General features: G+C 45.0%; 13 protein-coding genes and 1 long non-coding RNA gene across 23 annotated transcripts in view; 6 read left to right on the top strand and 8 right to left on the bottom strand.

Annotated features, from left to right (window-relative positions):
• The window catches only part of ITCH (itchy E3 ubiquitin protein ligase), a 72,311-nt gene extending 69,877 nt beyond the window's left edge, over positions 1–2,434 (top strand). Inside the window, exon 24 of the mRNA XM_049817542.1 lies at positions 2,373–2,434. The gene's annotated coding sequence lies outside the window, so the exon portion shown is untranslated. The remainder of the gene's footprint in view (positions 1–2,372) is intronic.
• DYNLRB1 (dynein light chain roadblock-type 1) overlaps positions 1–5,004 on the top strand; it is a 5,635-nt gene extending 631 nt beyond the window's left edge. Inside the window, exons 2-4 of one of the 2 annotated variants that reach the window (XM_049817606.1) lie at positions 2,373–2,448; positions 3,214–3,387; positions 4,484–5,004. In XM_049817606.1, the coding sequence (XP_049673563.1) occupies positions 2,373–2,448; positions 3,214–3,387; positions 4,484–4,527 (294 nt within the window). In that variant the 3' untranslated portion in view covers positions 4,528–5,004. The remainder of the gene's footprint in view (positions 1–2,372; positions 2,449–3,213; positions 3,388–4,483) is intronic. The other variant, XM_049817607.1, reaches the window with a different exon arrangement.
• Positions 5,005–10,545: 5,541 nt separating this feature from the next.
• On the top strand, positions 10,546–29,451 carry MAP1LC3A (microtubule associated protein 1 light chain 3 alpha). The gene is made up of 4 exons (XM_049817605.1): positions 10,546–10,682; positions 21,287–21,342; positions 27,559–27,665; positions 28,203–29,451. The coding sequence occupies exons 1-4, from the start codon at positions 10,643–10,645 to the stop codon at positions 28,363–28,365; spliced, it is 366 nt and encodes a 121-aa protein (XP_049673562.1). The 5' UTR covers positions 10,546–10,642; the 3' UTR covers positions 28,366–29,451.
• Positions 29,452–39,148: 9,697 nt separating this feature from the next.
• MMP24 (matrix metallopeptidase 24) lies at positions 39,149–84,897 on the top strand. 2 transcript variants are annotated; one of them, XM_049817558.1, is made up of 9 exons: positions 39,149–39,288; positions 41,392–41,540; positions 47,174–47,290; positions 49,306–49,610; positions 67,744–67,905; positions 79,643–79,857; positions 81,031–81,169; positions 82,090–82,356; positions 83,621–84,897. In XM_049817558.1, the coding sequence occupies exons 1-9, from the start codon at positions 39,190–39,192 to the stop codon at positions 83,956–83,958; spliced, it is 1,791 nt and encodes a 596-aa protein (XP_049673515.1). In that variant the 5' UTR covers positions 39,149–39,189; the 3' UTR covers positions 83,959–84,897. The 2 variants fall into 2 exon arrangements, with proteins under 2 accessions (XP_049673515.1, XP_049673516.1); XM_049817559.1 differs by lacking the exons at positions 39,149–39,288; positions 41,392–41,540 and adding an exon at positions 41,559–41,986.
• Positions 54,197–61,983, top strand: LOC126045926 (uncharacterized). The gene is made up of 3 exons (XR_007508167.1): positions 54,197–59,347; positions 59,695–59,810; positions 61,474–61,983. It is a non-coding gene; the product is annotated as an uncharacterized LOC126045926 (long non-coding RNA).
• A 2,235-nt stretch (positions 84,898–87,132) lies between the features above and the next one.
• EIF6 (eukaryotic translation initiation factor 6) lies at positions 87,133–95,817 on the bottom strand. 2 transcript variants are annotated; one of them, XR_007508166.1, is made up of 7 exons: positions 95,622–95,817; positions 95,440–95,525; positions 94,324–94,499; positions 92,854–93,030; positions 92,058–92,239; positions 87,521–90,972; positions 87,133–87,280 (listed from the first exon to the last, which is right to left on the bottom strand). XR_007508166.1 is itself a non-coding variant. In XM_049817598.1 (6 exons), the coding sequence occupies exons 1-6, from the start codon at positions 95,726–95,728 to the stop codon at positions 90,963–90,965; spliced, it is 738 nt and encodes a 245-aa protein (XP_049673555.1). In that variant the 5' UTR covers positions 95,729–95,817; the 3' UTR covers positions 87,133–90,962. The 2 variants fall into 2 exon arrangements, 1 of the variants encoding a protein (XP_049673555.1); XM_049817598.1 differs by having other exon boundaries at positions 87,133–90,972.
• Positions 95,818–96,932: 1,115 nt separating this feature from the next.
• FAM83C (family with sequence similarity 83 member C) lies at positions 96,933–124,674 on the bottom strand. Its single transcript, XM_049817584.1, has 4 exons — positions 123,999–124,674; positions 116,646–116,813; positions 112,079–112,203; positions 96,933–97,875 (listed from the first exon to the last, which is right to left on the bottom strand). Exons 1-4 carry the CDS (start codon positions 124,551–124,553, stop codon positions 96,933–96,935), a joined length of 1,791 nt encoding a protein of 596 aa, XP_049673541.1. The 5' UTR covers positions 124,554–124,674.
• A 7,239-nt stretch (positions 124,675–131,913) lies between these two features.
• LOC126045912 (ubiquinol-cytochrome-c reductase complex assembly factor 1) lies at positions 131,914–181,896 on the bottom strand. Of its 2 annotated transcripts, XM_049817595.1 has the most exons (10): positions 181,824–181,896; positions 178,106–178,210; positions 176,377–176,481; positions 172,311–172,418; positions 169,332–169,404; positions 163,179–163,236; positions 156,628–156,736; positions 137,795–137,872; positions 136,232–136,345; positions 131,921–133,548 (listed from the first exon to the last, which is right to left on the bottom strand). In XM_049817595.1, the coding sequence occupies exons 1-10, from the start codon at positions 181,845–181,847 to the stop codon at positions 133,414–133,416; spliced, it is 909 nt and encodes a 302-aa protein (XP_049673552.1). In that variant the 5' UTR covers positions 181,848–181,896; the 3' UTR covers positions 131,921–133,413. The 2 variants fall into 2 exon arrangements, with proteins under 2 accessions (XP_049673553.1, XP_049673552.1); XM_049817596.1 differs by lacking the exon at positions 176,377–176,481 and having other exon boundaries at positions 131,914–133,548.
• Positions 181,897–199,408: 17,512 nt separating this feature from the next.
• GDF5 (growth differentiation factor 5) lies at positions 199,409–272,908 on the bottom strand. 6 transcript variants are annotated; one of them, XM_049817575.1, is made up of 6 exons: positions 272,811–272,908; positions 271,973–272,185; positions 271,705–271,841; positions 239,064–239,241; positions 202,608–204,495; positions 199,409–201,024 (listed from the first exon to the last, which is right to left on the bottom strand). In XM_049817575.1, exons 5-6 carry the CDS (start codon positions 203,239–203,241, stop codon positions 200,156–200,158), a joined length of 1,503 nt encoding a protein of 500 aa, XP_049673532.1. In that variant the 5' UTR covers positions 203,242–204,495; positions 239,064–239,241; positions 271,705–271,841; positions 271,973–272,185; positions 272,811–272,908; the 3' UTR covers positions 199,409–200,155. The 6 variants fall into 6 exon arrangements, with proteins under 6 accessions (XP_049673532.1, XP_049673531.1, XP_049673528.1 ...); XM_049817574.1 differs by having other exon boundaries at positions 272,815–272,908; XM_049817571.1 differs by lacking the exon at positions 272,811–272,908 and having other exon boundaries at positions 202,608–203,265; positions 204,428–204,495; positions 271,973–272,804.
• On the top strand, positions 208,834–238,461 carry LOC126045893 (centrosome-associated protein CEP250-like). Its single transcript, XM_049817540.1, is given in 18 exon segments — positions 208,834–208,934; positions 209,591–209,647; positions 210,373–210,455; positions 211,030–211,195; positions 211,936–212,042; positions 213,092–213,319; positions 214,376–214,520; positions 214,799–214,945; positions 215,136–215,368; positions 216,963–217,154; positions 231,408–231,535; positions 231,741–231,910; positions 232,727–232,906; positions 233,673–233,828; positions 233,830–236,088; positions 236,856–237,011; positions 237,445–237,552; positions 237,720–238,461. Coding segments are annotated over 18 exon segments (4,866 nt in total). The 5' UTR covers positions 208,834–208,835; the 3' UTR covers positions 237,972–238,461.
• On the bottom strand, positions 250,318–261,279 carry LOC126045669 (centrosome-associated protein CEP250-like). The gene is made up of 11 exons (XM_049817084.1): positions 261,273–261,279; positions 260,773–260,813; positions 259,859–259,986; positions 259,392–259,591; positions 259,017–259,186; positions 258,021–258,200; positions 254,758–257,277; positions 253,846–254,001; positions 253,305–253,412; positions 253,087–253,137; positions 250,318–250,802 (listed from the first exon to the last, which is right to left on the bottom strand). Exons 1-11 carry the CDS (start codon positions 261,277–261,279, stop codon positions 250,611–250,613), a joined length of 3,753 nt encoding a protein of 1,250 aa, XP_049673041.1. The 3' UTR covers positions 250,318–250,610.
• On the bottom strand, positions 261,393–264,564 carry LOC126045917 (centrosome-associated protein CEP250-like). Its single transcript, XM_049817602.1, has 4 exons — positions 264,384–264,564; positions 263,953–264,099; positions 263,532–263,762; positions 261,393–261,951 (listed from the first exon to the last, which is right to left on the bottom strand). Exons 1-4 carry the CDS (start codon positions 264,456–264,458, stop codon positions 261,754–261,756), a joined length of 651 nt encoding a protein of 216 aa, XP_049673559.1. The 5' UTR covers positions 264,459–264,564; the 3' UTR covers positions 261,393–261,753.
• LOC126045918 (endoplasmic reticulum-Golgi intermediate compartment protein 3-like) lies at positions 267,228–282,636 on the bottom strand. Its single transcript, XM_049817603.1, is given in 8 exon segments — positions 267,228–267,338; positions 267,913–267,995; positions 268,721–268,777; positions 280,081–280,200; positions 281,524–281,611; positions 282,202–282,272; positions 282,444–282,492; positions 282,495–282,636. Coding segments are annotated over 8 exon segments (516 nt in total). The 5' UTR covers positions 282,537–282,636; the 3' UTR covers positions 267,228–267,332.
• A 654-nt stretch (positions 282,637–283,290) lies between these two features.
• LOC126045923 (centrosome-associated protein CEP250-like) overlaps positions 283,291–284,494 on the bottom strand; it is a 22,338-nt gene continuing 21,134 nt past the window's right edge. The window contains exon 19 of the mRNA XM_049817610.1: positions 283,291–283,775. Within this exon, the coding sequence (XP_049673567.1) occupies positions 283,584–283,775 (192 nt within the window). The 3' untranslated portion in view covers positions 283,291–283,583. The remainder of the gene's footprint in view (positions 283,776–284,494) is intronic.

Here is a 284,494-nt window from a genome sequence, read left to right as displayed (position 1 = left end):
GGTGGTGTTCACCGTGACAGCTGAGCCCAGCCTGCCCGGCAGTGCTGGCCGTGGGCTTCTGTCCCAAAATCATTGCGGTGGAAAGCGCATCGTTCCCATAAACCTTCAGTTAACTCTGTCAAGCACTGAAATAATGCCGTGGGATGGCAGGCTGCAGATACGTTGAGAGGAAAATCTTTGCATTTCTTACGGCTACCGAGTTACAACTCCTAGAAGCGGAAAGCAATCAGGAAAAAAGACTGCTTAAGACATCTGGCTGTTTAATATCCTGTGGAACCCGGAGCGTATTTGTTTTATTGTAATTGCATTGAAGGTTGCTTCCCATTCAAATGTATTGTTGGCTAGCACACACGCATTCATGAAATTGGGGATCAAAATAGGAGGAAAAACTTCCAAAGAAATAAGTACTGACCTAAGTTGTAGGTGGAAAATTGAAATGGTCTAATAAGACATATTTTTTAGGCAAACCCAGGAGTTAAAGCCTTCTAGGTGAAAACAGGAAGATAAAGGCTACTGTTGTACATACAGCAAAGGTTATATAAGAGCAGATGGGTGATGGGGGAGTATTTACTCTCCTTTTCTAGAGTGCATCTCTCCTTCTCCGTATACTGTTTCTTATAGTTATTCAACCCTTTATTAAGACAGTTTTTGTTTGTTTCAGAAGTTAAATTTATAAATTTTTTCTCAGTAATATTTTGGCTAGTCTGGTGAGTTGAACTGGCTTGCAGGGGTGTTGGACAAGCACCATAGCTAGTGTGTGTGAAGTGGTATGTGCGTGTCAGGAAGTAAGAACAGGAGGAGCAAGACCTTCCTACGTCAAGAGCAGTGAAGAGTTAGAGCAGATCTTTCTACCTTGTGTGTTAGATTATCTGTTGGTTGTTAGAAGAAATGAAAAATCAGTATCATTCTCTGTGGATGCTTCTTTGCATCCAGATAGGTTTGTTAAGGTCCAATGAAGGAAAATATTTAATGAATCAGGACTTAAATACTGCTAGTAAGAAGTCAGGAAATTATTTCGGATTTAACAGTATGCCGCCATATTTCTCTCAGCATTTGTACACCCTGTAGTTTGTTCTTTGTTTCCCTTCCCTTGTCTTCCACTTGAAAATAATCCAGCATTCAAAAATAAGCAAGAGTTTTGTTGAAATGACTGAATTTTTCTATGCTGAGTAAGACAGAAAAACTCTGCTTCATAAAGACAAACTCAGGTGGTATCATCTCTTACCTGCAATAGTTTGTGTTACTCCAGGCTACTCAAACTAACAGCACTCTGCAGGAAGTTTGCTAGTAGTTCTGAGGTGGAGGCCACATTGTTTTGTTGGGAGAAGTCCTCTTCCCAGGCAACAAGGCTTATAACATGACTGTGCTTCTTTGCTGCTGGGTGGAAGTGGAGAGAGGGTTACTCACGGTGCCCAAGAAACATAGCTGTCTTGGCCACATGCCCCACTTAGGTCTCACCTTTCCTGAGTTCAGGTGATTCCTGTCTTCCCTCCTAGACCATTTCTGTGGGACTCTGTCGTGTGGGATCTGAAAGATGCTGCATGTCTCTGTTTCCTTTAGTGGGAATAAAAAATGCCAAATATTCACCCAGCTGTGGAAAGCAGCTCAGGTGCTGAGGTTTTAGAAAACCTGTAGCTAAATTTTGATTGATGTCTTGTAGCAAAGGAATTTGTGCAGAAGGGTTTGAAAGCTCTTCTGTTGATGGTGGGTTTTATAGAGAAGGAAAAGGGGCTGCTGCCTAAGCCTTCAGTTTTCATTTTTCCTTTTTTTTTTAAAGTTGATTTTGCAAAGCTCTAAATTATTGTTAGTGATTATAATCTTGTAGCTATCCCAGCAGGATTTGTAATTATAAACAAATAGTATTTATTCATTGTTTTTACCCTGACTTTTCTTATTTGTAATTGCTCTTAGCATTCATTTGATATAAGGGAAGGTAATTTTGCAACCAGAATGTATATTTTTCTATGTTTTTCATAAATTCCATGTATATTTTCATACACGATTTTTGCTTGACACCTAAATTGTAGCAGTCTGATGAAGCAGGCTTCTGGTTGCAAGCCTACAGTAAGGAACTGATGCGTGAGGTTGTGGGAGGGTTGGGGAGGAGGAGAGAGGGAAAGATTAGAGGGGAGTTCCAGGTTTCCACAAGATTATAATCACAAATGAGTGAAGACAGATAGAAAACAACTGAAAAGGTCATGCAGAAAAGGTAGTACCAAAGTACAGGTGCTTTGCTGTACAGAATGGTGTAGGTAGTATTTGTTTGAATCATCTTTGTGCGGCTGTATTTTCAGACACATTATTTCAAATCTTTGGTGGAAGGCAAGTAACAGCTGAAATCTTCTATTGATTTGTGCTTTCTCTGTTTGCAGGCTGAGGTGGAGGAAACACTGAAGCGAATTCAGAGCCAAAAAGGAGTGCAGGGAATCATTGTTGTTAATTCTGAAGGTACCGTGTCAGTCTTGGTTTTTCTGAGATATAACTTATTCTAAACATGCATTTTAAGGACTGCTGATTGTACTACTTGCATTTAGATTACAGTCTGTCTTTAGCAAAGTTTTTCCTGTTGCCAAAGCAGATGGACAATAGTTAGGCAATAAGAGGAAATTGGGTTCCTATTTCTGCTGTTCTGCAAGCTCACTTTATTATTTTAGGAAATAAATCAAAATAAATTGCAAAAGCTTAGAAATATTTGAGTTACGCCAGTGTTTGAGCCTGTGTTCTGTCAAAGCCTTTATGCAGCAGCTGATGTCCTCTATAATCAACTCTAATCCCAGCCCAGCTTACTTGAATGTCGTTTAACTGATGTTCAGGAGCCTTTCTGAAAAGAAAACCTGTCCCCAGTCAGGAGAACAAGACTGAAACATTGGTATTTCCTGTCTCCCCACAGATACTTATTTTTGTTGCTATTTATTTCTATGTATAGATCTCATAAAAAACCCCAAACAAATAAATGAAAAAGGAAAAGAAAAGCACTGATGCTACTAGAGGTAAACAGTTCTCACCTACACCTGTGGTTCCAGATCTTAGCCTTTCCACATCTTATTTCTGTTCATGTTCTTCTAAGCCTTTAAAAAGAACACTCCTAATGCCTGGTGTAGTGACAAAATCTACTTAGGTTAAACAGCCACCCCAGCTGGACCTAATGATGCCCAAGGCAGGGTTAGTTCTGGAGTTATGTCACTGACCCTTGCTGTCCCCTGTTTCTTGCAGGTATTCCTATCAAAAGTACTATGGACAACTCTACAACAATTCAGTATGCGGGCCTCATGCACAGCTTCATCATGAAGGCAAGGAGCACTGTGCGAGACATTGATCCCCAGAATGACCTCACATTCCTGCGGATCCGCTCCAAGAAAAATGAAATCATGGTTGCACCAGGTAAAAGTGAGTGGCGTGAAAGCAGGCATCAGCAAATCCAGCAGAATTCTTTTCTCGTGAGACTGACGCTGTGTCAGCCTGAGAGAAGAGTTCTGCCGGCTGCTTTTTTTCATATTGTATAATCTCTTATTTTCCAAGAAGCTGTTTTGCTTTCGTCAGAGTTGAAAGCTTTTATCACTGACCTAAGTTTGCTTTTTCATGTTTGAATGTGGGAAGCCACTTTCCTCATTTCATGTTGATCAAAGTAGAAAGTGTTAAATAGTGTTCGAGACCGTGTTGCAGCCTCTCATGTTTTGTGTTTTTCAGTATAAAACCACAAGAGTTGGAAAGGAATATGTTTTGAGAGCAATTTCAGTTCAGAACTGTAGACTAAGTGATAAAGGAAAACAGTCTAACAGATTTTCCAGTTCAGAGAAAAGTAATAGAGCATATTGTAGCTGTAATCATGAGTTGTAGAATATAGCAGCAGCAACCTTCTTTTCAGGAAACATCCTCAGTATTTCAGCAAATTATGAAACGGGAAGCAATGAGATGGGTACAGTTCACTAATGTGGCAGGAACTCAGCTTTGTGCCTTCATACAGCATTGGCTTCATGGTGGGATTGTGCTGATGGAGAGGCTGCAGTAGACTGCTCTGCAAGGACTGGTCAAGGCAGATCTTAAGACAGGCTCTGGAGTTTATGCTGAGGCACCCTCTAATTTCCATATGAAGGATGAAAAGAGAGGAATAAGCATTGCTCCAGAAAAAATATAGCTGCAGCCCAGCAGTCTGCCTGTGAGATAAGGGAAATCACTGTCTTGTACCACCTATTTTGATTCCATCATTGCATGTGCCAGTTACTATTATTTCCTAGGCACAAGCTGGATTAAATTCAATTGGCTTGGGAGCATGCAGTTTCTAAAGCTGAGACTTTTTCTCAGTAAGACTCAGAAAAATTATAAGTGATCTGACATGCCAAGCCTCTTTTGCTCATTGAGAATGAATGTCAGAACTCTAGTTCCCACAGTGTATCAGTGAGATATGAAAAAATGCTGAAATTTATTGTTGCTGTGAACAAACACCAGCAATGAAAGAATAATTTCTTTTTTTTTTTCCCTCCAGATAAAGACTACTTCCTGATTGTCATCCAGAACCCAACTGAATGATTATGCTGACTTGGAGTGGGGGTTTTTTCCCTTTGCCCAACTGTTTTTTTTTAATTTAATGGTAAAGAATAGAGCATTAGTGTTAATTCTGTTGTGCCACTTCAATAATGTCTGGAAAAACAAAAGCAGGTGTTTTTGTTGTTTACAAACAGAAAAAGCGGCGCTTTTTTTTTTTTGTATCACAAGTCGTTTCGAGGACGAGTTGGTGAATTAGAATCAGGCAGTAAAAAATGCAACAGATTCTTTTAATAGTTAAGAAGGTAATATAATAAAATTCTAATAATGTTCTAAAAAAGATTATTCTTTGTATGTTTCCATGCTTCTGTCACCACTATTTGAGATATGCTTTTACACTACTGCTTTTCAATGACTGTAAATATGAAACTTGCCTATCCTCTAGTTGTGTCTTACTCTGTTGGTTTTACAAGTTACTTTGAAAAAGTCTGACCATATCAAATTAAAAAGTGTCATCAGTGACTGGTTTTCTTATGTGTTTTCCTTCTGGAGATTTTAATTATTCTCCTGATTGATTTTTTTCCTTCAAAAAACAGAACCATCCTAGGACTATTTTTACTCTTCTGTTGCTTTCTCTAAACAAGGATTTAGTCTAAGTGCATGTGCAATGTACTTATAATTGCCTCCTATGTTAGAGCATTTTCCTACCACTTCCTTTTTGTTTCAGAGAAGTGCTGTGGCTAAGTAGGGCCATCAAGACTGCCTGTTGGAGCTCTCATACTATCACAGTTCAGCAGCCAATTTGATCTGGTATCCTCCTTTAGTAATTTTTTTATTGATGACTGTTAAGGACAAAAAAGGTCACCTGGTTCCTCCAAAATAATAAAGGGGTTATTTTTGTAGTCTTGGAAGAGCCTTTTAATTGCATGCAGAGCTCAAGAGTTTGTGCAGACTGTCTGCATTGAAGATGTTTGTGATGTGTGTGACAGACACAACTCTGGCTTGTACTGAAGAGTCTTAGTTGATGTGCAGAATGCCATAGCCCAGATTCAGAAATGATACATATTGGCTTGCACTGCATTTTTATTGCATACTCAGGTAGCTCAATACAGCTAACTGCTACAGCAGGGAGCAGTGTTCAGAGAGCCTGGTTCCTTCCCCAGTCTCGTTTGTCCCACAGAGATGGGGGGGGGGGGGGGCTTGCAGGTAGTGTAGCTGCCTGCTTGTGCTTCAGCCTCTTCACATGTCTGGCCTCAGACTGCTTGTGATAGAAGTGTTTTACCAGCCTGAAAAGGAATTTCTCCCAGTGTGCACCTGAGCAAAGAGGCACAGCCTACAGGCGTGAAACATAGTGTGCAATTAAAGAAAGAACTTTGATTGAATACCTGTAGTTTTATTAGGGGATGCTGTTTCTTGTGCTGGTGAGGGATCACTCCTGACTCATGTATCTCTGCTAGCAGAAGGGAATAACCCATGTTAAGCCCTGCTCTTTCAAAATTACATGGAGTAGTAGGAACATGTGCTACCTGTCCAGTTCTATACCAAGGAACAGACTAAGAATTTGTGGATAATCTCAGCAGGTTGGGGGTGTTTCAGGCAACTGGCCGCAGTGCAGTTTTGGAGTCTTCAGTAAAAATGTCGGTGCTGACTTGGATGCTTTTCTGGATTTCAGAGCACAAAGTGATGGGATGGATATGTGGTGACTCAAACAGCCAAGATAACCTGTATGCTCAGCATTTGTTTTCTGCGCATGTTCAGACTTGGGCATTAATTTATAGACTGTGTCTAATTTTTTAGGTAGTGTTTATGACCATGAAGTTCAGAAATGCTTTTTGGGATCTGTGCTCAGTCCTGCAGCATCTGGGTGAGGGTGCTTTGCAGTATTTTGGGTATCTCGGCTGTCAACGTGACTCAGTGTTGGCTGTTACTTAGTTTATGAACTGTTTCTCACATCAGCATATGTCTGACCACACTAAACTGGTGTAGTCCTGGGATCGCATTTTGTGCCAAGAAGTGACTGACGTAAACTTCCATCTCCTAGTTGTAGAAAACTGACAGGTAACTCACATAGCATGTATTCACTGGCCCTTTTATTACTGAATCTTGGTTTAAGCGACACCATCAAACCAATGAATAGGGTCTGAAATCATGCTCTGTGTTTGGAGTAGTTCCTGATACACAGCAGCTTATATAATGCATGTGATCTGTCATAATTTAATTGAGTGCTGTCTCCAAAAAAATGATCTCCAGCAAGCTGAAGTCTCTGGATAATAGCTGAATAGTGAAGCAAGGCAGAAGAAAAATGTGACTTCAGTTATTTCTTCTATCTTTTGTTGTTCATAGGCAGAGAAATCGTTTCCTTGGAAGTGGTGACCTGCTTACATATTTTGGCTTTCCCTAGTAGGTGTCAGTGTTACTCTTTTGAACAGTGAAGGATTTCTTTAGTGTCCAGCATTCTTTTGGACACTTCCTTTAGGATAGCTGTTCTACCAGTGGTTTTGTGTCATATCTGACTTTGGGACAGAGAATGTTGAGGTGGTTTTTTCTTTAAACAAGCTGTAATAAATAACCCTGTTGCAAAACAAAGATCATGCCCATTTTCTGCATTGTGTTTAGACCGTAAACGTGCAGTGAAATGACTGAGTTCCTGCTATATGCTGATTGTTTGGGGCTTTGGAGGGGAGTTGGGGGTTGATTCGGGGTGGGGTGGGTGTTTTGGTTTTGTTTGGTTTTTTTTCAAGGACTGTTAGCAGTCTGACCTGAAATATACTCAGGAATTTGAATAAAGTGATCTTGAAGAAGCTGGTTTTGGAGTCTGGAGGAGCTTGTCAAATCCATCTGCTCAGGGCAGGGCTTTGCTTATGCCGTGCTAGTGCTACCTTTACACTAGCATTCAAAGTTAACTTTTTTTTTTTTTTTTTTTTTTTTAAAGAAGGGGAGAGCTGGATGAAGCTGAAGAACAACAATTTCCATTTAGATACTTACTGTGGAGAAAAAGTGCCTTACTCACATCAGGAGCATTAGAGAGTCACAGAGATCTGACCAGAAGCAATTGCTCAGTATGCAAGTTAGGGGAGGGTTTCACTTTTCCTTAGTTTACTTAAAGAGGGTCAAGAAAGAGATGGGATGAAGTTCTGCTTCTTGTCCTGTGTTTGCTGAGTCTGGGCCTACTCATTTGTATGATAAAATTATTGTCGAATTGAGGAAGAATGGCAAAATAAGCATTATGGTTCTAGTCCTTTTTTCTAGCCAGAAAGCACAACGAGGTGGTTCAAAGGAGGGCCAGAATAACCTTTGCGATCTGTGCCTTAGAGCTGCTTTGTATGGTGGCTGGAGACTGGCCTAATTTGCTGTCTTGGAGAGGTCAGTTTTCGTGGATCCCTCTCTGAAGGCAGAGGAAGCATTTGCTGCTGAGATGTGGGAAATGGACCCTAATGCATTAACACGCTAAGGAAAGGAAGTTTGAGGTATGGCTCTGGGCTGTCAACAGCAGCACTTCAGGCCGAAGGATACGCTCTCTTGTGCTGACTCTGCTCTTGAGAGAAGTCTCTGGCAGAGGAATGGAGGTGATAACGTATTAATACTGCTAAAGCTAGGCTTGTAGAAACTCATCTTCTATGGGTCTTACAGCAGGTCTTTTAAGTTGCTCCAGCTCGTGTTTGCTCCAGCACCCTCCCAAGCAACTCTTCAACTGCCTGAGATGGCTCAGCTCTGGTTGTGCAGCGCTCCTCTTTACATACAGGACACTTATGTTTGATCTTGTCTTAGCATTTTGTTATGTATAGCTACATCTGAAGGCGATGAAAGTCTGGCATAGATAGCTACACCAATACAGGCTGGCCTTATGTTAGTAGAGCTAGAGCAGCTCCTTGAACCAGTATAATCTGTAGCAAAAGCTGTGGCAGCTGGGGTGTGCAGGGGCAGTGAGCTCTGACAAACACTGCCGTGTCAGCAGAAGCCTGAGCATCAGCATGATTTCTGTTGACAAAAACACACTTCCTTTACCAGTGTGACAGGATTCCCTTCGGGGAGATTTCCCTCCACTAGCATGGTTTCACAAGCATCCAGGGGTGCTTATTATCAGCGGCGTTTACCCTGTATGAATGCTGGCATGCTATACATAAAGCTTGCTGTTGATCTAGGTCATGCTAGGACAGCTTGCTGGTGCTGGGTTGTTACAGCTGGTTCCTTCCATCTTTCAACTTTTGACTGCTCTGGGGTTTTTTGGATCTGAAGTGCACCTCCTTAAATAAGTTTTGCCAATGACGTCAGTAAGAATAGGCAAGAGAGGTATTAGTGTGTGCAAGATTTTTCAGGAAAGCCAAGGGCTAAAGGAAGAAGTGTATAAATCATACTCTGCTGGATTAGAAGTAAAACTTCCTTGATCCATGTCCCATTTTTGTAAGTACATTAACATGCTGAGAAGCTCCAGAGCTTCCATGAACCAGCGTCTTTTCTCCCACTCTTGCTGTATGAATAATTTTCTGTGGAATTATGGCCCCAAAGAGTTCCTCATGCCTCTCATCAAAAAGGGGTTAACGCTTTATAACAATGGTGGTAAAAAATCCTTTGCCTGAGGATGCAGTCTGTAAAGTTGATCAGCTTGCCACGTCTAATTCAACGTTACTGCTTTCCCTTACCTATTTTCTGATTCAAAGGATCTATATTGGAAATGAATGCCTCTACCTGTATCTTAATTATAAAAGTGGATCTAAAGAGTTTATGCTTCCTTACCAGTATGTGTTTAATTAACTACTGCTACTGCTTGGTCAAGGAAAATCCATTATGTTAGCCATGAAAGTAATTGTTTCCTTTCTTGGGTAAACTCTACAAGGAGAAAAGAATTTGTTTGATTATTTTAATTGTCAACACTTGGAGCAGTTCTTTAATAGATGCATCTTTCACATCTTTTTTTTACCAAGGTTGTACTTAATCCTTTAACATTTTACATTCACTGGTGTTCCATGCCAATTCACTGTAAACAATGAACCATTGCTTCGGCAGAATACAGCTTGTGTTGCAGCATACATTGAGGGGGAATATTAAACGTGGCTCTTTGTGAAACATTGACATTCTGTTTGCAGTTGTTTTCTGATTCATGTACAGTAGCTCCAGAAATAGCCTGCCCTATTTGTAGTTGTGCTGGGGTCTTTAAAATATCCAGGCTCTGAACGCAGTAGGGAAAACAACAGGCTCATTAGTTGAGAAATGATAGAGGTAGCTGTGGGAATTGCAAATACCTCATTACCTTGGTGAGGCTGGTTTACGTGCAGGTTTGTTGACTGTAGAAGCTCGCAGATGGACCCATGGTCTGAACCACCTCAGCTGGCATCCTCCCATGGATGCTTCCCTCCCCCCAGTGCTGGCTAAGGGGAGCCAGCGATAACACTGGGGAGACGTTTGAGCCGAGATCTCTGGACGCAGCCACGGTGTGCTGCAGTCATTGACGCCTCTGTCCTTCCAGCACCTCTCAAAATCGCAGCCCGGGTTGTGCTTCTGCTGTCGCCGGACAAGGCCCTCTGGTTGCTCTCCTCTGACTGAAGCAAGAGACCTGCTGACGTTTGGGCCCAGCCTCTGAGGGAACGGCGATGTCCTCTTGGGAAAGAGCCGCGCTCTGTCATCGCGTTCCTTACGGACTAGAAACGGCCTTTCCGGCCATGGTGACGTCTCTCTCTCTCGTGTTCGCAGCACAACGGGCCGGTGCGGCCGCTGCGTGCTGGTGACGAGGAAGAAGACCCCTCTGAGGGGAACCGTCCCACACCCCCGCGCGCGACGGTCGACGCTCGGAAGCAGCGTTTGCACAGAGGCGGCGGCGGCGGCTGCTGCTGCTGGCAGTCCGCTAGTCAGAGCTGGGGGGGGGGGGGGGGGGCAGAAGGGCCAGAGCTGCGCCGTGACCCGCGGAACCACCGAGAGCTCGGTCCCTCCCGGCGGGGCCGCTCCCGCCCGGGCCGCTGTCCCACCCGGGCCGCTGTCCCGCCAGAGGACCCGGGGGCCTGGCCACGCCCTCCCCTCCGCGGGAGGCAGGCCCCGCCCCTGCCGGGCGTGCCGCGGTGACGTCACCGGCCCGCTCCGCCGCAGCCCTAGCGCAGGCCGCGCCGCCAGACGGAGCCGCCCGCCGGCACCCGCGCCCCGGCCCGGCCCGTCGCCCCCCCCGGCCGCCATGCCCTCGGACCGGCCCTTCAAGCAGCGCCGCACCTTCGGTGAGCTGGGCGGGGGTGGGGCTGGGCTGGGCTGGGCTGGGCTGGGTGGGGGTCCCCGCGCCCTCCCTGCCGCGCTGACCTTCGGGGCGAACTCCCCTCTGCCCCGCCCCCCCACCCCCCTCCCCGGGCCCCGGTGCGACCGGAGGCTTGGCCGCCGTCGGGCTCCGCCGGGAGAAGCCGGGCCGCGGGAAGGGGAATCGAGGAGGAGGAGGAGGAGGAGGAGGAGGAGGAAGGGGGGGGCGGCGGTGCCGCATCCGCCGCGCGGTGATGTCATCCCGGCCGGCAGCGCGGCGGGGCGCCGACCCCCGCCCCGGGGGCCGCAGCGGGTCGCGGGCCGTGCGGCGGGGACAGCAGCCCCGGGCCGGGGGACGCACACGACGCCAGGCGGTAGAGCTGGAGGCGGGGTCGCGGGCTGGGGGGCGTTTGGAGCCTCACCCCGCGGGTGTGCAGGAGCCCTGCGCCTGCTTGGCGGGCGTGCTCCCGAGCACAGGCCGGCCCCGGTACCTCACCGGCCCCGGTACCTCGTGGCCGAAGCGTGCGGAGCGTTACTCTTCACCAAAGTACGTCTCTGCCTACTTCGTATCAACTTCGGTCGTTACCCCTCGACAGGGGAGGCGGTCGCTCAACAAGCCTCCGCTTTTTATAAAGCACGGAACAGCGAATTTGTTCAGGACGAGCGTGGCTGGAAGGGCAGCTGCTATAGCTGAGGGCAAGAAATGTGTGTGCGGTGTTTGCTGAGCTATTGCCCTCCTGCTTCGTGTCTTGTGTATCCATCTGAGTGACTGGGGTGAGGTGATGACTGCGGGGGCCTCTGAAATCTACAGGGCAAGGGTAGTAGCCAAGAGGTAAATGTTCTCGTTTCACTCTTGCCCTGGGTCCAGTCTTGACGCTTTTGGGTGTCAGAGCACAACACCCTCTTCAAAAACTACCTTCCGTGCTCGCCATCTAGTTAGCATTAGAGTAGTAGTTGTTCCAAGAATTTGATACACCCTCTCTAATTGTCCCTGAGACCCAGAAGAGTTAATGCTCACGTCATACCTGTCCCTTTGTTAAATGTACGTGGGGGGAAAACTCAAATGACAAGGAGGTGATCATAGAAGGTACCAGATTTGATTGCCAGACCTCATGGTCAAATCAGATGAAACATCAACTGCTGCTTCTCTTGACCTTTGCCAGCTGGCACTGGGAAAGGTGCATGTTTCTTACATCCCAAGGGGGGGTATCAGTTGAGCTTTACTGCTTGACTAATGCTGGTGTATTCATGCCAAACGAGGCCTCGTTTTGTGTCAGATACTGTCCAGATGCAGGTGAGGGTGTGTTTCCTATGTGAGTTTTAAAATTTGAACTTTTTCCTACTGAACTGCTGATTCAACCCCTCGCTGCTCTCTTGGAAACTGTAAATATTTGGTAATTTATTGGTGCAACCCTTCTGGCCTTGAATGCTTACCCAGGCTTCTCCTGCCACAGCGACTGAGTCGAGTGAACATGCGCAAACAAGAATAAAATGAAGCCTGGGATACTTCCTTGGGACCCTGCTGGGTTCTCCTAAGCTACATATTAAAAGCAGTAAAGTCCTAAATCAAACCCTTAGTAACTACCTACTGTTAAACTGGTGAGAATCAGCTTATTATGGTCAGGAGGAGTCTGGTTTGCCTTTGCAGATCGCTCAGACTTTGTATGAGCCAGAAGGAAAACAAAATTCGAGGCTCAGAGTAGCTGAAAGAAAGCAGGATTAAAATAGCCCAGGAGGGAAAAGGGGGGGGGCGGTGGGGGAGTCGGGTGCCGGCAACTGCAAGTGCTTCTTGTTTCTGTGGACTTTCCTCTGCCCTTTTGCTCTCCCAGCTGACTGGTCTGCAGAGCTCAGCCAGGAGGAGGGGAAGGAGGAGGAGGAGGCCTGGCAGCCCACTCCTTTGCTTTGGGTCAGGGCTGGAATTGCTCGGTTGGAGAAAGTAAATACAGCTTGTTTTCGTCTTTGAATCATTACACAACAGGAGCAGGAAGCGATTGTTTACAATGCAGTTGGAGAGGGCTGATGGAAAACATCACCAGCGACACTGTACCCTCAGAATGGCTTAACTTTTAAGGCTTCAAAACTTTATAGAAGTGGAACGGTTCCAAAAAACAGAGAAAAGGCAGAGTCAGGAATATGGCTGTTTACAAAAGGCACCCAGGCTCCAGTTTCACGGCAAGTGGCTTGCTTAGGTCTTGGTCTGCTACCCCGTGCTAAAGATTCTGCTTTTGTCAATGCATCTTTTCCCCCTTCTTGTATTTTTTAGATTTGTTTCTCCATTAATTTCTTCTTCTTGATCATCTGCTTTGTCTTCATCTATCCTGAATAAAATTTCTGGATTTCTATTCATCATTGTTGAGGACTCTAGAAAGGGACTGGCTGGGAAATGCCAGGGGTTTGAGCCAAGGTGTGCTGAGGGCACCAAGCGCTGACTTCTCCGATGATTTGATGAGCCATTAGGGGTGAGAGAAGAGGGTGATGCTCTGTGACTTCGTCTGGTCCTTGGCACATCTGCAGCAGAGCATCTTTGGTTTGGGTGTGTGTGTGTAAAATCTGACAGCAACTGTCTGCTTTCATGTGCTGAACCTGACTGTAGATGCTGAGATGGCTGTCTTCTGTGTAAGTCAGATCCATTGTAGGAGTCCAAAACAATTCCCAGAACAGAACAAAGCTGTGGTCTGTGTTAAAGGAACAGGGTGTCCTGGCTGGTGGTGAGAGCATGCAGCAGCCTGATGACACCGTTGCATTTCCTGTAAAGAGGGCGAGTCCTTCAGAGTATTGGGTAGAGCTCGCACCTCCCACTGTTCTTGAAGTGGTTGTTTTGAATTGGCTGGTCTGCTGTTGCAAGGCTGCCAACGGGCTTCAAGCTTTGTTTTCAATGCAGTACATAACCAGTGTGGTTACAGACGTGGACCTTAAACCTAGACTGGTCGGCTAACTGCAAGTAAGTTGGCCTCGTGCCCCAGCGTCCGGCCGAAATGGAGGCACTTCACAGTAAGACACATACATGTGTGTCTTGATGGGTCAGCTGGAGCCCCTGGTTAGGTGACAAACATAGATAGAGGTTTGGCCTCAGCCTCTCTGGACTGACTATTCCCATCCCGGGTTCAGTCCTCTGGGAGATCTGCCTTTAGTTCTGGGAAGCCACTTCTCTTTAGAGGAAAGGCAGTGGTAGATAAAGGCAGTGTGTGGAGCTGAGTACCTTCTCTCTTGGCTCTGGGAAAAAGCGAAGCATTGCCTTCTCTAGGGAGTCATCTAGCGTAAGCCAGCTGTACTTGTACCAGTTGAAAGACCAACAGTGGATGAATTGTCTGTCTCATCCACCATCCTGTGCTTGTAATGGTTTTGCTTGTTAGGGGCTTGGAAAAGCATCTTGGTCTTGATCTGAGGTTAATTAGTGAGTCAGCTTGTCCTCATACTCTGTGGTCAGAGTATTCATGCTCTAGCAGTTGTGCTTTAAGAGCTGGGATTCTGTGAAATGAGGCTGCTGTTGCAAGTTGATGCTGCGTCTAGTTGTACTAATTACCAAGGACGTTCTGTGGCATGATTTGGTGTGGGGTTAATGATCAGCATTGAAGAAAATATTGGTACAAGAAGAACTGAACAAACATCCAGAACAAATGCCAGCTAGACATGTAGACCACAAATATTGATTTTTTTATTGTTATTCTTTTATATAACAAAAGGTCCTGACTGGCAGCCAAGAACAGTAAAACCTGTATGTCCTTTGTTCTTTACTTAATACTTTCTTCACTACAAAAACTTCAGATATCCCCTTGAGCCAGAAGGGTGGAGACTGATGAATCTAGGAACTGTGACACTGGTAGACTCTTGCTGCCTCTGTCATCGAGTAGCCACGAGCTACAGCCAAGTCACCTTCCTTGGCTTCTGTGTTCCTTCCTTGATCAGTCCCAGCAGGGATCAACGGTCAGGAGAGTCACTCAGGAGGTCTTCCAGTGTGTCACCCTGCTTGTGTGATGTTCTGCAGTCAACCTTGCAGGGTGTAAACACCTCTGTTGTGGTCATGCAGTTGTTTGCTGCCTTTTGTCTTCAGAAGGCAGTTTGGAAATAGGCTGTAAGAGAAAACGAAGGAATAAATTCAAGACTCTTGTGTCTGGCACATTCCCCCAAATAGGCTCTGCAAATCCATGCTTGTTTGTGCACAAATATGTTCACAGATACGTACACAGCAATGACGCGGGCTGGGCTGCGCGAAGTCTCTTTGTGCGTGCATGTGTGTGTTGTTCTGCATTAAAACACAGTTCTGTCAGGAGTGCCAGTTCTTTGTTTGAGCAATTTGAAGTGTCCTGAGTAGTTCTGAGAAATTTGAGTGCATTCCTGCTGTCTTGGAGGCTTATAATTGTGAAGGTTGTCAAGACAGAAGAAAAGGTCAAACAAAAGCTAGAGGGAAGCCCTTTCAGAGGACAGCCTCCTGACTGCTCCTGTGGAGGGACCTTGCTGTTCTTTTTCCAAGGCTAGTGAAACTGATCAAATGTTGAGCAAAAAAACAGTTCCTTATCTGGAGGTCTGATGTAAATACTCCATATGCCATCTAAACGTGGCATGGAAGGTATTGCCCATTTGACCCCCATGCTCAAGAGGTGTAGTGAGGTGGAAACCCTGTTTTAAGCTGTTTGAATGATGGAGGTCATCAATGATGCTCATCCTGCATGGCCCACAGCAGGGGGGACATGGTACTATGCAACCAGAGAACAAGTGTCTTGACATGAATTTAGACTTCACGGTTGTTGTGTGGCTCTGCTTGGTCACGAGCTGAGCCCTTATTGTGGATTTGCCAGAGACAGATACTCATTCCTGGAGCCAGGCTCAAAATCATACTCAGTTAAGTTTTGAAACTGCTAAAAAAAAAATTAAGGTGGTTCCTGTTTGTCTTTTAAAATCCATTTTCAGGCTCTACTCTGGAGTCAGGAAGACTGAGAACTTACACAAATGAACAAGACTGCTGAGATCCTTCCGCAGTCACAGGGAGCTAGGCATTCAAAAATCCTTCCAGACATCACACATCTTGTAGGGAAGCTGTAACAGTGAAATGGATAGTCATGCAGAGAGGTCATCCCTTGCTCCACATTCATGTTGGTAATACCCTCCTGTGAGAGTGGAGCTTGTGAGGCCTAATACACCGTGTTGCAGAGACGCACTTTCTATCAGACGTTAAATTTAAAATGGTGTAGTTTTGGTCCCGAGTCATTCATCCTGTCCAGAGCCCCCCAGCTTTGCAGACAGAAGAAGTAAAATACAACCAAGGATCAGAATCACTGTCAAGTTCCTGCAACACTGCTGTGCTATGTAGCCTGGGACAATAACCCTTTCTTAGTGGTGACGACAGCTTTCCAGGGCACAGCTAGCCTCACAAGCTTTGCACTCCTTTCCTGGATGTGGGAGTCTCCTCTTGCTCCTCCTGCAGTGCCAGTGGCCTGAGAACAAGCTCTCCAGCACTGGGCAAGAGCAGGTCAGGTCAGCTGTTGTGTGAGCCATGACACATCCACAGGGGTGTATTTCCTGGTGGTTAGAGGTGTCTGGCCTTAGGGTGGTGTGATACTACAAAAATACTTCTTGACGTTCATCTGGAATGACCTGCATAACTTGCCTGTGTCTTCAGCAGTTGCCAGCTCATCCCAGACATCCTAACTTCAAACCATCCAATTCCTCCTCTCCTTGCAGAAAATATCTTGGAGAAAGGACCATGTTCTAGCAACCTCTCTGCTCTGGGACTGACTGGAGCAGCTTCTTGAAGAAACATGTTCATTTTTGCATCTGCTTCAGATCTGAGGCAGATCCACCCCCAAGCTGGCTGGCAGAGTGTCTTGTGGATGGCAGCAAGAAAGCCATAGGGTTGGCAGCCTGCTGCAAGTGGCAGGGATGTCTGCATGCTCCCTTCATGCCGTGGGCAGCTGCACCCAGAGCCCTGGAATGTAGGGCCACAGGGAGAGGCAGTAGCTCATGGCTGAATTTCTACTCTCTGCTTTGCTTTCTACACGCAGCTCTTGCTCAGCTCAGGAGTTGTTGACCTGGTAGCACATTGATGACGTTTCTAGGTCGTGTTTTTTCTTAATGGTATTTTCTTAGCAGCATTCCTGTTGGTCACAGGTGGTAGGGCTGGTTGTAGAGTCCATCTGCTGCCCCAGGGCAGCACCAGTACCTGACCAGCGTTTGTCTAGTGTCTCCTGAAAAATGCTGTCCCTTACGCAACTGCACTGTTGGAGAACTTGCCATGTGTTTTCCTTCTGTTCCACCATCTGTATCTTTTGTCTGATTAAGCTCTTTTGCATCCAGGGTTGTCCTTTCTTTCTGTGTCTGCACAGTGCCCAGCACAGCAGAGACCTGTCTCCCGTAGCCAAGGTTCCTAGGCGCTGCTGATAAAAAAGGTTAATGCTTGGAAAGTCTGGCTTAAAATTTTCCACTTTTCTCCCTAACTGTCATAATGATCTCATCCTGCATTGCCATGGGATATGTTATGTGCCCACATCTTTGGGAGAACAGCTTGAGAAGGACCTCAGTCAAGAAAACAGCTGAGATTCTGGTGTCTGGGGCAATTTGCAAGCTTTGCTGTTGCTACTTCACAGTTGAAACAGCAGTTGGAAGAGAAATAGGCAATTTTCCTGGCATATGGAATGCTGCAAAAATATTCCTGTCTTTCAGCAGGCATTTTGCTAGGAATAACCAATAAAAAGTGTGTGGTTTTCATCCTGCTGCCATCTTGAGCTCTCACATCCTGGCACTGGGGAGAAGCCCAGCTTCCCTTGTGGCAGATGTGCAGTGCCCACACCTCGGAGCAGAGACTGTGCTCTTCCCTCTGTGTGCAGTTTGTTAATCTTTGCTCAGCTCCTTCAAAACAGCAGCTGGCTGTAGCCCCTTCATCCCCTCTTGCTTGGAGTCCCTGAGCTGCTGAAATCAGTTGTGGTGTTCTGCTTCTCCTTGCAGCGAGGAGGGGTCAGAGAAAAAAAAAAGTAGATACGGACTGGGTTGTATAAACAGTTCTGGTTCACTTTACATATGGGCTAAGGCTTTACAATAGCCAGGTGCTACAGAAAAGGGGAAGGTCTTAACCTCAATTAACACAGCTACAGTTTGGGAGAGCTGCAGGAGAAGAACAAGGCTTGTAAAATCAGACCTGTTGTGTATGAAATGTGAGTGTGCAGACACTGCTAGTGAAAGGGTGGAGGGAGCGTACCTGTCTGCAGTGCCGTATGTGGTGTGAGGTTGGGTGCTAGGCTGGCATTTCCATCGGTCCCTCTGAAGTGCCCTTTAATGGTTTTATCTTTATTCCTGTGACTTAGATTAGACTACATATACATTAAATTAAAGGTGGTATTTATAATCATTCCTTGCTGTGTGATATTGAAGATGCTTTCATGAGACACAGGATCAACCGCTAGCTCCCACTCCAGGCTGAGGAGGGTGTGGGTGACCACCACCTATCTCCGGCAGGAGATCTCTAGCACCTGAACTATTGCGCGCACAGAAATTACCCTTGTGCAGGATAGCTTCTCCTGATTCCCAAGCCTGTTTGGTTGGATCTCCAAGGCTAGGATGGGACTGAGTGTGCTCTTAGCAGAGCTTCAAATGTCCTGGAAACTTCTGCCTGAATCTTCAGGTACCTGAACGACTTAGGTGGGGTTGCTCCCACTTGCCTTCCTGAATGAAGTTTCTGAAATGGGCATCTCCTGGGCAGAGGACGAAGTGCAGTGCTGTCGGTGCTTGTAGTTGCAATCACACGTACCTGCCAAAGGGATCCAGCAGCCCCTGGAGCAAAGCAGCACCTACTGTCATTGCATTGTGGTAACCTGCAAATCAAGCCACCTCCCACAGGGTCCTCCGAGATTAGAAGGGCTGCAAATGCCCTGGGCCCATCTGATCAGAGGGACCGACTGGCTCCTGGGCACATGACAGGTCTTAATGAGTGAGACAGGGAGGCTGCCACTATGGTACAGCGGACCTGAGGCTAGTTGAGAGCTTTACCACTGGTGGCTGCTCATGCCCTTAATTCCTGCTGAGTGTGTAGTCAGCAAGACCTGGAAGAAACGTCCTGCAGCAGCAGCCTGGCCTGCCTCTGTCCAAGGCACCTGCAGTCTGCGACCCTCGGGAGACAAAGGACTGTGGTTTCAGGACTGGGATCCTGAGATGCTGGCATGTAGCTAGATGGATGATGTAGCATTTTATTCTCTGTGTGGTAGCTTTTTCAGTGTGATGGGCAGGGGGCACCTCTGGCTCCTCTGTGGAAGCAAAGGTGATGATGGCTGCCAGCCTCGTGCTGGAGTTGGTTGGCAATGCTTCCAGGGAGCAAGAAGGGGTATCGGGCATGTAGTTGCCCATTGGCACATGCAGCCTAGACTAGTTGGATGCTCTGAGATTATCTACATTGCTAACCATGGTAACATGCAAAGGCTGCAAATTTGCCTTTGGTAAATTGCTTCTCTAGACCTGTCTCATAATTACCTGCATTGCTGGGGTTTCCTGTGCAAACAGTTCTGTGACCCTACAGGAAAGTGCATGATGTCTAGGAAGTTCATCCACGTGGCCATCTGATAGTATGGACAGACATGCAGGATAGGGTAGATACTGAAGCTGGAAAAACTAGCCAGCCATGAGGACACAGCTTTCTGTAGGCTCTGTTAATACCCAGCAAGCCTGAGTTGACTGCAGTCAAGCTGCCTAAAATACTTACACCAATAAGTGTTGCCTTGCTCTCAATCTCAAGCCTTTCAGATGCTCTGACCTGCTGAAGCTTGTACACCATGAACATGTGGGAGTGGAGCTCTGCAGAAGGTCGGGCATGCGCTTCTGGTTGGGTGCTATGTGTTGGGTGCTTGTGTGCTGGGTGCTTCTTGTCACTGTGTCCTTCAGTGTTCCTGAAGAGGCATTGCTGTACTAGTGTCATGTGCAGTGCTGATGTCTGCATAACTCCTTGCTGATTGGGACCTCAGGGGAAAATTGTATCACAAGGATAACTCTGGATGCCCTGTAGCATTGAGTAGGGTGAAAAGGAAACATGAAGAACCACATCTTCAGTCATAAAACTCCAAACAAATATGCCTGAATTTTCCATTAAATCCAAATAATCTTGCTCTGTCTTGCTAGTCCGTGGAGTCCTACAGAAGAAAGGTCTAGCAATTCCTAGCAGAGGGATATTTTCCTCTCAGAGGAGATAGAAATGGTGCTGAAAAGCTTCTGTGATCCAGTGATTTTGTACCCTTGTGGCCTCTAAAGAAACTCCAGTCTTTTCCCAAAGTAGCATCTAGCCAAATTCAATTTATAAGCAATAAGGTTTTACTGAGTGGTTAGAGGGGAAATGCTCAACGTTTGCGGGGAGAAAACACATACAGACACATGCACTTAACCTGGCCTGTATGATCCTGCTGGGTCACGAGAAACTGGGGCTGTGTGAAGCAGGTAAGGGGAGTCGGGCTTGAAGCAGGTGCTGCACCAGCGACTGTGTGTGTGGCAGGATGATCCCATGACAGATCCTGTGATACCCAGATCTTGCATTTCTAGGCAGTCCTTAGTCGTTGACCTTCACTTCCCAGCTTACCTACTGTGATCCATGAAACTGCTTCCCCTGGGAACTTCAGAGGGGCTATTGTAGGCTGCGAATCACTTCCAAGAGTAATGGTAATGCAAGAAGAAGCTTAGGTCTGCAGTGTCCCAGGAGGAAAACACACGGAGCTATACCTGGCCCTGGTACGGCTTCTTCCCCTCCGTTCTGCTGCTTTGAACTGTGGAAGGTGGAGAGCCCTCTGGTAAAGCAGTGAGGGGGCATTGAAATTCTCCTGTAAGCTCGAAGAGCATACCAGCTTTTATGTGCTGCCTGTTGTGTGTGTCAGTGACACTCCATGTGAACTCTGGGGGAAAATGGGTTAGAAAATGTGAGAACAACTGTAGAAAAAATGTCTTGGTACGTGGGTCATCTCCTTGCTTAAGTTTTTCTTCCTGTTTCCACGACAGGTCTAGAAATGCTTTCTGTCAGGCCAATAGCTGTTGTAGCTACTATGTAGATCTATAATAGTGAAGGAGTCCTCTTTGGCAAGGTGTATCTCTTTTGGACTGAGGCACTGTGCCTGATAATGCTTGGAAGTGTGCAACAGGCAGAAGGAAATGGCTAAAACCCAGCCCTAGTTGGAGAATCATCTCCTCTGGGGAAGCAGCCAGGAGACACAAAGATCCTGAACTTCTAGAGCTGAGACCCTAACGCTGTGCTGCTGCCCAGCACTGATGGTCATGAGCTGCATTTGCTTAAGGTAGATTTAGGATTACAGTTTTGTAATCTTTATGGTCTCATTTAAGTTATTTGGTTTCTATGTTGTTGCCCAGTTTTACTAGGCAGGGTAGCATGTCCCTGCCTTGGGGGATGATTGAGGTGGTAGGAAGCCATGAAGGGCTGATCCCTGAAGCCGACATCTGGCTGACCTTCTCACTGCTGCAAAATGTTCAGAAAAGGCCTGATGAACAGAATTTGCATTTCTTTTGCCATGTTCCTCTTTGTCAGTTTGTGGCTTGCAGGGTGATTACCTTGTTTTTGCCTGAACTAGCACAGCCAGATGTTTCTAACTTCATTTCTTTACTTCTTTCTTTCCAGCGGATCGTTGTAAAGAAGTACAGCAGATCCGAGAGCAGCATCCAAACAAAATCCCGGTAAGTTATCATTCTTGCTGTTCTGCATTAGACTTTGTTCTCATGACCTCTCTGTGCTGCTTGATAGTCTCCACCAGCCAGCCGTGGAGGTTACAAAACTTTGCTCCCCAGAATCAACACAGGACGCTCTCCATGAGACTCCAGTGCCTTGTGCATGCCAGCTGCGCAGTAGTAGACACCATTCTCAGCAGTGCAAAATACAGTTTTTCTCTTAAGCTTCATGCCTGCCCTAGAGGCAAGGAACTGATTTGATCTCAAATCTACTTCCAAGCTAGTGCAGCAGGAGAAAACTCTGAAATGGCCTTTTTGTTGTTGTTGTTGTTAGAGTAGCTACCTGATTTTTCCTGGATAACCTGGTAAGGATTTTTCTACATCTGCCCAGAGAAAGATGCGTGAGATGATCTCCGCTGTATTGAAAGCAAAAAGACTCTGTTAGGATAATTCATAATGCACCCAAACAGTCACACCCGTTCTGTGCTTTCCCAGCACCTGTTGTTGACATGTGTAGGTAAGACGCCATGAGTTGCCTCCAGTTCTTCCTGCCTATGTCAGACCTAATATGCTGTCTTGCTCTTTGGCTGTGAGTGTGCTTTTGATATCCTAGCTGAGTATTTGCTTCTCTTCCTAAGATGGAGAACTTACAGAAATAACATACTCAGGGCTTGCTCGAGTTAGTATTTGCAATACCATAGCATGTATGACCAAAAAATGGGACACGTTCCTAGTTCAGCTCGCTCTCAGCATTAAACATCAGCCTTGTCTTAAAATTGCATACAGTCTCTCAGTATTTAGCCTTCAGGGCTTAACGTTTCAAACTGCTTTTGGCACATACTAGTCCATTCCTGCCTCACTCTTCTTTTGATTTTTAGTGTAGCACCTTCTAGCAAAAGTAATTCTCTTCCTTCTGTTCCACCACCACTGTGGTATCCATGTGTTGTCAGCTCAGCAGAGCAGGACTTGCCCCTTGCAGCATGCTGAATACCAGTATGCCATATCATCTACACATTTATTGACCACTGCTTTTAACATGGTTTTCATGGCATTAGGCTGGCTCTGCATTTCTCCAGAGCTGTGGCAGAGCTAATTACAATGCCTTAAGACTCTAGCAATAAGGACAGGCTAGAAATAAGTTGTACATAAAATGTACACACATGCCTAATCAAGTGCCTGTACACAAATGCGTTGCCTGGGAAGTGAACAGAAGGAGCCAGAGCTCTGTATCCACATGCAGAGTTTTACCAGCATTACTGAAACGTGGTGGGAGCGCTTCCATGGCTGGAGTGCTCTTTGTGTTGGGGTCAAACACCGTGTGCCCCAGGAGAAGGCTTCTGTGTCATCAGGGCCTGGCCACTGGTATGGTTGTCTGGGGAGTTGTGTGTGCATGGGGAGGTTTGGCCATGGCAGACACCTGAGCCCTCCCACACCTGCTCCAGTGACCTCTTTGTTCCGTGCCTTATTGTCCTTGATAGTGTCCTGAGTGCCAGCATTGTGGGAGGATGAGGGACTCTGCTAAACGCCCAGCTGCTTTGCTTTCCTGGGCTGACTGACATGACAGGGGAGGATACGTTTAGCTGCAAGTTTTGCTGGAGGAGTAAAAAATCAGGAGAGAAGGGTGTTGAAGGCCTTGGGGAGTCCAGCTGTGTTTGTGTCATTGGTATCTCTAAAGGCCTGGTCCTGATTAGATCCTGACACCAAGTTTGATGCTGTCCCTTCTCTTTTACACAGCAAAGTTCCTGTAAGTCACTGTATGTAGCTTTCAGTGCTAGGGCTGTGAGCAAAGCCTTGTACTGCAAAATGGAGCATGGTGTGGGGGATACCTGTGGGTCTGAGCAGTGCAGTGCAGGCATATTGGCTGCAGGAAGGTCTTGGTCTTCTGTGAAAGGCAGGAGCTGTGTTTGTTTGCCAAGTGACCGGCTTCCCTGGTGAGGCACCTGGAATTAGCAAAGGGGTTTGAGCCCACAGCCCAGGGGGAGTTAGGGAGAAGATGGCCCAGGTCACACCCTTATTGCTGGCAGCAGCTGTCCTCTTCTTGCATCTCCAGTTTCCACTTGGACCCCTTGGGCTGGTCCCATTTTGCTTTGACAGAGGCCCAGGAGGATTTGCAGAGTGCATGGCCTGGCTTTGTGCCTGTGCCCAGGGAAAGGCATTTCTCTCCTGTCTCCATGAGGGTACTTCCAGAGGAGGCTGAGGAAGGGACTGTGCCACATACACATGGGGGTACTGCGTGGGGAGAGAGCTGTGTCTGTCTGAGCAGTGGAGACAAAGCAGTAGATAACCTGGACTCTGCCTGAGGCATGGAGTTATCTGCTTCTGTTTGAAGGGAAATCACAGCCCAGAATGCCTCACTGGCACATGTACTAAAGAGATAGGCAGGAGCTAGGGGTTCCCCAGTGTTTCCGTATCTGCCTCATGCCAGGGGCTCCTTTGCTGTCTCTGCATTCCCCAAACCTGGCTGCACTTCCATGGTAAAAAGTGCTGACCACAGGAACACACAGCTCTTATTGAGAAGGGCTTAGTTGCGTTGGCAGTGAGATACTGCTCACGCTTAGGTTAGCCCTTGTAGGCAGCTGCAAGGCAGCTCTTCCTCGGGCGGTCAGAGCAAGCAGAGAGCTTCCTGCCTTCTCTCTGGGACCTCCATCCACAGCCTCAGCAGGTGCTTTAGAAATCATCTTCTGCCCTGTTAGAGGATAGACCAAGTTTATGCCTGCCCATCACACTCGCCTGCTGTCAGCTCCAGTGCTCTCTTTCTGGAGCCCATTGAACTGGGACCTGTTGAGGAGCAGCTACAAGCTTTAAGTCAGCTCCAGTGAGCCTTGGAGAGTCTAAAGTCACAGGAGAACAGCTTGTGCTAGGCAGCAACAGGAGCAAACCATTTCCCAGAGCACTGTAATGCTAAATTCAGTGAGGCCTAGTGTGTCACAGGCTGTAGTGCTGCAGAGGGTGAGTTAGGAGAGAGTCACCTCTCATGCTGATAGGGAAGGGTGAAGGTGTGTTTGGGCCATGCAGCGAGGTCTCTGTTAGGTTCTGTGATAAAAAGCTCATCTGCACACCCACTGAGGAGCACAGAGGGGCTATGGTGGGTGAAGGAGCCCAAATAATTCCCTGCCCCGGCACAATGGTGGACGGAAACCCAAATTACTGACTTGGAGGAAGTGATAACCTTCTCTGGGCTCCTGCGAGAGCTGTTTTGGGGAGCTGCAGACCCAGTGTCCAAGGCTGACGAGACTCAAGATGGATCAACACCGGAGCACCTTTTGGACTGAGGGGGGTTACTGTATATATTCACACTAAAGGACTTCCACCCTGTTTAGCCAGAGGTGGTCAGGATGAGGCTGTTGGTGCTGTGTGTGAGTGCTCTGCATGCCTGTGTTGATCTCTGTGGCTGGCCATGTATATAGGTATGTATATGTTACATATACACATTTGTGTGTGCGTGTGCCTGCTGGGACTACATTCTCAACCTTGCTGCTGGTTGGACCTCGGGGCATGGAGCAGTGGCAGTCTCACCTCTGTCAGGCTGCCAGATCTGGCCCCGTTCCCTACCAAAATCCCTTTCCACCTCTTCAGACTGGCCTCAGAACAAGAGTTTAGTTTATAAATGCTGCCTAAGCCCGCTCTGTGATGGAACTGGGACCCCAGGCTCTGCCCTAAGCCTTTCCACCTGTGCCCAGCTCATGTTATTTCTGCAGTGAGATCTGTGGTGGGTTCCCACTGCAAGAGCAGGTGTCCCACACTGAGGAACCCCCTAGCCTGAGGCAGCAGCTTGGAAAAGGATACGGGAGGGGAGGTGGCTATGTATACCAGCCCTATGGCCGCAGGGATGTAATATTAGCATTTGATCATGCATTTCCCTCCAAAGCTACACAAGAACGTTTTGTCCGTTGGCCACCTGTTCCCATAGCTGGGTTACCCAAATAGCAGCTCATGTTCTGGAAACAGAAACTCTTGGAGCTGTTCTACATGACAGGCCCTCTGTCTGCTCAGGGCACAAGGCAGCTGCTGCTTTAACAGCCAGGACAACCTTCTCGGCCCATTCTTGGATTAATTCAGAGGCTTTTCTTTGTGGGATGGAACTGGCTGGTAATTAGAGATGTCTGCCTCCGTTCCTGCTAGATGTGAGAAATGAGGCATAGCCCAGGTGTACAGGGCCCTCTCTGCCTGTGAAGGTATATGCACAAACAGTTCCTACGTAGCTGCCCCTTTGTGCAAACTACTGGTAAAAACTCAAGGTCCTGCTGTTGCCTCTGTGTTTCCCAGTGGCCAGCCCCTTGAGACTGTTCATCTCCCTATAGTCAAAATACTTATCTGTCCAAGTAAGACTCAAATACAGCAGGATGGCTCTGCTTGTCTGTGTACTTCCTCTGCCCTCCTGGAGGGAGGAAGGGATGTTAGCAGGTTGGTAGGGGGCATCCTGATCCATGATTTGATCTGCTGTAGAACATTGTTCTTTCATCAGGTCCCCATCTTGCAAAAGGGGCCAAAGGAGCATTATCTGGCTTTCCCTGGTCTTTTTCTCTGGCATTCTTGCTCAGTATCAAGAGGACACTTAGCCAATGTGAGAATACATTGGTGGACTCGTGGGGGCCTTCATATGCTGCTTGTCCAGCCCTTGGGCTCCTAGGTTCCCCTTGTATGAGCTTTGTCCAGGATGGGCTCTTCAGAGGGCATTTAGGTGCAGGGCTGTCACCACGGTGCCTCGCACAACTCGCTCATCTGGGAACTGCCTGCAACATAGCTTGGCCCATCCTGGTGGGCCTTGAGATAAGCCCTGCAGTCTGGGGAGCTCATCAGATATTCCCAGCTCACTAGTGATATCACATCATCCCAACCAGAGTGTCTGATTTGGCTTTGGTGTGGGCAGACAGCAGGACATACATTGCTGCTGCTGATAGAGGCTTGTGTGTCAACAAATGATTAAGGGAAAGGCAAATCAATGTTCCCAGAGGTTCGCCTGATCCTTTTGGCTCCACAGAGCCATCTTCTGGGGTTCCTGATCTCTGCATGCTGCTCCATCCTTCTACTGTCCAAAGGCATTTGCAGTCTCCCGTGTATTTTTGGAAAAGACCTGGAAAAATTATTTATGGGAACTCCTTGCCTTATAGTGAAAACTTATGTTCAGTCTCAACTTGGAGACGACAGTGAACTGATTAGTATACATGTGTCTTTCTGTGGAGAATACAGCTAGGTACTGGAGAGATGCGAGAGTCAGACTATCACTGTAATGGGAATGTATTGAGCTTTATAAGTAATATCATTACTTATTTTAACTGCCTACCACCTTGTTTCTTAGAATACAAATAGTACATTTCCAAGCTGGTTTAGAATAGCAGTTGTAGTTGTCAGCAGACACTCCTTAACAGAAGAAATTCATTAATTATAATAGCAAGAAAACGGAACAGAAATTATTGTTTAGCCATTTCAGAATGTAGGTGTGGTAAGAGCTTTCCGAAGCAAGATCTCTTGCAGGGGAGAACAGGTTAGGCTGTCCCTGTGGTGGCACTGTGCTGAAGTGCCCTGGAATCTCACCGCACAGTTGTGGTGGCACATGGGAGAAGTGGCTATGGGTTTCTGATCCTTTTTGGAGTCAGTGTGTCTTGTCTCTGTTAACATGAGGAGTAGGAGACTGGTGAAATCCAAACTTTCCCTTTCTGAAGGAATGCCTTGGGTGGCTTCGCAGTGATTTCTGAAAGCTTGTTGGAATATCTGCAGCTCTTCCTGAGCAAGCAGGGTGATGCTGAATGGCAGCAGCCCAGAGCTGTGGCAGAAAGGCAAAGGAAAATGTCTCTTCCTGTGCACCATGACTGCAGTCCTTAGCTCAAACCAGCAAAACCCGTGGTTTTGGTCAGTCTGAAAGTGATGTTAAAATACACTTCACTCTTCTTCCGGTTCTCCTGCATGTCAAGGACGGTAGCTAAATCAATCCGCTAATGCCTACTGTTTCTCAGCTAGCCAGAGCAATTGATGCTTTAATTCACTTATCTTGGATGCTTTGTACCGTCTGGCTCAGGCAGACAGATGACTCTTTTCTGAAGAGCTGTCTGCAGTCAACCTGATGGTCACTGCCTATGGCCTTTTTTTGGTTTTCCTGTGAGGGTGAAGCAAGGTGGGGCCTTACCTCAACTTTTCCACTTGTGCTACTTTGATTTGTGTTTGACCTTGAGGCCAGTGCTTGGCACTGTAAACTGTGGCTAACCCTACCACTGACTTTCTCCCCAGGTCATCATTGAACGCTATAAAGGGGAGAAACAGCTACCAGTGCTGGACAAGACCAAGTTCCTTGTCCCAGACCATGTCAACATGAGTGAATTGGTCAAAATAATCCGGTGAGTGGGGCGGCCCCAACTGGCATGCTGTGAACCTGTTCTCACGCACAGGCCCTGAACACAGAGTGGTGGGGTGAGGATGAGGCAGAGGCAGCTGCTGAGGGTGGGGATGGGAACATGACAACTGCAGCATTCTTGTGTTGTGGTATGGACTGTTGGGGGAGCTGAGGGGAGGCAGGTTCTTAGCATCTGTTGAAGGACTGTGACCTCTTCCTCATAGGGACATTCCATGAGCTGATGAGGGGCACTCCGATCCCCTTCTTTTATCCTTCAGCTCAGATGGAAGAGGCCCCTCTGCTTTCCCCTTGCCAGCAGCACTTGGAGAAAGGGGCTTTGCAGAGTCCTGACTCAGGAGGCCTTGGAGCCCCAAGCAGCTCAGCTGGGCTTATAGATGCCATGTCCTGAGCGTGTGGGAGGAGGTCGTGGCTGTGCAGGCCTGGCCCCACGTGAACAGCATCGCTGGGGGGAGGTGGAACTTGCTGTCATGGTGCCCACCCGGGTGGGATGACCCAGGCCCTCGTGCCCTTGCCCCTACAGGCGTCGCTTGCAGCTGAATCCGACCCAGGCTTTCTTCCTGCTGGTGAACCAGCACAGCATGGTGAGTGTGTCTACCCCCATCTCGGAGATCTACGAGCAGGAGAAGGACGAGGATGGCTTCCTCTACATGGTCTATGCTTCCCAGGAGACCTTTGGCTACTGAGGCCCGCTGAGAGGTAGCATGTGGAGATGGATGAACTGTGGCGCACATGCCCCTGGCCTTGGAAGACAACACAAGCAGAGGCTCCCAAGAGGGGGACTGTGCTGACTCCCTTTCTCTCCCTCCCTCCCCTTCCCATCACCCTGTCACCAAAGAGGCTCGTGGCTTGTGTTGGACTCCTGCAACCCTTCACCTCTGTGTAGATTAGTCCTGCTCCCTCCACACACACGCACCCGTGTGCGCACGTACATACAGACACTCACACGCACACGTGGGGCCTCGGCTTCCCATCCCATCCCACCCCCTTCGTGTAACCTTCAGCTGCTCTCACTGTGCTGTGTCTGTGTGTGTGCGTGTGTTTGTAGCCTGCTGCCAGAACAGTTCGGCTGGTGATGGAGAGAGGACAGGACACTGTCGCCTTCGCTTTCAGCACAGGGAGAGCTGCCTCTCCTCCGAGACACTAATAAAGGGCAGGAGGTCTGCAAAAGCAGCAAACAGATGCTACCATTGCTCCCGAGTTTTAATTGATTTTAATTACACCCATATCAGATTCTTGGTGCTACTGAGTAGATGTAGGCGTCTCTGTAGGACTGTGGATAATGTATATCCTTTAGATTTATTTTATTGGTTTTTTGTTTGGTTTTATTTTTTTTTAGGGATAGATTGGAATGGGGAGAGGGGGTAATCTTTCCTGTGTTCTGTAGGTAAATAAATTGGGCTTCATTGCACTTTAAAGCGTAGTAGTTGTCAGAGTGGAATTTACTTTTAATTTATACAGGTTTGCCATATATAGTGCTGCTCTTCTGTTGACAGTTGTACCTAGATTGTCTTTGTTTCTCTTTTTTTTAAAAATAAAATTGATTTCCCTTCTCTCTGTCTCCCCACTGCATGCTATTTTTCAGTCTCGGTGTGGCAAAGAGTTCACTCAAAGAATGTACTGATTTATATTTGCTATGTTCCTGTTTCTCATGTATTATACCAAAAAAATGTATATGATAAAATCCCACCCAGTTTAATCTATACAAAGGTATATATATATATAAATATATATATATAAAAAATAAACATAAATTCAAGTCGTGTCTTGTAGGAATGTTCTGTTCCCATCTCATTTGTCTATGTTAATGACCCTAGTATCAAGTAAGAGTGATGCGTGTTGCCCATGTTCACTGGTGCATTCTATGCCTGCCAGGCTTTGGAGCTGGTTAGTCCAAGCTATGGCAGAAGCAGCTGGCTGGGGTTGAGGGGCTGAGGCAAAGGTGGAAGCTCAGCTTAGAGGACAGAGTACTGGACAGTGATGTGGGAAACATGGTTATCCTTGCCCTACCTGTGACATAGTGTTAGGTAAGTCTCTTGTCCTGTGACCAAGTTTCCTCATCTGGGGGGGTGGGGGTGGGGGGGGGAAGAGGTGGAGAGCATTTGCAAAGTCTCTGCTTTTAAAGGAAACTATGAGCAGTGCAGGAAGTCTACCTGAGCACTCAGTCAAAACTGTTTTCCAACCAAAGGCAGGGGCTGATGGCCATTCAGCATTTCAGTGTATTTCCCTGCCCCTCAGCTTGCTCTGCTTCCTTAGCACTGCCCAGCAGAGAAAGATTTAGATACTGTTTGCCTGAGTTGCAGCTGTCTTGTTTATGTTGTACACCTGCAGGGAATCTTCTTGCACCGCAGACTGAGCTACCTCGAGCTACCTCTTCAAGCTTCTGGGCTTCAGTTGCAGTTTGTTGTTCAAACGCAGCTTTGAACACGCTGTCTGCAGCGACATCTGGCTTCCTCTTGGAGTCAGCATCACTACTGACCTGGGCAGCTTGGCACCTTCCCATACCAACTCAGGTTGGGGGTAGGTTTGGCCTTCATCCAAAGCTGCTTTCACTCTTCTGCATCACTCTGATTTGAGGGAGATCTTTCTGCTCTTGGGTGGAAGTAGGCAAGATGGTTTTTGAGGCTGCAGCAGCCACTTTGACAGGCAAGAAGTGTCGATCGCTCCCACAGTTTGGGGGCATCCTTTAATTTGGCCAGGTGTTGCCAAAGCCTTTCCTGAAAGGTGGCACCAGGTTGTGGCTCACTGTCACCTGGACCAGAGCTCATGCCCCTGTGTACTGAGGCTTCATGGAGGCCCAGGCCAGCATGCTGTTTCAGCCACGGGACAAGGGCAGAAGAGAAGGGCTTCCCTCAGGACTCTGCATGCTTGCACATGACCTTCCTGCCTGAGCCCACCCCAGCACTCTGTGCTAGCTCAGCTCCGAGATGGGCAGTCCTTTCCTCACAACATCCTGCCCATCAGCACAGCCCTCACCTCTTCTGTACTGATCACCTCCCCTCAGCACCGCGCTGCTGAGAGATGTCCCCAAACACCCTGCTTTGCCTACCTCCTCTTGCCTGAACTTTTTCTCTGCCTCCAGCTTGAGCCTGATCAGATATTGCCTGTACTCATTGAACTCCTTCAAGAGTGCAAACCACCTATAGTGAGACGAGGGGAGAAATCACTCAAGCACTATCAAGCCAGCTACGCAGACCACCTTCCCCAAAACAGCCTCAACCCAGCAGGAGGGGAGCTGCTTCTCTGCACGCACTCTCTCTGCGCTCGGGGAACCCTGCTTGGAGGGGACTGTTTCTATCAACCTGACGTCCAAACTTGCTTTGCCACCACTGGTGATGTAACCCCCTTTCTTCAGCCTCCAGATGTTGTCTCTGTGTTTGTGATGCACCTGCAGATACAGGTCATGCAGGCTGATGTACTCTCTGTGCATTAGGCAACTGGAGGGATCTCCCAGACCAAAATAGCATGAGGGCCAGTGAAGCTGTAAGAAAGATGTTCTAGTGTATGAATGGGGCAGAAGAGAGCAGCAGGGATGAACATGCTTCTGAGCTCCTCACACGCACAGGGTGGCATTTCCAAACCTCCAAGGTATAGACTAATTTCTGGCTTACTTCCCTCTACTTCTCCACCAGAGAAGAAACCCTGTGCCTACATCATCTGTCTATTGACTATCTACTGTTGCTGTAGGAATACAAGTTGCTGTTTACTGCGGGGGTTAGAGGGTTGTGCCCAGTGCTGCACCTCTTAGGAGCTAAGCTAAAATGTTGCCTACAGCCATGTCTTTTCCTCTGGCAATTTGCTCTGATTGCAAAACAGGATTGCAATCCCCAGAGATGCCAAGCTGTCCTTGTGGAAAGGTGAAGGTAGTTTGAAGACCTGACACCAACACTTCTCCATCCAGCTCTAGCCAGCCTGGAGTACTGCTATGGGCGAGTTCTCCTTTCTCTTGGCTCCAAGGAACCAGGAGCTTCCCTCGACTCCCCAGCCCTGTCCAATTGAAGGGCTGCAGCTCCCACTGTAGAGCAGGTGGCCACAAGGACTCTGAATGACAGGGACCCTGTAAAAGAAGACAGCTTTTCTACCCCTTTCTACTTCCTTTACCTTTTCCCCCAGCTTTGCCCTGCTGAATACAGACTTGGAGCTGGGCAGCAGAGAGATCTTGACCACAAGTGGGGTCAAAGGCATCTATAATTTTATGGTGTCATCATCTATCTGCTTCTTTCTTGATCTAAACATCCCTGGAGTCAGTCTTGCTACAGTTACTTATCTATGATGCCAGATAATGGGAGGATTTCAGAGGAGTTGGAGGGGCTGGGATGCTGGAGTTATCTCTATAGTCTAGGGGTATCTCTTCTTCAGTGTGGGGGCTGTCCTTCTTGCTATGAGCTGGGATCCTTTACTCATGCTTACTTCACCATGAATATGCAGTATACAATGTAAATATATCTTTTAAAAGTTCATACAATTTCATACTATAAAGGCTAATTGGCACAATACTTAAGGAATGAGGTTTTTCCTAACAGTCTCTCCTTTTCTTTTGACTATCAGGGTCACACCACACTATTCATTAATTTAGTAGTTAATTGAGTTCATAAAGTAATACAACACTGTAAACACACATATATAATTACAAAGCAAAGTAAGATAGTGAATACTATCCTTTTAGCTATACCTAGGTCCGGGAGCTCTTACAAACAGGTGGAACGCAGTGCCACATGCTGTCAGAGGGTTGTAACGCTTTTTCTCATATATAGCAGTAGTTATGAGTTACAGAAGCAGAAGACATACTGGTGCTAACCTGTGTGGATGGTATTAATGCACTCAGAATACACTTTTTAGCTCAGGTTCCAGGTAAATACTTGAATGCCTTTTCTCCACATATCCAATATTGCCCTGGTAGCTGTGTAAATAGGGTACTATAATCTTCTAATAAATCTGAGTCATGTAAACTATGTCCTGCAAAACAGTTAACATGTGCCAGGTTTGGTTGTATAAATAAACCAGTAAGCTTTGGGCCCAGATTAGATGACTCAGAGCAATCAGGATCCTATAGGCCTGTTGTATTGTCTTTGTATGGCAAGGTTTTGGTAGCAGGGAGCGTTACAGGGGTGGCTTCTGTAAGAAGCTGCTGGAAGCTTCCCCTGTGTCTGACAGAGCCAATATCAGCCAGCTCTGAGACGGACCCACCGCCGGCCAAGACCGAGCCAATCAGCGATAGCGGTAACGCCTCTGTGATAACATTTTTAAGAAGGAAAAAGAAGTTGGGACAGATGGAAACGGCAGCCAGAGAGAGGAGTGAGAACATGTAAGAGAACCAACCCTGCAGACAGCAAGGTCAGTGAAGGAGGGGGAGGAGATGCTCTGGGAGCCGGAGCAGAGATTCCCCTGCAGCCTGTGGTGAAGACCCTAGTGAGGCAGGCTGTCCCCCTGCAGTCCAGGGAGGTCCACGGTGGACCAGATATCCAGCTGCAGCCCGTGGAGCACCCCACGCTGGAGCAGGTGGGTTCCTGAAGGAGATTGTGACCCCGTGGGAACCCCACGCTGGAGCAGGCTCCTGGCAGGACCTGTGGATCTGTGGAGAGAGGAGCCCACGGAGCAGGTTTTCTGGCAGGACTTGTGAGCCCGTGGGGGACCCATGCTGGAGCAGTGTGCTCCTGAAGGACTGCACGCTGTGGAAAGGACCCACCCTGGAGCAGTTCATGAAGAACTGCAGCCCGTGGGAAGGACCCACGTTGGAGAAGTTCATGGAGGACTGTCTCCCGTGGGAAGGACCCCATGCTGGAGCAGGGGAAGAGTGTGATGAGTCCTTCCCCTGAGGAGGATGAAGCGGCAGAAAATAATGTGTGATGAAATGACCGTAAACTCCATTCCCTGTCCCCCTTTGCCGCTGGGGGGGGGTTGGTAGAGAATCCGGGAGTGAAGTTGTGCCCGGGAAGAAGGGAGGGGTGGAGGGAAGGTGCTCTGAGGTTTGGGGTTATTTCTCATTACCCTACTCTGGTTGATTTGTAATAAATTGAGTTAATTTTCCCCAAGCTGAGTCTGTTTTGCCCATGACGGTAACTGGTGAGTGATCTCTCCTGTCCTTATCTCTACCCACAAGCTCTTTGTTATATTTTCTCTCCCCTGTCCAGCTGAGGAGGCGGAGTGATAGAACGGCTTTGGTGGGCACCTGGCATCCAGCCAGGGTCAACCCACCACACTCGTAGTGGAAACCAGAATTTTATAATTATCTTTAGTTTGATTATGGCTTCCTACAGAATATCCAGTTAATCTGTCTGTGAATATCCACATTGTCTTGGAGTCTGCAGGGCCTGATAAACTCCATCCAGGAACAAATCTACAGCGTGTTGTCTTATTATAATAGGTTTTATGTAAGGGCTTTTGGAAAATTTCCCTTTCACACTCCGTGGATGTAGTATATAGTAAGGTGTTGGAAGAACATATGAATACCGATTGCCATTAGGCATAGGAATGGATCTATGGAACATTCCAGGCATGAGAATACCGTTTCCATCTATATGGACCCAAGATGTGAATTATCCATTTCCATTAATGCTGTTAATTTTAAAGATATATTGGCATTTTCAATTCCCAGCCCTTACAAAGCAAGTATGCTTCTCAATAGGTTTGGTCTCCCAGCATATCCAGGGGTCTCCTTTCAAACTAGCAACGAACCCTTCTCAGGCTTCTTCCTTTCTTTAGTGAAAATCCGTAACATATATGGCCATCCTTGTCCCACTGAGAATTCAATGGGACAGAAATCCAGGAGACTTGATTTCCGGTAGAGGATGGGCTTTTAGTGCATTTCCAACAGTTGGGCTTATTTGCCACTGCTGCAATAGTTTGGACTGTTGCTATTGCTGAATTATGGAATGAATATGTATAATCCATATTCCACCACAAGCTTATAAGAAGGGCTATCATACCAAAATCTAGGCTTCAAAATCACTATTAACAGAAAAAACAAACAGACATATATAGCAAAAATAATTATACCTTTAATTCTAAGTAAGGGTATGGTTCAGTCCATGTGCAATCCCCAAGTATCAGATTACTTTCCACTTTCCTGTTGTTGAATTCTTATGCAAGATCAGTAGTTTCACAGCCAATCCACTGGCTCTGTGTAAATTCCCAGCTGCGGGTAAATCAGTCTCAGCGACGGTGGGATGTTCTCTCACTGGCAGGAGGGTTTCCTGGTTCCACTTCCAGACTGGCTGCAGCTCGGAGTGATGGATTCAAGTCAATTTTTCCTCCATCTTTACTGCTGAGAAAGGTTAGCAGTAACAAAAATGGTCACTCCCACCAAGGAGGTAAGTTACTGTTTCTTTTGTGTACTTTTATCCAAACATTAATTTCCTAGATTGAAGGGGTGCAGAGCCCCTTCTAGAGGTACTGCTTGTATTAGCTGTGCCTGGGCCTGACTGTATTTTAGTAATTTCTGAACCTGTAAAATATACTGGGTCACATTTTCATTTCCTGATAATAAAATTATATGAGTGGGTACATCAGTTCCAGGCTGTTGTATCAGTCTTTCAAATACTATTTCACAGGGAGACAGTTTTGTTTTTTGTTGAGGTCTTAGTTAAATATTCATAAAGGATGGAATGCATGCAAGACACAGTTACCTATTTGGCTGCAGCATAAATTCCTGGCGTGAACTGATTTTTAGCACCGTCTGGGCTAGTGCAGCAGTCTCAAGATGCCCTAGATAGTGGTGCATTTTTGCTAGGGGAATCTGGTACGGCTTCAGTAAAATAGGAAGGTTGTCCATACCTGCTTTCCATATTCTCTGGGAATCTTTGGTCACTTCATACCTTCTCCTAGAGCCAATTCCTTCAGCACTAACAGTCAAACATATCTTTTTAGGAGTGGACAACACCAGGTTGGACCATTGGTCTGTTTGTAAGCCTGGTGGTTCATACGGCTGTTGTGCTGCGGCTTTAGTGGCAGTATCTGTTAGACTATTTCTTATCTCTTCTTTTGTCCTTCTGCTGGTATGGGCTGGCTGATGAATGACAGCAAGTTTCACTAGAATTGTATAGCTTTTAACAGTTCAGTAATTTGAGGAGCATCTGATCTTTTATTTCCACTAGAAGTATAAACCCACACAACTTCTGTAACTGCCCAGTAGCATGGCATACTCCAAATGCATATTGAGAATTAGTATAAATATTTACAGTCTTTTCTTTGGCCAGCTGACAGGCCTTTGTTAATGCAATTAATTCTGCTGCTTGTGCACTCAGCTTCAGAGTGAGTGGTGAAGTCTCCACTACTCCATTCATTGTAGTTATTGAATAACCCATAACACAGTTGCCATTCAGGTAATACAAGGACTTGTATACAAAGAGTTCCAGACTGGGATCTAGAAATGGCATATCTGTTAAATCTCCTCAAGCCTTTTCAGCTTCACAGGTTGTTATTACACAATCATGATACGGAGTTCCTTCCTCAGGTAAAGGGAGTAGAATAGCAGCATTCAGTGTATTACGCTGCTTAAGTGTTATGTTTTTTATTGTTAGGAGAATCAGCTCAGTGATGTATTTGCTGTGGTGACAATGCCTGTGTAACTTGTAGCATCGGAGGATGTCCAAGCACTAGTTTTTTCACTCCATTTAACTAGGAGTGCTGCAGCAGTGATTGCACAGATGCAGGCAATGGATCCTTGAACTACCAGATCTGGCTGAGTTGAATAATAATGCAATTAGATGTTGTCATTCCCCAAAGCCTTTGAGTTAACATCCCTGAGGATGGGGGAGGATGTTTTTCTGGATTTTCGTAAGGTTTTTGACGCTCTCCCTCACAGCATCCCTCTGGACAAGTTGTCCAACTGTGAGATGAGCAGGTACACGGTGCACTGGGTGAAGAACTGGCTGAATGGCAGGGTCCAAAGGCTTGTAGAGAATGGGGCTACATCTGCCTGGAGACAGGTCACCAGCATTGTTCCTCAGGGCTCAATCCTGGGGCCAGTTCTATTCAATATATTTATAACGATCTCGATGCAGGAGTGGAATGCACCATTAGCAAGTTGGCAGATGATACCAAACTGGGAGGTGCGGTTGACTCTCTTGAGGGACAAGAGGCCTTGCAGAGGGATCTAGATAGACAGGAGAACTGGGCAATCATTAATGGCATGAAATTTAAGAAGTCCAAACATTGGATACTCAGATGGAGTAACACCAGGCACAAGTATAAATTGGGAGAGGAGTGGCTGGAGAGCAGCCCTGGAGAAAGGGATCTGGGGGTGCTGGTTACAGCAGGCTCCATATGTCAGCAGTGTGCCCTGGCAGCCAAGAGGGCAAAATATATCCTGGGGTGCCCTGGCAGCCAAGAGGGCAAAATATATCCTGGGGTGCATCAAGCACAGTATAACCAGCTGGTCAAAAGAGGTGATTATCCCACTGCATTCAGCATTGCTGCAGCCTCACCTTGAGTACTGTGTACAGTTCTGGACTCCACAATTTAGGAAGGATGTGAAGGTCCTTGAATGCGTCCAGACTAGGGCAACAAAACTGGTGATGGGGCTGGAAGGAACGTCCCATGAGGATCAGCTAAGGACTCTGGGTTTGTCTAGTTTGGAGAAAAGGAGGCTGAGGGGTGACCTTATTGCTCTGTACAGCTTCCTGAGGAGGGCAAGTGGAGAGGGAGGTGCTGAGCTCTTCTCCCTAGCATCCAGTGACAGGATGCATGGGAATGGTTCAAAGCTGCATCAGAGAAAGTTCAGGCTGGACATTAGGAAGCATTTCTTTACTGAGAGGGTGGTCAAACACTGGAACAGGCTTCCTAGAGATGTAGTTGATGTCCCAAGCCTGTCAGTGTTTCAGAAGCATTTAGACAGTGTCCTTAATACCATGCTTTAACTTTTGGTCAGTCCGGAAGCAGGCAGTTGGACTACATGATTGTAGGTCCCTTCCAACTGAAAATGTTCTATTCTATTGTATTCTAATTGTATGCAAAAAGCACTACAATTGCTCCAGTTCCCAAAGAGATGCAGTGTGATGGTGAATGGGATGGTCTGACAAAGTAGCAGTGTCGGGGAGAAGGAGGATTGCTACAGTAAGGCAGGGGGTAGAAATGGCAGCCTGAGCTCTTCTTGGGCAAAAAAACAAGAGGCCTGGCATCAGCAGTATTGAGGAGGGTGGGGAAGCTCTGCTGGCTTGTCTTGGCAAAGACTTCCCCTCCAGCTTCTGCAAGCAGGGCAGAGAGGCTATCCTGAGCATAGCCACTGCTTCAGCAGCATGCAAGCTGAGCTGCAGTCAGCAGGGAAAAGCCCAGCACTGGCTGTTCATGCAGCAGAGCATGTTCATAAAGCTACTTTGACAAAAAGATGAAATCCCTGTCCTGCATTTCTAAAACTCAGTGTCCTCACTCTTTCTCTGGGGGAGCAGCAGCACTTTCTGGCCTGGGACTCCCAGGCACAGTGACTCCTCCAGCTCCAAGCATATCACTGGTGCACTGACCCCTGTTGCACAGCTCAGATTTGCCAGCCAAACTGCCCTGTGCGCCAGGCTGGCTGTGGGTGCAGTGCTCCTGCATTCCCTTCCGAGCAGATACGAATTCAAACTTCTGGTATCAGCATGGTTAAGCTAGTAACAGAGCAAGAGATTTGCCTGGTGGCAGAGTGTCTCCCCGCACCCAAAATCCCTGATATAAAGAGTTTATTAAGCACATGTGAAAGTGCAGGCTGCTGACTGCTCTTTCAGACCCTCTGAACTAAACGAGGCTGGGCCAGGGGGGCTGCCACCCACAACCTCCTCCTCCTTCAACCTGTCACTACGAGGCATCATTTCTGGAGTGAAACGGAGAGAAATGGAGTGTGACAAAGCCCTCAGGTCTCTCTGATGTAGCACAGAAAGTGATGTCTCCACCTGGGTGCACATCTCAAAAGCGCATCACCTCCTTTCAGGCCGGGACGGCTTCAGGGCAGGACCACTGGCCAACAACCTGCTAGCCCCACTTTTCCTCTTCTCCTCGGGCTCGTTATGAGGTGCATACAGCTGGCCTGCACCTGGGGCTTCTCCACACGCGTCTGCCGAAGATCTTCAGGCTGCAGCCAAAGGCAACGCGAGACAGCCTGGGCAGGGAGCGGCACCTCTGAGAACGGGCAACAACCCTGTCGTGAGAGAAGATGCCCGCAGAGAAAGCCCTCGGCCCTCCCGCATCTGCTCTGGTGCTGCGGCGGGGCCGGGGGCCACTGCGAGCCCCTCCGCCTGCAGCCAGAGGCGGCTGCATGGAAAAAAGCCCCGAGGGACGGCGACCCGCGGCTGTCGGTGCCCGGCGCTGAGCCCTTCCCGCGGAGGATGCGCGGCCAGGGCCCTCCCGCCGGACGGGCGCACCTCCCCAGGGCTGCACCGCCACCCGTCCTCCCCAGGACAGCTGCGGAGCAGCCCCGGCCCGGCCCGCCGGAGGAAGAGGCGGCGCGGCGGCGGCCGCCTTCTACTTCCGGCTTCCCCGCGCAGCCGCAGCCCGCGGCGCTGGGCTGGAGCGCTGGGCCGGAGCCCCGCCGCGCTGCCATGGCGCCGAGGCGGCGCCGGGGCCTGGCCGCGGCGGGCTCCCTGCTGCCGCTGCTCTGCGCCCTGCTCCGCGCCGCCGCCGACACCAGCACCGGCCGGGTAGGTCTGGCAGCGGGAGCGGGAGCGGGGGGCCGGGCCCGGCCGGGCGGGCCGCTGAGGCGAGCGGGGCCGGGCGGCTCTGGGTCGGCGAGGCCGGCGGTGCCTCAGCCGGGAACGGGGTGCCGGGGACCGAGGAAGCCCGGGGGCGGGTTGTGCGCTGTGTTGGCTCGGGGGCGGGCTGGAAAGCTGTGGGGCAGCGGCTGCCCGGCTCCTCCGCGCCCGGCTGTAGCCCCGTCGCCGCGCCTGGGCGCTGCTGCCCGCCAGAAGCCTTCCCGCCTCTCCTGTAGGCCCTCGTCGTGCCCCCTCTCCTAAGGGGCCGGTCTCGGAGCTGGTGGGCTGGGCTCAGGTGTGCGGCCACAGTCGCTGGCAGCTCCTCTGCCTGTGCCTGGGCAGGTCAGGGACCGGCAGGCGAAGGCAGCCGCGTCCCTCCTGTGTGTGCTGGAGCATCAGCCTCCCGGGAGGAGCTTCCCTTAGTGCCTGTGGTGTGGTGTCCCTTTCCCTCGTCCGCTGCAGCGTCCGAGTCTGGCCGGGAGGGAAAGGGGGTAGTCCCACTCAGAGCTGGTTTGGTTAGTGTGCTCTGCCCTTGCTGCTCAAGGACACCTGATCTTGGTCAGACCGAAGGTCTGCATGTTCCAGCAGTTGTTGGAGGTCAACGCTAGATGCCAAGGCAGTGGTAGCAAATGTCAAGTCTCCAAGCACTTTTGCAGCTTGGCTTTGCCTTGAGCCATTGTTGATGTCCATGTTGAATAGCAGTGTATGCCCAGTTACTTGGTGAATTTTAACATGCCTGGCCCAGATGCTGTCTTACACCTTCTTTCTCCTGCTTTGGAAGCAAGGCCTTTCTGTCGTCCCAATGGATTCTGGTATCTTCTTGTTGCCACAAAGAAATGGGGATTGTTCTCCCTCTTGTGCTCCTCCTGACTTGAGCCCCTTTCCCACTGCTGTGTTATGCTAAGGGAAGACGTGCCTCTCCTCTTCCTTCTGCTCTGAGTGATCAGGCTGCCAGTGTGAGAGCAGCACATGCAGATAATCAGTGCTTGTATGTTGAGGACTGTGTCCTGTGGGTCAGATGGATTGTTCTCACGGCTAGAAAAAGCTTATGGGATATATGTTGATCTCATAGTAATCCTGATCTAAGTATTGAATCAGAGGCCTGGGGTATTGGCCAGAAGAAGGAAGCACTGGGGTGTGTGCAGGAAAAGTTACGGTGAAGAGTTTCTGAAAGCCAGCCTTCGTTCAGGTTCTATTGGCATTTGCACTTAGTGGTGAATTAATATTCCTTTTTCATGTGGTATCAAAGTGAGGGGGGGAGGAGAAGGGAGGAAAAAAAAATCCTGAATTAATGGGTGGTTTTGAAAATGTTGTCTTTAGCATTTGACAAGTTTGACATGTGGTTTTATCTAAGGCTGCATCTTGGGGTGGAGGTGGGGAAAAGGAAAAAAGCTGCGTGAGGAGAGTTGGCTATTTTCCTGTTCTGACAATTTGCTAGATATCTGCTATTACTAGAGGGAAAGTCCATCTAACCAGAGTCCCTGCAAACTTTTGAGTGTGGTTTTTTTGGGAGTGGTGTTTTTTGGTTTTGGGGTGGGTTTTTTTTGAAAGAAATACTCTTGTGCTCAGTGCATGCTTAAAGCTGAATCTGTGTTTGGGGGGATTGCCCAGGCGTGTTACACTGTTTGCTTGGAGTGCTGGTCCAGAGGCAGCAGTAGGTGGTGGGCAGTGTGTTATTGGGAGCATGTTGCTGTGGGGACTGAGAAATCTCGTGATGGCAAGGTGACAAGGTGCATAGGAGGTCTTTGGAACAAGGACAGAGATTCTTGGGAATTTCTGGTGCTCCAAAGACTTAAGTCTTCTCCAATTAATCCGTAGGGATGACGGCCATTTTTGATTGGCAGGTCTGCATTGTCCTGTTATGACAGATGATATTAAGCTGGGTCTTCAGCCCTTCACAGGGATCAGATGGTATTGCCAAACCTAACCAAAAAAAGAGAGGTAGTTGAATTTTTTGGGGTAGTTTGTCACTTTTTCTTTTGAGGAAATATTCTGATCTGTTAAGTTGAAAACTTACCGTGGCATCTTACCATCTGTTTCTTTCTTTTTCAGGGTTGGTTAAAAACTTACGGCTACTTACTTCCATCTGACAGCCAAATGTCTGCCTTGCAGTCGGGAAAAGCTGTGCAGTCCGCAGTTGCCACTATGCAGCAGTTTTATGGGATCCCAGTAACAGGAGTTTTGGACCAGACAACTATTGAGTAAGATTAACGTAGGCTAATTTTGTCTTTCCCTTTCTTAATGCATTGTCATATTACCTGGGTAATTATTCCAGCTACAAGAAGTCCTCAAAAGGGATAGATTTGACTGACTTAGCCAGAGAAGTCTTGATTTATGAAAAGGTGTCCCTAATGAAAAAATGTAGACAGCTCCACCTTTTCTTTTTTCCAACAGTACTGTTTGTGAGTGTGAGGAGAAGCTCTTGTCATTTTTTGTATATAGATCCCCATTGCTGGTGCGCAGGCAAAGTGTGAATCCCATGAGCTTCTGAAAATGGGGAACATCAAGGGTTTAATTTGTTTCCATTTCTGTTTGGATTTAGGTGAAAATCTGGCTCCAGAAATGGCTTCTAATGTATTTCTTCAATTAATTGGAGTTGTGGATCTGCATAGATGCTATTTGTGAAGCTCTATAGTTCCAAGTTGAAGTGAGTTGTTATAGTCTGATGATGATAGTCAAGACTACTTAGCTGTTGATAGTTGCCATTTGTTGGATGTTAGATGTTCTCTGTTGAATGCTGCCATGTGTTATTTGTTGTGTGTGATCGATGTCTTGATAGCACAGAAGCATTGGTCTAAATAACCTAGGCTGAAGGGACTTTGTTCTTTGAAGGCTGTTGCCTTTAGTCTGCTCTTCAGTGTGTACCGCAGTGTGGTGTTGAAGTGGTGTTTGTTGCTGCTACCATACTGGCTTCCTGTTGTCTGATTGCCTGGATGTTGTATATTGGCTGAATCTGTCTGCTGTTGGTCTGGACTAGGAGAGCATCTGTTGACTAAAGCAGAATGCTGATAAGGTCTTACTAATGCTTTCTGGGGGAAAGAAGCATCTTATCATGAGCAAAAAAAGAAAGCACAAATAATAGAACTTGCTTAGGCCCTGCCTGAGAGTTTTCCCCTGACCTTTCCTTATTGCATTAGTAGACCCTTTTAGAGTGTGCTCTGCTTAGTTCTTCATCTCTCCTGTTGTGGCACTCTGCTGGCAAAAGGGACACAGTAGCACAAAAGAAGGGCGCACAAAGTAACCAAATAGTGTGAAGAAGAAAGGGGTTTGGTTGTATGCCTTCCAGACTACAAGAAGAGGGAAAAACAGAAAAAATTAGTGAATTAGGCAGGAGGGGATCATCCTGGACTGGGAGTGCCTCTCCAGTGAGTGTAACACTCTCCCCTTTAGCTCACAGGAAAAGCCCCTTGTTCGCCATTGGGGGATAGAAAATCCTGTTTTTGTTTTTCAAATGAGTTGAAAATTAAATGCTTTTTAAAGGTGGAAATTTTCCATCCAAGATTTCTTTGCCATTAATAACACAGTTTGTAAGTGAATGCTGAAGAAGAGCCAGAGAGCAAAGTTGAGTATGTCCAGTTGGTGTGTAGAAGCTTCCAGCTGGTATGCGTATGAGTTGGAAGGGAGTGGGGAATGAAGGGGCTAGGATATTGGGGTGCTAGTTTGGAAAGTTAGGGAGCTGCTTTGCTGCCTTGTGGGTGGCAGGGCAAGGGAGCAAACTGCATGTGGGAGTCCCTACTTTAGTAAGTAACAGTATTTTTCTGGAGGAAAGGAAGGTGTTGCCCATGTTTTACTGAGTTTATGTATGGGCAGGGGTTGATTGGTGCATGAACACCTCAAGCCCGATGGGTGAAATACCTAGATGCTTCCCTTTTCTGAAACTTGAGTCTCCAAAGGCTTGAAACCTCAGCTGCAACCAAACGTGGGTATGCTTTGCAGGCATGTTTGTTTTCTCTACCTCCATCTCTCCTGAATCAGTATCTCCATATGTTGTGTGGCAGGGTGGAGTAGGAGCACCCACCTAGAAATTACGTGAAAGGAAAAGGAGGTCCTAATTGCTGTTAGCAGTGAGCCTGTGTTTTGAGATGGAGGGGCATGTCTGGCTGGACCTTGTTGGGCTGTTACTTCCTCAGACCTGGTTGTGGAAGCTGAGCAAAAGGAGAAGAGCTGGCAAGGCAGGCTGGCTCTGAGAGCTCTGAATTTCTCAGGTGTTTGCTAAGCTGTTATTTCAGTCTGTGTTATGAATTTTGAGATTACAGTTATGAATTTTTCTGTCACTTCTGTCAGTGTCATAAGCTCTGTCCCTTTAAAGTGACTTTAGAATCAGTCAGAGTGTGAAGTTATTATTTTCTATGGTTTCTTTGTTAAGCAACAAATTCTGCATATTCTGTTTACACTTATTATGGAAGCGCAAAGTTTTTCGTCTCCTTCCCCACAGGCCCCCAGATCCCGAGCTTGTTCTTTCCTCCAAGAGTGACACCCAATTGTGTGAAAGCTACCATGCAGGCACTGCCAATGGGACTGTGAAATGGGAAGGAACACCACCATTGGTGTTGCTTACTGGTACCCAAAAGGAAGGTGGGGTGGGGGTCCATTCAGCAGAGGGGCTGTCTTGAGGTAGCAGGTCGAGGATATGTAGTTTCCTATAAGGATTGCAGGGGAGAATACATAAAATGGCCTTCTTGTACCCTGCAATTGACAGTACCTCAGCAAACTTTGTGTCTGCAGCTAGTGGGTTGGATTGTAATTTTGCTCAGCAGCTAGGCAAGGATATTGACTTGGGAGCATGCCAGGAGAGGAGGCATGCTAGTGCCTAACAAAGTGGTGACTATTGTGTTTGTTGTTATCAATCGCATGGCCCTGGAGGGAACCAAGAAATAATCTTACTTGTGTAGGAAGTGTCTTGTGTGTCTTGTGCTTTGTCTTGAGCCTGTTGTGTAGGTCTCTCACCTTGGGATGCACGACACAGCTGTTTAAAGATACCACTTCCACCAGTCTCAATAGGTGATTGAGAGTGACAGCTTCCTCTACTTAAGAGAGCCCTGTGGAGGGCTTAGAGCCTGAACTGGGGAAAGCAGTCATATCTGGACGAAAGCAAAATGTCACTGCTTTTGGAAATTACCTGTTTTCTGCATGCCAAGCAGCTGGAGGAATGCAATAGTCTATGCACAAACGGTGCCAAGTAAGAATTTTGATGATGCAGTGTTATTGGTGCCCCCATGTAAAAAAAAAAAAAAAAAAAAAAGTGGGGGAGGGAGAGGGGGGAAGCAACCATAAGTAGCTGAATCCTGCTTCAAGTAATCGTCTTCTGTTGTGGTTTCTGATGTGATGTGTTTTTATGAATCCCCTGGAAGGGGATTCTCAGTAGAGAATGGCTGTCAAAAAGCTCAGCTAAAGAAGACCAATGGCAGCAAGCTACAGCTTAGTGATTATTTTGCCATAGATCCGCCCTGCTGAGAAAAAATGGCTGGACTTGTACCCTGGCCCGTGTGATTAGACTAGGGCCCATATGTCTAGGAAGTAAGTTGAATCAGGGAACTGATCCAGATAAACATTCTCAGCTTGACATGAGCACAGGCTGTTGACAACTTGCGTACTGCCTAGCTCTAACCTGGTAGTTGGACTTTTTTACTAGGTGTGTTTCAGAAAGTGCGTAGCTGAGCTCTGGAACAAACTGTGGTAGAATATGGAGGTTCAGACAGGCCTGAGTGTAATGGGGTTGAAAGAGGAGTTGGGCAGTCACGTGTAGCTGAAGTGTATTGACAGCTCTGCAAATGTTGATACCTTGGGAGCTTTGGCTCAAGGAGCCCTTAAAGCCCAAGGTACCAGTATGGCAGCTTGCCTCTGGAACAGCACCATGTTCTGCCCTGTGTCCATGTGTTGTAATGGATCTGGCACAGGAGCAGGGAATTTGACTATCTTTGAGGGAATAATTAGCTTTTGGTTGGGTCTCTGCACAGTTCTGATTGGCTTTGATAGCATAGGACTAATCCGTATGGGGGCTGATTTCCTGCAGCCTGCTCGGCATAGGGCAGCTGTTGGGAAGGGACAGCCAGTGTTCATACGTAAAACAGACGTTGAGGTGTGAGGGACATGGCGATGTATTGCTAGTGTGTCAGCATAGCTAGGTCTGTCCTGGAAGGTCCTGGTGACTTGTCCTACACATCCGTGTTGGTTTGGTAACGCTCCCCTGTTACCTTTTTGTCTTCTAGATGATACTAGTAAAGATAAAACAGAAGGTCATTTTCTGACTGTAATCAGGGCCTGATGATGGCGATGTTCAGAGTACTGGAGTTCTTATGAAGTTCAAGAGATGAAAACGTAATTCACACTACAGTTTGTGTAAGGTTATGCTAAAAACTCTGTACCATATCATATGACTGGAATTTTTTTAAAAAAATACTCAGGATATACCTAGGACAATACAAGCTACAGTAAGCCTAACATCTCTCTAGCAAAGTGGTAGAAGCAATGCAAAAGACCACAAATAAAGGACACTTGGAAAAACACAGTGTATTGAGGTTGAATTAATATGGCATTTCTAAAAGCAAACCTTAGATGTACCGCTTTTCTTTGAAGGTGGCAGCAGTTGTGTGGGCAAGACAGATCTGATTTCCACAGGTTGCTTAGATTTCTGAAAGACATACCGTACTGATAAATGTAAGGTAATTTAAGTGGGGAACATCTGTGCTAGCTTTCTATACACAGCTGGGATTCTTGTCAGTACAGTACAATAAGTATAACAACCTACATTTGCTCTGTTCTTGGTGGGGAGAAGATGACAGATGACTGCACTGGAATTTGTAAGCACCCATAGTTTTTACAGTGATGGGCAGATTCATTCCTCCAAAGCCACTTCTGATTTCTCTGGAGTGTGCCCACACCAGCAAGCAGGATAGAATTCTGGGGTACAGTCTATTTCTTCTTGTCATAGAATCATTTTGGTTGGAAGGGACCTCTTGAGATCATCTGCTCCAACCACCTGCTCAAACAGGGACAGCCAGAGCAGGTTGCCCAGGACCACGTCCAGTTAGGTTTTGAATACCTCCAAGGATGGAGACTCTACCACTTCTCTGGGCAACCTGTGCCAGTGTTGACCACCCTCAGGATGGTGCAAGAAATAAGCAAAAGGTCTGTTAAGGCTGGAGGTAAAGGAGATAGGGGAGGAGACCTGACTTCTCTGATGCATGGATGCCCATGCAAGAAACAGCATCCTTTGCTCTTCCAGTTCACCTGGCCATAGAGGCAAGAGTTTCCTATATCATGAGTGACATCAAAAGAATCAAGGGTTATGGGGAGGACCTAACAGAATTTGGTGACTGTGACCCAGAGATTGGAGTGATCTGTACTGGTTCTTACAGGTGAACGCCTTAGTTGTTATCTGAGAGGGTCGTGTTTGCACTTGTTCAGTCTTATCTAGTGAGTTATGAGTTGGAGGGTTTTTTACTCGCACAGGAACACTTTAACAAATGGAGAATGGATAGAGTAGGTGATAGGAGAGTTTGGTCCCAATACACATGAATATGCAATTTTGATCTGGGTCTTTTTTGTGGCATTATCGTCATTAAGCTCTTGTCAAGTGGAAGGCTACCTGATCTGATATCTGTGTTTCTAAAAGGAAAAATAAAATCTTTTTGGTGTGCTGAGGTGTGTGGATTGCCAGCAGAATTGGGGTGTATGGCTCTGTGCAAAGAGAGTAAACCCAAGAGAGGGAAGACTGAGCCCTTCTTGGTGTCTGCATTGGCTATCCCTCAGAGGTCTTCCAATCACCCCCTGAGCTCTTTTGACTCTCTTTTCCAAAGTCTGTTAGCTTGCTTTTCCTTTCCTTCCGTTCCAGGTGGATGAAGAAGCCTCGATGTGGAGTTCCAGATCATCCCCACCTACGCCATAGCCGGAGGAAAAAGCGGTATGCTCTAACTGGACAAAAGTGGAGGCAGAAGCATATAACCTACAGGTATAGCCCCCTCCCTGCCCCTTTTTGTTTGGGGAAAAAAATGTTCTGTGCTTGTTTGGCACGCAAATTTTGTAACTACTTTTAAAAACTGGATTTTCCCTGTAATGCCTAGTTGAGGCTTTCATTCTTAGAACATGGTGGAGGCGAATACTTTCAGAGCACTGGAGTAACTGAAGAGTCTATTCTCAATTAGAAAATAAGTGATTGGTAAAGACACCTAAATCCCAGCCATCAGTTGTGTAATTTTGGCAGGAAAATCCTAGTAAGCCCTTTTCTGTTCCCATAGAAATCTAAGGCTCTAGCCCTTAGATCATGTGTTGTCTTTAACAAACCATTAAAGCAGAAGGAACATCATTGTCTAAAGGTGTGATGCTTTCTCCCTCTACTGATTTGCAACATTTTAGTGAATATTTATTTTTGCAGAGGTTTTAATTTTGCTTATGTAGTAGAACTCTTGCTTTTGTCCAGACTTAGGCCTGGTGTCAGATGAGTGTTACATAGTGGCCATTATTTCCCAGAGATGTTTTGTTTGACTCATTCAGGCCCTTAACTTTTGAAAGGCAATTGCCAAATGATGCCAATGGAAGTTTCTGGCAATAAGAATGTCACTTCAAAATAAAATTAAACCCCTCTCTAGTTGAAAGTTTAGCTTTTTCTTTTTTTTGGAGGGGGAAAGGAGGTTGCAGAGGAGTAAAAATTAGGAATGTAGACATTGAGGAGTGAGCAAGGCTAAGACAGAAAGAAAGTCTGTGGAGAAGAGGTAGGAATATGAGTGACCAGCATGGAGAAGATGTCAGAATGTGTAGGAGGAGATAGGATAGTGTGAAGGGAAAGAGAATCAGGGGCTGGAGCACTCTGTTGCTTCTGCCAAGAGCTCTGAGAAAGGAGGAGGAGGATTCTTCAAGTAATAGTGAGGGACTGCAGGGACTGGGAAGAGGGACTAGTTCTGGGGACTAGTTCAAAGCTTCCACCAATAATGATTCCTTTAACTCAAATTGTAAAGGGACTCCTTCTGTATGTGAAGATCTGGGAGTCAGATCCTGCTTTTAACCTTTTCTGGACCTTAGGGAAAACTGGTATATAATCATATAAATAAAACTTATTAAGCGTATGCATAACCACAGGAAGCAGGTTGACAGATGGCTTCGCTTCTGCCACTGTCAAGCTAGTATTTGTTTAACTTTCCAATTTTGGTATTTGTAGTGTACCATTCAAGTGACAGATATCTTGTTTTACCACTGAAGGTATTACAGTGCCTTTCATCTGTCAATCATTGCATTAAATTGAGCCAGTTTCGTTAAAAAGAGTGAAAGCTTTTTCCATGACATAGATATTTCATATTCCCCAAGGCAAGTTTAATAGGTCTTGAGTCTATTATATGCACACACAAAAACCACACCATGAACAGCACTAAGCTTAAGTTTGCAATTATGGGAAATGTATGTGCAGTTAAACTCCCCCTCCACCATAAACTCTGTATGATCAGCTGTCGTGGACTGGGTTGTACAAAACTGGCAGGTCCATCGCTCCTTTGAGCTCTGAAGTATTTTAAGTAGTCCTGAGAATGAAGCTGCTCATATAAGTAAGGTTGTACAGTTTACTGAAAGGTGTGTTTGTCAAAAAGAATTTTAGTAGTTGAGGTTTTTTGTACACTGGATTCCATTTTAGCATGATAATTTCAGACAAAATCTGAAGTGATTTGCATTTTTAAACTAAGTTACTTAGCTGTCTACCCCAGGATTTGAAAGGTTGTCAGGTTTTTAGGAAGCAATGCAAGGTCAACCAAAGTATTGGGAAGATTCTTATTAATAAATGTAGACTTCAGATCAGGGCTGTGGTTTTGTTGATAAGTTTATTTGTAACAGCAAAACTTTGCGTGCACAAGGTAGTGTCTGCAAAAAATAAAGACCTTTTGGAAATGGAAACTGTGTTGACGTGGCTATGTATTGGAATTATAATAAGAAGTCTCAAGTGTATTCTGCAAATTTAAACACGCTTCTTTCTCGTTCACACAGTGTACACAACTATACCCCCAAGGTTGGAGAGATTGATACAAGGAGAGCCATTCGTCAGGCATTTGATGTTTGGCAGAGAGTGACACCACTTACCTTTGAAGAGGTCCCTTACCATGAAATTAAAAATGACAGAAAGGAGGCAGATATTATGATATTTTTTGCTTCTGGTTTCCATGGAGACAGTTCTCCTTTTGATGGAGAAGGTGGATTCCTAGCTCATGCTTACTTTCCTGGACCAGGAATAGGAGGCGATACTCACTTCGATTCAGATGAGCCATGGACCCTGGGAAATTCTAATCATGATGGTAAGAGCGTAGGTTGTTTTTCAAAACAAGGATAAGTTGAATGTAGACACATTGACAGGCTTTCAACTAGAAAGTATTTGGTTAGTGGAGCTTTTACCTCCTGTACGATAGTTCAAATGTTTTCTAAAGCATGTATCTTAAATGGGTAAATAATTTTATTAGTAAGTTTGTGACTCTGCATGCCTCTGTGCACGTGTGTCTATGTTGAGGAGTGAACAGAAGTGTGTGTCTGCTGGCTTTTTACATCTCAAGATTTGGACCACGGTTGCTACAGAAACCATAGGTTTGGAAGGGAAAAGGTGAACAAGAGTGTGTTGAAATGTAAACTCTGTATCTCATGGAATACTTAACAAGGGCAATTAGAGTTAGTTGTAATGATAATAGAAAGTTAAGAGTGTGAAGACATTTGAATGTCAAGCTGTTTTGATCCATATTTGTTTTCCCAGTCTGAATATGGTCATAATTCTTCCCATCAGAGGTTGGGACTGGCTGATTTGTTAAGGAAGGCTGATGATTAGGACAACTGTTTTTGTGATATTAAGCAAAGAATTTTTGCATCTTTCTAGCTTTATCTTACTCTCTAATGGTAATGAGCCCTTTCTGATCTATTTTCAAACCTTTGGTTGAGGATATAGTGATGACTTGTAAAAAGTTTAAGTTGGAAAACCAGAATTTTATAGTGGCCTCATAAAATATCACTCCAATTTCCACAGTCTTAGTGATTTGAGAAGGACAGTGTGTCTAAACCTTTAGGGATTCAAAATCATGTTTTGAAACATTTTAGCAGGATTAGAAGTTTACTTGGAATGTAAATGTAGCTTGATTTTTAAACTGTATAAAAAACATAGTGGTACTGTTGTGGCCATGACTAAGAACATATGCAGAGGTGATGTCTTTCATTAGACCAAACAGTATTGTTTGAAAAGGAGAAAAGCTTTCAGGCATGCAAGCCAGCTTCAGGCCTGACCTAAAAGTGACAGCTTCCTTTCAGAATGGAATGCAAATTGAGAAAATCCTCAGAGTTTTGAGTCTGTATCTCTTGGGAACATCTTTGGAAGGAAATGGAGCTGGCAAGTGCAATGTGGGAATGCTAATTTGTAGGAAAGTAGAAATGATATACCTGTCTTCTCAGGGAAAGAGGAGTAATGTTTCCTTGCGTGTTTAAATGACTAGATTAGATGTAGGCAGAGAAAGAAAGAGGTTATAGCCTGTGGGATGTGGAGGGTGGAGAGTATGGGAGGTTATGGTGTGGCAGAGAAGCACAGTCTTGCTATCTCGAAATGTTAGGAATTTTTATTCCTAGGTTTGTGGCTGGAGGGCAGTTTATAGGTTTCCCTTGAGGATCAGGATTGACAATCAGAGACTGAGTGATTACCTTGAGTAGGAGCTGCTTTCGCAGCAGTTAGATGTGTTTGTGCTTTTTCACTGGTCTGTGTGAGTTCAGTCTGGTCTTAGTAGTAGCTATTTGATCTCAACTATGGGCTGTGAGGGTGGCTTACGTGCTGCTTCCCAGCTAAGCCCATGTATGAGACCTGGGAGTGTTGGTGTCTAGGATAGAAGGTCCTTAGGGGAAGGTGGAAAGAAAGGTTTTGACAAGTTGTACTTGTTCTTTTCTTTTTTCTTTTTCCACAAAAAAAGCTTCCTTCTGATGATAAGTTTAGCAATGTTGGGAGACAGCATAAAGACTGGCAGGGATGGCTCTGAGGAAAAATTTCTGCTGGGTATGATGTTCTAACATAGATTATCACTTTTTTTGAGTTTTTTTTATGTGTAGTTTTTAGGATGGTGTTTGAGAGCAATGTATACAATGAGTAGAGGGTCTCTGTTTTTATAAAAGCTGTTTCTTATGCAGTATCCATGTGGCTCTTTCAAAAACATGATGTATTTCTCTGGTGTGTTAAGTCACTGTCATGAGTAGTGTCCTCAAAGTGCATGTAATTGGTATTTGAGGGGCTAGTGTGCACGTGAAAATTAATAGAGGAGTTGAGATTACCATTCTGGAGGATAAATGTCATTTGTGTGTTTTATTTTCAAATAACCATGCCACCCAGTCTATGTGGCACGGTTATTTGAAAACTCTCTTAAAGTCACCAGTGAGGATGTTGAGAATGGTGGGGTCATATCTGTCCCTTCCACCTGGGGGAAGCACTGATGATAGAAAAGGAATTTCATGTGTTGAGGAGGACAGGGGTAAGCCTGTAGTCAGAACATTATAGATGTGAGTGTTAAATGTGAGCAATTTGGTTTTGCCTGTGTTCTTAGCCTTGGTATGCAAATGTGAAAATGTCCTGTCTCCTCACTGGAAGATCCAGGCCTTTTTAGGAGGGTTTTTCCTTCTGTTTCACTATTTCTTGTCATTGGACCTCTCACTAGGTCCAGATTCTCACCTCTAATATGTTTTACTTGAAATGCTGTTAGCAGGTCTTAAAGAGTTTCTTCTTGGTCAGAGGTTTCCTGCACTGTGATCAGTTTACTGATATATATTTTGGGGCAATGGGGTTGTTCAGTCTGGAACTGAAGAAGTCTCTCAGTGAAAGAATAAAAATACCCAACCAATAGATCAGTAGCAAAGCTCTCATTCATTCAGATGCAAAAAAAGGAACTGTTTTGGCCATTCAGTATCCATTCAATGATAATAGAAGTTTTAAAATAACCATGAAGTAACAATAGTATCTTTATATCAATATGCAAAATATCACTATGTAAAACATTCCATTGCTGACAAGAATGTGTGTTAGTTGAAGGGAAAATTTGAACAATCCATCTCAAAGCTCACTTTGCCTTGCAGCAATTGTAATGGTAAATCTTTGGTCAATAGAGCAGGATGCTGAAACTGGCACTGTAAGGTCTCAGAATATTTGACTGATCTATTTAGTCCATATACTTTTGTTACAAACGATCTGAAGCTTTGCTTTTGTTGGTCTACATTTGTCTTACTGTGTTGTGGCACCTGAAGAGTTTCAGTAAGTCCATGTTTGGATGCACTGTTCACTGGCAGTACAAATTATATGGATAAAAGTGAGACATTTCACATGAAGTCTCATCCAGTCAGAAAAAATGAAGAATGATTTGAACAGAACTTTCTATGAAAACAGCCATCTCTGTTTTGTACATAGAGAACATGATATATCCTGTTAATGAGAGCTTCTATTTTGTAAAGATACCTTGTGGTAATCCACTACGGTTCATTAGTAATTTTATCACACCAGCTAGCGGATAGTTAGTTGAGATTTATATACTCGATATCATTTTGCATGATCATTATTATACTGATTTTGCCCCTTGTGAGCAGCATGACCATTACCATGTAGCTTAAAATTATTGGTATAATGATAATAGCTGTGATGCTGTTGGTTATGTTTCTGAGACCGTGGTAACTGGGGCACGTGCACCAACGCTTCTGTTATTTTCTGCTGTGAAGAGTGATGCTGCATAGGCTTTCAAAGTGAATGCAAAGTTTCCTTCCCCCTGGATATTAGTTACAGTTCTGCTCATGCATACCTTTAGCTGAGTAATACTGTATTTTCAATTAATCATTGCTGATCTATCATCTTAATTGAACTGCCTTCTCTGACATTCCCATAAGCAAGCTGTGGGAGATGAATTTCGATAATATTGTGATAAGGATGTGCAAAATCAGGTAGGAAGTTGAACTCCTGGAGCAGTCCTTATTAACTGGGATAATGGGATACAGAATTAATTTGTTAAGTTTTCAGATGAGAATGTCAATGGGAGCAGCTAAAAGCATGAAGCAGAATATTGGAATTTGGAAGGATCAAGGCAAATCAGAGAGGTGATATGGCAAACAGGATGCAACTGAAAAAGAGGATGAGTGTGGTTTTACATTTAGAGATGAATTATCTATACAACCACACAATGAGGAGCAACTGGTGTGGTCACAGTTGCGGGGACTTACTCATGTTTTTCCTGGAAGGTGCTCCTCAATAGAAATGAAAGCAGCTCAGCCTTTAGCTCATCCCAGACTTGTAGCAGCAAGGGCTCTGGCTTATTAGACTTTGATGTATGGACATTTGAAGGCAATTGAAGCTGCTTTATGAGTCATTGTCTTTTAGCAGTACATTGTGTGTAGCTGCTCACAGGCCAAGTGGCCTCCCTTGGCTGCTTAGATGCAGCATTTGGTCACTGAGTTACATGTCAATGCAGGCAGTCTCAGTATCCCAATTGCTTGCACTACTAGAAGGGACACCAAAGGTGACTTTGCTCTACTTTCTCCAAGTCTTGGGCTTTTTTTGACTTGAAATGTGCTGTAGAAACAGCCAAGCAAGCTTTAAACTGCCCATCTCAAGACTCACAGCTGCTGACATAACGTTGCTCACTGTAGGCAGCAAAGCCTGTACCTGAAAGAGGGTAAGCAGACTTGGCCATGCTGGAATCTCTCTCCCTTGGCTGCCTCAGTATCTTACCTAACTTGGCTCAAGCATAGAGGTGCTGCATGAAATCCATTATTAACTGGCCAAATCAAGTATTTCCTAGCCTTTATATGAAAATAATTACGTATATATGTGTCTCCAACAACAGGTTGAAAAGGAATCCTCAGTGGCTGAAAGTAAGTTCTGTCAGTTTAAAAATCCACATTATACATGACTGGTCTTATACCCCTCTGACAACTCAAACATTTGTTTAATCCAGATTAATTACAGGAAGTAAATATTAATCTCCAGTTTAACATTGCAGATATTTTCAACAGTAATCCCAGGCAAATCTTCTTCATGGTCTTAAAAACCACCAAACTACCATTGCTGTTACATATGTTGTTAACACCATACCACTAAATATGTGGTGCCTGCTAACCCACTGCAGATATTAGCTTTGTAGCTATATAGATATAGCTATTTGTGATATTCCTCTGTTGGTAGTGACAACTGTCACCATCACTGCAAACAGCAGTGCCTGTGTCTTACTAGTGCTGGTACTAATGGCGTCCACCTCCACAGTAACTACCCATGGCTGTAGCAAGCACTGCTGTTGCTGCAGGGTGGGTAACTAGAACTGCCACTGCTGGGGCTAGCCCATCTACAACGGTGATACCTGCTGTCAGTCTTCCTGTGCAATCCAGATTTCATTCCAAAGTTTGTGTGTACCAGACACCATGCTGGTCAGGAAATGCACTGAAGGAGTAGCTGAAGGCTTAAAGTGGAGCAGGATTGGTTTAGGGAAGACACTTAGAGAACCTTTTTAATGCTAAAGCAAGGTAAGTACTGAGGTATCCATGCCTGCCAGGGACCACCAGAATTTTTTTCTTTCCGTATGCCCAGAGTTAAGCTCTAAGACCCTGCTTATCATTTGCTCATTGTGTGGCATTTTAAGTGGGAGTGTGCCCAAGGTCAGCCACTTCAGCTTCTTCAGGAAACAACCCCAGCTGACAAGTTATTCCTGTAGTGACTGTAGTGTAACTCAACTTCACGTCAAGTTTTATCATTTTGCAGTTCACAGGATCCATCTTTCAGTATCCTCTCTTCCAGGTACTCTCCCACACTGTACAGCTTCACACTTGTATCAAGTTCTCTTTGTAAATGTAGGATTACCACTGTGACTGCTCTTTAGATATTGGCAAGAAATGCTGAGCTTTGCTAACAGGAAGTAAACAAATATTGTAATCATTACAATAGACATGTCCCCATAGATCTGGTGGGTTACTCCAGTGGCTTCTTTGGAAAGCTTCTGAAGAAAGCCAACCAAGAAGAGTGCCAGTGTTTACAAGACACTACCAGAACTGGTACAGGAGATGAGACCTCATGGGTTGCTTTCGGTGCCAAATCAGTGCAAGACCTTCTGCAGGAGTTCTGGAGGAAAAGGGCCTGAACCACCTTCTGGAAAGGCTTCTGTTAGCCACAGAGGAGAGGAACTGGACAGATTTTTCTCTGTGATTCCACCACAAGGACTAGCATTGTTTCAGTGGGCATCTACCTGGACAATAGAGCAAGCACTCCTGAAGCCACCATCTGGACATTGCATATGTTCAGGAACCTGAGCTGGTTTTTCAGAACAGCCGAATACTAAGTTGACTAATGTGAATGTTTAGCAAGGTCCTCAAGGAGAAAGTTTTGATTAGAGTGGTTAATTTTGGAGGAGAGTCTTACTGATAGCCAGTGAGCATGACAACCTGTTGTACCCGTTGGTGGGGGGCATGCATAGCTTTGAGCTGACATTTAATCTGCCAGTCAGCATGTTCAAAGTGGTGTCTTCCCTGGAGATTTACTGTTTTCTATCCTGGCAGTATTAATATCACAAACCTTCTTGATTCTTATGACATTTGTATCCCTGTTCCTAAAAATGGGATCCTCTCTCTCACCTCTACATTTATAGTAGAATTCAGTTACACAAACATAGGCATTTAGCCAAGCTTTGAGAGAGCCACTCTTCTGTCACACCTTGGGTTGTTCTTGTTAAGATATCAGGTGGGCCAAATTAGTTTGAACTTGAACCTGAATGTCCTGGTACTCTTTTTCTTTCTGCTATGAGTACATAATTCTTAAAATTGCCCAGGCACCTACAGATTTTCTGCCACAGCAGTGCCTCTGCTTGAGTCTGTCCCATTTAGATCACTGACGCTTGCATTTATCTATTTAGTCCATCGTGGGTGTCTTACAGAGGATGTCCCATGCTTCTGATACTTGTTGCCCTTACTGTCACATCTGAGTACTTGAATCTGCTCACTTGTCTTCAATACTCTAGAAGCCATTAGAGATAAAACATGGAAGGTTTTTTCTCTAAAAATGCAGTTACTGAGCAATGTTGTCATAATGTATGTATCTAGCTAGAAAAGGTTGTTCTTCTACAGGCTGTCTCAAGGAATAGGTGTATGGCTTTCCCTGTTCAGATTCCTGGATCTTGAAGGGATGAGTGTCTTTCAAAGCCCTAAATAATTTGACCTTGAATGAGAAACAGAATTCAAGTACCATGATTTTCATTCTCAGCTTCTGGAACTTAGTTTGCAGATTAGTGCTCTAGATTTCCAGTTAGATGCTTTAGGTTTCCACTCAGTTTAACTCCTACACAAGGGATTATGCACATGCTTCCTCCCATCACTGTCATGTTTTTCCCAGCACCTCTTTCTCTTTTCTTCCCCTTTGAACCAGGGGAATGTTGAAGTGGCTACAGTGTGAACCAGATAAGGGAACGCATGTAGCCAAATGTTGTTTATCTTTCTATTCCTTTCTCCTGATCTGGTTTACCTTAGAGCTGTCCCAGCTTTTGGGCCCAAATGAAAAAGTAAGTAGAAATGGGTGTCTGGGGCAGGTAAACGGGCTTCTGGCCTTTCAGCTGCAAGATGCATGTCTTGGATCATAAAACTACAGCAGAACTATTGCATGTCTGCATTCTGGGCAGAGTTTCATTTCTTCAAACCTGTCTGTTGGTCTCTGCCTGCTGTTCTCTTTGCATTTTTTTCTTCCTGCTCTTTGTCACTATTTTCATCCAGAAAGCTTTTCTTGTTCCTTAGCTGGATCTTTTTGCAAAGGCAGCTTCACTTTTGTTGGTAGTGCATGGTTGAAACCAGTGATGTTTTGAGTTTAACAAGAATGGAGTGTGGTGTTTGGGGCCCCAGTACACAAAAGGTGTCAGCAAACTGGGAAGATTCCAGTGCAGGAGCACTGAGGTGATAAGGGACTGGAGCAAAAAGAAACCAGGGGAACTGGGCTTGTTAGGCCTAGTGAGGAGGAGGAGGATGGAGTGGGGAGGAAGCATCTAACAGCAGTCTTCTGAGGAGATATTATAGAGAGGACAGAGCTACACTCTTCTTGGAGGTGAACAGAGAAAGGAACAAAAGGCAATGGGCACAAGCTGCAACAAGGAACACCCCATCTGGGCATGAGGAAAAAAATTCTTCACTAACAGAGTGGTACAACTCTGAGGCTGCACCTGGAGAGGTTGTGGAGACTCCATCCTTTGAGACTTTCAAAACTTGGCTGGATGATGCCCTGAGCAACCTGATGTAGTTTTGAGATTAGCCCTGCTTGAAGCAGAAAGTTAAACTTGATGACCTCCAGACATGCCTTTCAATGTAAGTTTTTCCATAATTCTTTAGCATTGCTTAACAGACAGAATTTTAGTTCCTAGGACTTAAGAGCAAATTGCAGTTACTTCTCACAGCAACTCTGAGCTGTAACAAGGTATTCAGCTCATAAAATTCTCTTTTCTATAACCAAATTCCCTTCTAAAAACAGGAATCTTTTAATATTGAGATTCCTCATGAGGGAGGATGGGTGATGCTCTTAGGTGCATAAAAAGGTAGCTGGCAATATTTTCTGTGAGATGTTTGATGCTTTTGGAGTACCACCTCTTATTGTTACTTTTTTTTTTAATGCTAGAATGTACAAGGTTCCTGTAAGCATTCACTAGATTAATCATATAAACATTGGATGGATGTTAGTATACGTTATATAACATATCCCCTAGCATTAAGCAGTATGTGTAAGTAGGTTTGGCTTTTTTTTTAACCTGGCTGGGTAGTTCTTTATTATCAAAGATTTCCAAGTATTTCCAATCACTTTGGAAACATTGCCAACTAAACACTCTTTATCCTATTTGATTTGTTTGATTACAGTCGTGTTATCTTAGGTAGAGGGAGGGGACTAAGAGGAATGAAGAGTATCTAGTTGTTGCTTTTTTTTTTTTTTTTTTCTTCTATATTTGTACTGGTATCCACTTTTCTAGGTTGACTGGCTACTATCTACTTGCAACCCACTTGCCTCACTTGTGCAGTTACAGTGCATGCTTGCTGAAAAAGAAAATGCAGCTTCCCTTAACACCCAGCATATTGCCAGAACTTGGTAGTCTTTTCTCCTTTTATTAATTCCTGTTTCCTCTGTGTTTTGCCTTGCTTTCTGTCTAATTTCTTTCTTATTTTACCACTTTTTTCATGTTCATTTTCTGTGGAAATGCTGAGGCCAGTAAAAGCGATCTACAAAGTATCAATATAATGAGCAACTTGACAGAGGGTGCGTGTGCTCACAACACAGTACACATGTAATCTTTGTGCTATCTGGCTGTTAAATACTTTTTTAATTTTCTTTCTCTGATTTCTTAGGTACAGAACATCTCCACATCTAAAGAGTTTTGTTCTAACAAATGGCATTTTGAATCCATCATTATTTTTCAGGCTTCTGACACTGTTGTTGAAAATGAGCATCAGTATTTTTCAGAGTGAAAATCAGAGCTGCTTTGAAGTTAATCATGTGTCCTTTAACACAGGAGACCTGCTATCTGAAAGACTTTCATATAGATGTTGGAAGTCAAGTGGGGCATAAATTGTATTAAAATTTCAGTTTATTCTATCAGGCCTTTTTATGATACTTTACTCCACCAGATCATGCTGTTGGTCAGTACTTCTGTTCACTGAAAACCAGTTCAGTGTTTAGTCTCTAGAACATACCTACTTAACATTGGTTTCATCCTGTAACTGCTTAGAGAGACTTGTTCCTGTAAACCAGTTCTCTAAAATCATATGCTAATGTTGAACAAAATTTGAGCAAGTATATAGACACATGGTCTCAAGACAGCCAGCCACAGTAAAAAGAAATCATATCAGGCAGCTTAAATTAGCAACAGTTTGAGACTGCGTTCCTGTCATGTCAATCCAAACATAGAAAGCCATAAATAGAGAACTTGCAAATTAATTTTTTTTTACAAAGTAAAATGAAGAGAGAAAGTCCACCAGCACACATGGATGACTTCTGTCTTCAGGTTCTTCTTCTTCACTACTGGACAGCATCTCTGTAAGTAGTGCTTTCTTTTGTTGTATATGCTGTCATTATATAAACATAGAAGTGACCTTACAGTAGTGCTGTGCTAGTGCAGTCTGGATTTTAAAGCTTTGTAGTATTGACAGTGCTAGTTATTGATTACAGCTGAAATTCATTAATAAGAATCACTTGCAAATTCTACTTTCAAAACAATGTACTTGTAAATACACGTGAAGTTCACAGTGTTCTATAAAGAAAATTATCATCCATTTTTTTTGTCAGTAATTGTTTAATACAGAGTATGAATACAGTTATGTAGGTACTTGGAATCTTATTGATTTCTGTATAATCAAAGTTAAATATTTTACTTCTTTCCACAGAGAATGACATACTCTGAGATTCGTAGGAAGGAGCCAGTAAGGATCACAATTATGTGTAATTAATTTAAAAAGGAAGGAAAAAACAACTGTAAAAAAGGCAGGTCATGAGTATCAAGGTGAGCCAAAAAGTCTCTTTTTGCCATCTTCTTTTGTAAAGCAGAAACAGATGATGTGAAGTGAGCCAAAATGCAGCAATATCTCTAATAAACTTGCTGCATTCCACTTGCTGAAGGGGAGAGGAGTAAAATAACAGGAAGAGAAAAAATGAAAAATAGATGAATTCTTGGAAAGAGTTTGCTGGTCATTGCAATCAGAGGTGGATTGCAGCATCAGCAGTGAAACAACACCCAATACTCCAGATTTTGACATCACAACCAAGCAGCAAACTTGGGAGTTTTTTAAACTAGTTGTTTTTTTTTTTTTTCCCCCTCCTCTTTCTGAAGGAAGATTTGAAGACATTTTATCTAGTATTGCCTTCTCTACTCAAATCCACCAAGACTACCACTTTGAGGGGGAGAATGTCTCTTACATCCCAGTTTTCTTACTTCTCAGTCCTCCTCAGTCTTTACAGCCCCATCAGAAACCTTCTGTGTCAGGAGAGGACAAAGACAGTAAGTCTCCTGTCCTAGGTAGAAAACACCCTCTTTGTGGCAAAGAGCTACTCTCATAGCTTCCAGAACAGCACTTTCTCTGTAGTCAGAACCAGGAGTTGAATATAATTTCAAACTGACTGGTAAAAAAGAATCCCAAATAGTGCAAACTGGTTTGTATCCACACTGCCTATACCAGGACATGTTTAGCTGTTTTGAATATACTGGGCCAGCTTTCTAACTGTTTTAAAATCCTTGGGTTTTTTGTTCGTTTGTTTGTTTGTAGTTATGTTCCGGTTGTTCCACAGCTGGGTCAAGTACTAAATTCTGTCTGTAGAGCATGCTGTATTTAAATACTTTAAAAAAAAAAAAACAAAAACAAACAAAAAACACCAGCATAGCTTCTTTTCAAGACTGATGGAATGAAAGTCATATCTACATTTTCTATGGTTTTATGAGTATTTTTCTTTTCTTTACCATCTGTTCTACCAAATTAGGGAATGATATGCTAATATAGGCAAATATGAGTTTTCATTTTGGGATTGGTAATTCTTTTGTATTGAATTGCTTATTGAATTGCAACCTACACTTGAGAAAGACATGGGAAATTTTTTCACCAGAACACTAATAAAAGAGCAGCCTGAATGTCAGGCTGCTGAGCCAGCTGAAGCAGTCACAACTTCCCCCTCTCTCTGGTTGCCCACTGTTGCCTCCACATCACTCGCTCAGTTTTGGTCTCTCAATTCCAGAAAAATATTTTATTTTTCCTCTGAATTTCTACAGGAGATTGTCCTCATAGTGCCATCTGTGCTATGTCAGGTAAAGCACAGCTTGCAACATTAATCAGGTTTGTAACACAAGTGACAGACGTAGTTTGCACGCTGCCTTTCAGGGACAATAAGGCAAACTACCTATCTTTCATGATGATTGGTAACATAATGTGGTTCTTTGTCCTTCTGCAGTCACTTGATCTCATGGCGATCAGTTTGTTAATATGGCTGTAGTACGATTTCTGTTAAGACTGCATATCACTCATTCTTTCTCCAGTGAAGCTGTTTAAAGACACTCTTGAGAGTTTTCATGAAGTCCTTAACATGCATCATATTCATTGCTACATTTACAACAGTAATAGTTTATGAAGAAAATGAAACCTATATTTCTTTTTAACATGTATTTTCTTCCTTTCTAGATAGAAAAGCTGCCTTCCACATCTCATTTGGTGCAAATAAATGGAAGAGCAGTATCGCCACTTCTTTGGGGTTTTCAGAAGATTGCAAAGCTTTTCTTGAGCAGAGCATGTTGTGGAGGTGAATGGAGGAGTACAGACAAATCACATGTTCTTCTGTTTGATGGTTCAGACCTACCAGGTCTGAAGATGCAAGAACCAAGGCATAGCTTAGAGTAGCCCTAAAGCTTCTTTAAGTTGTGCTTGGAAAACAATTGTCTCTACATGGCTATTGGAGCGGAATGGATAATTTTAGTGTATTTAAAGTATGTTTAGTTCACAGTCTTTTCTGTAATTAGCCTAGGCATGCTATTGTCACAACAAATTATCTGACTTCTTCGGTATCATTCTTACTTTAATAAAATTTCAAAACGTAACCTTCATATGTCTTTTTAATGATGTCCGAGTAAACTGCAATATGTAGATGTATTAGCATGGTACAGTTCATAAAGTATAAAACTAATATGACAAAGATCAGAGATTCACAGTTGCTTTTCTGTTATTAATCAGATATGCAATATTATTTGTACTTCTGTTGTCTTAGAAGCTCTGTCCTGGATTTACACTCCACTGGGCTAGCCACTTGTCAGAGTCTACCTACACTCATTACAGCTATATATACAGCTGTCATGATCAGGGATGAATACTGATAGTAATATCACAACATTGCCATAATAGTATCCCTGTGACCTCTTACTGTAAACTGATGGGCATTTAAATGAGTGTTTTTGTTGACCTACAGCAATTGGATACCCTATTATGCAATGAGTTAACTTAGCCAAATAAAGAAAAAGGTTTGATACGGATTTTCATAATTAAAGTGACACTGTACCAGAAGGCATGTGCTAGCAATTTCGCAAAGAAGAACCTTTCTCAAGATGTCTGTTACCTGATTTAACAGCCATTTTTCCAGCTGAAGTTGAAAATCAAAGTATGAGTGATGATATGACTAGAAGGAAGATCATACATAAATCAGTTTATCTGTGACTACAGTGTTCTCTGTGTTGTTGCAATAAAACCTTGTGTTTCTTATCTCTGCAGGGAAAGGTAGTATATTTTAAACAGTTTGAGTGCTTAACCAAAGACCTGGTTTTGATGTGTGATTATGTTGCAATTTATCTTAAGTTAGCTCAATTAGGAGTATAGCAGCTAACAGGAGGTTTATTCTGAACACAAATTTAGATTACTTTTAGTTAAGAAAATTCAACTAAAAAAGTATGTTTCAAGTTGTGTGTATTCTGTCTGGTGTTGTGCGTGGGGAGTATAGAGCTATTAAACTGAATGTAAGATGAGCAGTGTATTCATCTGGTTTGACATGATAGTGGGCGATGCTTTTATGTTGTTATAGGTGTGCCCTCAATTATAACTTTCTCTGGTGATAACATTGTTTTGGTAAGGAAAATACATCAGCAACTTTAAAGCTAAATTAACTGTGGGGTTTTTATGTTTTAGAATAGCAGATCAAACTATTTCACTCAATGAACCACTTGCAAAACTACCCCCGGTTTTTACAGGGTTATCCTTTCTCTAGTGTTTATTGGTGGATTTTTGGATGCCTCCTGAGAAACGGGGAGGAGAAAGCTCAGGCAGGTCTCTGACCAGATCTCTTTATTTTGTACAGATGGTGCAAATGAGCAAAAATTGTTGGATTTCTCTTGGGACCTTTCCCTGCAAATACAAAGCAAGGGTAGTCAGTCCCTTCTTCATCCTACTGTCTTACCCAGATGGCTGGTATACACTGAATACAAGTTTTACTTGTTACTTGGTATTGGTTTTGGGAGAGGGGTTGAAGAGGAAATTAAAGGAGGTTTATCTGATTGCCTGACTTTGTTTCTATATGAGTAGCAAAGTATCAAGCTAGGCTATTAGTTCTCCCTTCTGAATCTTGCTCCAAGAGGATGGGTATTAAGAGTGCTGTTCAGACACGAACTGTGGAGAACATGAAGGTTAGAGATCTTGCTGCATGTTCAAGAACCAACAGAAACAATTTGAGAGGTACAGGCTTCTTTCGAGACTCCTGCAGATCAGCTGAGTGGACAGTTTCCAAATGACAGCCAAACAGCAGTGGGTGACAGTACACAAAGAGCCATAACAGCTCCAAGCTAAGGGCAGTGGGAGGAGATAAGTACACTGTCAGGCAGTAGTTTCATACCTTGATGTTTTCTTTTCAGAGCAAATCCTAGCCCACCCTTTGAAAAGAAAACTAACTGTTCTTTCATGCTATGAAACTCCCATTTAAAAAAAAAAAAAAAAAGGATCTTCTTGCTTAACAATATTATTGATGTAAACTGACCCCTAAAGAGAAATAGAATGATGAATCCAGAGCTGGGTTTTTGAGCACTCTGTGCTTACAAAATGGTCTTAGACTTTTTTCTCCTCTTGTCTCCTCTTCCCAGGAAATGCATGCTGTCCACTTGCTCTCTGAGAATGACTTAGCTGCTTTCAAACTCAGGACCCTCATAGAATAGAGCAGGGTGGAGAAGGCAGCTGACATGGGCATGCTGGAAGGAAGAGAACTATGGATGTGTCTGGGAGGAGGCTAGAACAATAAGGTGAGGGGATGAAACAGTGGTGAGAAATCTTTGGCCAGAGCAGGGAGCAGGAGGGGGAGCTATTTCAGCTAGTGCCATTCTACTGCCTTTCAGCAAAGGCTTTGAGGTGAGAATCAGAGTATTTGTTGAGGACAAAGAGGAGCTTCTTGTCCTACTTTCTGTGGAAGTCGCTTCATTTCCTAGAAATTCTCTTTACCTCCCCTTCATCTGCTCCAGCCATCACCTCCCAGCAAATCACTTCAAACTCCAGTTTAAGTGGCCTTCTAGCGATGTATCCTCCCTTAGGAGGATAGCTTTTCCACTCCAGTGTTGGCCTGTCATCTGTGGCTATGCTAGAACTGGGAAGGTTCATTTCTTAGCGAGTCCCTTATCTCTAGATGCAAGGAAGCAGAGGTCCCCAGCCAAAATTTTCCATGCTCTGTGGCATCCTTGCACACTGCTGTCAGTCAAAATGGTGTTTTAAAACTGGACAGCAGCAGCTGTCTGTATTTCTAGGGATAGGTATTGCATCAGGATAACTAGGAGAAGGGGTGTTTCTGTTCAATAGTAGAAGAGCTGGTCGGCCTGACCACCGTGGTTGTTGACATACTTCCTCAGGTATGAGCCTTCATCTTTCTGGGCTTGCTGATCGTCTCGGACCTCATCCTAGCTGTCTCACTAGTGATCAAGGAACCAACAAAGACAGGTGATCTGCTGGACCTGATACTTTAAAAGGAAGAACTGGGGGGTAGTGTAAAGATCAGTAGCATCCTTGGCTGCAGTAACCATGAGGTGGTAGAGTTCAGGATATGTGTCAGAGGGGATGATACTGAGGTCAATACTGTTTAAAGCTTCACGAACGACCTCAGTGATGCAGCAGAGTGCATCCTCAGCAAGTTCAATGATACGAAATTTGGAGGAGTGGTTGATATACTAAATAGTGATGCTGTTATTCAGAGAGACCTCAAGAGGGTGGAGAAATGGGCTGACAGGAACTTAATGAAGTTGAGCAAAGAGAAATGCAAAGCCCTGTACCTGGGCTTTGTTGGTGGCCGACAGACTGGAAAGCAGCTTTGCAGAGAAGGACCTGGGTGTCCTGGTTGACACCAAGTTGAACATGAGTCAGCAGTGCGCCCTTGCAGCACAGGCAGCCAACAGCGTCCAGGCCTGCATTAGGAAGACCATTGCCAGCTAGTCAAGGGAGATGATCTGTCCTTCCTTTCTACTCAGCACATCTGGAGTGCTACGTACAGGGCTTCCCAATGCAAGAAACTTGAAATTCAAAACCTGACTAGACACAGTCCTGGACAACCTGCTTTACTTGACCTGTCTTGAGCTGGGGAGTTGGACTAGACAATCTCCAGAGTGCCTTCCAACTTCAGCCATTCTGTGAGTCTGTGTGATTCTGTTTTCCAGCTGTAGAGTGGGCTGGCATTTGTTTTGGGCAGAAACAAGTGATTGAAGGCTATTTAAAACTAATGTAAATTAAGATAGTGTCTGATCTTATGCTTCTGATAAAGGTTTAGCACATAGGGGCAAATAACTTACATAGATTTATGTGTAGACTTACATAGAGACAAGTTCTAGACATGCTATCAGTACAAAGACTCTCTGGATACTTCAGCAAGGAGGAAAATGCCACCAAACTGGTGACGGAAAAAGTCTCCAAGCACTTAGCACAGGCAGAGCCTGTGAGTCAGTGGGAGAAGTCGCTCAGTACAGAGCTGACTTTCATGAGACTCTTCTCACAGACTTTGATGTGTGAGTATTTGTGGTAGCAATGAAAATTATGCTTTTATGAACATTTAAGTGATATAGGAGAGTAAGTCTACTTGATTTCCAACATGATTTTGAGTCTTTGAATCCCTCTTGAAAACTGGATGCTTCTTCTAAGCTTGAGTGTTTTTGAAAATCCATGAAGAGTGATCAGTCCTCCAAACTTTACCATAAAACTACTTAATGCATTTTATACTATGCTGCTGGACATTTTATTGACATGTTCTGCATACACCAGATTTTTCAGCAAGAGTTGAGAAAAAATTATCAAGTCCCTATTTGGATTTTGCAAATACAGAAATTCTGGAATTTTAAATACATATATGGCTAAATTTTAAATACATATATGGCTAAATTTTAGCCCACATATGTTTTTGGACAATTGTATTTGAACGTTTATTTGAAATGCACTTGTATATTTTACCGTGTCTTGCCTATTCAGTTGCTTACACCCTCCAGCTCAAATGTTTAGACAATTTAACCGTTTTGGTGTGGTGTGTATGACCATTTGAGCACTGTTTGTTACTTGACTTCAGGTATCTTGAGATGCTGGCAAAGCACCCTGCTGTGAAGACTTGAACCTATGTTGTCACGTTTTTACGGGTAACAGTGAAGTAATAAGTATTTAAAAAGTGGAGGTAGTTCTCCATGAATCACTGTTGCAACCCCTGTCCCAAGGAGAGCTTGGCCGTGGTGTACAGAATTTTGTTACCTCTAAGACAGGTGCGGTTTGGAGATGTGGAGAACAGAGATGCACTGTTTGGAGAAGCTGCAAAGCAGCCACTGAGCTGCCACTGCCAACTGCTTTCTCCTGTGTCTGATTGGAAGTGCTCTTCGTTTGTGCCGTGCCAAAAACAGCAAAGCAGCCTGATTCAGGCAGAATTGAGGGCTCAGGCATTTTAATGGCATGGAGAGACTTACATCTGTCCTTGTTGGCTGTGTCTTCATCCCTCACACAGCATTGTCATATCACCTCCCATGTCAAGGTGCCCTCACGGAGTAGGACATCCAGGGACCACACTAGATCAAGATGAGGGTCCTAAATCCATGGGACTGAAGAGGAGTGTATGCCTGTAACATAGAGCTGAAGGTACCCCTACTTCACACTCCTACCAGCTTCTGGACCAGACAGGGCTCCTCAGCCCTTTCTCTTCCTGTCAGGAGCATGTCCCTTCTTTCCTCCTTCCTCCTTCTCCCTCCTGTCATTGGGATCGAACCCAACCTTTACCTGTGTGGCTCTGCCTCCTGCAGGATGGTGCTACCTGTACTCACCTCCTCCCACAGACATGGCAGTGCCAGGAGTCCAGCAAAGTAAAAGTATGTTGAGGAGCCTGTGTTAGAGGAGATGGGGTTGTCCCAGGTACTACATGTGCTATGGTGGGTGTTAGCCCCGCTCTTCTCTGTCCTTCCTCCTGCTTTGCCAGATGCCTTACAGATCTCCTGTAGGATTTAGTGGTCCAGGTCAGATCAGAGCACGGCACTGGAGGACCCAGAAGGGGGACAAAGCTCCCTTCTCACCGTGTACCCTTGTTGATGAGCAGACTGGCAGTGCTCTCATCTCTCCTGGCAGCACTCATATGAAGAGGCAATGGTATCAGAGCAGCCTATTTTGTTGGCCATTTTCTGTAAACTCTTTACAAAAGAGTCTACAGTTGGTATCCTTTCACTCCAGGCAACTGCCTGTTATACCTGGTCTGAGGGTGCTCATGGTCATGGGTGGTCATGGGCTAGGAGCTTCCTGCCCATTCTGTGACAATGACTGTAAAAGCTACACAGACTTTCAGGACTAAAACCATCTCCGGGAGCTGACCCTGGCACTGTGACCTGTGCAATAGGATAGCAAAGCATTTGCTTCTTGCTTTATGTGTAAGTGGGATTGTGTCAGGCTGTGGCTTTGTACTAATCTGGCTGTGCATTCCTTCCACAGGGAATGATCTCTTTCTGGTTGCGGTCCACGAGCTGGGACATGCGCTGGGTCTGGAACATTCCAATGATCCCAGTGCTATCATGGCTCCTTTCTACCAGTACATGGAAACACACAACTTCAAACTGCCCCAGGATGACCTCCAAGGAATTCAGAAAATCTATGGTGAGCAACACTACCAACTCATCTATTTACACTGAGCCCAAGTCTATTGAGTATTTTACAGCCACAGACAGGTAGCCCCCAAAATGCTTTCAGCTGGTGGGCTGGATTTCCTGCCATAGCTGAATGAGGAACCATTTAAAGCCCTCAATCCACAGCCAAATATCAGATTACTGTCCCAGTGGTGATATCTTTGCACAAGTCAGGATAACCAAATCTTTGTCATCTTGCTGCTGCTCCGTCCCTCACTATGTACCCAATATCAAGGAGCACTAAAAACAGGCAATTGCTGGACCCAAGATTTGTCTATTAGGAACAGCCAGTGCAAATAGAGAGGAAGAATGTGAAGAACATGGAACAGCAAGGAAAGGTAAAAAGTATTTATGCACTCTTTTTTTTCCTTCATATATAGAAGGTAGGGGAAAAAAGGCTTGGATCTGCTTAGGGAACACTTTTAATCTCCAGCGGAACATTGTTGTACAACGTGCCACAAAGATATGGGCTCAAGCAAAAGAGAAAAGGAGGCAGAGGGATTATGGGAGAAAACAAAGGGGCTGGAGATGATGTGGTACCATGTGACAGGATCATGGACACCAGGGTGTGAGGACAGGGACTTTCAGAGAATTATTGGCTGAAGGAGACTCTGGGAGCAGAGGAAAATGTAAGTTTTAGGAGCCCCAGTCAAGGGGAGGCTGAGCTAGAAGATGCTAATGGATACAGTCTGAGGCAGCCCATGGAAACAGGTTTTGTCAAACATCCCTGATTTCATTCTTGGAGGAAAGTACAAGTTTGACAGAGAGGTTACTAAATAAATGTAGCATAGAGCAACTGCGCTACATAACTGTGCAACATTTGCAGCTTCTTGATATCTGGAGTCAAATATTAGCTCCCAGTACCAGTAGATCAGATATTATATGAATTAGACCTGAAAAAACCCCTTACAAGATGGTTGTCAGTGGGAAAGCCAGTGTTTCTAAGGGATTGCTGCTGGGATCAGTGGCAGACCTGACACTAGTCAATGTCTGCATCAGTGATCTGCCAGTGAATTTTAAATTACTGCTAATAGAATTTGTTTCAAGACCTATAAGACTCTAAAGCAGTAAGTACAGCAAGACTTTAGAGGTCTAAACTGTCAATTGTTTGAGTCTGATTATTTTTTTTTGTGACTGGAATGAGATTAATTTGTTCAAGTGTAGATGCCTAAAGAAGAGAAATCTCTTTCTGGGCTAGTTTCCCAGACTCCTGTCTGGGCAATGGGAAAAAATGTGGATTTGTAGAGTGCAGTTCATCCTCGGTGTAAGGCAGATATCCAAGTAATGTCCAACATTTAAAATAAGATGGCTTGGAGTACACCCAGGGGGAACTGGCTCTTCCCATTAGTGCAGCTGAAGATTTCTCTTTATTGTTCATTACCAGGATGAAGCTGTATGGCAGTTGTCCTATGGTATCATTTAATTATGCATATTTTAACATAGTATATATTCAAATACTCATGATAACAGAGACTCTGGATGGTTTTGAAGTGCTGGTGTAGTAGTTATTAAACTTTCATTAATTAGTACACCTAAGTTTCATTTTTGAAAGCTACTAAAATGTCATTACACTGTTTCTATTTTGAAATGTTGATTTAATTCCCATGAACTTTGACTAATCAGAAAGGAAAAAAAAAATAATTTATCGCTGACAGTGAAAAATTACTGGTTTCTCTGTTTTCAGATACCTTTTTGGAAAGGGAGCAGATAAGGAATTGATAGCCATGCTTCTTCACATTGTGATTCAAGCCACTATCAGCTGTGGCTGAGTTGAGGACCAGCACTCCCCTAGCACAGCTTGGGCAGGGACGCTGAGCTGAAATGGTGCTCCTGGGTCCATGGGTGCGGGTGGAGGTACCAGGTGATGCTGGTCAGGGCCATTAAGACCTATTAGTGTCCTCAGCCTTGACAATTTGTGAGAGCACTGTATGGCGTCTTGTGCACAGCTATGACAGAGCAGAGAGCTCAGTACTGTACTGCCTATGGCTTGGCAGCAGCATCACTACACTTCCACTTATTTTTCACTTATGTAATGACATTAAACTTTAGCCACGTAGTATGTTAAGGTTCTCTGTATGCAATATAATATGCTTAAAATTTTAACTCAGCTTAAAAAAAAGCAATATGAAATAATTACTACCTGGTGCAGGTAGTAATTAGGAATTAGTTTGCTGACTGTCATGCAATCATGCAAGGCTCTTCTCTGAGGCCTTTGAACTGGAGTGGGTTGGGGATGGTATTGGTGTTTGTAGAGATAACTAGTCCTGCAGGGAGAAGACAGAGCAGCTTCTGCAGTAGGAGCTTTGATTCCCCAGGTAGAGATTTCTGCCCTTAGCACAGAGTTGCAGTCCAAAAACTAAAGTTTAGTTTAAAACTAGGTTTTACTCTTATGGCTCATAAAGAGGAGATGGAAAATGCAGGCTGTGTTTCTCCCTGGAATTGGAGATATGAGAACAGATCCTTTCATCAGAGCTTCTTACAGCTGAGAAGGGACTGCTGAAATATCCTTCTTGTAGCTTTAGCAGGAACATTCAACTAATGTATTTTATTTCCACAGTGCCAGTCTGCTTTGTTGTGCCTTCGGAATGCCAAAAGCCCATCTACCAGAGCACCTGTACAAAAATCAAAACCTCCTGCTTTCTTGCTGCTTTGACATTCTCCACAGTGCAGCAGCATGTGCTCAATACATATTATTTAGGAACCTACAATGCAAAATAAGGCACAGAGCCACTGCCTTGCCTGTAGCATACTTTTTTAAAAATAAATTCAATTAAAACTTCCAATTTTTCATTCCACTGAAGTTGGTAGAACAAAGAACAGAGGCTCTACTAAAGCTTAAGTCCATTTTATCTCATTCTTTTGAGAATGATGTGTTTCAAATGCATTTTTATGTTGTATCTGTGTTTATCCGTTAGAAAAGAAATATGTCTAATATTTGAAATCTGTCATATAATGATTTGTTGATTTATTAAGGTATTTTCTGCTGGATTTATTTCAGAACTCACCTAAAGAGACAGTAGGTGTTGTGAGCTCTTGTTTCTGCTTCATGCTGGTTAGTATAAGGTCAACATTTAAAAATATATTCCCACTTAGGAGCTAGTGATGAAAAGGCCAGCAGCTTGCCATGTGTGACAGAGTAGACTGTAAGACAAGTCAGCAGTATTTCCATCTTCTGATAGGTGCTTCTTGTAGCATGTTCCTTGACAAAATGAGGGAAATATCATGACTGTTCTTTACATGTCTTTTTCAGAAGGATATCTCCCACTGTAATTCTGTGCCCATGTCACAAGTGGCATGCCCAGGAAGGAATTAAACTGTAAATAGTACTATTATGTAGGTCCCTTAGATCTCCTGTTAAGTTGACTGCCTCTTTTAATTTTGCTGGTGTTGAAGTCAGGGCCACATGCAGCTACTGTGCAGGTGGAGAGAGGAGACATACTCAGCCATGGCCTTGACACACAGCCTGAACCGATCATCCTTCAGCACTGGTTTTGTTCTTCATGTCCTGCTCTAAGTATCCCTTTGCACTAGGCTGTGAAGCAGCCTCTCATGTTAGAAGTGACTCTTCTGACACTATGCCTGGGGAGCAGAGGGGTTGACGTGATGTGCAGGAAAAACTCATGTCCACACAGATGCTTGGAACTAGTAAACCAGACCATTACCTTCAGGCCCCTTTCAAAGCCGGAGGTCACAAAGGAAAGGTCTCATAATCACTCAAAGATAGACCAAATCATTAAGCCTGGAGACAACCTCAAGGATCTGGGTCCTCTTTCACTGAGGACGTGTCAACCTCACACATCTTTTCTGCAGCTCAAGAGACGAGCTCCCAGTTAGTGTACATGTTGCATCCCATGAGGGCTGAGGTCCCAGGGTGGTCATCAAACCACACCAATCCCTGGCAAAAGAACTAGACAACACCAGCTCTGACATCCAGGAACAGGGGATCAGCAGGGCACAGTGTCCATGGGCAAGTAGCACCTTCTGCCAGCCTCATTACTGCTGTGCAGCAAGCATGGGTTTCATAACCTCCCTCACCTTTTCCCAGTGGCAGCCCATAGAGCAATCCCAGATCCTTGTAACCTACATATATGTGTGAGATGGCTTGTGATGAAACAGCAGAAAAACCTGATGCAAAATGCTGCACATGGTGACACTGCATTGTAAGTGGGACCATCAGACCAAGCTTCGCTGTCATGCAGGACCTGGAAACGTTAGGTATAGGACTGTTCTCTGATAATGTCCTCTTGAGCGCGGGAACAGAGTAACATCCAAGACCTTATCTGCAGTAGCTGCATGATCTGGGACTTTTGGATCCATGCCCCATGGTGCTGTGCTCATAGGAGGGCAGGGGAAGTAAGTGCACGGCAATAAGAGAGCTGGAGGGATGTGCCCTGCTGCCACATCTCTGTCATGTTGCAGAGATACCAGACTCTCTCTCTATGCCATGTCCCTTCATTTGCACCTTTCCTCCTGTTCAGAGACTCGGTTGGCCCCAACAGGTAATACCAGACTCCACCTCTGGTGCATCCACTGAGTCTCACCTGCCATATGCTCTCCATTCCCATTCCTCTGAAAAACAGACAGGGAGCAACCACCTGGTTCCTGGTGCTCTTCTTCGGGTCCACCTGACACCTGGAGGACTCTGCCAAGACACAGGGGCTCATCCATGCCCACATCAGCCCTGGAGCTGCACACATTGGGTGTGAAAGGAGGGAGCTGATCACATTGATCAGCTGCCTCCTGACAAAGGGTGAGCTGAGGGGGAGCCCACATCTCTTGGGAGGTTTCTCAGCTGATGGAGAAACCACTGCTTTATGTTATGGCTGGGCATGAAATAGTTCTCTCCTCCTACAGTTCTTTCTGAGTATAAAAAAATGTTCTGTTTTGCAGTGGAGCAGTTGTCAGACTTAAAGTTTTTCCAGAGGGGAACTAGGCTGCAAGCATGACAGCTGGAGCATTTTGCAGAGCCCCAAACTCTCATCATTTGCCTGCCTAAGCCTGGGAATTTTGGACCCAGTTTTCTTGCACCTAAAGCAGAGAACCCAACCGCAAGGTGAATCGCCTCATTACAGATCCCAGGAGAGCATTCCCTTTGGCTTAGAGCAAGGATTTTGGCCATGGATGCTTGTCTTCCAGGTGAATGCTTTATCACCTGGGTGGCAGTTGGTCATTTAGAGGAGAACGTCTATGTGAGAAGGGCTCAAGAAACCCTTCCTGCCACCCAGTGATGATCATGACAGCCTTGACTGCCCAACTGTTGGGTATGCTGTGGGTGCTGGAGCTTGTTCTGCAGACTGTAGTGCACTGTGGCAAGAATACCCAAACTAACTGAAATGGCTAATTCACTTCACTGCTGATGTCTAACCCCAGAAGTGCAAAATGCTCTGTGGACAGGTTTCCCAAGCGAGCAAGGCAAATGAGTCCTTCCTGAGCTCCGAGCTGTTGTGGATGGACCATCTCTCATCCCTGAGGTAGCTTGTTGGCAGCTAGCTCATTTAATATGAGCAGGGATCTCTCTCCACTGCCCTGGAGTCTGCAGAGCAGCCAGGTGGGTTTCTCACTCTCCCTGGCTCATTTGGATCATACATTTTGATTTGAAACTGAGAAGCCTTTCCTGTGTACCTGGACAGCTGGTACAGTCCTGCAGAAACTTGCAGGCAGCTCAGCTTTTTACAACCAAAAATCTCCTGTACGTTATTCAAAAGTGTAACTGCCTGCCTGTAGTCCGGATGATAGTTTTATTCTTGGAGTGAATATTAAGAAGATAAAGACAGGCCTTTGTTTGCAGGTGGATTGTTATCTCCCCTGATCTGAAACAAAGGGCATCTTCTGCACTGGCAGGCTTGGAGAACCACCTGGCTCGCGCAAAGCTGGCTATGATGGATGCTGAGCCATGCAAGATGGTGAGCCTCCAGGCAGGTGTTGTGCAGTTGAGGGAACACTCTGTCAATAGCCAGGAGGACAGTACAATTATATTTTGTCCTCAACTATCGACACAGTGGCTCCTAAATGCCTCCTCTCTCTGTGTTATCTTCACAGGTCACCTTGGTATTCAGATGGTCTGCGACAGAGGAAGCATGAAGGGAGGAGGCTAAGTGCCAGTGGCGGAAGTCACACTCTGAAGGTGATCTGCTGTGACCCAAAAGCTTTCTGACATTCTTTGCCTTGGTTGTGATAGAGAGGAAGAAAATCTTCTTCTCCACACAGTATCTGTAAAGTCCCAGCAAGGTGCTTCCGTCCAGAATGTAGAGTTTCCAGCTCCAGGAGGTTTCTTACCTGCTTCCTGTGTGGAAGTGGGTGCAGGTTCAGCCCTGGGGGTGGGTTGGCTCCGGAGCTGGGATCACATGCAATAACTAGGTGACTGAGTTCAAACCCAATTGCAGACCCATGCAATAGACTCTCTCACTTAATTTTTCTCTCAATGAGATTTGCTCTGACTGATTCTCTGAAGTTGCTTGGAAACGTAGTGATAGATGCTGTGCTTTGCGTGCAATACTGCCTGGTTAGTTATTATCACTGGTGGGTGTAATCAGTTCCTGTAAGAAATACCAAGGTGCCAGCATCTGTTAAGTAAGTCTTTGCTCACACAGTCATCTCTGCTTCTGATAAACCTGTTATATCATGCCTTTAGCCATCTATTTTGGAGGCAGGTTACTGTGATAAGATTCTGGAAATACTAATGACAGGCAAACTAGATAGGTTCTATTCTTTCTGCTTTCATGCCAGGTTGTGCTCTGAAGTGGCTTAGGTCTTGCAAGATAGCATCTTTCTTCAGCAATGGACAGGCTGTGCTTCTGCTTTCCATCCCCCTAACTGTAGACCAAGTTCTGCCTGCCTAGCACTTGGACCCAAGGATTTTCATGTTGTATGTGTGCTCCTCTGCTCTTTGCATGTGCATAACTGTAGGATTACCTTCCACCTTTAGCTGTAAGTCCACCCTCACTCACTGACAAAGCAAAGGCAGCAATTAAAAATAAAAATGCAATCTGCATAACGACAAGAGGAGACAAGACTTCAATCAGGATAAATTATAAGGGTCAGAATGCATAAAAAGAAGAGAAGAGAAAGATGGCAAGGAAAAATCCATGCCTGCCAGGGAAAGACAATAAGAGGAATATTTTAAGTGAAATGACAAAGTCTGCATCCAAGCAAGTGGCAGTACCACCTGCAAAATGTGTGGGAAGCCTTGCCAGTGCTGGGTACCTCCTTCAGAGCAATATGCCAGCACTAGTTTGGCCATTGCAAGCAGTGAGTATGTATGGTGCCCCAGCTTCTGTTATTGGTCCTGACTTGTGATCTCTTTCCACCGCTCTAGCAAATGGTCAAGTTAATACAAATCTCTGATGCACTTGAATCATTGTTGATTTGCACTATCCTTACTGCAGTGCGTGCAACTGCTTCTGCCTTGCAAATTTCCTGCATTCTGTTTCAGTGGCATCTTAGGGCTAATTAAAATCTTTACATTGGTCTCCTGGGCTGCGGGCGCTATTTTAACTTTCCTCTTGTCTACAGAAGACTGTGACAGACTTTGCACGCTTAAGTTGAATGTGAGAGAGTTGAACATGACTGCTGTCCTGCAGCAGGGGCAAGGCAGGCTATAACCTGGTATACAAGTGGTCCTCACTCATGAAGAGAGAGTGAGTCTTTAATAACTGCAGTCATGCATGAGATGTTAGATTTCTAGCATACAACCACAATATTGTAGTCCTTATTCTGCATCTTACTATCAGATTCTATGTGTCTTTGTGACCCATCAGGCATATTCATCATAATTTTCTTTAGACATTACTCCAGTCTCACCCTTTTCTTCCTTTAAAAGAGGGGAAAAAAATTAATGTCATGTCCTCATATTATTGCTCATGGTTATCTCTATAAAGCTTTGGTCTTGCTCTCTTCTCCTCTCAAAGTGTGGAGGTTTTGGCTTATTCCAGAACTGCTGTTGATTTGAGTATCTCTATCTGTCTGCTGTGTCTGAGAAGCAGAATCGCCCTGACTTGGCAATCACTCATGCTCTGTGTCTTTCCAGCGAGCAGTTTGAATACATAACACACAGTGACTTCTTGATTCCCTCCCAGACAATTCCTTCTGACAGCAGGTGTGCCTCTCTGCATTGCAGATTGCTGCATGCCTCACCCTGTTTAAAGGCAACAGTGCTCCTTGGAGTCCTGCTTGCAATCAAGTTGTGAATTTGCTTTTAGCTCCCTCTCACAACACGTGGATCTATCTTGTGCTGGAACTGGTGGTGGTCTTCTGCAAACTACCAAATAACTGTCTGATGAAATTGCTCCACTGTATCAATTAAACTGACCATCAAAGACACTTTTCTGATCCATATTAGCCTCTTGCAAAAAAGGGGAGGGAACAAACAACTACTCCTCCCTTGTGCTACTGTAGCAACATGCTATAATCTCATTTAGAAAGATGATACTTGTATCAGTCTGTTGGCAGGGGGACCCTATCATGCAGGACACGCATTAGAGTTTTTTCAACATTTTTACAAAATAACATGGCACTCAAAGCCATGTGGATGGCAGCACAAGATTAAAAGCATCACGGTGCTGTTTACTGAGAGACCTGCAGTGTGCAGTCACTGCTTATTGTTTCCTTGCTTATGTCCCAGTCAAGACTTACCTTTCCTTAATGCAAGCATTATGTGTCTTCACCAAGCGTGTAAATTGCCGGTTTCCAAACTTAATTTATTCAGGTACTATAATTGGCACCAAGTGTCATCTTTGGCAGCCGAAACAGGTTACCAGTTTCTCCTCCTTTAATTTGCCAAAGCAGAACACTGTGCTCCTACATCCCATCTGAACAAACCAGAACCCTGGCTTTCTTTGTGTAAGATCTATCTGGGACCTCTTTCCCCATTCCCATCCCTTCCTCTGCAGCATATCACACTGTACCTCAGTCTTACCTCCATGAGCTTTCCAGCCTGAACCAGAAGTGCCAGCTAGCATGCCACTTGTCGGAGGCAATGCCTTTGCACAGCCCTTGTGCTTCACACCACAATGAGCTGCCCATGGCTGTATTGGCAAACAACATCTATAGCTGCTAGCAAGAATAATAGTAGCACATCTGTAGCTACACCAGTATTTAGGGATGGTGTTAAGTAAATAGAATGCTGAGGACTTGACACCCACTCTGTATGCATTTCAAGGAAGGAGGTGGTTGATGCAGCTTAGTTCTAGCTGTGCCCTGTGATGCCTATTTGCAGCTGCAGTATCCTAGATGTGCTCCAGAAGTGCATCTTCAGGTTTAGCTTTGTCCAAAAAGAATGTATATTGCATGAACTTCAGTGTGAATCAAAGCACAGAAACTGCAAATGATGGAGCATCTCTTCAAAAGCACACTCCCGAGCTGAACTGAAACACTAGTGTAGATGCACCCATATTGCCTGGCTAAGAATGGGGTCCAACCCTGGTTGCTCCTATGACAGGCAATGTCTGGAGACCTTTGCTGCATACCATGTGGGGATAATTCACAGATCTCTAGCAGGAGCAGTATCACAGTCTGGGAATTTTATTTAAAATAACTTTATGGTAATACTGGGCACTGAACAGCTAAGAATGGAAGGGGATGAGAAATACACAGCATCTGTATAATATTTTTATCCATTTCATGTAGGCAGTTTTCCAAGAATAACTATCAACAGAGAATCCTCATCTAAAGGATTTCTGTGAGCAATATTTGATGTCTTTCTTTTAATAAATTTCTGGAATAAAAGTAAATAAAAATAGTTGCTAATAAAAATTGCATATGGCACAAAATAACACATTATTAGGACAAGTCACCCTGAAGAAATATAATGATCCATTTGAAAATCTTTAGAAAAGAGCTGTAAGAATAAGTAAGTCTCAAGATCTTAAAACCAAAACACATTGCAGCAACAGACAGAAGGAACTGGTCTATTTAGCTCATTAAGGAGAATTTTAAAAGCATCCTCATCAAGATCTGTAACTGATTAAATGTTGAGACACTAGAGATAAGAAAAAAATACTGAATCTAGAGCTGCACAAACTAACAAACTCAGACAACAGACTTTAGCAGTGATTGGGCTTAATCATTGGAACAATTTGTTGTGCTTTATAGAGGATCTTCTGTGGCTTGAAATCTGAAAAATGTGCTGTATCTGCACCAGGAACACTAGGCTTATTGCAGGACTCACAGGTAGAGGCTTCTGGCCTGGTACTTCAGGAAGTTGGACTATATTATCTAAGTGGTACTTCCTGAACATAATATCCATGAAACCTGCACACAAGATTCTTACCGTTACAGCCTTAATAACAATTAATTATGATGGCTTTCTCTGATGACTTCTTTGACTCTAGCTGTGATTTGTCACTAACCCAATCACCCTTCCAGAATGTGCTAAGCACTCATTCATTATAGGAGCCCTTTGAAAAATGTAATGTTTAAGAGCTAAGTTGACATGGGCACCTAACCATCATTTTAGGCAGCATAGTTCAAAACGTTTACCTGCAAAAGTCCTCTTCTAATCCCACAGGTGCGTAGCTTCCATGGGTATCTAAATCGTTGCTCATAAATTCCTTCTCTGGGCATGGGCAAGGGAATCCCCGACAACAGGGTAACTCTCTTTCAGCCTGTGAGGATGTGCCTTGTCAGTGCAAGTGTTCAATAATACCAGGTGGTGTGAAGCACATCAGCAGTGCTGTTGAACCCCTAAACCAGTGAGACTGATATAGCAACCATGAAAGTCAGCCCCCATTCTGTCTACTAGTGGAGGTTTGTCCTGCAATCTCTCTACAGAGCCCCTTCAGAAAGAGATTGAGACCATAATCCATGCAAATAAACGATCAAATCCCATTTGATTACATCAGATATAAAACTTGCCAAAATCTGTTGCTTCTAGTAGCCTTCTGCTTATTGCCATATTAGCTTGTGGCCTTCTCAGGGAAGCAACAAGAAATCTATGACTCTCTTCATTAGACTTGGTCCAGATTTTGTCACTAACTGTTAATGAAATCATCCTGTGGCACTCGGTTTACAAGCAGACCTCTGCTCCAAGTCTAAGTCAGTTGTATTTTTTCTGAGTCTTTGCATTCCTGCAACTTTGTCAGGTCTCGAAGTTGAGCTGGGTAAGGACCAAAGGGCAGAGCTGTGCTTGTGGGGGGGTATAATTTGAATGAGAGCATAGTCTCTTATCATGGCTCTTCATCAGAGCGTCCATGGTGTTCTGAAAGCAAAGATTGGTGACTAAACTGTAGTAAAGTAATTGCTTTCTAATTTCTAAATTCCCCTGCACTTCCCCTTAGATTGTAGCATTGGTCTTCATACCCTAACTTTTTTCTGGTTTTGCTTTAGTTTTTGTGGTGGGGGTTTTTTTTTGTTTGGTTTGGGTTTTTTTATGGTCTACTAAACTTTTCTATTCAAGGGTTATTACCTTTCATTTCAGTTGGGAACATGATTGGTTTGGTTCCTCCTTCCTTTTAGCTCCAGCCTCCTTGGGAAGACCTACAAAAACATACTGGCTCTTCTTCAGTTCTTATCGCTCATCTGTTTCGGGACATCTTTCATGCGTGGATGCATCTTATTCTGCTCCCCATTTCTAGGGCATGAGCTCTGCATAAGGAGTATGTAAATTCCTCACAATGCTATTCATCCAGCCTGTTGCCTTTTAAAACCTGTGCGGGAAGTACAGAAAATCCAAATTTGTCCACTTTGCTAAACTTTTTTCTTTTCATTTCTAGGTCCTCCTGTTGAGCCCCTGGAGCCAACCAGGCCTTTACCAACTCTTCCTGTTCGCAGAATTCACTCCACTTCGGAAAGAAAACATGAGAGACAGCCAAGACCTCCTAGTCCTCCTCTGGGTGATAGGCCATCTCCTCCTGGCATGAAACCGAACATCTGTGATGGCAACTTTAATACCGTGGCTCTCTTTAGAGGAGAAATGTTTGTTTTCAAGGTACTAAGAATTCCTGCTTACCCATGAGTCTTTCTTTAATTTTATTGCTGGAAGAGATTAATAGAAGTATAAGGTAGTGAGATTTGAAATGTCTGTGAAAATAGCTCTGTTCCTCTGAGGCTGATGAATGAACAATGTTAGAAGAAAATGTAAGCAGATTGGCTCTGTAATATTTGGAAACAGTGCCTGATGGGATTCATAAAATGCCCAGGCGACCTGTGTACCAAAACGTGAACTGGATGAACTGGCAGAGAATTCAGACACCACCAGGTTCAGAGAGGAGCCACCTGTAAAGCCAGAAAGCAAAACCAGTACCTAACCAGGGGTTAAGCCAAAAGATAGCATGCATCAAACTGTGGGCTTCAGGGAGCACTCAGCCTACCTGAAGCTCTTGGGGAGTTTGAGTCAATCTTGCTTGTAAATTACAGCCAGGGCTGAAGGAGAGGCTTTGCTTAATAACCCACGTTAGAGTGCCTTGAATATGGTAATCCTTGGTCCCATTCCCAAAATACCTGTAGCTTTCACTCTGTCCAATGGGTGTGAATGTGGAGAAGGATATATTGAAGATCATTAAATGGACAAACCACATCAGTTGCAGAAAATGCCTGAACTGAAAATAGTTGAAGGCTGGGACAGTATCTGGGAGAAGTTTCAAATCCCTGAGCATCCACTATGACTTTAACTAATGATCTTGTATCTAAAGGGATATTTAATAACACCTCTGTGTCTCTGGACGTTGTGTGCTTCACAGAGTCACCAGGTAACATTAAGGCTGTATGTCTGTCCTGGGGTTTGATAGTTGAGCACCAGTTGTACCAGGACAAGTGTGACACCTCAGTGATGAGACACGCAGAGAGGTCACTCACAAATGAGTTCATAACGCTTATAACTGTGGACTTGCTTCCCCCTGCTCCTTTTTCCTCTCCTTCTTTCCACCCTTTTTCACAGCACCAGCAATGAACTTCTCACCCTTTTGGCTGCCATCTTCCCCACGAAGCGCTTCCCTCACTGGAGACAGTGTTGGGCTGGGTTGGAGCTGTCATCTGAACCAGGACTTCTGTCTTTAATGGTTACGGGGCCTAGGCAGGGATTAGTAATGCTTGATGCTGGACGCCCAGCCTGATTTCACTGCAAGATAAATACTCAGTCTGAAGACGCTTCTGGTTTTCTCAGGATCGCTGGTTCTGGCGTCTGCGCAACAACCGAGTGCAGGAAGGATATCCCATGCAAATTGAGCAGTTCTGGAAAGGCCTCCCCGCAAAGATTGATGCAGCCTATGAGCGGTCTGATGGAAAATTCGTTTTCTTCAAAGGTACAGTACATTTCAGTACAAGCCTACCACACCTGCCTCGCATCACACTCTTCTTTTATGGCATGAAGATGGTGAAAACAGGTACCCTGCATCCTTGTCCTTTTCCAAGGGGACACTTCAGGCAGCCACTAATCCTGAAAATACAGTTTAGTGGGAGCTGGCCTCTGTATAAAGCTAATACGGATTAGTGGAAGTTGGCTTCCATGTGATAACAAGAAATAGCTCCTATTTCCCAGGGAGTGTCAGTCTCCTGCCAATCTCTTTGTTCAAGTTTCAGCAGGGCATTAGGGCCCCTCCAGCTATAGGGCACTCCCAAATCACATTTCTGGACAATTGTCTCCTAAAGACAAAATGGCCAACATTGTGATGGGGCCCACATTAGCTGCTTGCACTGTGACAGTGTCTGAACAGGATCGTGTTACTTGAGAGCAAGTTGTAAGCAAGGAAGAGTGGCAGGAAAGCATCGGCACATCCCTGTACAAAAACACAGTGCCTGGCTTTTCGAATTTATGTCTGCAGCTTCAGTCCCTCAGCTTAATAAACTATTGAAACTTGAGAAGGCTGAGGGAAAGGCAACAGAAATGATCAAAAAGTATGGGCTAACCTCCTGCAAGGAACCTCTCAGCCTGAATGAGGGATGACAGAGTATGCGAGAAGTCTTTGAAATCATGGCTGGCCTAGAGAAGGTAAATGGGACAGGGTTGTTTAACATCTCTTCCAAAACAAGAGCTGAGGAGCAGCAAATGAAGTCAGGAGGTTTCAGGTTCAAAATGAAGAGGAGAAGCAGCTTTTTCACATAATACCATTAAGCCTGGAAATCTTCAACATGCTGTGGTTCACTATGGCTATTTTACATTTATATCAATTCAACTACTAATTAGGCAAATCTGTTTGTTGTTTGTGTCCCCATTCATCTCTAGGAGATAAATACTGGGTTTTTAAAGAAGTGACAGCAGAGCCAGGCTACCCACACAGTGTGGTGGAGCTGGGGAGCTGTCTGCCCCGGGAAGGCATTGACACAGCTCTGCGTTGGGAGCCGGTAGGCAAAACCTACTTCTTCAAAGGTGACAGGTACTGGAGGTACAACGAGGACAAGAGAGCAACAGACCCAGGATACCCAAAGCCCATCACGGTGTGGAGAGGAATCCCTCAGGCTCCACAGGGAGCTTTTATCAGCAAAGAAGGCTGTATGTATCTGCAATCATTATGCCTGTTAGATCGGTAGTAGCTTGTCTACCTTGGGAGTTTGACTGTTGGATGTGGGGTGTTTTGGGTATTTCCTGAGCTAGGCATCAAGTCTCAGAACTCCTAGGGTCATACTGGCACTTGTGAGCACTGGCAGTCTGAGAACCTTCCTGACCTTCATCCCAACCCACAGACCTCCTCAACTCCTAATCCACATTATCATAATGCCAGCTATGAGGGATGGGAAGGCAACTTTTTCTGGTTTTGCTGCCACAAGTCCCTACCCGAGTTTTCCTGGGCCCTGATTGTGAGGATGCCATAACTTACATTTTCGTCCTAGTTTCTTACCTGCAGCTAGCTCAGTCACTCTGTTACAGGCTCCAACCTCCCTGATGTACTTTGAAGTTAGCTGTGCTCCGAGTAGGGGGTTGGACCTCCAGAGGCTCATTCCAACACATTTCTTTCTCCAGTTTGAAGATTTCTTCCTCTTCATCCAGTTGTGGAAAGAACTAACACAAGGGGCTTGTGCCGTTGAGGCCGTGTTTAAATTTGGGGCTGCGGTGTGAGACGAGGGCTGTAGGGCTGGGCTACGCTGGAGGACTGCAATGAGAGCCAGCCAAGCTGGAGGACAGATGCAGGAGACCCAATGCTTACACCACTGTTCCTTTCTCCTTTTTCACTTGAGCATGATTAGAAAAGGAGTCACATAGCATAAACTATTATGCTTTTATTAGCAGCAGGACAAGACTGCTCCTTAACAAAAGCCAAATATTCTGGATTCTGTGGCCATAAGGACTCATTCAGCATCTACTCCCTCAGGCTGGGTGAACACAAACCTTAAGTATTCTTCCAAACACTGTCGCATCCAGGCACACACTGTCATTCTGCAGATTATGTTAATTGCTCAGTAATGACAAGCACATCTTTACAGATGCTTTAGTAAAAAATAACTCACTGCAGAATGCTTACTTTAAAGTTAGTTAGTGGTTTGGGTTTTTTTATTCACAGCTTGTCTTGGCCAAGGGGAATGATGCTCTGTGGGCAACATTGCACCCACAAGCCAGGGTTATGGCTTCTCCTTTAAATCCTAGCTCCAAAAACCACCTTCACTTTTCAATGGTTTTGGAATGCCCTGGATGAATGTGTTTTATTGTCCCAGGCAGCTACCACCTCCAGCCTTTTAGGCTCTCTGCACATCCTCACACAAGCACAGCTCATCAAGTTGGAAATGATATGGTGAGAAATATTCTCTGTTTTGTCTCCTAGTTTATACCTACTTTTATAAAGGGAAGGAGTATTGGAAGTTCGATAACCAGAGGCTGAGCGTGGAGCCAGGCTACCCCAGGTCAATCCTCAAAGACTGGATGGGCTGTAACCAGAAGGATGTTGAACGAAGCAAAGACAGACGCCTCCCCCACGACGACGTGGATATTATGGTGACAATAAACGATGTGCCTAGCACTGTAAATGCAATCGCAGTTGTGATCCCTTGCATTTTGTCTCTGTGTATCCTTGTCTTGGTATACACGATCTTCCAGTTTAAAAACAAGGAGGTGCAGCAAAATGTTGTGTATTACAAAAGACCTGTCCAGGAATGGGTATGACACAGCCTGCTGCACATTTCAACTCATTGATCTGATGAGGACTATGGACAAAAAACAAAAGAAAAAAAATGCATTCGCAAGCCTACCAAACAAAACTACTTCAGTGACCTACAAGTTTTGGACAGCCTGGGACTGAAAGAGGCAGGAAAACTGGAAAAAATACAGGCAGCCTTGCAGCGTGGAGCCTCTTCCCTTCTTACTGCCTCAGTCATGTGTTAGTCTTGGTGTGCCATCTGCCACAGGCTCACTCTGCTAACATCAGAGTCTTGAAGACAGGTTTCAACTGACCTGGGAAACTTCCTTCAGTTCCCTGCACCAGTGCTCCCTGTTAAACCCAGCATTCTCCAGTGTAGCTAAACCACCTCTGAACAGAACCATTTTTTTAATAGCTGTCTCATAAATGAATTACAATCATGAAATCTATGAACAGGAACAATTCAGTATCATAAGCAGAAGACATTCTGATGCTGAACCATTCTAAAAGATCTTCTTAGTTTATTACAAAATCCAGGGAATTACCTGGATAACAATTTTCCAATACCTGCTGGTCAGATGTTTTGTACATTCATAACTAATGAACGCTGCCACTCAGCACAGTGCATGAGGAACCACTAAGCACTCAAAGAGGTAAACAAGTGCAGAGCAGAAGCTCAAGAAGCACCAAACCAGACACCATAACGTTACCTGGCAACATCAAGCCCTAGATTGGGACAATCTGAAGACAAAGTAATTGGGTCTAAAAAAAACCAATCATCATGGGAATACATGTTTTTGTTTTGGGAGCCATTCATGAAAGAAATATTCAAATGTCATATGATGTTGTTTTAAGCTCCCATCAGCAAGAAACAATGAACCAATGGTTACTGATATACTGAAAAATATGTATAGACGTAGACTGCACTCTGCCCCTGTTAAGATGCTGGGAAAAGATGAATTGTTGTTATGTGGCATGTGTAACTAGATTGTGGAATTTGTATGTTGGGTTTCAGGAGAATGGAAATGTTTGTTTGGAGTGAGATCGTCATTATATTTTGCTGAAATAGTCAAGATACAGTAAGAATTAGGCCTGTTTATAAAACTAAATCCAATCCCTGTAGATGTTACAAACATTGTATGCCTTTGAAATTTGTTTTTTTTTTTTTTGTTTTTGCTCACTTCTTCACAGGCAAGTATTTGGCAAGGACCAAAGGAAGCATGACATACAGTAGAACGAGTTCATCACTAGCCACATTTGACCAAGACATAAAAATCAGGTAAAGGCTAGATAAATATCTGAACTTTCAGCTAGTAACTTTTCAGAAGTCTCTTCCTACAACAGTAGCTTCTGCTTATCCCTCTTACGGTTGTGAATGGTTTAGGATGCTGTGTCCTAACCACAAACTGTTTTGTTGTTGATGCCAATACTTCTACCATGTTAAATAAGAGTGGAAGAAGAGTTTCTTGCATTGCAATGTAATGGTGAAGTCCAGCCCTGTACAGAAGTGCCATTCACGTAAGCATGTGAACTGCTCTACACACTGACTATAAGGAATAGGTGATTAGCGTAAGCGTTCTGCCTGTAACTGAATTTTATTCAGTGCAATGGAAGTGCAATGCACAGAATGTCCAGTTAGTATAGAAAAAGTATAGCTTTATAATGTCAGCTATGAAAAAAAATCCAAGGATGACAAACATGCTAAAAATATTCTTAATTACAATGATGAGGAATGAAGAAGCAGAAAGATTGTTAGCATTCTTAATTTCTAACTAGTGCTCAAATATTGCTATGGTGAAGCAGGATAGAAAAATAGATACTTCTGGTGAAGCCCACTAGGACTGCATAACACGTGGTCTCAAACTGTATTTTGTCCTTCATAATTGATTTCCATAGCCAGGCTGTTTATTGTGTTTAAACATAAAAAAAATACTACAAACATATTACAAATTGAGAAGCTAGTAGATGCAAAACTTTGAATTTTAGTGAAAAAATGTGATAATGTCTCATGATGGGTGAAGGAGTGCAAAGGACCAAATGAAATCGGAGCTACTAATTAGGACACCCCCCCACATGCTACTCTGTACGTTGCTATGTGTACTATATATGTGGTAGAATGCACACTATGAACGCCACAGCCACATGGCACATCAAACTCATCTGTACGCTGCCATCTCTTCTGGGACTGTGACAGCCCAAACCTTTGAGCAACTTCCAACAGCCATCATTAAAAAAAAAAAAACACAAAAAACTAGAGAAATGTCTGGTTTTGTTTGTATTTTCTTCCTCCTGCGCAAAGGTAGGAGGTTTGGTCTGTTCATAACCCTACACTGAGTAACAAGCTGTACAGGCAGCACAACGTCTGGGTCTGACAGCTGCATATTGCCTTGCAGAGCCCAGCACCCCCCCCCCTGCAATAAGGCAAGCCACCTGCCCTACATTGCTGAAATTCAGCCTTCCTCAAAGACCTACTGCTTCAAAGAAACAGAGAAAAGGCACCAAGCTATTTCTAACTGCTTTGTAACTAGCTCCTGGTGCAGGTGTTACATATCTGAGCTTTCCAGGGCTGTGAGGTATTTGTGTAGGTGTTTAAGGGTCTGAGAAACAGCCCTCTGCAGTTACACGTGTTGGTGCTGAGGGGGCTGGGACAGGTAGCTGAGCAGTTGACCCACTTCCCCCGAGTACAATCCCATTCACGCTGCTATCATCTCTCTTTTGTTAAGATTAGCACCTATGCTGTCCTGTGGTGACCTAGATCCAGGCACAAACATCAGTATTCCTGTAAGGGATTCTTCATATTCCCACACCCGAGCTCTTTGCTGGGATCCTGTATTATTCTACAGAAACACAGCACCTGATCAGCAGATGATCGACTCGGTCTGCCTCCCATCAGCATGGCTAAAGCACCTCCACGGACAGGTGGCCATGTTCCACTTCCTGTCCAGAAATGCAGCCCCAGGACATGCTGCCACCACAGAGGAGCAGGGAACAGCAGTGCTGCTTCGACTAATCCCACAAGCAAAAGGCTCTTCTAGGTGTGCCCCTGGCACAATACACACTACCCTGCAGTACGGGCCACTTGTATAGCCGGAGGGGAGTCCTGGCACACCTCTACCTTGAGCACAGCAGTTGCAGCCCCTGCATCAAGCAGCCCACTACATACACTATATTGCACTTGACATTCTACTTCCCCCCCCCCCCCCTTCATTTTTTGACCACTTTGAATAATTTCATCAACAGTAAAGTAGGCTCATTTTTCCAAGCAAGTTAGAAATGTGCTGGGATACACAATCACGACAGTCAGAACAGAGGTGGTTCTCCACCGTTAGAGTGATTAGTTGTTCCTAACTTATAATTAGTCATTAAACCTCAAGGGGATCTCACATCTCACATCATGAGGACTCAGGTTTTTAAAAACCTGTGAAGGATCCTAACAAAACTTTTTGGACAGCATGCTATGGCAGCTAAAGCTACACACCCTGTGACTTCTTCACTGAACCTTGAGCTGCGAGACATTCATTCCTCCCTCAAAACTCCCAGACAACTCTTCTCTATCCTGTCACATTCATCCCAGAGCTTGATTACAACCTTTCTCATACCAGCAGACTTACTTGTCCAGCACAGCTGGAGTCAGCTATAGTTCCTCAGATCATTCCTGCAACCCTTCGTAATACCTGAAGTCACGTGCTGCCTTCCACTGCCCGATAGCAAAGGTGGTCTATAGCCATTGTATATAACCCACAGCCACAGTTCAGCAATTTCATTTTTAAGAATCCTGAGAACCCATGGTAGCAATACCCAGCACTGGGGACATATGACTTGATTTCACTGACTGTTCCTTAACACCTTCTTTTGGCATTGCCACTGGAGAGTGCCACCTTTGAGATAAAGAACATAAAAAGGGTCAGCCAAGTGTTGCAGTGCTTTAAGTGCCTTGAGCTGTGTAATGCCAAGGGCCTGCCACCCGTAATTCTGCCATTCTGTAACCCTTAACCCAAGCTGTCATTTCTCCCTTACTGTTTCACAGTCTCATCCTCCTGGCCCTGCACCTGCAAGCTCTGACACTCCTAGGCAGGTTCTCATGGGAAGTAACCAGCAATACCATCTCACTCCTTTCCCCTGGCTTCTTTCAGAGTTTTTAGTTTACAGAAGAACCAAAATTTCATGAACAACGAAGAAAATAAGCATTACCCAAAAATATGTATTTGCATAAAAGCTTGGCAACCACTGTGCAACACTTGCATCTAATCTACACATAGTACTCCAGATGAAGATGCATCATGGATTTACAGATAATGATGTGTTGTTTGGGCTTTCTTTTCCTAATTAACTCCAAACATTCAGTTTGCCTTTTTGGCTTTTATTGAAGACTGAGCACCTCTTTATTCAAATACTTACCCTCAGGCCAAGAATTGCTCTTGCACTGCTCAGAGTTCATCACTACAGGTGCGAAATTTGGATTCTTAACCACAACATGCTTCACTACATGTTCAGCTGCACTGAATTTACCTTTCTATCAACGCATCAGTCAGTCCTCATCCTTACTAGTCAGCATAAGTCAGTATGGGCAAACTTTCCTGCACTAACGCACTGCCTTTCCTAAACAGGACACAATAACACTGAACACCATGGCTCCCAGCAGAGCTCCTGGAAAATCTAACTATTTACTCTGAGTTTTTCCCCCATCCTCAAGCACGTAAAAGGGCTTCCATCTCATTCCATGGGATCACTCACCCAGGGTCCTTAAAAGCCTGTGGCACAAAAAAACCAACCAAATGCCTTTTGGAAATGTAAATACCATTGCAACAGACCTCCTCCATATCCCTGTGGACTCAGTCAAAGCACTCCACTTGTCTTGTAAGACATGACTTGCCATTAAAACACAAAGTTTATACTCTCTCATGGTATCATGTATCCACATTTCTACTAATTCCATTCTTTATTATAGTTTGTTTTCCTTGTACATAGGTCCAGTTTACTAGTTCAGAATTCCCACAAACCCTTGTTGAGAACAGGTATCACATTTGCCATGCTCCAGTTCCCAAGCTTCAATGCAACTTTTTGTAAGGCTCACAACCACAGTTAGCAATACCCTATTTTGCCATCTGTCTCTCATCCTCTTTGGCATATCACAACCCCCAACACTCTAACAGCATCTTTCCTATTTAAGGATTTGGACTACACAGAGACTGGATTATTTTTCTTGTTTACCTCTAAGCAATTTTTAACACATAAGACACAATCAAGATCACCAATATAAACCAGGATTCCTGCCTATCAACTGGAATGAAAAAAAAACAAGTCACAGAAATTGCAGAGGAAAAGTTCAGCCTTACTTATTTCACACTTGACAAATACATGCTAACACCGATAGCAATAGTCAGACTCTGCCATTTATACCCAAGAACAGAATCCTATGAGGTGGCCAAAGGAAAGCAGCTTCTCACCCTAAATACTGAGATATGCTAAGAGGAGGAGACCTGGAATCAGTTCCGAGAAAGGTAGTCCACTGAATCGAAAGGGCCACAAACACCAAAAATTGTTAGCCGTAGTACCAAGGAGCTATGAGCGGCTTACAGGCTTCCCTAATGGCAGAAGATGAGCTGTCTGGAAATGGCAGCCCCTGGCTCAGTTACCATTCTAGACAGACCGGATGGCAGGACTCTTATGATCAGAGAAGATCCTTTGGCAATCTTCATTTAAATAAAGTTTAAGGTGCAACCTTTAAATCAGCCAAAACTTATAAAACTTTCCCTAAACATCCAGACAGTGAAACAAAAATAGAAGTTGCCAAGGCCAAAAAAAAGAGCTCTGCCCACACTGCCTTCAGCACAGCACTCCTCAAGAGAACCCAGCTGAGAGTGATGCAGTGGTGTAGAAGCAAGCAAGGAGATTCCACATACCCTTAGGATGAGAAGTGGAGGCATTTCTATGCCTTCAGTAAACCTTTAACAGGCAAGCAAAAGAAAAGCAACTGAAAGGAGAGACCTGTGAGCAACAGCTCTGTTTAGAAGCAAATGACTATCTTCTACCTGAAAGCAGTATCTACAGCTCCTTCTTGTCATCATCACTCCCAGACAAGGGCAGAGCTCTTAATTGGTAAGCTCCCAAACCTGTAACATCTGACTGGGGTAACTGGTTAGAACCATGTTACTTAACCTTTGTCTCCAAGACTACTCAAGACGAGGTGGTTTAAATCTTTTTTGATTTGCTGACTTCTAAGAGTTTCCCAGCATAGGTAGCTAACGCCTGTAGAACAAATTTAAGCCCACTGGCAATAGCATGCTTTTCTAGGCTCTCTCTGGCAGATGCCTCAGAAGCAGCACACATGCCACCAGGCATCTGCAGACAACAGATCAAATACCACTGTTCCAGAGGCAGTCACACACTGTTGCTGTTGGAAGCCCCTGGACTGAATTTGGGAAACTCCGGTTTTAATCAGAGCTGATCACTTCAGAATCACCAGCCCTGTGGGATTAGCTGCAAGTCAGGGCAAGAGAGCAGGTGATGACTTCTGAATTATTCTGTGGCAAGTAAACTACTGTATTTTTGGTATTGAACATACAAGGGACAAGTCTATCTACAGCAGAAATACCACTCTAGCAAGAGTATGGAATGAGAGGGCAGTGCCATGTATGTGCTGAAACAGACCGCTGCGCAGCAGAACACTGATGCATTATTTAAGGCAAAATAATCTCTAGTGATCGATATCCAAGTGCCACAAGAGTAAATATTGTGTGCTAATTTGAGGGGCCCAGTCAGCATCACAAAACGAGAAAGCACAGCTGAAGAACTGGAAAATGTCAGCAGAGGGATAGAGAGCATTCCTTATTTGTAACTTATATGTGTTATTTGTCAGTTTTTATAATAATATTTAGTTTACAAAACACTACAAAAAGTTGGGTTTGTAGCCTCTTCCTTGGGCGAGGCCTGCAGAAACAACATCAGAACGTCTAGATGTCTGTAATCCGAAGTGCAGCTTGACACTTCACTCCTTAGGAACTTTCTGGAAAGTAGGAACCATTACTGCTCATGTCAAGCTAAAAAGACAAAACAGAAAGGAGATTTAGCAGACAAGTACCAGAGAGTGTGGAAGGCATTTCAAAACGCCAGTACAGTCACCAATTACAAAGGCCCAGTAGAAATTTCCCTTCCTAGAACATAAGGGTCTGTGAAAAGAGGGAAGCAGACCTAGCGGCTGCTAACAGCCAGCCATAAGGACAGACTTGTCAAGCTGGCAAAGGTAAAGTATACACTCAGCCTGGTCTAGGTAGTTATCAAAAGCTCAGAGCAAGTTTAATTATGGCTCTGTTATACTCAGAGACATCAAGCCTTTATACAGGAACTGTAAAGGAGCAGCAAAGAACTCTTTCATTCAAGGAATTCCTTATTCTTACAATAACTGAGAACTCAGCATCACAGCAATGATCGTAAGAGTTGTAATCAGATGAAAGCCCAAATGAAATTCACATAGGACATTCATCTATGTGTATGCCTAACCTTGTAAAAAAATTTGGACACATTAATGAATGGGGAAGGTCTTATATCACTACCACTCCGGGCAGAAAACAAGAAAACCTGCCTCTCATTAAAAGGTAACTTGGGACAAAGCCATTGACAAAAAGGCTTAAAAAAAATAATTAAGGCAGCAGCAGACAAAGCTCCAAAGTCTTTTTGTCTCCAGAAATGGTTGTAGCAGGCATTTGAAATAATTTTATGGCTTACAACAATCAAAAAACAAGATGTCAAAGAAAGTCAATGGCATTTTAACTTTTAAAACAAGATTTGTTGTTGAAATCCATTCGTACCACAGCTAAGCATTGAAGACCTAAGAAAAAAAGGTAACTGAAAGTTGAAATGGATACCATTTCTCACAAGAATTATTATAAATGCAACAAAACCCCTTACACTTTCCATACAGGACTAAGCCAGCTTATCAGCTACAAGGGAACAAACCCTTCTGCAATGAGGTAATTGTTGTCAGTAACCCAACAAAAGGAAAGAGGAAGTAAAAAAAAAAAAAAAAAAAAATTAAAAAGATAAATCAATTGTGAAAACAGCTAATTTTATAGTAAGATCTTGCCAGTTTTGATCGTGATTATGCACAGACCTGGATCTTCCTTACCTGTCAATCAAGGAATCTCTCATGTTGGTAGCAATGGTACTTGGCTGAGCTTCGTTCAGCCTGAAGATACTCTCGATGACAGAAAGCTCAGTGCTGGTTGTATCCAGTCCACAGAAGGCACACCAGTCATTTACAACCATTCCTGCTGCAATGACCTCACTGCCACGATTCACCGTTCCAGCCTAGCAAAACCAAAGCAGCAAGAGTTAACAGGGTATGCTGACAGCAACACATTTTATTATGCATCCTTATTACAGATCTTTAGCGGAGGGCCTCAACTCACACTCCTGAAAAGATTAAAGCTTCTGCCATCAACAAAGTTATAAAGATTTCAGATAAAAAGGTTAATGGACAGCCTTTAATCTCTGGAGAGGAAATTGTGTGACATTCAGTGAAATAAAATCTATCAAGTAGGAAGCATAAAGTCACAGCAATCATGAAATTCACAAACCCAATTGACCAGGCACAGGATTTTATTACCTGATTTTTTTAAACACTGCCTTTGGCCAAAGCACAGACAATCTCATTCTGTATGAATCAATCAGCAAAACTTGCATAATGCCAGCAGAGCAATGTTTCAGAAGCAAACTGAAGGTGCCAAGCAGCTTATTCAGACTCAGAAAAAAAAGGGAAAATGTCTCAGAAGACTTGCCCCATTAAAGTCTTCTCATCTCCCCCTTGGAACAGCTCTGCAGAGAAAACAGTATCTAGGAGCCCATTAGATATAGAAACATTAAAACTGAGAACTGGGTTGGAAGGGAATGGCAAGAGAAAACACAAACCCCAAATGCCTTACCACGAGTGGGACCTGCAGCAATGAAGACAGTTCATCCTGATCATCAATTGAAGTTCTGGGGTGCACAATTCCTCCTTGGTTACTAAAAACACAGTAGCTTCCTACCAGCACCTGATCTGCTACCGTTTGTCTGAAAACCTCAACCTTCAGTACATCTGCCAAGATCTCTTCTGTCTCCTGCAAATAGAAAGAGAGAATAAAGCTCTCAGCAAAACGGTATCATAGAATTTGAAGTCAAGGTATTCCTGCACGCAACCATCAGCTGGGATCCTCCCCTTTGAAAGCCTGCCCACACTTTCACAATCCATTGCAATCCAATCATTATAAAATGCTTACTCACCCTCTATACTCCACTCCAGGTGTTACCAGTTACCTGTGCATACTGAGCTGGGCCACTATAACTAAACACAACACCATGCATTCACTGAGAAATGATCTTCTCCCCTCCTTCTGAAGGATGTTGGCAGTACGTCAGTTGTGTTGATATCTGTTCTATGGGCATTCCCTATGAACCACCCCTCTTTTGTCCCACACCACTGGGACAAAATTGTCTTATCCTTCCCCATAACTCCAAGAACTTCCTTCCCCTCCAGTTTTTCACTGGACTCTCTGGCCACCTTACATTACCTTTTATACTTATTCAAAACATAATATGCTGCAAAGACCATTACCTTCCCCCCACCCCTGCCCTTTTTCTTTTTTTCCTTTGCACTCCTAACATCAGCTCCCATTTCTTCATCACCTTTAGCACAAACTGAAAGCAAACACTGTAAGGACCTTCACTACCTGTAGCCACACAACACACCTCTCTCTAATGCTATTAAGATACCAGTTCTCAAACATAAAGTAGCAGCAACATTGTCTGCTCTGCCCTTATTTTAAACCTTCATACAAGAACCTTCCATTTTACTTTCACCCCTCTATACACATGCACACCACCACATCCATGGCCTCTTTCAACTATTACAAACTTCACCTAGCTCAGCAGTAGCTTGTAACTACTGCTGTAGTCCTGACTAAACTCTTCTTTATGCTTTCTTTATTGTACTCATGTATACTCTCTTTTTTTCATTCAATTTTACATACACAAAGCAAATTGCACCCAGCAATATACTTCCATATCCCACTCCTTCCCTTCTGCAACGAGCATTCACTACAGCACATGGACCACACTGAGGGCACACACTATACAGGGTCCACATCCACAAATACAGATAAAATAGGAAAAGAGGCAGATCAACTAAAACCAAGTCAGAAGTCCAAAACCCAATTTTGAGGCTTCTCTCTTGAGAAGAAAGAAAACATGAGGCAGCACAGCCTCCTACGTGGTGTTAGCTCAGCTGTTAGCATAGGTCTTCTGATCCCCATGCTACATATAGCAATCCCCAACAACTGCAAACCCAAACTGCAGCTTGGCAATCATTTTACATGCAGCCACTATGAATTTAAAAGTGTTACAGAGCCATATACCCTGTCAAGATCTGGATGAACAAGAGCGACATAGTCATTGCAGGTAGTGACATTGCCCAGTGCTGAGAGACGCTCTTCTACTCGTTGAATTCGTACAGAATCTGGAAGACTATTGCGGATATGTTGAAGCTCTTGGTCTGTTGTACTGCTTGGGACCAACAGTCCATGTCTGTTTCCTAAAATGATGAAAAAAACCACCAAACCAAAAACAAGAGAGAGAAAAGAAGAAAAGAATTTTTCCACGGAGCTTCCTACTTTCCTGATGTTCATATAGTGCCTTGAATTGCCCAAGCCCAGAGAATTCAGCCCAAGAGAAATAACGTTACCATTTAAAAATAACAACAGTACCACAGGTAAGGGAAAACCAGGATGAAGCACAGACTTATCTCAGAGAAGAAATGGGTGAATGGCACCATCTTTAATCACTTCTCTTCTTCAACAGAACTAAAGGAAGCCCAAGGTTCCCAATGAAACACTTGGACTAGGAATTTCCCCTATAGATGCCAATTGCCCCACAAAATGTACAGATGTTGCTTGTTTGCATTACTTTACTATGGCAAAGCAGTAAGATGAGATGGACAAAGACATTCTTTTCACAGGAACAAAACTCAAGCAAGAACTTTGTCGGACTGAATAGGGTCTCACTAGCGAGAGACAGAGGAAAGACTTTTCTTTGACTTTCACATTTGTTAATGCCTCCCCTCTCCCCGGGGTCTGCCCCTCCAGTGCTGGCACTGAAACATTAACCTTAAGAAAAATGAAACTCCTCCCAGTTTATCAGAAAGTAGACTTACGTGTGTCTTTAGCCCATCTTCAAGCCCTCAGAGGCAAACGCTCCCCACTACCCCAGCTCTTTGTTACTGGGGGAGTTATAGTTTTTTCGATTTTCACTTCTCCTCTTTACACACTTGAAGCATTAAAATAAAACAGCTGAGGACGAGGGGTGCTGCCCGTTGGACCCCCCTGCCACAGTCACACCCACAGTACGTCACAGCGCGCACCACCCGAATTCGGGACTGTTTTCCCGTTTCCACCGGAGCCCCTCCAGGGCTCTTCTCGCCCCGAGGCCCCGGCCGGGCCCCAGTTCTGGGGGAGAAGGGCCGCCCCGTCACCTACCCACACACATTCTGCCGATGATGCGGCAGCCGGCGATGGAGGCGTGCACCACCGGGATGGTCCCGAAGAGCTCCCCCTCGAAGACGCTGCAAGGAGAAAGCGCCGTTAGGGTACTGCCGCGGGGCTGGGCGAGGCGGCGGCGGCGGCAGCCGGGCCGGGCCGGGCCCTCGGGGCTCCCTCACCTGTAGAAGTTCTCGGAGCCGCCGATGGCCACAAGGCAGTAGGCGTTGGTAAGCTTGGCGAAGCAGCCCAACTCGTTGTTGTTCTCGAAGCTGGCGCGGACAGCCATGGCCGGGCGGGGACGGACGGGCGTGCGGTGGGGAGAGACCCAACCGGCAACGGCGGCCGCGGCCTCTGCCGGACGCACGCGGCCTCCCCACTTCCGCTTCCGGCGGCGGCGGGCGGAAGGCGCGGGGCAGAGCGGCCCCGGCCGCGCCTGGCGGGGACAGCGCCGCCACCGGCCGGGAGGCGCTGCAGCCCCCGCCGCCGTCGCCATGAGGGGGCGCGCGGGAGCCCGGCGCCCGGGTCTGCGGGACTGCCGCGCGTCCCCAGGCACCGCACGCCACCCTGGCCTCCGCCATGACACATCACCCTGTGCCCAGGTAGAGCAGCACAGGCCGAGGCCACCCGTGTGCCCTCGCAGGCCACCTGCACCAAGATGCCACCGTGGGCCCAGGCATGCCGCTGCGGTCCACGTGCCTGCACAGGCCGCCGTGAGCCACCGCCACCTGTGCGCAGGCGCCACCCAAGTCGAGATGCACCGTCCCTGTCCAGGCGTGGCCTGTGTCTGCTGCCGCCTGTGTTTAGCCATGACCACCCGTGTGGCGATCCCACCCGTGTGCAGACACCACTTTCGTGCTAATGCCACCTGCGTGCAGACGCCAACCACGTCCCCAGACGTGCCACCCGTATTGTGCTGGCAGGGCACAGCTCAGCACAGAGGGGCCCTGGCCAAGCTGGGGGTGCTCGCCTCCCCATGAGGGACCCAACACAGCTCTCTCCAGCAGAACAGCTCCTTTATTTTTAACAACATTACCCTGCCCTTGACCGTTTCATTTGCAGCACGTCGATACAGGGAGAGCAATCACACAGTACAAACGGGATACAGGGAGAGGAATCACACAGTACAAACAGAACCTGGGTTCACCCTGAAGACCTCAGTGGCCAAAGAGTTTCCAGCTGTAGCAATGGTTTTGCTGTAAGTTTTGGGTGGAAATGGTTCTTTCCCAAACAGATAAAAAGAACATAAAAGTGCGGATTATGTTTATGTCATTTTCTCTCTCCTGACATGATCTTGTCATTGAAAATTTGAACTGTACTTGCTAATCTCATCTGAATCAGTCATCTGCTTATATTAGAAACAGCACAGACACCTTTTAATAGGAACAAGACTAATTTGCCACCCATGTTTTGATTTCAAGCCCCAGATATGATGATTGGTGGGGAAAAGCAACCACTTGAAAATAAGACCAAAGGACACCTTGAGGCCCAGGTTAGAGTTCAAACCGACTGTGTATATGTTTAGATTTTAACTTGTTGTACTTGGTGATCAGATCCAGCTTACTGTGCCCAAGAGTCATTCTTTTCTCAGCCCCGTACGCGCTGTGCTTTTCCACCAGCATGTCCTCAGTGAGTTTATCATAGCAAGGAACTACTACAGGCTTTTTCTCTCGTTTGAGCTGGTTGTACGAGGATAGCAGGTCCAACTTTCCTTGTCCGGGACTCTGTTGTTTTTCCATCCCATAAAAAGCGTTGTCATTTTCTGCTGTCGGTTCCCTGGAGGCAGCAGCAGGCTCTTTCTCCTTCATGCTTGTCCCGTTGCTACTGGCACTCTCTGAAAGGGACTGCAATGTCTGCTCCTGTCTTAGTGGGGAGCACTGGCTGCTGTTAGCCTTAGTGTCCCCTTGATAACTAGTTTTATTGGAGCTCAGGGCAGGGGAAGGCTCCGGCTGCAAGAATGTCCTTGCTGTCATGACATTTGATTTGTGATACAATGCTGGGGTGGATTTATTTGGAGGACTGTTTGGTGAGTCCGGTGGTTCTCCTTGCTGCTTAGGGCAAGTGGGCTTCAGAGATGTGTCTTCCTTCCCCTTATTACCAGAATCAGAGCTTGAATCTTGCTTCTCCTGGTGTACAGTGCAGCTAGAGTTTTTCAAAAAGGGAGACACTTTTATGCTTCTGATGCTTACATTGGAAAGGCTGCTGGAAGGGCTCAAGGTTTCAGCATCATTCACCTGTGCAGGTTTTAAGAGGTTGTTGGCAACTTTTGAGGTGTTCTGAGAAGAGGGGCACATTCCAGGATCTGGCACACAGAAGCTGGTCACTGGTCTGGACTCTGCATACAAGTACCGGAATTCCTTGTCAAACTCCGCAACAATTTGACCACGGAAGTGGGTCACCAGGCTGGTGTGAACTTGGCTGCAAAGCCAGGTGAAACTGTGAAAAAAAGAAAAAAACCCAGCACATGTAACTAGTTCACAGAGTGTCAGGGTACCTAGCACTGATTTTAACATTCGAGTGACGTATTGCTACCCAATTTATGCCACTAAAACTTTCTCTGAAGTATGCAAGTCTGAGATTACTTGCAGAGACGAATGTACTCATTACATAATTACAAAAGAACAACCCTAAAATGGTCTTCCAATTTCAGCTTGGTGATGTAATGAACTATATGAAAATATAGACAATGAACAAGAAATATCAGACAGTTTTCCGTAGCCTTATGAAGGATGTAGAGCAGCAGCTGGTCCCTGCCTAAAAAGCACAGCAGCATGTTTCAGGCCTTTTCTTCTCCAGCTTCCTCTTTCCAGTGCTTTCTGCCCATAAGCAAGGAACCATCATTTCCCATTCCTCATCCCATCCGTGTGTTGGAGAGTACCAGCTAACCTTTTGCGGGCAGGCTTGTCAGTCCATGCAAGGGGCTACTGCAGTGTGCATGGTTTGTATCAAGCAGGCAGTGGCAAGGAGACCTCCAACTGTCTGGAGATGGTGTGGCTATGGGACAATGAGATGTGAAGCATGGGGCACTGAAGGGCTCTTTCTGCCCAACTTGTATTGCAGACTTTCTAGCTCAGCATTTGGCTAGCACAGTACACTGCAACCGTACCTTCCACAGAGGGTGAGGAGACTGTTTGGGGAGATATTAAGGCATGCCTGGTCTTCTGCTCTCTTCCCTTGCCTTGGCAGGAACTACGTTCTCATGTCCTTAACATCTGCAACATGTGATAGACTTGAAGGAGCCACCTAGGCAGGCAGGAGAGTGAGGAATGGAGATCTTGGGCACTGTCTTGAAGAGCTGAGGCCTCCAGAGCCCCACAGGAATACCTCAGGACAGGAAGGCTGATGATGTTTTCTGTAAGTATTGCTGCGAGATCTCCCAGACTCATTCCATCTTTTCCTTGCCATCCAGTTAAGATGCATGGTGTTAGAAGTTCACGAGTCCTTTGCTCAGCAAGTCCAGTCCCCGGCTCTCGCAGTACAATGTCTTGGGATATTTTCTGGGAGCTTGTTATGTTCCAACTTAAAATGAATTAGGTTTTGCCACAGCTGGGCAAAAACTTGCACTAATTGCCACTCAGCTTATTTTCCTTACCTGTTTAACGCTACCTGTTGTTTGTGCCAAAACTGTAACTTAATTAGCTCTCCCCCCATATACCTACAGATAGTAACACATTTCTCCTCCCAGTCTTCACAGGCATAGATTAAACAGGGAAGCTCCTCCTACAGAGTAGATTCCCCAGGTTCCTGGTCATCCCAGCCATCCGCTGTTTCTTTTATTCTTGCTGTAGTCAAACCAGATTAGCAAATTAATTGTGTTAAATAAAACAAAACCTTCACAGATGGAAGTACCAACTTAGGGCTGCATTATCAGCTGCTAAAGCAAGATGCTGGCTCTGACAAGAGCAGGATGAAATCACAGAAACTACAGGAGAACAATTGTAATGAGAGATTACAATTATTCTCAACTAAATGTCATTTCAGGACAAGATACTGGCACTATGTTTTAGGACCTCATCAATGTTTACTTCACAAGACAGCTATTTGGGAACTTTTAGTAGGAAAACCAGCTCTTGGCTTGTTCCTGAGCAGTATGCAGTTGCTGTGGTTCATAATGTTGTTTTGAAGAAAGTAGTATACTTACACTCAGCATATACCCCCCTCAAAGAGCAACATAAAATGAAAAGATCAATACTCTTCTGCTTAATATCAAACCAGGTAAATTAAGTAAGAATGAAGAAGTAGTAAAAGAGTGAAAAACTTTTGCAGGTGGCATGAAGATTATTCAGAAATACCATACTGGAGGCTCAAAGCAAGTGCATACAACTTCACAGAGAGACATAAGGAAAAAAAAAAAAAAAAAAAAAAAAAACAAACCAGAAAATAGCTGGGATGGCTAAATGACAGAAGAGAAGCTATTAAGACCAGAAAACTCATCTTTCAAAAAGGTTGGGTCACACACTGCAAAAGGAATAAGAAATAATATTCAGCTCTCTGTGGGTCTAGCACATGGTCCATGTGTAATAGGAGTGCTCAGATAATTCCTCTGCATCAGTGTTTATTGTACAGGAGCTTGGGATGATCCCTGCCCTGAACCCACCTTCATACAGAATGTAAGGGAGGATCAGTCTCATGTTGAAATCTCTGTAGAATGGATTAGAAAACATATCAACAAAGCAGAAAATAATAAATTGGCAGGACCAGGTAACATTAACCCAAGAGCACCAAAGGAATGCAAGGATGAAATAGCTCAACTCCTAACCAGGACATATTAACTCTCACTTGAAAGTGCCTTGGTTATCAGAAGAGTGGAAGGTTGTATCCCGGTTTTGGCTGGGATAGTCTTAATTTTCCTTCTAGTAGCTGGTATAGTGTTATGTTTTGGATTTAGTATGAGAATAATGCTGATAACATGCTGATGTTTTCAGTTGATGCTAAGTAGTGTTTATACTAAGTCAAGGATTTTTCAGCTTCTTATGCCCAGCCAGCAAGAAGGCTGGAGGGGCACAACAAGTTGGGAGGGGACACAGCCAGGACAGCTGACCCAAAGTGGTCAATGGGGTATTCCATACCATGTGATGTCATGCCCAGTATATAAACTGGTGGGAGTTGGCCTGGAGAGGATCGCTGCTTGGGAACTAACTAGGCATCAGTTGGCAAGTGGTGAGCAATTGCATTGTGCATCACTTGATTTGTATATTCCAATCCCTTTACTATTATTGTCATTTTATTATTGTTATTATTATTATTTTCTTCCTTTCTGTTCTATTAAACTGTTCTTATCTTAACCCATGAGTTTTACCTTTTTTTGGCCCTGATTCTCTCCCCCATCCCACTGGGTGGGGGGAAGTGAGTGAGCAGCTGCATGGTACTTAGTTGCTGGCTGGGGTTAAACCATGACAGGTTGCTAATGTGATAGAATTTTTTTAATGTTTCAGACCATTAAGTCTCATAACTGCACAGCACAAATTAGTAGACACTCTTCTAAAGAATACAATTAATGGCCATATAGGTAAATATGAAAGGAAAGGCAGCTTTTGCAAAGGAAAGTTATCTCTCAAAGCTGTGAGAGTTCTTTGAAGAAATCCAAGAGTCCAGACAGGGGAGATTTTGTGTAGCCTGTATTGACATTGTGAAAAGCATTTATCCCAGGGGCACTGCCCGAGTCCCAGGAGTGCTGGTGTTCCTGTCCACGTTGCTTACAGCTATTATCCTTCTACACAAGAGTGCTGCATCTGCACTGCACAGTGCTTAGACATATCCCAACTCAGGACCTACTCCACTCACACATACACTTGTGTTCACTTGAACTCCTCAAAACCACAAATGTGCTCAGAGGGCTGAGTACCCACTCCTCTGGAGGGACAGGTTTGCATCCCTTGCACTGCGATCATTGTCCCATGAACTGTGAGAGGACCCTGGTCAGCCAGGTGGAGCCTGCCTGGAGAGGACCCTGGTCAGCCTGCCATCCCTGTTCACCCAGCCTGGCACCACTGTTGCCAGCAGACCTGGAAGCAGAGCTGTGCAAGTGGTCATGTTTGCCCTCCTCGTTCTGGCTTGGAGGTCTCATGTCTCTAGCAGGAACATCACAACAGCTACCCATCAAGGCCTCTGGCCTCACCTTAGCAGGAGATAAACAACAGGTCTTGCTTAGGTTTTCCTTCCCTCCCTGGACAAAGTCACTTCCACCTTTGGTCTTCTCCCAGCACCCTCTGCCCAAGTACTGCCTCCCTACAGAAACACACGAGACAGATAGACTCAGCGATCTCCTCTCATCCACATGAACTGTCCTTTCCCCTGTAAGGGCAGCAGTGTCAGATCCAGCAATATGCTCCCCTGGCCTTACAACTGTCTGTGCACTGATGGCTTTTACAGCTCTTTCCCCAGTCCAAGAATTGCTGTGTCCCAGTTTCCCATGCCGATCCAATGAGGGCCTGCCCACTGTGTCACAACAGGACCTGGAAGGAATCATCCAAGTCCCCCAGTAGCACAGCCCTCCTCCTTGCCATAGAACAGGTTTCCATAATAGGACGATGTGGCCTTGCCAGCCATGGCTATTCCCATCGCTACAGCTGATAAAGGTCTTTTCCTCCATGAATGGCATGGAGGAAATAGCCAGGGAATGATCATTCTTGGTCTCTTCTGGTATAAAAATGAGGTATTGAACGAAGTTAACAGGATACAAATGCAATACAGGCAAGAAGCACAACACAACACGCAGGTAAGCTGTGGAGCTCCTTACCACAGGCCACTGCGGATGCTAAAAGTTCATGTGGGTTTCTAAAAGTGGTAGGATTTTCCTGCCGTTATTTTTTCCATAACAAAGTGCTGCACACAGAGATCCCGTATCCAGTTCTGAATCACCCTGGGGCACAAATTACAGGAGTCTGGGAAAGGATTGCTGTAGGATAGGATGCCTCCCCTGCCTTGCTTTCAGACGCTCCTGCAGCAGGAACCCCCCAGGAACCCGTGCAGCTCAGCCTTTGGCCAGGAGGTGGAGTTGCAACATCACCTCCCAGGAGGTGGGAGACCACCCCCGCCCCCCCCAGCCTCTCCTTGCCGCCGCATCCCCTGCCCTGGGGCTGTGGCTTGGGTCGAGCACGGGTGGCAAGAGCACCCTGCGGTATTTCAGCCGAAGTCTCGTTCTCAGGAGCATTTTGGACAACAAGATTTGTTCTTCTGCGTGTCCTTCTGCAATACGGTCTAGGGTTGCAGCGGCCTTTCTACAGCTGTATTGTACAGGTGACTCGCAGTTCTTCACACTCAGCTTCTCTGCTTCAGCTATTTCCAACTGATGAGACACCAGTTTGCAACAGAAGGTTTTTTTGCTTATTTCAGTAGTTTCTCTTACTCATTATTATTGCTTTTCTGTCACTTTGGCTGCCAAAGGCATTCTTTTCCTTCTGTATGCCAATACAAACTTCTGTGTATCATTTTTGCTCATTGCTAAATGTAGATACTACATAATACTCGTTTAATCTCACATCACGTTTTCTTTGATAAGATGACAATAACCTGACTTTATTGCTTGCTTCCAATGCACTTAAAATCATTTCTACTCCTCATTTTTTGTCTTAATTTTGATTAAAAACAGTGCAATATATTCAGTTAATTTGGGCATCCCATCTCAGTTATTTCTTATTTGTTGTTCGTCCTTACAGCAGCATGCCTTGCCTCTTTCTTCTGGATTCATTTTTTATTTATATACCTGAGGACTTCCTCCTCTTTGCTTTGGTGTGCTCCACAAGGTTTTATATAACTTATCTTCTGGCAATGCTCTCTTTATTGCTATACGTACCAGCCTGGGGTTTCCTTGCTGATACACTATGCTTTCCATTCCTTATACACTCACTTTCTGCTTAATTATAATTCCTTTCTTGAGGTGACTGTTCATCAAGTTAGATCTGGAACTCACTCTTAAAGACTCTTTCCTCTTGCTTGGGACATGGATACCTGAGAGTATGAGCACCTTTCTTTTAAAGAAATTCCAAGCCTCCTCCAGCTTCAAAACCATGTAGCTTTACCTGTCCATTGCCAAACACTTAGTTTCTTCTTCCTCTGTAGTGAAGCCAGGTGCAGAGCTTTTGTAATCCTCTCAACTTCCTCCTCTCGCTTTTTCAGTTTCAGTTGTCATGTCAGCTTCAAGCCCAAATCTTGAGTTTCTTTCACTACAATATAGCAAACAATGAGCTCTGTCCTCTCTGTGCCAGTGGCAGGACACATACTGATACTTTGACCATATTCTATTTTGAGCTGAGAAATTTAATCTCCTCTAAGGCAACTCAGACAGACACGTAACTCCCTTTCAGGCTGACAATACCACCTCTTTTCTATAGTCCTAAACTGACAAATGTTTACTCTAGATTTCCTGCTGAAGATCCTGTTCAGGTCTAGCCCCATTTGCACTTAGGCTCCTCTCATCTGCTGCATCAGTAAATGTCTTCATATCCTTCACTCTGTTATGTTAAATAAGTGCTCAAAGAAACATACTATTTCTTCTGGTGCCCAGAATAATTCTAAATAACTAGATATATAATTATATTTAGAATTTTAGGTTATTGCTTTTGCTAGGTATCTCTATGAACCCTGTTTTCTCCTTGTCTTCATTTAGAGGAAATATAATGTTAACAATGGAAAACACAGGGAAATATTTAATCAATAAACACATAAGAGTTGAGGGGTCTAAATCCATTTGCCTACAGTTGTTTAAGACAAGAGCAGTGAGCTTTGTTCCCATATTTAGAAAACTCTCCAAAAACATGCCTGATTCATACCAATAGGCAGCAATATTATCAGAATGAGGTTGCCAAGAGTATTTTGGAAAGTAAGAAGGGTTTTTACAAAACTATCAAGGAAAATGTCAGTGTAGAGAACAACAGTATCAACATACTGGGTTCAACAGGAAAATGTCAATATGTACAGTACTGTTGCTGCATGCATGTAATACTACATATAGATCTCACAGAAGAGAGAATCTGATGGCTAGAGATGTAACTAGAGACTAAAAATGGATTTCAGGCATGATTTGAGCATGCATTTGAGGAGAAAAGAGTCTCTTCTTAGAGTTGAAGAATTAAAAGACACTTACTGAATACCTGAATAGTCAAGGATAGAGTAGGAGAATACCCCTCTGTAAGAGAGGATGCAGAGAGACTAGACATCGGCATTCACTGTCAATGTAGAAGGATGTACTGAAGTTCTAGAGGGATCTAGCATCTTGGCTCTGGTGCTATCCAATATCTTCATGAGCAGCCTACATAATGGTACACTCATTAAATTCACAAATCACATCCGGTGGAGAGGAACTGCACGGATATGAGTTTGAAAAAGGTTCTGAAAAAAATGGATGCAGTTCAACAGGAAAATAATCAAAGAAAATATATTCCAGGCAGTCACGATCCAGTGCACCACTACAGGCTGGAGAATGAGTAGGCAGCAGCTCTGGGGGGTAGAGGAAAACATGCATTTGTAGTGTCAAAGTGTTGGGGGAAAAAAGCAAACATCCTGGGGGTGTATGAATGACATTGTGGCCTACAAGTCATGTGTAATCCTTTCACTTGACTTGAAAACTCTGAGGAACAGGAGATGATGAGTCTGGAAAAGAGACAGCTGATGGTCAGCATGGTAACTGTCCCCAGGCTGTACAAACCAAGCTATACGGAAGGTACTATATTGTGTTGCTGACCATAGGAGACAAACAACACACAGATGTAGTTCTCCATGATTCAGTGCTCAGGCAGGATGACAGCAAAGAACGAAGAGCAAGATGCTCACTGCAATGAAGGATAATAGAGACGTTTGGGTCTAAGTTATGAAGCACTACAGAGAAGCCACTGGTCAATGTCTGTATAGGTCCCATTAACATAAAAAGAGATAGGATGAGTCTCGGGCATAAAATAAAAGCACCTAAGTAGGAAGCTAAAAAAGATCAGGATTTTATTGGTAGCCTTATAAAATGCTCCCTCTTCCATGCTTAGAATGGGACAGAGAAGTCAAAGAGCATTTCAGGACATGGTTATGGAAATTATGTTAGGGAAAGGATGGTAGAATCATAAGGAAATGGAAAACTGCAGGAACATAGTGACTCTATAAAGAAAGCTGGATTAATCTTAACCTAAATGAAACCTGGCTGCTGCACAATATAATGCAGAAGATATAGGGAGGTTTTAAATTAGAATATGGAGCAAAGCTGTGATGTGTCGAAGGCCATACAGTTTGAGATTACCCACTTTACCTTAGGAATAAAAGCAAGAAAACTGTATTCTGATATAAGGACAGGGTGGAAATCAGAATCCATGAAGAACATCTGAAAAAATAAAACTGTGTTTAGAGAAGCGAACAGTGGTGAACAACCAGATCAGATACAAATGTTTACATGCATACATAAATTTTATGAGCTAAAGAAACAGATAGATGTTGTGAAATACCTGAGCTGAAATGGTGACTCTGACACAGGAGGCATTTCAGAAACTTACTGGGTAGAAGAAAATCAGGGAACAGTATAACTGCAAGGGTAGAAATTATACAGAAAGTACAAATAGAGGATATGTTGCTGGGTCAGTGGCACAATACATTAAAAAAAAAGTCAAATAAGGAAAATGATATATCAACAAATGAATATATTCCTGTTGGATTAAAATTCCACCCCTAAATAGGAAAAACACAGTATTAGGGCTATACTGTGAACTTTCTGAGCAGAGTGCTGATGGTAAATATGCCATGCTAAGGAAGTGCTGAGAGGCTAAGAAGGCAGAAAGCAGAGGAATAAAGGGAGATTCAGTTATAGCCATGCTGAATGGGGGCCATTACTAGGAGAGTTGCAGAAACTGCATTTTAGACTATAAATGGCTGCTTTTTGGAAAAACTAACCAGAAAACCAACAAAAGGAGAAATTACATTACCAGTTCAGAAAGTTTCTTTGAAAAGGGCACTCGGCAAAAAAATAACCATGACGTACCTATATCAAGTATTCTTTCAGGACTGAAATAATCCACAACAGTAACACTTAACTTAAAAAGAGAAAGTGAGGAATGCTATATAAAAAGAAATTTAAAAGGGTAACCAAAAAGGTTAAATGCTTGAGGCAGCATGAAGATTGTTTAAAGATGCTATATTAGGGTCTCAGAGAAAACGTACCTATCAAAATAAAGACATTTTAAAACATCCAAAAAGTCACCATAGTTAAAAGGTGCATTAAAGGAAAATATTAAAGTAAACAGCCTTCAAAAACTGGAAGTCAGCAATTTTCCAATTATTAACCAGTGAATAACCTATCATTTAAAATTGAACATAGTAGCAGAGGAATGGAAAGTAGTAAATGTGAACCTTTTAAAGAGCTCCCGGAAAACTCCAAACCAGCCAGTCTTATTTCCATACTGAACAAACTGGTAGAAGCAAATAGAGAGTAAAATGATTAGATGCATAAATAACTATAATCATAACACTGAAGACTCAGCATATTTTTGTGGAAGAAAGCCATGCCTCAAACACCTCTTGTAGTTCTTTGAAGGAGGCAGAAAGCACACAGATGCATATGATCTGCTTGTTGTTGGATACTTGAATTTTCAAAGAGGTTTTGACATGGTCATTCAGCAAGGACTCTTAGAAAAATTAAGTGATCATGGAGTACAAAAGAAGGTCTTCCCAAGGAGTAACAGTTGATTAAAGATGGGATACAAATGCTAGCAATAGTTTTAATTTATCTACTGTAATCCCACAAGTTTCATGCTGGGATCACTGCTGTCCAACATATTCAGAAAAGTCCTGAAAAAAAGTAGAAACAATCCATGTCAGAGGTCATGACAAAATTATCATGGGTGGTCAAAAGAAAACTGGATAATGAGAAGCTGCAAGAGGATCTTATGGTATGGGATGAATAAGTGACAAAATGATAGACAAAATTCAATGTCAATAAATTCAAACTGCTGCAAACACCCTGATGGTCTCTGTACATTGATGAGTTCTCAGATATTAATACTTGGGAATGAGGTCAGGATCCCCATGGGCAGTTCAAAAAAATGACCACTTCAATGTTTAGCATTAGTCAAAAAGGCAAACAGCAGACTATGAACTGCCAGAACGGGGGCAGAGGAAAAGACAGAAGTCACCATTATACTACAACGCTAAAGTGTAGTGGGTGGGGATATCTTGATCACTTCATGCAGTTCTTGTCAATTCATCTCATGAAAGATAGACATTATGATTAAAGGTCTGGAAGTTCTCCTGCAAGAGAAATGACTGAACAGCCGAGGATACTTCACCTGGAAAAGAGATGATTCACATGAGGGATTATAATGGAGGAGGACAAAATCACGGCTGCAGTCAAGAAAGTAAATAGGAAACAGTGATTTACTGTGCCTAGGTTATGGGAATTTGGGGGCATCAAATGTAATTATCTAGCAGTAGGTCTAATGTAATTACAATGGATCACTTTTTCACACAAAACAAATTAAACTCCATAACCCATTGCCAAAGGGTATTGTGGAGATCAACCATGGTGGGAAAACATCTCTTACGTCAGACTGAACATAAAGAAGCATATACAAGATATAACCCCAGAGGTTCTGAAACCTCTGGTCCTTGCACACAAGATTGTTGAACTGTAAAACCTATTGCTGGGTAAGAACTCTTACCCTCTTTCCTATATCATCCCGAGACACCCTTGGATCCACCCTGGATCTTTGGCTTTACTCAGTTACTATTCTCACCCTTTGAATCTAGCTTCCCCATCTGCAGGGAAAGTAATCTAAATATCTACTATACTAGGTATAGTACCAGGCTGCAGTATACCCAATAGCAGACTCCTGATTTTCTCCTGTGGAAGTGTTTCTGACCGCAGTTGAACAAATTCCACAAAGAGAGAGTGTTTCTTTTAGTCCAGAATATCATGTGCTTACTGGGACAGCAGAAAATCAGGTATAAGAACCTATTCCACTGAATAATTATCTTCCAGAACTCAAGAAGTTTCAGCTATACAGGGATCTATAGAAAGAGAGCACATCACAGACCCACATCCCTGCCCCAGAACAGCAGAGGGAGGAACTGACCCAGATAACTGAATCTGCCTTTTAAGCAATACCCTGACTCTGGGCCACAGGGAAGTAAGATGTTCCTCTAGCTGTGGGCTTCAATCCAGCTGACACATGCTCAGCATTAGCCATTCAAAAATGAGTGGTCTCAGTTATCTAATCCCCACCCCCTGCAGTCAATAGAGATGGACAGATGTTTCCAAGCAGTTATTCACTCCATTGTTCTTAGATACATGTCTTAGGATGGTCAAAAACCCACCAGACACTGCCCTCCATATTGGTTATATAGATACTCTACATAACCAGTTTCATCCAGTTACTTCCATTTTTCACTGCCAAAGTTTGATAAGGTGAGACCTCCACACTCAGAGGTGATGAAGTCAGAAGCAGAGGAGAAGGTACAGCTTGGAGGTACAGCACTGATGAGGACACTGGTAGATTGAGTGTCCAGAATGCACTGGCTGGGCGATGGAAAAGAGAGAGAAAGGGAGAAGACAACCAATGTTCAAGGACACTTGGTGGAAGGAGAATAAAGCAGTGCCAGGGCACCAAATTCACAGAAATAGCAGAACAGAGTCACAGAAATATCTGTCCTGAGGAGTTGCACTGTTTGTGAATGATAATACCATGTGCAACAATGTGAAAATACTGTGGGAAAGATCTGTAGGTGGAAAACTCAGAGTCTAGTAATAAAAATATAGTACAAGAGCAGTACTCCCAGCCCTCTGATCAGACCACTGATAGTGATCAGACAATGTTAACTGAGATTACAGAGGCTGCAAAATTAGGACAGGTAGTAATAGTGGGAGACTTCAGCCACTCATATACATACTAGGTTAATGCTTCACTGGGATGAGCTGTGGAGAAAAACTTTTTGGAAGCAATAAATGATTACGTGCCAGAATTAACTAGTCTAAATTGTTTGACCCACAAGAAAAGATGCTATTCAGGATGTGGTCTGGAACGATGCATAAGACTCAGTTCCAGAGGTAGAAGTGGAAGAGCCCATTTGCAATAATGCTCACAACACAATTTTAACTCTGTAGTGGGAGAGAGCAATCTCAATAAATGCGGCACATGGATATTCAATTTCAAGAAAGGTAACTATGTAAAAATGCAGCAATTAGTCAAAAAGAGCTGAAAAGGAGCAGTCCAAAAAACCCAAGACAACTACAACTTGTAGGTTGTTAAAAAGTGCTGTACTGGCAGTAAAGAAATTGGTGGGGCCATTAGAGACCTATGGGTCAAAAGGGGCATTCAGTGACAGCAAGACCATAGCAGAGAACCTCAATGAATTTTTTGCATCCATTGCTAATGCTGGTGACACTGAGACGTGTTTCACTCCTGTGTACCAGGGCCACTGCAAAGACTGCTTTGCTGAGGACTAGGAGGTTTCCAATATGATCCCATCTACAGAGAGGGCTCTGGATGTAATCTTGAGGCCCACATACCCCTGGAGCTGATCTCCACCCTGGGACGTGGCAGAGTGTGCTGTGAAGAACAAGATTACTGATGGCATGGAGAAGAGCACAGCCTCTTGGAAAAAGGTCAATGGGACTACTGTTAAGGCAAGCCCTGCCTCACAGACCTGCTGGAGTTTGGTGAGGGAGGCAGTGAGCACATGGATAAAGGGACCAGTCAGCTACATGTTTTGGGGTTTTCAAACAGCCTTTGGCAAGGTCATAAACCAAAGCCTTTTAAGAAACTGTCCTGGTTTCAGCTGGCATAGAGTTAACTGTCTTCCTAGTAGCTGGTACAGTGCTGTGTTTTGAGTTCAGTATGCAGAGAATGTTGATAACACTGATGGTTTCAGTTGTTGCTAAGTAGTGTTTAGACTATAGTCAAGGATTTTTCAGCTTCTCATGTCCAGCCAGTGAGAAAGCTGGAGGGGCACAAGAAGTTGGCACAGGACAGAGCCAGGGCACTTGACCCAAACTGGCCAACAGGGTATTCTATACCATGTGACGTCCCATCTCATATATAAACTGGGGGAGTGGGGGCAGGGAATCACCGGGGACTAGCTGGGTGTTTGTCAGCGGGTGGTGAGAAATTGCACTGCGCATCATTTGTACATTCCAATCCTTTCATTATTGCTGTTGTCATTTTTTACTGTTATCATTATCATTATTAGTTTCTTCTTTTCTGTTCTATTAAACCGTTCTTAACTCAACTCACGGGCTTTGCTTCTTTTCCCAATTTTCTCCCCCTATCCCACTGGGTGTGGGGGGAGTGAGTGAGCAGCTGAGTGGTGCTTAGTTGCTGGCTGGCTGGCCAAGACACCATGGGCATGGAGGAAAGGTCTTGTTACGGACTGAGAACTGGTGAAAGCATAGGATGCAAAGGGTAGGGCTTACTGGTCATTTTTCAGCATGGGTAAGAGTCAGCAGTGAGGCCCCAGAGACTGGTCCTGGGACTGGTTTTCATCCTATTGGTGAACTCAGGCATGGAGAGATGCAGTGAAATCCCCAGGTTTGTAGAGGATCTTCAATTCCTTCAGGTGGTTGAACACCTCACTGAAGGTGAGGAAATCCAGAAGGACCTCACAGAACTGAGCAAGTGGACAAACACGTGGCAGATGAACTTCAGCATAGGAAAATGTGGTGTAGCCATACAGAAAAATGATCTGTATCAGGCCTGTTTGATGCTGAACCTGGAACACCTCGGGGAGGAGCTTGAAATCATCGTCAGCAATTGAAGTCATCAGTTCAGTGTGCAATGGCAGCTAAAAAATTCAATGAATGTTGGCTGCTGTCAGCAAGGGTGATAAGAACAAAGCAGAGAGCATAATTTTGACCATCTGAAACACCTTGGTGCAGCCATATCTTTGGGGCTGCATGCAATTCTGGTCTCTGCAACTCAAGAAGGACATAATGAGGTTAGAGAGGGTGCAAAGAAAGATAATTTAAATGACTGAGGGATGCAGCAGCTGCCATATGAGGAAAGACTGAAAAGGCTCTTACTTTAGATAAGGTCAGGGAGGGTGGGTAAGATGGAGGTTTGGAAAATCGTGAAAGCAATGACTTAGCTGAATGTAGGACAGCTACTTTACTAACCTGCAGCACTAGAACTAGGTGCTCTTCATGGAATTAGTAGGAGATTGGTTTAGAACAGACTGAGTTAGGGCAAATTCACAGACAATAGGTACAGGACAGGTACTGAAGGGAATAAGTAGGGATGTATGCAGTGATTGCTTATGCTGTGGGAGCACAAGGGGGACGGACCACAAATAGCAGTTTGGCCTACTCTCCCTAAACTGCATCAGCTGGAGACAGAATCTAGGCTAGGTGGAACATCATCTGACCTGGCAGAACATTTTTTACATTTTTAAGAAATGAAGCCATACTCAGACAGGTGCGTTCAGGAAGCGTCAATGTTGGCAGACAAGCAGTTAATGCTATCTGAAAGCTAACCAGCAAGGTAAGAGCAAGAGAATGGAGCAGAAGAAGGTAAAGCACCAAAATGAAACCTGACATTTATAAGGGGAAATGAAGAAGAAAAACAGTGTATCATTATAATGGAGAAAAAAAAAAAGGTCTACATTAGTCAGTATTTTGGTAATGAATATTTTCTCAGTGTCACCAGTCTTTGTCACAGTAGTTGCTAGTTTTTCTTACCTGTATGTACCAGCAAGAACTTGGTCGCAATCAATCAGGATAAACTTCTCCAGAACCTGGCCTGCAAATTTCTTGCCTGCTTTGCTGTAGTATGTGTCTCCACTCAGACATCTTATGCGCATGTTCTGAAACCAAAGAAAGCAGAGTTGGTAAGGGGACACATATTGAACGAAACTGAAATCTTCCCTTATGCATCATTGATGGACTCCCCCAAGCAGGAGCTCTGCTCCCAGAAGTAGAATGCAGCAAGGCGTTAAGTATTTCTTGGCTTCTACATGACAAATATTTTGTCACACTGTCTGCTTCTGTAACATAAAAATACCAGCAAATATTAACAAGTGGCACTTAGGCACAAATGCTGGTTTGAAAAAGAGTTGGAGAATCCTGTGAGCCTACAGATCATTTCTGAAGTATGTAAGACGATACAATTTCTTCCAGATTATTGATAACATTCAACTAACCACAGTAGCTGATGGCTCTGCATTTAAAATACATTTTGATCTGTAACAACTAGCCAGTTTCTAATCAATTGAATGTGCTATTCTGATTTTATACAGTGACAGACTTGTTAAAACCAAAATATTGCTCAATAAAAAAGATTTGCAGAAAGGTATGTCTACATTTCAAGAATTGCCTTTTATCAGTGTATTTAAAAATTATATTAAAATTTTCAGCTGCTGTACTCAAGTGAAACAGACCAGATCTTCATCCGTTCTAAAGACTGCAAAGAGCTTCTCTGATACAACTTTGGCCTCTCAGGAGCCTTTTCCGTAATGTGAGGGTTTTGCCCATAATAAAAGTTATTTGTACCTCAGCTGGGGAAGGGAGAGGAGGAGAACAGTCACTGGAAAGAGTTACCAGCCTGGTCTATATGATCCAGTGCCAAACAAAACATCTCGTATGTAAATAAACATCCCTAAGGCTGCACCTACGCTGGCCTGCTGGGTCATCCCTTACTGCCCCTCCAGGCCAACTCCCCTGCCACCTGCAGTGGCTTTGGCACACCAGGAGCTCTCACAAACTGTCACCACCTGTGTTTGGCCTGGAAGATCCCTTTGTGGGCACCTCATACCTGCCTAGCTTCAGCCCTGCAAAAGACGAAGACCCGCGGCAGTTAGTAGGGGCTGCACATGCCGCCTGGGCCATTTCACCTCTCAGTGGAGGTGGGTGCTGCCCACCCCACGGCCGGTGGGCGCTCCTGGTGCCTCCCCTCTGCCACGCAGCAGATTTCAGCCTGGCCAGGCACAGCCAGTTTGTAACAGCCAGTGCTGCAGATAAAAGACAAGCACGAGTAGTTGCAATTTGCCTACAGATGCTCTCCACAGGGTGCAGATCCACAGCCCTGCCACCCCTCCAGGAGCTTCTCCTGGGCATGGCTGCGCCCCTTCTCCCCCTCCTCCTCCCTGGCAGGTTGAGCATGTGTGGGGTCCTCAGCCCGCCTGTACGCAACCAGGGACTGGCTCACCCAGTCTCTGGCCTCACGTGGGGTTCGCAGCATGGAAGTTGTGCCTCAGGGGTGAGGAGCAGGAGGTAGTCACCCTGAGGCAGGTGACTCCATTCCTGACGGCTTTCCTCTGCCATCAGAGTCCCTGCGGGCAGGAGGTGGGCTTCCCGGAAACATTGGCTGGGGAGCTCATCACAGCAGGATGGGAAAGGCTTGACTCTCATCATCCTGAGGAAGTCTCCCCACCCACCCAAGGACCACCATTGCCTTCAGGGCTTCAGAACAGCAGCAAATCTCCTCCAGATTGGGGTCCCTCTGATGCAATGGTCTATCTCTTGCAGTGGGCAATGGCAGCTGGGGAAGAGCAGGAAGAAGGCAATCATTTATGATGCTACCCCCTTATACTGCTGCTGACTGTTTTCTGCTCCCTGTTTTTAGGGATTTCCTGAGCCTTTTGTGGTTTGTCTTAGTGGGACACCCCCCCACCCCCCCGGGCCCCAGACCTCTTCTCCAAGTACTTGGCCAGTCTTCTCTTGAGTTCATGGAAACTTTTAACAGGGACAGAGCTGAAGGTTCACAGTCTTGGCACTCACTTGCTATCTTCTTGTGTCCCAGAACATGTCCTCATCTGTCACCTATGAGAAGGGAGACACTTTTTCCCCATAAGGACAGTTATGCATTGGAACAAGTTACCCAGAGAGGTTATGCAGTCTCCATGCTTGCAGATTTTCAAGACTAGACCGTGTAAGGCCCTGAGCAACTATGTCTGACCTCACAGGTGATGCTGCTTTGAGCAGGTTGCGAGACTTGATGACTTCCTAAGGTCCCTGCCAATATGCACTAACCTGTGATACTCTGAAATGCCACCACAAGTTGCTGAAATAGAGCAAGATATGCTGGATGCTTGGGGAGGTGTTCACCTAATCCTGTTGCCAGTCAACAAAGGGATCACAGGGATTTTTTTTCTTCCAGTGCTGAGGTTTTAGTAATACTAGTTCGCACTGGGAGGAGCTTCCTCTCCCCACCCTGGGGAAGTTAAAAACACTTCAAGTAGAGATATCCCACAGATTTGTCACCACAGTATTTCTTCACTCCCCCTATCCTTTCCAAGACTGAGTGAGTTTCTGATATCTGGCTCATTTTTTCGAACCTCTTCTTCCTCTTGGCAATCCACGCCCTGAATCATCCAAATAAGATAAGAATCCTGCAGTCTTGCAGGAAAGCCAGACTGCCAGGTACCACTCTCACTTGATTTAGACACTAGTTTTAGGTTCAGCAGATGGCCATTTGAAAAAAATCCAACAGTTAAGTCTTCTGCTGTGACAGCTGCCAATGCTTGATGCACCACTGTGGGATTTGCTGATGTTCAGCACCAGGATTTGACACCAGCAGGCTCACACAATGTTCTTAGAAGTAAGATGCTGGAGGGGAAGTTGCTCCAAATTCCCCATTAAACCCCAAATTGTCACCAATTATTCCAAATGGAGATTTGCCATCACATCCTGTTGCAACTCAGAGCCAGGAATAAAATATGTACACTCATTCCTTTTAGATGTGAATATCAAGCATGTATGTTAACGTACTGCTTGAGATGCATCAGCTTAAGAGGCACTTCACATTGAGATCTGTCCATGAGTCACTGAACGGGGGAGGCAAGAGTTAATTAGCCATTCAAGCACAAGACATGACATCAGGTCTAACAAAGAGACGTAGACATCTCCATGGATGTAAACTCATTCTAATTTTAATTAAAAACAATGGCCAAGCTCTTGGATAAGAAGCAAATAAAATAAATTTTGGAGAGATGGAATTTATCTGGATCCACCAGGTGACTTCAGTGATGCAGTTGTTTATGAAAGCAAGCATGCTCCACCATGAAGTTTTCCCTAACAGTTTCCATCTCAAGAGGTGGGATGAAATGGGTCTGGCTTGTGAGAAGCAAGAAAGGACAGAGCATCGCCAACATGGGGGAAGAAGGAAGCCTCTCTAAATTAATCTTTGTGTAGACAGGTTAAAAATGAGGGGAAATTAAGACATTTGTAACTGCATCTATTTTTAATGCTGTAAAACATTATTTTTGCATTTTCCCTAACCTGTTTTTTAGTTAAGAATGGTTTTGAGGTAACTGGATAACTTCCAAGCATTCCCCACCAAGATGAAGGGAAAACCTATGAAATGGGTAGCTGGAAGAGAATCAGTCCTCCTGGAAATTCTGTGCACCCAGTGAAGGAGCAGAGCCAGGACTGCTGGCCTTGCAGAACTAACAAATGACAACAAAAAACCAACTTCCAGTGATAGGTGGTAGCCAGAAAGGCTATAAAGGGAGCAGAAAGATACTGGGGTGCATTTATGAGTCTGCAAGTTCCCAAGAGAGCTTGTCGCACTGACACATTAATTTTTATTGTTTGCCTGCTCTGGGCACCACACACCATTGCTGATGGGCACACCACTGAGTGGGGAATCAGGCTCTTCACAAAACCTTCATGAACCCGCAACTGAATCGCAAAGCCTAAAAGCAGATCTTAACATGAGATTTTTAACATGTGGTTTTACATTAAGGCAGTGCAGCAGGGCTAGGAGGAAATGGTAGGTTTTGTATCAGGACACCTGAAGAGACTCACTGCTTCCCTTCCCCACCCAGCTATTGCACTACAGCAGCTCTGGCCAGAATCTAAACTGAGCTCAGACATCTGAATTAGGAGCAATTTAAGTCTCACAATTCTATGTCCAAAAGCAGGGGCTGAACAGGGACAAGGAAAGGAGATGATACAGGTCCACATGAACATAAGTTTTCTGGTCTACCTCTGTCGGCCTATCTGCACTAGCCCAGCAAAGCACTCAGTAATGCACTGCATCTTATTGGCCTTGACTTCACATTTCTTGTGTGTAAATGAGGACCACAAAACATCAGGATATGGGACTAGGAGGCTCCTCCACTCCTTCCCCTGTGCTTCCAGACAGATCTCAATTTCCTAGACCAACTAGCCATGGTGTCTTAGCCTGGGACAGTGAGAGAAGGGATAGGGCCTAGGGACAAGGCACAGGGAACAGAACAAAGGGTACAGGGTTTTTATCAATTCCAAGACCTGTTTTATCATCAACAGTGTGTGACTGAAAACTTACTGGGAAGTTGTCCTGAGTAAGAGCCATTTTATTACACATTTCCACAAAATGCTTCAAGTACTCTTCATCCAGGATCAGGTAAACAGGGACGTGCCGTCTGCTTGAGGCCTCCAGCAGGTCACACAGTATTTCCATGTCTGTAAACAGATCCATCACAATTGCTATCACCTAGCCAGGAGAAAAGAGGTGGAGGGGGAAAAAAAACCCAAGAGACTGTTGAAATCTCGTGGCCAAGTGAATTGTGCTTTAAACTATGAATTCAGTATTCAAACCTCCTGAGTTACTGAGAGTCTCACCACAAGAGTGGAGACTGCTTCTAGATCTTTGTGTTTAACACCTCTTATCCCACCATGGCAGATAAAATCCCTTTGAATAACTATGAAAGTCCCTTTGAATAACTATGAAGACATTCCCCATCCAGCTACCTCCTGTCTCATCTATCATTCACAGAAAGAAATAGCTGAAAGGGTAATGCACATGCACAAACTCTGAATATCATTGATACAACAAGTATGTATTGCCATAAGCAAATATGACAGAAATACAGCACATAAACAGAATAGCTGAGACAGACAAAAATCATTATTCAATTGGTTTGAGTACTCCATAGATAACTAAGATATTTATATAAAGAAGTATCATTTTTTTCAGGAAGGACACACTGCCTGGTAAGGGAGAAGGTATCTTGATCAAGTATGTACATGTCCTTGTTCCAGGATTACATCCTAGGGGCGACTAGACAAAATCATAGAATAACATGTGTGGGAAAGATCCCTTTCCTTTCCCTGCTGGCAGCAATCCTGCTAACACAGCCCAGGATGCAAGTGACAGTTCTGAAACCTAACAGTAGGAAGAAGGAATAACACTAACATTATTTAAAAAAAAAATAAAATAAAAAAAAATAAAATCTACCTCAATAAACTGAAGACTTGCACAATAAGGCCTCCAAGGGAGGGGTTTTAAAAAGGAAAAGAATTTTTAAGAGAACTTCCAGTTCTTTAAGGAATGAGATTGAAGGCGGCCATGGCAACCCATCCCATTGTAGAGATGGGATGGGAGGCAGCAGACCATCTTGGCTAAATGAATTCTCCAAAACCTGGAAGGAAAATACAGAAATTGGAAGGTAGGACATGACAAATACTTACTACAAGTAAGTTGACCCAGAACTAAAAAATTCAAAGTACGGTATGACCTGCAACCAGAACAACAGATCAGCCATAAATAGATTAAGATGTGACTGGAGAAATTGTTCCACTGTTCCGCACAGAGTGAGGCTGCCAGCAGTCAACATCAAGGCGGCCATTATTTGGATCAGGAAGGGACTGCTGGGATCCATCTGTTGGCCATTACCATTCGTGACAGGAATCAGGGGGACATCTTGTAGAAGGAAGGAACAGGCAGTAGAGCACTTGCTGAGCTGATTTGTCAGGCCTGACACGCTTCACCCGAGGATGCTTGCAGAGCAATCTGGTGACTTAGACCTTGAAAGATCAGTTAACACTGAGAACTCATGGAAGATGGCAACACACTGGGGGACTGAAAAAGGTAAAGTAGTGAAGAATTTACCGACAGGCCAGCTTCATTTCAAAAGCTGAAAAAATAGGGAACTACTGACGAAGTACTTTAGTTCCAGTCTTTACCATATCTTAGCAGTAAATAAGGTAACTGTTTGGTAGTTGTAAGTTGTGTGCATAACTCTGATTTTGAGTTTCTGCACCTAGTAGAGGATGCCCAAATAAAGATGACCCAAAAAGTAGTGAGTTTTGGAGTCATGCTCCAATGGCCTACTTTACCCTTCTACTCAATGTTCAGGCCCTGCACTACACCTTGCACACAAAATGCATGACAGAGTTTGTTCTGCTGCTCATCATGCACCCCGTGAGGAGGTAGGAATCCTGTTTTCAAACACCTCCTCTGACTGTGTTAGAGCATGGCCATGAATGCAATTCTCCATAGTCCAAATCATCCTATGCAGCAGACCATGTAGGGTGAGCTTTCCTCTGCCACTTCTTCTCAGCTGCTTCTCTTCAAAAGAGTTAAATGCAGAGGACAGCAGTGAGGTTGACTTGTCTGTGTGCAGTGGTTTAAGCTTCAAATAGGAACAGGCTGAATCACGTTCATGGGTCTGACCTGGAATAGCTTCAGAAATGAGTAGATGAGCTCCAAGTATCACTGTCCTTGGATGTGGGGACAGGCTCACATCTCTGCTCCAGACCAGCATGCTGGCACCAGATTGCCCACTGCCCAGTAGCTCTTCTGCTCTGTTTTCATTAATAAACTGCCTCTTTCCAGGCTCATACTCATGGCCTAGGTGCTGAGTGGAGGCAGCTGCCATGGGCAGAGCAGGGCCCCATTGGCTTCCCCATGCTCTCCTGCCCAGTCTTTTCCTTCTCAAGCTGGCTCCTCTCAGGCCCACCCTGCCTGCACACACCATGGAGAGACCCTCTGCACCACAGCCATGGCAGAGGAGGGCAGCAATGCCAAAACATTGCTTCCTCCTCTCTTGGGGATTCACCCCATTTGCAGATGGACAAGAGTTCTTAGTTATATGTGATTTGTCCCCAAAGACCATCTCTGTGATGATGCCTTACACACTGTCATTGGTCCTCAACATCTTGCAGAAGACCCTAGGACCAGTGTACCACAGCAGGGTTTGGGAAGAACCTTCCAGGAGGCTCATGTGATCCCAGGCAACCATGTGGGACACAAGGCAGCTGTCATTAAAAGCTAAAAATCATTCCAACTGTCCAGGCCAAAACCACATCTCCACCCTGGCCCTGGCTTCAGAGCTTGACTCCAAAGAGCACCTTTTCTGTAGCCCTCATCAGTGTTATCTTCCCAGAAGCCTTATGAGGCTCTAGCAAACTCTTCTCCCTTCCTGAAATGCACCCATCTGGCATGGACAGCAGAGTCAGCCCTGGAAGAGTTCTGAAAGCAGTGAGAAGCATCTTCAACTTCCCAAATTAATGTTGCTGCTGGGCTATCAGCATTAGGTACTGCTGAGACCCACACAAAACAAGCAGGACTTCACCATGTCTTTCCACATTGGCCTTCAGCCAAAGACCAAAGGCAATTTAGCCAAATTACTTTGATGGGCCACCCATCCTCTAATGATGAAGCACAAAGGAAAAACTATAGCCCAAACCTTGTGTAAGGTCTCCAGCAAGTCCCTCTCATCCACATTTGCCTCATAATATTCCAGCTCATCTCAAGCTTCGGTCTGAGGCAGGCTTGGCTCTGGAGACAATCTAAACTTGGCTTGGGAAGTCAATACGATGGAGTCAAGAGAGACCAATGCTCCTTTGTCCCCAGGACCCCCACATGCTCAGAGGCACTGCTTGCGCCTAGTGTGCACAGAAGGTCCACGCAGTCTTGCTTTTCTCTACCAGTGCTTACAGGCTTTGGCAGAGTTTGGGGCTGTTGCTTGCCCAAAACCAGCACTGCCAGTCTGCAGTGCTCGCTGTGAGAGGGATGGGGCTCAGCAGGCAGTAGCATGGCTGTGCATGGCAGGATGTGGCACAGAGTCACCCGTGGCATTCAGTGCTCTGGGCTGGATGCAGCTGGCTGCCAGGCAGACCTGCATCTCCTGGCAGCCTCGTGGCAGGGCTCTGGCGTCAGCGCAGGAGCAAGCGCCCCAGGCAGTGGGACACCAGCTTGTGCAAGCTGGGTGGAGCCCTGTGTGATAGTCAGACTCATGTTTTCCAAAGCAGGTCTCCACTTGGCATCAGGAGGTGGAACAGGCTATAGTTCTATTCACAGCGTCCTTACATGCGATCCCTTCACAGGAGGGATTCGGGTAGAGTTGCTCCTGGTGGTGCTGGCAAGCGCCCGCAGCCAGTGTTGGGCAGAAGGCTGGCAGCCACATGTGCATTGCAGTTTGCAGCAAGGAACATCACAGTGGGGAGAAAGGGGAGGTTGTGCCCTGCCACAGCCTCCCATGGTGGAGATACAGGAGCCCATGGTGGGGCTGCTTATTCTAAGCATGGGTGCCACAGGAGAATCGCAAGGGCCACTCAGATCACCATATCCTCTCAGTAAACAAAACAGGCAGCTGTTATAATAACATCAGCTCAACCCCAAAGCCAAGAAGTTTTGGGGAAAATTACCCCAGAAGTCTTCCCCTTGAAGCCTCCTAAGAATGTATTGTCACAAAAGCTAGGTCTGAAGCATCAAAGATAATTTCCAACAGCTCTATAAAGCAGTGGAAGTTAGGTTACTAAGTACCATCTCCAATTTAGGCTCCTGACAACTTTTAAAAGCCTTGGGCATTTTAGTCAATCTGGCCTTACAAACCCAAATGTCCAGTGGCTCCAGCCCCTTGGTTTCAGTGGTGGGAGCTGCAAGGCTGGGGCTGGCTCAGAGCATCCCTGTTCCTCACCACGCTGATCATGGCCTCCAAGCCCATGGCACAGCCTTGGCAGGTCAGGACATTGCAAAGACACAGCTGCCCCACTCTAGAAAATTCACACCTTGCCATTGTAGGGTTAAACCATGACATTTCTAAATCCACTTCTGGAAACTCACAATTCAGCAATTACTGCAGTCATCACTGGGAATTACAGCACTTACCAGCACCCCACTGGGGTTGCCATCTGTCTGGTTTCTAACCAGCACAGCTGGTTTTACTGGTATTTGCCAATAGCAGCGTGGTTTTGGTCATTACCATAGTGTTGCCATTTGAAGTGATATATTGCTTCTCTGGGGGACCATCAGGGACCCTTCTATAATCCCACCTAAATGCAAGCGTGCAGCCAGTGTCAGAGTTGTACAAGAGGGGCAAAAGAAGTGTGGACAGTTCAAAACAGATTGGAGCTCAACCAATGAATATAAAATTCTAATAGCATTATCAAATGAAGGCTAAGGAGTGGTTGTGCTGCATCTTCTTATGCCTGCAAAGAGAAAAGCTCAAATCTGAAAATACATCTTCAAAGACAGCTGGTTAAATACAGCAAAATAGAAAGACAAACGGCACCAGCAAAAGACACCAATAAAAAAAATGCCCTTTTTGCCGATTTGTCAGTACAAATACACTGTTGCAAAATATGTCAGCTGATGTTGTTCTGTGTGACTGTACAGGAGAAAACAGCAAACATTTCAAGACACATGCCTTCCTGTCTACAGGACCCAGGAAAAGCATTCAGGGATCTCAACATCTTTCCCACATCCCACCAGCTGTATCCCCTTTCTATGTTAGTTGTAAGGACACAGGAGGAGAAACAACTCTAAAGGAGCAATATATGACAAGAGCTTAAAGCCTAGTGGAGAAAATATTTGAAATGCAGAAACAGCAGTTGTAAAGCAAAAAAAGCAAGCAGTTCTCTGCACAGTTGCTACTGGCACTTCAAGCAAAAGATGCTTTTACCTCTGGGTTGCTTTTTTTGTCATTAAAAGACATAGAGGTAACATCCTTTTGGATGGTTTGATGAGCAAAATGACTCATTAACTACTTAAAGATGTGTAACTGGGGTTGTGAATGAGCTGGAACTGCCATCAATCATTGAGTTAATCATGGCCAGAGCTGCTAACCCAGAAGCCATTAAAACACGAGTAATAAAACAATAAGATAGTTGAAGACTCATTCTCAAGTTTCACGTAAGTCAAAACACTGCGTGAAAATCCCCAGCTTGAACATGAAGGGCTGAAGATTGTCAGTGCTTTTTCAAGCCAAGCAAAAAAAGTAAAAAGCTCAAAATGTACTTAAAGTACAATAAAGCACCTACTGCCTGGGCAACCTCCCTGCAGCAATAGAGAAGTTCCTGTGAACTGAGAAAGCACCAAGATGTCTTTCACGTGGTTTAAAGGATCATAATATCATCAGAGATCTGGGACATGTGCTAAGTGACAAGGGGACATTTCTTGGTAGTCATTTGCTTTGTGCGTTCTGCCATGACTATGTCTTAATCCCCATTAATGAAAAGGATGCAGTAAGTGTCACAGGACTTTTCAGATCATTTAAGATATCATAAAGCAGCTGCCTGCCAGGACAAACAAAGCTTTTTGTCACTTACTTCCTGAAGAAAACTTCCCATATTTGCCTACAAAGGTGCAATAGAAGTTCATGCATTAAGCAATGGCTGCTTACAACTGAGCAGTAGCTTATGTGGCAAAACGGTCTTCTTTTGGACAAAAGAAAAAAAGATCCCCATTTATCTCATATCACACCCAAATGTCAATGATATGTGGTTCTTTGATAATGTTATGATGCTGCACAGCAATCAGAGCTGCTGCATGGACCCAATTTCATCTGCCTGGGAGAACACAATTTTGCTTAACTCTGCAGATGGTGATAGAAGATAATACTTCAGCTCAGTCTGCCTGGAAACAGCTTGTGTTCTTGACACATCTGAAGTCCAGGATTAACAATTCTTTATCTCCCACTTTCTGCACTAGGCAGTAATGAATTTAAGGAGTGACTGTAAAGTTAAATAAGAAACTACTGGAGTGATAAGAGAAATTGCCTAGAAGTGACTGGTTAAAAGTGAACTTTGCACTACAAGTTTACTCAATACTGCCATGCTATTGAAATGAAATACTACAAAAGAAAACTAACATGGAACAGATGAAGAGAACCATAAAGAGGACAAAGACAATAAAAGCTGAAAATGTGTCTGAGATACAGTTGTCCAAGCTGCTGCTTTAGTACACAGTATAGTGGCAAAGTGAAAAGAAACAAGAAGGAGAATAATTTAGTGAGTAAATTGTGCTTGGTAGGTAAGTATTGTAGTCATCCAGTTTTTATTACATCTGAGGGTTGGCAATCTCTACCCAGCAGAAACTGTGTGATGGGGCAAAACAGGTTGATCTCACTCATCCTCAGAGAGGCACAGACATCAAGTCTAGGAGATACGATAATGTATTCTAACCTACTTCAAACCACAGGCAGGGATTTTCAGTCCCACAAGTTTACTCAGGTCCTATGTTCTCCCACAGCAACTCACCAGTGGTATCCTCTTGTCCTGCTTAACATGATGGCCAGGGGTCGAGAAAAGCCCTGGCCATGTGAGCTCCCTGGCAGAGGGGCCGGCTGAGGACACCTAAGCATTAATGCTGCACGCCCCACCACTCACTCGCTCCAGGCTTTGGTACTGTGGTCTGCATACCCACAAATACAGATGCAGGGTGCCTTAAAGGGCACTACCTGTATGACATGAAATCCCAGGTGGAAAGAAATTACAGGAAAAGAAAGGAGCAGGAACAGTTACAAATCTGCTAGAGAAAAAGCAATCACAGCACGGCAGACATCTAGAGAGCAGCAACAGCTTGGAGCGTATGGTTTACAGTCACGGGACCAGCCACCAGGACTCTGGTGCTGTGGCAAAAGACCCCACTCAAGGGACACAGCTCTATACATACCATCCGTGCCCGGCTGATCAGAGACCGGAGCAAATCCTTAATGCTGTTAGCTTTATTTCTTTGGAAAATCACAGTGGCTTGAGTCTGGCCAGACACTGTGAGGAGCGGTGTCCCTGGCCACCCCAGCTCCAGCTCTGGAGGGTGCACATCAGACATGAGTGGAAAGTAGGTGCCAGATGTTAATTCAGAGTTCAGGGAGGACCTGTCTCCAGTGTCCGCATCACCAGGGTCAGCCTCTTTGTCTTTCGTTGCACTGGCATCTGGAAAGCTTTGGTTCCTCTGATGGCTCATATATTCCATGTCCAGGATGGAAAGAAAAGGCAGCTCCCGTTCCTCAGCGATGGCACTCAGGTAGCCACGTTCCCCCTGCTCAAGAAAGGCATCTATGGCAAGCCTGGCTGTTTCACTGTGCTGGAGCACCAGTGGGGTGGGCTCCCTCCACCACGGCTTCTTCAGCTGTTCTAGGCGGCTCTTCAGTGGCCCAGATGCCCCTTGCTGGCCCCCATAGCTGCGGTGGAACTGGGGTCTCACCTCTACTGCTAGGTAGTTGAACATGACCAGAGCTGTTGATGCTAAGAAGTGCCTTTCCAGCTGGATTAGCCCCCTGTCTGACTCCAGGTCTTTTCTGGCCCTCTTGCACTCCCCTCAGCTCCTCCCAACAGGTTCCTTCAGGACTCAGCAGGACCTTCAGGAGCTCCACTCCTCTGCTTGGGAGTTAATCACCAGGTACAGCCTCCCACTCTGGGGGAGGAGCTGGCTTTCCCCAGCTCCCTCACTTGGCTTCCTCAGACACACCTGATACTTAGTGCTTGGACTATCCCTTTTGCAAGGAGAGGAAGATCAGCTCTTCAAGTTGCTCCTTCCCTTTCCTTTTAAATGATTCATGTACTGCCCTCCCCTACCGAGAGGTCCCCACCCTTGGCCAAGCAGGCTCTAACTTGTTTTGTCCCTCATTGTGCTCACAGTGGAAATGCAGATGCTGAAACTTGTTCCTGCTTGAAATTTGTTCCAAATCAAACATGCTTCTCAGTGTCAGTTATAATGAAATACAAATATCCCAAATAGGTAATCAGACTCGGCCAAGAAACTTATTCATCCCTGAACCATTGCTAATGCTTCTCCTTAGCATTTCCTGGGAGCTTGGGCTCTGCCTGCTAGGCTGGCACCCGGCAGAGAAGCCAAAACACCATCTCTTTTGGTATCACAGGGTCACAGTGTTTGAATGAAGCACAACTGGAATCTTAGCACAGCTCATGTCATTAGATACCACAGGTTACAAGAGCAATAGCTCTTGTGGTCTTTTAGCATCTCCCTGGAAATCCTTCAAGGAAGGGACATTCAAACTTAGGAGCCTGGTGCTATGTGAATGATGATACTGTCCACACGCTGTGTATTTTGGGATTAGTTAACTCCAGCTTCCCAAAAACATCACAGAGCTATTTTTGGAGAAACAATACAGGCAGACATTAATATGTGATTTAAAAAGCTGTGTTAGGAATGCACCACCCAGAACACAATGGAGTAGATGAAAAATTGTGCACGAGGCACACAGGAGCCCCGACACTGCAATGCCGACCCCCTCCACCCCATTCAGCTCACTTACCCTGGAGCTACTGAACTCCACAGAGACTAAGCAGAAAATGAATAACTGGCTGGATAGTTGATCTCATCAGCTAGCCTTTTATCTACAAGTTACAAAACCCCTGTAGATTAAATTCATCCAGGCTAAATGGTCTAAAAGCTCAATGTCTGCTTTCTAATAATCACCAGGCTACAGTCAATGGAGAGAGACAGCCATGCCTAAGTGTGAACAGCACATTCATACACTAAGTTCTAAGCCAGCTGAGATGAATCATGTCCCCAAGGGTCTATCTCTCTCCAAGGACTACAGCTGGAATGGGATGATTAGTTTAGATTAAGCTGTCTAGTCTTTAGATCCCTTAAGTCAGAATGAACTCTTACCAGGACTGTGCAAACTATAAGAACAGAAGCAAAGGTATATTTAATCAGAAAATTTAAGTTGCCTACCAGAGCTGTGCTGCAATGCAGCAAGCAGGTGCAGAGTTAGCAGCCATAGACAACAGATATGGGACAAAATTAAAATAAAGCTGGTGGCATAGAAGTGTTACAGGTTGTCCTGGTTTCAGCTGGGATAGAGTTAATTGTCTTCCTAGTAGCTGGTACAGTGCTATGTTTCGAGTTCAGTATGTGAAGAATGTTGATAACACTGATGTTTTCAGTTGTTGCTAAATAATGTTTAGTCTAAAGTCAAGGATTTTTTCAGCCTCTCATGCCCAGCCAGTGAGAAAGCTGGAGGGGCACAAGAAGCTGGCACAGGACAGAGCCAGGACAGCTGACCCAAACTGGCCAACACAGTATTCCATACCATGTGACATCCCATCTCGTATAGGAACTGGGGGAGAGGGGGCAGGGACTAACTGGCTGTCGGTCAGCGGGTGGCGAGCTATTGCACTGCGCATCATTTGTACATTCCAATCCTTTTATTACTACTGTTGTCATTTTATTAGTGTTATCATTATTAGTTTCTTCTTTTCTGTTCTATTAAACTGTTCTTATCTCAACCCACGAGTTTTACTTCTTTTCCTGATTTCCTCCCCCATCCCACTGGGTGGAGGGGAGCGAGTGAGTGGCTGCGTGGTGCTTAGTTGCTGGCTGGGGTTAAACCACGACACGGGTGTAAATAAGTGTTAGAGCAGCTTAAAGAATAACATTTACTTAAAATGTGAAGTGAAAAGCCAAACACAAGGTAAGGAAGTTTGGAGAAAAAAACCAAAGGGAAGGGGCTATAACATGTTGGGCCTTTTTCTGAAGCTGCTTTGCCAGGGTGGTAATGTCACCTTGGTGATAACATAAAAGAAGGGTAACATCAGCCTTCCTAAAGAGCTGAAGAGAGCATGAATTTTAAAAAAGTCATCGAATGTGTGTTTTCTGCTAGATAAACAACAGCTGCTGATTCTGTAAAGGGATTTCTACTGTCTCCAGCTGGTGTTTGGTAACAATCTACTCTTCCTCCAGTAATTTCTCATGGACCTCAGCACATGAAAGCACATACAATGTAAACATCTCCAGCCAAGCTTGTCAGGCTGGGCTTCTTCAATTTTGGTGGGGAGAGGCAGAGATTTCTCGGGAGTCAGTTACCTCACCCTGCAGCAGAGGTCAGATGAAATGTGCCATGAAAGTGCTTATCTCTCTCCACTGAGCAGGAGAGCTCCGGCTGCCAGTCAGTGACAGAGATTTACCATGCAGACATCTAAAATTAAATGAGAGGTATCCTGTCCCTGCTGTCTGGTGAAGAGATAAATGTCTATAACTCGCGCTCAACAGACTGATTGGCCAACATAGGACATGGGAATCACATGAGGAGAGACAGCTTTGCACACACTCAGCTGAAGGAGGGCACTGGACACCAGTTACCAGCTATAGGCCAAATGATCCAACTGCTAGTGATGGCAGGGAAGATAGACAACCCTACCTCCTCTGCTGGCTCCCTGCTCAGTGATGTGCCCAGCATATAGGTTCTTTCCAGTTGCTGCTCTGAGATCCCTACCACCCGTGTGCCATGTAGGGAAGCCAATGTGTGGCCATGGAGTCGCTCTGGTGGCCCTTCGAGGTCCAGCCCTGAGCTGCTCAGGGTGCCGATTCACAGCTGTCATGAGAAGGACCACAGTGTGCCTCTTCCCTAAGGCTGCTGCCCTGTATTTAATGTGTGACAAAGCACTTTCAGACACCTCTTCCTTCTCCCCTTCCAAAGGAAATACACAGAAACAGAATTGGGCATTGTAACATCAATGGGTCTAGTTACCAGCAGGAAGAGGGTATGAAGGGAAGGATGTGGGACAATGAGCAAATCCTCCTAAGATGCCTGGCTTTGGCAGGATGTGGAGCAGCCCAGAAGGCTGGCAGGTGGGATGAGGAACAGATGAGCCCAGCTCATTCTTTTAGTCAGTGACATAATCATTAATGAAGGCTTTGCATGTGCAAGACTCCTTGCTTACTAAATAAGCATGAAGCAGCTCTTACCTCCTGGAGAGCTGCAGTAGCACGCCAACACCAACAGGATCCAGTCTCAGCAACACGTTGCAGGGTCCTCCTATGTGAACATATCTGGACAAGACAGTAAGAATAGGACAGTAGACGTTTCTGGTTCCTGCACTTGCATGCAGGAAATTGTTTACACTAGTCTGCCCCAGGTCCCTCAAGCAGCTCTGTTGCCGCTTGATCTAAACTCCCTGGCTGCTCCCAGCACAACACATCTGGAGCAGCCACTGCAACACAACAGCAGAAGGTGGAATCATGCTCATGTGAGCTCCTGCTCCGCATTCCCAGTGGAAGGATGAGGCCCAAACGTCTCTTCTGTCCCACAAATGAGCAGAGCAAGCTGTTAAGCAGGTTGAATGACTGTAAGCAAAACAAGTACTCCCTCAACGTGTTCAGCAACTTCAGGAAGAACACATGTACGATGCATAGGACAGCCCTAAACACCTGAAGAAAGGGCAGTGGTAAAAAGAGCTCACCAGAGGAGTCTGGGAAAGATCATAAGACTATTAATACGCAACTGGCCCGTCATAGTGCAGGAGGCCAGGCAGCTCACAGCACCAGTGGGTGATACTCCCTTTGCAGGCAGAGAATTGGATACTTCACAAGCACAGCACAATTGTCTAAGCCACAGAGCCTACCACCCACTCATGTTGAGCCTCAGGGTCTTTCCTGGGTCCTTGCCAACTTTCTCAGGCTCCTCTGCCCTCTCCTTGACTTCTCAGACCTTCAGGAAAAGACAAGACAGCGCTGAGGGCCAGGTTGTGCAAACACAATATCCCCAAAAGATGGAGATATTGCTCCCTAAAGCATGCTGCAGAGTGGTAGAAGTACCATCACCCAGAGTGCTGGAAGAGGTGTTAATCTAGCCTTGGGACACTAAAGGCCCAGTCAAGCCTGATGCAGCACTGTTCAGCAGAAAGAACAGGGCACAGGTTTATCACAGTTTCTTGTAGAGAAAAGAGCAAAAAAAGTCTTGATTAGAGTTTATTATACAAGAAGACAACAGAGATCAGACAAAGCGGGGCAAATATAAAGATGAAGATGGGGACGGCAGGAGCCTATATAGGGGCATGTCTACTAAGAAATTAGCTGCTACCAGCATCACCCAAAAAACCCCATGTACTAGACAAAGACCACAACCAAACATCTGCACTGGGGCCTGAGAAGCTGGAGAACACCACAACAGATGACTGCTGTATTTGTGGCACAAGTCTATTAGCAGAAGAGTTAGAAAGACACTCAGTAATTTCTAGGTATTAACGTAAACATTTACGACTTCCAACACTGGTATTTCCATCTTCCTGGAAGAAAGCACACACAGTCCAATTTTGGAGCTCAAGACGGAGGGGATCAGCAAGCTTCTCCAAATGCTCAAGCAGTACTTCAGCACATCTCTGGAACACAAAAAACCTTTGCTACATGCTCAGGATTAAACTGGTCCCACAGAAAGGCTACAAGTAGACTGTACCAGATCTATGAAGATTTGCTTTCTGAAGGAGGACCTCATCTGCAGGGTTTTGGAAGTAGGACAGTGTGGAAAAATACGAGAGTGGGTCACAGGGTAGAGTATGGCTCTAACTGCTCCTCAAATTGGTGTCATGCAGTGGCATGCATCACAGAGACCATGCTTGCAGAACCAGTCACCATCGCCTCCCAGCTGATGCTTACCCTCCCATGGCTTTGCTAGTCTTCATCTACTCTACATTCATCTAATTTAAAGCTTTGGTGGAAAAATTTGCTCTTATTCAGTCTCCAGTTTCTGCTTACCGTATTTGCCAAGCCAAAGGCAGAGTAAGTGAGACAGGTCAGTGGTTAAGGCCAACTGCTATGTCAGGAGCAGCAATTCTGACCCAAGGGCTTGGTGTGGCAGAAGCATGACTAAAAACTTCACTTTGTGGAAGGTGAGGATAGGAGTCAGAAATCTGGGAAGTGGTAATTGCACTTTAAACAGGGCTTAGGCACATGGACAGTACAGGAAATGTGGAGATCATCAAGGATGCCTGTGCTCTTAGCACTTTAGCTGTTTAAAGAAGCAGAAGAAAACTGTTAGATATAAATACCAAAAGGCAGTGCGAACACAGAAGCTGAGATGACATGGAATAACATTTAACCACCTAAAATACAGAGCAGGCATGGAAGGGTATCAGATGACTCCCGCCCCCATCCAAAATGTCTCAGAATATCAGTCTGAAGCAAGAGACTACCCAAGTTTGACCCTGTGGGCAAAACATGCACCTACTCTCACACTGGTGCAAAGCAGCAGAGAAGGAAGGGAAGACATTGAGCACTGGCCCTTCTTTTCTGCTCACAGAAACAAGAAAGTCAAGATCTAGCTGAAATGAGTGCTTCCTAGAAGCTCATGTCTCTTGATTGTAAGACAACTGGGAAAGTTGGTGGAACAAGGTCTTTGGAATAAGTGATGTCCAAATTCCATATTTGAGATAGGAGATCAGGTTGGACCATATAGTGCCCAACACGGCTCCTTACAGAAGAAATGTACATGCATATACTCACTTAAAATACAGTAAGTGTCGCCAAGCTCATGCTCTGAGACCACTTTAAAAAAAACCCCAGAAGCATAAACAAAGAACTGTCCATAAGCAAAATACCTTCAATCATTTCCTCTGCAAAACCTCAAAAATGGAAAAAAATGGGCTTTACAATATTTGGTTAAAAAACCCATGTTCTGCTGCACTTGAAGCAGTACCGTACATAGGAATCACTTTTAACTGCTAATCATTGCTGCTGTAATGCTTGCAAGGTGCAGATTTTGCTACTGGAAATGTATTCTCTCTCAAGGACTCTAAATTCTGGTTGTAAAGATATCTTATATACAAGGTATTGGCAATAGCATGTTTCTAGCCTATAGGCATGCACCTCTCAAGAGTAAGAGGGGTCATATTCCACATCCAAATCCTGTCTCCAGGTAACTAACTAATAGCTGGGAAGCAAAGTCTTCTCTTGTCCTACATAGCCTCCAGTGTATTTTTCCTCTCTAACAGATTACCCTTTTAATTCATAGACAGTTTCTGCCTTATTCTCTCAACAGGCCCCACACACTTCTGTCCAAAACACACCCTGACTGCTGGCTCAGCTCTGTAACAGCAGGGTGGTTGAAGGCCTTTTATGGAACAAGCAGAGAGCCATGATTATAGGTCTTTATTCTCATATTAATAAAAAGTGCAAAAGCAGATGCCAATGACCACAATCTGGCACCATGATTTCTGGAGCCTCCTGCCCATAAACATAGGAAAGGTTTCAGTTTTGACCACATGGCTCTCCCATATTCAGAGTACAAAAGGCATTGTCACCTCCCAGACTAAGGGTCCCATGAATTCTACTAGCTTTACAGCTTCACAGCATCAGCACCACAGACACTACACAATCTCTGACCTGTGTACAGCACCAGGTTGCATGGTGGTGTACTCCCAGTCCTGTGTTCCCATGGCATAGGTAACATGAATCCAGGTTTAAATTACATAGGAGGAAAGGGGTTAAAGTTTAAATGACTGTTTTGTATATGAATTAATGTATGTAACTTTGAGCCAAAATATCTACCATTAATTTTTCCACCTATTTCAGGAGCAGTAAGATACACAAAGTAAAGTTTATTTTGGTACTTGGTATACTTCACTCTCATTAAAAATAAATTAATCAGCAAATTCCTACACAGCTCAGCCTTCTTTTATGTAAATACAACCCAGCTGTAATGAATTACAAGGTGTTATTATCTCACACACACTGTATAATACTTCACACATAAGAGGTTTCTCTGCTTAGCTCAGCTTTCAACAAAAGCATCTTAAATAAACTGCAAGCAAGTTGTTTGGTCTGTAATGTTTTCACAGAGAAGGGATACACCTCACACATAGAGGGTTTCTTTACATGACTCATTTTATAACAAGTTAAACTGAGGAAGTTCGCCTTGGAAAAAAAACAACAAAATGCCTTTTTTATACACAGAAGGTTCCCTAAGAGAAGATTAAAAAAAAATAAAAAAAAAATAGCAAGCCAGTGTTTGGGAGCCTATATTCTGCATCCCACTACAGAGAAGGGATGTCAAATATTCCCCAAAACACGCAATATAAAGAAAGCAACTTCAAAGGCAAGAATAGTCACAGCCAGGCACAGTCACACTTTCACCAGATTAAGGATTCACAATTTAAGGATTAATTTCACAAATTAAGGATTATTGCCTTTGACTTTTGTTTAACAGTTTCATTAGGAGTAAGTCCTGACATTATTTTTATCACAAGCACGCATGGCACAGAAAACACATACACATCAATTTTAGCCAGACTGACATTTATTATTGACTAGGATTTTAGACAGGAGAGAAATGAAAACTATTCTTGTCACTGACCTGGAAATAGCCTGGTGAACCATCCACCTACACAGTACACCTCAGCCTCAGCTGATTTAATCAGTGGAGCTCTTGCTCCCATAATTACTATGTTAGCATATGTGTTTGCCTGCACAAGCACATAAAGTTTTCACTGGGGTTGACAGGTCTTGTTAAAAAGCCCTGGACCACTGCTTTGGGGGATGAAGGATAGCATAGTCCTGTCCCATTAAGAGCCATGGACAGAAAGAGGGATGTTCTTTTCATACAGAAATTCTTAGATCACAAGAGTATGAAATATCAGCAAGGCAGACCTAAAGACCAAATACTCTGAGGCAGCTTTTAGTGACAGCCTACCAAAGTTTTGGACTTTATTCTCATTTAGATGGATAGAGTCATAGAGGATTACTGGGGACTGTGCATTATTCTTTGCATCATCCCATCCTTGTGCAACAGAGCAGAGTTCCTAAAAAGGATTTTCACGGAAAACCCTTCAAAATTTGTTAAAGCAATTCTTAACTCCACTAAAGCTAAAATGGACCATTCCATCTTGATATCAGGCTTTTAAAATACATTAACATCTAATATGCAAAGCTCAGATTTGCATTCTCAACCAGTCAGTGAGCAGAGGAACACCATTGTGTCTCCGTGTAGCAGCTCTCCAAATGAAGCAAAGGACAGAAATGTCTTCTTGAGATAACTCTAAGTCATGGTAAAATATCTTGTTTCCTAAAGACAGAAGGCAGGTCTTTCAATTTGTCAGCAAGGATCACTCAGTGCCATAAAAAGGCCAGAGGTTCTCAAACCAGCTAGCATTTATTTGCGGGTGAATATTCAGAAAAGTATGGCTGTTCAGTTTGCTACTGAGGCACCACAGACAGCATGTCTAATTAAATATTTTCTTTTCAACAGCAGATTTTCCTTCCTGACCCCACAGACTCAGCTCAGTTCAATTTCAGGCAAGCTTCCCAAGCTGATCTGACAAATTGATAGAAATGTCAGGCGTTGGCATTCTCAGAGTCCTTCATCATTGTAAACAGGGGAAAGGGGCTTGAGGATGCTGCGGGCATTGCTCTCCACAAGTGGCCGCCAGCTCACCTCGCCCGTCAGCAGCAGGTCCTCCCCGCTCAGCGCGTCCAGGTGCTGCACCTGCAAGGACAGGATGTTAGTGCAAGGTGTCCCATCACCCATCCAAGTTCCTCAAGAGCTATGTTGCTTTCCAGAAAGAAAGCAGAATAGAGAGATTTTAGCATACTTTGCCATTTGTGTGAGGTAGAACTAAAAAGATAATTTACAACTGCTTAAGCTTCATGGAAAGGCTAGGAGATAAGTATCTGCAGATCCACTGGAGTTAACTGCTTAAGGTTTTCTACTAACACCTTAGCTAACGCTTCTTCTGAAAGTTTGGCAACAGGACAAAGAAGAGCCATGCAAAGCTAACATGAGTCATTTTATCTTCCCAGTAGTTAATTCAGGTGACACACTGTTAGTACCATCATCTCCATGGAGTGCTCTCATAAAAGTGATTTCACACAGACCAAGGCTTTTCGCTATAGAAAAAAAGCCTGACCAGCAGGGAACACCTGAGTTTTATAATATAAAAGCACATGAGCTGGAGCAGATGAACATGGAATGAACACTCATTCTTGCAATACAAGAAATATTTGGGATCAAATGAAATTTTAAGGTGCAACATAAGCAAAATAAAAAACCCTCATCACACAATTTGGAGTTAAAAAAAAAAAAAGTCCATCAAGGGTCAGTAAAAGACAAAAACACCACCTCTGGCTCAGGAAGTCTGTGAACAGATTGCTAGGGGAGTTGACCAGGGAAATAGTACACATGCTTGCCCCGTTACTATATTCTTCTCTGGTATCCACTAATAGCCACTGTTAAAGACAGGATCAGCAAGAAATTGTGGGAAAGACCTTGTACACAATGCTCACTGGAAACAAAAGATAATTTCACAAGGAGTTTCTCAACAGAGTAAGGAATACACCAATGGTCACAGAGGGTCAGACCAAAGAACCACCTAAGCACAATAACCTGTTTCTGACAATCATCAGCAGCAGATTCCCCAGGAGGAGTTAAGTACAATGCATGCATACAATGTTATTGTCCTTGTTTATTTTCCTGCCCTCTCAAAATTTGTTAGTTCGGGAATTTTGAGCCTGAAGCGGTTGTTGTGGATTTAATAGCCCTGGACACATTTCTCTTCCATAAACCTTGCCAGTGGCTTTGGAACTCACATGCAATTGTGGCAAACCAAACAACCTATGGCAACATTATGTCCCCACGCTCTTTTATCAATGAGCAGCCTTTCCTTGCTCGCCTTTCATATGCCTTCAAGATTTCTCAGAGTTGTCTCATATTCTTTTCTCAGCTGTTTTTCAGGCAGGGGATCCCACTCATTGCTATTAAAGGAGTTGTTTCATGTCATCCTTACCGCTCTTCTCTGAGCCTTCTTCAGTTTGGTTTTTATCTTTCTTGATGGTTGCAACTCAAACCATACACATTTTTCAAGATCACAAGGGTACCATGGATTTAAAACGTGGCATGACAACACTATTTTATTATCTATTCCTTCCCTGGTAGTTCTGAGCATTTGTTTTTCTTTTTTTTAAACACTAGAGTGCTGAGCTGACATTTTGATAATACAATTATAATCTCAAGGACTCATTCCTGTGTGGTAACAGACACTTTAGAGCTCATCAATATACATGTAAAGCTGGGACCATTTTTCTGAAGTGCACCACTTTAGAGTTGTCTGCAGGAATAACCTGTCTTCACAGAAGCTGTGCTGATTCTTCCCCTATGTGCCCCATTTATCTGTGTGATCACTGTTTCCCTATTCAACTGCTGATAGCTTCTGTCCTATCCTTTGCTTGAATACATAGAAGTGCAACAAATTCCCCACCTGGCAGCAAATTGTCCCAAATAACGTATTTTTTGTATGTGTTTGCTCCCTGTCAATCTTCCGTTTTAAATTTTCCTACAACCTCACTGATGTTAAACATCAGCAACCTTAAGCATTAAATTGTCTGACCCCCCTGAGAAGCCTTCTATCATTCCAAAAGCGTCCTCAGTCCCTTACAAAGTTGAGCCCTTCCCATACCATTTTCTCAGACACACACTGAAATACTGTCTCTACAAATCTCTATCTGGTCTTGAATATAGCGTTGGAAACATTACAGAGAATGCTGTTGTGGAGGTTCTGGTCTTCAGTTCCTTGTCCAACAGCCTACACTCTTCCTCCAGAACCTCTCTAACCCCTTTTCTGCCTTTGGTACCCACCTGGACTATATCCTACCAAGATTTCCTAGAAAACTGGTTCACAAACCCCCTAAGGGTTGAGAGGACAAACACTATTTGGCATTGTTTCCTCCAGGTAATAACTGAAACAGAAATAATTCTGGAAAACAAAACCTTTTACTTCTTTCCCACAAAGGTCATCAGAGGACTTTCAAGCTCTGCATGCTGTTTCATTATGAAGAGGATCCCAACTCCGCAACATCAATTATAATTCTACAACAAGTTGCAGCCCATTTCTGACACATTTTGTCAAGCCCCTCCATAGCATAGGTCCAGAAAAAGATGAGCAGGATTGCGTTCAATGTTCTGTGAATTTCTCTGCAGCCATTTTTCATCAAACTACAATAAATATCAGCCAGTTTTTATGTTTTTACCTTTTTCTCCTTAGAAATAATAACTGAATATAAAAATCAGTTATATTTATGAGAACTGAGCTACATAGTACGCAAGCAATAAAAATAAATATTTAATATTCTAAACAAGAGAATGAAGAGAAGCCACACTATGAGCTGTAACATACCTGTTTACGCACATATTCTACAAGTAACTCCAGATGTCGAGGGTCCTCACAGTTCCTGTTAAAAAGGTTTCTCCAAAGAGCTGCTGCCAGGACATGATCATCAGACAAAATTCCCTAAAGGAAGTATAAAGGGAGATTAAAAACTGCATGTGAAGAGGGTCTGAACACAAGACAACCACATTACTCTACTTGGCAACTGACAATATTAGCTGTCTCAAAGTCCACAGCTGCTATGGACTGTACATATGAAAAGGCATCAACATCACATCATCACTCTTTCCCAGAACAGAAAAACAAATCTGGTCTTAAATTAATTTACAGAACAGCTTGTAACAAATATTCTAGCAAGTTAATTTTGAAAAAAAAAAAAAAATGGGTCAGGGTATTCCTAATGTAGGAGCCAATAATTGCATTTCTATGTCACGAAATCTTTACCATAAAAATTTTGGCCTTACAGAGAAGACAGCACCACCTCACAGAATTGTGGGAAGCCCATGACACTTGGAAAAGAAAAATTAAAGTATATTTAATACAATGTTGCAGAAATGTAGTGAGGACTTTGCTATTTTGCTTTGCTTTTTCTATTTTTCATTCTAAATGAAAAAGAGAACTCATCATCAAGAACTATCTAGATTTTTCCAGTTAAATCTAATACTAAATTTGGCTTATATAAGAATCACATCCATGAGTGCTTTTCATCTAAATTCTCTCCCACTTTTATTGTCTTTTTAGATTATGTGGTGTTAACACCATAGTCTCATAACTCCTGCCTTCTGCTGACACATTTGCCAAAGGCAAGAGAGGACTTCAAAATATTCGGTTACAAATAAAAAAGGTCCACATTTGTTTTTAATTTAACTAGACATATTGTCTCTAAAAAGAGTGTCAACAGAAAGAGAAGAAAAAAAACCAGACACAGGCAGACACATCCTGGCTATACTTAAAACTAGACTAAAGACTTGCATGCATAACACTGTTCACAAGTCTATGAAGTTTACATTTACAAGATATTAATAATGCAAATCACCGTAAAAAAATAGTATCACCATGTGAATAAGAAGAGCATCTGAAGAGGAACACCCACTAGAGGGAAAAAAACAACTGCTAAAAGAGATAACGTAGCTGTATTTTCTTCTTGAAAGTCCTGCAGACACTTGTGCACAGTGGTGCTTTTGCATCCCCATATTATTAAATATTTCCTATAAATAGCCTTTCACATAGACTCACTATAAATACTCTCTTTGCTTTCAAAGTATAGAGGAGTACAATGGGATTCAGAGGGAGGATTTACTGATAGTCAAGCAGTGACAGTGAAGATGTACAAAGAACATCCCTCCTTCCATGTTCCATGGTTTAAATCAATATGCTGTGTGCTTTCTTTTTTCTTAAAAGCACTTTAATTCAAGGCATAAGATGATTGCAATAACTAAGAAGCCTGCTTCCATAATGTAACATTTCTCCAAAGATATGTACAACAAATGCTTTATCCATCTGGAGTACTCTGTGTTCATGAATTAGATGGTCTACTTGTTCTTGCACATTCCCTGAAAAAATCCATCTTACCTCATCATATCCAAATAGAGCTGCATAGAAATTTTCTACCATACTTCTCAGATCTTCCTTTAGAACAACAGAATTAATCTGAAAAATAAACCAGAAAACCATCTGTATAGGCTCTGAAGAGGAGGTGATGAGAAAATATTATCAGTTTCACTCAGAGTAGGCAAAGAAGAAACAGTGCCTTGACCCACATAGGTTAGGACTTGGCTGTAAGTAACCATGTCAGTGCAGTCAAACATTTTAAACCAACACGCAATACAGTTCCATTCATTCTGTTCACAAATGAAAGTCACTGTTACTCAGAATACATGAATGGCAGAAAAATCCACCCAACAGCGCTGACATATAGCTACAAGAGTAGAGAAAAAATGCAGCTGGGGAAAGAGTGCAGGCCAGGCTGTCCTTTCAGTGGCAGCATAGGCTAAGATAATGAAGACTCCTCTGTATTTTAACTATTAAGCAGGTTTTCCAGACCTTGATTCATTTACTCAGGTTTTTCAGAAACTCAGAGGTTTTTCAACTTTTTTTCTAAAGTGTGGACTCCAGAGCCAGACTTGCTATTACAATAAAAGTAATGTAATGCTAAAGACACAGGCACCATCCCTACCACTACTCCTTAATTACTTGTCAATATTGACTTTCTCATTCAGGAATCACATGAATTCTGTTTCTACAGCATCGCACTAGATGCTGAGACTTACTAGTTTTTGACTATGACTACATTTCTTTCAGAGTTTGTGATGATCCAGCTATTTCCCCCTATGCTGTAAGTGTGACTCAGTCCAAGTTCCACACCAACTCTTAACTAAATTTAACAGTTGCTTAAATATTTGCTGTTTGGCCTAAGCCACTCATTGGCTTGCAGAACTGACCCCATATGAGCTTAAGACAGAACCAAAAGACATCAACTGCTAGGTCCAGAGTAATGGCTGAAATACCTTATGTGCATCTCCCTCATATAAACTGTCTATTCCTTTTGCCTGTACTTTTTACTTCTATCAACAAAATTATTTAATGAACAGTTCCTCTCCTGAGGGCTAAGCTACACTTCAATTAGTAAAGCTTCTTCTTTGTATTGACTCTCATGATAGATCTAAGAGATACTAAGCATTTATTTTCTACAGATCTTGCATACAACATAAGTATAAATGACAAGAATAATTATCTTCATACCTGCATACTAGCAGAACACTTATGTATGAGACTGCAACTTGGAGACCGGTTTTACAAAAAAAGAAATTGCAAACAGGAATATAGGGTAGGACATCAGTTCTGCTACAGAATAAGCACTGCTGTCTTTGATGTACAGCTTATCACACTTATGACTGTGTGAACCACATGTCCTAAATACTGTCTTACTATCCTTAAGAGTACTCACCTTGGTAATTACGCAACAGCTTTTCTATCAAAATATGAATTCATTTTTGCCACGCTAGCAAATCTCCAGTTCAAATAGTCTTCCATTAAACCACTATCTTTTTTCATCTGTTGTTTTTTATAGAAATGCATATAGTGCAAACACAAGGAAAATTGCTTTTATGTCAGTTACTCATATTTTTCCATTAATATAAACTATTAAATTTCATGCAGATATTTTATAGGCTATCAAGATTTGGAGACTGGTTATTACTGAATGTTTAAAAAAAGAACTAAACATAAGAAATCAGAGGGTTAAATGATGACTGCAACTTCTGTAATGACTTAATTAAATTTTTATTGAGTACATAAACTATGATGTCATTTCTACCCAACCACGCTCAAACTTTCTATGCATGTCAGAGATCGTGGTTTTTCTCAATAGAACATACTTCTAAATAAGCTGCACTTCTACAGCTTTAATAAGGGGGAGCAGGTCTCATGTAACACACTCAATAAATTATCCTTCCATTTTAAACAAACAAATTCCATGAGTTATTATATATTTGCCACGCACTTTTTATGACATAATAAAAATGTTACCTCAAGGATTACTTAACACATACTACAAATGTTACAGCAGGCAACTGCAAGGGGCAAAGAAAACAAATAGTCCCATTACAGAGACAAGTCCTGGACTATACATCCCTAGGGAAGCAGCTTTCTATACTAAAAACAAAGAGCAGCAGCTTTAAGTTAGCAAGAAATAGATTGATGAAGGAGATAACCAAGTTAAACAAACATGGCAATAAATACATCTTAAAAGACAAACAGTTTAAAATATAAAATATGACATTGGGGATGGAGCAGTATCTTAGGTGATAAAATTACATTTAAAGGAATATTGCAGTTTCTGAAGAATACAACCAGCACTGGTTAAGTACGAACATTGTAGGAAAAAATCCTTCTTTATAAAACAAGAAAAATGAGTAAATCGAAATCAGCATTTGTTGGAAACTCTTCCTCTTTTTAAGCTTGTACACGTTCTTACCACTGGCAAGTTTCATGATCTGGTTGGTCATGATTCTGCTGACTCTTCCACAGTTTGTTATTAAGAAGAAAAACTGCTAGACAATTCCAAGTGAGTAATTGCTAATAACAAGAAAAAAATTAGTAACATCTGGAGCTCTTCTAGGGACTTAGCTCCTTTGCCTTCTTTGGAACAACCCATTGCAGAGCTGTCACCAGGACAAATGTAGATACTATCACCTAAGTTGACACACAGAACTATCTTAGTTCAAGACAAGGAATGCATTTTTGGTACATCTCTCACATTTAAAAGACACTTAAAAAAAGGAAATGTACAGCTAACCCATCTTCCTACTACATGTCACAACTTTTTATTGAAAGACTCCACGATCCCACATTCTGCCTGCAAGATAACTACAGCATACAACTACTGCATTTTCATTATTATATTGCAGTAAGAAACCTTATCTTCAGCTTCAGTGATTTCAATATGCATCATTCAACAGCCAACTGGTGAGGCTTACTGCTGTATCAGACAATTTACAATATCAAGTCTCAGTTAAGGTTTTGTATTCTAACAAATTTTCTAGGAAAGTAAGAGCACACTGCTTTATTGTATATGCTGGACATGTATAAAAATATCTTATGTATGGGCACAGTTTTTAAAATGAAAGCTGCTATAGGATTAGTCGATATTAATGCCTTTTGTTGGATCAAGAGCATTCTTTCGTAATGAATCTCCACCTCCTCCCCACTTACCATGCTTTGCTTTACACTGCAGAGAAGTCTCAGCATGCACAAACTGGAAAATGTGGTCTAATGCACTCTACCTGCTAAGAGGCATTCAGCCCATGGGATCAGCTGAGAACCAGTGCAAGGTAAAAATCATCCCCATGGAGCAGGGATGCTGGATCGTCAACTGTTTCACTCAACAAATGTGTTCCTGTCAGACCACACTACATGTTAGCAAAGACATAACTGTGATGTCCATGGGCTACACTGTTTGAAAGCACTTTAACAGGAGTTTCTTTCTGTTACGGCTTTTGCCAGCATGTGTTGCACCCTTAAGCTACTTTAACACATTAATCCATCCATAGACTATAAAGCCAGAAGGGACACTTCTAACTGCACCTTGTACAAGCGCTAGTCATTGAATTTCATGCAGCAATTCCTCTCTTTAGACCATAAGTTATGGTTGAACTAGATTTTTTTATGAAGAGATTTCAGCCAGAAGAAATCATTAGATCATAGAACCTGACCCTCTGCATATCACAGACCATTACATTTCACTGAGTTCCCTCTGTACTAAGCTCAGTAAGTTGTGTTTGGCTAAAGCATATCACCCTCACAGTTGAACATGTGTATCTCATTTCATATTTGAATTTTCTGGCTTGAGTTTCCACCCCCTCATTCTCATTATACCATTCCTGGTAGAATAAAAAGGCTCTTCTGTACAATGTATTTGCTCCTCTACCTGTACATAGTATATGTGTCAGCATAGTCATCTTTTCAAACTAAGATTAGTCTCTTCAAGGTAATGTTTACACTAGGTGCACTGACATACTACATAATAAGCACACTCCTGAAGTGGTCCAAGTTGTAATAGCAAAGTAGTGTTATATGCTGATACAGGAAAAAATTAATCCATCTCTTACACAGGTATGAGTACACTTCTGTTATGATTGAGTCTACTCTGGGGACTTCTGTTAGCCATGCTGCCATAAACATCAGTTGACTCCTATTGCCACTTTTGATTACTGGAGCATTCAATATCAGCAGAAGTTCCTGAAGGAGATACAGGACAAATCTTTCATGATAAAAAAAGGTCACTCCTCAAACATTTAGGCTTTTTTATGCACCTTCTCTCAGGTTGCATTTGGAAAGAATGACTTATAATATATAGTTTACCTTAGTTATAAATAATATATAACCACATATAGTTATATATGGGCTTTTAAAGTGTTTGCTGCCCTTTTAATAAATGCATATGACATTAAATGGGAAAACCTGCATGCAGCCCTTTTATTTCCTCCAATACCTTAACTACTACTTGTAGGACAGCAACTTTGAAAATGACTGAGATTGTCATTAGGATCAAAAATAAAACAGATTAAAAATATCTCTATAGCAAGGGGCTAAAATAGGCAATGTCACATAGTTACAAAATTACAAAGATATCGCACAAAATTATTTTTCCAATCTTCATTTTCTGAGTCTTTTATTAACCACTCTGTTACTTTGTCTGCAAACAAGCCTACTGGCTTGTAATTACCTACAGCTGTGAGTCCCCATATACTTTAAAACATTAACTTTTCTGACAAATTCTCTAATTTTCTAATTAAAAGTAATTTTGTAATGCACCTCAGTAGATAATTAACTTCAGAGAATAGTCTTTAAAGCCTTCTTCAATGTTCAGTGGCAACCTACTTCAATATTGTATTAACCTAGACAAAAGCTACATGTTGATTGTATCAGCACCAGTTCCTGCCAAAATCTTCTAATCCATAGAAACAACATGTTAAAGGAAAAAGACTTGCATGCTGTACTACCTTCATAACAATTGCATAATCATCAGTAACACTCCTTAGAGCATGTTTATTTCAAGCAGATATAGAAAAGCAAGTTATACAACATTATCTACGTATTTCAGCAAAAACAGCTGGCCACCCCTAGCTGTCTAGTATCAAGAAAATGAGGTATGTTTCTATCTTGCAGTCTATTAATTTGGAAACTCTACCATAGTAACAGTTAAAGATGCATAGTAGATCACAGTACAATTAAATATATTTATTAAATATATTTAAATATATTAAATATATGGGGGCTTATTCCAAATCCCTTTTTCTCTGTATTACGTGGCTGGCAGAGCTCATTGACAACCTCTCAAGAAGATGATCAGGGAAAAGAGGTCAAATTGCTGTGCTCTGTGTTTAGTTGTGCTAATTCTCTGTAAGGGTGAGCAGTTTTACAGGGTTTTTCCTGTAATCCCTCTTTAAAAACCTACTTGCTAAAAGCCTTAAAACTCATCATGAACATATTTCTGAACACACCAGAATCAAGAATTCAGTCTAATAAACTGAAAGGAAGTTACATAACCAAGTCTAAGAGAGGCACTTGGAGAAGACAGTAGTAAGGGTAAATGAATTAAGGTAGATACTTAACCATGAGCACTTACATAGATCCTGTAAAACTCAATCTCTTTACTGAGACAAACCTCAGTAACTGTCAGAAAGAGTCACACACGAGAAACGCTGTACTGGATCAGACCAAGGGTCCACCTAACATGGTATCTTGCCTTCAACAGTAGCCAGATACACTGAGAAAAGTAAAAAGACTACAAGCTAATATATGCTTCCTCCAAGTATTCTCCTAGCCAATTTCCACTCAGGACAATTCTCAACCCTTGATATTTGTTTATATAGCAACCTTCAAAAGGTCTCTATGTCAAACAACTTGTCCAGTAAACTTTCTGCATCCACAACATGCCTCAGCAATGAGTACCTTGGTGCACCACCCATGATGAGAACCACCACCTCCTATTTGTTTCTTCTGAAACTGGCTCCTGCTAGTTTCATCTGGTGGCCCATTTTTTTCACTGGATGAGAAAATGAATAGGCATTGCTCGCTCCCTTACCTTCTCATGGCACTCAGGATTCTGAGAATCCATCATATTCCATGTAATATGATCTGCCCATAGAAAAGACTTAAGATAACTTAATAAAAGTCACGAGCAACAAAATCCTTGGGATCATAAAGTACTAAACTAAATGAAATGTATTAGATAGCATTTAATAGGGCTGCAGAGCTGTGAAAGGTGGCATCTATTTTGAAAAGTATTTCAGCAGAACCAGTTAAGTCTAAATTAGTAGAAAACACAATAATAAATGAAAATAACAATCACAGATAATTGTGACCAGTAATATTCAGTGGTGATAAAGGTACTAGCAGTAGGTGTTAAAAAAAACTATCAAAAAGTTTATGTAACAATATGCAAACATTTAGGAGCTACAATTCCGGAAATGGATCTTAAAGAGATTTTGTGGAGAAATCTCCAAAAAATTCAGTTTGACAATTCAGTAGTGAAGAAAAAGACAAATAAATTTTAGGAATTATTATGAAAGGAATATAGAACAAAAAAGGAACCCTATTCTGCCATAAATCCATAGTGTGCCCACATATAAAATGCTGCACACATTTATTACCTTTTCATCTCAGAACAGATCTAAAAGAAATAGAAAACATGCAGAAAAGACCAAGGTGATTAGACATATAAGGAAACACTAGTTATATTCAGGAAGAAATGAGGAGGAAGATCATAGAGAGGTAAAATCATGAATGGCATTGAGCAGGTAAACAAGGAATTACTGTTCACTGTTTCTCATAAAAAAAGATGTAGAAAAGAAGCTGATGACCAAATGATACTTTAAAAATAAAATAAAAGTACTTTATCATGTGACACAATTAAGTGGCAGAAGTCATTGCCACAGGGCATTAAAGAGCAAAAAATACGAAAGAGGTAAAAAAGGGACTGCACATTCATAGAGGATTTCTGTTAGTAGATACTAAATATGATGGTCTCCATGCATATCACTTGTTAGTGAATGCTGAGAGAATATACCAGAAGAAATACTGATACACAGTTCTGTTTCTTATACTTTTCCCCAAATATCTCTGGTCATTGCTAGAAATAGTACACTGGATCATCATCCAACATTAGAAAAATGACTTCTGAGTATGTTCATTTTCGTTCATTTTTTGCTGATCTTTACAGATACTGACTGGTATCTCTTCTGTCTGTGTATCTCTTCCTGCCCTGACTTGCAGCAAGACAGCCACAGTTCATTAGATGATCCTGGATACCAGTCATCAGGTCACTTTGCTGACTCGATAGGACTTTCACCTGAAATAAGCTAGTGCAATTAAAAAAAAAAATTGCTGCCTTTACTATAGCTTTTAGTAACCTCATGGGAAGAGGCTACATTTTGTGTAGAAGTAAGAGCAAGAATGATCCTGCTCATACCAAATAGATCATTCTTCCCTAGGGGAAAATATAATTAAAAAACATTCTTTCTCCAAGAATTTGGGACTAGAACAAGTTTCTATTGGATAGGAACAGCAAGTCACCCACATCCTCTCCAAAAAAGCAAGCCACATCTCCTCTCCTAAAAACATCTCCACAAAAAAAAGAAATTTATATCCTTTCAAAAAGGAATTACAATTGCTAGAGTTCATACAATTAGTAAGCAATTAACAAGCCTAATCCTTCATGCTAACACCTAGTACTGCTACAACCTTTATCTAGTGATTGAGGCCAGGACAAATGCAAATACTCACTATCTCACTTCCAAATTCATTTCTGTAGTGCCTAGCAGACTGGCTTATTTGCGTTTGCTCCATCAGACTTCCCACTATTTCCTAGCATGGCCCTGTTCATACGTGACCTGTTTGACATTCTCCCATCAGTTCCACGTTTGGGTAAAATTCTAATTTGAAGTCACATTGCTTTCACCTTCTACCAATATTCTGCACCTTCTGGTTTCAATCATAAGCTGAGAAAAACCCGATTTCCCCAAGCACTCCTCCTCCCCAGGGCTTCAAACACACGCATGCCACAGAATAGTTAACAGTTAAATATTTTCTTGCCAATATTTTAAGAGTGCAGAAGGTTCCAAATTGCTGGTAAAATAAACAATGCCAGACTGTGAAAACTCCTGCCTGCCATATACTCTGATGTTAACAAGAGTTTCTTTATTACTGTAACCTTTCAGAAGCGAACAAAAATTATTTCTCTACCCTAGCTCTGCCCTCAAGTAAAAGGCAAAGGAGGAAAGTGAACCATGAAAAAGCTGCATGGTAAGATACTGTGAGTTTTCCATCTTTCTTCTGTATTTCATTCTGACTTGATGCTGCTGTGAATAAACAAACTTCCAGATGATCCTAAAAGCATGGGCAAGGATTTTAAGAGGCCAAAAATTTCCTTACACACTGTTTCCTGAATAACACAGATTAAACCTACATACAGGCCATCTTCCCTCTTTCAAGTACATAATAAAGTAGGATATACAAAAAGGCAAATTTATGATGCTCTCAATGAGACACATTATTTTCAAGTTCCTTGGTACATAGCACTGTCCTCTGGGGCTTTAGCCATGGACTTCCATCAATTACAGGGCCTCTGCCGTTTCCTCACTTTTAAAAAATGAAGTCTTCAAACAGCATCTACAAACAGAAGGAATTGCTAGCACTTTTAGCATGGACAACACAAATGACTATATAGTTCAGGTGACATCCCCTAAAACCAGTGGTCATTCACAGGCCTGCCAGCCTTCTGTTACCTACCAAAGATATTTGGAATTATGGAATCCATGCCCAAGCCATCTGAAAACCAATTCAGATCAGTGTTGCTCAGTTCATATATACCCAGATTGTATTGATACCATCTTCCATCCATGATATCCATACCACCTGCTGAATCTCCCTTTTTATGTGCAGTCGTTCTTGTTGCCAGAAGGCCATCTGACTAACTTGAAAATCGACATGATGTATGTTTTGCTAGCAACAAATGGAGATCTCCAAGATCAGATAGGCTGGTATTTTGGTCACATCTTTTAACTTTTTGCATTATTTCCTGCCCTTTGAATATGGAAACAACAACATTCAAGTTCTTACAGAATTGTAATGATAATTAACTAGCTAATATCAATAGAGATACAGCAAGTGCTGTGTATGCCCAGAAACAGAAGAGAAAGATTAACAACCAAGGACAGACAAGGGAATAGAAATCTACAGAAATTCCCAAATCAGAATAGAAAACAGAAAAACACATCAGTTTGCCTAGACTTGTACAAAAGTATCATATGCCTTTGCTTATACGAAAGTAGTAAAAGAAATCAAAGCAAGCAAGCAAGCATGAGAGTGAGCATTGGAATTATTGAATGTATTGCATTTGCACTTTCTGATCATTACCATTTATTCTGCTGTGGGAGTTGTTAGCAAAAGCAGTCAAAAATAAGGGCTTCATAGAGCTGCCAGTTTTATAAACGGATAAAATGGGCCAGAGAAGTCAGAAAATGAAGTAAAATAAACTGAGTTCTAACAAGAAAACACAAACATTTGTAACCCACTTACCTAGCCAGGCTACAAGGCACTGTAGCGTGTGCATTGTAAACATGAAGACAGTGTGTCTGCAGCAGAATTTAAGACTGGTCTTTGAAGGGGTTCGACAATTAAGTGGCACAGAGCTGCTTGCAGAAGCTGATCCAGGCTGCTAGCACGGGCAGTGGCCAACCCACTCCCCTAGTACATACTACAGGCTATTAAAGCAAAAAAACCCACTAGCAGAGACAGTCAGGATATGTAATGCCATAGTGAGCAACAAGTCAGAGAGATGATCCTTGAGCAGTTTTCAGAAGACATATGGGTGATCTCTAGGTCAGAGAGAAAAAAAAGATGAGGCACAAGGATACTAGCAGAGGAAAGTGCTGATGATGGTAAATATGCAACTGGGATTTAAGATGGGAAAGCAAGTGTTCAGATAAAGAAATAAAGAAATTGAAGAAGAAAAGACAGATCTGGAATTGAAAGCAGCAAAGTCATGAACACATTTCAACATGCAAGGGTGGATTTGAAGCAAGCAGACAGGAGGACAGATCCTGAGCTTCCACTGCAGGCCTTTGCAACAGGAGGTTGCTGGATGAGCATGTTAAATAAAAGCAGCACATGGCCATTGAATCAGTGAAGCAGCATGCCAGGGATGGAGACCAGGCAGAACTGACACTGATGGTTGTGAATGGGTTAGTTGAACATGAAGGAATCCAAGGGAAGGGAGAGAGGTGGTGGTGCCAGTCTGACACACAAGAAAGGAGTCCTGCAAGGAAACTGAGAATTAACAAGAGATGTAAGAAAAGGTAGAGAGATAAACTAATATCTCTACAAGATAAGAAGTAGGAAGACATACTGACAGAGGGGAAATGTGAAAACAGGTGCATACCCTGAAAAGGGAAGCAGATACAAGCTCCAGTGAATTCAGGCATTGGGGTAACATAAAAATGACTAAGGACAAGGAGGGGAAAAAAAAAACCATTCAGAATGGGTGTGATGAAAGAAGACCTGAAGTAATAGCTTATGTAAATGCTAAAATTAGGCATACCTGAAAACAGTAATACAGACAATGTACCATATAGGAAAGCAACCAATGGGGAAGTAAACTTGCACTGCACCTGACAAAACAAAAGTGTCAAGCAACAAAGGCAACCCCAAGAACTGGACCATACTCTTCTAACAGGATAGCAGGACTGAAGGAGAACAAGACTAATTACCACAGTTGTACAGAAAAGCTTGATGAAGATCCTATTAACCTGAATGCATTGGTTGTCACAGAGAAAACAGAAGAATTTCTCTTGCACACTGTGCCTCTTTCTCTCCTGGAAACAATCACTGTAGTCCATAAAGCTGCACTCATGTTTTGCTCTCAGAAACAAAGCAGTAACACAGTTACTAATCCTTCCCCAAACTAAAGGTTAGAGAAGAGATCCCAAGTACTGAACAGACCTCACGTGCCATCTGTGCCCTGTGAAGACAAGTCCAGAATTTGTGCAAAATACAGCACTTCACTCACTCCTTATTTTAGGCAGAATTAGCATTTGGAAGGATTCAGCAGAAGCTGGATGCGTAAAGAAAACCAACCAACCTCTCCTTGTCAGCAGCAGTTACCAAACACCATCTGGTACCTGCAACTACAGCCTCCTGATACATGAGGAAGGGAACAGCCAGAGACACTACAGAAGGTGGCAGTGGCAACAGGTGAGCTGGGAGAGCCAACAACAGCTGCATACTATCTTAATCAAAGCCACAACACAGGGGTGCTGTTGAGTCTGCCAGAGACACAAAAAGAAGTTGTCCAAGGGGAAGGGAACGAGCAGCCTCTCAAACCCCCGCACCATATCAGAACCTTAACTGATGCCTATGTTACTGTCTTTCAAGTAAGGCTGGCACCAAAATCATAAGGAGAAGTTAAGTTATTCATTTTTGAAGAGGAAGCAGAAGATTCCAGTGACATTCTACCAGCAGTGAAAAGCACAAGCAACAATATGATTAAAATGTATTGGGAACAACACGGAACCTCTCAATGGTTTGTTTGATTACTCTGATTTAGAAGAGACATTGGTCTTGGTATTTGTCTGTATTTATGATGGACCTTAAAAGTGCATTCATGTTTTCACTGCAGCAGCTTAAGAGTTGTTAAAAAAGAATTACAACCACAATGTGAGATACCTTGCTCCCAAGAGTCTCAAAAGGCTTAGCCGAGCAGACCAGCTCATCTCAGTTTAGGAATTCCGAGGCAAACTCCAAAAGGATAGGAAGCTGATAATGTAAATGTCCAAAATACACAGCATAACAACACGTTACTTAAACCTTCACTGACCACAGGCAAATCACAAACTGGATTGTGAGTGATACACGAAGCACCAGCAGGAGCTAGGCAACAGTGACAACATAGCTACTACCCGTTCTGCTGAGCCTGGAGACTGCAGCAGGTTCTGTAAGGATCATTTTCCTGTTTCCACCATCATCTTTACACTGTCAAAATAAAAATTATGCAGTTGTGGTGAGCAGTAGTTTCATTGCTCAATGTTTGAATTTTGGCAACTACACTATGTTCTGGAGAGTTTGAGGAACACGGGGCAGCACTTAACACCTACAAGCACCGCATGGTAAAATCGATTTTGGCATGTGAGTCCCAGTGGTGCAGAACATGGGGAATAATGAGAAAGGTATTTCTAGAAAAGGTGCTATAAGGCAGCTTCCAGAGTACATCTTGCAGGAACCAGAAGGAGGCACAAAATAGACACTGTAAGGACACTACCTTACAGTAACAGAATCCAACACATCTGGGAAATTTAAATTGCATTTTTATGCCAGACTCCACAGAAAACTGGGGCAGGCCAGTTGAAAAGCACCCAAGCATATATTATACCTTGATTTCAACACCAGGTATACTTGGCATGCCCCAAACATGCCTATATTTCAGACAGCCAGGTGTGTTAGTTCCACAGGTGCTGGTTCTAGAACAACTACATTAAAAACAACATGAGAAAGAGACCCCTATTTCAAAACTCCATGACCTGGTAAAGCTAAATTTGCATCACCATGCACACTGTTTGTTCCAGACCTCATCATGATCAAGATATTTTCAACGTACATGCATATACATGCATTTTCCTGCATATTCATGTTATTAAGATTTCCAGAATCAAATTTACTGAATTTACTATGGAAATTTACTATGACCTGATACTATTATTCATTTATGAAATGACAAAATACTGAAACTTGCTGTGAGCTTTCAAGCTCTCTGAAAAAGGATAAAGGGTTGATGAACTATTTCTTTTGTGATGTTCTTAAAACACTAAGTTCAGTTAAAACATATCATTACAATGCCTGGTATCCTATTAAACAAAAAAGGCACAAAACACACACAGAGCAATTTTGTAACTCACTACTTTGGCAAATTTTGTTTGTTTGTTTGTTTGTTTTTTAAAAAAAGGGAACACTAGAAACTGGTAAGATTTTATATATTACATTTTCTAAATAGTCATTAAAAAACTCATAACATTTTTCTCCCTAAAACGTCCTAGTAAAGTTATACATTTCAAAATATACATAGACCATTTGAAACTAAAACTTTTCCTCTTTAGTTTTATAGGTTTTTAAAAACATTTTTCAACTGTACTAAACACTATCCTCTATCTCATACCCCAATCCATTTCCTCAAAATCACTACCTTCTCTATAATGTTTTGCTTCAGTACACTTCCTCCATCTCAACTCCCCCTTCCACTGCACTGCCAGAATACTGCACACACTTTCCTTCTGCCCCAGCTCTGCCCCTGTTCTCCCATGATAATGTAGTTTCTGTTCTGTGCATCCCAAATTGATTCCATGAATTCCCATCAGATTTTAAAGACAGGCCTGAAAAGGACCCCCTGAGCATTCAAGTTTAGTAGTTTCCCATTCTAGGCGAATCAACTGAAATAGTTCAATTCAAAGATCAAGTTCTATTTTAAAATTCGATCAGTTTTACACCCTGTCCTATTCTAAAGCCATTCTAGAATCTTAGTTGTCTCACTCTGACTGTGATTTCTGAGTCTTTAGTTAGAAGTGTCAGACTTTTTGTTCTCCACAGTAAGAATAACTTAAACTGAATTATATCAAGTTCAGGAAGTTTTGTAGCTACTGTAAGGTAAAATGGCATTTTTAACCATCTGAAGTCTTCTAATTGTGAAAAAACTATCAAGACAGAAAATAGCGTTCAAGTTCACAGAGCTAAATTCTGCTCTCAGTTACACTGATGTGAACCACATTATTGATTCTGATGGCATTACTTCAGATGTACACCAGTGTAACTAGGAGCTAATTATGGGTCACTGTATATAAACAGCTCTAGCTAAAAGTATAACAAAGACTGTATTGTGCTATGCACAGCAGAGCCAATAAATGAATTCAAAAGACACCTAGATGTGTTCCTGGAAAAAAAGGGGGCAGGGGTCTAAGCGGTCTGGTGGGAAAACAGGAAAGTGAGATTAAGCTAAATTAGAACAGATTTGGCACACTGGGGTTGACAGCCCCTCCTATTCTTATCTCTTTCGCAGCTTTTAGAACATGTATGGTTATAAAATGAATTGTTATTTTGCATTGAAAAAAACTTATTTCAGAAGCAGAATACCACCACAACACACAAGACTAATGCTGTTAAAATGAGCCTACAACAATTTACAGGTATTTGAATAAAGCCTGATGGATCTTTCTAAGACAGTATGTGATTGCACCCAGAAGTATAGGGTTCTTGGAGGAAGTTGAGGGGGTAGGGAAGGGGTGTTGAAGTATTTTGGTGCTTGGTTTTTTGGGGGGGGGGGGGGGGGGGTGTCCTTTCTTTTTTTTTTAACCTCATATCTATTGTCCAATTATCAGCTGAAATCCTGCTCCAGGGAACTCCAGCATCTAGAATTCCTTCTGACCAACTCTGCAGCTTCATCTAAGGGTATTAAAATACACTTAAACTTACAACAACTGCTTTTATACACACAGCTACTAAAACACAATATACAGGTTGCTAAAGAACTCTGTCAGCAAGAAGAATAGCAGCAATTTCTAGTACTGACTGAAGTCCCCTTACAAACTGATTAGGCAGCTGCCAGTTTTCATAGTATAAATCTATTCCCTGCAAGCCACAAGGTGGAGATCTCTGGCAAAGTAGGATCAAAAGGAAGTCTTTTACCCAGCCTAATGTTACTATTAACACTTTGAGCCATTGCATTAAGCCAATTTTTCTGTTTGTTTTTAAAGTTTGATAGAAATGTCACTAGTGGAAAAATTAAGTAAAGAGCACTGGTTAGCCACAGAACTGGACACACCTGGCTGCAAACCCACCAAAAGAAACTGACTTCATTAGTACTAGGGACAGTAGAGTAAAATTTATACCTGAAATATGCCTGCACCAGTAGAATTTGCTGAGGCCACAGGCTCTCCGTGTGTTTTTACAGCTGTGTCAAGTTTTGGTTTCTGACTCTTGCCGACATTGAGGAGTGCTGAAGGAGCTCAGGCTAACAGGTCCCAAAACTTTGTAGCTGAGATTTAGATCTCAGCAATTTTAACAACCAGGTTTTGAAATAATACAAACTCCATTTGGAGTTAGAGCTGATGTAAATTAGTAGTTAAAATGCCTTACATTCTATCACTTTTGGCTCCAATGAACTTGTATATTTAAGAGCAGATGGCATGTTTTAATAAATCATCAATATCAATTCAGGAATATAGTATCATTTTCTGCATCAAGTGTTGGAACTGCTACTAGATATGGAAACGAGTTGTGTCCCTGCCCATAGCAGGGGGGCTGGAACTAGATGATCTCTAAGGTCCCTTCCAACCCAAACCATTCTACAATTCTATGAATAACTGCAGCTTTGTCTGTCAACAAGTTAAACTAATTGCATCCGACTAGCAATTTCATACAGGTGCTCTGTCACTTATACCACAATACAGGAATGTACAATCGGAGTTAAATATTGAACTTTGATATCCTACATGACAGAAAAAGCAGGGAGTGGAATTTCCTAACTCCTAGAGCTATGAAGATGGTAACTTAGTGCCCTAAAAGTATTCAGTAAAGTTTCTTTTCATTTAACTTCCCTCTCAGAAAGGCTCAGATTCTGAAATTTGAAAGTATAAACAGAGGAACATGAACGTCATCATCTTTTTATCTACTATTCCTACCTTGATATATTTAACTATCTTCTTTTGGAAGTAGAATATATACTGATTGCAGGACTAATTTACCTGACAATAAATAGCTGTTACACATATTCCTCAATCAGCTCACAAACCCTTTGTCATTACCTCAGCTTCATTTTAAAAGAACCATTAGGGATAAATACATCAAGATTAGTAAGTAGAATCTAACACCTAGGGTAACTGCCATTTACTTACTTATCACTTAAAACTCCTTGCAATTGCTAAAGCTGAGATGTGAGAAAGAGTTCAGTCAGGGTATATCCAATGTGAAGGGGAGGAAAGTAAGTGAAGAAGAGTGAATGAGCATGGAAGAAATGGGAACTGCCCATCAAGGGCATAGGTGAAGTGGTATATTAAGCCATGATCACTAGCACCAAGGAAGGAAAATAAAGCAATGATAAGGAGCAAAGGAACAGCTAACCTCTTCAGACATCAATGCATAAATTATTTTCATCTAACATACAATAAATACTACCAAAAAAGACTAAAAAGTTAATTCATCTTGACAAAATAATGACTGAAATATTAGGAATAATTAAAAGATGAAAGAAAAAAAAAATCACTAAAAGATTATGAAAGCCCTATGCCTTTACAAACACTATGGGGAAGAGAACAGTCCTAATTTCCAAGTTTACAATCTAGGAGAGTTCACTATGCTTTCTTACACACCCTTAGTGCCTGGTCTAGTTAGCTGTTACCTTGAGAGTTCAAGTTCTCTCACAAGGAGTCTCATTAAAATCAATGGGCCTCTGTGCAGCTAAACTATATTAAATATACACACAGATGTAACTGTTTTTGAGATCAAGCCTTTAAATGTGTACAAACTTCGTTTAAGCATCAGCTATTGCCACATAAAAGCTATGTTAACACTAGGTTACAGTCAAAAATGTATTATAAGAATCATATTATTGCAAACTAAGCATGCTCATTATTACATTGCATGATCATTATTACAAAGATTGCGAAATTTAAATTCGAAGATAAACTGAAAAGACGCCTAACTTGCCAAGGCAGAGAATGAATGGCATTCAAACAACTTAAGATCTCCTTACAGTTGCATCATACAACAACCATACCGTTGTAATATTCACGTATTAACATTTGAGGCTCCAGACTGGATGAAAACATAAGGACACTGGTGGGTTTTTTTCTACACTTTGGGGAATTTTAGGGAGCAATGGAATGGTTTAGTTTGCAGAAATGGAAACCTCGTGCTTCCCTTTACAAAGAACTGACTGCAAGCACTATCTTTTTTTCCCCTTAAAGTTTACTGAAAAAAATCTCAATACAGTTTAAACTTACACCATGCTTTGCTTTTGAGTTCTGCATGCTTGCAAGGGTAGAAGACAGCTAGCTTTGCTTCTCTTTGCTGTTTGCTGCTGCTTCAAATCCTGCAAGGAAAACTACAAAATGGCACTTGAGCTTAGTTCATATAAGGCAAAATTAAGGTCAAAAGGAACAGAAATAATTTTCTGTTCCAAAGCAGCGTTCTCCCTGTGCACAGATGAAATCAAAAGATCTCTGAAGATACTGGGGGGGGCCGACGGCAGCTTTGGGAGGTGGGGCATTTGGCTGGGGTTTTGGGGTGGGATTTTTTTTTCCACTTTTCAAGAAGAGCAGCCTTAAATTTACACTCAGAATGAAGATCTGAGCTGTCTCCAGTTCCTACAGAAAGCAGAATCAACCACTGATATGACATGGAAGGCATCAATTGGATAAGGACAGAAAATGCATTAGCTATTTCATTCAATCTTTGTCTCTGGTACTATGATCTAATTTGTCTAGGCACACTGACACTGCCTTATGGCATCTGACCAGGAAAGTGGAGATTCCCATATCGGAATTCACAGAAGCCCATTAATGTAGCAAGAAATTCTAAGATGCCAGAATTTAGATTTAATCTAAAAGAAGATTAAGAGGATGACTTGTCTTTAAAAGCAAGCTGTAACATAGTAAAGCTACAAAATTCCCAACAACTAGGAAAAAAAAGGCATTGCTGATGGAATAACTGAAGTTACACCAAATTCAACACTTTCTAAAACCACATACAAAATAAAAAATCAGAGAAACTTCTTGAATTATTAATGTGATTGCATACCAAATCCTAAATCGCTGGCTAATTCCCTCATTTGTCACCAACAGGAATACCATAGCAGCCTCTTCAAACATGGCTGACAACTAAGACTTGACAATATGCCATTATTACTATATGAAAACTGTCACTTCTCTAACAGTCTATTTTAATCACAGACAAACATCTATTTAATCACTGAACAATTCTTTTCTTTTTCCACAACATAGGAGATCTTTCCCAGCCCTGTTCTCCCACTAGAAGTGCCCTGAACATAGGCATCCTCAATTGCATCAAGTCTTCGGTCACCATTGTGATACTGGGGTTATGAAAACTACCTCCTACTTCCACTGCTGCTGCACTGCCTTCTCTGAAGGCTATCACCAACACAAGCCTGGAGAAACACACTTACAGACTTTAAGGCCAGAAATTACAATTACAACTAACTAGCATAACCTTCCTCAGAACAGGCCAAAAAGATCCAAACTTGTTCTTCCTTCAAACTTGCAAATGAACTATCGTTGGAGCTACTCTCTCCTTACAATGTTTATTTTGTGATAAAGACTAGATACACTAAGAATCCAAAATGAAAAACAAACTAATGACTAGTTATAGTCATGTACAGGAACGTAACATAAAAACCTTGTCCCTTAACTTTCCTTTTGCTCACCATCCCAGACACTGAGAAAACTCAAAGCTCTGCTGGAATTACTTAAGTTGTGGTTATACATTTGGCACCAGTCACGTCAGCTGCTTATTCCTATCCGCAAATGCCCATTCTGTTATAGCAGCATCCATTTCTGTAATAACATGGCAAACCACGTGGAAAATTAATTACTTTCAGACAAATCAGTATCTTCACCCAGGCTGTAGTACAGTTTCAGAAACAATCTCAGCTGCTCAATACAACAAGCAGTACAGCTGAGGGACTGAATGGTCAGGAGTAAGGGCTGCATATACCTGCTTAAGCTAATAAAGAAATAAACAAGCAGCTACAGGTTGATTCTCAGGCATTCTTCTAAGATATGGAAAGTTACAAAAGCATTGAAAGATGTGAATCATCAAGATTATCAACACCAAAGATGACTTACCCCCATCACCTTACCACGCTGTTCAACATCCTCCCACATGCAGTGAACTATATAGCGACACATGTATTTTCCTGTGCGACCCTCCTGCTTCATTCGTACCAGACACATCCTGCAAGAACATAAACACCAAATTCATAGCTTCTAGTTTTTCTTCAAATGTAAAGAGTATATTAAATATATTTCAGTTCATTTAAGAGTCTCTTTACAGTATATGTTTTTGTTTTCAGGAAAAAAAAAACCACATACAAAGATTTTTATTTATCTTTTTTAAATCAACTACGACAAACTTTTCTATTCTGTACTCAGGAGCTGTATCTGCTGGATTTTGGCCAATCCAGCTATGGAAGAGTGACAGGCGACTCTATTCTGGCTGACAGTACTGTAATCTAGTTAAACAGTACTGCAACCTAAATTCCTCAGCCTTAAGAACATATCACCCTTTGGAGCAGGAACAAATGTCTTGTCTAATCGTAGGCTACCAGCCAGCTGTAATTCAGCTTGGTATACTAAAGTGCTGTAAGAGTCTGAACTAGCCAAGCTGTGAAAGCTTAAGCAAGTTACAGACTTCACCCAAATTCACATTAGCAATGTCCTAAATTATTTCAACTACAGGGGTCTTTGGATACATGTCCAACTCCTTGGCAAAATGCCTACACACAGTACATGCTAGAAGAACTCACAAGTTTGTAAGTGCATTGTGAGATCTTAATGAGAATACCAGCTTGAGTAGTTTTACTTTTTTTTAACTATTAAAGCCACTTGAACTTCATTGCTGCTGTTCTGTCTAAAAAATAAAATTGTCAGAACAAAACTTTTATTTTGCCTCTTTTACAACATCTCTAACAGCATGAACTGAAATACAAGCTAATCATTGACTAAGCTAAGAGACCAGTCCCATCACCAGTCCCACCTTCTCTACCTCACTAATCAGCTCTGCTCCTGTGCTATGTAGTCAGAAGTACCTGTCCAGGATTGACTGAGTTTCTGTAGACAAGGTGATGCTCAAACACTGGAGCCAAAAGAAGTCACTGCTTTGCATAGAGACATGCTACAGGTGGGAAACTGCTCACAGGAAATTATTCTCACAGCTTATATAAAAACAACAGAGCAGAGCTGCTGGAGGCCCTTTTGAAGCAGTTGCATACTAACAAGAGTGCATGTGCCACAAGAGTTAAGAGGTAAAAATGATTTTTTTTAATCTGTTCATTTCTTCAGTGGACATAAGATCTGTGCCTCCCTACAGGCATTAAAAGTATTTGGTGATCTGTGAATGCTAGCTCAACAGGGAGAATCATAAACACTTGAAGCTCGTTTGTTGAGCTGACCTGTAAAAGGACAGATGCCAATCTTTATGATGGATTCTATCTGGCCTACTGATTAGTAAAGGAAAGGTATTTTTTAACCTGCACATGAAACAAAACTTATTGCCAGTGATGAGTCACAGAGACAAAACAAACTGAAGGTAACAAAAACTGCTTTAGTCCTATATTCTGATTAGAACCATACATTTAAGTCCCATACAAGGGACATTCAAGTGAGACACCAAAATTAAAAGAAGAAAAGCCCATGGACCAGAGTCTGATTTCTAGGTGTAGAGCTTCTGAAAATGACACCAGCCATACAAGAGACAGCTTGGGCTCCAACACAAGCCAGGTGGAATGAGGTCAGAAGACTGTAGAGAGAGACTAAGGCATGACAAATAGATCAATGATCAAAGGGTGGAGTGACTGAGAGAATCTGGGTAGAGAGTCGGTAGAGAAGGGAAAGGGCAGCAGTCAGAGAAAGAAACATTGGGAAGACTGTGGCAATTTCTACCTCAGGAAAGAGAGCTGTGTAAGGATTCCCAAGGTTTATACCATGGCAGTGACAACTTGGTATCTGTTCAACAGCACCACTGTCCCAGCAAACAAATGCAATTAAGACAGTATCAAGAAATGAATCCTCATCTTGCTCACAGAAGGATGACAAAGAGAACAGCCATCCAGTTACTAGTCCTTCCACAAAGCAAATGCACAAAGAGCTTAAAACTTTTGTGTCTTACTTCCACCAGTTTCAAAACTTTTGTTCCTCTTGCGCATTTACATAATTGAGCTGTATGAAAAAGTTAATTAGTACGAGTTACTGTATCCCAAATTTTTACCTCCTCTTAACAAGACAAAGAGAAAAAGACTCAGTTAAAAAGACTGATTTGAGGCTAAGAAAAGCATCTTTATACTTCTCTTGCTGGATACGCAAGCTTAGGGTGGGGGAAGTAAGAGTGGCTTGGCAAGAAAACCTCCTCCCAAGCATAAATACTGGTTCCTATCCAATCTGCCTTCAGTGGTGAAGCAGGAGAAGAGAGCAGTGCACAGACCAATGGCTAACAATTGGTCACTGATGAGCAGAACTGGAGTGGTGTTCAGAGTAAAAACTGCTACCCACGAAGCCTAAAAGGCAGCTCTGTGTTTGGATGCATAGTGCTGTCACAGAGCTGTTCTGCAGCACCACAAGTGAGATCATGGAATTTTGCAGTTTATTTGAAAATTTGGTAGTTTGTTACTACACCTGCCATCTGAGGTTTAAAAGACACAGACTCTTTAAAGACTATAAACCTTCTAACTAGATCAACACAGTGTGAAACATTTTATCGTTTCACTACAGAATCTGTTCTGTAGTTTAGTCAAATGCTGACTCATCTTCATCAAACCATGAAAGCAAAATTATTCCAAACTATCTTTAGAAAGCTGTCTACCTGACATTGGCTGGGTGGGATAATTTATGCTGTATTTAAGTTATGCAGAGAGATAACGTTAGAAGAAAATAATATGAAAGGATGCCTGAAAAAGAACAGGAGCATCTATAACTTGACCCATCTTAGGTGAGATGTAGCAGTTTCCCACAACAGCCTCAGCTACAATGGCTTCTGTCAGTATTCCCATAGTGCCAACAGACTGGCTTAAATACCAGAAGTGGTAGTTGACACCACCCTGTCGACTGTTGTGAGGTGGCTCGGTGCCATGCAATCAAGATGTGATGATGCATTATACTTCTACAGGCAAAGCCCACTCAGAACTTCCTGCTATCCCTGCTCCCGGCCACTCACTTCTGCTTCCTCGGTTGCTCCAGAGCAACTATTTCTGGGGCTACGTTATACTTGTTCAGAAAAATTACTCTGCCTTAACAACACAAGTATCAACAGCAATTTTGGAAGGCTCTATTCTGTTTAACCCATTCACGAATGGCTAGCAACCTGGGGGACAGGAGGGAGCTCCTGAATAGACTCCGTCATCAGCTGTACGTTGTGACATACACTTCTATGAATAATGCTAATGAGCAGAATTCTGAACCCTTCCTAATTAGGTTTGCATGTTATCCTGTGCCCCAGCCTAGCAGGTTCACGAACTACTCTATTTACAGCCACGTACAGGTCTTTGCTGGGGCAAGCTAACAGAACCAAGCCTGGCTGTGCAGTCTTCCTCCCCCTTGGGGCCTTTGCTTAGGCCATGTAGCCCATTCCCTCATGTTAAGGCAGGATCAACTCAATGCCTAACACATTCCAGATACACTTTTTCTTAAAACCTCTCTCAAGCAAGACTCCTCTGATATAATTTAAAACTCTTTCTCCCTGCCCTCTCTATCACCAAACACAGAGCTTGTTCCTTTTCTTCCGAAGCTGCACATTTTGAAATGGTATGGTATCCTCAGTCTTCTCTATGCAAATGTGAGAAATCTTTTCCTGCAGGAAATGTTTTCTACATACTTGGTGGTTCTTGTTCTCCTCCAGACTCTCTCAGACTGATCAAAACTTTCTCAAGTGCAGACTTCCTTATGAAAAACAATGCTCAGATGAATTCTTGCAAAAGACCTTTGAGTCTTTCAGAACAGGAATTGCAGCACCACTCTATTTTCATCCTAAATACTTGAGAGATGTCACCATACTTGGTGTGGTGAAAATATGAAGGGAGCTCTAGGTATCTACATGATACATCCTGCACTGAGACATTTCTTAGTACGGTCACTAAAGTCATCTCTTTGGCAGTTTCGTAACAGCTCTGGACACAGCCAATATTCCATTTAGACTGCCACTGCATGGGAAAAGGCAGACGCAGCAGGGGAGATGAACAGGTTGAGATTTTCTAAAAGCTCTGGACTTCTACACATAGAGTCCTCCTGAAATAACAGAAATGGCCTATAAAAACATGACATTCAGGAAAGAATATTGATAGGTTTATTTTCTAAAGTATAATTCTAGTACTGCATTGAAAGGCACTGGAGTGTATCTAAAGGAACATTATCTTGAAAGAAGTTAGCAAAAACAGAGGCTAAACACAAGAGCCTGAATTTCCTCCCTTTCTGACTGGAGGCAAGCAGGAAAACTCTATTCACAGACAAGAAGAAACAAGAGCCAGAAAGTCAAACAGAGGACCCACCAGAACCTGTAACACAAGAACATATGCTCCAACAAGCACCTTAAGTCTATAAAAGGTGGGATGCAAAAGGCACAGAAACACAGTTCACTAGAACATGATGGGCAATGACAACAGCAAGAAAGGAGGTGGGATTTACCAAACTAGGAAAAATTGTCATCTTCTCCAGCACCAGAAGACACTCTAGGTCAGTTGAAACTAAAACTCTGAAGAAGAGGGAAGAAGTAACTACACCAGAAAGTGATCTAGACTGCATTGCAAGGGGGAACAGGAATGCTTTAACAGATGATCAGAATCTACATGGTCAGGGCATTGGCCACCAGATCAGGAAGGTTTCTAGCCTCTGAGGCAAAAGGTCCAGCAGGAAAGACAGAGGTATTGGAGCCTTCTGACAGGGGTAGGATGTCCTTGACCTTGCCAGACCTAGCAGTATCAATAATGTTCTGTTCCCACTTCACTGAGGTAAAACTGATTAAAGAAAGAGAAACACAGAGAACATAGCAATAAACCTGACTGTGAAAGCAAAATTATGTCATGTCAGGATCCTGGTCACTGAGCTAATCACAAGCAAAGCCTGCAGCATTTCCCAGTGCCCCAGGTAGTGAACAGGCCTATCAAAGGCTTCTCTGTATCCTGGAATATGAAACTGGATCTCTCATTTATGGTCCAGTATGACAGCACTCCCTAGGTCAAGCTGCCAGAAACATGGAGGAGCCAGGCACATAAACCTTGGAAAAATTAACCTTTAGTGCTAACCTCCACACTTGAATTTTCATTGCTGTCATATGAAGGGATTTAGCTCCTTCGTGCTTGTATAGTATATTGCTGTCAACCTGTCCACCATATCCTAAACGTAAGAGTACTTCAATTTCCCTCATTAAACGTCTCCTTAATATCACCAGCTCAAAGTGAGGCAACTCTTGACCTTCTCCAATGTAGCTTTGATCTTCGAATTTTTGTGTCTATCCCATACTAGTTTCATCTCTATCATAGTCCCCTTGTTTATTTTTATGCCTGTCATGAAAGATTATGTATCCTGAATTTGATACTGTGTATCACAGGGTACATTTTCCTGTCAATACAAAATCAAGATGATGTGAAAAAAAGTGTGTTCTTTGCAGATTCATGTTACCCCTCTTTGTTTTTCTTGAGATACTTACAAACAGTTTGGTTTTGAATATTTATTGCAGTAGGTTTCCAAATATTGATATGAATTATTAGCTTATCAATTTTTTTTAAGCCTTTTTTTCCACAGGGAACAGTAAGAAATATATAAACTGCAAATCTCAAGGCTCTTCCTTACTTGATTCCACTGATCTCATTAACTGATTATAATTTCAATGGTTCTGCTAATTTATTCATTCTTTAGTGAAATGAACTGCCCCATCTTTCAATATATTAAGGGGACAGGAAATTAAAAGGAGGGAAGGGGGAAAAAAAAAGGAGGGAAGGAAGTAAGGGGCCTATACTTAAGTGCAGGTATTTCAGTACAAACTTCCTTTCAGCCTTTGGATAGCTGAATGTAAGTCTATGGCCTTCAGTTTCCTGAAAGATCTGGCACTTAACAAAAATTACTGTACTCCCTTGTGCATCCCTCTGACCTTTACAAGTATGTAATGCTAGATGAAAACCTGATTTTTTTGGCTACTGTTTTCACAAATGAAAAAAGTAAAAAAATTAAGGTTTAAGGTGTTAAATAGTTTTACATGTAGCCAAACTGGCATTCACCAACCTGCATGTACATTCCAGAGGTGCAAGAATAAATGCCAATGCTATAATTTGTTAAATGTTTCTGACGAGCAGCAACTTCAATCACCACAAATTCTCCCAATTTAAATGACTTTTACATAAATTTAAACTTTTCCTAAAACACCTAAGTAAGATTTTTCCACATAGGCTGAGCAAGGCTTTTAGAAAACTCATGGCAAAGATCATTCCACTACTGAGGAATTTAGAGATGTAAAAGATGTTAGCTTCTCTATGGGACTTTTTGTTCTTTAGTAGAAAACTGCTAAACTTCAGTAATTAGGAAATTGAATATAACCACTATTATCAATAACCATGGAGCCTACTTTTTCTCACATTAAGGTATATATCACTCTATTTTCTGAAAATAGTTATATTACTATTTTACTTTTCACTTACCAGACATGAAGCTGGGCTACTAGAAACCATGAATTCAAAGTATCAGGCATTTGGCACCCTTGATGGGAGGGGGAAAAAACACAAAAACAAAACTAAGTATTAATATGAATTTTGCCATGTTTTGCTCCTAACAGAAATTCACTACACCAAAATCTAAATACATTTTAATAATTTAATTTCTGGCCATAAACAGTACATACATATCAGAAGCAAACATCATTTACTATCACACTTGTGCTTAAACTCTAGAACATGCAGCCACAGGATGCTGTAGATTCCAAAAGATTTCTTGTGTTTAGAAGTCACTTAGATAACATTTACAGGTGGAGGAAAAATTCCAAAATGGAGAATTAGACAAACATGTGGCTTCTGGCTCAGGAAGTTCCAAAGCAGTAGAGAATAACAGGGATGTATCAACAGATGCTGTGCTCCATTCTTACACTCTTACTTTAACATGTGCTGTTGCCTCCTGCCAAGGACAAAATACTGTGCTAGCTGGGTCTTTGCTCCAACTCCACTGTTCTGATTTCCTACACGGCTGTACAACCCCCAGCACTCTGAGCCCACCTTGCCTCTAGCCATTCTACATTAGGATTAAAACCACCAACGAACCACAGAAACAAATCTCTGTTTCCAGATTTAGCTCTACTCCAATAGTCACTGGTGTTCCAGAGATGGTTTACCCATATGCATGTTTATACTATGGATCTGCACATGCCATTAGGATGTGAGGCTGGAGATTTAGGCTATGTGGCACAGAAACTATATTCCTCTTCCTCATGCTTGAAAAGCATGGACCTATGGGTTATGTGCACATTAAGTCCTTCAGTTCCTATCAATCTTAAACCTTCCTCCTAGAAGTCACCTCTACATCTGTTTTCTGGAGAAGTTTTTAAGAGTACCACCTAATGAGAAGGATTTGACACAGTCACCTTGGCCTACCCAGCACTTGGTCCTGTCTTCTGGACTGTTCAAACCTAGCTGTAAGAAGGCCAGAGAATATTCAGAAACAGACTGTAGAGTCAGATGTGCCCAAAGGAAGTCAACCTTATCTTTTCTGTGTTGAATATATTCCTTCCTGATTCCTATACTTCTTAGCTCTCAAATATTACCAAACAGATTCACCTGGATCACAAAGCAATACTCTTCACAGCCTCTTTCTTTTTATATGCCAACTATGGTCAGGCAACCACCAGAAGAACCAAGGAAATCATCACTATTCCTCCCTCCTCAGAGAGATGACTCCATCAGTGCCTAGGAGATGCCAAGCTTCAGCATCAGCACCCATACATCACCTATGTCACCTCTAAGACAGTATAAGAACACTAACAGCCTATGTTTGGAGATTAAACACAAGTTTCCCTCACCCTTCTCCCCTTTTGACTCTCTCATTCCTATTAGAAATAGTTCATGTGCCTGGAAATGACTACTTGGACCTAAAGGCATGCCAAGGCATCTCTAACTAGGGCAAGAGTACACAATGCTTGAATTAATCAAACCATGTCATTAAATGAAGGTTCAACAGGCAAGATTCAGAGTAAAACACTTAGTTCAACAGACAGAGATTTCTGAAGTAGAAGTTACCACATATCAGTCTCCCACCACAGAAATCACTCTTCAGTGGAAAGCACAGCTCACACCTCTACTACTGGAAATACGGAAAGTTTTTACAGACCTATTCAGTACCCAGGAAAGAAAATTTTTTTCTCTAACTTTCCAAGTGTTGCACTTCTATTTTTATAATTCATTTTTTAACTTCTGTATCAGGACTGCCTACGACGTAAATTTAAAGGAAGGATGGCATCTTTAAAGCAACAAGCTTGCCCTCCAATACCAGCTTTTTAAAAAGAATGCAATTTTAAAATATGGGGGTTTGGAACACCTTATTCTGGGAAACTAACTGGGGAGAAAGATCTATCATATTATTAAACTGAAAATTATTCCCTTCAGAATAGATACAGAAAAAATGTCTGATGGTAAAGCTACCCATGAAATTACTGTGATTATCATCAGCTGGGGAATAAATCTATTCTGCCCACAAAACACATCCTGTTCATATGTCTGCATATGATAACAGACACAAATGCTCAGGATTATGAGGACATACCTCTTCCTCCAGTCATATTCTGCACTTAAAATTCATCAGGTAAGGGATACAAAACTTGAACATGGACTTTCTTTCATGATAGCTCATCTCTGCCACTACCACAATTTTAGGCAGTACAAAATGGGATAATATCCCCCTATCCTGCAAAAAAAAAAAACAACCCAGGTGCACTACATCAGTGTTCCCCTGAGCACTACAGATAGCAGCAAGTGTCTATAGGGCACCTCATGGGCTAAGGGAGACAGAAGAATCCAGAGTCCTGTAGGTAAACTCCAGCCCTTTCAAGCTTGCTTGGCAGCCCTACTAGGAGCCACCCGAAAGACTGTTTTGATAGGGCCAGTTCTTTACTACTGCAGCTGCACGAGAGCGGAGCAATTAACAGTATAAACAGTTCAAGATGAATTCAAGGTAGCCCTACACCCGATGTTCATCAAACTTCAGCTCAGCTGTCAGTATCACCTAACTGATCCTAAAAGCTCTTTTGACCTTTCAAGTATAAGTTTAGGCATGAAACACTCTCCTCACAGGTGGCTACCTCCTTCATTTTGTTAGAACTACCCAAGCGCTGCAAGCTTTGTGCATAGAAAGCCTGGCACCAGTAATCTTGCTATTCCCTCCACTACTTCACTATTCCCCTTTAAACAAGAAACAGCTGAAGTCCTAAAACAGCTCAACTTCCTATATAAGCAGTGAAGTACAGACATTTGGGAGGTAGGCTCTAAAGCAGAGTTCCCAGTTTTGTCCACAGATGATCACAAAACAAAGAGACAACAGAATGGCAGGTATAATAAAATTAACTGCAGTATAATACTAGAGAGTGTCAATTAAAGCACCTCCTTTATATACTACAACAGCCTCATGACTTGTATATCCATAGTCCATATTTTGGGAACTGCTGTTCTCAGCCATAATACAGGGAAAGGCAGTTCACAGGGCTCATACTGCGTAACAGAAAGTCTCAGAAATTTCACTAGGTATCAGTAGAAATGCACTGAGATAGCAAGATAGCCTATAAGACATGAAATACTATCAGTGTCCTAGTCCTCAACACCAGTCTTGACACTCTATGTCATCTCTGTCAGAGAGCTACCTGACAAAATCCACATACCAATCCAAGTTCCATAAGGTCACACTGCAGTTGTTATTCATGCCACAACATAACCACACCACAAAAACACATCCAGAAAAAATGAAGAAGGCTTGACAAAGAACTGGTTCTGATCACACAGGGTTAATAAGCTCACAAATGGTTTTACACACACATGGATGTACAGTTTCCAAGGCCAGCTCAGTAGGTTAACAACTCTCACAAACAGCACAGAAAAACCTAATAAGCTCTCCAGAGACCAGAGCTGACTTTGTGCCATTCACTTGGATATCTCAACAATCTCAACACCATTCAACTAGAGCCAGAAGTGCTGGGGGCAGCAAAGCATAAATACACCGCTAGGTCTACATACAGTCAGCTCTGGCTCAGGCAGACTGGAGCTGGGTCCCATGTAGCACCATTACTACTCTTAGGGTTCCTAAGCTGTGCAATTCATCATGTGGGTATGCAGCACCCACATCAGCATAGTCTCAGGCACATCTGTGCTTGCTGCATCACAAAGGGAAAGAGTTAGTTGCTTCCTGTTCTTGCTTGTCCCCCAGGCTGCTCTTTTGGAACTGAGCTGCAGTCCTGCCTTAAATGATGCCCATCTTTATTTGAAAAAGGAGCAATTCAGAACAGAAAAAAGCAGCTCCTGACTGACCTAGTTTGATGAAGACATGGTGAATTGAACTGAAAGTTGGGTATCTTGCTTCGTGCCACGTTTCCTTCTCTTAACCATGTACTCCTCACCACCTACTTTATGCCACAGCTGCTGTCCATCAGACACTTCCATATGCCACTTCAATTCACTAACACAGCAAAATAGTAAGTCAGTAAAAAACTGCACTGTTTCAGGTTTTTCAGTGACCTAAACAGTTCAACAGAGGACATGATAATTGTCCAGTCCAGAACACAGGCAGAAGATGGAGAAGTGAGCCTTTTCCCTTTAGCCACTACTTCGACTCAGCTGCCCATAGAAACCACAGCCTAAAGCTTCTTCATTGGCAAAATCAATTTAAAAGGTTCCTGCCCACGTCACCAGTCTATGTTTTAGGGGAATTACTTTTTAAACATGGATCGAATGCCTGTTAAATGTTAAAGCTAATCCCCCAAACAGCTGCAGCTGTAAGTAGACAGAAGTAACAGAAACTTCTTATATCTGTTTTTATATGAAAGCAATGATTTCTTTGGAACCACAACTATAGACCCCAACATTACAGGTGGTGTTATAACACCAACAGGTGTATCATACACTCTGTCAACCTCAGCAAAACAAACTACCTTGCTCCTTACGTCACAACAGTCCAAGTCAATGCAAACATAGGTTTTCCTGGGTGTAAATTCAGAGATGGACTGGCTACAACTTACACTACAGAGCAAAAAGACCAAGGACCAATGAGGACATTCTGGAGAAAACGGTGAAACTTGAAGGAAAGGCTGCCTGCTGTTTGTGATATGTTTAAAGTGAGGGGGAGCTCTGAGAATTTTCTATTTAAAACAGTAAGACAATATCAAGAATACAACTGAAGTAATTTTACTCAGTAGTGAGCCTGAAAATCTGTGCCAGTATCTTTTTCACAGTCATACTTTGAAATTCCTTTAAATTTTAATCTAGGGCAACATTTATATATCTTTGTACAATTAACCTCTTAAGCAGAGATAGTGAAACACCAGTTAAAAATAGCAAAGCCTCTATTTGAGAGGCAAATATGACAAACAGAAGAGATCTGAGAAAGCCTGAGCGGGCACACAGCTAGAGACAGGTGTGTGCAGAGCAAAAATGAGGTTCTGATTTTTTGAACACTGATGATGAATCCTATTGCTCAGAGTTCTGTCACTCCTGCAACTGCTGCAACCACATCACAGTTTTGGAAAACCTTCTGAAAACCATTGGAAAACTCTTGCAGCAGCAACACCATGTACCAAACCATCCTCAATAAGCTCTGTACTAGATGAACACACAAAGATGTCCCTTCAGCTGATCTCTCAAGAGGCAGCAGCAGCAGATTCAACCTGTGCTGATGCATTGTAAAGCCATAAGAAAGCATTCGGTAGCTCAAGAATTCAGGCAACAGGCCAGATCCAGGTAATGGGTTTACTAACAGCTAAATCACACTGACACAGGAAATAATTCGCATAAGAATAAAATATTATTGAAGCTTACATAAGTCTCAAAACCACATCTTCCCCATTCCCCAGACAGATTTAATACTAATAGAAGCAGCAACAGATTTTTTAGCTAATAGCTAAAAAACTACATGCAATGTGGAAAAGCCACCCCCATTTAATATTCCTATATACTTAAAGGAGGGACTTGTGTCCCTGTTCTAGTCATACTCTCTACCCAGTCAAGAGACATGTCCTGGTTTAATGCTGTCATGGTGAGTAAAACATAGAAAGGCTTTAAGTTTTAGCCAGAACTGCCCCAGCCATGAGGGAGAGAGACAGGTAGGACCCCATGATCTAACTGACCCTGTATCATAAAAAAACTTGTGCGTCAGTGGACAGGGATGGTTCTCATACCTGCACCCCAATTATACTGGACCTTCTCACAACTGGTCATGGGACAGGGTAGGACACAGAGACCATCTGACCACAGTAAAAAGGGAAGAGATACCAGGATTCTTAGTTTATCACAACCTTAGTAATAAAAAAGTCAATATCCTTCAAACTCCAGGATATTCTGGGTTTTACCTATCCCACCCTTCTTCTTGTTCTCCATTGCAGCAGGCAAAATGTAACAGTCCCAGACTCCAGAATCTGCCCTTGAACCCTTGCCACTTCAGAGCTTAAGGGAATCCTGTAGTACAGTCAGCTTCTAGTTTGACCATGCACCATTAGGGTCTGACAAGTCTTTTTGCTGTCATATTTATCGGTATAAATATGTCTAATGAATGTTCATCAGAAGTTCTCTCACCAGGGCAGTAGTCCAAATACCATCAAGTCCATTACTTACTGTTAAAAAATTCCTCATAGTCAGTTTTCTCCACACAGCATGTGTACATGCGCAAAGCTGCTACCTTAATTTTCTAAAGAAAAAGAAAAGACAATACTTAAAGTATTCATCATGAGAGCTAGCATACACTACTGTTTTTGTTAAATACATACACTATCATTTTCTGAAAAGACTTCTTTTGAGAATCACAATCACTTGAGATTTTCAGGAGCACATTAAACTATTATATCTCCCACAAATGACACAAGTATAATAAATCTTGCCTTGAAGCAAAAAAAATGATTAAATGGCTTCTTGAATACACTTCCAAATCTAGTTTAATATAATACTGTCATTACAGAAAAATAAATTAAATGGCTTTCCTTACAGAAACTCCAAAGATGCCAATTCACAATTCCTGGTTTCCTCCAAAAACTTTAATTGATGTATACCACTCAAAGTGGTTTGTATAATTTAAGTTTTTAATATTAAAGAAGTGACATATCAGACATGTTCTAAAAATATCTCTTTTCCTATGAAAATTGACCAACTAAGCTTCACAAGAGAGAAAGGAATCCCAAATAATGAATGACGTGAGGTGTACTCAGGTGCTTTGGCACTTCTAATTTTGTTCTTGGCCTGCCGTTGCACCACAAACACCTTCAGTGCATCACCTATATCAGATACGTGCTGAAGCTTCAAACAGCACAATAATTGATAGCAAAGACCGTAAAGAGAAGAACTGTCAGCCATTCTTGTTTACCAACATCAAGGGGGGAAAAAAAAAAATTTGAAAACTCCAGAGCCCACTCCCCTACCTAAGCCAGGAAGCAGCATTGGGTTGGGGTTGGTTTGGTTTGGTTTTTTTTTCTTTTTTTTTGTTTTGTTTTGTTTTTTAAATTATTTTTAGTGACATACACTAAGGATCATCTCAATGCTCACTATGCTGTGGAGATGAGCATCATGCCTGTCAAATGGCACTTCAAATTACCAAAGTAATTATTTGTGTCTCCTCCAACCAAAAGAAAAATAAGGAAGTTGCAACTGATCTCCTGCTGTGGAAAAACAGAAGACATTACTTTTCTTATTCAATAATCTCAGGCTTCTGTCAAAAATCAAGTGTGCATTTAAACTTCTTGCATTAAAATAATTTATACTGGAGTTCTGAAGGTTTCCTTTTTAAAGGTACTGCTGCCTGGCCTGGGAGTAGAGATCTCCCCAGTGAAAGCCATTGCCCCAGACCAGGCATTACTAGACATTAAAAACATATTGTAAAGAACGGTCCCTGCAATCCAGCCCTTAAATAAGGCAGGTAACACAGGAGAAACTGGTGAAATTTAATCATGGAAGTTTTAGGGTGTAGAAGAGGTGTGGGGGAAGGGAGAAGAAAATGGAAAAAAGCAGAGAAATATTAAGAAACTTCCCGAAGATCTCAGAGAGAGCACTGGCAAGGCCAAAAATGAACTCAGGTCTCTTGGGCCCTAACCACAAAATAACTCTCTCCAAACCCAAGTTCCCTAGCCAAAAGCAGGCAGTAAAGAGTAGCAATTAAGGAGAACTCTGAATCAACACTTAGAGCTAACAAGAATCTTTATTACAACAATATGTACACAAGCACATGGGAGAGAAACTACTCTCTCATGAGGTTTAGCATCACCTGATTAAAAGCAACTGATTTTAACCAAAATACCTAACCTCCTTAAGTGTCAGTTATCTTTTCTTTATATTTTCTCTCTGAGGAGTGAGATGCAATCAGCAACAGTTTCAGATCAGTCTCGGAGGAGGTCCACTCCGCTTGCAGATATTCAAAGCACTTTATAGGTTTTAATTCCTGCACTGTTAGGCTCAGCCCTTCCTTCAAGCTGCCTTTTCCTCTCCCCCCTTTATACTGTGTCCTAGTTCAGAGCAAAGAAATTATTAATTTCACCTCTGGCTTTTTTCTTCTGCATAAGGAATTGAAGGTGCCTCGTACAGAACTGCTCTCATTTAGTCAATGTCAACAACTGCTTTATGAAAAGACTATTTAAAAAATGTGAAAGAGGAGGACCTATTTCTGACTCTGCCCTAGTCAGCTACTACTGAACAGCTACTCAAACAGCAATCATAACATATATCACTACTGCCCATTTGGGAGACCCTGCTGTCACAGAAATACAGAACACTCAAAGAGGTTCAGAGAAGGGCAACACAAATCAAAACATGAAAGAGTCTCAACAGCAGAAACTAGTTAGACTAAGTCTCCTCAGACCAGAGAAAGACTAAGACATTATGGAATATATGAGTCTAGAAAATCATCAGTGGAAGGGAGAATGTGAACATACACTCCAAGGAAAGAAGAATCACCATTTTATTAAGTACAAAATTAAAAGGTACCAACCCAAAACAACTGTATGTCTTCCCCCAGTGGGTACTCAAGCTATGGAACTCCCCGATATTGAGTGCTATAAACTTACAAGAGTTCAAAGTGCAACTGGACAAATTTATAGATTAAAAATCCAACAGATATTACAGAAAAATGTCTAGTTTCATGCAGGAAGTCCTGAAACAGACAACTATTGTGGGCTGGAAGAGCACGAGAGAAGTATCATAATACGCTTTTCCTGTAATTAAATTCTTTCTAGATAACTGCAATTGGTCATTATTAGAGACAGAATGATGGTCTATGTAGGTGTTTGACTTAATAAGGTTGTTACTGTGTTCTCTGGTGCACAAATGAAGTGAAAAATAAGATATCTGAAGAAATTCAAGAAGGCTTAAGACTCTACAAACCAAATAAAATATTCCTACTTATGTCAATGATGGCAATGCACAGATCAAGGGAGGTTCAAGCTATGGATTGTTATTCCTCCCATCACAAAACAGGAATTTACATGGGTAATAATTAGAACTTTTCCATTAAGTGCTCCTATCATAAGAAAAAAGGTGGGGTTTTTTTTGGTTTGCTTTTTAGAAATCTGAAAGTATCAAACAACCAAAAGAATTATTAAATTAATGCTTTACCCATCTGCTGTACTTCAGTGGTCCTGTGAAACCCATTGCTTCGATTATCCTTGTGAAAGCACCCACTTTCTCTTCAGAAGGCTGCACGGAATCTTTTGCAGAAAGATGCTGTAAAATTGAAATATCACATATTTCAGTCTTAGCAATTAAATCTGACAAATCATTTTAGTTAGAAAAGCTATATGTTTAATAGAGAATTTTACATGTTTTGTTTACTTTTTGTTCAACAAAACAAATACATATTTAAGCTTCCTCCACAAAATACTACACTGTTTTTCCTATGTGGCATTCTTCTGTTTATGAATGCAAACATTGCATAACCATTTTGATAAAAGCATCCCATTGGAAGCTCAGACTCAAATAGTTTGTACAGAAACCTGCTTTCCAAAATATGGCTCCCATTCTAGATTCCCATATTCTTTCTAGATGTGTGTCTTTACTTGGGCTTAAATCTTTCGCAGATAAAATGAGCAAAAAAATCACAGAAACAGAGTAAATAAAGTAACTACTGGTAGTTACTGATGGCTGATTGCTACTGACAGGGTGCTTAGAGGCAGAACGCCCTGAAGATTTCCTGTCAGTCCAATGGTGTTTAAGGTGTGTAGTTAATCTGGAAGAGAGAATACATATCTTCCTGTTTACAGACACTGCAAATCATTGGGGACTAAATACTTTCCTGATCTAGATTTTCTGCAAGTACCATTTAGATTAACTGTAAGGGGAATGACAGTCTGGGGGAGCTTTTCAGTAAGAACAGTGGGTTCACGTAGCTTCATTAGTTTTAAGATGGAGCTGATTGGTTTATATAATTGCTCTAGAATATGATATGTCTGTCAGAGTAAGAGAGGGAATGTGAAAGCAGAGCTATATGGCACACACACCACAACTTCCTGGGATGTACCTGCCCAGCTTGACAGTCATTCTTGCATGAGAAAACGTATCCACATATGCATTTTTGGCAGCTACAATTGGATGCACATTCAGCACCCCAGTGTTTAACCTCCATAACACAGAGTTGTGGTACATGAGTTTCACAGTTTAGTTATGTAAAAAAAATTCCCTTGTGCCTGTTTTAAACCCACTCTTATCATTTCATTAGATGCTCCCAATTTCCCTATAGGAAGCTGCAAACAACCATTTCCTATTCCCTTTTTCAGTATATTTTATGACTTTTATAGGCCAGTATCATACATCTGCCATCAGGTATCTCTCTCCTTTGTTTAGAAGGGTCCTAAAATAGCCCCTTCTCATACTGAACACTTTTCACATTTCTGATCATTCTGGCTGTATTCTTTATAGTTTTCCTAGCACTAGTATAGTAATTTTTGAAATGGCATGAATGATAAATAAATACATATTAAAATACAGACACATATGCTGCACAAGTAGCTATACCTGAATAAAAACTAACTGTAAAGGTGACAAAAATTGTAGCTTTGAGACATTATCAAACCCTATGTATATCCACACACAAGCTTTAGCATTTGAGATAAAATGCTTTGTACTTGTGTACTATCCAGAGATGGCTATTAATGTCTTGAACCCCATCATGCCTAGTATTCAGGTAAATAGGAAGAAACATGCTCACTGCCATTTTAGTATCTATCAGTCACCCAGTAAGCCCTGCTTAATACTCAGATCCTTGTTTTGAATGTTGACGTTCACCAAGTCCCCATTATCATCCAGAATGAAAGCATCTGCAAAGGCACTTAACCCACTCTGTGCCGCATGTGATGGACCCAGTGAGTGTACCAACACGTAGGTGAATATTTAAACCAATTTTTAGTACTTTCTCTTCAAGATTATCCCATACAATACTCTTCTCCTCTACATTAAAAATGATACCTAACCTTACATCACAAGATAACTCCATAAGCTGCCCCTCCAGCCAGGCAATGACAGGATATACTCATACTCAATGCAGAGCTTATGTCCCAATAACCACTGATGTACCAAACTCACTAATTCAACTTATCTCCTCCACAGGAATTAAAATCATTCTAAACCCCTAGTGAATCTAGGCAGATTAATTTTACTACATGCCTCTTATCTACAAATGCATTATGAAGTCTCCCTTAGTATGGATTTTTCATTATGCAGAGGAAGTTAAGTTAAAAACCAAAATATCCCAATTCAACTGTTGTTAGCTCATCACCAAAAAAATGATTGACTGGAAAACAGTATTTTTCTAAGAAATGCCATGATTCTTGCTTCATTCTTCTGCAAGTCTGCCTGGACTAGCTCAGGAGATAGAGAGGGGATTTAAGCAGTGAGTGTTTGGCTCAACCTATGGATAGAGATATGCAGTTCATCCTGCCAATGCTAGGACTGCAGCCGAATGCAATTAAATAGTCCTAAAAGCGTATATAAAATCAGATCTAGAAAACATATAGAGGAAACGTCAAAAATATGTTTTATAACTCACTGAAATGAAGCTCATCAAGACACTGAAAGATACTTAAGCCCACCTCAGGCTGACCTTCCTGCTCAGTACCAGAAATTCAGTGCTCAAAGCAAACAATCCTCTTAATTTTGACACCAAATATAAAACTGAAACAATTGGAGCTCACCATTAATTCTAAACACTCCTACCAGGAGTGCATAGTCAAGTTCACTTTTCAAAGATGAGTAAGTACTTCTTTCTTCAAAATAATGAGGTTGCAGTCCAAAAACCTACCTCGAATCCTTACCTACACTGTTGTAAACTGCTTCCTCTGGTCATAAATCCTGTCTGGCTTCCTACACCAAGGCTATTTTAACCAGGAAGTTTCCCATTTCATTTTTCAACCTCTGTACTGCTCCCCTAGCCCTTTCCAACACATCAAAAGCGAGTCTCTGATCCCTGCCTTGAAGATCTTCATGCTATTCCTGGCTTGTTAGATCTACCATCTTGTCATACATTGCTCACCCAGATCTGCTCTGCAAATGATGCTTGTGCAGGTGTAGGAGAGGGGTGACGCAAGCAGGCATAGGGACTAGGCATTATGCACCATGTTTGAGAGCCTGGATTCTGTTCTTAGCTCTGGACATGGCAAACTGTGCAAGCCATTTTGTATGCTTCAATCTCTTTGTTGGCAAAATGTTTGGTTTACCTCATGAGCTGAATAACACTGAAAAAATGACAACCTCTATTTAAGAACTAGATGCAAACAGCAGCCAGGGGTTCTTTCTTTCCACACATCTCGTTTTCCTTCATTTTGTCTATCCATGTCAAAATAACCAATTTAAAATACTTCTTAGTATTGACCTGTAACTCTACACCAGCAAAATACACAACAGATAGCAGATAGCAAACTGGGATTGTTGCTGTTATGCAAGTTTTACCCATCAATCCCTAACTTTCCTTCTGTCCTCTCGTTTCTCGTGCACATGCTCCATTTTGCCATTTTCTTCATATTGCATTAATAAAAGCAGGATCAGGATATTTATTAGTTGAGAGACACTGACTCCCTTAGATTAAGTGCTAAACTAATCTTATGGAGATGATTCATGAAAACTTCTATTCCAAGAGAAAAGACAATCAATGTAAGAGATGCAGAGACCACAAATTAACAAAATAGTACAGATGAACAGTAAATAAATTAAGAATACTTAGTTGTTATTAGTAGATTGCACGACAGTTTTCAGTGTTTAGCAGATAACAGAACTGTCATTACACATTATTCCCAAGCTAAAGAATCAGGAAACATCTTGTCCCTTCTAATATGTCCTGACAACTTCTAAGTTTCCCTTTTTAAAGGTAAGAAAGGAACATCTGCTCCCCACCCCAATAACTACTCTCCTTAACTTAGTTTCTTTCCTCATTGGAAAGACGCCCTCAGGCTTACCGTTGGAACCTTCACCCCAGATAACCCAACTGTAACCACACCTTCCTATGCTAGCTAGCACTTCATTTTCTGGAAAGGAACAGGGAGCATTATTGGACCCACTGTTCACGCTACACTAAAACATTTATATAAAAGTTGAATCATCTCCTACATGTTTTGAAAAGTGTTTTGTTACCTGTATCTGTATAATCCCTAGCACAATGTGCCCTCTGACAATAAAAACATCAAACTCTTCTAACCTTATTTGCATTGTAAAACGACCTGTTTTGTTGTGTAATGGCTCCATCGGCTTGAATCACTCCACCACAGGATTTAGACAGTTGGAACTGGCCAGCCTTGCATCTCTAGTAAAAATGATAAAATAAAAGAGAAGAAAAAAATGCAGAGACCACTGACTAGTAAACACTTAACTTTACAACAATTACCCTTAATTTGCTTCCAAGTCAATTACAGTTCAGTCTAATCCTGAAAAACTTTGTACCACAAAAAGCACAATTTTATTATCTTAACTGTTACAAACAAAATGGCTGTCTATACTTAATGCTTTGCACCACACATTTTCTAGTGTTCTTTAAACGTACTGATGGAATGGACTGGCAGAACACTCCACTCTCAAAACCACAGGCTATCTGCTTTGATTTTCTCACACGCTACTTCTAATTATGGATTTCATCTCTAAAAGACTAATTCTTTTTCCTGGCCTTGCAGAGAAACAGTTTATGCTATTTTTATCTACAGCTTTACAGTCCATTCAACTGTCTTTGTGGCAAGGACTGAAGAAAAACAAATTACAGGGTAAAAGCTATCGCTGCAATCACTATAACTTCACAGCACATGATTTGTATTATAGAGCTACAGCACAATAAAGAAAACTATCAAGTAGGAGTGAGTGGGATCTCCAGGTAAGAAGCTGCACTGCACACTGAATAGAACAGCTATCATAGCCTCCTAGAACATCCAGATTAGCAGTAACTTGTTTATGAATAAATTCAAAATAAACATGCTGGTTTGTTCAGAGTAGTCATCCCCAGAAGTCTACTGAATCTACTGGTGGCTTAGAGTAGGCCCAGCTTTATCAACTTCATAACTGCTCATTTCCCTCTCTACTCCCAACATCGTATGCTACTTGATATGGACTGGTGCTTTAATAGCATGGTTGTGTCACAAAATCACAGGCAATTTTCCCAGGACTGGAAGGTCTTATCTGAAAAAAGACATCCAAGCCAAAGAGTTTACAGGTAAGTTTCTAATTCTGTAAGTCATGGCTCTATGATACAAGTTGTATTATACAGGAGGACAAAGAAGAGGCCTAATCTCCTCTTGTTTCATTGTATGCAAGAAGGAAACACCAAGAGATATACTCTAATTCTGTTCAGATATCGTGCATCTATTCCCATTTTCTATACATTTTTCACCTCTTTATTATTAACTGCTATTACATGATGTTCTAGTTAATTTACTATGGATAAACACAATCTGACACCATGCATGGTATTACAGAATTGGAAGCAAAACTGCAAAGCAGTGCTTTCCCCTGAAACAACACTACTTAATGTTGTGCCGTGCTAGGTAAACATAGCATCAGTACCAGGAAATCCACGGCTACTGTACAGTGGAGATGTTCTACAAAATAAAGTGTTGCAAATTACATGCAATCGTGACTAGCTTGTAATAGCTGCTTTGGAATAACAACACCTCCATTTGGACTTCTGCATTTAATCTGCTCAAGACAAATCATTTGGATCCATTAAAAGACTACACAGCTGAAATGAAGACAACTGTGTAATAAAGAGTGGGAGCTCACCCTCTTAGCAGCAGAAAGCTTTTAAGTTGCCTTGATATTTCAGCAATACACAGACAGTGAAGACATCACCTTCGGAAGCCTCTTTATTTAAAAATCATGACTTTTTCTTAATAATTTAAACTTAACCCATTTTTTATAGACTTTAACATAGTCCAATATCCTACCTGGAAAATGCCATAGAGCATCCGTCTACATTGGCCTTGGACTGCACTTGTCTGTAATAATCCACTGCATGCTGCAATCCATTGAGTTACTCCAGTCTGGCAGCTCTGGAACAGAGAAACTAGCAATGAAGAAAAAGACCCTAATACTCAGAAAGAGTTTAACTGCCCTCCTGCTTCCAAAAGTTTTATTCATTTATACAACAATCCTCAGATTAAACCTCCACCTTGCGCTTGACAGAAGTACAAATTTTGTTTTTAAAAAATATCTTGCCTTCCAGTACAAGCATGCAACACAAGTTTGACAGCAGAAACAGATCAGTCAAAGGAAATGGTGGGCTGTCTCTATCATAAAACTACACTACAATTGTTATATCTACACAATAAATTCAAATGCTTAAGAAGCATTCTTCAATTGACTGAGTGATCCCTAAAAAGTCCTCATTCAACTCTCAGCTTTTATGCATCTTTGTCTTACTTTACGCAGGCACAGCTAAGAATTTTAGTATTTCAAAAGCATGTATTATCCTAATAAATTTCAGTGAAGACAATTATTTTCTGTAATGAAGATGTCAGGTAATATGGAAAAGTGGCAGGGGTTTTCTTTGCCTGCACTTTCTTTGCACTTTTCATTTTCTGCAGTATTCCAAGTTACTGCAATATTTGCCTTCTTCATACATGTTCTACATTAATACTAGAAATGATGTATGTATTATTAGACAGGATATGCTTTTTTCCTACTAAAAATAGCTTCATTTTCAACTGGCCACAAAGATGATTAAGAGCTTGAAGCATCCAACATATGAGGAGAGGTTTAGCTTTGATAAAAGAAGACTCCAGGGGGTGGGCAGTCAAACTCTGCTTAGTGGTGCCCAGTGAAAGGACAACTATGAGACTAGCAGATCTGCCCATAGATGAGGAGGAACAGACACAAAACCAACTTGAGTTCCTGCTCATTCCCTGTACCTGCACAGTCACTGCTGTCCCTCAGGTGCAGTGTACTGCCTCCTCAGGCTGTCCCTCATCAACCCCTCACAGAGCTGCACTTTTAATCCATTAAAGGAATTGATTTGAGTTTTTAAAAACTGCAAGGGGAAAGATGCACTACCATAACAAATGTGATTAGTGTTCACGACTGCTACACCTTCCCATTTCTGCTGTAGCAAGACTACTTAGTTTCTGCTCTTTCTCCATAACATCACTACCCAGCAAGTAAAATTATGAAAATTATACATTTCTATCCAAAAACACATTTCCGCTGAGTACCACAAAGTACTTCTTGAGGTAATCCAGTGCTCTGACATAAACAGTTTTAACAAACACTTAAGTGACAAAGAAAATTCCACATTTTTAAATAAATAATTACTACAACATTCCAAGGCATCTGAAATGTTTTGAGGCTTTTTCTTCGTAATAAGGAGGAAAACATGCCTCGGTTGCGATACATCTTAGAGCTTGAATATACTGGGGTTTATAGCTGTTGAAAAGCACTACTGCAAGAAAACTGGACAGAGACATATGAAAACATAAAATAAGCATATGCACACTTAACAGGTGAGATGTGATAAACAATCAAGTTTAAAAAAAAAAAGACAACAGCAGAAAGCGGCAGAGCAACAGAAAGGGAACATGATGAGCTAAGGAATCTTCCCTAAGCCAGCACCACTGTTTGCAGAACATAACCTTCCTTTCAAATTACAAGTGCTATTTCTCCATTTGACTGAAAGAAAACATACCAAGCATAAACTGAACAGGATCACTCAGGAGGAGTCTGCAGACAGTGCAAGCACCTCCTGTAGCTAGCTGCCTTGTCAAGATACAGATGGCAGAATATCACTATGGTCTAGATCCTCCTAGCAACCACTAGGAAAGCTGTAGGTAGCAGACAAACTATTCATCGAGATCTCTTCTCAGGTAAAGAACAGTTTGATCATAATGGTAGTACTAACTAGTAGAGCTGAAATGTTTGGACAATAATCAGGACTGTATCATATGCTGTCAGCTCCTGAGAAGGCTTGAAGACAGAAGAAAAAAAAATAATTTCCTTTCCTATTTCCAGAACAAAGAAGAGACACTGAAAGTTTGAAGACTTATTTGCATATGATTAAACAACTATTAAGTTCTAATGCATAAGCAGATGCTGGGAAATGCCAAGGATCAGCAAAGCTTGAACTGAAGCATGTTGCTGCTGTCAGAAGTCGCCTGCCTCCCAACTGTGTACTCCCACCACTTACTACAGCTCAGCTGCTTCTCTGATTACAAAGTAAGGCTCTTCAGATCATAAAAATGGCAAACAACTACATCTTCTCCCCTCCAAAGAGAAATTTTTTTGGCCAGGCTGAAAAGTTGAATCAGCTTACTTTGCCATATGAATGCCAGCAGCAGCCAGGAGAGGAGTTGCCCAGGGACAGGTAAGCCTAGGAGAAACATCCTTCACCCTCTGCAAGCAGGTTTTAATTGCAAACCACATCCTGGGGGTACTGCTCCACGGACAGCTGAACCCATGTGGTGACTCCTTGCTTCTCTAACCACTCTCCCTGCTCCCCTCCTGCCTGGCTTCCCCCTCCCTTTTTGCTAGCGACTGCCTCTTTAACACATTAAAATTGCAGGAAACTATTTTTATTTTGCCACAGTTCTGCTGCTCCAGAATTTGGAGCACAGGGGCCAAGAAAAACGCTGGAGGTGGCAATGGTAGGCAACAGTGCAAAGACATGATGAGCAAGGAGAAAGCATAGGAATGGGAGGAGTAAGCAGGAACTCAAGCTCACTGCATTTCAGCTGCTCTCAAGCAGATTTGCTCTCAGTTGCTTTCAGCTTGAGAGCCGAAAGGACAGGGCTCACCATGCTTGTAAAAACCACACCCTGAGACATCAGTTCCAAGAACTCGGTGGATTAATTTCATAAGTGGGTATTGCCCTCTGACTAAAGGCCTTTCACCTTCCTAACAAACCTGCCTCTACCTAGCAGCTCTGCCCCCCCAGTATTTGTGTGTGACAGAATATCAGACCCAGCCACAAACTTCCCTTTTCTAGACTACATGCTAAAGAGTGGCACTTTGCCGCCAAGACTTTAAAAGGCTAAAAGGAGAAAAAAAGTTCACACATGCATGAGGAAGAAGGAGTTGTGTGATTAGTAATCCAGTCTCACTCATTCATAGGAACCCAATCTCTTCCACTTAACCCAGAAATTGAAATCTTATATTATCCTTGCTATGAAACACCTCTAAAGTGAGAAGGGAACCTCTAAGAATGGCAATCCCCACCCCACAGGGCACACACACTGTGCGCAAAGCAACAAGACGAGTACCGGACTGGAAAAAAAAAAATTTCTCAACCCCCCGTCAGGAGTACCAAAGCCTTGCATAATTCTTATGTAAACACAAACTCCGAAGGAAAAGCTCGACCCACTCCTTCACCAGAGACCACTGCCGGGAGAGGAGGCCACGGGAGGAGGCGGGAACAGCCGCTGGGTGCCGCAACCCCCCGCAGACACCCCCACGGCCTCACAAACACCACCGAACAGCCTCTTCCTTATGCACGTTGCCTGGGGAGCGGCCACGCCAGAGACAAGCCGCGCACAGGGCGGCCCGCGGGAACTGGCGGGACAACCCAGGCACCACCGGAGTGGCGCTGGGACAACCCCGCGGGGACGCGCCCGGCCGCACACGCCGCTCGTTCCCGGGGCGGAGGAGGCGACCCCGGCCGCCGCCGCCGCCACTCACCACGGCTCGCACCAGCGCCGCCATGGGTCCTCGGCGCCGCTTCCGGCGGCGCAGGCCAGGCCGGGGCGGCCCCTTCCGCCCCGTTGACTGCGCATGCGCCGGCCTGGAGTGGCGCGGTGGCAGTTGGCGGCAGGGGCGCAGCCCCGCGTGGCGGTGGTGGGCGGGCTGCTCGGCGCGGGGCGGGGCGCGCGGCTGACAGACTGAGGCGGCCGGGGGAAGCGGGGTTGTGAGGAGGGAGCGGTAGAAAGGAGGGGAGGGTCCCGGCCCTGGGCCGGGGTTTGGTTGGGAAGGGGAAAAGGTGGCAAATATTTGCCTGGTCGTCATTGTCAGTCCTCTCCTCTGGAAGGCCCGACCCCGAAGGGGGATGGTGGCTATGTGAAAGCAGCGATAGTTTCGTGCGACTGAGGTTGATCTGGCCATTCTGGCTGCCACAGGCAGGAGACAGCATCTGTGTGAGCCTGTGCAGGTGCCAGCACAGGGATTTCACAGAGGTAGTACCAGCAGAACATGGCAGAGCCCTTCATGCCAGTGTCCCCATAGGCCCTGGAGCGAGCACCTTGCTGCCGGGAGCGATCCCACCTGCCCGTGGTGCGTATTCCCTACTCCTTGCTTCTGCTGGCACCAGCTTTCATGAGGCTGCAGAGCAGCAACCCGATGGGTTGAAATGAGCCGGCTTGTTTTGCCAGGTTAGTCTTAATCTGGATCACATCCACATCACCTCACAAATATGAGTCCTGGTACACAGGAGGCTGGTGCAGATGTGAGCAAGAGCAGCTGGGGAAGAGAGCAAGGCGGCTCTTTTCAGCCGCAGTGCTGGCTTGGAGGGCTTGGGGAACTATAATATTCTACTCCTCTCTTTCCCAGCATATTTACTGGGATGTCAGCTTCTCAAGAGGGCAGTAGCAGCTGCTTTAATGGCCCTGAAACTCCACAGTAGTCCTTAGAAATCTTCCATATGTTCTTAAATGTCAGGCCTCGGGGGACCAATGGAGTCACCTGCTTGGATTTTCTTTCCACAGGCATCCCAGATCCCTCTGCCTGCAGTTGGTCTTTGCTGAGATGTTCTGACTCACCACAGCTATCTGCTGAAAGTTTAAAGGTATCTGAACATGTTTAGTGAACGCATTGTTCTGATGTGGGGCTGGATGTTGAACAATGCAGGGAACTGTAGAGCTCTGTCAGGGATATGCTACCTTTCATTTCGTTCTTGTGCCTGCATCTCATTCTAGGGAGGAAGGTTAAAGCTAGCTTTGCTTCTATCTATTTGCTTAGCTGTCCTCCGTCTATTAGACTCAAAGCAATGTTAAATACCATTGTTAACAGCAAATCTGTTGTGAGAAGGCTATGGAGGAGAATGATTACACTTTTCTGAAGCCTCCTCTTTGCCATTAATGTGTTAGAGTCATTAAAAGTGATAAAGTTCAAGAACCCCTGCCATGTGTAGTTGTACAGAGAAAAGGCTTCTGTCAGCAGCAGAGGAATCTCACAGTGGTGTGCAATAGTCTGTCCGCCATAGCGGACACTTTCTAACTTGGAGCTGTGTGTCTGATAAATACGCTGAATATGCCAGTTCCTGACACTCACCTGGGTTTGTGTTAGTCTTACATAATGATGCACAGAAGGATTTTGACACATTTCAGTTGGAGAAAATTGGAGTTGGAAAACTCTTACCTGAGATTCCTCTGCCTATCACTGTTGTGTCATTCTCTGTGTAGCACTAAGCCCTTTTCTTGTCAGTCTAGCTGAACATAGCTACCTTATATGCACAGAGCAGCACATCAGACTGCCTCTGAAGGGAACATAGAGACAGAAGAGTTGGAGGTGGATCTGAATTTTAATTTCAACTCCAAGGGGATTTCCTGAGTCAGAGCACTGGCAAATTACTCCCCTTTATGCACATAATCCTTGCTGTCCTCAAGTTCCTACTGTTCAGCTTTGCTCAGTGGGCAGCTCCACAACTGCGTGAGTCTTACCTCAGTCATAATGAATTTTCCATGTGGAACTGCTCCTGGGAGAGCATTTTAACCAGCAACAACAAGAAGTCCCAGAGACAGGGCAGAAAAGTTCCTATCTAACTGCTAGTGTTCTTTCATCTGAGGCCATTACCAATGGCAGAGAAACTTGCTAAAGCATGCTGGGGAACATTAACAATGGCCTTAGATGTGTTGGCAACCAGGTGACTGAACAGGAAAGAAGAATCAGAAAGGATATGATGATATTTAATTTATATAATGAATTATAAAATAAGTTTCACATTATTTATTATAATAATTAATTTATTAATAAGATTATATGTAATGGGCCTCCTGCTTTGGCCTCAGTCCTGTTTTCTGTCTTACTTGCAGGCCCAGCAGCTGGCTTCAAGTTTGCCATTCCAAGTGGCTGGAGGGAGCAGCTGTTTAGAGGTAGGAGATAAGGGACCACAAATCGTGGGCTGAGAGAAAGTAGTTTAGAGGTGTTTAAGTGAAGGAGAAATGGAAAACAAAGAGGGACAGAGAAACTTCCTTCCCTGAATGTGGTAAAACATGCTGGAGAACAGCAGTGGTGGGGCTGGATGTACGTGTGCATGGAGAATGAGAGAGATTTAGTAATCGGGCACCAGTGCATGGAGACAGCAATGAACACAGACTCAGAGTTTGGGGGAGGGCAGAGGCATAGAAGAGAGACCGTGAGGAATTGCAGAATCCTCCAAATAGGTGATGTTTGCCATTTTTTAAGAGTAACCAAGAAGGGCTATGGGACAGCTGTGTGCTAAAGACAGAGAAGCAAGGTGCAAAAAAAAAGCGAAAGCCAGGTGGAAAGATGACTATAATCTACCCACAAAGTCCTCTCATTAGGACACTGGTGGTGGAGGAGAAGCCTTATGACAGCAGGAGTGGTTGCTTCTGGTGACTGGGGCCATGCTGTGCAGTCCTACATGCTGCGTCTGTACAAATGGGTGCAGTGATAATCCACAGATCTCAGGATGGTGGGAGAGGCCTCCCTTTGCTCCTGCACGTCTGGTTAGATGGGTGAATGGATGAAGTAAGGATACACTTTGACAATACAACTAAGCAGATAAAATTACTAATTGCTGAGAGGTCCTGCCCCTGGCTGTGGTAGCACTACCATTCATCTAATGACTACTGAGCCAATGAGCTGGTTGAAGGAGCTAGACCAGCAGGAAATTGTCTTTTTGGTGTGTTTAGTTGGATTATTTTCTGTGAGTTTAGCTATCTGAACCAGCTCTCCTCAGGATCAGAGGAATGTCAGGAATGTGTATCTGGGGACAGAATGGGGAGGCAGAGCAGATTGGCTGTTTTGGCAGCAGCCAGCTATTCAGTCAGCTTAGCTGTATTATCAAACTGCGTCAAACTGCCATCCTGACTGCAGCTGCTGTCAGCAGTAGTCCTTGTGCTGGTAGTGATGGTAGTGATTCCTTTCCTGCAGGTAATAGAAGGGGGTAAGGGGAGAAGTGGTAACAATCACCCTGAAGCCCTGTCCCAAACAGGCAAGGACAGGGAAAATCTTTTTTCCCCAGGTAGCCATTTTGAGACATCAGGATACTTGAACTGCTCTTGGTGAGATCCAGTACTGGCATTTCACAGCAGAATCCAGGCAGGCCCAGGATGCCTTCCCAGGCCCTTTTGGGATCATTCTAGCCCAGATGTGGAGAATCACTAACACTTTCCTGAAGCTGTGCAAGAACAGACACTGTGTTGGGGCCTGCTTTGGGTTCAGTTTGAGTTTAACTTTGGCTCTGCAGAGCATAAGGTTTTCTAGAGCATGCTGGGTCTAGGTTAAGGCTGTTGTGGTGGTTGGCAAGGCTTCCTTTTGACAAGTCAGCTGCTGCACAGAACAGAAAGGGGGATATAATTCTAGCCTGTTAGGTAAAGCCTCAGTCCAGCAAGTGTCCAAACACAAAGGGTGTGTGTGAAGCTTATCCAGATTTGAAAAAACTCATGGAGGAAAAATTCCACATCCAGCTGTTATCCAGTTATGTGAAGAAAGGATAAGAGTCCAAATCCTCTCATTACCAACAATGGAGACAACAAGGGACTGTGATATTTTTTATAGCGCAAAAGCAGGAGGGAGCTGGTAGTGAAGGGCTGGGGTTAAAATCATATAGGCATTTCGTCAGTGTTAAAATACTACACCAAAATCAAGTGGATTGACAAAACGGAGCCCTTCAAAACAACTGACAGATCCAAGCTGTACCTAACATTTCTTTTTAACAATTTTGATTCAGTTTAGCATGTGTAAGCCAGAACAGGAATTTTTATCTTATTCTTACTGCTATTTTGATCCAGTCTCAGGTGGCCTTCTACTGACAACTGTTTTTTCAGGACCATAGCCCCATTTAATTGCAGGCAGCCTATTTGCAGAATATGTAAGGAAAGAAGAGTTGCAACGAAGAGTTATGATCAACTGGGAGACTGGGACACCTGATAATGAAATATTTATCAGAACAGAAACTGACTTTCTGATTCAGTGAACTTCTAATTAGTGATATGAAGTGCCACAAGAAGGACTGGAAGAGAGGCAGACGCCTCTCTACCATAATTGTGATGACCACCATCAGTGTGAAAAATTCAGATTTAAATCCCTTAATCTTATTAAGGGCAAAGCTTGAAGATGGATAGTATTGCACAGAAGTACCCCAGCCTAGGTCACTGGCTCTTCTCCATGGGGAGAGTGGGACAAAGGCTCTGTATTTTGCCCAATAATTGCATGCTGGTCTCAGAATGCCACCTTGTCAAAACTGTGTCTTTACCCCCAAAACTTCAGTTTTGAGAAACTGTCATTTTTACATGAAGAAGTGTTGACAAAATGGTCCAGGCTGGCTATGATGCTTAGATGATTTGCTAGTTTTAAAATGTTTGCCCTCACTTGGGTGTTCTAGGCTATGCTAGAGACTGAGACTTTGATTCTGGGTTGTTATATTATTCCTTGGTTGGCATAATTAATTACAGACACTTGCAAATCCTCTTGGTATGTAGCTAAAAAGATCATCTAGACTATCCTCTACTTCCAGTACTAAATGTACTTAGACCTCTCTGGTGCATGTTTCTTTGTCCTGCACCTAAAAATTTCAGTAAGGGGATTCCCAATTTCCATATGAAGCTCATTCCAATCTTTCACTGTGAAAGTTTTCTCATACTTAACATAAAGATGCTCAGTGTGAGCCCCATTCATCTCTCTTTGATGTCAAGTTCCTAAAGGTATTAGGTAAGAGCAGAGTTTGGCTAATACTTTAAGAAATCAGCCTAGGGCTGTTTGCTGCGAGAAGCATTGCAGAGATGTGGAGAAACTCTTGGTTGGCTTTTTTGGAGATGAGGCTTCATATCACAGCTCTGCAAGTTTTTTTTTATATAACCTTTATCATATTACTTGTTTTTTCACCCTATTGCTGGATATAAACATATTTCCTCCTAATAAAAGAGAATGAAACAGTTTTAATGTGGGGGTGGAGTTTAAGTAGCTTGTTGTAGTGCCATCAGGAATAAATAAGAAGTGCAAATGGGCATGTGAAGACTATATTGTCAAAAAAACGAGACGTACTATGGTGAGCCAGCAATCCAGGTCCTGTGTGGCCTCTGCTTATCTCTGCCTTGAGGAATGCTTATGTCTTTAAGGGTGAGCAGTACCATACTGAAAAGGCAAAGGGGCTGCACCCAAGAATTTAGGACAGTGAGAACTGCCTGATCTACCAAGCTGGAATCTCCAGGTTAAATCTTTCCTGAATTTTCCACTTTTCAGACTTCAGAGACAGGCCTCTCTATGACCTCTTCTGGTATTTTTTACTTGTCACATTTCCTTCTATCCAGCAGTGATAGTATTCTATGCAGACAGCTCTGCACAGACTTTCTGTGTGTAACTCACCCGGCAACAGATTTTCTGTGTGTTTTTTTAATGTGTGTATTTCTGTCCACTTTCAAAAGACTCCCCATACACTGCACAGAGGTCCTTGGGCTATTGTGGTCCTGAGATTACATCCACATTTAACCTCTCCCAAGCTGGTTCAGTGGTCATTACTAGAATTCTATTTCTTTTCTGACTTAATTAACAAGGGATGATAAATAACTTAAAGGCATTTTAAAATATTTGATGTTCCTGTCCTCCTAATTTCCTATCAGCACATAATTTTATTTCAATTGTTATCATAGAGCATGCTTTTTCCATTTTCACACAGAAAAGCAGACTGATCATTTTTATGTAGGCCTGTGTTATTATATTTTAAAAAGTAACTCTGCAGGTTAATCAACCACTTTGAAATATTCTAAATATATAAAGTCCCATAACAACTAATTGTATTTTTCTCTTCTCAGGCACATGAAAAATCAAAATCAACTTCATAAAGCAACTGTTAGCCCAACATTTGCTGGGGAGATCTCCCTCCTTCTGAAAAACAAACATAATTTAGACAAGGGCAAAAGTACAGATCTTTCAACTTCAATCTTTCCTCTGCTCAGCCTAGAATTCCTGTCTAAATGCAAATTTAAAATTATATTAATTTTCCTTCTTAACCACCTGCTCCTGCTTCTGCAGAAGAAAAGTCAAAGGAAATCTTATGATCATATGGGGAAACAGGATCTCTCCATGTTACCTGGGACAAGCAGGGCTGGTGCACTCCAGATAACACGAGAAAAAACAGTCCATATGGGTATTCCAGGACACTCTGGAGATCATGATAAAGAGAAACCCAATTGCAAAAACTCAGTTCAGGTCCAGCAGGTCTTATTAACTCTGGTTCAGTGCCAATACTGCAAGACTGCCAGCTGGCCACTGCAGCTATTTGAGTGTCTTTGCAGCAGACCTTCCTGGTGCTCCAGGTTCTGAAAGGGCCTTGTATGTACCAACAGAGCCAGTGCAAGTCTGGCACTACCTCCTGTCTAATGCACCCTTTTAGGACTTGAAGCGTAGATCAGTGATAACAGGCCCTTGGAGCCCTGGTATATGTGGATTGACTTCTTCCAGAGCTTACTTGGATGGCGCTGCACTGCTCTTACCAGAACTCCGAGTTCCAGAAATGCAGTGAGGGGTCATCTGACCTTATGGGGAAACCCAAGTTTGACTGGATTTCTATCTCTGGCTGTGTGCTGAAGGAAAATAGCATTTCTAAGGTTGAACTGGTAGTTTATAACGAATTCGTCACACTTTGCTTTTGCAAAATTTTTCTCCTTTGCATACAGAGGAAATCTGGACACTTTGAGACCACATCCACCCTTAGGATGATATTACAAGCTGAAAAAGGACTTTTAATGGAAGTTAATTATATTTTTAGCAACTTAAAGATGCTTAGTCCTCTCCATAAGACTGAATAGTTTGTTTGGGGTGTCGGTGTGCATACATTTGCTACTGCTCTTTCCCAGGATAAATGCTATTTAAAAGTGTGGAAATAAGGTAATTTTTCAATAAAAGTACAATCCTTACAATGCATTATGGACCTTGAAAGGTTTGGCAAGTATGGAGATCAATTTGCTGATCTGGAATTTCTTGGCTAGGGGTGCAAAGTTGTCCTTGCTCTGGTATCCAGGAGGGAGTTACTCCTCTCCTGCACCAGTGCTGCAGGAGGAAAAGCAGACATGAAGCAGAACAGGCTCCTCACTGCTGCACCTCACCGAGTTTGGTGAAGCCTAGCAAGCAAAACCTGAACTCCATGACTGAACTGTTCAGGGGAGGTAGAAATAGGACCTGATTACTTTTTCCAAGCTTCTATATCCTAGTGGCTGCTGCTACTGTTAGATATGATAAGCTCCTATTTGTTCACTTTAGCTTGCCATCAGTACTCACTGTTTGCTGGGGCAAGCCCAGGACATTTCCCTCCCCACCTGTCAAACTTGGAGTGTGCTTTGGCACCCTGCCATTGCAGAGTCTCAACGACTTGAGCAGACCGCTTCAGAAACAAGACATCCCAGTACTTAAGCCGCCTCTGCTTCATAAGCTTTTCTTCCCATCTGTAAGCTTTCTGAAGAAGAAAGTGTTTGCTGGTCAGAGAGGTTTTCCACTTGCGCCTCCTTCAGCTTTCCATTACCGCTAAGAGGTTATATGGGGTGCAGTGCTATACACTGTACTGTACTATATGCAGAGGTGTTCAGACTTAATTTATTCCCTTCTCCTGGATAAAGATTATTGCAGCTGTGTGTTTTGGAAAACTATCAATGAAGGGAGTTCAGCTCATACAACACACTTTCAATAGGGTACTGTACTCTATATTTCCAGGTTCTGTTTTAATTACACTTGCATATTACCTTGGAGGAAGCTGAAATCTGGAAAATGTTTTCTCATATACCATGTCTTAAACCTTCCTGACCTTCTGTTTTATACCAAGTACATTTATGTTTGTGATGAAAACCATATAATATGGGGCAAGGTTTGGCTATCCGGGATAATCTATCAGAGGCATGCTGTCAGTCCCTCCTAGCAAAGACTGAGCAATTTTCACTAAGAAATATCCCCATCATCCCTCACCCCACCACCTTCCAGCAGTCATTCCCTCTTCCCTCCTTTCATGTGGCTCCCAACAGGAGCCACAGAAGTTGGCCATGTACAGTGAAGAGGACAGAACAGTGGCCCTCTCCTGTGGCAGCATGAGACTTCTGCTGCTCTGAAGAATCCTTGAGGGACTGAGCAAACGGAGGGCTCATGCAGTGTCAGTGTGTTGCCCATATCCTGAAAAATACCAAGCAAAAGGCCTAGCCTCATTTGGAGGGGCTGTGTCCAGCAGTGCTCTCCCACAGCTTCTCAGAGGTTGGTGAGCAGGAGCAGCAGAGGAGTCCTTGGTGCACCTCGCACCACTCCTGCCCGGCCAGGGAAGCAAGCACTGCTGTTGAGCTTCCGTGTTGTCTGCACTGGAGACCACTGGAAAAAAACAGCCCAGTGTCCAGAATTAAAACTTCCTCAAGACAGCCGGCACTGTGCAGGAAGAGCAAGGCACTGGGGAGAACTTTTGCATGCCACATACCCTCTGGCCAGGAATAAGTGGTTACAGAGGTGCCCTATGGACTTGCAACAAGAGGTGCAAACCTCCTTCAGTGATCAGAAAGCATGTGCTTCTCAAGGCTGACAGCAGAACAAAATCTGTACAAATCAGGCATCTGCTCCAAGAGCAGCTTTCAAGTAACCTTTAAATCCATGCCAAAGAGAGCACATCTTGATCTTCACATCCTCAGGATGTCTGGAGAATGTCCTGAGAGAAAGGGTTTTAGTGAATAATGTGAGCAGCAGAGGGTCTGTCAGTCCTCTGCCCAGCTCTTGAAGCCCAGCACTTCAACATTCAAGAAGCACAGATTGCTGTCAACATCTTTATTGTATTCCTTCTTGAAGAGCTCACTGCTCCTGGAGGCACAGGAAGGTGGGGAGCCCTCCGTCCTGGGAACCGGGTCTCTGCTCCTGAGTCTCACACTGACAGGGCTCGTGAGGTTGTGCCTTTACTTGTCACAGTGCCTTCCTCTAAAAAGCAAGGTAACTTTTACTTCATAATGAGTAACAGGACTTACATAAATCTTGTCAATCAGGAACTTTTTAGTGGGACTAAGCTGCTTTTTAACTCAGCTGTAAACAAGGATTTTCTACTAGGAGGCAAGAACTTATAAAATGGAAAGTTTTTCATTAGAAAGCAGTGATTGTGGAAAAGCAGTGTTGGTCATAATAGAAGGCTGAGTTTGAACTCCTAATGTGATGCTGTAGCTGAGAAAGAAAGCTGAACCCTGGACTCTAATGAAGGTCAAAATCCAGTAAAAGTACAGAGTTAGTAGTGTCTCTGTGGCATCGATGACACTGTTACTGCAATATTAAATGAGTTCTGGTGTTCACACTAGAAAAAATATTTGAAGAAGTGAGAGTCTAAAGAAAAAAAACACAAGAAGAAGAAAAAAAATCTGGTAATGAAGGTGAACAGCAAAAGCATAACCAAGTTGATCTACCTCTTCCATCATAGAAAATTTAAAAAATCATCACAGTCTGCACAGGTAGAACAATGCCCATGGGAATAAGTTTTTTCATGTAGCAGACAAAGAAGCCAATTCACTGATTTAAAGTGGAAACTGGACAGTAGGTAGAAATAGCTGCTTATTAAAAAATGAAGTGCTAATATTCACAGAATTAGCTTAAAGCTGAATGTGGTGAGCTTTTTAAAACTTTCGGTCTTTAAATCAATCCTGGATCTCTCTTTCCAAATACATAATACCCAGCTATTACATAGCGTCATTTAATTTCAAGAAACTTTAAAAATAGGCTTCCTTTAAAAAAAAAAGAAATGGTGGGAAAAGAGACACCACATCAGAAAGCCATGCTTCTCTAACAGGACAGTGCCCAAAGCCCTGTTAAGTCCTACTCAACAGATTAAGCCAGCAGGTCCCACTGTACTAGTTCACTGCAAATTTTGGGCTTTGTACAGAACATAAGAATGGTTTTGCCAAGTCAGACCATGGATCCATCTAGCCCATCTCCTATAGGCAACAGCAGATCCCTAAAAAGAAAGTAAGAACAAGACAAATGCACATCAAGGTTTTCCTGGCATGGTTTCTCAGCTTCCAGCTACCAGAGGCTCAGAAAGTCCTATGGTCTCATGTTCAGCAGCTTTTCATGGATTTTTCTTCCATGAACTTATTCATTTTTTTAAAATATATGTAGACTTTAGCATCCAAAACAGAGTGTGGTCAGGAGTTCTACAGCTGGGCTACACTGTAGGAATTGGTATCTTTCTGCTTGTTTCAAACCTGTCCTGAACTGGTTTCATTTGGTGCACTATGGTTCTTGTTTGGGAGAAAACTTGCTCAGAGTTCACATTCTTAGCCCTCATCACTTTTCCTTCTTGCCCCAGTCACCTCTCACTGAAGGGCTCCAGTCTATCTAATTACTCCTCTCACAGAAGCTGTTTCATACTTCCAGTCATTCTTATTGCCCTTCTCCAGCTCTACTGTATCACAGTGCGTTCAAGAGTCATGTAAATCCCTGGAGTGCCTGCATATTGTTTTCTCATTTGTTCTCTACTTCTCTCCCAGTCATTCCTAAAAGTTGCATTAGCTGCCTTGATTGCTGTAAAAACTGAGCTGACATTTCAGAGACTCAGAGGTAAAATTTTTTACCTAGGGTAAGTAGGGCTCATCAGGCTAAATTATCTTAATTGTTCTTCCTACCCTTATCACCTATGAATTTAACTACCATCCTTCAATCACATTATAAGATTCAGTCAGTATCAACAGTCCCATAATTTGCTTATAATTGCCAGGTCAGCACAGTGACCCTTTATAGTACTGAATTAAATTCCTTTTCTCCTGAGTCTCTCAAACCTCTGGAATTTCCCCAGAATTCCAGGATTTATTAAAAATCAGTAGGCTTATTGATGCAGGTTAAATGTTTTAAAACTCTGACAATGCCAGCACATGCTTCTCGTCACTTTCTTATCTTACTGGCATGGGGAATATTTCAGTACTGTTGCAAGAAGTGAATTATTTCTTACAGCTTTTTCTCTTACCAAAACCATTATAATGTTTCGGGAGACAGATAGCTCCACTGTGTTTATATTTTGAGATAAATAGCAGGTAATTTTTCTTAGAACTGCAAAGAATCAATCTGTTTTTAAAGTTTCTATGCCTCAGAAAGATTCCAGCTTACATTTTCTGGAACTGATTGATCAAATATTATTCACACAACAGTATTCCACAGGAAAAAAAAATTAAGTCATCGATAAACTTGTCCCATTTCTGTAATATTTCTGCATATATCTGAGATTCATCTTCTATCACCAACCCACACCAGGGACTATTATGTTTAACAGGATCCTCTCCACTTTTTTTTTTCCTGGATGGTAAGACCCTGTTATGCGTGCAGCTGAATCCAAAAAGGACAGAGGGACCCAATCAGCAGGTACCTGTCCCCAGAGAGGAGATTCATTTGGGGCACTGTGCCTGGTGTCACCCATTAGCTCCCTGCTCAGCACAAAGATGCTTCAGTTTGCTCTCCCAGGGCCTGGCTCTTCCCTCTGACTGTCTGGGAAGCTACTTACTTCGGTACTCTGCATCAGCCTGCTGGAGCCAAGGGCTGTTGCAAAAAGCACCAAAATGCCAAAGTTAGGCACTCGAAGTAACAGAGCTGCATGGTCAGTCTTTTTAATCTCAGGTCTGCACATGGCTTGGAGAAGACAGGCTACTTGTCTGCCTGTGGCCCAGCAGTGAAATTCATGATCCATCTGAAAATCTCGTAAATGAAAATGCCTCATCATCCATACTCAGGTTTCTCAGCTCTGTTGCTTTGGACCTCCTGCAGCAGCACACATGGCCACAGTCACTACCATGCTAAACCTACTGCTCTTTCTGGCTGTTCAATGCCACTGTCAGAAGCTATTTTCCTTTTCTGGGCTTCAGCAGCCTGCTCGTGCTCTAAGCCTTCATCAGCTTCTGGGCCAGAGGTCTGAGAAAAGCCCTGAAAGCCACTAGTATGAGACGGACAGGCAAGTGGAAAGAAAGAATTACTCCCACCAAGCCCTCAGGAAAAGTTTTTTTCCTGGTAGGTATGTAGATACGTCTATTCCCACCAGCAGCGCTGCCACTCAACCCATCTCTTTTTCCGTTTGGGTGTACCTTCACTCTACAATTGCTCCTGCATTCAGACCATCTTATTATTCAATCTTTCACTCAGTCCTTGGCCCCTGCTGTTCTCCACTGTGGTGGGACTGTCTGCCTCCCCCCAAAAGCCGCTTTTCCCAAGCCACATTTGCTCAAGTGTTTCTTTAGAGCACCTCCTCCTGTGGCACGCGCTTCTCCCGGCGCTACCATTAGCCTTTTATCCTCTCTAGCTGGGTTCCTGTAATCTGATCACTAACCATATGAGTTAATGACTTCTTTGCCATCTAAAGTTTGTGTGTTTTATTGCACCTTTGCAGAAAAGAGAGCTCCCATGAAGATATACAGCCCCTTCTCTAAGCCCGGGGAGGACCCAAGTTGTGTTTCTCTTTCAATGTTTCTGGAGAAAGATTATTGTTTTGAAGACATTTGCATGAACAAAATGAAATGTGTCTGGTTTTATCAATAAAAGGCTTATTTCTGACTGTATGCCATGATAAATGGCATCTTCTAAAAAACAGGCAGGCAGTAACTGAATGTGCAGAAGCAATACCCTCATTTTAATGGCATTTTTCTGGCAGTACAATGGGCAGAGTCTGCTCAGCCTGGATTCCTGGATGGCAAAGACTGGTGCAAGGTATTATAGCAAAGAGACTCTTAGAGAAAAAACAGTGAAAGGAGTGTTTTCTGTCCCCTAGCAGAGGGTCAGCCAATTAATCACTATTATTATTAATGAAGTTATTTTTTCTTGACAGCTGTGCCCTTCAAAATGACATCAAGGAAAACTGAATCCATTTGCATTACTTCAGCTAGCCAAATCATTGCAGAAAGTTGAAAATAGTTCTGGAAAAAAAAAAACAACAGCAAAATAGGGACATCAGTGAACTCAGAATGACAGAATAAATGGGCTATTCTGAGCACTCAGCAAAGTGTATTTACTGCACTGTATTTACTGTTTTTCAAAAAATGTTAAGATTTCCTTGTTTATTAAATCTGTTGAGAAGCAATGAAATCTCATGCAATTTTATTTTCAAATATCATTTTACTACCCAACAGCAACAGTAAATTCACAAAATAACACATGATTGACCAGGACTATGGAGTAAAAAAAAAAATTTGTTTGCTTTGTACATTCTTATTAGTCTTGGCTAAGATGTTATAAAAGCAGTATCTTTTAACACCTTTTATTATACAAGGGTCAAGGGGTTTTTATGTTTCTTAAAGAAAGCTTCAAATAGCCCACATAGCGGGTTACTGCATCTTTCATATGGCTGCTGTATAAACAAGCACATTTTACACAGGAAATGACATAACCATGTAAAAGTGTACATGGACTTTAGGCACATATTCAAACACTAATGGGAATGCATTGTTTTAAATGGCATACTTTTATGTTTACCTATTGAGCTTAGTACCCATATTTTAGCCAAATACAACAAAAATTATCCACACATACCTGTCTTATAGTGTACTGTTTATTTGAAATTTGGACCTTCACAAAGACTCTCATGGGACAGATAATGACCCTAAAAAGTAAATACAAATGAGGCATTCTCAGTGAGTGAAACCTGCCATCATAAAGGTGGAAAGCTGAACTTTTAACCTGTATTGCTTTATAGCTCAGGTTTCTGTGCGTTTCTACCATCCAGTTGCTAACACCAAGTCACCCATGGGAAGAAAGTTGTAACAATGATTTTGGGTGTCTATCTTTGCCATTATATAATGACCAGGCTAAAGAAAATAGTGCCAAACTTCTGCAATTTCAAGGTTCTCTGTTTCTTTCGAGTTACTTTCCTGGGTATCAGCCCCAGACTGTGCCCTATCCCTAAACCTCTATTTTCAGAGAGGAATGAGGGTTCAGTGAAGTCCACCTGGGTTGTGCTTTTGTACTTATCAGTGATAATGAATGTTTGTAATGGCCACGATTCACATATCCTGGAAAGTTTCGATATGTGTTTCTGTTCTCATGCCAGACAACTGAAACTGCAGATTTCCATGCCGAGTCTTGACAAGATTTGCAGTGGTTTGTGAGTAGAAATTGAATGGATATGTGGAATTCAGAAAAAAAATGACAGGTCACTCTGGCAGCATCTTTTTGTTTCTATTGAAATTTTAGGTGAATTAAGAATAACAGAAACTGCTTTGAAAAGAGCAGTGAAAGAGGTCACTCCCTTCAACACTGTAGATTTAAGTGTTCATAACCATTCAGTAAGGACCATATAATTAATTGCAGAGACAGAAGTCTGTGCCAGATGATCCCAATGGCTCAAACAATACACGAATAAAGCATCTATAGGCTAGTATACATTTACACCATGGTGAAAGTCAGTAGACCACTCCAGAGTAGAATAACTTGGAACTGGAATTCCCAGAGTTATCAAACAATTTCAGTAATGTAAATGCAAAAGAATACTCTTGACATTGCAGCACTAGTTTACAACCAGTGTTGCAAACCAAGGATATTCAATCTGAGTGTGAAAAAACTGTAAAAAGTGTAAAAGTGAAAAAAACTACCCTAATCCTGCCATCTACTATTGCCACCATTGTAAACTCCTCACTTTGAGCTGGACCAAACTTGAGTAGTGCCAGGACCATCCCTTCTGAATGTTGACACATTTGAGCTACCAACTAAGCAAAGTGAATGTTGTGTTACCTCCTAACCTGAACACTTGGGCTGAAATTGCTTCTCTTTAGGCCAAACCCAATATCTGGCAATTCTGACGTGGTAATAATCCATTACAATTCCAGCATTTTAGTGTCTGTAGTTTCAAGTTTGTTTAAACCGATATTAAAGACCTAATAGTTGGTTTTGGTTGGTGGGGTTTTTTTTTTCCTTCAAGGTATAACTACTCCCCAGCAGAATTTTGGTTTTTGAACCATTACCAAAGTGTGTTTTTTAAGACATTAGTATGTCAGTATTTCTTTCAGTTCTTCAGTTCATACTGTTTGCTTTGGGATAATTGCAAAATCTTAGCATTTTTTTCCATTTATGTGTTTGTCCTACTCAATTTAATTACCATTTACCTAAATCTTTATTTTGCTTTATTCATGTATTGAGGAATTTGTACAAGGACAGGAAACAAGACCCTCAGAGAGATACCTACTAGGTTTTTAAAACTTTTTATGGTGATCAGTATCACCAGGATCCTCAGGCTGACCAACAGCTCTGCCGCATAAAGTGTATAGCAATTTTCCTCCTTAGATTTCCAAACTATCATGCATGGCATGTGACACCAATGCTACCTTCCTCCAAAGCTGTTGCAGCATCTCATGAATCCAGCTGGAACTGAAACAAACTACCCTTTGCAGGTAGTTATAATCCCAGGAGTTAACTCGTCTGTTAAAAAGAACTTAGATTTGCTTCAAGTGAATTTAAATAGCCTGTATTTGCTATTTTAAACTGATCACCCTAAGCCATTGAGGAATGTGCCTGTGTGGTTAATAAATGGCAGGGCACAGGTTTGACTGTCATACATGAGAACAGAGCACTGGGAATGTGCATGGGGAGCAGCACTCTATCACGCATGGAAGAAAGGGAAATCCTTTCTCATTGTCATCTAGCCAACCTCTCCAGAAGGTAGCTGTGGTCAGTGCTAGAGAAAGGATCCTTAAAAGCTGCAAGCCATTCACCTAGAAAACAGCCAGGAGCAAGAAAAGAACTGCTTGAGCAGAAAAGGCAAAAAAAGTCTGAGATGCCCTCTTGGCTGTGGGCTTGGCAGGAGAATGTTTTCTCTCCTACTGTAGCAATAGTAAATCATATCTAAGTGAGCCTGTAGTAAAGCTCAGAATTAAAAACTCCTTATTGTTTTGAAAGTCATATAAGACTGGCTGGTGATAAGCAGTTAGTGCAGGGGACAGTAACTGTTGGTCCTGGCCTAAGATGCCAGAATTTCTCATGCACATGTTACAAAGTAGCTTCAAGTGCTTGTCATTCTGCATGCCTGTTAACCTGCTAGTTAGTGATTCGCCCTCCTGTCAAGGACACACTTTTGACCCACCTCAGTTTGTGTTATTGCATGGCCTGCACCAAGCAGTATCAGTTCCTGCAGGTAGAAATCCTGGTGCTAAGTTATTACAAAGAGATCATACACACGAAAGCTCCCTGCAGTGGTTTTTTTGTATCACCATGCTGTAGGTTATGGTACATGACAAGTCTCCCTGCACAGGGGAACCCCATATGTCTGGCAGCAAGGCTGCTTAACCAGGTATTTTTAGCTGGTTAAAGGCTCAGCCACCTAGAGAGTGCAGGAAGAAGGGCAGAGTTTTTTGCCACTGTTTCTCTATGACTATTGACTAGGAATTTAGGACAGTTTGCCACTAGTGTGAGCTACAGCACATCCAGTCTGGGGTACTGACCAGGAGGACCTCAGGGGCCATATTCAGCTCCCTGCCACTCCCCATACCAGTGGTGCTGTGCAGAGGAGAGTTCAGATCCAGGAAATTATGTCACTTGACGGTTTAAACTGTGATGAAACACCACCAAACCTTACCATTTATATTTTATACTATTGATAAGCTACCTCAATCATTTCTGATGGTTCTTATGACCTTTCTGATCCATCTACAGTTGAACATCTGGTACTTAGTTTTGTAGGTGGAAACATAGACAGAGTAATCCCACAATAAATCTATAATCCATGTTGAGAATAGATAAAGGGGATACACAAACACACAGCCTTTGGAGGGTGGAATAAAAGGATACCAGAGCTCTTCTGCAATCATCTGCTTAACTCATTTTGGCCCCAGATACATCAGGTGATTGCATCAATCCCCACCAGATCAAACCATGCCATACTTTCAGTTCTTTCTTCCAATTTTTCCACAGTTAGTCTCTGTGGCAGAAGAGTTAGAGGCAAGCAAAATCCATGGACGTGTTTTGCATACCACTGGCATTCTGCTGCTCTGAAAAGTCCCTTTCACTTGTATTTATTGTACAAAAACAATAAAAACAATTTCTTAACAGCATTATAATTATGCAGCGTTGGACAGCTAGACACAATGTAGCACTGTGTCAATAATTTATTACATCTTATGCCATAATTGAACACTTTTACTATGAGCATTTGAGAACAACTTGGACCTTATACAGAGTAATATATCTTGCTACATAATAATGGGAAGGTGGATACTTAAGAAAGATATGTAGCTTGGAGGAAAACATACACAGAAGCAAATACCTCCTGCATCACCTATCTCCATTTAAAACTTAAAACTAAATCAACATATTATATTTAATGACTCCTTTTTTATATATGAATAGTTTCAAGAGCTAATCAGAAAGAAATCATATTACAGTGTAACTATTTACACCAAAATGGGAGCACACCAGAACAAAACCTTCTCTTCTAGACATCAGGACTCTTTTCTTACATTTCTTAATGGACAAAGCACATGGGAGTCAGACACAAATTCAGTCTCAAGAACATTGTTCAAAGGATCAGATAGGTCATATCCACAGCTCACTGATGCCATCTTTATGCACTGCCTGGAGGCTAAAAGCAGGCAGTCTAGAGGTTTGGAGGTATAATCTTCTCTGCCATGGACTTCAGTTAGAGCCAGTCTCATGTTGCCGGCACAAGGCCTTACATCAGGTTGCATGACAGCATCCAAATGCTACTGACATGTGCCCACGGTGGAGAGACATATAGAAGCACTAGATTTATTGCTACATCCTTGTAAACATACTTACCCTAGAGGTAAGAAATCTAGTTAACCTTGTTTGAGGAGATGTTATGTTCAGTGTGTCATATTACCTTTCATAACATATTCATGTGAGCAACTGTTCTGCTACCTACAACCACATGACTCCACCACCATGTCCTCATACTGCTTGTAGACCACATTGTTTGCAGAGTCAATGAAAAGAATGCTAATAGGACTCAGCCTGGTTGGGACACAGCAAGTTGGGGGTGTTGATTCTGGGTCCATTGAGTTCATTAATGTTTGGATAACTGCGTGATTGGTGGGCTCCAGATGGGATCGAAGGGGGAATTCACAAAGCCCTTCACAGTGATATGCTTCATACTCTAGAGGGGCTATTATCCAGTCATCCCAGCCCATATCCTTAAAATTCACGTGGAGGGCTTTTCTGCTACACCTTGCCTTCAGATTCTTAGTGGGCCTCTTCCCTTGCCGTGTTGCTAAAGGAGCTCTCCTCTTCCGCCTCTGATTGAATAAGTACTCATAAACAGTTTTGTCGTCTTGTCCGGATCTAGCTTTGATTTCATTGAAAAATAAGTCTCTTTTTTTCGTCCTCCCAAATACCAAGAAGAGAGCCTTTTCATTGACCTGTCTTCCTGTTCTATTAAATCCCACACTCCTGAGATCAACAGCTCTCCCCCTGTCAAAAGTTTCCAGTTCAAAACACAAGTTAACCAAGTTTTTAAAGTTCCTGAAAAGTTTCCAGATGTCAAACACTTCCCACTTTGGTGTATCTGTGATACTGACAGTACGAGAGTCCAGGAGTGTTGCTGCTTGTCTGTTTGTAGAGCAACTAAATAATTTCACTTGGGAATTTTTTCCAGAAGAATGAGACTTCCACGTATCAGAAGGCTTCTTCCTCAATATTCGAAGCTCTGCTCCCAGCAAACCATCTTTTTCTAACGCACTGATGTCAAAAATGTATTTCTGTTTTCTTATAGTTGGCGCTCGGTCGTCTAAAAAAAGCACACATATTTTTAAATGTATATCAAGCACAGATCAATATCAGTTATTCAGTTCTTAATGGTTTTCCTGAAGTTTGCTGATAAGCCTAGGAGTTTCCTTAATTAGCCCACTAAACAGAAAGACCAATTTTTGTCTAAGGGATCAGTTCTGTGCATGGACCCAGAAGAACTCAGTGACTCAACAGGGAAATGAGTTTCTGAGTTTGCCTTGTAGAAATCTCATTTCTTTCACTGGCGCGCATTTTCTAGCTTCAAAGTAGCAATTAGCCAATTGAAAAGTAGTCCTTTTTCAGGGCTGAGCACTCACAGGGCCTATTCACCACTTGCATCCTACTTAAGTGACCGAAACAGAGCTTCAGTGGTGCCCAGACCTCATGCTGGCTCCAAACATGAGCAAATTTACCCTTAGACAATACAATAGTGAATTAGTCTTTTAAAACCAACATCCCCCAGGAACTGCCAGACACAAGGATAATTGCCATATTAACTTAACTCCACATGATTCACAACTTTTTCAAATTGGGCAGAAAAACATACCTCCCTTTAACCTGACTTTACATTTGCTTGGTTAAACTCATGAGCAGCACTAACAAGGAATATGGCTGAGCCAACATTTTAGTGATGTTACATTAACAATGCCTTCCAGTGGTGAGCTGAGAACCTGAATGCAGCACTTGTGAGTAGTGTATCATCCCTTCCCAGAAGCCAAGCTATTAATAATTAAATGGCAAACAAATCCAGTCCTTATTATCTTATCAATCCATTACCTTATCAGCTGTACATGACAAAACTCTTACTAATGTCACTGGAAGCAACATGGGGCTTTCCAACCAGAGTGGTAAGGTGAACATCATTCTTTGGACGCCTGGTTATTTCTTGTGTGAAAGCAGACACTAGTCCAAATTTCAAAAAAAAATCGGAACCAGAATGTTGAACCACAAGTTCTGGAGTTCCATAAGTTATTACTCTTGTTAGTCTGTGCTTAGCTGTGGGCTTCTGTAGATAGAAGGTTGGTGGTATTTGAAAGCATGAGCTTCAAGCTAGTATAGATACACCCACTCTATGCTATAATGACTCCTGGATCTACAGTGTAGTTCCTCACAATTCTACCTTGAACAAATCAGGCTGGCCCTTTGATACTGAAACTTGTGGGTTTTTTTCATGGAATAGCCCTGTTCTTAGCATATCATGTGTTTTTAGACATCCTTTACAATAAAATCTGACGTTAGCACTTTCCAGGAGCTAGTTATGAAAAGAAAATAAGACAAACATTTAAAAGGTTTTTAAACACCTAACCATGCAACGACTGATTGATTTTCAACAATATGCATCTAAAATATTTTCTAAATGTTTTGTTTGGCTGCCACACGACCATCTAGTTCTGCCTCTAACTGCATTTTCCAAGATAAGGCAGGACAAAATCTGCAGTAAAGCTGTACGATTTAATTTACATTAATAAGAGCTATTTAACAAAGTATGATTATTTTCTAATACTCTCTACATGTATAAACACACTCAGACATAACTCTCTCTGTCCACACACACACACACACACACACAACCTCCTTTCTTACCTTGTCCTTTGTCTATAAAGCTGGTTATTGTATTGGCAAGTCCAGCCTCCAGTTTTACACTTCCATTAACACCTTTTCTTTCTGCATCTGAGAGAGTCCTGTACAAAGACAGCATGTATTCATGTGGCGTTATAGGGGGATGTCTGAAAGTTTCCTTAGTATCCCTCTGGGTTACAGGCTCTTTAGTCTTTTTGGTTTTGAAAGAATCAGTGTCAGTACTGCTTGTGCCAGTTTTTTTCAAAGCCACCTTGCTGCTAAGATTTTGAACCTTTGGAGTCACTGTCCTTACTCCAGAAGGTCTGCTGGGGAGATGTCCTACCTTGCCCTCCATGGCTGCTGTTCTTGAGAGAACCTTCTTTGATTCATCGTTCTTGGCCAGCAGAGCTCCAGCCTGAACAGCACTGCTTTTAGTCCTAGCCTTTGAGGTCCCAGTACTATATCCATGGCTTGCAGTCCTCAGTGTACCTGCCCGTGCTGAGGGATTCCTCTCTTTTCCTTCTGCTTTTGAAAAACCTAGTTTAGATCCTGGATTACTCTGGCCTGCCTCAGAATTACTCAGCGCTCCAGGAACTAGATCCAGAGACAGCCAAGTCAAATGCCAAAGCAGTAAAGTGAGAAAATGCAGGATTTTCATCCTCTGGTCTTCCTCTGAATGCCACTAAAGAAAAAATCAGAAAAGGTTCCTCCAGTTTGGCAGAAGAAAACATGAAAGAAATTAAAAACCAAAGTCAGCAAAAATGGTTTTCGTTTGAGATTAAAACATTTCAAATCTCGTTGTTCAATACTTGTATCCAGTCCCATAGTGGAAATGCTCATGTACTCAGATATAAGCTCCCCTGACTTCAGTTAGCAGCTATAAAGAACTTGTTCTTGAAAAGAGAAAGTTTACCACCTCGTTTTCTTCTGTAAAACTGACTGAAAACTTGAAGGAGTCCTGTTTAAATCCAAGGGGTTTTTTTTTCCAAGAAGGAAGAATGGCGTAATGCTGCCTCTGTGTTAAAAGGTTTTTTTAAAGTTTTGAATCCTTTCCAGTGAAAATATTTCACACACAGAGACCTGCAGGTGCTCAGAAATCTTTTACAAACCTGAACTCAGGAATTGGAAACGGAATTCCAACAAACCTATTTAATTACTCTCTGATGTCATGCTGTCTAAACTAATTTAACTGTGATATATTTCTTTAAAAAAATCTTCTTTACCCTTTTCATTAGCATGAGTCATACTCTGCCTCATGTGAAACAGCTCCACAGGCTCAAAACTCTAGAGGATGCCTTTTCAAGTGGCAATACGACCTCTACCTTAGCCTTCCATGAACTTCACGTTTAAACAGGACAAACTGCAAGATCAACAACTGAGACCTGTCATACAGTCCACTGGACACATACATTAAAATATTTAAGTATAATGTGTTTAGCTCTTTTTCCAGAGAAACAGTGGCTTCACTTTGTCCTCTGGTGACTGAAGGGCAGAGCCAGCAGCGCAGGCGCTTAACAAAGGTAAAGTTTAATTTTTCACAAACACAATATGGCCATTCCCGCAGTCAGTGTATTTTGGCGTATTTATTGCTATGCTTTAAAAAAATCCATGTAAACCCACTTGGAGATGAAGCTTCTGCCGGTGGGATGCCCGTGGGGTGGGCGGCTGCACAGTGCGGGACAGCAGTGCACCCTGCAGGCAGCCAGCCTCACCCCGAAACTCCAATCTTTCCTCCAGAGGCTGCTGAACGCCAGCCTTTGTTTTAAAATTAGATGCAAAATTTTCAAGAGCTGCCTAGCCCACAGCCGCAAGAAGACTGGTAGTTAGAAACCAGCATTACTTACGTGTCAAGGCTATCCTGCTGCTTTCAGTCACACAAAAGAGAGCGTGGAGCAAGCATGTCTTTCATAAGCTGCAAAAAAATTGAACTGTTGTTGTTCTAAATGAGCCTTTGGGAGATGAGGCACTGGGCTAGATTGAACAGGGATTAATGGGACCCTTCTCTCATCTTGCACTGATGCTAAGCCCGGTCCTCCTCTCTCAGTTTTTTTTCCTAAGGCAACTGAAAAGATACAACAATTTTTAGCTTGCTTTGCACGTGCTGTAGCATTTCCCACCCTGACTAGCATTAGAAACACCAAACTACGTTCATAAATAACAATCTGCAGCCCTTTCTACATGAGGAGCTCTGAATGCTTTATTTTGTTTTGATGGAAGAACTGAAGGATAGAAGAGTCAGTGATTTCACAGATGTCACAAATAAGGTAGACCCAAAAACCCACCCTCCTGATTTTGACCTAATGGCCCTTCTTCTGATGTCAGTTTTAGTTTTGATATTCCCCATCAAAATAAAGCAGCTTTTTGCTGAGTTAATTCTGATGAAACCAGTTCTCAGCAGTCACTCCATGCTATCCCCATGGCCGTCCCAATCATGGCATCCTTTCATCCTTCCCATATTACCCACTTTCCTGCTGGGCAGGAGGTGGCGTGCCATGTCTGATTCTGCGCTGCGGGGGTATTGATTAACTTGCCAGTAAGCCACAAAAACAGCTAAATGTTGAGCTCCCACTTTTAATTTATCCAGCTTCCAGTTTTCACACTTGTAAGAATTTAATATCTTTAAAAGCTCTATTGCTTTATCAAACTTGGCTGAGATTTGCAAATGATTTAAGAGATGGACACGAAAGAGCAGGAGGTAAGACAATGCGATGGGCCTGTCTCTAAGTAAATCAGATTAAAAGCACAATCAATTCTATGTTCAAACAATATTTATGTGTCTGAGATTAATGCAACTTAGTGGGCTAGACAGGCCTAGACAGAAAAAAAAGAGCAAAAGCAAGCAAAGAAAGCTGTGCAAACTATTCTCTTTCTTAAAAGAGGCTCTCTTGAGGCGTTCTCCATCTATGTGCTTGGAACCATGGCAGGACAGTCACTGTACAGAGTCCACTGAGCCCCATGGTCCCCAGAGTGGAATGTTGGCCTTGAATAAGACCCACAGGCTAGGGTGTCCTATTATGGCCCTACACTAATGTGGTGTTATTCCAGCTGGCTAAGCTCAAACTCAACTGGTATCTTCAATATGTAGGCAGAAACGCTCACTCCAGTGCAGGCTTTACATCAGATATAGGACACAGTGGAAGAGATGTTCAAGGCCTATTACTCGTCGCCACTGTCCAAGTTTACATATACCACTCAAGTAGCTTGGTTCATAGAGCCCACTTGTCCTTCTGTGAAGGCAGGTCCTCACACAGAGTGTGTACGGATTTGAAGAAGGAGGACTACCCAGGTCCCTGCTCCTTAGAAGTGCATTGCCTCCTGTTCTCCAGATCATAAGGTTGTCTACATGAGTTCTGCCACCTTCTCAAACAGACAATTTCACTGAGTCACTCTGGACGCTACAGAAAGGGATCACTCTGGGGAGCCGAAGGAACGTTTCGGTGTTGAAAAAGTTGCCATTCCCTAAGGATAAAAAGCCCTACCCAACTCAAGGTATTTGCATGTTCCACATGACAATGAGGTAGACCCTGGAGCCACAGTGCATGGGCCCCTTCCAGGATACGGGCTTCTGCCTGTACTCTTCCTTAATGCTTGGGCACAGGCACACACTAACACCTGATGTTCTCCCCAAAGCACACACTTTGTGCCACCTGTAGATGTTTGTCATTTGGATACAGCACTGCCACTGAACTCCAGCCAACTGACGTCCTACCCAGTGTTGCAGCAGGCGGCAGCAGGGTCCTTCTCAGGGAAAGCTCAGATCACCTGCTTTATCTGTCAGAGGATGCTGCAGAATAAAGGCAGGGGCTGAGCCAAACAGAAAATGCTGGGCTTGCCCTCAGAACCCAGAAATACCTGGGTGCCCTCTAAAATATACTGTATATAGTTGGTTGCCCCAGCATGTCTCCAAGTAGGCTCCGTTGGATACGTGATGCCACAAGTCGGAATCTGTTCACTGCTGCAAACTTGCAGTTTGAGCTGCACATGGAAATCTTTATTCTAGTGATCTATCAGGAATTTAATTTTCCTTTCCCAGGTGAACTAATTTCCAGAAATTACTTACAGGATTGAGTTGAGTAAACTCCATATATTAAGCCATTTGCTGTCACATTTCTTTTACTTATTGAAACTAATTAACATGCTATTTCCATAAGAATTTAGACCTCTGCACCATAGCTTTTTGGGGACTGATTTTTAAAACTATGAAAAGATAATTTTAGGAAGGAACTTAAGAGCTCTGTGCTTTTTGAAAGGAAAGAATTACAGAAAACTCAGAGATGCTGTAATTAAAAATTGTTCTTGTCTTGAGCAAGAGCAAAACAAAGATAATAAATACTAACATGGGAAAACATGGCATAATTTTGAAAGGCTGTGCTACAATGTCGTGATGATAAATAAAAAATTGGAAGTCCAAAGAAAGAACTGTGTCATTGGTTATCAAGAGACTTGGCTACAGCTCTGAACAGTAGTGAGCTATGGATGGGAAAAGCTTAGAGAAAAGCATAGGGGTATAATCCACTACATGTCCTGTCTCATGAACACTAGTACTAAAAAGTATCTGTCTGCTGCAATGATGCATATGTGGTAGGTCCAGAAAGCCAGGCACAGCATGAAGAAGGAAACAGCATTTTTGCATGTCACTTGGAATCAATGGAAAGCCTGATGTCTTGGGATCTGAGTAGTCTCAAAGGAGTGAAGATCCACAATAAGAAAGAATCTCAGGAGACGTTATGCAAGAAGTTCATGTGAAACACCACAGGCAAGAATGAAGCTGGGCCACTGGGAATCAAGCCCCACGATGACAGCCTAGCTGAGGCCACAGCACTTTGCTAGCAAGGCTGGAGAACTCTTGTTTCCACCACAGATCCAAGGACACAGGAGCCTTAGAGTGCTCAGAGATGCCTCCACCATATCCCACACCCCAGACACAGCAGAGAGCGCATGGCTGGAGCCATCCAGCTGCTTGTTGTGACTCTGACAGTTAGTACCTTTGGAGATCAAGCCAATTTTGACCCAAGCAGAGGCTCTGAGCTCCTACCAAGCAGCATTTTAGTTCAGGAAGATATGAAAAGTTAAGACAGTATAAAATGATCCACTCACCCAGCAGCAGTGCTGTATACAGAAGCGCATCATACTTATAGATTGGCATTGTCTAGCTGCAGTTTCAGAAATTTGATTTCTTTTTTATCTTTGTCTCATTTGACAGGAATTTATAGCTTTAAATCAACCTCTCTCTTCATCTTCTGATCAATAAGCTAGAGCTCCTTCAGCTGCTTTGTATAAAGCAGGTGTTCAGAGCTCATTCCCTAAACACTTTTTTGCAATCACTGCTTTACAAGACACTACCCCCAGTTCTGAATATTTTTGGTTTTGCATAGATTTCTAATGATGCTTCAGCTATGTTAAAATACATGGAGCTGAATCCGTCTCAATTATATTGAGGCTTCCACTGTATTGGAGATGATTATCTAGACAGCCTTAATAGTCAAGAGAGAAAAGTAAGATACAAACTCAACTGTAGAAAGTCACACTTAGTAATGACCTGGTTAATGCTTCACCACCTCGCACCATTTGCACACTGCCACACTTCCAACTGCCTGCTATGTGCAAGTGAAAATGTCTTCCACATCAGCCACTGCGAGGGCTGTGGCAGTTGTGGCTACCTTTGCTGCTATTTATGGGACTGGCTTTTGCTGGAAAACCTCCAAGAGCTCTTGGCTTAGCGACCCATCCCCACACTTCAAGTACTTTTGTCCTTGCAGCAATCACTGTTGGCACTCGTCCTGCTCACTGGGTGAGACAAGGGCGGTGTGCAGCTCTCTTCGCATTAAGAGGACCTTACAGAATCACAGGCGATTCGGGAGTTTCTCCTCACAGCCAGCAGGAACACCCGCAGCAATGGGTGACCACCCCTCGCGATTTACCCTCTCTGCCTGGCACGGCCCGTGGCGGGCAGGCTGGCCCAGACCCCGCTGTGGAGCGAGCGGCTGCCGGGGCGGCCTCTCCTCCGCGGCAGCACCGCAGCCCGCCGCCGCACCCTCAGCGAGGAGCGAGGAGCGAGGAGCGAAGAGCGAGAAGCGAGAAGCGAAGCGCCGCCACAGAGCGAGCCCGGCTCTCCCGGTCGCGCCCGGCCGGCAGGGTGAGCCGCTGCGCCCGCCGCGGCAGGCGCCTGAGCGCGGTCCGCCGGGGCAGGCCGCGGAGCAGCCCCCGCCGCGGGGCCCGTCAGGCGGCGGAGCTCGGCTGGAGAGCGGGGGCATGGCGGCGCGGAGCCAGGCCTCCCTGCGGCGCCGGCTGCAGAGCTCGGAGGAGGCGCAGCACCGGCAAGCGGTGCTGGTGCGGAAGCTGCAGGCGAAGGTGAGGAGCGGGGGCGCCGGCCCGGCGGGGAGCTGCCCGGGGCCGGGCCGCGGTGGCGGGGCCGGGGTGCCCGGGCCGCCCGCGCAGCGCTGAGAGGGGCCTCGGCGATGTCGGGGGGCGAAGGCGCGGCCCCAGCGGGGCCCTCCCCGGGGCGTTCCCCGGCGCTGCCGCGGGCGGGACGGCGCCGAGCCCGCAGCTCGGGGGAGGCCCCGGGAGCCGCCCTCCTCCGCCCGGCCCGGCCCGGCCCGTCCCGCTGGGCGCCTGGCCCTGCCGCTGTCACCCTGCCGAGCCTCTCGTGAGGGCTTGTCCGTCCTGAAATAAAGCAGCCCCCCGGCTCGCAGGCGCCTTTGTTGGGCCACGTTAGCAGGGGGCTGTCCCAGAGGCAGGAGCCGAGCCGGCGGGGGTGGTTTGGGGCGGCCCCGGGCCGAGGCAGGCAGCTCTTAGGGTGAGCAGGTAGCAGTACGTGGAAAAGAAGCCCCGTCTCAGGAGATAAAGTGAAGCTTCCCTGTATGGTAACGACTTCTTGTGGGCGGCATCGGCAGCGCTGTGAAACGCACTGTGCTTGGGCTGTAAAGACTTGGAGAAAAGCTAATGCAGGAGGAGCCGAGCCTGTCACAAGCTGCATTCGCTCATCTTCATTCTATGTCTCCGTCCAGGTACTGCAGTACCGGACTCGGTGTCGAGAGTTGGAGCAGCAGCTGGCAGCAGGAGGGGTGAGTGTGCAGGTTGCCAAGTAAAGACCGTGTAGGTAGCGTTTGTTAACGCGGGCCAAAGCAAGCTCCCCAAAGCAATGGCAGAGGGCAGAGGGAAGCAAGATTTTGCTGCCTGAGGGTTTAAAGAAGCGCTGTAAGCTTGCCTGCGAGTGTTTTGTCCAGTTGCCGTGCTTGGAGGAGCCAGTGGTCCCAGAAATGCGGGTGCAGGAAACCCTGTGGAGGGGGGGTTTAGTTTTGAGAAAGAGTGCTTTATTGCTGGCGTAACATTTTGTCCTAGGGCTCAGGAGAGGGCTACACTGCCTGTTAGGTTCTATGGCCGTCTCTGAAAAAGAGCGGGTTGAAACGTGGCATTTTGGAAGGCAAGAATGCTGGCGTTCAGCATATGGCTATGGGCTTTTCTTTCTGCTTCACGGCTAAAGCAAACCTAGGAAGAACAAAGGGTGGGAGAGTAGGAGAGCGTTCCCAGGCTTCAAGTCGAAGAGAGCACTCACGGTTGTGAGCTAAGGAGACCTAGCTGCGAGAGTGCCACAGTGCGGGACTGAGGAGAGCTGCTCGCATTGAGCACCACCCTTCCCCTCCCTTGCTCTCCATAGTCACGACACTGTTACGCCTGGAAGAAGCCACGAGCTCCTGAGCTACCCAAGCGAATGGAGCGGAAAGCGGTGGATGCTAACAGCAGTGAAGGGAAGGCGAGAATTTGACTAAACTTTTCCTTTCTTCTGAAGGGACCCCTTCCAGGCAGGTGGGAAGCCACAGAAGACCAGAGCCTGGAGAAAGCACTGCTTCGGGTGGAAGAGGAGCAGCAGAGGTACAAGGAAGAAGCGTTCCCTCATACCTGGTATCCTGGATGCTCGTGGAAGTGAGGGAAAACCTGTCAGTGCTCCCTGGTCTCCCCAAGGGGAGCAGTTGGGCAAGCTGCTTTGAAAGCAGAAAGGTCCACAGTCTTGTTTTCTGTGGTGCAGTAATAGTGTTGTGTGCTGAATGGCTCTGTTTTGAGCGGGGGGGTTATTCCGGGTGACTTCCAAAGGTCCGTTTCCAGGCTAAATTATTCTGTGGTTCAGTAGGTGAGCGGGTCAGGAGAGTGCTAGAGAAAGGCGATGCATCCGGTGATCAGACAGCACGAAGGGGAGGCAAGACGTGAACTGTGGGCATCGTCAAAGTAGAAGGGGAAACCGAAATTGGAGGTGGAAGTAGAAGGCTTAAAGCAAGGAGAAGCAAATGAGCATGCCATCACAGAGAGATCTTAGTTAATCCTAGAAAGCACTTTTAGGGCCTCTCAGTTTGACAACAAAGTCAGTGTTGAGGGAGTTGGGAAATCACGGAGACGCTGCTTGTGGATAGCAGTCGTTCAGTGACCTCGTTGCTGTTTCTCCCTTTCCAAGGTGTGAGAATCTGGCAGAAGTGAACACTCTCCTGCAGGAACACCTCGATGAAGCGAATGCGGTTAATTCAGCCCTTAAAGAAGACGTTGGAAGACTGACGGTGGATTGGATGAGGGCCCGGGAGGAGCTGGAAGTGAAGGAGAGCGAGTGGCGCAGTGAACGTGAGGTAAGGCTGGGCGACGGGAACGTCGGACGCGATGCCGGGGTGGAATGAGAATGGGTTTTATTTCTGGCCTAGAGAACTTGCCGTGTGAAAGTCGTGGCACCGTTGAGGATGTATTGGTGTTTATGAGCAGAAGACAGGGGTGTGAGATGGAGGAGTGTCAGCAAATTGTGGTGATGGAAGATGCCCGCGTGCTGTGACCGTACTGGTCGTTCTCAAAGGCAAATGCTTGCTCTTGCTGGTCACTGGAGGGCAGTGACACATGAACGCTCGTCTGTTTTTTAATAGTTCCTAAATCTCTGTCTGCAGCAGTGGAGACCGAAGAGAGGTCTGTGTGTTTTCGGATTCAGGGTAGCCAACAGAAGAACAAGACAGGCCTCCCTTACTAATAGGCTGTTGTAAGCAAATCTGACACTGGTCTTGGAGGGGCTTGTTTTTGTCTTCCTCCACCGAGCCTGTTAGACACCTCTGCAAGGCGAGATGATGAATCGCGATCGGTTTGCTGTGTTGATACCCGCTCCTGCAGGGGAAGTGTGGCTGTTCCCTTCTTTGCAGTCAGGTGGCAGGTCTACTGAGGATGCCTCTGTGGTGGCTCTTCAGTCCTTGATGCTCCCCCCTGCCCCCGCTGGAATAGTTCTTAAAGGAGACTCGGTGATGACGGTTGTACCCTCTCCTCTCTGAAAGGCTTGTACAGTGACAGCGAAGGCTGAATTGGCATTTCTTTTTTGTCTTTGCCTGTTTAGCTTTATGACAGCTACCTAAGGGGTGAACGCAGCCGTCTACTCAGCCTGTGGCATCAGGTGGTCACCTTCCGCTGTCATTTCCTGGAAATGAAGACTGCCACTGACCGGTGAGTAGAAGTGAAGGCTAGATCTCGTTGCAGAAAAAACATAGCTTCCCTTCACAGCTGCTTTTTGAGCCTTGATGTTATGCTAGCTGCGGCTAAAGATACAATTTCTCCTTTGGTAGTCTGAAGCGATGGCATTAAGCATGCCTTAGGCTATATTCCGAATCATTTTGTTTGATGCTGGTTTTCAGATAAAGCTGAGGGGCTCAGGCTATAAGCAATGCAGAGGCCCTGAACAGGTGAACTTGGCTATGGTGATGTTTGGGCATATTAACACAGACACAGGCATATGTGGGCGAGTTGGGAGAGACTCACCAAAGCTATGCATGCAGCATGTGGAGCGGTCCCCTTTTACGGAGTGGTTAAAATTTGCCTTAAATCTCACTGTCTTTCCTTTCCCACTGCTCCTGATGGAAAGATCATTCGTGAATATGTATGTAGTTATTTTTTCCTTCTCATTTCCAGCCTACGTTTATCCTGGTCAGTTTGCATCCGCTTGTTCCTGTACCAACACTGTTGAGAGAAAGAATAGCTTCTCTACCCTGCTATTACATTTCTCCAATTGATTTTGCTTAGTTTGATCCCTCCCTTTTACGACTGTTTTCTTGTTCTTGGGCCCTCTGAGGTTCCTTTCTCACAGGTGCCTTCTGTGCAGAGACAAATAGCGTAGCCTAAGAGTAAATTCTTCTGTGTCAGCATGCAATTTCAAGCTCTGGGTTACCGTCAGCCGTTTACCTTCTTTGGTGATAAGCTTTCCTTAATGCGTAGAGTATGCCTGACCCGCTAGTTAATTCTCGAAGCCTTCTGGCTGTTCCGTACATTTCCTATTCTCTCTGGGGAGAAAATAGATTCATTCCTCAACCATCAAACAGACCCATTGCCCAAGGATCAAGATGTGTCCTGATCCCAAAGTGTCAGGTGAACGATTCGTCCCCAGCGAAGATGTCGTCTTTCCTGCCGGCTTTTGCTGTTGCGCAATTACATGCTTCGGAAGCGAGCCAGCTGATAAAGTTGGTGGTGTGAACATTACCTCTTTCTTGATTCTTCTTCAGAGATTTGTCAGAGCTGAAGGCAGAGCAAATGAGGCTTTCTGGATCTATACTTGTAAACTGCTCCCGCCTAAACTGTGGCGTACGGCCCTGGGCACCCGTTACGCCGGGTAGAGCTGTCCTCGAGGATCAGGCACAGCAGCAAGCAGGAGAGGAAATAAGCCAGAAGACTTGGGAAGTGATGCACTTACCAGTCGAAGGGGACCTGGAGAAGAAGGAGCTTCAGGACAGGTGAGTGTGTTTTCAACTTTGCTGTTAGCAGCGTTATCTTCTGTGGGTGCTTGTTGGATTCATAGGATGGGCTGTGTTCACGTTTAAAACGCACCCATTCTGCACAGCCTTGTTCCTGTCCCTAGTCAAACTATTGCCTTCAACAGAACGGATAGAAAAAACTGTCTGACAGACAGAAGCTCTTGTGAGGAAGGCAGGACTGGAAAAGAGATGGCATATTACAATGTTTTTGCTGTTAACTGATTCTTGGTGAGAAATGGAGACGAGCGTAAAGAGAGCTGTGTCTCTTGCACAGCCCTTTTGCTACCCAGGGCTGTGCTAAAGGAGTTGGGAGGAATTTGCACAGGACCATCATACGCAACGTAGCCCCTCCGTACTGCCGTTTCCACACTATACTAAGTGCAGAAGGCCTTTGGGGCAAGGAGTGCCATTTTGCAACATCACACATACGAACCTGAATCATCCTGTGATTATTAGTTTGGGAAATTCGTACACATCTCCCCAGATAGATTGCCAGCTCTTTCATCAGTTCACTGCTGAAGGCAAAAGTAATTGTGGGACTATTAAGGTGGACTGTAAAAGTCTGTCTTACCCAAGGAAGAACTTTGGAAAGTCTTGTGTGCAACATATGAAAGAGGAGAGGGAGAACTAACAGGGGGGAAGCTGTTAGCTACCTGAAAGGCGGTTGTGGTGAGGTGGGTGTCGGTCTCTTTTCCCGAGTAACAAGTGATAGGACGAGAGGAAACGGCCTCAAGTTGTGCCAGGGGAGGCTTAGATTGGATATTGGGAAAAATTTCTTCACTGAAAGGGTTGTCAGGCGTTGGGACAGGCTGCCCGGGGAAGTGGTTGAGCCCTGGAGGTATTTCGAAGACATGTAGAGTGTGGTGCTTAGGGACGCGGTTTACTGGTGGACTTGGCAGTGTTAGGTTTGTGGTTGGACTCGATGATCTCAAAGGTCTTTTGCAACCTAAATGATTCTATGATTCTATACTCGTCGTTTTGGAAACGAGAATGTTTTTTGCGTTAAAAACTTGTTTGTCTTTCCCCTTCTCATAGACTGAAGGACTTAGCTGCACTTGAAGGAGAACACTCATTATTACAGAGCGAGTTGGTAGTCGCAAGAGCGATGCTGGAGGAATCGCACCTTCAGAGGGATCTGCTGAAGCAAGAGAAACACGAGCTTACCGTGGCACTGGAAAAGGTATGGTCACCTTATTCCGAGGCAGCACTTGTGGGAGAGGCAGTTGTGATAGCAAGACCACCACAGATGGTGTTTCTGGCAGTAGAAGCCAGGGACAATGTTGTCCTTGGAAAATGGTGGTCGGACCACAGAGTCTCTCTGGTGTAGTTAGTGCCCACGTGCTTGTTGGGAACGCGGAACTGGGAGTGTGTCAGAGACACAACAGGGGACCTGGAGTTGCTGCTTGAGGTCAGGGATTTTCCTGTCTTTGTTGTCATGTTGTTCTTTTGTCTCTGCAGGCAGAGCAGTCAGTAGCAGAGTTGACAGGGGCTCAGAATAAGCTGACTGCTGAAATAGCCGATCTAAAAATTGCAGCAGTGAACATGAGCAGTATCAACGAAGCTCTTGCATTGGATAAAGTGCAGCTGAACAAACTCGTGTTGCAGGTGAGCAGAGTTGTCAAAGATCTTGCCAGGTGTTTGTCTCCAGCTGCTGCTGCTGCTTCTCAGCCTTCTTGCCTTCGGACAGTATGACTGTCTGAATGTGGAAACGTAGCTCTTTTCCCTGTCCAAGCCGAAGCTCCTACAGAGTAAACCTTACTGTTATTTTATTTCCTCTGTGCTTCTGTGATTGTAGCTGGAGCAAGAGCATGACGTTCTGTCAGGCAAAGTGGACGAGATGGAGAGAGCAAAGATCTGTGACCAGGAGAAGCTGAACTTGTGTGAAAGAGCAAATGAGGCGCTGAGCGCAGAGAAAGCCCACCTGGAGCAGCTGCTGAAGAAAGCAGGGGAGCAACAGGAGGGGCTGCAGGCAGAGCTGAGGATGCTGGCAGAGGAGAAGGCAGAAACCCAAGAGAAACTCAATGAGGTGAGACCAAAAACCTGGTGCTTTCTGGGTGGGCTTTTGGCTGCTTGGCTCAGTGAAGCTGTATCTGTTGGATTCTGCAGTGTTTTTTGTCAAGGAGACACATGGTAGCGCTGGGGGTCTGACGGCCTTGTTTACTTCCTTCTGGAAATGTGTTGGTGGTTTGCAGAGCTGTTGTGCAATTCTCTGGGTCATCCTCTGCTTCTACAGATTCCTTTAATCCACCTGTCTGTGTTGGCCTCCTTTTTGGCTTTTGATAAGCTGCAGAGAGGTGATTTGCCTTGCCCACGAATCTGCGTGAGGCTACTACTCTCACATGCATCGAAGGAAGCAAACAGGGTAGCTCTTCACCCATTTTCTGAGGCCAAAAACCCCTGGGGCTGCATGTTTCTATTTACGCTTTTTGTTGTGAGGTCTGCAACTTTCCAAGCTCCGCTTGTTGGGGCCTAGAGGGCGGGACAAAGGGGCAAGTCAGCGTCTGCTGTCTTGTACTGCTAAGAACAGGAATGACATCCTGAAATTGTTGAAACTGTATTTTAGGACATACGTGCCGCTTTGAATTGCTAGATCCTCTTTAGGCTTTGAGGGAGAAGCTGAGAAAGAGGTGATCACAGAAGACTGTTTACTCTGGAATAACTGGTTTTGGTAGAGTGGAAGAAGAGCTTGGGAGAATTGTATCGCTGGAGGAGACTAGGGAGTTTGCCATCCTTTCAGTGTCGGTTTCATAATGTACAATCTTAGGTCTTATGGGGTAACTTTGAGAGGAGAATTGTTTGTTTCTGATGGTCTGTTCTCTGTTAGACAGTCTTAGTTTTGGAGTACGTGGTCTGTTTGGCAAATACCCATCAGAGGTGTATTGGCATCACTGCAGAAGAAAGCCAAAAAACGACAGTTAGTCTTCAGGCTTGAATGCCAGCGAGGTCTATTGGACAACTTGTTTGTGTAAGACAAGTAAACAGTATTGTTGACATGAACTACTGTCCAAGTAGAGTCTACCATCTCTTTGGCCACACCAGCCGGACTTCCGTAAATCACTGAATGACACTGCTCACCACAAGGGCTGTTTCCCTGCCAAGGATCACCTCGTTGCATCCAACTGCTGTACACACTGAAGTAGGTGTGTGGTGGTGTTTTGCGACAAGGTGACGCTTTGATGTTGGTTTTTTCTTCTTCTAGAAGGAGAAACCATGTGTATTTCCACTTTGTTTGGCGAGCAAAGTTGCTCTTGCTCAACGGTTCCTGGAAATTTCCAGCACTGGAATAGATTCTGATAGAATTTTAGTTTGCAAGGTGGCAGTTGTGGAAGATGTGGTATTTTTGCATGAAAAGATGTAGTCTGGGGTGTGTACGTTTGTCCTGAAGGGGCCGCCTGGTCCCAGGCAACCCAGCAGGGCCTTATTACACATGGCTTTCAGGTTAACAGCCCTAGTGCCTTTTGGCAGCCCAGGCTGTTAGGGCGGTATGAAGCAGATGCTCTTAAACTTTCAGGCCAGAGTACCGGAGCTCTTTCTCCTCTAGCTGATTCAGAAGTGGCACTGGCTGGCTCTGCACAGAACTCCAGAGAAAGGACTCTAACTGTATTTTGTCCCGCTTTCAAGATCACCGCCAGCAAGAGTCAGCTAGCAGTGGTCTGGAGCAGTTGCGGCAGGAGTCCTCTCGCCAAGGGCAGGCACTGGCCAACGTATCCAAAGAGAAGGAATTGCTGGCGCACGAGAAGGCTGCCCTAGAGCTGCGACTGGCAGCCACAGAGCAGGACAGATGAGGCCTTGCAGAGCAGCTGGCAGAGGCCAGGTAAAGGCAGGGGGGAGACCCTAGGCAGGAGATTATTTAATGTCTGTAATTATAGAGGTGATAATCATTACACAAGGATTCATTGCATTCTGTATGCTTTTCAGCTGTTTTCACCTTCCATGGTGTCTTGGTTTAACCCCATCCAGCCACTAAGCACTACGCAGCCACTCACTCGCTCCCCCCCCATCCAGTGGGATGGGGGAGAAAATCGGGAAAAGAAGTAAAACTTGTGGTTTGAGATAAGAACGGGTTAATAGAACAGAAAAGAAGAAACTGATAATGATGATGATAACACTAATAAAATGACAACAGGAGTAATAAAAGGATTGGAATGTACAAATGATGCACAGTGCAATTGCTCACCACCCACCAACCAACACCCAGCTAGTCCCCGAGTGGCAATTCCCTCCCCCACCTCCCAGTTCCTATATTAAATGGGTTGTCACATGGTATGGAATACCCCGTCGGCCAGTTTGGGTCAGGTGTCCTGGCTGTGTCCTGTGCCAACTACTTGTGCCCCTCCAGCTTTCTCGCTGGCTGGGCATGAGAAGCTGAAAAATCCTTGACTGTAGTCTAAACACTACTGAGCAACAACTGAAAACATCAGTGTTATCAACATTCTTCGCATACTGAACTCAAAACACAGCACTGTACCAGCTACTAGGAAGACAGTTAACTCTATCCCAGCTGAAACCAGGACAGTATCCACCCCTTATTCTATACCACTGACATCATTCTCGGTTCCCATACCTTTAGTTACATTAGTTACATCCTGATCAATCATCATCATCTTTCCATCCCTTTGAGACATAGGAACAATGATAGATATAGATATAGATATATATATATATACATACACACAGATATCATTCATATACTTTATGGGTTATGTTCATAAAACATTTGTTGAGTTCATCTAGTTTCCGACTCTGGGCTCCATCTGTCATACCGGTCTGTTTGGGCAGGAGGGATGGTGCAAAGTCCTCTCAGTCAGTAGAGCAGAATTGGGCTTCAGTGCGGTGTGACGAGCAGATGACATTTGACGCAGCAGGAGGATGGTGTGCACCGTTGGATTGGTGCATGCTGGAGTCAGTTCTGGTTCCATCACTACTGAGCTTTGCTCAGTTTTATCACAGTTCTTTCTTGCTTGATCTAAGTGATTCTTACTATAGTACTATGGATATAGCATATAACAATTATAGTAATGATAACATACAGTAGCAGGGTTATATAGCAACTAATATCATACAGTTTAATTCTGGCTATTCTCACCTAAAATCAAATCCCCTTTAGGCACACATCAGACTTCTCCATCTTTTCGCATCACCCACCAAGTGCACCCAGGCCCTTGAGCAAAAGCAATCCCACGAATGTGTTTACCTTTGCCTGAGGCAGGAGTAACCCAGACTGTCTTCTGTAACATATTTTTTTATGTGCACTACAGGGACTTTATCCTCTTCTACAGTATGTAAAAATTCTGACTGGGCAGGGCCACTCCAATTGGCAGATCCTCTGGTGTTGACTAACCAGGTGGCTTTTGCTAAATGTGTATCCCAATGTTTGAAAGTTCTGCCCCGCCCCCCCCCTTGCTTTCAATGTAGCCTTTAACAGTCCATTGTATCGCTCAATTTTCCCAGAGGCTGGTGCACGATAGGGGATATGATACACCCACTCAATGCCATGCTCTTTGGCCCAGGTGTCTATGAGGTTGTTTCGGAAATGAGTCCCATTGTCTGACTCAATTCTTTCTGGGGTGCCATGTCGCCACAAGACCTGCTTCTCAAGGCCCAGGATAGTGTTCCGGGCAGTGGCATGGGGTACAGAATATGTTTCCAGCCATCTGGTGGTTGCTTCCACCATTGTAAGCACATAGCACTTGCCTTGGCGAGTTTGTGGGAGTGTGATATAGTCAATCTGCCAGGCCTCCCCATATTTATATTTCAGCCATTGCCCTCCATACCACAGGGGCTTTAACCCCTTGGCTTGCTTAATTACAGCACGTTTCACATTCATGGATAACCTGCACAGTAGCGTCCATGGTCAAGTCCACCCCTCGACCATGAGCCCATCTATATGGTGCATCTCTTCCCTGATGGCCTGAAGTATCATGGGCCCACCGAGCCATAAATAGCTCACCCTTATGTTGCCAGTCCAGGTCCACCTGAGCCACTTCAATCTTGGCAGCCTGATCCACCTGTTGGTTGTTTCAATGTTCTTCAGTGGCCCGACCCTTGGGTACGTGAGCATATACATGATGTACTTCTACAACCAGATTCTCTAGCCGGGACACAATATCTTGCCACAGTGCGGAAGCCCGAATGGGTTTACCTCTGCGCTGCCAGTTGCTCTGCTTCCATTGCTGTAACCACCCCCACAGGGCATTTGCCACTATCCATGAGTCAGTGTAGAGATAGAGCACTGGCCACTTTTCTCTTTCAGCAATGTCTAACACTAGCTGGATGGCTTTCACCTCTGCAAACTGACTCAATTCACCTTCTCCTTCAGCAGTTTCTGCAACTTGTCATATAGGACTCCATACAGCAGCTTTCTACCTTCGATGCTTTCCCACAATGCGACAGGACCCATCAGTGAACAGGGCATATTGCCTCTCATTTTCTGGCAGTTTATTATACAGCGGGGCTTCTTCAGCACGTGCCACCTCCTCCTCTGGTGACATTCCAAAATCTTTGCCTTCTGGCCAGTCTGTGATCACTTCTAAAATTCCTGGGCGACTGAGGTTTCCTATGCGAGCCCATTGTGTGATCAGTGCGATCCACTTACTCCACGTGGTGTCAGTCGTATGATGTGTAGAGGAGACCCTCCCTTTGAACATCCAGCCCAGCACTGGCAGTTGGGTTGCTAAGAGGAGCTGTGTCTCTCTACCAACCACTTCTGAGGCGGCTCGAACTCCTTCATATGCTGCCAATAACTCTTTTTCAGTTGGAGTATAGCGAGCCTCGGATCCTCGATATCCCCGACTCCAAAACCGCAGGGGTCAGCCTCGGGTCTCCCTAGGTGCTTTCTGCCAGAGGCTCCAGGTAGGGCCATTCTCTCCAGCTGCAGTATAAAGCACATTTTTAACATCTTGTCCTGTCTGGACTGGTCCAAGGGCTACTGCATGAACAGTCTCCTGTTTAATTTGTTCAAAGGCTTGTTGTTGCTCAGGGCCCCATTTAAAATCATTCTTCTTCTGGGTTGCTTGATAGAGAGGGCTTACAATCAAACTGTAGTTTGGAATATGCATTCTCCAAAACCCCACGACACCTAAGAAGGCCTGTGTTTCCTTTTTATTGTTCGGTGGAGACATAGCTGCTATTTTGTTAATCACGTCCATTGGGATCCGACAATGTCCATCTTGCCATTTTATTCCCCAAAACTGGATCTCCTGTGCAGGTCCCTTGACCTTACTTTCTTTTATGGCAAAACTGGCTTTCAGAAGGATTTGGATTATTTTCTTCCCTTTCTCAAAGACTTCTTCTGCCATGTTGCCCCATACGATGATGTCATCAATGTATTGCAGGTGTTCCAGAACCTCACCTTTTTCCAGTGCAGTCTGGATTAGTCCATGGCAAATGGTGGGGCTGTGTTTCCACTGCGGAGAGTTTCGAGCAGGGAAGACACAGAACACTCAATATGAGATCCTGCAAGCGTCTTCAATCTTTATTTCTAACAGGGTTCTTTTATATGATTTCTGTAACATATGCCTACTAGCCATTCTCTTATTGGTTATATGATAAAAAGGTTACACTCACATACTGCACGTACTCGCGGTCATCAGCTACTTATTTTTACATTTCTTTAACCACAACTTCTCTTCACCAAGTTCCTTACTTTCGTCGCCGTCTTGTCTCAGCAGAAATCTTCTTGTTTGCACAGCACCTACACAGACTTGTGACCCTGTTCCATTAACCATTCCTCAACAATTCCCCCTTTTTCTTTTTGTTGAACAATCCAAACCTGCTTTACAACCGATTCTAAACCCTTCTTCATACAAGAAAAAGCACAACAAATGATAACAAATACAATAATAATAATAACAAAAAACCGAATGCCTTCCTTCATCAAGGTTTTTAACCAACCGGTAATTCCCCATTTCTCAAACCAGTCATCAACAGGATTTGCAACTACAATAAGCTTTTTCATGTTATCTTGCAATTGAGAAAGTTTCTTATGAATAGATTCAGAGTGATCAGAAAGATTCATACAACACATTCCTTCAAACTCTTCACAACCGTGTCCCTGTGCTAACAACAAAAAATCAATGGCAGCTCGATTTTGCAACAAGGTATGCCGTATACTATCAACATCAGTAACGAGTTCATCTAGAGGTAATATTAATTTGTTTTCCTGTCCAACAAGCTAGTCGTTTTAATTGGGTTAGTGCTTTGGTAGAGGCAACTTGAGGTGTAAAAAGAGATGCTAAAATAACAGTCGGACGTTCCCACAATTCCACATTATCTTTACATTCAGGATCCAATTGATATATATCACGTCTGACACGTTTAGATTTGTGACTTATATTACTCATATCTAACAATTGATGAATGCTGGGGGCAAACAACGTTAATTTGCCAAGATAACATGGTCCCCCTTGTGCTTTTGCGGGTATGGCTGGCCAAGCACGATCCCCACAAATAAGAAATATCCCTGGTGGTAACATTTTTGCCTTTTTCACTTTGTCATACCCGGTTACGGGCCAGTTCCAACTATTACAATAACCAGTAATGTTATAATACCAAAAAGATTTAGGGGTAATCCAGATACTATCATTTCTCGGCTTTTCAGGTTTAAAGTTTTTGATTTTAACCAAATCTTTACCTTGATAATTTCCGAAAGTTAAACAATATTCTCCAGGTATAGACCCCAAAATATCAAGTTCCTGAGGTTCTATACCAGTAACATTCAATTTTTTAATAATGTTATATGTCTGGGCTCCTAAAGGATTTATGGAGATATTTAATATGTCACACCAATTGTATCTGATTAATCCAGACCAAATGGTACAGAAATCAGTCTTTGCTTGATTTAGATCATCATAAATTTTGGTTGTCGTCCAAGGCTCAAATCCTTTCATGTTTTTTAAAGGGACCCCAATTAAACACGTACGAAACGGATCAGACGGGGTAGCTAATGATAGACAAAATGAATCCTGTCCTGTCTCGTTAGCCCAAGTAATCCACATATTCTGTCGAAGGTCAATCTTGTGAAGGTTTAATATGTCCCAATGCTAATTGTTCATCTACCAACATTTCTGCTTGTTCCAGACTTTCCTTCCTTAGCGGCCACTGTTCGATCCAGACAGGTTCATCATTTGTCCAAACTAAAGGAATCGGGAAAGTCCAATCAGTGACTGCTCCTAAAAAGGTGACTCAGTTGTCAATCTTACTCCTAACTGGAGAAGAATATCTCGCCCAATCAGGGCTGAAACTCCATGAGGCAAGGGCATTACAGTAATTGTGGCATTGGTTTTTCTTCCATCCAGATAAACTACAATCCTATCCTGACTTTGTTGAATACTAACTGTTCCTCCAACTCCTTCCACGCCTCCAGCAACAGTCCTTGTTGGCCATGATTCTGGCCAAGAATGTCTGCTAACGATAGAAATATCAGCTCCAGTGACCAACAAAGCTTGTAAAATAACTCTCTCCCCTTTATTTTCCAGAGTGACTGTTGTTATTGGTCTTTCTGTGAGAGGCATGGATAACATCACTAATCCTCCTGTCGAGCCGAATCCTCTGTCACCTCTAGTTTGTTGATTTCCAGTTGTCATTCCCTTAGTTAATTGTAACAATGGCACCAACTGTGCTATCTTGCTTCCCTTCGGTATAACAATTGGAGGAAACAAAGTTTGTGCTACAATATAGATTTCACCTTCAAAGTCACTGTCTATTACTCCAGGTAGCACAAATATTCCTTTTATTCCACTTGATGAACGTCCCAACAGCAATGCCCTTTGTCTTTCGCCATTTATAATTATTGGTCCGCATACTCCTGTAGCAATCCTTTGTGGTTTAGTGTCAATAAGTGCAACATCTACTGCTGTTGCCAAGTCCAATCCGAGGCTGCCATGTGTTGCTGGGGATAGTTGTCCTGCTGAGATGAGTTGAGATGTGGCTCTGGAGCTGGTGTAGGGTGGTCCCTCAATGATGCTGGAGCCGCGATTGGTGTCCTCGCGCTGCGACCCCTCGCGCTCGACGTCCCGTTTCCCGATCGACGGCACACAGTGGTACTGTGGGTGTCTTGTCGGCAGTTCTGGCACCAAACTCCTGGCTCCCTACACTGTTGTCTCTTATGACCCAGCTTCCCACATCTGTAACACTTAAACTTTCCACCCCTACTATCACTAAAGCCTCTATTGCCCCCTAATGGTTTTAAAGGTGCAAGGGCGGCTGCAAAGGCTTGCTGTTGTTGTTGCTGACCTTCAATTAACTTTTCCCCTAGTTTCTCTAATGATTCCACTAACATTGCCTGTGGACCTACAGGGACCTTGCTCATACGGTCTAACATTAGTTCAATTGGTGCATCAGCTGGCAAGGTAACCAATACAGCTCTGGTGGCAGCGTTACAGTTTTCCAAGGCACATTGTCGCAACAGTGCAGCTTTTAGAGCCGGAGGCATATTTGCCTTATTCAAGGCTGCTGTGAGCCTATCCACAAAGGCTGCAAAGGGCTCCTGGGTTCCCTGTTTGATTGACATATATGATGGAGTGGCTGGAGCTTCCCTTACGTTTGACAGGGCTTCCCGAGCCAAACGCATGGACTCCAGACATTTCTCGGGACCCATTTCCATCTGCATTGTCACATGTGCAAAGGCTCCTGTGCCCATCAATTGATCCACTGTAACGTCAGCCAACGGGTCCCCGTGTGCCCGTGCTGTCTGAGCCGAGATGTCACACAACCTTTGCCAGTGTGCATGCCACAACAATAACTGTGAGGGGGTTAATGCCATACGAAATACCCCTTTAACATCTTCTGGTGTTAATACATGTGTATTCCAAATGTAATTTAACAATTGTTGAACTGGTTCACTTTGTACCCCTGATTCATTGACTGTTGCTCGTAACTGCATTAACAGTTTCCAGTTTAAAGCATGATAGGCAGCTTGCTGACCTCCTGGTACAGGTGTAAAAATAACCGGCAAAGCCTGCATACCAGTGGCAGCAGCAACTACTTCAAAATTTCCTTCAGCTGCAGCATGAGTAGCTAATGAGCTCCAGTCTATTCTTGATAGCTGTTTTTTGGCAGCCGCTTTCCCGCTAGAAGATATAGATAACTTTTCTAACTGTGTCATGGGTGGAGGATCAGGAAACTCCATCTCCTCCTCCTCCTCCTCCTCCTCCTCTGCAGCCTCCTCATCACTTAACAAAGGTGCAGCAGGTTCTGGAGGAGTAGGAGACGGTGATCTCACTGGCCCCTTCACCGTAACTGATGCACAGGTATTAGGAATTGCATCATATCTATAATCCATTGTAATTCTCCCAGGTTCTCTATCTGTTACCCCCTTGCTGGGCATTTCTTCCTTTAGGGTTTTTGTTGCCACAGCAGCTACTTTCTTTTCACAATGATATCTCTTTAAAGCATTTATGGTTTCTCTCCATGGTTTCAATAATTTCTTATATTCCTTACTTTCCTTCTTTTCATCTATAATAGCATCCCATAACATATCTCCATATTTTCTCCATTCATCTACAGAAAACAATTGCCCGGGATCCCCAAAGAATCCTTTGGCTGTGCCTAGTGCTACCAGCCCTGCCAACTGTTTAACACAATTGGCTCCTTTCTTTTCTAAAATTCTTTGTAATAATTGTAAAGCTACCTCTTTTTCCATATTTCCTTTCTCCTTTGACGTACGCTGGCCAGCGTTTTCAATGCAGCACTTCCGAAGAGGAGGTAGCGGACGGACGGCGAAGAATTCTTAGAATCTCCAGACGCGGCTTCTCTGTGCCCGCACAAACAAGCTTTCGTCCCCTGCTGGCTGCACGGCAGGACTTCTCCGTCGATCTGCTCCTCTCCGCTGGTTTCCACAGGGAAGGTGTAAGTCTCTGTTGGTCTCTGGTGTTCCTGAGTCCTTGTGGGTCCCTGTTGGTCCCTGCAGTCCCTGTTCGGGCGCCACTTTGCGGCGAGTTTCGAGCAGGGAAGACACAGAACACTCAATATGAGATCCTGCAAGCATCTTCAATCTTTATTTCTAACAGGGTTCTTTTATATGATTTCTGTAACATATGCCTACTAGCCATTCTCTTATTGGTTATATGATAAAAAGGTTATACTCACATACTGCACGTACTCGCGGTCATCAGCTACTTATTTTTACATTTCTTTAACCACAACTTCTCTTCACCAAGTTCCTTACTTTCGTCGCCGTCTTGTCTCAGCAGAAATCTTCTTGTTTGCACAGCACCTACACAGACTTGTGACCCTGTTCCATTAACCATTCCTCAACATTCCACCCCTGGCGCAATCGATTCCAAGTGTACTGGACACCCCTCCAAGTAAAGGCAAATTGTGGACGACACTCCGCTGCCAGAGGGATTGAGAAAAAACACATTAGCAATGTCAATTGTGGCATACCACTTGGCTGCCTTTGACTCTAGTTCGTATTGAAGTTCTAGGATATCTGGAACGGCAGCACTCAGCGGTGGCGTAACTTCATTCAGGCCGCGATAGTCAACTGTTAGTCTCCACTCTCCATTAGACTTTCGCACTGGCCATATGGGACTATTAAAGGGTGAGCAAGTTTTGCTGATCACTCCTTGGCTCTCCAGTTGGCAAATGAACTTGTGTATGGGAATCAGAGAGTGTGATATCAGTTGGTGTGATATTGCCGCTGGTGCACCGTCGTGGTAGCAATTGGCACTTGTTGTTCTTCAACCTTCAGCAACCCCAGAATTGAAGGGTCTTGAGAGACACCAGGCAGGGTAGACAGCTGTTCAGTGCCCTCCATCTCCAAGGCAGCTATACTGAAAGCCCATCGATACCCCTTCGGGTCCTTAAAATACCCTCTCCTGAGACAGTCTATGCCAAGGATATACGGAGCCTCTGGACCAGTCACAATGGGGTGTTTCTGCCACTCATTTCCAGTTAGGCTTACTTCAGCTTCCAATACTCTTGGGATCCCCCTGTCACACCAGAAATACAAATGGGTTCTGCCCCTTTATAACTTGATGGCATTAGAGTGCACTGTGCGCCGGTGTCTACTAGAGCCTTATACTGCTGTGGGTCTGACGTGCCAGGCAGTCAGAATCCACACAGTCTAGTAGACCCGGTTATCCCTTTCCTCCACCTGGCTGGAGGCAGGGCCCCTCTAATTCTGGTCAGAGTATCCAGTATTCACTTCTCGTAAAATTGGCTCAGAATTCCCTTCAAGAGGATCAGAAATAAGATCAGCCCTTCTACTCTGTTTGGAAACTGGAGCGGCATTTTTCCTGGTAGAATCCCCTTTTGTGGTGGTTTTTCCTCGCAGCTCACGTACCCGTGCATTTAGGACCGAGGTAGGTTTTCTGTCCCGTTTCCTCATGTCCTCCCCATGATCACATAGGTAAAACCACAGGGCACCTCACAGTGTGTACCTTCTATATTCTCTTTCTTGGGCAGAGGAGCATTCACTCCTAATAGCTGAGACATTGGTCCTTATAGGAGGGGAATAGGACAAATCCTCTTTGAATTGCTGGAAATCCTCGGACAGCTTCTCTACAGCCGAAACGCAGACTTGTATGGAGGGGGAGAGATTTTCTTCGTATTGACGGAGTTGGCGACCTACTTCATCCACTGTCAGTGCCTCTCTGTCTTTCCAGGTCATTACTGCCAGTGTGTTGGCATAGGACGATGGTGCGCTCCATACAAACTTCCGCCACATGGGTTGTGTGCATTGGACTTCGTCTGGATCTTTGGGTAACTGTGGGTTGTCCGGGTCATGATGAATCGTCTCTAGCACAGCTAATTCCCTCAGATATTGGATACCTCTTTCCATGGTGGTCCACTTGCTTCATTGACATATAACATCTTCCTTAAAGGGGTACCTTTCCTTCACACTTGACAGGAGTCATCTCCAGAGGCTGATGGCTTGTGTCCCTTTTCCAATTGCCTTGTCAATGCCACCTTACCTGGCAAGTGACCCCAGCTACTTGGCTTCTCTACCTTATAATTCCAAGCTATCAGCCCCATTGTCCCAGCATCGGAGGAGCCAGGTGATAATATGCTCACCTATACGGCGGCCAAAATCTTTTCGCATATCCCGCAGCTCACTCAAGGATAGGGACCGGGTTATTACCTCTGGTTCTGCCTCTTCCTCCGGTTCCCATGATGACTGGTTCACCTTCATCCTTTGCTAAGCAAACTGATTTTTTTGTATATTTCTTTTTCTGTACAGGGGCAACTGATACTGGTGCAGGTTGGTCCGCTGGTTCAGTTGCAGTATTGCTCACCAGGTTTTGGATAACCGCAGTGCCCATTGCCAAGGTTTGGGTAGCTGCTGTGCTTGTTGCTGCGGCTGGAGGGGCTGCAGTGCCTGTTACTGAGGTTTAGGTAGCCACAGTTCTCATCACTGGGGCTGGAAGGGTCACGGTGCCTGTCACCAAGATCTGGGTGCCTGCAATGCTCGTTGCCGGGGCTGGAGAGGCCGCAGTGCCCGTTGCCAAGGTTTGAGTGACTGTGGTGGTCATCGTTTAGTTGTTAGATCCAGAGACTTTCTCTTCCCCTTGAGGGTACTGAGTGATGTCGAACAGGGCTCGATAGGCATGGGCCAGGCCCCAGCACGTTGCAGTGATTTGTATCTCTCTGGAGCTGCCGGGGTGACAACATACCTTTTCCAATTCTTTTATTAGTTCTTCTGGATTCTGCACTTGTTCAGGGGTGAATTTCCAAAACACTGGAGGTGACCACTTTTCTAGGTACTTGCCCATACTACCCCACACACCCTGCCACTCATAATTATCCAACCTTAGGGCAGATCTCTGGGTGATATTCTTAAATAGTTGTTTAACCTTAAACAAGAGCTGAACCACATTCAGAAGTATGCTAATTCCTAGCAGTAGGGCTAGGACCGTGCTGGTCCCAACATCCCAAGAGTATTCAAATTTTTTCAAAATTCACAAACACAATTGTAACTGGACTGAAGGAGAAAGGAGAGGGGAAGAAAGGTACCCCACCCATAGACTGGTTTTGCAAGGAGGAAAGGTAAATGGTATAATTATTAATAGTTTCCCACAGATGGCTCCCGCCGTATAAAGGTGACAATGCTAAGTGCAAATACCAGATTAATCCCACAGCCGATGACTTTATCATACCATAAACCAGTCTTACACAATACATCAAAGTGAAAACCTTAACCCACCTCCAATGGATGATAAGTAGCAGAAGAGGAACTACATACAGCAAGCGAGGTGATACATAACAGAACTTTAAAAACCAGAGCAACAACTCTCAGAATACATAAATCAACATAATGACCAGTGACTATTAGACCAATATAATGAATGCTTATAACATATTTGTTTTAACAAGCTCTGGTGAGGTTTGTTACCATCTCAACCCTTCGTGCCCCACGTTGGGCACAAAAATGGACTGTCACGGTTTAACCCCAGCCAGCAACTAAGCACCATGCAGCCGCTCACTCATTCCCCCCACACCCAGTGGGATGGGGGAGAAAATCAGGAAGAGAAGTAAAACTCGTGGGTTGATATAAGAATGGTTTAATAGAACAGAAAAGAAGAAACTAATAATGATAATACTAATAAAATGACAACAGGAGTAATAAAAGGATTGGAATGTACAAATGATGCACAGTGCAATTGCTTACCACCCACCAACCAACACCCAGCTAGTCCCCAAGCGGTGATTCACTCCCCACTTCCCAGTTCCTATACTAAATGGGACGTCCCATGGTATGGAATACCCCGTCGGCCAGTTTGGGTCAGGTGTCCTGGCTGTGTCCTGTGCCAACTTCTTATGCTCCTCCCCCTTTCTCACTGGCTGAGCATGAGAGGCTGAAAAATCCTTGACTTTAGTCTAAACACTACTGAGCAACAACTGAAAACATCAGTGTTACCAACATTCTTCACATAGTGAACTCAAAACACAGCACTATACCAGCTACAAGGAAGACAGTTAACTCTATCTCAGCTGAAACCAGGGCACATGAACAGAAAATGGAAGAACCTCAAAACAAAACCAAACAAAAAACCCAAACCAGTACAGCATGGTTTGAATGTTATTTTTCTGACAGCTAAAGCTAACAAAGCTCTCCTGAGCCTGGGGCTCACGTTTATGCCCCCTTGCACGTTCCTGTGTGAAGTCCAAAGCAAGCCAGCGTAATTCCTCGGTATCTGGTACCTTGGCTCTGCATTGAGTAATAATTAAACCATGCAGATGTTTACTGAAACCCAAAGCTTCTTTCTGGTTTTGGTTTCTCGTTCTGCACGTTTGAACTTGGATCTTTCCTTATCCAGTAGTTTGACAGGGGATCTTCAGAATTCAAGGCTATTACGTACGGACATGGCGAGTAGGACACTGCCGTTTAGGGTGAAGCTAGAGGCTCGTGCTGAAAATCTTGAGGGCCTACTCTTTCTAGTCTAACTCTTGTTACCTGTGGTGCAGGACCTAGAGTTGGTTACACCAGCAGCAGGGAAGCCTCTTTTGAATGCTCGCCAGTCTGCGGGAATTGTTGCCCATCATTGATGTGTGGGTCCGGTACTCCTTACCACGTGCTGTTTTGAGACAGACATCGTGGAGGAGTTTATGCAGGGAAGGAACGAGATTTTGTCCTTCTGCTGGATCAGGTTTCTAAGATCACGTGTGACAAGTTCTGCTTTTAAAAAAAACCAACCACCCCAAACTACCCAACGTATCGAGAGGTTTGTCCTCCTCTCAGGTCTTTTTTAGAAGACTCCTGACCTTGCAGAGCTGTACAAATGAGAGGTTGTTTGTCATGCTTCTTGACTTTTACACCTTACCACTCCAGAGTATGTTGTTAGCAAGGCTGATAAACACCATTTTGACTCGGTCTGTTTCTTGAGAGCTGCTGCTGCTTCTGAGCTCCAGCTCCTCTTATTTGATCCAGCTGAATTATGTTCTGTCAATTATTGGGCTGCAGCAACTATTCTTGCCAGATGTTGTTCTTAAGAGCCTGTTGTTGTCATCACAGTTTTGGACTCTTTATCTTCTCTGTTCTGGTTTAGAGACTGACTTTGATTTATCCTTAAAATGGAGCATATTTACTTTGGACTGCCAGAGATTCGTGTAGTCAGAAATATGTGCTTGTTCTCCTTCTTGAAGATAGACCCTCCATCATCCATCAAAGCAGTGAAATCCTACTGTTGTGGGTCTTATTGCTGTACCACTCGGGTGCCCCTTTACCCTGAAGGATGTTATCCTGGTTGCACGCCTGTTCTAGTGAGGCAGTGCTGTGTATATGGTAGGAACCTGGCACACCGGATGCCGTGTTGAATCAGGGAGGCAACTTCAGCTCCTGGTTGCAGAATCCTGTGTGTCATACGCAGCAGTTGGTTGAAGGCTGTGGATGTAACAATTTGCCTCTGCAGTATTACAACTTCCATTTTAAAGAGCGGCAAGTCGTTTGGGCTACTGCCTGCTTAGTTAGCAACGCTTAGAGAAAAGTAGCCAGTTTTTCTCGTGAACTTCCAAGAGTTTAAACTGAAGGCTACCTGTCTCTCCTTTCAGGTAGTCCTTGTTCAGGTAAAATCTAGTTCAGATTTCTTACAAATGCTGCTTACAAGCATGAGATTTTACTATAGGATCTGATGTATTGCTTTAGTCCCTTTGAAATATAGGGAGTCTGGAAGATCACCTCCCTGTACGTACACTACGAACAGCATCAAAAAGTCACGAGTCAGCCAGGGAGATCCTCTTACTCTGTGCCCCTGCAGAGCAACCTGGAAGTGACAATAAGCAAAGAGCTGTGAGCAGAGGCTGGGCTTTTGCTTGCTGCCACAGACTTGGTGAGCACAGCTACCCATGTGTCATAGATCAGACAATAGCAATTTAAGATTTGCCTGTGGAGATCAAATTTGGCTGGGCTTTCTGTGTTACGCTAGGTCATAAGTAAAGCCTGGGCATTCCCTCGGAGGGGCCTGCCTTGCTCTTTTAAATGGCAGAAATATGCCTTCTGTATACCAGTTTCCACGCAACCCATTTTCCGTACTGAGGGGTAGGGATCTTGAACCAGTTCCTACTGGACTAGCTCCCTGTGGGCGTCAGGAGCAAGAAACTCCTTTCTCTCCGTATTGGCGTCTTGTAGGTGCGGGAGGGAGACCCTGGAATCCAGCCTGCTTGAGGCTCAGCAGCGCTTATCTCAGCTGGAGATTGCCAGGAGTCAGCTTGAAATCCAACTTCAGACAGTCAGGCAGGCCAAGGAGGTGATACAAGGTGAGAGCCTCGTGTGCTTTGTTTCTGGTGATCCCCCTGCCTAGGGAGGATGGCATAAAAATAGCTCTCTGTGTGCAGTGCTTCTAAGGAGTGCAGGAGCTGGGGACAGATCCCTTCTACACTGAAATTCAAATGGCTTAAGGTTAGTGAAGTCAGAACCGCTGTTTGTGTAGGCCCTGAATCTTGCCATTTGCCACGTTTGCAGGGGAAGTGAAGTGCCTTCAATGTGAGCTGGAAGCAGAGAGATCTCTCATGAAGCAGGAACGGGAAAACATGGTGCAACAGCTCTTGCGGACAGAAGAGCAGTATAACGATACCCTGAAACTTCGGGAAACGGCTCACGAAGTGGAAATAAACAAGCTCCGGCAAGAGCTGGTAGGAAACAATATGCTTCTGAATTCTTGAGGCAAGCTTTGTGGGCTGGCTTTAGAAGAATAATAGCCTGAGCGTGTGAAATGGCAGCAAGCGTCTGTCATAGGCCACACGTTGCTAGGCCAGGCAGCAGAGCCAACGGCTCGCACTTGAAAGCACATGAAGACCTACAGGACTATGCCGGGACAGTAAATGCAAGCCACGGATTCCGTGTGGGCCTAAGACGAGTTGAGCAGAAGGTTGGGTGGTCCCCACCCAAGGCATGGCAGTAAAGGGGTAGGATCTTAGCAGACTCCTGTCTACCATGAAGCGGAATCCTAACTTTCCTGCAAACTGGAGTCGCGGGAACTTTGTTCCTTTCTTTCTGTCCTTTCATGGTTGACAGAGGTGTTATCTTTGGGCTTAAAGCATACAGAACAGATGGAACAGCCCCTTGTTCCTGGTACTTGAGTTCGTGGCCCGTCTTGTGACTAGGGCATCGGGGTGCTGGCCTCTTTCTCACCCTGCAGTCCATCTGCATCTTTTCCTTGATGAGAATGGAGTTGAGCTTTGAAAATAGAGACTCTGAGACTAGAGAGAAATCCCGTAGGCGAGAGGTGCTAGGAAACAGGCAGCCGCCAGAGAGGGGAAGGTAACATCTCCTCTTCTTCCACCAGCTGACCCTCCTTTTAAGTTCCTTGATCGGACATGATTTATGGAGGGCACAAAGCCACTACTGCGCGCTGTCGAGGTGGGGGTTTGTGGGAGGGATGAAGCTTCCCATTTTTTTGAGAAGCTTGGCTGGGACTCCATCCTGAAGTCTTTTTCTCCCCTCATCAGGCAAGCGAGCGGGAAGGGCACCATTCAGAGCTACAGGAGATGCTGGAGCAGTGGGAAAAGGAGAAGGCAGAGACAGAAAGGGAGCACGAGAAGAAGCTGTTTGATACGAAGCAGAAAGTTGCTACCATGCAAGCTCAACAAGAGGAGGAACGGACGAGAGCGGAAAGTGCCAAGCAAGAGGTAAAGACTGTGAAAGGAGAATTCGTGTGGGTTTTTTTGTTGTTTTTTTTTTACTCTTCTGGGCTCCTTATTGGCAGTGCTTCTCTGGACACTGTCCGTCTGGGTAGAAGCGTCTCTTAGATACCCTTTTGTAAAGAGGAGCGATGCCTTGGCAGCCGTGAGACCTTTGTGCCGTGAGGGACAGGGCCTGTAATGCGAGAGGCTACCCCAGTGTAGGTTTAAGAAAGGCAGGAAGCGCGTTGCAGCCTGAAGAGAACATGAACACCGTAACTGTGTCTGTGGTCTGACCACTGCTCCTTCAAGAGGGCACAGTGGGGTTCTAGAGGATGGTACCCTGAAAACTCTACACAGTAGAGGTCCAAAAAACCCCCCAACGCCCAACCCCAATAACGGGAAATCCCATGTTGGGGTTGTTCTGTCTTCCCTTCCTCCCTCCCTATCAGAGAGAACATGATCGTGCCACTGCCTAAATCATGGTTAGTCTGGACTTTAAATCCTGGCTGCAGTTCTGGCAGCTCCTCCCCAAAAGAACACACTAGAGCTAGAAGAGGTTCGGAGAAGGGCAAAAAGGAAGACGGGACTGGCCGAGTAAGCTGGGAAAGACGCAACCAAAAGGGGGGTGGCGCAGGAAAGGTCTTACAACGTCCCGAGAGGCAGGGAGGGAGGGGGCAGCCCCTGACTGCCACTGAAGCAGGAGTTCAAATCTAGTACGACAAGCAAACATACGTGGGTGGAATTATTGAACCTCTTTGTCACTGTTTTGCAGCAGGAACGGGACAGACTGCGAGCAGTTAAAGAAGAACTGGTACGGGAGATGAAACTTCTTCAGGACTCGGTCACAGCCTCCGAAACCCGAGCAAATGCAGCAACAGATAGGAATCGCTGCCTTGAACAAGAACTTCAAACTACATTGTCTGTCTTAAAAAATCAAAAAAGAGGAAGTGGAAACGCAGCGGGAGAAAATCCAGATGCTCCAAAAAGAGGCAGCACAGAGACAAGCTTTGCAGGAGAGTCTCACTCATATGACTGCCATCCTGTGAAAGAGGGAGGGAGAAATGAAGTTGTACCAGGAACAGATGAAAATGCTGGAGAACCAGAAAGAAATGCATGAAACTACTGTCAGTGAGGTTATCAAGGCCATAACAGAGAAAAACCAGAAGGTTGAATCCCAGCAAGAACAGCTACAGGAGCTGGAGAAGCAGCAAGAAATGCTGAGGACTGCTGTCAGCAAGATGAGCAAAGAGCTGGAGGAGAGAGACCGGGAGATGCGATTCCAGGAGGGGAAAATAATGACTCTAGAACGAGACGGTGCATCACAAGTGAGAAATCTGCAGGTGGATCTTGATCATATGAAAGGAAACTTGAAGGAGAAGAATTTGGAGCTTCAGTCTCTGACTCAGCAGATCCAAGCGCTGGAAATGGAGAGAGAACAGGTGAAATCTCTGCACGCGAGCCTTGGACACCTGAGGGCAGTTCTTAAGGACAGAGAGAGCGAGTGTGATTCTCAAAGGGATCAGTTAAGACTCTTGCAGCAGTACAAGGAACAACAAGAGGGCTACCTGCAAGAGCTTCGTGGTACACTAGAAAAGATGACCCTGTCTTTATCCGAAAAGGATCAAGAGCTTGAGTCACAACAAAAGCAAATCCGGGAAGCTGAAGAAGTCATGGAAATGCAGTTAAGGACTGTCCGCGACCAACTGGAGCAGACCTTAGGAGCCTTAAAAGAAAAGGACAGACTCCTAGACATCCAAAAGCAACAAGCAAGGAGCTACGCGGAGAAAACAGAAGAACAGATGAATGTCTTGCACAGAGACTTAGAATACACTACAGCAGTACTGAAAGAAAAGGATTTAATGATTGAATCTCAGAAGGAACTGATTGAGACCTTCCAAAAACAAGAGCGAGACTCTGGACAGCAGAAGGAAATTCTGCAGCAGCTTCAAGTGGCACTGAAGGAAAAAGAACACGAAATTCTATCCCTTAGAAAGCAATGTGAGGCGTGGAAGGAAAAGGAGGAAAGGCATGAAGCTGAGCAAACAAATCTCCAAGCAACAAAGCTGACTCTGAAAGAAAGAGAGGAAAAGGTAGAGGTTCTGGAGGAAGCTATCGCTAAGCTTCAACAGCAAAAGGAGGAGGCAGCGATGCAGACCGAAGCCATACAGCAAAAACTAGAATACGCTGAATCTTCTCTAGAAGTGAGAGATCAAGAGATAGTGTCTTTGCAAGAGCACGTCCAGGAGCTTCGAGAGCAGAAGGAGTTAGAAGGCAAGCAGGCCAAGAGTCTAGAGCAGGATCTAGACAAAATGAGCCAAATCTTGAAGGAGAACCACTCGGAGTTCCTCAGGCAGACCGAGCAAATGAACATGTTCCGGCTTCGTGAAGAAAGCACGAAAGTAGCGCTAACGTCATGCCAGCAGCAAGTGGATCTGCTTGAGCAAGCGGTGAGGAAGAGAGATGAAGACAATGAAACTCTCATGCAAAAACTCCAGCGCCAAGAAGAAGAACTGAAGACCTTGCAGAATCTCCAGCTGAGGCTAACCAAGGAGAATGAAGAGGTTAGGCATGGCAGAGAGCGAGAGAAGCTCCTGGAAGAAGCCTTGCGTGAGAAGGAGCAAGAGGCCAAGGCTGAAGGTGAACTAAAAGAGTTAAAAGAGGAAGTAAGAGCTCTTCAGGAAGATCTCCAGCATGTTCAGCCGACTCTGACAAAGAAGGATGAAGAGATCAAGAACCACAGAGACAGAGTCGGGTACTTAGAGAAGACTCTGAGAGAGAGAGAACAAGAGCTTAGGAGGCAGAGCGAGCTCTTGAAACAATTAACATCAGCTTTGCGATGGAAGGATGGCGGAGAGACCCTGCAGAAACAAATCCAGAAACTCCAGAAATGGGAGGAAGAGGAAGCAGAGAAGAGGCGAGTTCTCCAGGAGAGAGACCGTTCCTTGCAAAGACAGAAGGAGCTAACGCAACAACTGGAGGATGAGCGGAAAGCCAAGGGGGAAGAATTGGAGCGCACGATTGCTGTTTTGAAGCAGACCGAGAGCAGAGAAGTCAAATGGAAAGAGAAGGCACAAGCACTGACTCTTGCCCTTACCAAGAGTGAAATGGCCAATGGGACTCTGAGGGAAGAAATAGCCATCCTGCAGAGCATGGTTTCGGAGAGGGACACGGACTGGTTTCATCATCAGGTAGGCAGTGTGACTGAGCATCAGTCAACTAAAATGTCTATAAAGGATTCTAATGATGATGCCCGTAAAGATACGGGAATATGTAGTCCCATAAATACATGACCTGCTTGGCCAAAGAAACTGCGGTTGTAGCCAGCAGGCTTGCCTGTCTGCGTAGCTCAAGGCATTCCCCTGCTGGCATGTTTTCTGTCAGCCCCCAAACTACTGAAAGAACTACGGAGCTTGCTGTTAGAGTTACCCCAAGCCCAAACGTTGGGGATGGGTAATTGGTTCTCTCCTGTGTAGGCAAGCTTAGCCAACGTGCCGTGGTTGGGGTTTGGCATGGAAAGGAAGGGGCACAGTTGACCGAACTAAGGGACTAACCTTAGCAGAATTTTGTAACGATGGTTGCACAGCAGCTACGCTGACGGTACGTAGAGGATGCTTTCAGAGATGTCGATTTTGGAGGTACAGCTTTTCCAGTGTATTAAAAATAATGGCATTCATACCGTTGCCTGATCAGGTGAAGGGCTTCATTGCGCATTCAGGATGTACTTGTGCTGCGGTCCAAAAGGCCGGAAGGCAAATCTGTGTGGATTTCCCCACGGCGATCGGGAGGAGGGCCCCTAGGAAGAGAGTTTGTTGTTTTGGCCCGTCAACCCGGAGGAGCAGAAGGGACTTGGCACTGTCCATTCCTGAGTCCGGTCACTCTCCCCGACTTGTCGATTCTGTCTCTCCTAACCCTTATGGGGCACCAGCTCAACATAAACTCCTCTCTGTATACCCAGCATGCTATTGCAGAAGGAGAGCAGCTATCATGGCTCTCGGAGAAGAGACTGCTGTCACAGCAGCTGGAATGTCTGCAGCGAGCAGTTGCAAGGCTGGAACTGGAGAAGGCGGAGCTGAAGCAACTCAATGCTGAGCTCAGGAGGACTCTTGAGCAGGTAAAACAGGCTTTCACTGCCTCTGCAAAGCCTCACGGTCCTCTGGATCACACCACATTTCCACAGACAGCACTTTGGAGTCCTCTGCTTGTTTCCTTCCCTCTCCCGCTTCCCCCTGTGGACACACGTTTTTGTATTTGCTCTCTCCTCTGGCACCCCGTTGCCTTCACAAATGCGCATTCGCTCCGGTCCCAGCCTTCTTGCCCCAGTGTCCCCATACACGCACATTTGACACTCTTGTGTCAGGACCTATTTCCTCTTGCTCTTTCTCTTCCATAGCCTACTTCGAGTGCTTTTTGCCCGCAGCGTTCTCTGGGGCAATTAACAGCCTCTGAGCAGAGCAGAAATCTCCTTGCCATGATGTCCAGAGCTCCTTTTGCTCCTTGTTTGGTGGCAGGTTTCTGTCACCCTTTCTCCTATCACCAACGTGCAGGTGGAACGCGAACGGAGGAGACTGAAGAGATATCACAGTGGTCGGTCGCTGCCGGATGCGTGCGGATTTTCGCTCTCTGACCAGCACAAGATGGCTGCTTCTAGACAGGTGAGAACAGAATCTTCCTTGGTGGGAGGAGGGTCTGGCCGTACAGAGGAACAGTGGCAAATCCCAGTGGCAGCATCCCCCCAGCATAGACCCAAGAGAAGTGGAACGTAGACCATGGCCCTGGCCAAACTGGAGACCAAAAGGAAATCCTTGCATTTTCTTCACAGGAGGAGTCTCACGCTCGCTGCAGTCGTCGATTAGCTGAGTTGCAGAACCAGGTGAGGAGTCGGAAAGCTCTCGTCAAAAGCTGCCGTGGCTGTACTGAGGGGCACAGCTTTGCACGATGCTACAGCCCGAGTTTTGTTTGGCTGTCGGGAAGTGAGTACACCAGGCAGTGGAAATACCCAGTCAGTCAGACACATCTGTTGGCCATGGCCAAACAACATCATGCACCTAGGTCTAGTCTCTGGCTTGCCTAGAGGTCAGGCGTGGTGGGAGAGGGATTGGAGGAAATTCAGAGAACTGGCACTCGCCTGAATACAGAGAGATTCTAAGGATGTTCCCCTTGAGTCTTACTCATCTTGTTGACGGCTTCCATTTTCCCTTGACTCTGTTAACAGTAGAGCTTGCACTCTATCAGAGCTCCAGGGATCTGAGGCAGCGCCAGAGCTTACAGCCTTCGGGCAACCGATAGTCTCCTATTGCTATGCTGTGCTAATCACGATCCCAGTATCGGACCGAGTCGGAGACCTAAGCACAGCGTGGACGCTTGTTTTATCAGTGCAAGAGTGTACATCCCAGCTCCTGAACCCTAGCGCATCCCTTGACAGTGGTACTGGCAGTAGCAGCAGTCGCCAGGCTCCTCTTCCACGTGCTTTTAAGGGTCTGGTACACCCTGGTCTTCCGGAGGAGGTAAATCTTTGCAGGTGTTCAGGGCAAAATGCCTGTAAGATTTATGCGAGTAAAGTACACGGTGCTCGGCTCTGGCAAGTGAGCCGAGCATACCACTGAAGCCATCAAGTTATACCTTAAGGGTGAAGCCTCAGCGCCTGCAGTTCTGTTGCTACAGATAACAGATTGAACCCCCTTCCCCCTGTGACGGTTGTGTCTGCCCGCACTGTGGACCTACTCCAGCAGTTCAGCAGGAAAATGAAGGTGCTCTGCTCAAAGCATCGTCCTCAGCTGGCTAGTTGGGGCACTCCTCTGGGTCTGGGAAACAGCGGAACTGGAACTTGATCTCCCCCTTCCTGGGAGATGCTCTTAGCAGCAGACGGCTGCTTCTCCCACGCGTACCTCTGGGTTACCTACCAAAGCGTGGGAGGCTTCCAAGCCCAGCTGCACAAAGGTGCCTTTATTATTTCAGAGAGAAGGTCAGAGCTGTCCCTCTCTTCAGGGGTGGTGTTCCCTAGCCTACGCGTATCGTTTGCTGTGAAGTCCCTCTGACGTCTTGCTTTCCGTGCGCGCTACCGGCTTCTAATTCAGCACCTCGCGTTCCCCTTCCAGAGCTGGCTGCCCGAGTTTCCCACCTAGTCTGCTCTAGATGCTTAGCAGATTAGGGACCCTCTTTTTACCTGGTTTGGCTTTACGTTGGCAGACCTTGGTATTGTAATTCAAACGGAGCAGGTTCCATAAGACATAAAACTCCTTTAGGAATTGCTTCACGTTCATTGTGCCATTCACTTTCCTTCAGTTCCAACTCCTCCTGGGCCCTCATCCAATCCACCGTCAATTTCCTAACATCTTCAGTGCCTGGTAAAATTATGGAGAAGGTTATTCTGTAAGTTATGGAAAAACACTTGAGAGACAATGCAGTCATTGGTCACAGCCAGCATGTGTTCACGAGGGGAAAGTCCTGCTTAACTAACTTAATTACCTTTTATGACAACGTCAGCCATCTACTTGACCAAGGGAAGCCAGTAGATAGGGTTTTTTTGGATTTTAGCAAAGCTTTTCGTATTATCTCTCACAGTATCCTTCTGGACAAAACCTCCAGCATACTGTTACGGAAATCCACAGTACGATGGGGGAAAATCTGCTGATGTGTCAGGCTCAGAGAATTACGGTAAATAAGGTTACATCAGGCTGGCGGCCAGTCACCACTGTAGTTCCCCAGGCTCAATTTTAGGGCCAGTGCTCTTTAACATTTCTATACGTGATCTGGATGCAGGTTTCCAACGTACCTTAAGGCAGTTTGCCAATGATACTAGATTAGGAGGAGCTGTGGACTCCCTCAAGGGTAGAGAGGCCTTACAGAGAGATCTGGACTGACTAGAGAGCTGGGCAATCACCAGGCATCTGACATTTAGCAAGAACAAGTGCCAGCTTCTGCACCTGGGACGGCGTAATCCTGGTTATACATAAAAGCTGGGGGACGAGAAGCTGGAGAGCAGCCCTGTGGAAACAAATCTGGGAGTTTGGGTTGATGGCAAGTTGAACATGAGTCAACAGTGTACCCTGGCAGTTCAAAAGGGCCAACCGTGTCCCGAGGTGCATCAAGCACAGCATAGCTAGCCAGTTGACGGAGGAGATTGTCCCACTCTACACTGCACTGATCCTAAAAGATTGGACAGCTACAACCCCTTCCATTCCCCTGCAATTACATGCATGTGATTAACAGAGGACCCGGAAAGAAGACAGAAATTTCACGCTGACAACAACATGCAGAAACGCCTTAGCAAATGCAGAGTGAGTAACCAGATTGGATTGCCGTGGGTGCTGCCGTAGGGGCTGGTAAGATAGATATGCTATACAAATCTAGTCTTCCCATGAAAAAAAGACTCTGAAGAAATTAGTCTGGACTGAGAACCATTATGTCAGACTTCTCTTTGCTGCACCAATTTCCTTCTCAATCTTGATACTGGATTAAAACGCTTCAGGTAGTACCAGAAGAACCCCAATCCCTTTCAGATGTTCACACGGAGAAGGAGGGCATCTGGGAGTGCCTCTTCCCCTCCACCCACTGGAAAGGGGCTTGGATGGCTTTCAGGCATTTGCACTGTCGCATCTAAGCGAGGATGGAGTCTTAAGCTATGCAAAACGGCAAAAGTCAATGGAGGGTGATGATATAGATTGACACGTCTCTTACCTGTGTTTCTCTCTCAGCTTCACCACCATGGGCAAAAGTTCATATAGCGCAAACACACCAGGCAGGCCCTGGTCTCCCCTTGGCTATCTTCTCATGTCGTGTAACTGAAAATGGGTTAGTCCTTACCACCTAGCAGGAAACAAACACAGCAAACGTCGTTTCGTTAGCGAGGCACAGGAAAGGCTACTAAAACACAAGTTCAGTGAGCCGTATCAGCGTAGCCCTGCCCACTCACTTGTGGGGGGCCTCACAGTGCTTACAAAGGGTCATAAGAAAAGCACCATCAGGATCGAGTCTATTTTTCCTACAGGCTATCAGTTAAAGCCCCAGCTAGCCCAAGGAATGAGTGATGCATCAGTCCCCAGGCCGGACTGTTTCGGTCTCTGCTGGCAAGTAACGGCACAAGCTGCTCCTCTCGACCTCAACCCCAAGTCCACGTCATCTTCCACCAAAACGTAGTCCACCCAAGCATGCTTCAGGAGACAGCACCGGTAGGAGAAAGCCATACGGATATGCAAGAGTGAGAAAAATGGAAGTCATACATAAAGGCAGGAGAGTGCCAGGGCTGCAGAAGGACACAGATTGCCCATCTTGATATAAACGAAGATCACCCTGCAGCATTCTCCTGCACCCTGCCGTTCTTCTAACCCTTGCCCATACCAGTCCTATTCTTAGAGCAAATCAACTGGGTTTCTGTAAAATGACATTACGTTCCCCTATTGACATTATCCCTAAAATGACATTATTATCCCTAATAAGCTATCTGACCAGGAAGGCCAAGGTGTGGCTGGAACTGAACCTGGCAAGGGACGCAAAGAATAACAAGAAGGGCTTCTACAGGTATGTCGGCCCGGAAAAGGAAGGTCAAAGAACGCGTACCCCCCCACCCCCCGCCCCGATGAGCAAGACTGGCAAACTGGTTGCAAGGGAAAAGGAGAAGGCTGAGGTACTCAACAACTTTTTTGCCTCAGTCTTCACTGGCAGCATCTCTTCCCACACCTCTCCAGTGGGTGGACCGCAAGACGGAGACTAGGGCAGCAAAGGCCCTCCCACTGTACGAGAAGATCAGGTTCGTGACCACCTGAGGAACCTGAACATACATACGTCCATGGGACCTGACGAGATGCAGATCCCAGAGTCCTGAGGGAACTGGCTGATGGAGTTGCCAAGCCGCTCTCCACGATCTTTGGAAAGTCACGGCAGTCGGGTGAAGTCCCTGGTGACTGGAAAAAGGGAAGCATGACACCCATTTTTAAAAAAGGTAGAAAGGAGGACCCTGAGAACTACCGACTGGTCAGCCTCACCTCCCTCTGGGCCTGGGAAGGTCATGGAACAGATCCTACTAGAAGCTATGCTAAGGCACGTGTTGGACGGGGAGGTGATTCGAGGCAGCCAGCACGGCTTCACCAAGGGCAAGTCCTGCCTGACCAACCTAGCAGCCTTCTGTGATGGAACGACTACACCAGCGGACCAGGGAAGAGCTACAAATGTCGTCTATCTGGACTTCTGTAAGGCCTTTGACACGGTCCCCCGCAACGTCCTTCTCTCTAAATTGGGAGAGATACGGATTTGATGGGTGAACTGTTGGACGGACGAGGAATTGGCTGGATGGTCTCATCCAGAGGGTAGTGGTCAACGGCTCAATGTCCAGATGGAGATCGGTGACAAGCGGTGTCCCTCAGGGGTCCGTACTGGGACCAATCCTGCTTAATATCTTCATCAACGACATCGACAGGGGGATCGAGTGCGCTCTCAGCAAGTTTGCAGATGACGCCAAGCTGAGCGGTGCAGCTGACACGCCTGAGGGGATGGGATGCCATCCAGAGGGACCTGGACACACTTGAGAAGTCGGCCCATGTGAACCTCATGAGGTTCAACAAGGCCAAGTGCCAGGTCCTGCACCTGGGGCGGGGCAACCCCCGCTATCAATACAGGCTGCAGGATGAAGGGATTGAGACCAGCCCTGCAGAGAAGGGCTTGGGGGTGCTGGCGGATGAAAAGCCAGCAATGTGCACTCACAGCCCAGAAAGCCAACCGTACGCCCAGGCTGTATCAAACGAAGCACGGCCAGCAGGTTGAGGGAGGTGATTCTGCCCCTCTACTCCGCTCTGGTGAGAGCCCACCTGCAGTACTGCATCCAGCTCTGGCTCCTCTCTACAAGACAGACGTGGACCTGCGGGAGTGGGTCCAGAGGAGGGCCACAAAAACGATCAGAGGGATGGAACACCTCTGCTGTGAGGAAAGGCCGAGAGAGTTGGGGTTGTTCAGCCTCGAGAAGAGAAGGCTCTGGGGAGACCTTGTCACGGCCTTCCAGTACTTAAAGGGGGCTTATAAGAAAGATGGGGACAAACGTTTTAGCAGGGCCTGTTGTGACAGGACACGGTGTAATGGTTTTAAACTACAAGAGGGTAGATTCAGACCAGATACAAGGAAGAAACTTTTTACGATGATGGTGGTGGTGAAACCCTGGAACAGGTTGCCCGGAGAGGTGGTAGATGCCCCATCCCCGGATACATTCAAGGTTACGTTGGACGGGGCTCTGAGCAACCTGATCTAGTTGAAAATGTCCCCCCTGCTCACTCTGGGGAAGGGGGAAGGCTGGGTGGACTACACGACCTTTAAAGGTCTCTTCCAACCCAAACTATTCTACGATTCTATGATTACCTTTAAAAAAGTCCAATGGCTTACGAACCCTTGGAAAAACTCCTACTGAGTATTCTGAGATTAGCAGGCTTGGTGCATGAATTCCCAGGAGAAATTCTCTAGCCTGCTGTACTAATGAGATTAAGCGAGATCATCACCCCATCCGACTTCAACAGGCAGAAGTTGCTCCAACACATCACCACGTCCTCCACAACTACATTAGTCTGCACAGAGCACCTAATAATCCCCCAACACATTATCTCCAACACGGATATGTTAAAATCGTTTAAGACAAAGATTCTCAACCTTTTCCATCTGGTGACCTCCTTTACCACAGAAGAGTGACCTGGCATGGCTCTCCTTTCAGCTTTCAGGAAATCGTCTCAGCTCCCAGCCTAGATCAACAGCTCCTCCCAAAGGAGATTTATGGGCACAGCAAGTAACAGAAATTACTTAGCTCTCTAGTTAAAACGGCTTGGGGGCGGGGCGGGGGGGAAGGATACGGCAACACTGACTCTCAACAGCGTGCCCTGCTAAACCGAGCAGAGCAGGAGAGAAGAGAGAAATACTCCGATCCTTACAAGGAAAAGACACAGATTCAGACAGAGCAGCACTTAAAACTCGTACCAAAATGGGGAAGAGCAACAGCTTTGCCATTGTGTTTTCTAGGCCATATAAAATGACTCCCTAGCTAGCCAAAGGGCTAAGATACGGATAAGCAACCATTTAAAGTGCAACAGAGAAACAAAAATGCAGGAATTAACCACTAAAAGGAAAAACACTGTGGCATGCCCCTATATGTGAAGTGAGCTCTAAAGCAGCACGCCAGATAACAATGCTGGTTACATTTAGACTCTTTCCCACTTCTCAAGGGAACAGAAAGGTCATTTTAGGAGCAACCAAAGCTATCCAGAAGCGCACTCGAGGTTTACATTCACAACAGTCAAAGCTGGGTAACAAGTTTTTGTTCTTAATCGTTCCTGTGCTTCTTTTGTCACACCTGATGCACACAGAAGGCAGCGTACCACGAGGCTGTTTTGTTCCTTCTGCTGCAAGATCCCAACAAAGGCGAATACCCGGAAGGATGGGGTGGGGGGCAGAAGAAACGTACGTTTGGACGACATACATCAAAGGAGGTTAAGTAACCTCCTTTTTTGTTTGTTTCGGAAGACTGGCAGTGCACAACACAGAATCCTGTCCAAGACATGTAGGGAACGTGGTTATACATTGCTGTGAAACAAGATCAGAGGAAGAGTCTCCCAAGTGGAAAATCAGCACCCAGTTCTCCAAGATGACAATGCTGACAAGGCACACACGTTAACCTCTGCTCACTAGAAGTCTCCAAGGAATTTCTACCTTCTTCGTGACTTAACAATTCTGACAATGTCTGTGCCACGTTGTGCGTTGAATGTGCAGCCACAGTATGACTGGGGCACAAACTCATGGAATTTCATGGTCTTACATGCAGAAGGCTGAACAGGGACAAAACCACTGGCTCTTACAATAAGAGGCCCCCTTAAAACCAGTCTGTTTCAACACACAAACCCTGAAGGGCAGGACCAGGTCCCTTGCGTTACAAAAGCCCTCTAAGGCTCACTATCCAGGCGCTGCTGCACTACCCTCTATAAGCCTTGAAAAGGTGGCTCCTTGGATCACTAATGCTGGGGAAGGGGGTAAGGTACATAGACAGGCACTGCAGAGGGGATAAAACATTACCAGGGCCCTGTTTGTTGAGACTGGGAGGTATAACAGGCAGACGGAAGCGAGTATTAAACATGTCTGTATTTTGTACTAGCCACAGAAAAGAGATTTTTATGGAAAAGTATGAAATATGCATGAAAATCAGTCATTAGCCTTACTTCTTTAATCACATACTTTATGGCAACTACCCTCAAGAAAATAAGAACTTTTAGGAAAATATCCCCATTAGTAAACAACTGTGTGAGACTTACTTTCTAAAGCTTGCAACATTCAAAGCAGCTGAAAGCACACTTAAGAATTCATTGTTCAAAACGTGGTATGGCTTTTAATCTCGTAATTACACTCAAAGACAGCATCAGGAAGCATAGAGCTAAACAATCGCTACACTTCGTCAAAGCCATGATTCCCACCACTTCAACAAGAACACCTGCACGACGCATGGAGTCTTTCAAGACACAGCAACCAGTAACAGCTTTTTAAATGGAATCAGCAGCTGCCTGTTGAGTTGTCTCAGAGAGATAAACCCAGAGGTGATGCACACAGTTTGGATACTGCAAAGAAACTGCAGTACATAGAACTCTACATGCAGGGTTTCCTGCAATTAACACAGTCCTCAACTTGCATGCACATATGATACATGAAAATGGATAACTCTGTCCACATTAAAAGGAAGGAAATGATAAGAACCACCAATAAAGAATTCAATCATTCCTCGTCACTCAATGGAAAGGAATAAGACAACATCCAAGCACAGAATGCAACCTACCACAGAAATCATTCAGCTATTAACTAGTTTAATGTAACTATGACTAGGAAAAGCCTCCAAATACTACTCCATGAAATTTGGGTATGCTTTACTAATTTTAAGGTCCATACTGCTACAGCTGCCATTTATGTAACTGACTGAAGTCAGTATGACTAATAGAAACTGATAATCATAGAGTTTAATGAAGATGGCCGGATGCTTCTGATCTAACCTGCAACATGGCTGATGGAAACCAAACTAGCCGCCTGCTTCTTCCAGACAGCAGAAGAAATTGCTTGTTGCCTGCGATGCATCTGATCTCTTTGGAAATGCCTTTCCTAGGTGAGACCATTCGCTTCTTACGAGTTTCTCTCCCTCTCCCTTGATTATACAAGGAGCCAGAGCAACCGGTTCCGACGGAGTAATGCCAACGGAGGGAGACTGGCAATACAAGTAAGGCAGGAGGCCTACATGCCTTAACAGAGAATTAGATACAGAACAGCTGGTTTTGTCCCCAGGCATTACGTTTGTAACACCACAACCTCTGAACACAGAGAGGCTGCTGAGCAAAACAGCAGTAAAAGCACTACCACCACATTCCCGTGACAGCAGGAGAAACTCCCGTACCCACCAATCGTTCAGCTCTTGGCTTAGTTTAGCCTTGCAACTTCAAGAACAGAAAAGTTCAATCTGAGTGATAAATATCAACAAATTCAGTTCATGCTGACACGTAGAACTACACCATCTCCCAGAAAAAGTAATAAGGAGCTCGTCTTTTGGAAAGGAAAAGTCGGGACAGTATTACTGTTAGATTGCAACACTTTGCCAGAATCGCTTCTGGTTTGCCTCGAAGCGCAACGATGAGTCATAACACGAAACGAACGTAAAGGCGAGGTTTAGGTAGCCAAGGACCACTTACTACAACCTGTAACCGATAAACCAACTAAAATATATTTATCTAGGCAGGCATTAACACACGCAAAGTAAATGTAGTAAGGTGCAAGCTTGGGCCTAAGGGTCGAGTCACTGGAGCCTTCCCTGGAGAGAGGCTCTTTCCTCTAACCAGGTTGTCCCATTTGCCAGCCCACTGTGATTTAAAGATACAACCAAAGCCCAGTTTTGCCAGAACAGCTGCTCGATTCCTAGTTGTAAAAGAGCATTCACGCAGCAGCTTTATTCCTGAAATGCATCCGTGAGTCCTTGTCCGAATTTCAGAGGGACTAGGCAAAGATTTGCCTCGCAAAAGTAGCAAGTATAACAGCAGTTCACCTGAATCTGTCACTTTAATAGATCTGCGTGCTATAAACTCTTCAAAAGTTTGTGGTCTTTAAATGCTCTTCAGCTGCCACTTGTTCCCGTAAATCTCAAAACCAGGCACACAGTGATGGAAAGACTACAGGAGCATCCATCCAAGAAAGGCAGAATAGCACCTTACCGTGTCTCTCGGCCTCCGGAGTCGCACGGTTGCCAGCTTTATCCAAACGTTGTTTAAACAGATTGTGCTCTACATCCAGCTGCTGCTCTCCTGCTACGTCCATGGCATCGATGCTCAAATCTGAAATCAGTGAGCAAGGAAAGTAGTCTATAAACACACATTTGTTACGGCCTGTGGCAGGCTGAGGAAGCATTCAGCCAGTGAAAATACAGACTCTTTCAGCGAGGGCGATAAGAGCGTGCCAAAGCGGAAGAGTGTGTATGGCTGAGGCCAAGTGACGTACAGGGAATAAAACGCGTGTTGCAGCACCCTGAACGACCCTTCCAAACACGGGGCTGGGTTTGATGTACCAGAAGGACGGCTTCCAGCTGCCCAGAAAGCGTTACCCTGAAAGGTAATACACTTAAGGCAAAAGAAACCAAAACCAAACCCCTCAAAGCCCATAACCATTTCCAGGAGTACAGGAGTTAAGCTTCAAATTGGTTGAAAGCTGCCTCCTCCCTCCCTCTACCTCCTCACCCTTCCCCCTTCACCATCAGCACATTTCCTCGTGACCCCTTTTCACAAAGAAGATTGAGAGGGTCTGTGGTCTTGGCCTGGTATCAAAGCACCGTGATGCACTTGCTGGCTACCTGCTCTCTTACAAGGCTGACAGCTTCTCTGCACAAAACACCAGGGGCTTCCAAACTCTCTGGCCTTCCCGTGCCCTTTTAAACATGAGGAAGGCAAAGACCAACAATATCTCAGGTGGTCACAAGGAAGCCAGACTCACTGTGTTTAAAGCCCAATGCATTACCCAAAGGAATCACCGCAACAGAACAAGAGCCAGGGAAGATTAGCGCACGGTCGGATAACGTGCACAGTAGTGGTAAGCAGTAAGACTTGCAAGATTTTCCGTCACTTCACCCCGCAGCTTCGTTTTGAATTTAGTTAAAAGGTAATCCGACTATTAACGCTCACTCCGGTTTTAAAAATTTGGGAGAAAGGTTATCACATGGCGTTGGCGTTACGGTCAGAACTGAAGTACAAAAACCACAGAAAAGTTGCGCCTCGCCAAGTAACTTCCCAAGGAGAAACACTCTAAAGTGTTTCAACAACAGTACAGTCAAATCTCGAGTCCCGAGCACCGAACACCGAACGCTGTGCCAGCTTTTTCAGTGTGACCCAGCTCTCTGACAAAGCACCACACCGTACAGAAACGTAAGGGGGTTTGTATCTTAGCCTCACGTATCACCTCGAAAAATAATACAGCCTGCCTGGAAGTGCTGGTTTGAGTGCCCAGCGGGCCTGGCTGGAATCACCGCGGAATCACCAGGGGTCACCAGTTCCTCCCTGTCTGTGGCCCAAGCAGCAGCGCAGCACTCGGAAGCAGCGGGCACACCGAGCCTGTCGGGCCCTCGGCAAGTATGAAAATTGTCCCCAACATTCAGAAGGCTGACTCACAAGCACAAGGCAGATGTGGAAAAATAACATCGAGACTGATCTTCAGTTTTTCTCCCCTTGATGTGTCAACGTACAATTCCGGATGAACCTAGGAACAAAGGAAAAACAGAGTCCTGTTTCACTTGGAAGCCAATCAAAAGGCCGCTTTCCCTCGGCTGATTTTTAAGACTTGGGATTCAAGAGACACCTGAGCTGCTGCCTCCCACCGCAGCCAAGCGCTTGCCATTTCTAACGCTTTGTTTTAAGAAAGCTACTAACTCGGGAACCTTAGAACCTGGGGTGGGGACGGGGGCTCCCGCAAGGAGCCTCCTCGCTTTCCTTTGCATTGCCTGCTTGTAGGCGGCAGAGGCAGCGAGAAGAGACTTTGAGACGCTCTCCTGCGGCCGCGTTACAGGAAGCCCCGAGCCACCCTCGGCGCCAAGCGGCTTTCGGGGGAGGGCAGCCCGCTCCCGGCCTCAAGGCCGCCAGCTCGGAGAAAGAAAGAAAGAAAAAAACCCCACGCACATCTGCGGCGGGTGAAGCTGCCGCGTGGGCAGCCCGCAGGAGGCGGCGGAGGAGGCGGTGGCTCGGCGGGGGTGCGGAGGCACGGCAGGCCGCCCCGGGCCGCAGGGCCGCCCCGGCCAGAAGCAGCATCGCGGGGCCGGGCCCCCGCCGCCGCCGCCGCCGCCGCCGCCGCCGCCGCCACTCACCTCCTTGGTGAGGTAGTACTGCAGCCCCGACAAGAAAAGCAGCACCACGATGAGCCCGCTGACAACCGTCACTGCCGGGGAGACGAGAACCGCCGTCAGCCCCGCCGGTCGCGCCCGCCTCGCCTCGCCTCAGTCCCGCCTCAGCCCGCCCGCCGCCGCCGCCGCCCCGAGCCGCTGCCGAGCGCCGGCCCGCAAGGCCCCCCCGCCGCCGGCCCCCGGCCGCCCTCACCCCGCCCGCTCACCCAGCGCGCCCCCGCACGTCTTGACCCGAAAGTCCTCCAGGGTCTTGGGGAAGGCATCGAACCGCTTCAGCCGCCACAGCGAGTCCACGGCGCCGCGCGGCCCGGAACCAAACCCGCCTTCCGGCGCCGGGCCGGCACCGCCCCGCCACCGCCCCGCCGGGCAGCGCGGCCCGAAGCCGGCCGAGGGGGCGGGCGGGGAGGGGCTGGGGCTCGGGCTCCCGGGCTCCGAGGGGGCGGGAAGGTCCTCGCTGCCGCCTCGCCCTCTTCTGACCCTCCCTGCCAGCGGCCCCCGAGGGGGGGCTCTCGAGATCACCCGGTTAGCTGGGAAGGGCTTGAGACCGAGGCGGAGCTGCTGGCAGAGAGCAGTTTTCACTCACTTTGACCTCCTCCCCATCCCATCCCGTCCCGTCCCATCCCCTGCCTCCAGCTTTGACAGGGCTGGCGTTTGTTACCCCCGCCCTTCGCAGAACAACCGAGCTGTCCCTCAGGCTGGCTGTCGCAGCAACAAAGCTGAAAGCAAATCGCCTCGGGAGAGTGCCAGCGCTTATTGTGCCGAAGCACGGAAGGAAAAAGGAAGGAAAAGAAGGAAAAGGGGAGGAAAAAAGCGCCGCGCTCTTGCCCCACCTCCCATCCCTGGCCTGCACCCTTCACCCCTTCCTCTTGGTACCACCTCCGCCTGTGTTTCCCTCTCTCGTCACAGGGAAGGAAGGGCTACGAACTCAGGAGGTTAAACCGGACAGCAGCTCGGAACAGCTTACTTGTGCAAGTGAAAAAGAGAGTATAAGCTTTTCCTAAGCCACATACTTGCCTAGCCCTTGCTTTTTCCTACTAAAAAAGCGCAGTCCTGCAAAATCTCTTTTATTAAAAAACATTTTAAACATCGCTGGCACTAGGCGATGCTTGCGAACATAAACAGAACCAATGTGTACCCCCGTTGAAAAAGTGCAGTCCTGCAAAACCTCTTTTATTAAAAGAAAGTAATTTTTAAAGTCACTGGCGCTAGGAGACGCTTCCAAACGCAAACAGAACAGATGTACCCCCATTTCCCGCAGCAAAATACAGAGTACGTTTCCGGGAAGGGCACAAGACTGGAACGCCGTGATGCTGCAGCTGCTCCTCTACAGGAAAAGAAGGTTCAGAGAGGCTGACCCAGCTTCCGAGCCTCTGCTTCCAGAACAGCGGCTTTGGGCTCCCTGACCACAGCTGCTAAGGAGCGAGACAGCTCTTGGTGAAGGTCTGACAGCTCCTGGCTGGTCTTGGCACAGCACTCGATATAGTCCTGCTTGTATTTTCGTTCTTCTGCCAGCTGCGTCTGCAGAAGGGACACCTGAAAGAGGCAAAAGGCCGAGCTCAGACAAGCCCACGCTCTTAGGACCATCCGTAGCTCCACAGATCCGGCCGTCAGGGAAGACGCACCCTCCAGCTCCAGCCCTGACAAACACGTTGTCCTTGTGGAATGGGATCTAACAGGTTGCCAGAGCCACCCCGAACTGAGCTCAGATTACCGACAATGCCGAGCTTCTTTCTGGCATACCATTCACAGGCCCAACACCGAGACATGACATGCATATTAAAGAGAGAGGTTGCTACAGGATTTCGTAACCCAACCCTTTTTTTCAAAGGAGAGATTTGGGCTACTGCCACCTTAGTTCCACATGCTTTCTCCTCAGCAGGAGGCCTGCTGCTTACACAAGGTAGTGCAGAACCGTCCTGTTACGATCTACTTTAGAAACCTGACAGCTAGCACATGAAAGGGGAGAAAACGCTCACGCTTCCTAACTTCAGAGCATTTCACGAATGAGCAGAGCAAAATCTGATGAATACAGCCCAGGGGGCAAAGGAGCCTTAAAGGACTGCTGAGGCCTTCAAAATCCTCAAACTCCTATTATTTCCTGGCAACAGCGGGTCGTGCCTGCTGGGCTTTTTGGTGGGAGAGACCCAGCTGCTCTCACCTCCTGTCAGCTTTGCAGGGCAGCGCAGCCACAGCAGCTCTGGCATGTTGCCCTCTGCCTGCTTTGGAGCGGAGGAGATGCCAGCACTGGGAGCAGCGCTCGGTGCTTTGCTGTTTCGGGGAGAACAGCTCAGGCCGGAGGTTCTGCTCTGTTTTCAAAGTGACGTGTGCTTTGCCAAGGGCTCTGTCCCACGTGGGAATGCCATCCCCAACCTCCAGCTAGGAGTACGAAAATACTCTTTCTTGGCAAATGAACTCAAATAACAGAAGCAATTCCTAAAGGAGTTTTATGGCTTATGGAACCTGCTCCGTTTGAATTACAATACCAAGGTCTGCCAACGTAAAGCCAAACCAGGTAAAAAGAGGGTCCCTAATCTGCTAAGCATCTAGAGCAGACTAGGTGGGAAACTCGGGCAGCCAGCTCTGGAAGGGGAACGCGAGGTGCTGAATTAGAAGCCGGTAGCGCGCACGGAAAGCAAGACGTCAGAGGGACTTCACAGCAAACGATACGCGTAGGCTAGGGAACACCACCCCTGAAGAGAGGGACAGCTCTGACCTTCTCTCTGAAATAATAAGGGCACCTTTGTGCAGCTGGGCTTGGAAGCCTCCCACGCTTTGGTAGGTAACCCAGAGGTACGCGTGGGAGAAGCGGCCGTCTGCTGCTAAGAGCATCTCCCAGGAAGGGGGAGATCAAGTTCCAGTTCCGCTGTTTCCCAGACCCAGAGGGGTGCCCCAACTAGCCAGCTGAGGACGATGCTTTGAGCAGAGCACCTTCATTTTCCTGCTGAACTGCTGGAGTAGGTCCACAGTGCGGGCAGACACAACCGTCACAGGGGGAAGGGGGTTCTATCCGTTATCTGTAGCAACGGAACTGCAGGCGCTGAGGCTTCCCGGTGAAAACACCCTTAAGGTATAACTTGATGGCTTCAGCGGTGTGCTCGGCTCACTTGCCAGAGCTGAGCACCGTGTACTTTACTCGCATAAATCTTACAGGCATTTTGCCCTGAACACCTGCAAAGATTCACCTCCTCCGGGAGACCAGGGCGTACCAGACCCTTAAAAGCACGTGGAAGAGGAGCCTGGCGACTGCTGCTACTGCCAGTACCGCTGTCAAGGGATGCGCTAGGGTTCAGGAGCTGGGATGTACACTCTTGCACTGATAAAACAAGCGTCCACGCTGTGCTTAGGTCTCCGACTCGGCCCGATACTGGGATCGTGATCAGCACAGCATAGCAATAGGAGACTATCGGTTGCCCGAAGGCTGTAAGCTCTGGCGCTGCCTCAGACCCCTGGAGCTCCGATAGAGTGCAAGCTCTACCGTTAACGGAGTCAAGGGAAAATGGAAGCCGTCAACAAGATGAGTAAGACTCAAGGGGAACATCCTTAGAATCTTCTCTGTATTCAGGCGAGTGCCAGTTCTCTGAATTTCCTCCAATCCCTCTCCCACCACGCCTGACCTCTAGGCAAGCCAGAGACTAGACCTAGGTGCATGACGTTGTTTGGCCATGGCCAACAGATGTGTCTGACTGACTGGGTGTTTCCACTGCCTGGTGTACTCACTTCCCGACAGCCAAACAAAACTCGGGCTGTAGCATCGTGCAAAGCTGTGCCCCTCAGTACAGCCACGGCAGCTTTTGACGAGAGCCTTCCTACTCCTCACCTGGTTCTGCAACTCAGCTAATCGACGACTGCAGCGAGCGTGAGACTCCTCCTGTGAAGAAAATGCAAGGATTTCCTTTTGGTCTCCAGTTTGGCCAGGGCCATGGTCTACGTTCCACTTCTCTTGGGTCTATGCTGGGGGGATGCTGCCACTGGGATTTGCCACTGTTCCTCTGTACGGCCAGACCCTCCTCCCACCAAGGAAGATTCTGTTCTCACCTGTCTAGAAGCAGCCATCTTGTGCTGGTCAGAGAGCGAAAATCCGCACGCATCCGGCAGCGACCGACCACTGTGATATCTCTTCAGTCTCCTCCGTTCGCGTTCCACCTGCACGTTGGTGATAGGAGAAAGGGTGACAGAAACCTGCCACCAAACAAGGAGCAAAAGGAGCTCTGGACATCATGGCAAGGAGATTCCTGCTCTGCTCAGAGGCTGTTAATTGCCCCAGAGAACGCTGCGGGCAAAAAGCACTCGAAGTAGGCTATGGAAGAGAAAGAGCAAGAGGAAACAGGTCCTGACACAAGAGTGTCAAATGTGCGTGTATGGGGACACTGGGGCAAGAAGGCTGGGACCGGAGCGAATGCGCATTTGTGAAGGCAACGGGGTGCCAGAAGAGAGAGCAAATACAAAAGCGTGCGTCCACAGGGGGAAGCGGGAGAGGGAAGGAAAGAAGCAGAGGACTCCAAAGTGCTGTCTGTGGAAATGTGGTGTGATCCAGAGGACCGTGAGGCTTTGCAGAGGCAGTGAAAGCCTGTTTTACCTGCTCAAGAGTCCTCCTGAGCTCAGCATTGAGTTGCTTCAGCTCCGCCTTCTCCAGTTCCAACCTTGCAACTGCTCGCTGCAGACATTCCAGCTGCTGTGACAGGAGTCTCTTCTCCGAGAGCCATGATAGCTGCTCCCCTTCTGCAATAGCCTGCTGGGCATACAGAGAGGAGTTTGTGTTGAGCTGGTGCCCCATAAGGGTTAGGAGGGACAGAATCGACAAGTCGGGGAGTGTGACCGGACTCGGGAATGGACAGTGCCAAGTCCCTTCTGCTCCTCCGGGTTGACGGGCCAAAACAACACACTCTCTTCCTAGGGGCCCTCCTCCCGATCGCCGTGGGGAAATCCACACAGATTTGCCTTCCGGCTTTTTGGACCGCAGCACAAGTACATCCTGAATGCGCAATGAAGCCCTTCACCTGATCAGGCAACGGTACGAATGCCGTTATTTTTAATACACTGGAAAAGCTGTACCTCCAAAATCGACATCTCTGAAAGCACCGTCAGCGCAGCTGCTGTGCAACCATCGTTACAAAATTCTGCTAAGGCTAGTCCCTTACTTTGGTCAACTGTGCCCCTTCCTTTCCATGCCAAACCCCAACCACGACACGTTGGCTAAGCTTGCCTACGCAGGAGAGAACCAATTACCCATCCCCAACGTTTGGGCTTGGGGTAACTCTAACAGCAAGCTCCGTAGTTCTTTCAGTAGTTCGGGGGCTGACAGAAAACATGTCAGCAGGGGAATGCCTTGAGCTACGCAGACAGGCAAGCCTGCTGGCTACAACCGCAGTTTCTTTGGCCAAGCAGGTCATGTATTTATGGGACTACATATTCCCGTATCTTTATGGGCATCATCCTTAGAATCCTTTATAGACATTTTAGTTGACTGATGATCAGTCACACTGCCTACCTGATGATGAAACCGGTCCGTGTCCCTCTCCGAAACCATGCTCTGCAGGATGGCTATTTCTTCCCTCAGAGTCCCATTGGCCATTTCACTCTTGGTAAGGGCAAGAGTCAGTGCTTGTGCCTTCTCTTTCCATTTGACTTCTCTGCTCTCGGTCTGCTTCAAAACAGCAATCGTGCGCTCCAATTCTTCCCCCTTGGCTTTCCGCTCATCCTCCAGTTGTTGCGTTAGCTCCTTCTGTCTTTGCAAGGAACGGTCTCTCTCCTGGAGAACTCGCCTCTTCTCTGCTTCCTCTTCCTCCCATTTCTGGAGTTTCTGGATTTGTTTCTGCAGGGTCTCTCCGCCATCCTTCCATCGCAAAGCTGATGTTAATTGTTTCAAGAGCTCGCTCTGCCTCCTAAGCTCTTGTTCTCTCTCTCTCAGAGTCTTCTCTAAGTACCCGACTCTGTCTCTGTGGTTCTTGATCTCTTCATCCTTCTTTGTCAGAGTCGGCTGAACATGCTGGAGATCTTCCCGAAGAGCTCTTACTTCCTCTTTTAACTCTTTTAGTTCACCTTCAGCCTTGGCCTCTTGCTCCTTCTCACGCAAGGCTTCTTCCAGGAGCTTCTCTCGCTCTCTGCCATGCCTAACCTCTTCATTCTCCTTGGTTAGCCTCAGCTGGAGATTCTGCAAGGTCTTCAGTTCTTCTTCTTGGCACTGGAGTTTTTGCATGAGAGTTTCATTGTCTTCATCTCTCTTCCTCACCGCTTGCTCAAGCAGATCCACTTGCTGCTGGCATGACGTTAGCGCTACTTTCGTGCTTTCTTCACGAAGCCGGAACATGTTCATTTGCTCGGTCTGCCTGAGGAACTCCGAGTGGTTCTCCTTCAAGATTTGGCTCATTTTGTCTAGACCCTGCTCTAGACTCTTGGCCTGCTTGCCTTCTAACTCCTTCTGCTCTCGAAGCTCCTGGACGTGCTCTTGCAAAGACACTATCTCTTGATCTCTCGCTTCTAGAGAAGATTCAGCGTATTCTAGTTTTTGCTGTATGGCTTCGGTCTGCATCGCTGCCTCCTCCTTTTGCTGTTGAAGCTTAGCGATAGCTTCCTCCAGAACCTCTACCTTTTCCTCTCTTTCTTTCAGAGTCAGCTTTGTTGCTTGGAGATTTGTTTGCTCAGCTTCATGCCTTTCCTCCTTTTCCTTCCACGCCTCACATTGCTTTCTAAGGGATAGAATTTCGTGTTCTTTTTCCTTCAGTGCCACTTGAAGCTGCTGCAGAATTTCCTTCTGCTGTCCAGAGTCTCGCCCTTGTTTTTGGAAGGTCTCAATCAGTTCCTTCTGAGATTCAATCATTAAATCCTTTTCTTTCAGTACTGCTGTAGTGTATTCTAAGTCTCTGTGCAAGACATTCATCTGTTCTTCTGTTTTCTCCGCGTAGCTCCTTGCTTGTTGCTTTTGGATGTCTAGGAGTCTGTCCTTTTCTTTTAAGGCTCCTAAGGTCTGCTCCAGTTGGTCGCGGACAGTCCTTAACTGCATTTCCATGACTTCTTCAGCTTCCCGGATTTGCTTTTGTTGTGACTCAAGCTCTTGATCCTTTTCGGATAAAGACAGGGTCATCTTTTCTAGTGTACCACGAAGCTCTTGCAGGTAGCCCTCTTGCTGTTCCTTGTACTGCTGCAAGAGTCTTAACTGATCCCTTTGAGAATCACACTCGCTCTCTCTGTCCTTAAGAACTGCCCTCAGGTGTCCAAGGCTCGCGTGCAGAGATTTCACCTGTTCTCTCTCCATTTCCAGCGCTTGGATCTGCTGAGTCAGAGACTGCAGCTCCAAATTCTTCTCCTTCAAGTTTCCTTTCATATGATCAAGATCCACCTGCAGATTTCTCACTTGTGATGCACCGTCTCGTTCTAGAGTCATTATTTTCCCCTCCCGGAATCGTATCTCCTGGTCTCTCTCCTCCAGCTCTTTGCTCATCTTGCTGACAGCAGTCCTCTGCAGTTCTCGCTGCTTCTCCAGCTCCCGTATCTGTTCTTGCTGGGATCTGATCTCCCGGTCTCTCTCCTCCAGCTCTTTGCTCATCTTGCTGACAGCAGTCCTCAGCATTTCTTGCTGCTTCTCCAGCTCCTGTAGCTGTTCTTGCTGGGATTCAACCTTCTGGTTCTTCTCTGTTATGTCCTTGATAACCTCACTGACAGTGGTTTCATGCATTTCTTTCTGGTTCTCCAGCATTCTCATCTGTTCCTGGTACAACTTCATTTCTGCCTCCCTCTCTGACAGGATGGCAGCCATATGAGTGAGACTCTCCTGCAAAGCTTGTCTCTGTGCTGCCTCTTTTTGGAGCATCTGGATTTTCTCCCGCTGCGTTTCCACTTCCTCGTTTTTGATTTTTAAGACAGACAATGTAGTTTGAAGTTCTTGTTCAAGGCAGCGATTCCTATCTGTTGCTGCATTTGCTCGGGTTTCGGAGGCTGTGACCGAGTCCTGAAGAAGTTTCATCTCCCGTACCAGTTCTTCTTTAACTGCTCGCAGTCTGTCCCGTTCCTGCTGCAAAACAGTGACAAAGAGGTTCAATAATTCCACCCACGTATGTTTGCTTGTCGTACTAGATTTGAACTCCTGCTTCAGTGGCTGCCCCCTCCCTCCCTGCCTCTCGGGACATTGTAAGACCTTTCCCGCGCCACCCCCCTTTCGGTTGCGTCTTTCCCAGCTTACTCGGCCAGTCCCGTCTTCCTTTTTGCCCTTCTCCGAACCTCTTCTAGCTCTAGTGTGTTCTTTTGGGGAGGAGCTGCCAGAACTGCAGCCAGGATTTAAAGTCCAGACTAACCATGATTTAGGCAGTGGCACGATCATGTTCTCTCTGATAGGGAGGGAGGAAGGGAAGACAGAACAACCCCGTTGTTGGGGTTGGGCGTTGGGGGGGTTTTTTGGACCTCTACCGTGTAGAGTTTTCAGGGTACCATCCTCTAGAACACCACTGTGCCCTCTTGAAGGAGCAGTGGTCAGACCACAGACACAGTTACAGTGTTCATGTTCTCTTCAGGCTGCAACGCGCTTCCTGCCTTTCTTAAACCTACACTGGGGTAGCCTCTCGCATTACAGGCCCTGTCCCTCACGGCACAAAGGTCTCACGGCTGCCAAGGCATCGCTCCTCTTTACAAAGGGGTATCTAAGAGACGCTTCTACCCAGACGGACGGTGTCCAGAGAAGCACTGCCAATAAGGAGCCCAGAAGAGTAAAAAAAAAACCAACAAAAAAACCCACACGAATTCTCCTTTCACAGTCTTTACCTCTTGCTTGGGACTTTCCGCTCTCGTCCGTTCCTCCTCTTGTTGAGCTTGCATGGTAGCAACTTTCTGCTTCATATCAAACAGCTTCTTCTCGTGCTCCCTTTCTGTCTCTGCCTTCTCCTTTTCCCACTGCTCCAGCATCTCCTGTAGCTCTGAATGGTGCCCTTCCCGCTCGCTTGCCTGATGAGGGGAGAAAAAGACTTCAGGATGGAGTCCCAGCCAAGCTTCTCAAAAAAATGGGAAGCTTCATCCCTCCCACAAACCCCCACCTCGACAGTGCACAGTAGTGGCTTTGTGCCCTCCACAAATCATGTCCGATCAAGGAACTTAAAAGGAGGGTCAGCTGGTGGAAGAAGAGGAGATGTTACCTTCCCCTCTCTGGCAGCTGCCTGTTTCCTAGCACCTCTCGCCTACGGGATTTCTCTCTAGTCTCAGAGTCTCTATTTTTAAAGCTCAACTCCATTCTCATCAAGGAAAAGATGCAGATGGACTGCACGGTGAGAAAGAGGCCAGCACCCCGATGCCCTAGTCACAAGACGGGCCACGAACTCACGTACCAGGAACAAGGGGCTGTTCCATCTGTTCTGTATGCTTTAAGCCCAAAGATAACACCTCTGTCAACCACGAAAGGACAGAAAGAAAGGAACAAAGTTCCCGCGACTCCAGTTGGCAGGAAAGTTAGGATTCCGCTTCATGGTAGACAGGAGTCTGCTAAGATCCTACCCCTTTACTGCCATGCCTTGGGTGGGGACCACCCAACCTTCTGCTCAACTCGTCTTAGGCCCACACGGAATCCGTGGCTTGCATTTACTGTCCCGGCATAGTCCCGTAGGTCTTCACATGCTTTCAAGTGCGAGCCGTTGGCTCTGCTGCCTGGCCTAGCAACGTGTGGCCTATGACAGATGCTTGCTGCCATTTCACACGCTCAGGCTATTATTCTTCTAAAGCCAGCCCACAAAGCTTGCCTCAAGAATTCAGAAGCATATTGTTTCCTACCAGCTCTTGCCGGAGCTTGTTTATTTCCACTTCGTGAGCCGTTTCCCGAAGTTTCAGGGTATCGTTATACTGCTCTTCTGTCCGCAAGAGCTGTTGCGCCATGTTTTCCCGTTCCTGCTTCATGAGAGATCTCTCTGCTTCCAGCTCACATTGAAGGCACTTCACTTCCCCTGCAAACGTGGCAAATGGCAAGATTCAGGGCCTACACAAACAGCGGTTCTGACTTCACTAACCTTAAGCCTTTTGAATTTCAGTGTAGGAGGGATCTGTCCCCAGCTCCTGCACTCCTTAGAAGCACTGCACACAGAGAGCTATTTTTATGCCATCCTCCCTAGGCAGGGGGATCACCAGAAACAAAGCACACGAGGCTCTCACCTTGTATCACCTCCTTGGCCTGCCTGACTGTCTGAAGTTGGATTTCAAGCTGACTCCTGGCGATCTCCAGCTGAGATAAGCGCTGCTGAGCCTCAAGCAGGCTGGATTCCAGGGTCTCCCTCCCGCACCTACAAGACGCCAATACGGAGAGAAAGGAGTTTCTTGCTCCTGACGCCCACAGGGAGCTAGCCCAGTAGGAACTGGTTCAAGATCCCTACCCCTCAGTACGGAAAATGGGTTGCGTGGAAACTGGGATACAGAAGGCATATTTCTGCCATTTAAAAGAGCAAGGCAGGCCCCTCCGAGGGAATGCCCAGGCTTTCCTTATGACCTAGCGTAACACAGAAAGCCCAGCCAAATTTGATCTCCACAGGCAAATCTTAAATTGCTATTGTCTGATCTATGACACACGGGTAGCTGCGCTCACCAAGTCTGTGGCAGCAAGCAAAAGCCCAGCCTCTGCTCACAGCCCTTTGCTCATCGTCACTTCCAGGTTGCTCTGCAGGGGCACAGAGTAAGAGGATCTCCCTGGCTGACTCGTGACTTTTTGATGCTGTTCGTAGTGTACGTACAGGGAGGTGATCTTCCAGACTCCCTATATTTCAAAGGGACTAAAGCAATACATCAGATCCTATAGTAAAATCTCATGCTTGTAAGCAGCATTTGTAAGAAATCTGAACTAGATTTTACCTGAACAAGGACTACCTGAAAGGAGAGACAGGTAGCCTTCAGTTTAAACTCTTGGAAGTTCACGAGAAAAACTGGCTACTTTTCTCTAAGCGTTGCTAACGAAGCAGGCAGTAGCCCAAACGACTTGCCGCTCTTTAAAATGGAAGTTGTAGTACTGCGGAGGCAAATTGTTACATCCACAGCCTTCAACCAACTGCTACGTATGACACACAGGATTCTGCAACCAGGAGCTGAAGTTGCCTCCCTGATCTAACACGGCGCCCGGTGTGCCAGGTTCCTACCATACACAGCACTGCCTCACTAGAACAGGCGTGCAACCAGGATAACATCCTTCAGGGTAAAGGGGCACCCGAGTGGTACAGCAATAAGACCCACAACAGTAGGATTTCACTGCTCTGATGGACGATGGAGGGTCTATCTTCAAGAAGGAGAACAAGCACATATTTCTGACTACGCCAATCTCTGGCAGTCCAGAGTAAATATGCTCCATTTTAAGGATAAATCAAAGTCAGTCTCTAAACCAGAACAGAGAAGATAAAGAGTCCAAAACTGTGACGACAACAACAGGCTCTTAAGAACAACATCTGGCAAGAATAGTTGCTGCAGCCCAATAATTGACAGAACATAATTCAGCTGGATCAAATAAGAGGAGCTGGAGCTCAGAAGCAGCAGCAGCTCTCAAGAAACAGACCGAGTCAAAATGGTGTTTATCAGCCTTGCTAACAACATACTCTGGAGTGGTAAGGCGTAAAAGTCAAGAAGCATGACAAACAACCTCTCATTTGTACAGCTCTGCAAGGTCAGGAGTCTTCTAAAAAAGACCTGAGAGGAGGACAAACCTCTCGATACGTTGGGTAGTTTGGGGTGGTTGGTTTTTTTTAAAAGCAGAACTTGTCACACGTGATCTTAGAAACCTGATCCAGCAGAAGGACAAAATCTCGTTCCTTCCCTGCATAAACTCCTCCACGATGTCTGTCTCAAAACAGCACGTGGTAAGGAGTACCGGACCCACACATCAATGATGGGCAACAATTCCCGCAGACTGGCGAGCATTCAAAAGAGGCTTCCCTGCTGCTGGTGTAACCAACTCTAGGTCCTGCACCACAGGTAACAAGAGTTAGACTAGAAAGAGTAGGCCCTCAAGATTTTCAGCACGAGCCTCTAGCTTCACCCTAAACGGCAGTGTCCTACTCGCCATGTCCGTACGTAATAGCCTTGAATTCTGAAGATCCCCTGTCAAACTACTGGATAAGGAAAGATCCAAGTTCAAACGTGCAGAACGAGAAACCAAAACCAGAAAGAAGCTTTGGGTTTCAGTAAACATCTGCATGGTTTAATTATTACTCAATGCAGAGCCAAGGTACCAGATACCGAGGAATTACGCTGGCTTGCTTTGGACTTCACACAGGAACGTGCAAGGGGGCATAAACGTGAGCCCCAGGCTCAGGAGAGCTTTGTTAGCTTTAGCTGTCAGAAAAATAACATTCAAACCATGCTGTACTGGTTTGGGTTTTTGGTTGGGTTTTTTTGCTCGAGATTCTTTCATTTTCTGTCCATGGAAGGTGAAAACAGCTCAAAAGCATACAGGATGCAATGAAGCCTCGCGTAATGATTATCACCTCTATAATTACAGACATTAAATAATCTCCTGCCTAGGGTCTCCCCCCTGCCTTTACCTGGCCTCTGCCAGCTGCTCTGCAAGGCCTCGTCTGTCCCGCTCCGTGGCTGCCAGTCGCGCCTCTAGGGCAGCCTTCTCGTGCGCCAGCAATTCCTTCTCTTTGGATACGTTGGCCAGTGCCTGCCCTTGGCGAGAGGACTCCTGCCGCAACTGCTCCAGACCACTGCTAGCTGACTCTTGCTGGCGGTGAACCTGAAAGCGGGACAAAATACAGTTAGAGTCCTTTCTCTGGAGTTCTGTGCAGAGCCAGCCAGTGCCACTTCTGAATCAGCTAGAGGAGAAAGAGCTCCGGTACTCTGGCCTGAAAGTTTAAGAGCATCTGCTTCATACCGCCCTAACAGCCTGGGCTGCCAAAAGGCACTAGGGCTGTTAACCTGAAAGCCATGTGTAATAAGGCCCTACTGGGTTGCCTGGGACCAGGCGGCCCCTTCAGGACAAACGTACACACCCCAGACTACATCTTTTCACGCAAAAATACCACATCTTCCACAACTGCCACCTTGCAAACTAAAGTTCTATCAGAATCTATTCCAGTGCTGGAAATTTCCAGGAACCGTTGAGCAAGAGCAACTTTGCTCGCCAAACAAAGTGGAAATACACATGGTTTCTCCTTCTAGAAGAAGAAAAACCAACATCAAAGCGTCACCTTGTCGCAAAACACCACCACACACCTACTTCAGTGTGTACAGCAGTTGGATGCAACGAGGTGATCCTTGGCAGGGAAACAGCCCTCGTGGTGAGCAGTGTCATTCAGTGATTTACGGAAGTCCGGCTGGTGTGGCCAAAGAGACGGTAGACTCTACTTGGACAGTAGTTCATGTCAACAATACTGTTTACTTGTCTTACACAAACAAGTTGTCCAATAGACCTTGCTGGCATTCAAGCCTGAAGACTAACTGTCGTTTTTTGGCTTTCTTCTGCAGTGATGCCAATACACCTCTGACGGGTGTTTGCCAAACAGACCACGTACTCCAAAACTAAGACTGTCTAACAGAGAACAGACCATCAGAAACAAACAATTCTCCTCTCAAAGTTACCCCCAAGACCTAAGATTGTACATTATGAAACCGACACTGAAAGGATGGCAAACTCCCTAGTCTCCTCCAGCGATACAATTCTCCCAAGCTCTTTTTCCACTCTACCAAAACCAGTTAGTCCAGAGTAAACAGTCTTCTGTGATCACCTCTTTCTCAGCTTCTCCCTCAAAGCCTAAAGAGGATCTAGCAATTCAAAGCGGCACGTATGTCCTAAAATACAGTTTCAACAATTTCAGGATGTCATTCCCGTTGTTAGCAGTACAGGACAGCAGACGCTGACTTGCCCCTTTGTCCCGCCCTCCAGGACCCAACAAGCGGAGCTTGGAAAGTTGCAGACCTCACAACAAAAAGCGTAAATAGAAACATGCAGCCCCGGGGGTTTTTGGCCTCAGAAAATGGGTGAAGAGCTACCCTGTTTGCTTCTTTCGACGCATGTGAGAGTAGCAGCCTCACGCAGATTCGTGGGCAAGGCAAATCACCTCTCTGCAGCTCATCAAAAGCCAAAAAAGAGGCCAACACAGCCAGGTGGATTAAAGGAATCTCTAGAAGCAGAGAACTGCACAACAGCTCTGCAAGCCACCAACACATTTCCAGAAGGAAGTAAACAAGGCCGTCAGACCCCCAGCGCTACCAAGTGTCTCCTTGACAAAAAACACTGCAGAATCCAACAGATACAGCTTCACTGAGCCAAGCAGCCAAAAGCCCACCCAGAAAGCACCAGGTTTTTGGTCTCACCTCATTGAGTTTCTCTTGGGTTTCTGCCTTCTCCTCTGCCAGCATCCTCAGCTCTGCCTGCAGCCCCTCCTGTTGCTCCTCTGCTTTCTTCAGCAGCTGCTCCAGGTGGGCTTTCTCTGCGCTCAGCGCCTCATTTGCTCTTTCACACAAGTTCAGCTTCTCCTGGTCACAGATCTTTGCTCTCTCCATCTCGTCCACTTTGCCTGACAGAACGTCATGCTCTTGCTCCAGCTACAATCACAGAAGCACAGAGGAAATAAAATAACAGTAAGGTTTACTCTGTAGGAGCTTCGGCTTGGACAGGGAAAAGAGCTACGTTTCCACATTCAGACAGTCATACTGTCCGAAGGCAAGAAGGCTGAGAAGCAGCAGCAGCAGCTGGAGACAAACACCTGGCAAGATCTTTGACAACTCTGCTCACCTGCAACACGAGTTTGTTCAGCTGCACTTTATCCAATGCAAGAGCTTCATTGATACTGCTCATGTTCGCTGCTGCAACCTGTAGATCGGCTATTTCAGCAGTCAGCTTATTCTGAGCCCCTGTCAACTCTGCTACTGACTGCTCTGCCTGCAGAGACAAAAGAACAACATGACAACAAAGACAGGAAAATCCCTGACCTCAAGCAGCAACTCCAGGTCCCCTGTTGTGTCTCTGACACGCTCCCAGTTCCGCGTTCCCAACAAGCACGTGGGCACTAACTACACCGGAGAGCCTCTGTGGTCCGATCACCATTTTCCAAGAAGGACAACAACATTGTCCCTGGCTTCTACTGCCAGAAACACCATCTGTGGTGGTCTTGCTATCACAACTGCCTCTCCCACAAGTGCTGCCTCGGAATAAGGTGACCATACCTTTTCCAGTGCCACGGTAAGCTCGTGTTTCTCTTGCTTCAGCAGATCCCTCTGAAGGTGCGATTCCTCCAGCATCTCTCTTGCGACTACCAACTCGCTCTGTAATAATGAGTGTTCTCCTTCAAGTGCAGCTAAGTCCTTCAGTCTATGAGAAGGGGAAAGACAAACAAGTTTTTAACGCAAACTCATAATCACAGGATGATTCAGGTTCGTATGTGTGATGTTGCAAAATGGCACTCCTTGCCCCAAAGGCCTTCTGCACTCAGTCTAGCGTGGAAACGGCAGTACGGAGGGGCTACGTTGCATATGATGGTCCTGTGCAAATTCCTCCCAACTCCTTTAGCACAGCCCTGGGTAGCAAAAGGGCTGTGCAAGAGACACAGCTCTCTTTACGCTCGTCTCCATTTCTCACCAAGAATCAGTTAACAGCAAAAACATTGTAATATGCCATCTCTTTTCCAGTCCTGCCTTCCTCACAAGAGCTTCTGTCTGTCAGACAGTTTTTTCTATCCGTTCTGTTGAAGGCAATAGTTTGACTAGGGACAGGAACAAGGCTGTGCAGAATGGGTGCGTTTTAAACGTGAACACAGCCCATCCTATGAATCCAACAAGCACCCACAGAAGATAACGCTGCTAACAGCAAAGTTGAAAACACACTCACCTGTCCTGAAGTTCCTTCTTCTCCGGGTCCCCTTCGACTTGTAAGCGCATCACTTCCCAAGTCTTCTGGCTTATTTCCTCTCCCGCTTGCTGCTGTGCCTGATCCTCGAGGACAGGTCTACCCGGCGTAACGGGTGCCCAGGGCCGTACGCCACAGTTTAGGCGGGAGCAGTTTACAAGTATAGATCCAGAAAGCCTCATTTGCTCTGCCTTCAGCTCTGACAAATCTCTGAAGAAGAATCAAGAAAGAGGTAATGTTCACGCCACCATCTTTATCAGCTGGCTCGCTTCCGAAGCACGGCATTGCGCAACAGCAAAAGCCGGCAGGAAAGACGACATCTTCGCTGGGGACGAATCGTTCACCTGACACTTTGGGATCAGGACACATCTTGATCCTTGGGCAATGGGTCTATTTGATGGTTGAGGAACGCATCTATTTTCTCCCCAGAGAGAAGAGGAAATGTACGGAACAGCCAGAAGGCTTCGAGAATTAACTAGCGGGTCAGGCATACTCTACGCATTAAGGAAAGCTTATCACCAAAGGTGGTAAACGGCTGACGGTAACCCAGAGTTTGAAATTGCATGCTGACACCAGAAGAATTTACTCTTAGGCTACGCTATTTGTCTCTGCACAGAAGGCACCTGTGAGAAAGGAACCTCAGAGGGCCCAAGAACAAGAAAACAATCGTAAAAGGGAGGGATCAAACTAAGCAAAATCAATTGGAGAAATGTAATAGCAGGGTAGAGAAGCTATTCTTTCTCTCAACAGTGTTGGTACAGGAATAAGCGGATGCAAACTGACCAGGATAAACGTAGGCTGGAAATGAGAAGGAAAAAATAACTACATACATATTCATGAATGATCTTTCCATCGGGAGCAGTGGGAAAGGAAAGACAGTGAGATTTAAGGCAAATTTTAACCGCTCTGTAACAGGGGGCCGCTCCACATGCTGCATGCATAGCTTTGGTGAGTCTCTCCCAACTCGCCCACATATGCCTGTGTCTGTGTTAATATGCCCAAACATCACCATAGCCAAGTTCACCTGTTCAGGGCCTCTGCATTGCTTATAGCCTGAGCCCCTCAGCTTTATCTGAAAACCAGCATCAAACAAAATGATTCGGAGTATAGCCTAAGGCATGCTTAATGCCATCGCTTCAGACTACCAAAGGAGAAATTGTATCTTTAGCCGCAGCTAGCGTAACATCAAGGCTCAAAAAGCAGCTGTGAAGGGAAGCTATGTTTTTTCTGCAACGAGATCTAGCCTTCACTTCTACTCACCGGTCAGTGGCAGTCTTCATTTCCAGGAAATGACAGCGGAAGGTGACCACCTGACGCCACAGGCTGAGTAGACGGCTGCGTTCACCCCTTAGGTAGCTGTCATAAAGCTAAACAGGCAAAGGAAAAAAGAAATGCCAATTCAGCCTTCGCTGTCGCTGTACAAGCCTTTCAGAGAGGAGAGGGTACAACCGTCATCACCGAGTCTCCTTTAAGAACTATTCCAACGGGGGGGGTGGGGTGGGGAGCATCAAGGACTGAAGAGCCACCACAGAGGCATCCTCAGTAGACCTGCCACCTGACTGCAAAGAAGGGAACAGCCACACTCCCCTGCAGGAGCGGGTATCAACACAGCAAACCGATCGCGATTCATCATCTCGCCTTGCAGAGGTGTCTAACAGGCTCGGTGGAGGAAGACAAAAACAAGCCCCTCCGAGACCAGTGTCAGATTTGCTTACAACAGCCTATTAGTAAGGGAGGCCTGTCTTGTTCTTCTGTTGGCTACCCTGAATCCGAAAACACACAGACCTCTCTTCGGTCTCCACTGCTGCAGACAGAGATTTAGGAACTATTAAAAAACAGACGAGCGTTCATGTGTCACTGCCCTCCAGTGACCAGCAAGAGCAAGCATTTGCCTTTGAGAACGACCAGTACGGTCACAGCACGCGGGCATCTTCCATCACCACAATTTGCTGACACTCCTCCATCTCACACCCCTGTCTTCTGCTCATAAACACCAATACATCCTCAACGGTGCCACGACTTTCACACGGCAAGTTCTCTAGGCCAGAAATAAAACCCATTCTCATTCCACCCCGGCATCGCGTCCGACGTTCCCGTCGCCCAGCCTTACCTCACGTTCACTGCGCCACTCGCTCTCCTTCACTTCCAGCTCCTCCCGGGCCCTCATCCAATCCACCGTCAGTCTTCCAACGTCTTCTTTAAGGGCTGAATTAACCGCATTCGCTTCATCGAGGTGTTCCTGCAGGAGAGTGTTCACTTCTGCCAGATTCTCACACCTTGGAAAGGGAGAAACAGCAACGAGGTCACTGAACGACTGCTATCCACAAGCAGCGTCTCCGTGATTTCCCAACTCCCTCAACACTGACTTTGTTGTCAAACTGAGAGGCCCTAAAAGTGCTTTCTAGGATTAACTAAGATCTCTCTGTGATGGCATGCTCATTTGCTTCTCCTTGCTTTAAGCCTTCTACTTCCACCTCCAATTTCGGTTTCCCCTTCTACTTTGACGATGCCCACAGTTCACGTCTTGCCTCCCCTTCGTGCTGTCTGATCACCGGATGCATCGCCTTTCTCTAGCACTCTCCTGACCCGCTCACCTACTGAACCACAGAATAATTTAGCCTGGAAACGGACCTTTGGAAGTCACCCGGAATAACCCCCCCGCTCAAAACAGAGCCATTCAGCACACAACACTATTACTGCACCACAGAAAACAAGACTGTGGACCTTTCTGCTTTCAAAGCAGCTTGCCCAACTGCTCCCCTTGGGGAGACCAGGGAGCACTGACAGGTTTTCCCTCACTTCCACGAGCATCCAGGATACCAGGTATGAGGGAACGCTTCTTCCTTGTACCTCTGCTGCTCCTCTTCCACCCGAAGCAGTGCTTTCTCCAGGCTCTGGTCTTCTGTGGCTTCCCACCTGCCTGGAAGGGGTCCCTTCAGAAGAAAGGAAAAGTTTAGTCAAATTCTCGCCTTCCCTTCACTGCTGTTAGCATCCACCGCTTTCCGCTCCATTCGCTTGGGTAGCTCAGGAGCTCGTGGCTTCTTCCAGGCGTAACAGTGTCGTGACTATGGAGAGCAAGGGAGGGGAAGGGTGGTGCTCAATGCGAGCAGCTCTCCTCAGTCCCGCACTGTGGCACTCTCGCAGCTAGGTCTCCTTAGCTCACAACCGTGAGTGCTCTCTTCGACTTGAAGCCTGGGAACGCTCTCCTACTCTCCCACCCTTTGTTCTTCCTAGGTTTGCTTTAGCCGTGAAGCAGAAAGAAAAGCCCATAGCCGTATGCTGAACGCCAGCATTCTTGCCTTCCAAAATGCCACGTTTCAACCCGCTCTTTTTCAGAGACGGCCATAGAACCTAACAGGCAGTGTAGCCCTCTCCTGAGCCCTAGGACAAAATGTTACGCCAGCAATAAAGCACTCTTTCTCAAAACTAAACCCCCCCTCCACAGGGTTTCCTGCACCCGCATTTCTGGGACCACTGGCTCCTCCAAGCACGGCAACTGGACAAAACACTCGCAGGCAAGCTTACAGCGCTTCTTTAAACCCTCAGGCAGCAAAATCTTGCTTCCCTCTGCCCTCTGCCATTGCTTTGGGGAGCTTGCTTTGGCCCGCGTTAACAAACGCTACCTACACGGTCTTTACTTGGCAACCTGCACACTCACCCCTCCTGCTGCCAGCTGCTGCTCCAACTCTCGACACCGAGTCCGGTACTGCAGTACCTGGACGGAGACATAGAATGAAGATGAGCGAATGCAGCTTGTGACAGGCTCGGCTCCTCCTGCATTAGCTTTTCTCCAAGTCTTTACAGCCCAAGCACAGTGCGTTTCACAGCGCTGCCGATGCCGCCCACAAGAAGTCGTTACCATACAGGGAAGCTTCACTTTATCTCCTGAGACGGGGCTTCTTTTCCACGTACTGCTACCTGCTCACCCTAAGAGCTGCCTGCCTCGGCCCGGGGCCGCCCCAAACCACCCCCGCCGGCTCGGCTCCTGCCTCTGGGACAGCCCCCTGCTAACGTGGCCCAACAAAGGCGCCTGCGAGCCGGGGGGCTGCTTTATTTCAGGACGGACAAGCCCTCACGAGAGGCTCGGCAGGGTGACAGCGGCAGGGCCAGGCGCCCAGCGGGACGGGCCGGGCCGGGCCGGGCGGAGGAGGGCGGCTCCCGGGGCCTCCCCCGAGCTGCGGGCTCGGCGCCGTCCCGCCCGCGGCAGCGCCGGGGAACGCCCCGGGGAGGGCCCCGCTGGGGCCGCGCCTTCGCCCCCCGACATCGCCGAGGCCCCTCTCAGCGCTGCGCGGGCGGCCCGGGCACCCCGGCCCCGCCACCGCGGCCCGGCCCCGGGCAGCTCCCCGCCGGGCCGGCGCCCCCGCTCCTCACCTTCGCCTGCAGCTTCCGCACCAGCACCGCTTGCCGGTGCTGCGCCTCCTCCGAGCTCTGCAGCCGGCGCCGCAGGGAGGCCTGGCTCCGCGCCGCCATGCCCCCGCTCTCCAGCCGGGCTCCGCCGCCTGACGGGCCCCGCGGCGGGGGCTGCTCCGCGGCCTGCCCCGGCGGACCGCGCTCAGGCGCCTGCCGCGGCGGGCGCAGCGGCTCACCCTGCCGGCCGGGCGCGACCGGGAGAGCCGGGCTCGCTCTGTGGCGGCGCTTCGCTTCTCGCTTCTCGCTCTTCGCTCCTCGCTTCTCGCTCCTCGCTGAGGGTGCGGCGGCGGGCTGCGGTGCTGCCGCGGGGGAGAGGCCGCCCCGGCAGCCGCTCGCTCCAGCGCGTTCCGCTCAGAGACCGTTAAGGGCCCCGCAGAACGCTGGGGGCAAAAAGCGCCCCCGGTGCAGTCTGGGAGAGAAGGAGCGCGAGGAAAGCCCAGAGGGTCGGATGGCGGGGTCTGGGGCCACTGGGGCAAGAAGGGCGGGACCGCAGGGACCCTGGAAAAGGTCCATCGCCCAGGGAAGCCAGCTGAAGAGCTGGCACTTGCTACGAAAAGCTCCAACTTCAGCCCCTGGAGCCGGAGTTCCCATCTAGTACGAAAGCCAAGCACACATAGGTGCAATGACTGACGCTTTCGCTCCCTGTTGTGCAGCAGGAACGGGACGGACTGCAAGCAGGGGGAGAAAAACCGGCACGGCAGAGAAAAGTTCAAAGTTACAGGACAACGAACGCTGTGAATTAAGCTTTATTTCGTGAGCACGTGAAGAAATGCAACAAACACACACGACAAACAGGGCTCGGTCCCCTTTGCCCGGGCTACTCTCTGACGTGAATTCACTCAAGCCGTCATGTTTCCTAACTTACAACCCGTAACACTAAAAGTCCTGGGCTTATGGCGGGGGGGCAGGGGGAAAAAGAAAAAAAAACCCAAAAGCAAAACCAAAAAAAAGACGTTGTTTCTCCCTAGTGAGAGTGCTCATCCTTCCTCCTCCGTCACCGCGCGGGCGTCCCCCGTATCACACTGTGAAGCACAAAAGCCCCAGCAGTCCAGCTGCTGTTGAATCTCCTTCAAAGGCTTTTTGGCTCAGCTGCTGTTTTATACCTTCCAGCTTGGAAGTCTGGTCTATACCATTTCCAAAAGTCAGCAGATTCTGACAATACTGCCAGGCAAAGATGGGGGCTGCAGGAGACAGCCAGCTGCAGGTGCTAATGGCTGCATCATGGCCCTTTAGCTCTTCCTGGCCACCTGTGCTGCCTACCTGGTGCTCCCCCTTCAACCCAAAGGCGCTGCTCCCAGCATACATCGGGCCTTAGCGTGAGCTGGGCTAGCCCAAATCTGAGCAGGAGCTGAGCGAACAGTCACACTCCACCCCTTGGTGCAGTCAAACATCTAGCGAACCCGCTGCTTCGGCGAGTGGAGGTACCGTTACTCCTCTTGCCTCGCCTCCAGGGATCTGAGGCAGCGCCAGAGCTTACAGCCTTCGGGCAACCGTTAGTCTCCTATTGCTATGCTGTGCTGATCACGATCCCAGTATCGGGCCGAGTCCGAGACCTAAAACAAGCGTCCACGCTGTGCTTATCAGTGCAAGAGTGTACATCCCAGCTCCTGAACCCTAGCGCATCCCTTGACAGCGGTACTGGCAGTAGCAGCAGTCGCCAGGCTCCTCTTCCACGTGCCTTTAAGGGTCTGGTACGCCCTGGTCTCCCGGAGGAGGTGAATCTTCGCAGGCGTTCAGGGCAAAATGCCTGTAAGATTTATGCGAGTAAAGTACACGGTGCTCAGCTCTGGCAAGTGAGCCGAGCATACCGCTGAAGCCATCAAGTTATACCTTAAGGGTGTTTTCACCGGGAAGCCTCAGCGCCTGCAGTTCCGTTGCTACAGATAACGGATTGAACCCCCTTCCCCCTGTGACGGTTGTGTCTGCCCGCACTGTGGACCTACTCCAGCAGTTCAGCAGGAAAATGAAGGTGCTCTGCTCCAAGCATCGTCCTCAAATGGCTAGCTGGATTAAAACGCTTCAGGTAGTACCAGAAGAACCCCAATCCCTTTCAGATGTTCACATGGAGAAGGAGGGCATCTGGGAGTGCCTCTTCCCCTCCACCCACTGGAAAGGGGCTTGGATGGCTTTCAGGCATTTGCACTGTCGCGTCTAAGCGAGGATGGAGTCTTAAGCTATGCAAAACGGCAAAAACCAATGGAGGGTGATGATATAGATTGACACGTCTCTTACCTGTGTTTCTCTCTCAGCTTCACCACCATGGGCAAAAGTTCATATAGCGCAAACACACCAGGCAGGCCCTGGTCTCCCAGTAGCCCCTTGGCTATCTTCTCATGTCGTGTAACTGAAAACGGGTTAGTCCTTACCACCTAGCAGGAAACAAACACAGCAAACGTCGTTTCGTTAGCGAGGCACAGGAAAGGCTACTAAAACACAAGTTCAGTGAGCCGTATCAGTGTAGCCCTGCCCACTCACTTGTGGGGGGCCTGACAGTACTTACAAAGGGTCATAAGAAAAGCACCATCAGGATCGAGTCTATTTTTCCTACAGGCTATCAGTTAAAGCCCCAGCTAGCCCAAAGAATGAGTGACGCATCAGTGCCCAGGCCGGACTGTTTCGGTCTCTGCTGGCAAGTAACGGCACAAGCTGCTCCTCTCGACCTCAACCCCAAGTCCACGTCATCTTCCACCAAAATGTAGTCCACCCAAGCATGCTTCAGGAGACAGCACCGGTAGGAGAAAGCCATACGGATATGCAAGCGTGCGAAAAACGGAAGTGATACATAAAGGCAGGAGAGTGCCAGGGCTGCAGAAGGACACAGATTGCCCATCTTGATATAAACGAAGATCACCCTGCAGCATTCTCCTGCACCCTGCCGTTCTTCTAACCCTTGCCCATACCAGTCCTATTCTTAGAGCAAATCAACTGGGTTTCTGTAAAAAATGACATTACGTTCCCCTATTGACATTATCCCTAAAATGACATGATTATCCCCAATAAGCTATCTGACCAGGAAGGCCAAGGCGTGGCTGGAACTGAACCTGGCAAGGGACGCAAAGAATAACAAGAAGGGCTTCTACAGGTGTGTCGGCCCAAAAAGGAAGGTCAAAGAACGCGTACACTTCCCTCCCCCCCGATGAGCAAGACTGGCAAACTGGTTACAAGGGACAAGGAGAAGGCCGAGGTACTCAACAACTTTTTTGCCTCAGTCTTCACGGGCAGCCTCTCTTCCCACACCTCTCCAGTGGGTGGACCGCAAGACGGAGACTAGGGCAGCAAAGGCCCTCCCACTGTAAGAGAAGATCAGGTTCGTGACCACCTGAGGAACCTGAACATACCTACGTCCATGGGACCTGACGAGATGCAGATCCCAGAGTCCTGAGGGAACTGGCTGATGGAGTTGCCAAGCCGCTCTCCACGCTCTTTGGAAAGTCACGGCAGTCGGGTGAAGTCCCTGGTGACTGGAAAAAGGGAAGCATGACACCCATTTTTAAAAAAGGTAGAAAGGAGGACCCTGAGAACTACCGACTGGTCAGCCTCACCTCCCTCTGGGCCTGGGAAGGTCATGGAACAGATCCTCCTAGAAGCTATGCTAAGGCACGTGTTGGACGGGGAGGTGAGTCGAGGCAGCCAGCACGGCTTCACCAAGGGCAAGTCCTGCCTGGCCAACCTAGCGGCCTTCTATGATGGAACGACTACACTAGCGGACCAGGGAAGAGCTACAAACGTCGTCTGTCTGGACTTCTGTAAGGCCTTTGACACGGTCCCCCGCAACGTCCTTCTCTCTAAATTGGGAGATACACGGATTTGATGGGTGAACTGTTGGATGGACGAGGAATTGGCTGGATGGTCTCATCCAGAGGGTAGTGGTCAACGGCTCAATGTCCAGATGGAGATCGGTGACAAGCGGTGTCCCTCAGGGGTCCGTACTGGGACCAATCCTGCTTAATATCTTCATCAACGACATCGACAGGGGGATCGAGTGCACCCTCAGCAAGTTTGCAGATGACGCCAAGCTGAGCGGTGCAGCTGACACGCCTGAGGGATGGGATGCCATCCAGAGGGACCTGGACACACTCGAGAAGTGGGCCCATGTGAACCTCATGAGGTTCAACAAGGCCAAGTGCCAGGTCCTGCACCTGGGGCGGGGCAACCCCCGCTATCAATACAGGCTGCAGGATGAAGGGATTGAGACCAGCCCTGCGGAGAAGGGCTTGGGGGTGCTGGCGGATGAAAAGCCAGCAATGTGCACTCACAGCCCAGAAAGCCAACCGTACGCCCAGGCTGTATCAAACGAAGCACGGCCAGCAGGTCGAGGGAGGTGATTCTGCCCCTCTACTCCGCTCTGGTGAGAGCCCACCTGCAGCACTGCGTCCAGCTCCGGGGTCCTCACTACAAGACAGACGTGGACCTGCGGGAGTGGGTCCAGAGGAGGGCCACAAAAACGATCAGAGGGATGGAACACCTCTGCTGTGAGGAAAGGCCGAGAGAGTTGGGGTTGTTCAGCCTCGAGAAGAGAAGGCTCTGGGGAGACCTTGTCACGGCCTTCCAGTACTTAAAGGGGGCTTATAAGAAAGATGGGGACAAACGTTTTAGCAGGGCCTGTTGTGACAGGACACGGTGTAATGGTTTTAAGCTAAAAGAGGGTAGATTCAGACCAGATACAAGGAAGAAACTTTTTACGATGATGGTGGTGGTGAAACCCTGGAACAGGTTGCCCGGAGAGGTGGTAGATGCCCCGTCCCCGGAAACATTCAAGGTTACGTTGGACGGGGCTCTGAGCAACCTGATCTAGTTGAAGATGTTCCCCTCCCCCCGCTCACTGCGGGGAAGGGGGCGGGCCGGGTGGACTACACGACCTTTAAAGGTCTCTTCCAACCCAAACTATTTTAAAGGTAATCATAGAATCGTAGAAAAGTCCAATGGCTTACGAACCCTCGGAAAAACTCCTACTGAGTATTCTGAGATTAGCAGGCTTGGTGCATGAATTCCCAGGAGAAATTCTCTAGCCTGCTGTACTAATGAGATTAAGCGAGATCATCACCCCATCCGACTTCAACAGGCAGAAGTCGCTCCAACACGTCACCACGTCCTCCACAACTACATTATCTGCACAGAGCAACTAATAATCCCCCAACACATTATCTCCAACACGGATATGTTAAAATCGTTTAAGGCAAAGATTCTCAACCTTTTCCATCTGGTGACCTCCTCTACCACAGAAGAGTGACCTGGCATGGCTCTCCTTTCAGCTTTCAGGAAATCGTCTCAGCTCCCAGCCTAGATCAACAGCTCCTCCCAAAGGAGATTTATGGGCACAGCAAGTAACAGAAATTACTTAGCTCTCTAGTTAAAACGGCTTGGGGGCGGGGCGGGGGGGGAAGGATACGGCAACACTGACTCTCAACAGCGTGCACTGCTAAACCGAGCAGAGCAGGAGAGAAGAGAGAAATACTCCGATCCTTTCAAGGAAAAGACACACAGATTCAGACAGAGCAGCACTTAAAACTCGTACCAAGAAGGGGAAGAGCAACAGCTTTGCCAGTGTGCTTTCTAGGCCATATAAAATGACTCCCTAGCTAGCCAAAGAGCTAAGATATGGACAAGCAACCATTTAAAGCGCAACAGAGAAACAAAAATGCAGGAATTAACCACTAAAAGGAAAAACACAGTGGCATGCCCCTATGTGTTAAGTGAGCTCTAAAGCAGCACGCCAGATAACAATGCTGGTTATATTTAGACTCTTTCCCACTTCTCAAGGGAACAGAAGGAGCAACCAAAGCTATCCAGAAGCGCACTCGAGGTTTACATTCACAACGTGTTAACAGTCAAAGCTGGGTAACAAGCTTTTGTTCTTAATCGGTCCTGTGCTTCTTTTGTCACACCTGATGCGCAGAGAAGGCAGCGTACCACGAGGCTGTTTTGTTCCTTCTGCTGCAAGATCCCAACAAAGGCGAATACCTGGAAGGATGGGGTGGGGGGCAGGAGAAACGTACGTTTGGACGACATACCTCAAAGGAGGTTAAGCAACCTCCTTTTTTGTTTGTTTCCGAAGACCGTTCACGTATATTCAACCCTCTGCATGACTAACCAACAACTGTCATAGACTTACACCTCCTCAGAGATGGGCCTCCGAATCCTTCACACAGCAGTTTCCATCCACTTTGCCACACGCTACAGCCCTGGCGGGGCTTCTACAACAGCATGTTTCGTGGTCTGGAGAAGCTATGGAAGGTACGGAGAGCTTCCAGGGGGCCGCCTGACAAACGTTAGGCATTCCCAGCAACTGGTGGTACGACCTGAGCTCTGACGGATTATAGCCCAGTGACAAACGGAAACGTCACGTTTGTGGTCTCCAAAACGAGCTTGATACAACTGGAAAACAGCTTGTCTGTCTGCACAGATACGGGTGAGACCTTGCGTCTTTCAGCACCGAGACAACCAAACTCCGAAAGGAGTTTACCAGCGTAAAAAGGAAAGTCCTCGGCGACGCCGAGGATGAAATAAGAATCTCAGCCTCCGGTATTCAGTTTGGGGATGAAAACGGTTAATTCCCCGGCAGACGCTACTTTGAGACAGAAGTTAAGAAGGAGCTCACACTGAACACCCTCTATGGAAGGAATACTGTACAGGCGATCCGCCAGAGGGTTTGGATCTCCTCCACACTGAAACGGTGTCCTCGACTGATGGAGACTGAGTTTTCTTTCTTTGCTTCTGTGGTTTTTTTCTGGACCAAAGAAAAAGCTGAAGCCTGGAATCATGACTCCCTCAAGATGGAAACACCTCTGCGGAAGGACGCAACTTGACAGACGGGACAGACCAAGTCACTACAGAGACAATGATAGCGAGGGATGGTCCAGAACCTAGGGGCTACCACGGACCCATTCTTACAGAAGAATTCTTTGCAGGTAGGAGGAATGAGAAATACCAAGTGACACCCGTTGTTCGTGCGAGCGATAAATGCCTGGTCTTTGCTCCCGTAAGGATGCAAAGCCTGCAGCAGAAGTGAGAAGGCAAAGCCATAACCAGGTTTCATTCCAAGACGGCTCACGTAACGGTGAAATAATTTACACAGCTCCCCTCTGGACACCAAATAACCCCAGAAAAGATTCCGTTTGATGAGATACAGCCTTCGTGCTGCTGCAAAGATAGCGCAATTTGCGCTGCCCTTAAACAGGCACGTGCACAAACTATAGACAACCTAACTCTGCACGGTCTTAACAATCGTGAGCGCAGCTTCCAAAGGCAGACCAAAACCACAGCGGTTCTCATCATTCTCTGAACACGGGCCCAGGAGGATTTCACTGCACAGACCTTCGTAGACACTTTGGAAAAAAACACGCATGCAACACAACTGTATTAATTCAAGCGCTAAGAAGATACAAAAAGGTGTAAAGGTTACCGCACGGCCTCCGACTCTGCCCCGTAAGAGCTCTCGCAGCGATCCGCATCCAAAGAACTTGGATCAAACACTTTTTCTTCTTCTTTCCCCAGCTCTAAGACAAAAGAGGATGCAAAGCGACGAGGCGTGACTAGAAACACTCTCTTGTACTCTTGTTCCGTTCTGTGCGCAACAACTGTTCTACACACGAACGCAACGGTTCTGTCTCGGAAGCTGCGCGTCCTGCACCCAAAGCCCACCTGAAACGGTACGCGCAGAGCCTGTTGAGGTGCGAAGTAAGACCAAGAAGCAGAGTGCCATTTGTCATCTCAAACGCACCCTCCAGAGCAAGAACTGGCTATCTGTAAGCCTCCCTGGAGCGCTGAGCAGACGTTACTTGCCCAAAGGCTTTGTTAAAACATTGTCTACTTCAGACAACGTCGCACAGTAAATGGCGACAATCGTAACAGGACCTGTTACACAAGCAAAATTTTCAATAGCAGTCAACGGCAGTCGGCAGTGCACAACGCAGAATCCTGTCCCAAGACATGTAGCGAACACGGTTCTACATTGCTGTGAAACAAGATCAGAGGAAGAGTCTCCCAAGTGGAAAATCAGCACCCAGTCCTCCAAGATGACAATGCTGACAAGGCACACGCGTTAACCTCTGCTCACTAGAAGTCTCCAAGGAATTTCTACCTTCTTCGTGACTTAACAATTCTGACAATGTCTGTGCCACGTTGTGTGTTGCATGTGCAGCCACAGTATGGCTGGGGCACGAACTCATGGAATTTCATGGTCTTACATGCAGAAGGCTGAACGGGGACAAAACCACTGGCTCTTACAATAAGAGGCCCCCTTAAAACCAGTCTGTTTCAACACACAAACCCTGAAGGGCAGGACCAGGTCCCTTGCGTTACAAAAGCCCTCTAAGGCTCACTATCCAGGCGCTGCTGCACTACCCTCTATAAGCCTTGAAAAGGTGGCTCCTTGCATCACTAATGCTGGGGAAGGGGATAAGGTACATAGACAGACACTGCTGAGGGGATAGAACATTGCCAGGGCCCTGTTTGTTGAGACTGGGAGGTATAACAGGCAGACGGAAGCGAGTATTAAACACGTCTGTATTTTGTACTAGCCACAGAAAAAAAGAGATTTTAATGGAAAAGTATGAAATATGCATGAAAATCAGTCATTAGCCTTACTTCTTTAATCACATACTTTATGGCAACTACCCTCAAGAAAATAAGAACTTTTAGGAAAATATCCCCATTAGTAAACAACTGTGTGAGACTTACTTTCTAAAGCTTGCAACATTCAAAGCAGCTGAAAGCACACTTAAGAATTCATTGTTCAAAACGTGGTATGGCTTTTAATCTCGTAATTACACTCAAAGACAGCATCGGGAAGCATAGAGCTAAACAATCGCTACGCTTCGTCAAAGCCATGATTCCCACCCCTTCACAAAGAACACCTGCACGACGCATAGAGTCTTTCAAGACACAGCAACCAGTAACAGCTTTTTAAATGGAATCAGCAGCTGCCTGTTGAGTTGTCTCAGAGAGATAAACCCAGAGGTGATGCACACAGTTTGGATACTACAAAGAAACTGCAGTACATAGAACTCTACATGCAGGGTTTCCTGCAATTAACACAGTCCTCAACTTGCATGCAGATATGATACATGAAATTGGATAACTCTGTCCACATTAAAAGAAAGGAAATGATAAGAACCACCAATAAAGAATTCAATCATTCCTCGTCACTCAATGGAAAGGAGTAAGACAACATCCAAGCACAGAATGCAACCTACCACAGAAATCATTCAGCTATTAACTAGCTTAATGTAACTATGACTAGGAAAAGCCTCCAGATACTACTCCATGAAATTTGGGTATGCTTTACTAATTTTAAGGTCAATACTGCTACAGCTGCCATTTAAGTAACTGACTGAAGTCAGTATCACTAATAGAAACTGATAATCATAGAGTTTAATGAAGATGGCTGGATGCTTCTGATCTAACCTGCAACATGGCTGATGGAAACCAAACTAGCCGCCTGCTTCTTCCAGACAGCAGAAGAAATTGCTTGTTGCCTGCGATGCATCTGATCTCTTTGGAAATGCCTTTCCTAGGTGAGACCATTCGCTTCTTACGAGTTTCTCTCCCTCTCCCTTGATTATACAAGGAGCCAGAGCAACCGGTTCCGACGGAGTAATGCCAACGGAGGGAGACTGGCAATACAAGTAAGGCAGGAGGCCTACATGCCTTAACAGAGAATTAGATACAGAACAGCTGGTTTTGTCCCCAGGCATTACGTTTGTAACGCCACAACCTCTGAACACAGAGAGGCTGCTGAGCGAAACAGCAGTAAAAGCACTACCACCACATTCCTGTGACAGCAGGAGAAACTCCCGTACCTACCAATCGTTCAGCTCTTGGCTTAGTTTAGCCTTGCAACTTCAAGAACAGAAAAGTTCGATCTGAGTGATACAAATCAACAAATTCAGTTCATGCTGACACGTAGAACTACACCATCTCCCAGAAAAAGTAATAAGGAGCTCGTCTTTTGGAAAGGAAAAGTCGGGACAGTATTACTGTTAGATTGCAACACTTTGCCAGAATCGCTTCTGGTTTGCCTCGAAGCGCAACGATGAGTCATAACACGAAACGAACGTAAAGGCGAGGTTTAGGTAGCCAAGGACCACTTACTACAACCTGTAACCGATAAACCAACTAAAATATATTTATCTAGGCAGGCATTAACACACGCAAAGTAAATGTAGTAAGGTGCAAGCTTGGGCCTAAGGGTCGAGTCACTGGAGCCTTCCCTGGAGAGAGGCTCTTTCCTCTAACCAGGTTGTCCCATTTGCCAGCCCACTGTGATTTAAAGATACAACCAAAGCCAAGTTTTGCCAGAACAGCTGCTCGATTCCTAGTTGTAAAAGAGCATTCACGCAGCAGCTTTATTCCTGAAATGCATCCGTGAGTCCTTGTCCGAATTTCAGAGGGACTAGGCAAAGATTTGCCTCGCAAAAGTAGCAAGTATAACAGCAGTTCACCTGAATCTGTCACTTTAATAGATCTGCGTGCTATAAACTCTTCAAAAGCCTGTGGTCTTTAAATGCTCTTCAGCTGCCACTTGTTCCCGTGAATCTCAAAACCAGGCACACAGTGATGGAAAGACTACAAGAGCATCCATCCAAGAAAGGCAGAATAGCACCTTACCGTGTCTCTCGGCCTCCGGAGTCGCCCGGTTGCCAGCTTTATCCAAACGTTGTTTAAACAGATTGTGCTCTACATCCAGCTGCTGCTCTCCTGCTACGTCCATGGCATCGATGCTCAAATCTGAAATCAGTGAGCAAGGAAAGTAGTCTATAAACACACATTTGTTACGGCCTGTGGCAGGCTGAGGAAGCATTCAACCAGTGAAAATACAGACTCTTTCAGCGAGGGCGATAAGAGCGTGCCAAAGCGGAAGAGTGTGTATGGCTGGGGCCAAGTGACGTACAGGGAATAAAACGCGTGTTGCAGCACCCTGAACGACCCTTCCAAACACGGGGCTGGGTTTGATGTACCAGAAGGACGGCTTCCAGCTGCCCAGAAAGCGTTACCCTGAAAGGTAATACACTTAAGGCAAAAGAAACCAAAACCAAACCCCTCAAAGCCCATAACCATTTCCAGGAGTACAGGAGTTAAGCTTCAAATTGGTTGAAAGCTGCCTCCTCCCTCCCTCTACCTCCTCACCCTTCCCCCTTCACCATCAGCACATTTCCTCGTGACCCCTTTTCACAAAGAAGATTGAGAGGGTCTGTGGTCTTGGCCTGGTATCAAAGCACCGTGATGCACTTGCTGGCTACATGCTCTCTTACAAGGCTGACAGCTTCTCTGCACAAAACACCAGGGGCTTCCAAACTCTCTGGCCTTCCCGTGCCCTTTTAAACGTGAGGAAGGCAAAGACCAACAATATCTCAGGTGGTCACAAGGAAGCCAGACTCACTGTGTTTAAAGCCCAATGCATTACCCAAAGGAATCACCGCAACAGAACAAGAGCCAGGGAAGATTAGCGCACGGTCGGATAACGTGCACAGTAGTGGTAAGCAGTAAGACTTGCAAGATTTTCCGTCACTTCACCCCGCAGCTTCGTTTTGAATTTAGTTAAAAGGTAATCCAACTATTAACGCTCACTCCGGTTTTAAAAATTTGGGAGAAAGGTTATCACATGGCGTTGGCGTTACGGTCAGAACTGAAGTACAAAAACCACAGAAAAGTTGCGCCTCGCCAAGTAACTTCCCAAGGAGAAACACTCTAAAGTGTTTCAACAACAGTACAGTCAAATCTGGAGTCCCGAGCACCGAACACCGAACGCTGTGCCAGCTTTTTCAGTGTGACCCAGCTCTCTGACAAAGCACCACACCGTACAGAAACGTAAGGGGGTTTGTACCTTAGCCTCACGTATCACCTCGAAAAACAATACAGCCTGCCTGGAAGTGCTGGTTTGAGTGCCCAGCGGGCCTGGCTGGAATCACCGCGGAATCACCAGGGGTCACCAGTTCCTCCCTGTCTGTGGCCCAAGCAGCAGCGCAGCACTCGGAAGCAGCGGGCACACCGAGCCTGTCGGGCCCTCGGCAAGTATGAAACTTGTCCCCAACATTCAGAAGGCTGACTCACAAGCACAAGGCAGATGTGGAAAAATAACATCGAGACTGATCTTCAGTTTATCTCCCCTTGATGTGTCAACGTACAATTCCGGATGAACCTAGGAACAAAGGAAAAACAGAGTCCTGTTTCACTCGGAAGCCAATCAAAAGGCCGCTTTCCCTCGGCTGATTTTTAAGACTTGGGATTCAAGAGACACCTGAGCTGCTGCCTCCCACCGCAGCCAAGCGCTTGCCATTTCTAACGCTTTGTTTTAAGAAAGCTACTAACTCGGGAACCTTAGAACCTGGGGTGGGGACGGGGGCTCCCGCAAGGAGCCTCCTCGCTTTCCTTTGCATTGCCTGCTTGTAGGCGGCAGAGGCAGCGAGAAGAGACTTTGAGACGCTCTCCTGCGGCCGCGTTACAGGAAGCCCCGAGCCACCCTCGGCGCCAAGCGGCTTTCGGGGGAGGGCAGCCCGCTCCCGGCCTCAAGGCCGCCAGCTCGGAGAAAGAAAGAAAGAAAGAAAAAAACCCCACGCACATCTGCGGCGGGTGAAGCTGCCGCGTGGGCAGCCCGCAGGAGGCGGCGGAGGAGGCGGCGGCTCGGCGGGGGTGCGGAGGCACGGCAGGCCGCCCCGGGCCGCAGGGCCGCCCCGGCCAGAAGCAGCATCGCGGGGCCGGGCCCCCCCCGCCGCCGCCGCCGCCACTCACCTCCTTGGTGAGGTAGTACTGCAGCCCCGACAAGAAAAGCAGCACCACGATGAGCCCGCTGACAACCGTCACTGCCGGGGAGACGAGAACCGCCGTCAGCCCCGCCGGTCGCGCCCGCCTCGCCTCGCCTCAGTCCCGCCTCAGCCCGCCCGCCGCCGCCGCCGCCCCGAGCCGCTGCCGAGCGCCGGCCCGCAAGGCCCCCCCGCCGCCGGCCCCCGGCCGCCCTCACCCCGCCCGCTCACCCAGCGCGCCCCCGCACGTCTTGACCCGAAAGCCCTCCAGGGTCTTGTCTTGGGGAAGGCATCGAACCGCTTCAGCCGCCACAGCGAGTCCATGGCGCCGCGCGGCCCGGAACCAAACCCGCCTTCCGGCGCCGGGCCGGCACCGCCCCGCCACCGCCCCGCCGGGCAGCGCGGCCCGAAGCCGGCCGAGGGGGCGGGCGGGGAGGGGCTGGGGCTCGGGCTCCCGGGCTCCGAGGGGGCGGGAAGGTCCTCGCTGCCGCCTCGCCCTCTTCTGACCCTCCCTGCCAGCGGCCCCCGAGGGGGGGCTCTCGAGATCACCCGGTTAGCTGGGAAGGGCTTGAGACCGAGGCGGAGCTGCTGGCAGAGAGCAGTTTTCACTCACTTTGACCTCCTCCCCATCCCATCCCGTCCCGTCCCATCCCCTGCCTCCAGCTTTGACAGGGCTGGCGTTTGTTACCCCCGCCCTTCGCAGAACAACCGAGCTGTCCCTCAGGCTGGCTGTCGCAGCAACAAAGCTGAAAGCAAATCGCCTCGGGAGAGTGCCAGCGCTTATTGTGCCGAAGCACGGAAGGAAAAAGGAAGGAAAAGAAGGAAAAGGGGAGGAAAAAAGCGCCGCGCTCTTGCCCCACCTCCCATCCCTGGCCTGCACCCTTCACCCCTTCCTCTTGGTACCACCTCCGCCTGTGTTTCCCTCTCTCGTCACAGGGAAGGAAGGGCTACGAACTCAGGAGGTTAAACCGGACAGCAGCTCGGAACAGCTTACTTGTGCAAGTGAAAAAGAGAGTATAAGCTTTTCCTAAGCCACATACTTGCCTAGCCCTTGCTTTTTCCTACTAAAAAAGCGCAGTCCTGCAAAATCTCTTTTATTAAAAAACATTTTAAACATCGCTGGCACTAGGCGATGCTTGCGAACATAAACAGAACCAATGTGTACCCCCGTTGAAAAAGTGCAGTCCTGCAAAACCTCTTTTATTAAAAGAAAGTAATTTTTAAAGTCACTGGCGCTAGGAGATGCTTCCAAACGCAAACAGAACAGATGTACCCCCATTTCCCGCAGCAAAATACAGAGTACGTTTGCGGGAAGGGCACAAGACTGGAACGCCGTGATGCTGCAGCTGCTCCTCTACAGGAAAAGAAGGTTCAGAGAGGCTGACCCAGCTTCCGAGCCTCTGCTTCCAGAACAGCGGCTTTGGGCTCCCTGACCACAGCTGCTAAGGAGCGAGACAGCTCTTGGTGAAGGTCTGACAGCTCCTGGCTGGTCTTGGCACAGCACTCGATATAGTCCTGCTTGTATTTTCGTTCTTCTGCCAGCTGCGTCTGCAGAAGGGACACCTGAAAGAGGCAAAAGGCCGAGCTCAGACAAGCCCACGCTCTTAGGACCAGCCGTAGCTCCACAGATCCGGCCGTCAGGGAAGACGCACCCTCCAGCTCCAGCCCGGACCAACACGTTGTCCTTGTGGAACGGGAACTAACAGGTTGCCAGAGCCACCCCGAACTGAGCTCAGATTACCGACAATGCCGAGCTTCTTTCTGGCATACCATTCACAGGCCCAACACCGAGACATGACATGCATATTAAAGAGAGAGGTTGCTACAGGATTTCGTAACCCAACCCTTTTTTTCAAAGGAGAGATTTGGGCTACTGCCACCTTAGTTCCACATGCTTTCTCCTCAGCAGGAGGCCTGCTGCTTACACAAGGTAGTGCAGAACCGTTCTGTTACGATCTACTTTAGAAACCTGACAGCTAGCACGTGAAAGGGGAGAAAACGCTCACGCTTCCTAACTTCAGAGCATTTCACAAATGAGCAGAGCAAAATCTGATGAACACAGCCCAGGGGGCAAAGGAGCCTTAAAGGACTGCTGAGGCCTTCAAAATCCTCAAACTCTTATTATTTCCTGGCAACAGCGGGTCGTGCCTGCTGGGCTTTTTGGTGGGAGAGACCCAGCTGCTCTCACCTCCTGTCAGCTTTGCAGGGCAGGGCAGCGCAGCCACAGCAGCTCTGGCATGTTGCCCTCTGCCTGCTTTGGAGCGGAGGAGATGCCAGCACTG

Source organism: Accipiter gentilis, chromosome 14 (genome assembly GCF_929443795.1).
Source record: "Accipiter gentilis chromosome 14, bAccGen1.1, whole genome shotgun sequence".
Taxonomy (NCBI): domain Eukaryota; kingdom Metazoa; phylum Chordata; class Aves; order Accipitriformes; family Accipitridae; genus Astur; species Astur gentilis.
The sequence above is the reverse complement of the archived record's forward strand: the minus strand, read 5'-3'. Positions and strand labels throughout refer to the sequence as shown.

Excerpts from the sequence above, each read along its gene's own strand:
- EIF6 (XM_049817598.1), bottom strand. The coding sequence starts at position 95,728 with ATGGCTGTCCGCGCCAGCTTCGAGAACAACAACGAGTTGGGCTGCTTC. Across the intron at positions 95,526-95,621 it reads GGCTCCGAGAACTTCTACAG|CGTCTTCGAGGGGGAGCTCT; the intron begins GTGAGGGAGCCC and ends TTCTCCTTGCAG. Across the intron at positions 94,500-95,439 it reads CATCGGCAGAATGTGTGTGG|GAAACAGACATGGACTGTTG; the intron begins GTAGGTGACGGG and ends TCATCATTTTAG.
- LOC126045912 (XM_049817595.1), bottom strand. The coding sequence starts at position 181,847 with ATGGCGGCGCTGGTGCGAGCCGTG. Across the intron at positions 178,211-181,823 it reads CGGCGCTGGTGCGAGCCGTG|AGCTGCCAGACTGGAGTAAC; the intron begins GTGAGTGGCGGC and ends TCTCTGTTCCAG. Across the intron at positions 176,482-178,105 it reads TGCTCTATGGCATTTTCCAG|AGATGCAAGGCTGGCCAGTT; the intron begins GTAGGATATTGG and ends CATTTTTACTAG.
- LOC126045669 (XM_049817084.1), bottom strand. Across the intron at positions 259,987-260,772 it reads ATAAACACCATTTTGACTCG|GGAGTCTGGAAGATCACCTC; the intron begins GTCTGTTTCTTG and ends TTTGAAATATAG. Across the intron at positions 258,201-259,016 it reads ACAAGCTCCGGCAAGAGCTG|GCAAGCGAGCGGGAAGGGCA; the intron begins GTAGGAAACAAT and ends TCCCCTCATCAG.
- MAP1LC3A (XM_049817605.1), top strand. The coding sequence starts at position 10,643 with ATGCCCTCGGACCGGCCCTTCAAGCAGCGCCGCACCTTCG. Across the intron at positions 10,683-21,286 it reads CAAGCAGCGCCGCACCTTCG|CGGATCGTTGTAAAGAAGTA; the intron begins GTGAGCTGGGCG and ends CTTTCTTTCCAG. Across the intron at positions 27,666-28,202 it reads GAATTGGTCAAAATAATCCG|GCGTCGCTTGCAGCTGAATC; the intron begins GTGAGTGGGGCG and ends TTGCCCCTACAG.
- MMP24 (XM_049817558.1), top strand. The coding sequence starts at position 39,190 with ATGGCGCCGAGGCGGCGCCGGGGCCTGGCCGCGGCGGGCTCCCTGCTG. Across the intron at positions 39,289-41,391 it reads CCGACACCAGCACCGGCCGG|GGTTGGTTAAAAACTTACGG; the intron begins GTAGGTCTGGCA and ends TTTCTTTTTCAG. Across the intron at positions 81,170-82,089 it reads AAAATTCGTTTTCTTCAAAG|GAGATAAATACTGGGTTTTT; the intron begins GTACAGTACATT and ends ATTCATCTCTAG.
- LOC126045917 (XM_049817602.1), bottom strand. The coding sequence starts at position 264,458 with ATGCTGGAGGAATCGCACCTTCAGAGGGATCTGCTGAAGCAAGAGAAA. Across the intron at positions 264,100-264,383 it reads TTACCGTGGCACTGGAAAAG|GCAGAGCAGTCAGTAGCAGA; the intron begins GTATGGTCACCT and ends TTGTCTCTGCAG. Across the intron at positions 263,763-263,952 it reads TGAACAAACTCGTGTTGCAG|CTGGAGCAAGAGCATGACGT; the intron begins GTGAGCAGAGTT and ends CTGTGATTGTAG.
- GDF5 (XM_049817575.1), bottom strand. The coding sequence starts at position 203,241 with ATGAAAATCCTGCATTTTCTCACTTTACTGCTTTGGCATTTGACTTGG. Across the intron at positions 201,025-202,607 it reads CTTTATAGACAAAGGACAAG|ACGACCGAGCGCCAACTATA; the intron begins GTAAGAAAGGAG and ends TGCTTTTTTTAG.
- FAM83C (XM_049817584.1), bottom strand. The coding sequence starts at position 124,553 with ATGTTCAACTACCTAGCAGTAGAGGTGAGACCCCAGTTCCACCGCAGC. Across the intron at positions 112,204-116,645 it reads TTACTCAGGACAACTTCCCA|AACATGCGCATAAGATGTCT; the intron begins GTAAGTTTTCAG and ends CTTTGGTTTCAG. Across the intron at positions 97,876-112,078 it reads GTTCTTGCTGGTACATACAG|TTTCACCTGGCTTTGCAGCC; the intron begins GTAAGAAAAACT and ends TTTTTTTCACAG.